We start from the raw sequence: 258,585 nt of genomic DNA on the forward strand, positions 1-258,585 counted from the left end.
AGTGAAGGGGTGCGGACAGCCGACAGAATACGTTACCTAGAGAGAGGTCATATAAAGTTATATTCGTAGGTGTTAAGTATGAGATCTCTGAGCTATTGCCACAACCCTTTTGCACACCACCACTCCAAAGCGATCATTTTTTTTTCCTTTCATGTGTGTGCAAGTCGGCTGGAGTTCAGCCAACTGGAACTGGGTTTACTTTCAAGCAACAGTTTGGGTCTGGGTCTCTTCCACACGTCTCTGGCCGTCCTTGGGCCAGTGGCTACTGGGGGCATGAGGCACATTCTCACAGTGAAAGACAAACACAAGAAAGCAAGCCTAACCATGCAAGCAAATTTCAAACCTCCGCTTGTGTGATGTGCGGGGACATCCAGTGCGTGTCATGCTTGTGTGTCATGCTGGTTGATGTTTTCCAAGGCAGAGTCAAGGGATTGGGAGGTATTTTGCTACCTTGGAGATAGTGGAAGTGGGCGGGGAAGTGGATATTTTATATATTTATATTTTATATACAATTTACTCAACATGCAAAGGAAAGAAGAGGTTGGCTTCTGTGGTTTTTAAGCCAGAGTTAGCAGGAATTTTGACAGATTGAATCGAGTGGGAAAGAAAGAGGTGATCCACTTTGACCCTTTAACCAAACCTTTGGGCACTCACCTGTGGCTTCCCTTACCCCAGTATGCCACGACAGTGAAATAAGAAAAAGAATGAAACAAATTTGAGTCTTCTTAAGGGAGTTAAAAAAAAAAAGTTTTTCTTGACCCCTCTTTTTGCACCACATACTCCTCTATTTCTTTGCTCCTTTTTGCACCGAGACTCATCCAAAGAGTGGAATATACTTGTTCTCTCCATTTTTTTAGCCCCTCTTTTTCTCTTCAATTCTCTCAAGCCTTTGCCCCCGCCATTCTACCAAAATTGCTTCTTGAAGGTTTCAAATGACCTCCACACTTTCCATTTATCTCGGAGTAAAAGCCAACATTTATACCACGGCCCACAGGCCAGTATGTAATGTGGCCCCCAGTGACCGCTCTCATCTTATCTCCTGCAATTCTTCTTCTGCTCCTTCTGCTTGGCCATGCTAACGTCTTTACTGCTTCTGGAATACCTCAGGCATCTTCCCACCAAGGGCCTATGCTCTTGCCATTTCCACTGCCGTGAAGGGTCTCCATGGCTCACTCCTCCCTGTCCTTCAGGTCTTTGCTCAAAGACTCAGAAGGCCTGCTCTGACCACCTTCTTTAAAACTATGGCCCTCTTCCTTCTCACCCGCAGCTCCTTCAATCCTCTTGCCGTTACTTTTCCATAACACATTCTTCCTATGTGTGTGTGTGTGTGTGTGTGTGTGTGTGTGTGTGTGTGTGTGTGTGTGTCATTTACTTACTTATTAGGTTTATTATTTATTTTCTATCATTCTCACTGGAATACAAGCTCAAATGAGAGAGCGATTTTTGTGCATCAGTCTTGTTGATGTATTCCATGTGCCTGAAATACTCCAGGGATATGTCGTCGTTGCGCCATAAACACATTCCCATAGTCCAAATGTATGTAATAACTTGGGCAAATCGCAATGGTTCCTAACTAGTCTCCCGGACTCACATTCCTCTCCTCCTATTACATATCCCTTCTGCTCACCTATGGCTTAGCCAGAGTTATGGTGGATAGTTCTGTGAGCTCAGACTCAACCCTGCTGGCAGCGTCCTATCTCATGCGTATGCTAGGAACTTCTACTTTCTGTCTCATAGTACTGTCATGCAAAGACAGTCCCCGAAATTAGAAGTTAATATCCCCAAAACCAAGGCTCAACCAATGGGAGACAGGGAGTCGGAGGAGGAAAGCTTCAGCCTCCCACCCTCTGGAGACAGTTGTAGAAAGCAGTCTCTCACTCCTCAAAGGACATGAAGGAACTAAATCCCCGCAGCCTACAGCAATGATCCTGATTATCTATTTTTATATTGGCTTTCCCTTGTTCCCTGTCTCATTTGCACACTCTTCATTGCTATTTCTTTAGATCACCTCCCAAATAAACTACCCGCCCTGAAATCCTTGTTTCATCCAAAAGAACTCAAGCCAACACATACCAAAATCCATCCTTACATTGAAGCCAAAGAGATACTTCTAACGTAGAGGTTTCTTCATATCACTCCCAAACCAAAATACTTTGGGGATTCCCCATCACCTGGCTTAAAATCCACACACCTCAGTAAGGCCTATAAGACTCTGTCAGAGTTTTGTAAGCCCACCTCTCCATTCTCATCTCCATCTACTTCTATTGTAGGACTTTACATTTCAGTCCTCCTTAACCATTGGTAATTGCCAAACAAGCATGTCCTCATGCCTCTATGCCATGGAATAAACTCTCTTCAATTATTCTCTACCAATCCCATTTCCACCAATGCTCATACATCTGTTCTTTCCAGGCATTCTTAAGTATTTCTTCTCCCTTGCCATCTCTGTCCCATGCACTACATCCAATATAACCATTGTTTTATTGTGTTATAATTGCTTATTGCTCCATTGATGAGCTGAGCTTATTGAAGGCAGAGAATGTGTCATTTCTTTTGTGTATCCCAGCACCTAACACAGTGTGTGGCTCATGGAAATCTCTAAAAGAGTGTCTGGCACATAACAGGCCCACAGTCTATAATAAATATTTGTTGCATGAGTAATGGCAGCTATATTAGTTACAATAAGGTTAGCTAATATAACACACACACATATTTCTGGGCTGTTGTTACTCTATAAAAGTTTATTTCTTGGTCATGTAACAATGTAATGCAGATGTTCCTAATCAGTCACTGGCCTTTTGCAAAGTCATTCTGGAACCCAAACACCTTCCATCTTATGACCCCAGCCTCCTAAAAGACCCTGTAGTCCTCAGCATTCAGGTAGCAAATGGGGAAAAAAGCAAGTAAACAAAACACACACACACACACACACACACACATCTGAACTTCCTTGACTCCGAAGTCACATATATATTTCATTGGTTGAGAACATGTTATATAGCCATACTGAGGGGGTCTGGGCAATAAAAATCTACTTTGCATTCAAGAAGAAGAGAATATAGTTTTAGCGGAAGCCAGCTAGTCTCTAACATCGAAGCCAATAGGAAATTATCGGTACACCAGATTGAAGTGTCTCTTTGGTGATACTGGAGTCAGGAAGGTAAGGAATCTAGACTTTCATCAGTTAAGGAAAGAATGTATGGACAACAGGTCCAAGATAATATAATCCCTAACAAGTAACAAAGCAGGTGATTGCTTCCAAACACACCTGCCTTTGCTGTAGTCAGGGCCTGTTTGATAGGAATAAAAATTCAAAAACCAAATAAATGTCAAGATTCAAAAACGGTGTCCAAGCCACAGTCTTCCTGGTAACCATAAACATCATTGTTCAGCTGTCTAGAAATATAACAATAGAAGCCATCAGCCTATTTCCAATAAAAGCCACACTGCCAAGCTACTGGGTTCATGATCCCTCCCCATCCTTGAACGCTATCTTTACCCATACAGGTATATTTCCTATTCCTTTAGAAAACACCCAGATACAGAATGGTAGATATTTCAGGAGAAGAAAAGTAAACATCCCCAAAGCTGTAGAATGTGGACAGACTATTATTACTCCCTGCACAACCGGCTTTTGAGTCATATCCATTTTTTCTAACTTTTCCATTGCTCTCAGTCACGAGAGCTGTGGCTCTGTCCTGGTTTGATAAACCATGCTCATACTTGACAGTGGAATCAGATAGAACCCGTTGGCAACGCTCCAAGGACACGAGTAGGCAGCCAGCGGACATGGAAGAGTTAGTTAGCTGGCCTTCTACTTGGGGTGTCCAAATTGGATAGCTGGCACGTGCATAAAAAGAACTCAATTTGGGAAGTCGAATCCTGTCGGCCTCCAAACTTGCCAGTTCACAGGCATAATGTGAGCAGGACGTGAGAAAGGACAGGTAAAGTGAAAATACGTGAATTTTCTAATAACTGACTTCTCTTCAATACATCTAGTCAGTGACACATTCAAATAAAAATGACTCCTCACAATGAAAGCTGAGCTGGTTAATGATTTTGTGACATAGTTTTTAGTGCATAACAGGGATACAATTTCATCAGGATTCACTGATTTGGGCCAGATGACAGGAGAATGAAAAATGGAGATAAATGTCTTCAGTAATTACACTTCCCTTTGCTGTCGTGCTCACTGTGGGCCTATTAAAGTCCTCAAATGCTTTGTTGCCATCAACATTCATTTTAGATATGAAAAAAAAAGGTATGTTTACTTCTCTGGATTTCATTATAAAATTTCTTTTAAACTTAAGTTAATGAAGCTGAATTTCACCACATGGGTCATGGGTCTTTTCTAATCAGTGAGATAAAATGCAACTAAACAAAGAAACAAACAACTAACAAAATATGGTAAGTCAGCCAGCATGTGTTTTTTATTACTTAGCAAGATACAGAGAAAAAAATAAATCATTACCAACGTTTATGCATTTACAAATGCTACCAAAACAAGCAAATCAGTCCACCACTCCTGGTAATGCATTTAACCTCCTGCCCCTTTTGTTCTGCTTTTAAAATTATCGTTGCCTACGATCTTTCTAAATATCCTAAAAATGACTCACTTTTCTTCATTTATTCCAAGTCATTAGTTATGACAAGGATATTAAGAAGGTAAAGTCTTTATAAAGCAGAATTTTATTTTAAAATCTTTTGTGATTTTCCTGTAAAGTATTAAGATTCTGAGAGCACATGTCTTTTGCACAATGTTTTCATGCAATACAGAAATGCCAAAAGTCAGCATTTCGGTGAAATTAATACTTTACTTAAAAAACGGAAAGTTCCCTGCAATTCCCGCAAACACAGGAGATAACCACGGTTAGGCGTCTGGAGTTTATTCACCCCAATCTTTCATTATGGATAGATGAGAGCAGAATAATAGATAAATATCATCCATACTGTTCAGCAATTTGCTTTTTTCATCTAACAATACAGTTGAATATCTTGTGTCAGCCACATGTGTAAGCAAATTACTCAGTCTGATACATAATGTAAAAATATTGCAAGTTTATTCATGTGGTTAATTTTTCTTAGTGACAGAATCATTCTAAAGAGTCTAGAAGAACCAGGACTTTGCAGCAAAGGAATTCTCTGAACTCTGAGCTTGTCTAGCACAAATGAACCTTTTATGTCAGTGTTTCCAAGGCCACATCAAATCAGAATAAGATGTTATGATTTTTTTTAAACCAAATATTTTGGTTCACACCTTGGAAACCTCCACTCTACATCTGAACAGCCCTTCTGTTGGGGATGGCCCAGAGAGATTAAGTCCTGCCCGGCTGTTGTAGTTTAAATTAGTCATCCCCAATCATCCCACCCTGTTTGTCCTTCTGAAGTCCCCCTTGTCTGCTCATGTTGTACTTACTCTGGAAAAAGCAGAAAAACCTCAAAAACCAGTGTGCCATACTAAAGTAATTCTCTCTTCCTCCTCAAGTTTCTAGCTCACTTAGTGATATCACCATTCGCTCCATCTCCCAAAATTGAAATCTTGAAGCTCTTCTTACCTTCTGCCTGTGACCTCCCCACCCCCCCTCATCCCATCCATCATCAAGTTCTGCTCATCAGGCCCCTACTCCTATTCCCCACTGCAGGGCTGTGGGGCCGGCCCTCGCCTTCTGACCTACAGAAACTGGCAGCACAGTACACACAGGGAAGGGGCCATGAGCTATGGCAGCAACCAGAATTGGAAACCCTTCTTCGCCTTTTCTATGTATTCGTGTAACATTGGATGTGTTATTACCTTACGTGTTTGAGCCTTTGTAAAAAGGGAATCTTTAGCTTAACTTGTGAAAATCAACTTAACGTAAGGTATCCAGAACAGAAGCTAGCAAATGGGAAGTCTTCATGAAATGTCTTTTTCCTTCCTTGACCGTCCCCGACACCAGTCTGTCATGCACACTGGAACAAAATTGTGCCTCCAAATAATAAGGGCAACCAGATTGCTCCTTTGCTTAGATACCCAGTGGTTTCCTACTGCCGTCAGGCAGAAATCTGAACATTTTAGCCTGGGATAGATCTTCCACAATCTGGTACAAATGACCTCACCCATTTCCAATTCCAGCAGGAAGTGAGGAAGCTCCTATGACTCTGTATTCATCTTTTCTTCTTCATCACCCCAATTCATGGCTGAACCCACAGCAGGTACTAATTACAAACCTGATGGATGCATTCAGGCATGCACAGAAAGATGGATGGGTACATGAGCCCATGAATAACTAGATTTACAGGAAGACATGACTTATATACCTCTTCCTCACATTCTGCAATACTTAATAGATCTCATTTTGCAAGTGCCTAGAGAAGCTGATCATTTGTTCCTAGGCATTATTCCTGTCTCCCAAATGTAATGGCTAATATATAGAGAAAACCCTTCCGACTGCGGACAGGTTATAAATGAAACTGTGCCAGGATGAAATGATTCTACAAGCATTTACTGGGCAGCCTTCAATGCTAAGCACACTGTGGGCAGTTGGAGAACTCCTAAAGAATGCACACAAATAATATGGGGACACGGAGGTTAAAGAACCAACTAGAAAAGGGGACTGTGGTCTCATGGTTGTCCAGGTGGTTGTGGTGGGGTTCAGGGAAGACTTCATATAGTAAGAGGAACCCGGGTGAGTTTTGGAGGTTGAATATAAATATAAGTAGGTCATTTAAACTGAGGTGGGGCAGAAAAGGGCTTTCCAAGTGGGAAAAAAAAAAAGGCAAGCAGGTCAAAGATAGAGAAATAAGAAAGAACATGCATTAAGGGTTTTGCAACTAGTTCATTATGGCTGTAGTTTGGAGACTACTCGGCTGAAAGATACATTTCAAAATAAAATAGGAAAAAAAAACAGGTTGAAGAATCCGTGGAAACAAAAATGAAAGAGGGAGAGAAGAGGAAAAATCTCCAGGGGATCTCGTTTATTCCTGTGGCCTTTAAATGCTACCTACATGCACATGACTCTTAACTTTATGTCTCTGACCTGGATTACTCTGGAAGCTCCAAATCACCTACTTAGCACCTCACACTCAGTTTATCTCTGAAACTGAACTTTTCGACGTCCCTGCCCCAAATCCGTGATTCTGGGAGGGACAGATGTGTCTCCATCGCCCAGTCGCTTATGCCAGACACCTGGATTATCCCAGGCACGTTCCTCTCTTCGTCTCCGTTTCTAATGAATCCTGTCAAATCCACCACTTCGGTTCAGTCCTTCACAAGCCTTCATCAGACCATGACAATAGTATTACTAATGTTCCCTCATCTACTGTGATCTCCTCCAACCAACCCATTCTCCACTGTGTAACCAAAATGATCTCAGATTAGTGTTTCTCAAACTGTAGTTCACTGAGGTGCTTGGTTAAAAAAAAAAAAAAAAACACGCAGAGTTTCCAATCCAGACAACTGAAGCACAATCTTTGGGCATTCCTCAGGGTCCAGGAATTCATACCTGAATAAGCCCCATCACCATCCCTTTTTGCCATTAAAATGTAAGAGTTACCAATATGTGAGGCAGAGTAGCCTAGAGATTAAGAGTGGATACTTTGAGTCAGAATGTCTACATTTGATTTCTAGCTGTGTGTTCTCAGGTAGGTAACCTAACTTTTCTGTGCTGCTGTCCCTTCAGCAGGACAATTAAGACAATAGTGAACTAGCTCGTTGGTTGCTGTGATGATCAAATGAATTAAACCTAAGGAGTAGCTTTTATTGCTTCTCACCAATATTTCTGGTTCTCTTCTGCTTCCTAGCATGTGGGAATATTGTACTTCTTCACCCCTGTGATGTTCAGTGGGCTCATGCGATTTACATAGATCAACAAAATGTGAGTGGAAGTAACGTGTGTCACTTCTGGAGGAAGCTGGGGGAGATGGTTCTCCATGGCCTCTCTTCTCTTCTCATGGCAATCATGGAGGTACATGCAGATACGGAAGTATCAAAGAAATTGTTGTTACCGCAGCATAGTACAACCCAACCTCACTGGTTCAACTTTAAAGACTTTGGAGTAGACCTGGCCTGGAGTAACTGCTTAATGACAGCTTCAGAAGAGAATTCCAGCAATGTGGCTCTTCCAGTTTCTAATGTCTCAAGAGCCTAACACAATATGCATCTATTTCTTGGTTACACAAGAGAGCAGGGAAACTGTCCTCCATGTCCTGGCTCATTGTTCCACACTGCTTCCTTCTGAGACAAGATAAGGCTGGAGACCACAGCAATGTAGGCAGGATTCCAGCTGGTGATTGAGATTTTAAGTTCCATGAGAAAAAATTGATGGAGCAGAGGAGTGACATGATCAGGGGTATGTTTTAAGCTAGTGACGGACTCAAAATCTAAATCGCTAATTGGCACATTGCCTACATTGCTGTGGTCTCCAGCCTTATCCTGTTCACTCCCCGGCCACACTGGCCTTTTAGCTCCTTGAACGTGAACAAGCACCTTCCTGACAAAGGGCCTTTGTATTTGACAAGATCTGGGCTTGGATTCTCCTTCCATGCCTCTTCTTATCTTCATGTCTCAACTGAAACATCAGCCCCTCAGAGAGGCCATCTCTGTCCACCCAGATGGAAACAGATGCGCCTTTATATCCTCTTCATATTCCGTTCTCAGCAATTTTCCTGTGTCTTTCATACTATCCGACACAACTGGAGATGAATCTTGCTTGTTTACTCACTCTTTTCCCGTCTTTTCTAGCACTAGAGAGGAAGCTTCATGAGGATAAGCCCACATTTCTCTTATTCACGTTTTTATCCTAAGAATGAAACAGTTCCTAGTACACAGCAAGATTAGTTATGAGAGGGTGGAGGGGGCAGAGGAAGTAGGAAAAAAGAGGGAGGGTCGTCCTGCAATTAAATTGAGGTTTTCCTGAATATAAGATACTACCCTAAAATGACTATTCCCCAAAGACATTGAGAGTTTCTAACAGAAGTGATGAGAATTCTGAAAAGTAATGTTTTTCTTTATATGGGATGATGCTTTCTTACTTTCAGAAACAGGATAAACTATAAATTAAGATATAAGTATATTCCTGCCAAAATAGGTAAGTCAATAAAAATGCAACTCAAAATCAGCTTTTCACAAGGCAATTTATTGTAACCACAAAAGTCCTGAATCTGAGTTTTCACTCAATAAAAATCTGAAATACTGGGTCCAAGTGATGACACTTCCAAACTAATGGAACCTTCCTGTAACTTAAACAGATTTAGACCATCAAGTGAAATCAAAGCCAAGCGTATCTGCACAACTCAAGAATGATATGAATGGATTAGAACCTCCGGTGGTTTATACGTCACCATTTATTACAGACTCTGAGAGTCCTCTTAGTGGCACGATATTAGACTATGCGTTTCCAAGAGCCAAGCACACAGAATATTCTCTCTACTCACCTGTTAAAGGACTAAGAAATCTGATACAAAGATATGAAGTGACTAATGACATACCCTAGTCATTTACAGAGGAGTTCTCTTAGGTGATTCTGGGTCAAGTCATTCTGATCAACCTTGTGCAAGCTTTCTTTCTCATCAGTCCTGCTTCCTACATGTGGAATGATTTGCCATAACTAAAAGGAAACAGCTGTTGGTTATCTGCTCACGGTCTTCTTTCACTTCTCGCAAAGGCACCAAAAAACTCTTTGCCTTGATCCCCAAAGGCACGTAAGTAGAACTTACTGTTTGAATCCTTTGGCTGGAGAGGTCTTAAATCAGATCTGTTTGGTGAAGGAAACCAAAGAAGGTCGAAAGACCTTACTGATCTAGGAAGAATCCAACTTCTCATTATAAATGACCCCATCTCTACTTTTTAAAATTCGCTGTTACTAGGGAGATAATACAGGAAAAGAGCATACACTAAGTTTGTGACTCTCTTCCATTTTATTTTCAACAAGCAAATAATAGAACTGAAATCTTTTTCAAATACCTAGATTTGTCCTTTGTGAGCAAAAGATATATTATAGTTCAGGTGTTAGAGTCTGTTAGGTTCAATCTCATATCTTTTCTTCCTTTCTAGAGTTTTTCAGACCGTTCTTAATACCAGAAGAAAGATGGCTCTTTAGTCAACTGTTGGTAAACTATCGGTGAACATTTATTTAGCCCCAGTCTTACATTTTCTTGGGGGTTTTAAATGAATGATGAAATTCTACCAGTGTTGGGGTGCCTGGGTGGCTTAGTCAGCTGAGCATCTGCTTTCAGCTCGGGTCATGATCCCGGAGTCCCAGGATCGAGCCCCACATCAGGCTCCCTGCTCAGCCGGGAGTCTGCTTCTCCTTCTCCCTCGGCCCCTCCCCATGCTCCTTCTCTCTCTCTCTCTCTCAAATAAATAAAACAAAATCTTAAAAAAAAAAAAAAATTCTACCAGTCTCTTAGGCCCATATCAACTGCTTCTTCTGTTAAGCTTCTTACTACACAGGATGAATGAGTAAATGAATGAATGAATGAATGAATGAAAATTTGAATGCCTGTCTAAAGGAAGCCAACTGTTGCTTTTCTGGTTAAAACTCAGCTAAGACAGAAGTTTAAGGTGACATTTAGAAATGCAATAAAAAGAATCCACATACGTTGTTTTAAATTTTTATTTGCTTATAAAAGAGAATGGAAATGGGTTTGCAAAAAACTTATCTGCATGTACAAAGGAATCCATGTAGATAAAGAGGGCAAGCCTTGGAATACTGCTGGATAAGTCGTTCATCAAAATTGGATCTCTTTGCATCAGAACTGGTGGAAAGTCACTGTTTTACATGTCAAACCACTGAAAAAACTAAATCTATTTTTAAAATCACCAAATTCAGAAAGGTTATATTCTGATACATATTCTTAGACACCAGTGAAATGAGGTACCACGTGATCTCAGAGCTGGGCAGATCAGTTAATCAAGAGGTAGTTTCTCTAATAATATCCCTTTTTCTTTTCAGCAAGGCCGGAGGAGATAGGGATAAATGGCATAATCTTTGAATCTCTTTAAATTCTTATTCTGCGAGGGCCCCATTTCCTTTGAATACAATCATAGCTGTCTTGATGCATTTTAGGACTTGAGATCATCTAATACAGAAAAGATTCCAGAGTTCAATTTTTTTGTGTGTGCCAATTTTCCTTTGAGCACTCTTCTCTGGAAAAACAAATCATCTGGCATGCCATTTAAAATAACAAAGAAAAATAAATCCTGTGGTGTCATAGATTAAGGGGATTTTTTTAAATATAATTTTTTTTTTGCTAATAATGCCAATATTAGCAATGTCCAAGGAGGAGATTTAGGCTGCTGAGACAAGCCCCCCAAAGGTAGCATACAAACCACATAATGACATTCTTCTTGAATAAGTTTCTCTAAGAGTTCTTGCGGTTGGTCTTCGAATTTGTCCTGAGGCGATCAGATGCCCGAGCCCCACAGTTCCATGGCTTCTAGCTCATCTTGGACAGGAGTGAATTCCGGTTGATCGGGATGGGGAGCTAGAGAGGAAGAGTGGGGTGGGGACTTGATAGGACCAGGAACCGTAAATTGATATTCTCCCCTCACACAGGTCCATAAGAGACACAGATTTGGTCAATACACGAGAGAGAAAGCCTGCTCGGGTGGAAAGGAGGAGCTTCCCTGACCCACCATGCCGCTTGCACCTTCCCCGCGAGGTTTCACATGGTTAGCAAAGAAGGGACAGATCCGTTACAGAAATGGTTAGAAAACTAGAATCACGGCCAACTGCTTAAATAATATGTGTTTTATTTACAAAAGGAACCCTGAATCTCAGCAGAATTATAACAGAAAAATAAATGTTTAAAACTGATCTCATGTTAGAAACCCATCACAGGGGGACAGTCAGGAAGGGAGGCCATCAGAGGAGGATGGAGAGGAGCATGGTCAGGGAGAAAGGTGCCTGTCAATCTTGTGTGGGGACAGGAAAGAGGAGAAGGCACATTCAGACAGCTATTACTGAGCCTTCACACAGAAAAGCTGGGGATAAATTCTTGGTGCACAGTCATATACTGACATCCAGGCTGATACAGAGCAGTCAGTTTCTATTACAACGGACACTTGTGATTTGGTTAATTTCCAGTACTATCAGTGTATGTGTCGGGAGTGGGGAGGGCAAGAGACGTGACAGTGGGCAGGGGGAGAAGCAGATGAGGCAGGGAAGCGGAGTGCCCATGGTTAGGGGCAGGGGCTGGGGGCGGGGGGGGGGTCAACAGGACAGTTCTGGATCCGTAGCCAATTGCCCAGGCCAATGGAATCAGAGTGGAGCAGCTCCACCTCAGTGCTGGTAATCATTGTAAGGAATCAGATCTTAGTAAGGGACAGGGAGATTTGAGAGAACAGGGAGGGAAGAGATGAACAGAGAAAAACACATCAGCAAAACTCTGACCAGTTCCTCTGGCAAATAAGGTTAAATTTCTCCTAAAGCAGAACACTTAAATTCTTTGACTAAGAAGTTTATTGCCCCAAAGCAGTCTCTGAACATCTCTCTTGATGCTTCCAAGAGTGACTATGTCAGAAAATGTCCCATTGCACAACTCGCCAACATGCAGGCTGCAGATGTTTTTAGAAAGCATTATCTTTCACAATCTCAGGCCCAGAGTTAGTAATGAGGCAGGGACAGGCATGGTCACTCTTGTTTCTTCTTAAGACTATCTTTGGTCACTGAAAATGGTGGCCATGTGGTGGGGAGAATGTCACCCAAAAGTATCTAGGGGGCCCTCTGCATTAGGGGGAAGTTGTAAGTTTTGAGGCTTTTCCAAAACAAGAGTAAAATATGACAGGCATCACGCCCACACCACAGCAGTAACACAGAATTAGGGCCCCCACAGAAAGTTCAAACATGTCCCCCAATGACCAAATATGAGGTCAGAAGTCAAGTTAGTGTGGACTGCCATTTATAAACAAGGAAGATTGAGTTGTGTTATTTTCATTTTCCTCTTAAGGTTTTTGAAGGGGTAGCCTTGATAGTAATTTGCACTTTATAGAAGAGGTCTCTGGATAATTTAAGGTAATGAGGCATTCAAGTTCTGCCTCCCTCCCATAACTGGTCTACTGCTCACCGCACCCTCATCAATATAGCTCTAATCGTAGCGAAACATTGCTGAAAGCCCGCGAGAGGCACTTACCTCCTACCCCGTAGGCAGAACACGAAGAAGCGTCGCAGTATCCAGGCTGGCCAGAAGGACCCTGTGGTCCAGGCACCCCCAAGTGACCAGGTGGACCCCTGGGCCCAGGAGAGCCGGGGGGCCCGGGGCTTCCTGGCCGACTCTCCCCTGAAGGTCCTAAGAAGCACCCACAAAGGAAAACAGTTGGTCTTTGACCATCACAGAGTGGATGGTAAGAAGGAAACTCTTGGTAGTCTCTTAAGAGAAGCCAGCTCACATGTCTTAACAATTAGGATAAGATACCTCTCTCTGCTCATTGAGTTTTTGTTCCTAAACTGGACTTGCTGGACAGAGGATCATATTGTAATCATACATTCTCCTGGAGAATACTTTCAATCAGTTCAGGAAACTGGAAAGCAAAATGTATTCTTTTCTGTCACCTCTTGGATATTAAAGGGAAAAATACATACCACTGTCAACATGGCTTTCTTTATGGAGCTCCTGTTTCCCAATGCAGTTCCTTACGAATGCAGTGTATGGGCAGACAAGCACACGCGGCACACACGTACACACACACACACACACACACACACACTCACTCAATCTCAGCCTCATAATCTGTACTGCCTTATGACCCTGGGTAATTGAAATACATTAGCCTGAGTGTGAAAGAAATTATCTTACAGGAGAAAAAGGCAAAGTCTGAAATCAGCCCTAAAATACTAATCCAAAATGTCTTTAGGCTACCTTGTATCAATGGAGAACTTAGATTGAGTGAAAATAGGAGGGAGATGAAAATTTTTGTGATTTTTGGAAGTCTATCAGGCTGGGTGTTTTTATGTTTGCTTTGAGGTCTAGATTCCAATAGTGTTTAAAAGGCATTCTTCAACTAAAAATGAGATTCTTCAACTCCAGTTGGAATGAACTCTTCAACTCTAGTTCTAAATGAAAATGAGGAACAAGTATCACCTTATATTTGAAAAGTGTTGCAGCTCTAATTAGGTTCAGTCCCATTCAGTCAACGCTCACCAACCAGCCTTTCTATATAACACGTGATGCTAGCTCGGCCTCTCACAGAAGCTCTAAGGATAGGAGCATTTGTGCTCAAAGTGAATCTTTTCCATTAGGAATCCCTCCTAGGAAAAGTACTTCCCAAAATCACTATTAGGTTGGAAAGAAAAAATTTATAAACTATTTGATTTGATGTGGCTACAACCAGATTATAAATGTCCAACAGGACTGCAAACTTACAAGTCTAATAATGAGGATCATAGTCTGGAGACCATTGTAAAAACACAAAGCAATACACACAAAACTAAAAACTGACACGAAACTCATCCAGTAAGAAGGCCATGGTGACAGAAACTCTGAGTGTTTATCAAACATCCATGTGTCCCTCTGTGTTTGGAGCCTCCCATGTGGCTCAACAGACACTGGCTAGTCCCAGGCAGTGAAATATGCATCACTGTGATATATGTCATTGTCCATTTAGGCAGGTGAAAGCTGATGTGCCTCCTTTATCTTTCTCCTGGAGGCCTTTTTTTCCAGCAAGGGGGAAAGGCCACCTTACCCACATCAAACTTTGGGGAAGTATAAAATAAACCCTTATTGTGTCAATCTACTAAGCATTTGGGATTATTTGTTACTACAGCATAGCCTAGCACAGCCTAACTCATGAAGCCAATAGGATCCCAGAATATGGTAGAAGCCTTTAAGGCTTCTGTACTGGGAGGATCGTCACTTAACAAACTGGCTTTCCAATAAAATGAGTGAGAAACCCAGCCATTGCTGTCAGATACAATGTAATATGGATGTAATGTGGCCATTCTCCTCACCGGTGATGTCAAATAAATAAAAAGTGTTAGGATTTCCATCTTGCAGCTTCCTGTTAGGTAGGAAGATTTACCTGCTGGTCCAGGGGGGCCTCTTGGACCTTGGGTTCCAATGCCTGGATTTCCTTTTTCTCCCTTGACACCAGTTAGACCTGTTTAAAAAAAAAAAAAAAAGGAAAGAAAGAAAAAGTCTTAAAATAAAATCTAGGCAAAATCTTTCAAAAAGACCTCTCTTATAAAGATAATGATGTGGCTGGTTTGGGGTTATGGTTCCCAGGGGACTTTTAAATTAAATTCTGACACTATGAATTATGTACAACCACATATAGAAGGCTGGTTCTGTAGCTGAGCATGCTGTCCGTATTTGCAATACTGTAAGTCTATCCACCTTCCTACTGAAGGGGTTCAGCCTGCCAGGATCTGGCCCGTGTTTTTACACACACCAGGCCATTCGACATATGCAGTTGGCACTCCACGGTCACACAACAGAAATCACAAGTGAACATGTCTAACATTTTCCTTTCTGTCCACCCTGTAATGTATCTGCAAAAGGCATGAATTATAATTAGGCAGCAAAGTTCTGAAGAGCGTGAGTTTCCATTAAAAACTTGGAAGCTTCAGGAAAGCCTGTGTTTGATTTGGCTGATTCAGCCCCATAAAAATCTAAACCTATTCATGTTTCTTTTCCACTGAGCAGATTCCTTATTCCGAATAATTTACAGTGCTATTAACAAACTATACGTTTTCAGGGAAAAAAAAAACAAAAACCCTAAGAAACATATACTCTGCCACCTCATCATTCAAACAACTCCTATCACAAAATTGCCGGACAGGTGAGAACATGCTATACTGAGGCCCACCCGTCCCTGAGAGAGTTGCATCAGCTGGGGGCGGGGGGCAGGTTACCCCAGCTCACATCACAGAAGGTCTCTGGTGCCTGTTTTTCATGTACAACAATGCTTTGAAGTAGCAGAACGCAGCATTGCATCTGTATGTGATTTACACTTACAAAGAAATTATGTGTGAATTGGCTAAGCCTGGAAGGAAACATAAATAAATGACAATAACCAATTTGAGAGGTGGTAGGCATGCCAGTGATTTAAAATGTTTAAAGTGACAAATAACTTTTCCCTTTTCCTAAAGGCGGTGCGTATTCACAACAGACAAATGAAGAGACACAAGGAGCCAGGACTCCGTCCCTTGCAAAGAATCACTTTTCACGTCTTGTTTATAACTTCCAGAAAGAAAGGCGTTCATGTAGTATTTGCTCTGGGAATAGTTGGGGGAAAAAAATAAAAAAGATTGGTGAGCCACTGGCACTTTTTTCTACACGGCACACATCACCACTGTCCCTTGATATGAACGCTGGTAGCTGTTGTGTTCCTTGGGACCTCCTTTTGGGGCCAAGGTATATCTGGCACCTTTGAAAAAGTCCTCCTTCTTTGTTAGTGGTCCTCAGGGCTGCCCCACCCCTGCTATGCTTCCCCAACACCCATGCCTATTGCATTGGTCTCAGGAGGATTTTCTGAGCTCACAAGAGACCAGGACTTTAGGGGGAGAGCAGGACACTGACCACTGAACCTCTGATGACCTCCTGTTTCGGGTCTGACTCTTGTCTTAGGAACCCATAAGGGAGACAGTAATTTCTCAAGAGTAAAAATACAATTTCATCTGAGTTTAAAAAGCATACAACATACTCAGACTAATCAACACGTAATACTCAATTGCTTATCAAGTTGTCCAGACAGAAAACACCTCGGGTACATCTACTGGATATTACCCAATTAGCTACCAGTTTAGCTATTAGTTTAGTAGCTAATTGGAATAAGTACTTTTCAGCTGGTAGGTGTTCTTTCAGTTGCAAATGTACTCCACCAGGCGTCTGGGAATTTAGCAGAAACTTCTTCTGTTTGAATGAGAGTCCCTTTCCCCACAGGGAACCACTAATTTTTAAAGAATTAGAACACAATAAAATACACAGATGACTAATGGCAGGCTGCTCATGATTAAGTGTGTGATGACTCAGAGGCCTCCCATGACCTTACCGTACTCAAGGATCAACATTACCAACACAGCTTCTCAGTGATTCTCCGAAGTGGGAGATGCAGTTGATGAGGCTGAACAGGACATGCAGGAAAGTACTCTTAGGAAAAACTCTCTGTTGGGGCGCCTGGGTGGCTCAGGTCATGATCCCAGGGTCCTGGGATTGAGCCCCGCGTTGGGCTCCTTGCTCAGTGGGAAGCCTGCTTCTCCCTCTCCCTCTGCCCCCCCCCCCCCGCTTGTGATCAATCTCTCTCTCTCTGTGTGTGTCAAATAAATAAATACAATCTTTAAAAAAAAAAAAAGGAAAAACTCTCTGTTAAGAGTTTCTTGACTTACCGTTGCCTCTTCATTAAGAAAGCAAAAGGTGGGGAAGACTGGGGAGTAGGGATTCTGGTTGTTTTAATTTTCTAGTTACGTAGAGAAAAACAAGTGGCATTTGATATTACCTCTACTACAAATCAATGTAAGAGAGGCAGAGTCTCACAAAAATATTCCAGCCCCTTAAAATGTCTTGAAAAAATTCTAAGGATATAATTACATTAACAGAGAATTTTAGATTTTATTATTATTTATTATTATTATATAATATTATTATATAATAAATATATAATATTTATATTATTATATAATAAATAAATAAATTTTATTTATTTATTATTATTATATAATACTATTATATAATAAATATATAATAAATATAATATTATTATATAATAAATAAATAAATAAATATTATTTATTATTTTATTAAATGAGGATTTATTCCAAGTACACATAGGCTAATAGATTAATATCTGTCCACGTGTTCACTTATGGTTCTGAGACTGCAGAAACATTCATGTCCATGACAACTGAGTTTGGTTGTAAATCTTCTTGGAATGAAAAAATCATGTTAAAATCAATAATTAAGGGCTTAAGATGAGGACTGAAATTAAAAGGTAAGCTTAGAGACCTCAGATCTCTAAAAATAGATCTGCATATACTTTTTTTTTTAAGATTTTATTTTTTGACAGAGAGTGAGACAGCGAGAGAGGGAACACAAGCAGGGGGAGTGGCAGAGGGAGAAGCAGGCCTCCCGTGGAGCAGGGAGCCCGATGCGGGGCTCGATCCCAGGACTGTGGGATCATGACCTGAGCCGAAGGCAGATGCTTAACCGACTGAGCCACCCAGGCGCCCATAGATCTGCATATACTTTTGATAAGCCTGTAAGCCATGATTAAAAGGAAAGAAGTGAAATGTCCTGAAATGTCCACCCATTTATGAAATGTCAGCGGGCAGTGGAATCTGGGCATAGTCCTTCTTTACAGACAAAACGCTGTCATCACCCATACTAAGGGCTTCTCTCGTCAATCTCTTTGTAAGGGCTGAAGGTGGGAGCCATTTGTTGTTGAGATGGAGTCCCCGGAGCCAAGTGCCTGCATTCCCACCACAAAGGCACTGGGACTCCTGAGTGCACAGGATGCCTCTCCTTCTGGAACACCCATTTCACATTGGCTGTCTCCATAAATACTTCTCATTCTTCAAGACCCAGCTAAGGCTTCTCTGCAACCATAATGAGCAGAAGCCTACTGGGTTCAAGAGGACAGGGATTATGGATCTGATTCATGGCTGTATCCCTGACATGGCTAGGGTATCTTCCACATAGTATGAAACTTACAGATACTTATTTACTTACTTACCTACTGAATGAATAAATGAATGAATGAATTCTCTGATTCCATATTGTCCTTGCCTCCTCTGGCACCTACCCCACTGCATTGCTTGTCCTCATGCTCACTTAGCCTAAGACTACGAGCCTGCTGACGGCAGGGATCATGTCTTCTTTATTGTTAGTGTCGGATCCAAGCCAAACCTCACACATAGTAGGTGGCCCAGTAAGTTCTAGAAGCCTAACTGAATGACTACATGTTTACACCAACATGCAGCTGACTCTTAAAAGCAAGCCTGGCCTTTGAAGGATCAACAAACAAAATTCCTTACCCTGGAGCTTTGCTTTTTACTTTCACGTGCCTGGCTTGTGGGAACACTGCTTTTTCTAACAAGTTCCTCATGCGACAGTGTCAGCTGCTAGTGTTTCTTAGAGGCACAATTAAGTTTAAGTTTCCGCCATTTCTGAAAACTGAGCATAGCTGATATAAATGAAGATCTAGCTTTCCAAAAATATGATTTTAAATAAGATTAAAATATCTTTAGTTTTTTTTTGAGTTACCAAAAATATTTAGGATAATCAGAGAGATTATCTATCCATTCATCTGTTCTTTCTTTTAAAAATATTTTAATAAATTTATTTTTTTGTGAGGGATTTTAGGTTCACAGCAATATTGAATGGTAAGTACAGAGATTTCCCATATACCCTCTGCCCCTACACATGCATCACCAACATCCCCCATCAGAGAGGCACCTTTGTCATACTCATTCTTTTTTAAGTGTCTCATTAGAAACCATTTCAGGGCTACTTGATTCTCCCTTACCATAAACCTAACACTGAACCTCCAATATTTTCTTTTACTGGTCTGCAAAGGCAGAGACCTGTCCATTTATATTCCCAGCTCCAGGCACATACTAAGGCACTCAAGAAATACGTGTCAAACAGATGAATGAAATACTAAGTTCAACTGCAGACTTTGACAAACCAAGAATGTGGCCAGTTTATCAGCTAAGCCTATAAATGAACTCAGTAGATTCTGAACGCTAGAGGCTTGATATGTGTGAGCTCGTTTAGGTTTCACAAGAACCAAGAGGGCAGGCACTACTATTAACCCCCAAGGGGGCTGCCCTTAGCTAGGAAGTAAAAGAGCCAAGATTTCAACCCCGTCAGGATGGTGACGAAGCCCAGACGCTGAACCACTGTCCTCCCTGCCTTTTCATTCCAAGTGAGCAGGCTGCACTTCTTGTCTTATTCTTTGCAGTCGAGGCTTCCCGAGCTACCTGCCGAGTCAGTCTGCACATTTGCTCTGGCCCCACGCTCAGCAATCAGCCCTGTGGTTATCACATTTCCTCAGCCTACTTCCCTCAGTCGGCATTCTTTCCCTCTGCTCTGAGCAAGATCAGGGTTGATGTTTAGTGGCTCTCTCTGGCTCCCAGTAACTACATGTCTAGGATCTGGCACTTGGTTGTCCATTTCCTATTTTCTTTGGCCTGTTGGTCTCTGAATAGAGAAATTTTACCCATTTCTCTGCCCTCTGACCACACCAAGCACTCCACACTGGAGCCTCATGCTACTCCATGGACCGCGGTGAGTCTCTTGATCCCAGACATTTTGAGCAACTCCCAGGATTTATGCCCAGGCACATATGCAAAGCCCGGGCAATGCTTTCATTGTAACTGTACCAAAAAGTCACAGAAACAGTGAGACAGAGCTTCAGCTATGTTATTATATTGTCTGTTACCTAGGAAATGCTGACAATGATTGGCAAGCACAGTCTGCTTCCCACTCAAAATATGTCTGAATGCCTACTAGAAGCAAAATACTGGACAGATACCTAGCTACAAGGTGGCAGATTAATTGGACATAATTCACTAAATACTTTGTGCAATTTCCAGAGTTTGCTATTTTCACATTTTTGGCCTGTAGCATTAGTACCAGCATGTGGGACTCCATGTTTTGGCTAAGGTCTCGGCTAAGAGGACAAAGATTGGAAAATACGTGATTGTTTTCAATGTAAACAAACTTTGCAAACAATTGCCAAGAGTTTCCCTTCTTACTGTCTTTTTTATAAAATAACTGCCCATCCACTATGACAGTATAATTCAGGACTCAGGGAAAGACAAAGCACTCTAGATTGTTCAGGCAAAGAGAATTGAATCCAGGGACTTGTTTACATGGGTGATGGAAGGACTGAGAAGCCAATTAAAGATGATGAGGCAACTGATAAGTTAGCAAGAGTGGGAAGTCACTCTCATCTTGAGGAGCATAGGGAAAATGGAAAGGAATGGTGTGACTGGAGTCCAGAGCCTAGAACCTTCTGGTAGGATCTAGAAGCAGAGGGAGAGATTTCCAGTGGGAGGAGGAGCTATGTAAGGGTTGTCAACACAACCAGAATTGCAGGGGCGCCAGGGATTGGGTGAGGGGAGAAATATCCTGACTTCTCCCCTGTTCGAACCCTCTAATCCTTCTTAAAGCCTCCCATTGGCTGAACCTCCCCAGGAGCAGGGGGGCATGGGAGCTTGGAAAGGCAGTGATGCACAGCTAAAGGAGGGAGAAGCGCTGACTGGAAGCCATCTGCCTGGTCCAGTCCCAGTATCAGGCTCTAACTATTGAGAGTCAGAAGCTTCCCTTCCTGCCTGTAGTGGGTCACCCGGTAGTAGGGAAAGGGACAAATGGAGAGCCATTATGCAGTCTGAGAAGAGCTACAACAAATATGAAAGCACAGAATTGAGGTATCTGTGGGGAATCACAGGAGGCTCTCCAATAGAGCTGACCCTTGAAGCTAAGTCTTGGAGAGCAGGCGTTACCCACGCAAAGAAGGGCAGATGCAAGTACGTGTACAGAGACCTGCCGATGAAAGCGAACTGGGCGTGCCTGGGGAATGCCAAGAGGTTTGGCAGGACTTTGGCTACAGCAGGTTTGGGAGTGGTAGAATAAGAAGCCAGTCTTCTGGCTGGCCAAAGGAGTTTGGATACCGCCCTTCCCCCTCGTGTGCACAGAACCTCTCCAATACCATCTACCTATTTTTTTTTTTTTTTTTTTTGGTAACTTCACTCTCTTTTTCTCGAAGAGGAAATCCAAAGTGCTGAAGCCTCAGGTTCCTTAAAACATGGATCCGCCCCTGCTGGGTGCTGCAAAGCAATACAATTAGTAAAGTGGACTGAAAAATCCTGCAGAGCTCAACTCCACCCATAAACACTGAGCTAGTCCCACAGAGAAGCAAGAGGAAAACATGTCAAAGCATTAAGCAGGGCTGTCCGGTGGTCAAAGGAACCACTACCAGATCAAGATCAAGACAACAAGATATTTTGCACTTTAGGTTTTTCTATCAGTTTGAGACATGGTAATATTGGCAGGAGGTCCTTTGGTCTTTTGACCACACACATCTAAATTAGACACACTGATGTCTGGGCAGTGAGAGGGGGGAAGGAAGTGCAGCGGGGAGGAGGGAGGGTGAGGGGCAGCACGGAGGCTGTAAAGGAAGAAGGGAAGAGAGAGGGTGAGGAGGAGCGCCCTTCATCACTGCATACCAACCCCACGTAGGCGTCTGCAGGCCGTTCACACGTGCAGCTACATGGCAAAAATGAACAGGGATTCCATTTGGCACCAGGAATCCTGGATTTTTGTCCACATAGTTTTGCAAACTGATACTATGATCTTAGGGGCACATAATAAGAGTATCAGATCAAACGCCGGTCGACCAGCTTCAGCTCTCAAGTTTTGACTGATTCCCCTTCAATGCCATTGTATTATTTCCAGCATGGACCGTTAGGAAAACTATTAATAATGCAAAGTTAACAGAAAAATGAGCCAATTTCTATGGCTTCAAAAATGAACATTTCGGATTTGGCATGAATATTCAACCAGTTGATGATATTTAAATTTGAGCTTGGTCTAGTTTTCATTCCTTGCAGAAATGAAAAGTGATATGATGCTCTCGACTCTTGGAAAAGAAGAGAGCTGTGTCAGGGCATTGGGATGAGGCCAGTGTCTGCAGAGTTTAAAACAAAATGCAGGAGTGCCTGGGCGGCTCAGTCGTTAAGCTTCTGCCTTCGGCTCAGGTCATGGCCCCAGAGTCCTGGGATTGAGCTCTGCATCGGGCTCTCTGCTCAGCCAGGAGCCTGCTTCTCCCTCTCCCACTTCCCCTGCTTGTGTTCCCTCTCTCGCTGTGTCTCTGTCAAATAAATAAATAAAATCTATTAAAAAAATTCATTAAGGCCAACAGCCCTTCATAATAATCATGAAGAATCCACTATTAAGATGAATACATCTTATAGCTAGTTAAACCTAGAAACAATGAAAATGAAAAAAGTTAATGAATATATCTTTTCTATGTATGTTTTCGCTCAGCTATACAAACGCATTTTGGTATATTTATTTATTGTATTTATCACTTTAAATGCCATGTTAAAAAATTCACTGAAAATAGTTTACCATAGCTAATATATAAACAGCTTTAGTTTTATCATCTAAATTATTACGTTATATTTCCATTTTACTTGTTTATGTTCGAGGCCAGAAATTTAGAAAATGGCTAAGTACATTCCTACATTCAAAAGAAAGTGACTCTCTGCCTCTGTCTATCAATATTTACATATGGATATAGTAACACACACACACACACACACACACACACACACACAGGCATAATAAGCAGAAGGTCCCTTGATCTTTTGGCCACAGACATCTAAATGAGACACACTAAAATTTGGGCACTGAAATGTCCAATGTATTTTCTATTTATATATTTCCTACCCAGTTGAAAAATCCTTCCTATTTAAAAATCTCACCCTGTTTTCCTGGCTTAACTTTACACAATAATGACTTGAAGATTTAACATTTAACATTTAAATGTTAAAGACTGGATCTTATGTTTAATAATAATGGGATATTACCAAAGCTATCTGATTGTGATTATCCTACCTTGGGAAATGAGGGAAGGGGGCAGTTAAAAGTCAAGTGTGTTTATGAACTGCAAATACTACTTTTAAAAACTAAAAGCATGGGGCGCCTGGGTGGCTCATTCTGTTAAGCGTCCAACTCTTGATTTCCTCTCAGGTCATGATCTCAGGGTCAGGAGATCAAGCCCTGAATTGGGCTCTGCGCTCAGCATGGAGTCTGCTGGGATTCTCCCTCTCCCTCTCCCTTTGCCCGTCCCCCTGCTCACTCATGCTCTCTCTCTCTCTCTCTCTCTGTCAAATAAATAAAATCTTTAAAAAAAAAAATGACTTGAAGAAAATGCTGACATTGTCAAGTTGGCAGTAACTGGCTATTAACAGGATGTCTTAGGATTGATGTCCTATAGCCACACAGCAGACTTCTGTTTTTTTTCATGGCTCTAGCATGAAGGACAAATGGCAGCCAAAAAAACTAGCCAAGTAGTAATCAACACCATAAATCACACAATTATGATTCACAAAACGACTATTGCACTTCAGGTATTATGGAAAATAAAAGGAAAATCGACATTAAGTTTGGTCTTTGGGGAATATGCAGCCTTCCTGGTGAGACAGGATTAACGGAAGTGAAATTATTAAAAGGCAATTCAAGAAAGTATATTCTACCTGGGCGCTAAATGATCTGTTTCACACACTAGTGAGGTAGCCATCTATTCATGGATCCAATTCTCGTTCAGGCTTCTTGGTGGGGCGGGGGGATGTAGAGATGAAAGGCACAGCCCCATTCAAGTAACTCACAGTCCAGTGGGAAGACAAACAAGTACACCAACCATGACAGTATAATGAGAAACTGCTGGGGTGGACACATGTGCTCTGGGAGAGTTTACTCAGTCTAGTTCAGCTGGAGTAGAGTAGGGTAGCAACAACCAACACACGAGCCAAACAAACCACAGGGAGGAACGAGTGGTCTGGCAGAGGGGACTCTTGAGATGAGTTTTGAAGTTGGAGTATGAATGAGCCAGAGGAAGAAAGAAGGTTCTAGGGAGTGGGAAGACCAGGTGAAAATCCATGAACGGGTACAAGAGAGGCACACAACAGGAATCGGCACTGAGGGCAGCAGGAAAGGAAAACGCACGTATGAAGAATGTGGTAAACTTCCTCATCACTCTGAGAAAGACTGGCACACCCATTCTCTTGCTTTGGGCCGCGTTCTTCCTTACCTCTTGGGGTTGGGTGTGACCATGGCCGTGTGGCCTGCTTTGACCAATGAGATGTTAGAGGCAATAACTCGAACAGAGGCTTGAAAGAGGATTCGGTGGTTGCGTTGCCCTGTTTCGTTTCTGCCCCTGTCATGAGGATTACATACTCTAGGAAACTATTAGCCCTCCCAGCCAGGGCCCCAGCAGAGCAGAACTGCCCCTGTTTTCCACAGATATGTGGTGAAAAAAATAATATTAATTGTTGTAGCCTACTGAGATGTTTGTGGTTTGTTATGCAGCAAAAGCTGACTAATACTGAGAGCACAGAGCAGTTCAGTTTGGCTAGAGCAAAAAGTACACACTTGAAGTGAACTGGAAAATAGGAACCGGGACCATACAAAGATATCATGCTGAGATGGCATTAACCTTGAGTGCTATTTCTAGCACGATACCCGTTACCCCAGACAGGGACCGAAATCCAACGCAAGAATCTGATCAGATCTACTACACAGACCCTCCAATTAAGGGTTTCAAGATATTTTAAGCTACAGAAACAATTATATTAGCTTTCATGGCAAAAAAAAAGAAAAAAAAGAAAGAAGGCAAAATGGACTGTAGCCCTTGCTGACATCTTGACTCAACCTCATGGAAGACCCAGAGTCAGAAGCACCCAGCTAGACCACTCCTGAATCCCTGACCCAGAAAAACCACGATCATATAGGTTTCGTTGTTTTAAGTTGCTAAGTTTTAGGGTAACTTGTTATATAGTAATAAATCATTAACACATAGAGCTTCTCTCTGCAGCCATGTTGAATGTAAACAGTCAATTTGTAACAGAGGGGAAAAAAACCCTTACAAAATAAAAGATGATACAATGAAGAAAAAGAAAAAGCATTCCTTTCAATGCGTTCAGGTTACTCTACATTACGAGAAAACAATACATCAGACCTTTAGAGAAAAGTCTTGTTCCAAAGCACATTCAAACTGGACTTTACGACATAGCTCTTGGGTGAGAGAAGAGAAAGCTACCTTCATTTCTCTGGAGTTCATCTCTCAGGAGATGGTAGGAAGGGGATGAGGAAAGAAACATACACGTCAGCAGATTTTTAACAGCAGTGAAAAGACTATGCCTTGTGCAACCGAGTATCAAAGATAATACAACATCACAGGGAAGACTTGTAAATATTTAAGCATCAACCAGCCAATTATTACAAGAGCCCTGCCAACCCTCTATCTTTAATCAAGTTGATCTGTCCCATAAACATAACTTTTCCAGGAATAAACCAGGATAAAGGGGACATTAAGAAGTTTCACAAATGCTTAGCATTGAGGCATTCCTGGTTGGTAACTGCTATGCTGTTATTCTGCGTTCGTGACCAAAGTTTTCAGCCAAATGTATCTTCGGTGCCAACAGCTCTTTTCAACCACAGAAATAGCGAATGCAAGAACCCTACTTCTCTCTCCCAACTTCAAATCCTCCTGAGACCCAGCCTTCTCAGGCATGTTGATTCCCAGGTGAGGGGCATGAGCTGTAGGGACTCAGATTTAGCTTTTGGGTGTATGCAGCTCTTCTCGGCTCTGACTGCCATTTCTGTGTCTCTGAAGGGAGTTGTCACTGACTTCTAGCCACCAGAGTGTGGCTGACTCCTTTTCTACCTGTGTTTGCTTTGCGGGGGGGAGGGGGGGTGGCTTGGTTGTGTTGCATCTTCTCATCCTTCTCACAACCCCCTTTCTCATTTTCCGGAACAAAGTCCATCTTTTTCAAATTAACCGCAGAACCTCAGGACTGATATAAGAATTGATCCTTAAATCTTGTCTTTCTTTACATTCACTCCTTAGAAATTTTGTCTTCTGTGGCAGGGAAACCTCAAGAGGAATAATTTTCCAATTTCAAAAAGTCGTTCAGGGATTATATCCTCAAAGAATAATAAAAAATTAATCCGGGCAACAGAGTGAGGAAACTGCCCTTGCATCAAGCTCTTACACAAAAACGTGAAGTTGTCTTGTGATTAAAGATGATTTTTTTTTTTTAATCCTCAATGATAATACCGCATCCCAAATATTTGATCCCACAGAGTAGGTATAAAGTGCTAATGACATTTATAGAAACCAATGCATTCCAATAGAGAAATCTTTGGAATGATACCTCCCAGTCATTTCCACTTAACTTTTTCCAGGCACTAGGATGGGTAAAGACATCCCCACTGTCGATGGGTGGGAGGAGACGTCTAGGCAGTAGTATCAGGCCTCTCTGGAGAGAGCCCCAGTAGGAAAAAGAAATATAATGGAAAACCAAGAGATCTGTTAATCAAGGAACAGGTGTCTGAAAAAGTAGATAGTTTACAGATAATTTACAGTTATTTGCATAATGCTGATGACGTATTTGCTCTTATGATCTTCACTGTGAACACAGTAGACACAAATGCAGAAAGACATGTTATTGATAAAGCTCAGCTAACTTGTAGCTGTTGCCGTCTCAGTAATTATTTAATATAAATACATTTTGGCTTCATTATGCTTCCAGTGTAGTCATGCTGAGAATTTGCATATTGGAATAAACAGTTTAACGAGAAATTACTTTAGTTTTACTTCTTTACATTACACTAGATGGTAGCCTAGTTTTTTTTTAATTATGTGTGAAGGCAGGTTATATGTATTGTCTATGAATTTCATTTTTGAACAGTAAAAGAGATGTAAATTACTTGTTGAAAAGGAGACAATATGTTGACTACTATTGAGAATCACAGCTTGAGAGTTTCAAGCCCTTTCCCACCTCAGGATCTTTGCACATGTTATTGCTGTCTCTGCCTAGAATGCTCTCCTCTGACTCTCTTATTGATATGTCAAAGTCCTAAGCTTTCAGGTCTCAGCTAAAACATCACTGACATGCCAGAGTAAGTCAGAGCCCCCTCTTCTACATTTGCATAGTATCATGGATTTTTTTTCGTGACACTTACAACCAATGTAACTAAATGAAACTATTCATGTAGTTTTCGTTAGTCTGTTTAATATCTGTGTCCATGCTAGGGACAGGAAAGGTAGGAAATGTATGCCCTGTTTACTACTATGTCATTAACACCCGACAGTGTGCCTGATGTGTAGTAGATGCTCAGTAAGTGCTGGTTAGGTGAGTGAATGAAGATACAGAAAGATTAGGGTGTACGATTAAGCAGCCAAGATTACACAGCTAGTAAGTGGCCAAGCTCAGATCCTGACGTACATATGATTGATGCCCCAAACGACATCCTGTTCTGCTACTCAGGTAAGCAGCATCACAAGTAGTGAAGTGAAATCAGTTTCTCTTCTAAAATATCACAAGTAAAACAAGACTGAATTGCCTCGTTCCAGGTTTCTCCTCTATTTCTCCTAGGGTTAGATGTTACACTAATTCTATAGGTGTACCCCAAGTTGCCAGATCCATGACCAGCTTCCCCCCAGGTAATTCCCCTACTTGGACTCTTCTATAGCCTGGGCACATGCTAAAATACTAGAAAAACTTTCAAGTGTCAAAATGTATAATCATGGAAAATATTTTTATCACATTCATATTTATCCACCAAATCACCTCAAATTTGGTCATTTGCCAGGTCAAGGATGTCCCAAGGCTCTCCAAAAACAGAACAGAGTGTGCAGGGAGCTTGCGAATAGTACAACCATGACCCACTGTGACATTCTGGTCAGTTCAGCCATTGACTTGTTTGTGTGCACTGAGCCGTGAATTGTGGTTAGCAGGAGCCAAAATGAAACCGGGGTCCACCAGACCCCCTGCATGGTTCTGGCCTCTCCCATGGGAGTCCCCCACTACACCATGAATTCCAAGGTGGCAACAGGACAGAGTGGAGCAAGCACAGATATTCTGGAATCATGCAGATGTGGACTTGAATTCTGGTCCCCTATGGTCCAGCGGGGTGACCTTGGACAACTGACAAACTAGCTGAGCCTCAGTTTCCTCACTTAAAAATGGAGCTAGGGTAATCTGGGTGGCTCAGTGCTCAGTCGGTTGAGCATCTGACTCTTGGTTTCAACTCAGGTTATGATCTTGGGGTCCTGGGATGGAGCCCCACATTGGGCTCTGCACTCAGCGGGAAGTCTGCTTGAGATTCTCCTTCCCTCTGCCCCTCCCCCATGCTCATGCATGCTCTCTCTCTCTCAAATAAATAAATGAAATCTTTTTAAAAAAATGGAGCTAATACTGACCTTGTAAGATTTTTATGAGCATTAATAATGTACCAAGCAACTAATAGTAGCTTAACAACACTAGCCGCTTAATAAATGCTGGAACCCTTCTTTTCAAAGCCCACAGTGATGTCTTCCTCTAAATTCTGACAGCATTTACTTTCTACACAACTCATTTTGCGTTTACTCTCCCAACTTGCACATTCAGTAATGTTCCACATTCCTTCCTTATCCAAACTATGTCTTCTATTTTATCCAAATGAGAGAGTGTGTATATAGGACTGAACACAATATTGGCAGATACATTTAGTGCCTAATAAGTGAAAGCCATAAATAAATAGTATTATCTCACACACTGTCAACCCAAAAGCCTTACATGAACCCTGCATTCAATAAATATTTGCTGATTTATTGTCCAAAATAAATCAGATATAAATTCCCTTTATGGATGTACAATCTGAACATGAATTCTTCAGTTGGATGGCTCCTGTGATCCAATATTTTTTGGAGAATGATGGAAACTGAAGGAGTTGCATAAAGACTGAAATCAGGAAACTATCCCAGTTCTTTTCAAGTAAATAAAGGAACTCAATTTGGCCAACTATAGACCAGCCAACTTATTTTTGACTGGGTTAATATATGGTTCAAGACACCAGTGAGGAATATGAACATTTCAATAAATGGAATAAGAAAATAGGAGATTAGTCATCCAGGAACGATTACACAAAGATCAGAATTAGAAATGGAGCTGTCTTCTGGGGTCTAGTCAGAATCACACAAGGTTGTGACTGGAGCGTCACAAGTCAAGTCAGAAAAGTCAGGACTCAGTTGTTTCAGGCCGGGGAACAAAAGAGAAACTTTAGAGCTTTGTGAACTTTGGAAGCCAGGTTATAGAGCCATTTACCTGAAGACAGTGCAGTATTTAATGGGGTCAGGCAAGGAAAAACAGCTTTTCTTTGCTGTATGTGAGCCATGTAGTATAAGTGACAAGAAGAAAAAGCAGGTGAGAAATTGGGCTACAGAACATCTTGCTTATGCTACGCAGATGGAACCTCTTTACTCCTGGATGCTAATAATCAGACAAGTCCAAGTTGGAGTTCAAGCCTTAGATGAACAACGTGAGCTGCGGGAGTCCTTCAAATCCCTAACTTCTAAGGATTCTGTATATATTGCGATCCATGTGAGAACATAGCTAAACGACGATTCCCCACAAACTTATGAAAAATACTTTAAGTTAAAGGAGACGAAGTACTAATGAAAAGGAGGTAGCTAATCAGATGGAGGCAAAATACAGTCTTCTGTTGGGTGATAAGGAAAGTCGAGAACAGTCTCTATTTCACACTGCTGATATGGAGCAGGGGTGGGGGGAGTATTTGTAATTCCTTTTCTGTTCTCCAAAAATGCACATTCTTTGGCTAGTTCAATGATAATGATTGGGTTAATCAGTGCATTTTGAACTGAGGTCATAAAATACAAGGTTGCCCCTCAGCCCTTTTAACGGAGGAAAACAGGAAACCATAGTAAGGATCAGTAGTATTTCTTTTTGCCTCAGTTATACAAGTTTGCATGCATACACATGGACATGCACACTACATCGTGATGCAAAATGTATTTCTTACTGTACATCCTCTGTAAAAGAGTTCAAAAAACTTTTGAAAAATTAGGGGCACCTGGCTGGCTCAGTCAGTGGAGCATGCAACCCTTGATCTCAGGGCTGGGAGTTCAAGCCCTATGGGGGCAGAGAGCATACTGTAAAAATTTTTGAAAAATTATAATAGGGAAACCAGATGGAGCACTTCCTATGAAAAATTCGCCAAGTCAATGGAGTGGTGAATTTCTTTTAGGAAGACTCATGTGAGACACATAGAAGACCCCAAGAAAGTGAGGTTCACTTAAATGCTAGGCCAGAGTACTCAACACCATATTTCTTTTTGCCTTGCTTTTGTAGTTTAGCATTTGTCTAAATACACTCTTGAGTAATAATACTTATTTTTACTTACTACAATATAGTGTCCTTTCAATATTATAGAGAGCATCGTGATAATCATATTTTATATATAGCAACAACAACAACAACAGCCCCACAACCTCTGGTTTTTACTTCTAGTCCTAACATTGGCTGATCTCAAGACTCTTTGGGCTTATCTTCATATGCTCTCTTTTACACAAAATAGGGTGAGGAGAAAAGACGGCTGAAGTGTCTTCAGTTTTAAAATTCTATTGTTTGATTTAGTGGAAAAGTAGATATTTCTCTCTCTCAATACTTCCTGGGTATTTGGACCACAAGATCAAACAAACAAAAAAATCATTGTCTTCCTTACAGCAACAAATCCCAACTGCAATAGGACTGAAATACTTTGCTAGGAACGAAAAGTCCCTTGAGCCTTGACCTATAAACCCTGACCTTAAATGCAAAACCATGACCATCCATTGGTGATCATCTAAAAATCACTTTCCCTCATGTTCAGAGGGCACGTCTCACTTTCTGTCACACTGTCACTCTCCATGTATTTGCAGGACAGGATTTTGCTTTGTCTACTACACTCTTTGGGGATACATGTATATCGACGTACGTAGGTCAGAAAATTATACCACAGAAATTCATATTTCAAAGGCTGTCTGGGCCACTGTTTTAGAATTTCCGGAATATTTTCCTATGGTCGAAGCATTCAATTCCTCTTGCGGAGCAGGGAAGACTCAGTCTGGCAAGAACAAGAATAGGACTTCCAAAAAGAACAAACACAACTTGTGACTTGCTGAGAGTGACTCAGGCACTGGCCCTGTGCCCCCCACGTTACAGGTGATCCATCACCAACACCATCAGAGGATGCCCGGCTGCCAGATCTTCCGAGTGCTGTGAGGGAACCATGCCTTTCTCTACATCGGCTGATTTCATGTCCTGGCACGGGAAAAACCTTCTGAAAGGGAAACCAGGACTGGGTTGCCATGAGAGCAACAACTATTGAGGGAGGACCTATCATGTGCAATGCGGTTCAGAACTGATGCTACTCCTGGCAATCGAGCTGTTCACCTCCCCCCGATGAGTGCTAAAATGCACAGGAAAGACAGTGCATCAAGGGTCCTGGGGATGGAGCCCCTGTGTGGTCTGGGGCAATCAATGAAAACGTCATTCCTGAGACAGAAGTGCAGCTGAGCCTTGCACTAAGAGTAAGAACACACTGGAGACAGGGAAAGCAAAAGACATTTCCAAAGCGGGGAACAAGGCATATGAAACACAGAGGCAGAAGGGCACGTAGCCTGTTGGCATGGATCAAGAATGACCATAAAGTACTAACTTTGGAATCTGCATGTCACATCTCCAATGTGATAAAAGGAACATATCCTACCCGGCTCACAAAAGTAACAGGATTCACATGGCAAATAGGTAACAGGTTTTCCCCCAGATCCACATTCTAGAACATGGGGTCTTAGAAAATACTTTTAATCAGTTGTCTTATTTCCCATCACTTTCTTTGTGGTTCATATGTAATGCCAATTTCCCACATCTCTTTAATCTAGAGTGGGAGAGCTAGGTCAATTATAGAACTGAATGAAATTCAGTCAAAGTCGTCTTATTGTATTATGCAACACTGCTAAGACGTGCAGGTGAAAACAGAAAAGGCTAAGTAGGATTTCTGTTCTCAAGAAGCTTTGGTAGAAAAGATAAAACATTGGCCCGTGAAACTAATACATAAAATGCTGCCTTATATCATAGGAAGATGAACCACAACCAGTATTTTCATTTGAAGTTCATAGCTGGCATGGTCTACGGAGGCATATGTAAATCAGTTGTCAATAGGACCCATGACTCACCTGAGGGCTGCCACCAACTGTTGCCCACTATGGGCACTGCATAAAAAAAGCATCTGACCTCGGAAGTGAGCTCTCCGCTTACCATGACATATGTGTGATGCCACATCTGTCCAGAGGAGGGCATCATTTTCTAATTCTTCCACCTGGAAGGGGCACCTGTTCTTAATTCCTCCATCTAGAGGGGACACCTTTCTCTCATTAGCTCAAAAGCCTCTGAGAGGTGAGTTGGGGGTCTGGATCCTCTTTTTTCATACGAGTAGATATGGCTCTTGACGAAATACTTTGTAGATTACTCAACTTACTCAATCTTGGGGAAAAATAAATAAGCTGGAGAAGAGATGGGTGGTGTTAATGAACATTCATTATTTTGGACATCATCATTGTATAAGCACCACTGTTTACGCCGTGCTTCACTGCACACCCCTCAGTGGCGTTCCAATGGGAGAGGTGGCTCAGCTTACCTCGTTCTCCCGGGCTCCCTGGCACGCCTGCATTTCCTGGGAAGCCTGGGGTCCCTGGGGGTCCTTGGTCACCAGGGGTTCCAGGTGACCCCGGTCTGCCAGGCTCCCCAGGAGGTCCCTGGATGGTCCGGACTGATGAGGACTGGCTGGGAATCTGGTTGAGGATGGCCGTGTACCTGGCCATGTGACCTGAGACACAAAGGGCAGAGGCATCCTTCAGTGAACTGTCACACGCAGAAAGGGAAGACCAGCGGTGTTATCGGTCAAGGCTCCGAACCATTCTGTTCGACAACCACAAGAGGGAAAAGCACACTCTCTGAAATATGTTGATTTCCAACTTAAAAATGATGACATTTTACTTTGGATGATATTAACAGCTGGACCGTATTCAAGGCGCATCTCAAGTGTTTGGAATTCCACAGCTCACATCAGCACCTCAGTAAACATCATGGGCAGAAGTCGTACATTTGGTTTTTGCCCCCAACATTTATCTGACCCCTAAACCCTCACCCAGCTGCCCCTCTTCTCTAGCAACACCCCTCTCCCGAACTTATTTGTCTTTTTTCCAACCCACAAAGCCTGCTCCACCCTCTTGCTCACAAACCCCCAGACAAGTGTTTTGTTTCAATTTGACTCTTCGTTGCCAAGCTTTTTTTTGCAGGAACCTTTACTTGGGTCCCAGCTGCAGATACTCCCACTAGCTTTATTTATTTTGTTTTAAATCTGGCTCTCCCTCCTATAATCCCTTAACTCAGTTATGCCTGGAAGAACATATTTTAATAATCAGAAGTATACATTGGTAAAGTGCTTGATATCATAACGTCTCAGTTTTCCGGCAACATCAGAAGATAAGATTTTCCCACATGAGTGAATTTTCTAGATGAAAACCTATCCCTTTTCTAACATTCAGATCTAAAGAACAGTAACCATTCTAGAGGGATTATTTCTAAAATATATTCAATGCCTTCTTAAGCACAGGACCATGACCGCAACTGATGACTCGGAGGCCATCTGTAGGCATGTCCACGATTGTCCGAGTGGGGTCGACATTTCCACATCTGCTTTTCCAGGTTCTTCCTTTATCACTTCTCTAGCTATCATCACTTTGGTCTCACACAGTTTTCCACGTCACCTTTCCTAGAGTAATTCTGCTGATCAGCTCTGGACTAAAATCCAGATAACTGAGCATGTGAGGAATGATATGCTAACTGATGAATCAAGTTCTGAGGAGAAACCGAAGCAATGGAATAAGGAGCCCAGAGGAACCTGAAGTAGCATGTGGGAAGGTGGCTGAGGTGCCAGCAACAGCCCCTGCGTGGGTTGGGTCTTGCTCATAAAGTTGTGTGCAATCTTTTCTATTTCTTCTCTCCCAACTGCATCCACAGACAGGGCCTCCCTATTCTACAGGCTTCTTTCAGCTTCCTTGCATCACTCCCTGCTGGCTTCCATTGCCTCGAAGTCATTCACAAGAATCTGAGAATTCCCGAAGGGGAAAGATGCAATTTTGAACTCTCAATTTTTAGGGCATGTCTTAAATGATCATATATTTATATAAGATTTTTATTCTACAGTGGAATATGACAGCAACTATTGTGAAATCCCCCACATACTGTGGTCAGTGAGTCCTATCTGGATTTAACCACTAGACTTCTTTAAAATAATTCCTTGCCTCTTTACACTGTATACTTGAAATGAGAAACCTACAAAATAATCCAAGGTACAGGTTAGCTTTAGACGTATTCAGTGTTCAATTTAGCTTTTATAATTTATTGTGTTTTTAAAGATCTTGCTTTGGCATTAAACTTAAATAGTTTCATTAAAACTGGTCAATTCTCTCAGATACACACATTTAATTTGGGCAATATAATATAAATGAAAAAGAGTTAAAATATAGGGAGCATTACTGTTATGTCTGAAGATGACAGCTTTGTACATGGTTTGCACAATTTATGTCTTAATGAAAACTCTCCCAAGCTGATGTGCACATTCACTCGATGCCTTCCCAAAGATGAGATCTGGGTTTAGCTACTACAGATGGGATTTAGGAACTAGCCATTATGCCTTTTTGGACACTTATGGGACTCCCCGACATTCCTGGGTTAAAAAAAACGTAACCTTCCAAAGCTAAGACAGCCACTCGGGTAATGAAGGCGGAGTGGTGTGCTACCAGAGTAGGAGACTTGACTACAGAGCTAGGCCAGAGATGGCTGGGTTTGACTATTTCATCTCTACCTGGCCTTAGATCTTTCTGGAATTGAGCAAATTATTGGCAAAGGGCCCATACTAGTAACCCTCTGGTTAGATTACTGAGACAAAATGTCAGTGGGCCTGGGGGAAACGCAAAATGGGTGGGTATGCAAGTGAATGAACACAGACAAGTAACTGGAATACTGTGCTACTGGAAAGTTCAAGTTTAAAATGAAGACATGAGGCACTACATCCGAAACCAATGATGTACTATGTGTTAGCTAATCGACTTTAAATTTAACAAAAAAGAAGAATGAAGCCAAGGACCTTGGGCTAACCAAAAGAAAAGGATAAAAAAAAGCAGGTATTGATTTAAATCTAGTGAGTTGATAGAAATCAACAGTATGGATCATCTTCTTGAAAGTAGCTTCTGATTCCTTAGTCTGACAACTTTCAAGTGCTGAGTACTTGAGGAAAAAAAAAATCTAACCGTTTGAAGACAAGGAAAGAATAAAAGATCTGATCTGGGCAGCTAAGTTAAATCTATGCAGGCCAAAGGAAGGCTCCTGGACAGATGCCACAGAGGAAGCTGGTGTCTGTGACATGGATACAGGACTCGAGGGTGATCTGTAATGACCTCTTACCTGGGTTAGTTATGACCATCTGTAAAGCTTACCTATCTGCACCAAGACAAAGCTTTCATGGTGTTTTCCCGAGTCACTAACTTCTGGGCAAGGCAGATCCCCGTTGGGACAAGGAACAGAGAACGACATTGGAACCATAATGCACTTACTCTGGATGAGCTGTTCGCACACCTGACGTGCCACCGCCCGCACCATGGCTTGAGACTGCAGGTCCCCCTGCGTGAGAAGAAAGCATCCTCTGAGTCTCGGCCACAAGCCCAGCCCCATGGCTGGACTTCCGGCATGCAGATCTGACTCAACCCCCTGCTCCCACCTTGTTGGCTCCCACAGCAGATAGGATTGGCCCCCACGGTGCAGAGAAGGAGGAAGCAATTTGACATTCATGGTGCAAGGTTCCTGGGAACCTTCATTAAATGACAAATCAAGTATTTCTGGTCCCAGATTCTAGAAGAATTTCATAGGTTTGACACAAACCCATATATATTGAATACCTCATTTATGGCTCTTTAGAGCTTACACACTTTAACACTTTCTCAGGCAGTGGCTAATTTCATACTAGCAACAACTCCAAGGAAAAATGTTAAACCCATTTGATAAATGAACAGAGTTAAACACGTTGCCCAAGGGTTCACAGAGGTGACTGGATGGGCCCAAAGTCACGGTTGTTTCTACTACAGGCGACAGCACAATTATATGAGCAGCCGCACAATTTCTCAAAAGAGAGAGAAGGCCCTGGAAATAAACTGATTTAAGTTCCCCAGCCAGTTCCTTGACTCTGCGTCTGCCATTGGCTGCCAATGTCCGCCCATCAGAGAAAACACAAGCCCCTTTCTACTACTTGGCATTTGCATAGAGTTTTTATTTTTCTGAAGCCTTTTGATGTCCATTATATAATTTTGTCATCAGATCCACTTTGGAGTTAGCGGAGTTTGATTCTCTCCATTTTATCCTTAAAGAAAGGGGCCCGAGGTCATCCAGCTGAATGGTAGCAGAGCTGCAACTAGAAACCAGCTCTTCTGGCTTCTAGCCCACGGGGTGTTTTTCCACCTGACAACATGCCCACAGTCCAGTGGGTTGAGGAGAGGGAGGAGAGAGGGAACGGAATAAGAGCGATGAACAGTCACAATAGTAACAGTCAGGATCGTCGACGGTCATCCAGTCTCAGCCTTATGCAATGAAAAGTGTGCAGCCAGTTGTGCCTGGTAAACAGAGCCAGAGGATACTCACTCTTTCTCCGCGCTCTCCCTTGGCTCCAGGGATACCCTGTAAAAAATTTAAATTGTCAAGTTACTTGTAACACTGCCTTCAGCTGGCCATAATGAGAGTGCATCTTTTCTTCTTTTATTAAGATGTTTTTCCTAGCTCTAGTGATTCTGCAGCAAAAATCGATACACAACAGGAATAAACAAACAGCAAACAGAAGTAACTCTTTTAAACATTTTACTCCCCCAGCCTTTTAATACGTAGACATAGTATTTTTTCACATGAAATTGAGATCATGCAGCAATACTGCTTTGTGACGTCATATCACCAAATAGGTCATTTATATATTTCCACCCTAAGCACCGCTCTGTGAATCGTACTCTACTGATGCTTCATGATTTATTTTACAAGCCTCTGCTGAATAGCTAAATTGTTTCCATTTTTAAAAGAATATCTCTCAAAGGAAGTAAATGATCTTCCATCCTAAGGGTTCAGGTAAGAGATGAGATTTGTGGATTCCCATAACTCTGCTTTCTGTCTGCGTCACAGCACACAGTTTTTCTCCCCGATAACAGGAACTCATATTAACGTGAATTCTCAACTGAATTATTATTTTGTTGTGTGGCTTAGCTACTCTTTGAGCTGTAAGAAACTGTATTATTACCGTAAAAATTTTTACTGAAAAAATAATGGAGATTTCAAGTGTTTCTATAATGAAATTATACTAATAAGCAAAACATGTGTCTTCAGAGCATTTCATCTTTTTGTTTCAACTCTGAAGCAATGTAATAGATCTACTGAACAACATTTTTATGTGTCTACCAAAAGGATAGCAAATAGCCTTTACAGATGGAATTTACCCACATTGTCAGACGGTTCCCCATTGTTACAATAAACTCAACAGGTCCCAACCAAGTATCTTCTCCAGAATCTCTATTCCATTAACAGTCACCTAAATTCAAAATTCTCGTTTCACACCATTGGTGTGCAGGTAAATTGGCTTTCTGGAAAAATAAGATGCCCCAACTTGCAGAGTTTGCTGCTACTGGAGCCATAAATCTATCTACCATGGTTGATTTCAAGCTACAAATGTGCTGTCACTGAAGCCAGAGTTGAGAAAGGAAGAGAAGAAGGTACAAGCAGCTTGAGCCCACCACTGGTTCTGTCTTTTCTCCTCTCTTCCCTTGCATCTCGTATGCCTATTCAACACACACACACACACACACACACACACACACACACACACACACACACTTTCTTGCATTGCAATCTCTCATAGCCTTCTGTTCCATGACCCAGGTGCTACCCTCACTGTCTTACACCAGGGCATTTGAAACTTCCTTCTAACTGACTTACCTAACTAAGACCCCCCCTTCTAGTTCATCCCCCACATAACCACGGGTCCTTCCTCAGATACTACCAGCATACAACTTAGAAGGCTCAGTGACTACTGAGTGACAGCAGCTCTTCCTCTATTCAGAACCACTCAGCGATTCTTAACACCCATGTGACAAAGTTGGTTCTTCAATTCAAAGTCTTTTGTTTTCTAGTTCCAACCTCCCTAACTTCTATTCCTCAGAATTACACTTTCGCATCCCCACAGACCTGATCTACTCAGTGTATGAAAACATTGTGAGAAAAATATTAAAGTATTTATAAACATAAATCTTATAAATTAAATAGCAACAGGAGAAATATTCTAATGCAGTAATTAGTTCCAATATCAGTTATATGACACTGCATTTTTTATTATTGTCCAATGTACTTAGCTACAAGTCAGCTCGTGGATTTCTCTTCTCTTTGTGTAGATGGTAAGATCTCTAAAACTGGAAACCATAACTTATATTACTTTCTATTTCTAAAACCGCCTAGCCTGTTTCCTGACTAAAAGAGTCACTCAAACATTCAACTAAGTCCAATATTAAATTGAAATAGTCATTATAAATCTAGGGTTGTTGTCTACTTCCTCAGACCTTGAGCTTCCTTTTGTTCTGTCAATAAAGTGAGAGGAAAAATATTAGCTGACTTCAACTAGAAGAATAAATCCACCCTTTAGTGTACCATAATTTCTCAAGATTACAAATGAGATCAATAATCAACAAAACCCAAGACAATGTTATTGAAAAATATACACAAACTCATACACAGAATAGTACAATTTTAGTGCTGGGCATATAGGTGTTCACTCTAAATTCTTTGAATTTTGTTTGAAATTTTTCATACTAATATTTTGGGGAAAAACAGATGAGATAGGATCTGTAAGCCACTTAAACTCTTCTGAGCTTCTTTGTAGGATCAGGCCATTGAGTTAAATGGTCTCCGGGCTTCCTTACAAGGATAATGTGTTAGGATCTCATAATGTCGTCATTATTTGGAACGGGGTAACACATGGAACAGAATTTATGAAAAATACAAAGCTGGACTTGCCAGGGGAGAATCACCAACTCTACAAGGAAAGCATATCCTCACTATAACCACTCTCAGCGTGTAAGTTCCATAGTCAGTCTGTGTCTAGCTCACAAACTCCTGTTCCGCAGTTCCCAGGATTGTGCTTGGGCCGAGCAAGTGCTCAAAGATATGTTAACTGAATGAATGAATGAATGAATGAATGGCTGAATTTTACTGCAAGTCTGGATGGCAGCTTCATTTTACCTGCCTTGACTGAAAAAAAATGAAGATATTTAAGACATTCTCAGGCGTTCTAGATGATTAGAAAGAGTTGATTCTGTAAAAAGTATCCAAGAGTTGATTCCGTTAAAAAGTATCCAATCTCCTTTATAAAAACTGTTTGCAAAAGTAAGATTTACAAGGCATTCTTCCCTCGCAATTCTTTTGAGATATAGATGTACTGGTGTCTTAGGCTCCATAAGTGGCCAAATCCCTAAAGATGCAGTAATGACCCCTTATAGGTCTAACTGGAGAAAAGAGCTACTTATGTTATCATGAAATCAACCTTTAGTGGAACCAGCTTTTCAAGCATCAGATGCAAAACAAAACCCAAAAATCAGCAAACAAAAATAAGTAAATATTCTACAATATTAATATATTCAGAAACTACTGGTAAATACAAACAGTTTAACACTGAAGTGCTTTTACCATGTTCCAAGCATTGTTCTTAGTGTATTAACCCATTTAACTCTGTCACAGCCTTATCAGATTAATTCATTTAATTCTTATTATTTAAAGACTCCTATAAAATAATCTAATTCATTCTTTCTAACAACGCTAGGAGATGTTATTTCCACTTTATACATAAGAAAAGTGATTCACAAAGAGGTTAAATAACTCACCCACGATCACACAGTGAGAAAATGGGAACTCTGGAACCAGAACCCAATCAGTTGGGCTCCAGAGCCCGTGATCTCCCCAACAAAGTGTGCTTCTAGCCAAGTGAATGAGAACACTATTCAACAATTCTGCAAGCCAATATCTTCAACTCTGTTTCCTAGCTAAACAATAATGAAAAAGCAATCATGAGTCCCTCCAATCTAACCCTAGCAACTCAGAACTTGGTGTTAATCTGAGTCATTTCTTAAAAACAGTTGGTCTCAAATATTTTTATTTCTGAACCAATACACTATTTGACATCTCCATTGCTAGCTATCATTTATTAAATTGGCTTCCTTGAAACTTAGAAAAAGAAATTAGAGGGTGAACCCAAGTGATAAGGAAAAACACACAGCATCAGCCCCTTCTGGTACATAAGAATGGATGTGTTTAATCCGACCTGAAATTCCTCAAACTCGGCCTCACGATGCTGGTTATTAAGTATCTACAGGACACAGCTAGGCAGTCTCAGTGAAAGATCCATTTAGTAGAATATCTGTACAGCAAAGAGTTATTTTTTATTCCAACATCTCTGACATCTTTCCTTTGATTTTTGCAAAGTAAGACAAAAACAAAATAAAAATTCCTTAGCAAAGGACGGTCCATAACTCCACCAAAGTACGCTTTGAGGGAAAACACATATTCCCTGTGGATGTAGGCAGGAAAAATGGCACATTTTCCTATAATTTTAGGAACCCTTGAAATGTAAAGAAAAGAAACTGCAGAAGCTACATTCATAGATTCACAGAATTTTAATGCTGAGGGAAGAGGAATGATCTCATCATGGCCCAAGTCCGACATATTAAAGATACCTGTTAACACAAATCAAAACATCCTAGCTCGGATGTTAGACCATGGAGAAATAATCTAAGAATAATCTTCTAGTACTCCCCTGCACATCAGCCTAACTGGAATGCAAACATAACTTCATTCTTTCTTTCCTTCTTTTTTTTTTTTTTTGCAGTGAACGTTTTCATTTACTTTGAATCATAGGTCATTATAAATATTAACAAATAAGACTTAAAAAGGACACCCTATAAGAGCCCTCTATGAAACAGAGCTGGAATCTAGGAACAAAACCTTATGAGTATGAGTATGATGACATTTCTGCCCTTGAGGAATGGATTGTTTCAGTGGAGGGCTGGATGTGGTCTCAGCCTGAGGAGGTGAGGGGGGCCTCACACATGAAGTGCACGGTTTTAAAGAGAGACCAGCCAGAATCTCACCAGGTGGAAAAAGGAGGAGAAAACAGCTCAGACAAATGGAAGGATGTCCCGAAGTCTAAACAAGTGTGAAACGGTATGGCATGTGTTGGGGAGCTCTACATAATTTTAGGTGACTCAACTCCAAAGGAAGAGATGGTAGGAGGTCAGCTGGAAGGTAAAGGAAGGGGCCATCATGAAGGGCCATGTATACCTGGCTGAATATTTGGGACCCATCCCCTGGTTACAGGGATCCAGTGAGGAGACTGAAGCCAGGGAATGACACATCAAAGAGGTACAGGAAGGATCACTCAGCAGCTGGGGAATGGACAAGACCAGGGCAAGAGCAAGGGGGCCACTTAGGGCTTCCTGTGATAAACTCTGAGAAACAAAGAGAGGTCAGAATAAAACTGTGACAGTGGCCATGAAGTAAGAGAAAGAGCTGAAAAATACTAAAATGTATAAAAGATGGGGTGCCTTGTGTTTGCCTTATGTCTTACTACAATCCCCATTAATGCCATCTTCCTGTCTTTGTGGGTGGAAATCACACTCACATTTCAAGATCTAAGTGAAATGCTGCCTTGTTCAGGTGCTATTCTCCCCACCCCATCAACTCAGGTGGTATCTCCCTCTGCATCTCTCTGTCTCTCCCTCTTTGTCTCTCTGTCTCTCAATGGGGCTATGGCAACTTCATGTCTTTCCCTTAAGGTATTTCTCACTTTCTGCCTTTTATTATCCCTACTTATAGAAAAAACATTATTCTCTCTATATTTGCCATGGATGTGGAAAAATATCTTGGTCATCTTTTGTACCCCTAGGAACCCCTCTCCCCCATGTATCTGGTCCATATTGTGGCTACCCGGTACATCGTTTTAAATGAATGAATTGGGAAACTGACATCCTGAGGGCCTAGATAAATTGCTGAAGGGATGTGGCTGCACAGCTAGGTAAGGTCACGGCAGGGCCACATCTAGAACGCAGGCATCCTGACTTCTAATGCGGTGCTCTTTAAATGCTGGAGTGGACCCATCTACCCGTGCTGCTTTCATGCTAACGCATGGCCGCTTCTAACATGTGCTTCATCACCAACTGCTGCACTGCAGGCGAGGCCCTGCCTGTCAGCCTAGACTTAAACCTCAGGTAGGAAATAGGATGGCAGCAGCGGAACCAACACATGCTGCACCCTGGTCGGAGCGCAGGAAAACGCACGTTCCTGGCACTGCCCTAGGAAACACATTGCTATCTTCAGTGGGGCAGTCTGTCTTTCTTGGGTCTCTTTCCTTCCTGCCTTCCTAGACAGACATCCATGGGAAATCAGTCAAGGCCTTAACACCAGGACGCCGAGCCTGCCTTACTGGTCATGCCAGACTGGCAGCCAGCAGGCCTCTGGCTGCTCACGTCCCAGAGCGCTCGGAAGTCTGGGCTGGACAGTTTGGAGAACAGACGGCTTTTGAGAGGATCCCCAAAGCCTACGACTGGGGCAACCTCACCCAGTGCCTGTACACTACATGGTTTCTGTCTCTGATTAAATGCCAGTGGCACGGGGCCCTCATGCCACCAGCAAGGGGCCCTTTCCCGTGGATTTACAATAATTGAAGATAATACTATTAACAAGGGCTTTGTTTCTGGGACAAAGTTTATTGGCATTTCGGTGTGCCCCATATTTAGAGTCTATTCGAGAGCTACAACCGGCCAGGTGGATGAGCAGGGTGGGGTTCTACTTACCTAATGTGTTCTGCACCCCTCATGCACCCCATTTTCTTCCCCTAGGACCTCCCAGCCAGCTCTCCTTTCCCATTCCATTCCTCGTGGCTCAGGATCAACCCAGCTTGGGGTAAGGGAAATTAGTTCTAGGAGGTGTCGGCAACAAGAGTGCAAGGAACGAAAAGGGCGGCTCAGGCACACATACATTAGATCATATTAAAGCAGCTTTTGTTTTTTCTCATTTCACTTCAGGAGGCCTCAAAACTTTTGATGTCCTAAAATCTCTCATGGCTTTCTGAGAAACAGGTTGTGTATGCATGGTCTCTGACACTTCTTTAACCAGCCCCCTCCTCCCCCCATGGCTCTCGGAGCCCTGTTGAAATATTCTGGAACTCTTGCTCCCAGGAGCACATTTTGGGAAGTTGACCGAAGCCTGGTAGCAGAGATGAGGTTTTCAAATCACTTTTCTGGTGAGAAATAGCCTTGGGCCAAATGCATAGAGAAGTTTGCAGTAAAAGAATGGTAGAGACAGGAGTGAGTGAGTGAGTGAGTGTGTGTGTGCGTGTGTGCGTGTGTGTTTGCATATGATCACATGTGTGAGTGTAGAGTATGTTTCCATGTGCATGACCATTCTCAGTAATATCATTGTGGATTTAAAAAAAAAAGACGTGTGAAGATAAAGCAATAAAATCTTTTTCTGTGACCCATTATCAGCTGGATTTAAAAAGAGGAGATATAATAGTATTTTGAACAAGGCCATTGTTTTTGGAATGAGTATACTGCTTTGTAAAGTGACTGCTAAGGAGAGCATTCACTCGGGTGTGCAAATAGGGACATGCTGGCTAAAATCTGGAGGCATTTTTTATGTTCCTATCTTGGGAAAGGACTCTGAGGTGAAATTTTATTGAAATGAGTTTTGAGAATAAAAAGTAATGTGGCAAGAGGGAAAGAGGTGTCTTTCCAAATGAGAACCGATGTTTCTGTTATGTTTTGCTCACTGTGGTAGGCAGAAAAAGCAGCCCCCACCCCAGAGAGTCCATGCCCTCATCCCCAGAACCTGTGAGTATATTACCTTATGTGGCAAAAGGGACTTTGCAAGTGTGACTTAGTCAAGCATCTCGAGGTTATCTAGGGACGCTATTGAGGATTACCCAGTGGCCCAGATACAATCATATAGGTCCTTAAAGCAAAGAACCTTTCTGGACTGGCTCAGAGGGAAATGTGATTATTGAAACACTGCTGGCTTTGAAGATGGAAGTGGGCCATGAGCCAAGGAATGTGGGAAGTCTTTGGATGCTAGAGAAGACAAGGAAATAGATTCTCTCCTAGAAGCTCCAGAAAGGAAATGCCAACACCTTGATTTTAACCCAGTGAGACTGTGTCAGACTTCTGATCTACAGAACTGTAAGTTAATACATTTGTGTAGTTTTGAGCCACTGAGACTGTAGGAATGTGTTATGGCAGCCATAGAAATTTCTCTCATTAACCTCTCCTACCCTCACGCTTCAGATTGCACTCTTCCACAAATTCTTCACCTGTTTGCAGTCATACATACACTTACACATCTCCCGTTACTTTAGTGTGTGGATACAGGCTCAGTATATCACAGATAATGTCAGAATGCTGACTAATACCTACACCTAGAAGAAACAACTTGAAAGTCACAGAAGACAACAGATGTCTTTGGAGGCCATTTAATGCAACCACCTTAACTTACACATGAGGAAACCAACCCAGATGTGCTCATTTCTTTCTCCCCCATCCTATCTCTACCCCTCCTATTGATCACACTTGAACACCCAAAGAGATGAGAAGCACAAAAATGGGAGATAATTAGTTTCATTCACTGGCTTTCACTTAAATTTATTTGCTTATGTGTGAGTGTGTGTTTGATGGGAAATCCTGTCTTTCTTGTAGAACTTAGAAAGAAAAAATCTATTCCCATCCTTACTCATCCTTGAATTTCTCAACTTTGTATTTTTTTTTTTTTTGCCCAGGAGACAGGCCTAATTAACACATAGCTTTTATGCCCAATCTCTGTAAAGATGACATTGAATTTACTTAGACGAATACAGAATAGCAAACAATGGAAATATAATATGTAAACAGAATCATAGCTGATTGTTCCCTATTGGGGTCATTTGTCTCTAGCCATGATACATGTACAGCCTGATCTCAATCTTTCCCCCAGGAGTTTCTCTGGTTTCCTTTATGGATGCCACAGAGTCCAGTAAGGAATAAACATTTTTGTTCAACAGAGATGCTGGTAAATTTAAACACCCAATTAAGCGAAAGATGACAGGCTACTGATGTAATACTCACAGGTGGCCCCAGGGCACCTTGAGGTCCCATGCTTCCTGTGATCCCTGGGACTCCAGGGGCTCCAGGAATGCCCTAAATAGAGAGACAGGAAAATGGAGCAAACGTGAGTACTCATACATTCTCATCAAAGACAGCCAGCTCTCAAGAAGAAGTAACAAACACACGCAGTGATCACTTCCCTCCCTCTCAACACCAAGACTTCAGGATCCATTGCTCATTCCTTTTCCCAACTACCAAAAAAGCAGGGGAGACATTTTTTAGTAGTCATGTTATCAGTCAGGTGCAGTTCTTTTAAATTCAAGCCTTACCTATGTTCAATAAAAACTAGATCAATGCAGAGGATCATATGGACAGAGTGGCTCTGATAGAATGATCAAGCCACATAGATATAGTAGGGAGAACACTGCACCAAAGAGTGAGTTGTTACCCTAGAGCAAAAATGGCTGCCCAGGTGAAAAGTTGAGCAAAAGAAAATTTCTCAAAAGAAATGAAATGCTTTAAATCCTAGTAGTTTGTGGAAATACTTACAATTGGCCCTGGTGGTCCTGGAGGGCCAGAGGATCCATCCTTTCCAGGAAAGCCCTGGAGAAAAGAAACACAATGTGTCAACTATGCATTTGCTTTATATGGTTTTCAGAACAGATGTGCCTAATCCCATTTAATATTTGGGGGGCAAGTCCTGTGGCTTGCTCTGGACTTCTAAGGATCCACTGCTTTTAAAACCTTCATGAGAACTGTTCTTGGCAAGACTTTTGTGTCTGTTGGCTCTATGAAATTGTCCAGCACAAGAATTTTAGGTCTAAGACATGCCACTTACAAACTAAACAGGAACTTGTTTCCAGAAAGTGCTTTTTTTTTTTTTTCTCCATTAAACCAAGCATAGCAAATGAAAAAGGAGATGAAGTCTTGGTAATTAATCAGACAAAAAGACAAAAAGATGAGTTAGTCTTTCATGACCTGGAGTCAGCAAGAGTTTGGGGCAAGTACTACCTATCAAAGAAACCTACATTACAAATTACTACAAGATCTGAAACTGCAACTCTTCAGGAGCAGCCTGCAGGAGACTACGGGTTGCGGGGGGGGTTCCTTTTGCAATGATACAGCTTTGACTGCTGGGCAAGCTTGTTCAAAGTGTGTCATCGCCGGCTTACAAATGAGTAGATGTTGGCTTCCCATTCCATGTTGGAAGAGTTTAAGGCAGAAAGCAAATTATGTTCTTTTTAAAAATATCTTCCTAAATTATTCAATGTGGGTATGTATGTGTTAGTTTTATGTGAAAAAATATAACAGCTGGAATGAGCTACTCTTAAATGGTTGTAGTTCTTAATTGTGGATGCCGGTCTCTTAACTAACAATGTAGTTAAAAACATGAATGAGGTTCTTCAATTTGAATTTTATAGGAAGTTAATAAAATATGGATCAAAACATCATCTTCTACTCCATGGAGAAGTGAACTTTTTGTCTTGAGATTTGTCTTTTTTTGGAATAACCCACTTCCATCTCAAACCAAATCAAACCAAGTCAAACCAACCCCTCTTTGCTCACTCGCTGCCTCCCCCAACTCCCTTTCTGAAACTCATGACAGTTTTCCAGTGAGCTGTTTTTCTACTTGTCTTGTCCATGAAAATCATCTTCTTATGGCTCCCCCTCCACATTCACATTATGTCCCCCTACCTCAAGGTGTTAAATAAAAGAGTAAAAATGAGGCTGGAAGAAGGGAAATGGTGTGTGAACAGGGAGAAAGGAACATAAGGGGGCATGAAGAGAGGGGCGGGATAAGTGTGTAGGAACAGCACTGGGCAGCAAGGCCCTCTCCTGCATGCTCTCCAACTCCAATACTGACAAGTCTGAAAACCAGATAAGGCTGACGATTCTAGAGCTCACCAATATTTGTGATTTTCCTTTTCTGCCCTGGGCACAGTGTGAGGCAAAATTCCCATCCTCCTGTTCCAGCAATCACGTTGGAGCCACAGGGCTGAATTCTGGCCAATGGAAAGGGGCCAGTTCCAGTTCTGGCTTATGAAAATTTCCTGTGGGTAATCCTCCACTTTTTTTTCACCTTTTGTAGCAACTTCAGAGCCCATGTGTTGAAGATTAAAGTCTCCCAAGATGGAGAGACCCCAAGTTCCTCAGTGACCATAGACAGCAGAGACTAGATCTCCTTACTCTTCTATCTCGTTGACAGCATAGGGTTGTGAACCAACAACAGATTTTATTTTATTTTACTGCATTAAACCACTGAGATTTTAGGATTGTTTCTTATAGCATTTATCCTATACTAATACACAAGCTAGTTGTTTGGGTTTTTTTTTACTAACACTTCTGTTTTATCATTTCAGATATTCAGTCAAAAATACACTAAGTCAGGGGGCGCCTAGCTGGCTCAGTCAGGAGAGCATGTGACTCTTGATCCTGGGGTCATGAGTTCAAGCCCCACGTTGGACATAGAGCTTACTTAAAAAAAAAAAAAAGTCAGAAGACTGCAGCTTAGACCCTGATATAGATTAAATTACATACACACACACACACACACACACACACACACACCTTTTCTTGGATTTGCTAACTAAACAGCAAAAATTAATGCTGACATAGTCTGAAAGAAATCATTTTGCATGTTGTTTAAATATAACATGTCCGGGAAGAGGCCATAAAAAATCAGAACACGTGAGAGATGAATAGGACCTGAGAACTCCTCCGGTTCAATCCCTTCATGTTATAAGTGAGGTAAGTTGGGGCCAAAAGAGGTTAGGAGACCTTACCATTAAAAAAAAAAAAAAAAAAAAGGAATTAAAAACATTTTTTCAAAAGGAATTTAAAAATCTATTATTTCCTCAATAAAGTTCACATAAGAAAAAAATGGACTCTGGGTACATAGTCAATAATTTAAGAAGATGTTTGAAAAAGGACATTTTTTTGGCTTCCAGCCCTAAAATTCTTCTAGCAGTGGATGGGGAGGACACACGCACCCATGTGGGCCCCTACATGACACACGGCCAACGTGATGCCAAGCAATCAGCCCTGCAGCACAAGGCCTACCCCAAAACTCAGGGGCAATTTGATTTACAGAGGGAGGCGAGCCATGGCATATTTTCTTAAAAGAACACTGCATTATTCCAAGGAAGGTCTGCAGGAAAGAACGCATGTCCACCCCCCTCCCAATCACATGGAAGGAGATGACAAAGCCGTGATCTGTTGGGGCTCTCTTCCACGGGGCACTAAAGGATGTTGTTGTGAACCGTTCTGCGTTCACCTGATTTCTAGACCCCACGTGTGACTCATCTGGAAGGGAAGACAGAGAAATGCTCTTACATAACAGGAGCTAAACTTGGTGGAGATGCCAGGGCTTTAGTGTGACCAAAAGAGGATACTAGACAAGATGTTTGTTCACTTCGTGTTCTTCTACCTACCAGAAGCTGAGTGGGCAGGATTATGTTTTATTCTTTGTTCCATTCCTAATATTTTCCTAGCACATAGCTGGCACAAAATAGGTACTAACAAAATGTTTAATTTGAACAAAATTGAGGCTCCTGGAAGAAATGCTCTGATTATCATGTTGACTGAATAAGTATTAGTCTCGGGTATAATCATTCTGGAAATATATAGGGCAGGGAGGAAATGCCACGTCATCTGTCCTTGCTCCTGAGCGCTCCATGAGCACAGAGGAAAGGCATCAGGAGTCATGTACCCTAGAAGCTGAAATTTCATTTCAGTGAATATCTTAAGGGTAGTTTCCTAGAAGCAGACCTGGATGTTATGCCTTTGATTTACAGATGGACTGTTTTTGGGAGAAACCAGCCAGGTAGTGAAGGAAGCAAGAGAGGGCAGGGAAAGAGGCATGAGAACTGGCTTTCGCTGAAGTCTGGCCATCAGCTTATCCCACGGAGAGAGCTGGAGTGTGAGTTACACCCCAGAGTTGACCTGTGGTAAGGTTTCATTCACCCATATCAGTTAGTCATGGACTGGGGCCAACGTGGCATTTCCAAGGGCAATTCTCTGTGGAAGGGCCAATTCTGAATCGTTAGCAGTCAGCATCCACAGGTTGCTGGAAGGGAGGTGGGTGGAGGAATGGGGCATCTGGGTGATGGGCACTAAGGAGTGCACGTGTTGTGATGAGCACTGGGTGTTATACGCAACTGAAAAATTATTGAACTACATCTGAAACTAATGATGTACTACTATGTGTTGGTTAATTGAATTTAAATGAAAGAAGAAGAAAGGCATGCTTAAGGTTACTGTGAGTTACCCACTTCCCTGATTGCAAATTAAAATGTACTTGTTCCACATTGTTATAACTAAAAGGATGTTACTCTTAATACAAGTTTGGAAACATCATCAAACCATTTTCCCAAAGTTTCTTCCTAACCCTAGAAAATAAAAACTTCACATTTTTCATCATGTAAAGAGTTTTACATTTTAACTTTTTAATCACACGAGTAAATTTACCGCTGAAAGATTTTTAGTTGTAAGACACACATTGGTCACATTAGAAAAGTATTCGCAAAGCCACTCTGTACTGTGCGTTCTGGTAGGATTTGGATAGCTGATGATGAACAAGACAGTCTTTCCAAGGAGTTTACAGTTTACAATTTACAGTTTTGAGCAAAGCCAATAATCGAAAGAAAATGACAGAGTGCTATGATGATGGACGAGAGAGTTCCAAGAGAACATGTAGAAAGAATAGCTCATCTTCTCATGGGAAGGGAGAGAGGGCTTCCCGGAGAGATGTTTAAATCAGGGGACCCAGGATGACTGGGCCATCACATGAGTCTCCCTGCTCATGGGCCACTGTGGCCTCATGTTATAGCCCATCCTTTCAAGCTGGGCAACGCTTAACCAGGGCTCAGGTCCCCCTTCTCACCTCTTCACCTCAGGGTGAGGAGCGAGGGCAGCAGGTTTTTATACAAAAGCAATAAACTTGGTGAAAAGAAAAACTTTGTAAAATGTCTGCATGTTATAAGGCAAAATAAATGGCAAATTCTAGCATTGTGATTCAGCTTAATTTTAATCAAAGCTCACTGAATGAATGGTCTCCAACCCTTATCAAATAAAAATGTGTTTCATTTCGCAGGACATTTCTATATCTATAAATTTTCCATTTCATATTAACTAACCAATCTGAGAAGATGTGTTTGTGGCTTAAGCACCCTCATAAAAAGTGGAAACCCCAAGTAAGCAACAAAGAACGAAGAGCAGGGAATAGAAGATTAAGTGATAAGCATAATGTAGACATTCACTTAAGCCGACCAATATATTTTTCAAGTGCTTGAAGTCAGCCACCCACAAACAAGCATGTTTTATAACATGAATAGCTCCAGGCATTTTTCTTTTTCTGAGATTCCCACCTCAAAATATTAATATGCACCCACAACCCACACTGAAAATAAGTTTTGCTCTAAAACCTGGAAAGGATTTTTACAATTTGTTTTTGAAAAGAGATGGCTATGAGCAAGTTACTAAGTTATGGTTGGCTATGATTTATCAGCAAAGGGAAATCAGCCCTAACATTTGCTCTTAAAATCACTGATATTTGAATGAATACTAAATTTACCTGTGGCTGAAACTGGCAAAATGTACTGTTTTACAGACATTTAATTAACGATTCTTTAATGTCCATTTTGCAGTTTCCCTTGCCTTGCTCTGGAGCATATATATATGTATGTACTGAGGTGGCGGGCATTTCCTGTAGGGTCTTAAAAAGTTTGTAGTTTCTAAATTCTCTGTCTATGGCGTTTAAAGGCTGAAACCGATGTGCCCACAAAGGAATGTTGTAATTAAAATTAAAGTCAGAAGTTAGAATATTTATGTTTATGTGGCTATCACATAGCGCTCAGAACTCATGACTCAATCCTGATACACACCACCCATGCCTTTTTTGAAGCCTGGAATGGTGAGTCACAGATATTAACCCTAAGATTCGGGAAGATGCCAATGGTTAGGGTCCTCTGACTTACACCACACTCTCAGGTATAGTGCGATCTGTCAATAGCTGGCATCCACTGAGTGTGTTTAGAGGAAGCAACCCCAAGCAGTGAGCATTAGAGAAACACTCGAAGAAACTCCTGCTGTATGATTTCCACCCTGTGGCATGGGTCTGGACTGCTGTGAGCACCAGCAGACATATCAGCATGGCAGTCAGTCGTAAGAAGTAAGGCTGCTACTTGCAGCAAAGGATTAAGACCAACCACCAGATTAAGAGCCAGGCACCAAAAAGCCACAGACTCTGTAAATACTGGCCCAGCCTAGATATCCAAGATCAGTCCTTACGTGTGGTACCATGTTGAGCCACCCTGGGGAATTTTCAGACACACACACAGTACCTATGTGTGCGTATAAATGTATATATAAACATGTGCACATATTTACATACATATGCACAATATACTTCTTAATATGTTCACATATACATATATTACATATATAATTTAAATGTATATATAGAGAGAAACGCAAACATATTTTTAGTAACTTGAAGTGACGACTTGAATTGAAACAGCAGGAAAATTCTGTGCAAACAATTACTTAGAGAAACAACAGGCCTAACCCACTGTACCATCCAGTGATTCTAACACCTAGCTGATTATCAGAACCATTTAGCTTTTTAAAACGATAAATTCCAAAGTTACACCCAAGACCTTGCATATTTGAATCTCTGAGGTCGAAGCCCAGGAATCGGTGTGTTTAAAAATACAGCAAAACTTGAAACGACTTGATCTCTTACTTTGAGGAAGTGCTGGTTTGCAAATATAAAGCCTCTGGCCTGACCCTGAAGGATGGCACTGGAACCCGAGTGTAAGGCAGGTATCACCCGCACCCTATGCTCCAACAGGAGTATCTGCAAACCGGTTATAACATATGACAAATTCCTCCAGGAACTGTTCTCAAATGTGCCCAGCTGTGCCACCATGCAAATAAACGTGAAAAGTAATCGAAATATATTCCTAGGTGTGAATTATCAACTTTGACTTCACCAAGAAAGTAGCCCAAATTGGGTCTTCCAGCCCCGAAATTCTAGGCGAGGTATCTTCTGTCCTGTTTATTAAATATCTCGAATGGAAGACTTTTCTACATGAGCAAAATCTGCCAGTGACCTTTATGAGACAGAATTTTGTGGAAAGAAAGAGCTCAGTGTTGGAGCCAGAGAGGATTATAATCCTGGTTCCAACAGTTCCTAGCTGAATGGCATTGTTCAAGTGCTTCCATTTTTTTTTAAGCTTCAGATTCTTCATCTGTAAAATGGATTAACAGTGCCTGGCATTTGTGGTTATTCTGAGGTTTATAGAACATAACATTGTAAAGGACCTGCACTTAGTCAATAATTAGTAATAGTGATACCTGCTATTTTCATTCAAATAAGCTGTGAAGGTCCAACTGCATATACTATCATCACTGTGGTTGATTTAAAAAAACCCATCTAGACTCACAAGAAAGAAAATCAAATCATCCTCTCCACTAGCTTTGTGCTGGCTTTTTACATTTCCTCTTCTGAATGAGGAAGATCCTCAAGGGGGATATTATCTTGAATCTTCGTATTTAACAAAATATTCCCTAGATGAATCTCTCATCACCGCTTAACATTTACGACAGGAATTAAATCCAGATAACTGACTCAAGTTCCATTTCTCAAGGATATTTTAAGTCCGACTCACTTTGATGAAATGGGACATTCATCACAAAAACGGCCTTTGTATACATCGAACCCACATCAAAAGGAAGCATGTTGCAAGTGTCCTTTCAGCATGGAATCCAGGAAAGTTAAACAACAGCAACAAACCACTTGTTTTTTCTTCGGACTCTTTTTTTTTTTTAATAGTTCTTTAAAATCTTCTAAGCCATCTTAAAACACCAAGCACAGGCATTATAAAATATTATACTGTCCTGACTTAGTAGGTTTACATTGAAAACAGTGTACTAAGATTAGCTAAAATTAATTTTTTATATAGAAATTCTTTATATGAATTAATTCCCACAGCAACTCTACAGAGTCAAATATTTTTTCTACTTCACAGATGAGTAAAGCGAGGCTTGGAAATAGTAAGTAACTGGTCCAATGTCATTTCGGTAAGGATTCAAACTCAGGCCTGGCTAACAGCCCAAATCTATCATATTCACCACTGGCCCACCCTGCTTCTAATAACCTCCCAAGTTCAGCAGAATTCATATGCAGATTTTTTTTTTACTATTTCATCTTTTACAGCTGAGAATGGGAGGCTGTGGTTATGGCATGAAAATGTAGAGAACAGTAACCCGGGGCAAAGGAAGCATTCCAAATTCAGTTTACTTGGAATTTAAAAACGAATACCCTCCGTACAATGGAGGAATTACTATCTTCCAGGTGCCATAAAAGATCTATCTCCTTGTCATTTTTATTTCTTGTCTCTCTGCCTTTTTTATCTAACCATATTAAGAATTGGAAAATAAAAATAGTTTTTACAGTTTCTATTTGGAGCGTTTGACAGAAAGCTCGAGGTCTTGGACGTAAGTGAACCTCAGAACTGGAAAAGAGGTTGTGTTTTCTGTTTTCCTCCCTTTTCAGTTCTTTCTTCTTCTATTCATCATCCATGTCTTGCCTGTTCCCCCTAGTTTCACTAAGGACCACCTAATGTCTAGGGTCGGGGCTGACAGACCCACCCTTCATCAGAGGAGCTCAGAGATCACAGGAAGACCCTGGGGTCACAGACACCAAGGAAAGAAGAGGGAAGAACAAGAGGAAAGTGGCAAGACATACAGTGAAAAAGAAAGAGGAACCCCAAATGCTGTTGGCCAGAATGGCTGGGAAGGAAGGTGACTACACTCAACTGTTGAATCTGGACTTACACTGTTGCTTTCTATTTCTATTTATCGTCTTAATTTTTTTTTATTTTTTGAATATACAATTTCTTCTCAGCTTTATTGAGACATAATTGACATATGACCTGTGTAAGTTTAAGGTACCAACATGCTGATTTGATACATTTATGTATCACCAAATGATCGCCACCATAATCTCAGCTACCACCTCCATCCCATCACATGGTGACCATTTCTTGTTTGTGGCATGAACATTTGAGACCTCCTCTCTTAGCCCTTGTTGCCTTTTAGAACGTGGTCCTGCACTGTGCTCCGTCACTTGCCAGCAGGAGGCCAAGACTTCTTCAGTGAAGAAGTCCAACTTTTGCTGGACGTGCTTATGGCCCCAGGCCCAGTGCCTAGTATGAGTTGCCTCGAAGAGTCAAAGATTCCCCATGGGAAAAGCCAGAATAAGCCAGAAAACATTAGAAAACATGTTCCCTGTTTAAAGAGGAGACGTTTAATCTTCTCCTTTTTATTTTTGCTAAGCTCTCCTTCCTTCCAGGCCAAATTAAGGGGTAACATTGACACCAGCTCTAGGAAAGAGGTGCTAACCTTTCCCTAAGCCGACAGTCAAGGTGGTGGTGCTCCCTCTGAGCTGGGAGTTCTTACCTGTCAACAAGAGAAGACAGAGATTAAAAAGAAAGATGGATGAGCAGGAAGGAGTAACCTACCGCTCTTACAGCCTGCCTCATGCTCTCACCTCCTGAGAGAGCCCAAGGACCGAGAGGCATTGGCTGGACACCATCACACGGATTTATTCCAACCGCTGCCTCTGTCTAGAGTGGGCTTTCCTCATTCAGGATCAGGGGCAATGAAGGTGCGGCAACAGGAAGTGATTTCAGGGGGTAATGAGATGAAAAGACAAAATAGCTCTGCCTTCCCAATTCCTTGGACAGTCAAGCCTGACGGGACTGTTTTCTGGAAGTGGCTTTTCAGGTATTTCAGCGGGAAGTCTCATCATCCAGTGTCTGTTCTGTACCTTGGTTGTTACTGTTATTTCTTTAATTTTTTTCTTTGCCTTTTAAGATGGCTATGGCAGAGGGGGAATAATCATGAAGTTTTGTCCCTAGTACTCTCAGCAACACTTCTCTCCCACTGTCGAACCACAGAGACCTGCTGTCCCAGAAAGACCTGGCCCTCCATCAAGGTGTTCCGTGTCCTGGATCTGCTATGATCCCCATAAATATTGGCTCAGGACCTCCTACTTTACAATCCTGCTAAGTAACTATCTCATTGTTTTAGACCTTTTACTTTCCTTAACCCCCTACATATTTGACTAAACAGATCAGAGCCACCTGAACAACTCCGTTTTCATCCACTTTTCCTTCCTTCTCTGCTGTCTCTGAGGAAGACCCATTTGTTTTCCTGGCCCAGGTTAAGAGTCATGTTCCTGATACCACCACACCCTTCCATGTCCTCCAGGTTGATGGTCTAGGAATTGCCTCCTTTAGCTACTGAAAATCTCTCTTCTTCTGGTTCCTTCCTCTCTGGAGACAGCAAGGGACAACTCTCTCCAGGCTGAGCACAGAACCTGGCACACAGTATGTGTTCAATTAAGGTAAGTGCTCAACTAATATCTTATTAAATAAGATCGATGCAGCTGCTCCCTCAAACAGGGCCTCCATGTTACCCAGTTCTAGGGGGCGCCATTATATTTTATTTTGTGTGAATGGCACCCCGTAAAGCTCTACACTGGAATGCTATTGTCCTTTTCTAAAACAACTGTCACAGAATTTGCACAATACTTTTTAAACATGACCCTGCAAAGAATGAGTATCTTCTGAAAGCCAGTTTTTAAAGTAAGTCCATTTCCATCCAAGAATTTTTCAAAATAGGAACTGAACACATTCTGAAAGTATTTTTGCCTCCATACTGAGGGAGAGAGGACAGTAAAATCCACATACAGATATCTCCTCACTTTATTACAGGTCTAAGATTGTTCATTCTCTAGAAGAAAACATGCTTGAAGGAACAGCACAATAATTATTAAAAGTCTGTGTTGGTATATTGGTTTTAAAAGGAAAAAAAGAATTTTTAAAGGAAAGTATTCTAAAACCCAATGATCCAAACACCAATCCAATATGTTTGATTTGGGAGTTCTTTGCCAAGACTTGTCTCCACGCATAGATAAATGAAGTAAATTCACTGAACCAAACCTTTAGAATTGCCATTTTCAGAACTTCAGGAATCACAGAAGAATCTAGGTGTGTAACCAAACAGGATCTTGCCCTAAGCCCTTTGCCAAAGCACATAAATACTTCTAGATACTCCTTCCACATATACAAGAAACCTACATAAATCTAACTTTTAGAGAATGCCTCCTTTAGATGAAGTTACGTGGACATGATTTACAGACTCAGTAGTTCCATTTAATGGGCAAAGATTAAACAGATTTTAAGCAAATGAAAGTTTGGTGAAAAAACAAAAAAAGAACATGGAAAGAATTTAAGGCCCCACACTATGCTTCTATAGAAAAAAACAATTTCCTTATTCTTGAGGCATATAGCCACCCTGAGCTAAAGGCAGGTCTTGTTTGAGTGGAGAAGTCAGTCTTCCAGCCAATCATTTGCTAACCCAGTGGGTAATTTGTTCCAAAAATAAGCATTGCTTGCCAAATGTGCTGTCCTTCATTGGATTGGATCTGAGTGGTTGCCACTCCATATAATTCAGGCTTTGAGGGAAACTGTGGAGCCACCCACATCCTAAATCAGTGACAGTTTAAGGAAAAAAAAAAAAGATTTACTTGAATTTGTGTTTACCTCTCCAGCTTCATTTCTTGACAGTCTTTCCAAATCTGTGTGTACGTGTGTATACACAGATATGCACCCACTCATGCACACACTGCACTCTACTCTCCAGCCACACTGAACTCTGTGCAATATTGGAAATGGCCCACCTTCTCTTCATCTCCACCCCTTTGTAGATTCTCTGCTTGCAATAGCTTTCCTATTCCCATGCACATTTTTTGTCTCTCATTTGAGACTCAGCCTCAATGGTGCCTCACCCAAGAAGCTTTCCCCAACCTGTCAAGTCTGGCTTAGTTTTCTATTCTTTGTAAATACCCTCATAGGGCTCTGCAAATGCCTCCATCCATAGTATGCATTACAGTTTCTTCTTTGGTTATGTATTCTCCCACTAAGCTACAAACTCTTTGAGGATAGAACTTTAAACTGGGTTTAGTGAAAACGTGCTGACTAAACAAACACTGGATGTTAACTCTCTCCTGTCCTGACCATCCTTATAACGTCTTTCACTGCTGTCCACACGAACAGGTTAAAAGACTAGAAAACTGACACATAGCAAATAAATGAAGAACACTGTGCATAGTCATAATACTTAAATTTCAACTCCTATGATCCTTGGTTTCCTCTAGGTTTGTGTCTAGAAAATTGAAAAAAAGCTGGAAAACCTGCTAAACCAATGGGCACGATTCAGTGCAAATTGCATTCCGGTTATGGGAACATTGAGAAAGAGGTGTTGCTAATTTGGGAAGGTTTGATCGACGTTCTCAGGTTTTGATGAAACTAATGGACATAGAAGATGTCAGTGAAGGGAAATAGACACAGGATAGGCAGAATGTAGACAGAGAGGAGGAATGATAAGGAAAAAAACCACCTAGTTTGACTTCCTTGCATAGAAAACTATCAGAAACAAAGAATGACTTGGTAAGGAATCTCCTGTGCTAACAACCTTGGGCAGGTCCTTACCCTCTGGCCTGGAGAGCCATCGCGTCCTGGTGAACCAATGCTTCCCGGGATACCCTAGGTAGAGCAAGGACCAAAAAAAGTCAGAGTCACGGAAATTGGAAATCAACTGCCTTTCCACCCAGCTTCCCTGAAATAGATCAAGACCTCCAAACAAACGTAATAGCATAAAGATGAATTCAGAATCCAGAAATGATTTATATGAAAGAAATGTTCCCCACCCAGGCTCGCCCTCCAGAGCATCAGTATGACTCTCAGAGACTACTAAAGTGAATGGATACAGGCTAACAGTCTTTAATACAGAAGCCACTTACTGGTAGAGTCACAGCAGACTTTAGAAGCTACAGCCTTTCCCACCTTCCTGCCCACCCCCCTAACCTTGGCAAGGCTCTAGAGCTAAGAACATTTGGTGGGGGAGGGGCAGAGGAAGACGGAGACAGAGAGTCTTTTTTTTTTCCCCAAAGATTATTTATTTATTTTATGACAGAGAGAGACACAGTGAGAGAAGGAACACAAGCACAGGGAGTGGGAGAGGGAGAAGCAGGCTTCCTGCCGAGCAGGGGGCCTGATGTGGAACTCGATGTGGAGCTCCGTCCCAGGACCCCAGGACCCCGGGACCATGACCCGAGCCAAAGGCAGCCGCCCAATGACTGAGCCATCCAGACACCAGGAGACAGAGAATCTTAAGCAGGCTCCATATGGAGCCTGATGTGGGCCTCGATCCCACAACCCTGAGATCATGACTTGAGCAGAAATCAAGACTTGGACGTTTCGCTGACTGAGCCACCCAGGGGCCCCAAGCTAAAAGCATTTTTTTTTTTTTTTTGCAGACTAAAAAGTAAAACTCATACCTGTGGGCCAGGAAGGCCAGTCTCTCCTTTTTCTCCTTTAGCACCCGGCATTCCCTGAATAGCCAAAAGCATTCGGGGTTAAGGTCATGTAGGGTCAATTCTTTGTCTTTTCTTTCTCTCCTCTGACTGCGCTAACATTTTCAACATTAACTTGCTTTCGCGCTAACATCCAAAGCCGGCATGTTTCACTTCTCACATATGCTCCCCCCTGTATGTAAGCATTCCTACGGAGCTGAACATTTATACGGCACAACAGTTTAAACACAGAACATACAGTCTGATATGGCTGAGCCCAGACTGTACATCTGTGTGAGAGATGGAACAGTTCGATACTTTGATAGCTTAGATTTTTAGAGTTCATCTCTATCTAGAGTTTTGCTTTTGTTTTGGCTAGAAAGATAAACGAATGAAAAAGCAAACACAGAATCTGGCAGGTAGCAAGACTTTATCAAAGGCTTATTAGTAGTAGTAGCAATTGCATAACTGGAATGCTAATGATTTCTAAACTGTGAAAATAACCCGGAACAGAAAATTTCTCGGTGAGGGCGAAAGAATCATATGCCCAGAAAGACGGCTAAAATGTGCTTAAAAGGCTTGTTTGCTTCAAATATTAATTTTATTTAATAGAAATTGGTTTTACTCTTGAAATCCTGATCCCTAGAGGAAGATTAATGACAATCAGTGAGTGGCATTAAATTTGTTTTCCGTGATACAAACAGCTTTTACAAACAGAGTGGCTGTATAAAAGTACACTGTCTATAATCTAAAACTCCAACTAAGTGCACTGTCCTTTGATGCCCACTGAGATAAAAATCATAAACAAATGGCTTCCATGAATCTATATCCATGATTACCACAAATACATAATGAACAACTTGAATTTGTTACTTTCTAGATTTTATTACATCTGTTAAGGACTTGCTCCAACAAGAAAAAGGACAATACATGTAATAGCCCTGTTTCTCTCCTTAGACAAATTGCTTATGGATATACCTACTCTGTGTGGATGTAACTATTTGCAAAAGACCCTCACCACTTAACAAAAAAATGGCTAATGAATGTACTCATGAACTCTCAGTTACTACTTCCATTTCTCAATTCTTATTTTTAGGGGTTGGAAGGGACTGAGGCTCATTATAAAGAGCACAGAAGACAAAAGTGCACTCTTTATAACTCATGAAAAGGTGATCACAATAAAATCCACCCAAATGTTTACATACTACTCACAGGCATTCCTTGAATGGACAGACCACTTGGTCCTTGGGGTCCAGGGGGACCCTGGGGTCCTGGAGGGCCTGTGTCACCTCGAGGGCCCTCTGGTCCCTGGAACACAAGAGAAGATAATCATTCCAGAGGTAAGTTAGATTCTCGGTACTCAACAGATATTTCTTCTTAGAGCACTTATAATTTATTTCCTTATGGAATGTTCCTAAGACACAAAATGCTGATAGGATAGAGCAAGACAACATGCCTCCCAGACAAGATGTCATCAGTAAACCAAAAGAGTAAACACATGGGGGTTGCTGCAACTTTAATTTTTTTCTTCCATAAATAAGAAGGCTATGCCAACTATATGAGTAACTAGACCCCCCACACTCCATAACAAATCCAAAATACAGAAATACTTCAAGACCACCCTCCTGGTCCGTGGCATGTAGGTTCATACCATCCAGCTGAACTACATTCTCTCCACCTCCACCCCTGTCAGCCACCCATCGTGGGGGCACTCCTGCATTACTGAAGACTTTGCCCCCAGTCCCTGTTTGCTTCCTCATTTTGACCCCACCATTCCTCTGTCTTCCATGTCCGCCTAATGACCTGCCCTCAGTGTAATATTACTTGATTTTCTTTCTTCTCAGGATCAGGCACTCCTGTCACATTAGCAGCTCTTATCTCCATAGTTTGGACCTTGGTCCATCACCTCTGTAATCTTAGTTCTAGAAAAACTACATCCTAAACCTCTTCTTCTTGCCCTTCTCTCATTCTGGGACTCCAGTGAAAACTAGTATAAGTTAAGACTTCCAACACCTGGGTATCATGTTAAATGTAAGACTGACGAATCCATTACTTGGGACAAGCAATACAGAAGAAAAAGTGGGGACGGATTATGAGCGTAGTCGGTTAAGTTTCAGGTTCATAGGGATAACCATGTGGACATGTCCAACAGTCTGGGGATCAAGAGATGTCTGAGCTGAGATGGATTTTGGAGTAGCTGAAGATGTGTTTGTGGGTGAGGTTCTTAAGGAGACTGTTGAGAGAGTAACAGAAGAAACTGATAGAGATGAGATGAAAAGCAGGTAGAGGGGAGAAAAAGAGAAGCCTGAGCAGTGTAGGAAAGGCCAAGGGGCGGGGGAGTTTCTAATAAAAAGGTTTCCAACCATATCAAATGCTGTAGAGATCTCAAGTAAGATAGGAATTAGGCCATAGCCTGTGGATTTGATAACAAGGAGGTAATCGATGACCTTAATAAGAGCAATTTTACAGGATTCTTATAGGAACAGAAGTCATATGCAGGCTAAGTACGATTCTGGTTATATATACATGGAATTATATACTATGAACTTCATTGGTTCATGCTTCTTTCATGTGTCAGAGTGGTTTTGAGGTTCATACATTTTGTTGCATGTTTCCATAGTATGTTCCTTTTGATTGCTGACTGGTACTCCACTGCATGGATATATAGAAAACTGTTTATTCACCTATTAATGAACATTTGAATCATTTCCAGTTTTTTTGCTATTGTAAGTAAAGATACTATGAACATTTATGTACCAAAAAAAAAAAAAAAAAACACTTGGAAGTGAGGATGCAGAAAACAAATGAAAACTATTCTTACAAGAGACATAGTGTATGAGGAGGGGAGATAGAGGTAGATTTAAAAAATATGATGGAAGAAACAAGCCGGTAATTGACAAATATTAGTTAATGCTTATAATCATTTAATCATATGTCAATTAAATATTATTGAGGAACTGATAATGGAGAAGGGCAGAAACTATGTGGTCTCATTTTATTCTATACAGTATGAGACAAAAATGACTCAGAGAGCCCAGCAGCATGGCTGCTTTAAGCTTCTAAATTCTTATTATCTGTTTGCTACAATTAAAATATGGACCCACAAAATGGAAAATAATACAGCATGGGGCTTTCCATATGGAAGGTATACTTTATCTGTTCCTACACTATGGCATTGGTAGACATGTAAGGATCTTTGTCTAACAAGACAGTTTCCTAAAACCGCTTCGTACTTATATCGGTGATTCATTAAAATCATCATGTAAAACCAACCACCTCAGTAGTGGTCCTGTGGAAATGGACATGTGGACATGTCCAACAGTCTGGGGATCGAGAGATGTCTGAGCTGAGATGGATTTTGGAGTAGCTGAAGATGTGTTTGTGGGTGAGGTTCTTAAGGAGACTGTTGAGAGAGTAACAGAAGAAACTGATAACTGATATCAGAAGTAAGGCGTCAATTGTTGGGATCATCAAACATCTTTGAGCTCCTAATAAGTCTTCATGATCAGAATCATCATCCAGTGAGAATGTTGGAGAAACAATGGGACCCGGCTGGGACCCCAGTGGGAGGAGGAGGCCAGAATCTGCAGGAGCTCCTGGGCACTGCCTTGAGGTGGAACTGAGGAAGACCCAGTGTATTGCTGTCTGAGAAGAAGCTTTCAAATCACTGGCCTTCCTTGTAGGACCATAAGAGAGAGAGCCAGGTGAGAAACAACAAGTCTATGCCTAAGATATGTGTCACAATATCAGAAAATTAAAAAAAAAAAGGAGATATGTCATGTTTTGGGTTGGCTAGTGCCTCATTACCTTCAGTCTTCTTTCGTTTACCGTTCCCCCCGCCCCATATTCGCTCCTACCTTGCTGCACTTGCTTCCAGTTTTACAGTAAAAATTTTTGCAGTGTTCTCTTCCCCATGAAAAAATACCATGCAAATTGAGTAAGTGGCCATATTGAAGCAGTAAGTCAAGACTGCAAGGTGGGTGGAGAGGAGATCATGTGGGGCAACAGGTACAAATGAAAAGGGGAGTCTAATTATAGAGAACCTTGAATGCCACACCAAGGAAGGTGAACTGTATTCTCAAGGCAAGAGCGTATGACTATAGATTTAAAAGCATGATATGACCCAGCATAACTTTAAAGAAATAAATCTGGGGGCAGATGTGAAGAATCGATCCGAAAATCAAAATCACTGGAGCCAGCAGACCAGTTAGAAGATTTGCCAAAAGCCAGATAGAAGATGGTGAGGCCTGAATTCAATTAGTGGCTGGGCTTCTGCCCATCCCTTAGGGTGCCTCTGTGCAAAGTAGGAAAACGTGTGCCTGGACATGGCTTGGCAGGGCTTGGTCGTCTCAGCCGGTGCTTTTGTGCAGCGCATTGCCTACACCAGCACACGTGGTGGCCCTGGGCAGTGAGAAAGGAAAACAGAGCTGTGTGTTTGATTATACATAGCGGGGAGGGAGTAGGACTCTAAAACTTGGGAAATTACCTGGGAGGGAATGCTGCCTAGTTGTGATTCAGTTTTCTCCTTACTTTGTTGTAGGTCGAGAAAGAGAAGAATATACACAAAAGAATACTAAGCTTTGAAACTAAGCCACTCACAACACTGACATTCTATTTTTGACCTGGAAACCAACCTTTCTTTCACTAAGTTCTTAAATATTTTTATGAAAAAACAGAAGTCTTTAAGGGAAAAGACTTAGACACAACTTTCCACAAAAACATAAAGGGTTCTAGATTGCAAGGAGTAAACAGTACTGAACTTCAAAATTATATTATTGCTAATTATGAGAGAGACAGAGGTACAGAGAGACAGAGAGAACATTACCTTTGAACCCTGTTCACCTCGTTGGCCCTTCGGTCCTCGGAGCCCTGGACCACCCTGGTGAACAGATGTTAAGTATTAGCACAAAGACAAGTCTTAAACAGCATATTTCATCCATTTTCTTCAAGAATATGGATTATGTAATTCTTATTTTGAATAAAGGCCAACTCATTGTGTAATGGTATATGTTCATTATGATCCTTTACTGGAAATCTGCCACCTAGACTCACCTCTTCCTGCTGATGATTTCATAGTTTGAGAAAGCTTTCTATGCCAAATCCTTTCAGATTAAAAAAAGCTACAGTATTTTGAAATTCAGTGTGTAAAACTGCTACTATTAATGGATGCAAATAAAATACACTGCTAATCTAAAATGGTGTGTCTTATACCACAACTTTGAGACTATTCAATTAAATTATAAAAAGCGTATAAAAATAGTTTTTTAATTGTGACCATATTGAAGCAGTAAGTCAAGACTGGGATTTTTATTTTAATTACACCATAAAAGGCTAATCAGTGTTACTGAAACTTCAGTTATTTGCATTTTCCCTAATATTTTTGCCCTATTAAGGCACCATCTGCACAATTACTTAATATTATTTTCCTTATCTAGGTATATGTGTACATAATAACATGTACATACGTATGTGTATATGTACTCTTGTGAACATATTCTTTGTATATATGTGCATAAATATATATGTGTCTACACTGAATATTTTTCAATTGACTCACTATTTCACTTAAATCTAATCTTAAAAGCAAACATTATAGCACTATAGTTAATGGAAAATGTATTACTTATTAAGAATAGAAAGTAACCTTAAAAATACACTATAAATAACGTTATTAAATTTAGCTAGACTTTGTTCCTATTGAAGTCTGTAAGCCATGGGCTTGTTCTTTGTTAAAAAGGGAGACAAGTAAGTATTAGTGTGCACCAGATTGAGAATATCTCTTTCACCTGAGCAGAAGGATTACAAGCGCACTGAAAATGGAAAAGTTTTCTCAGTGTGTGTTCCCAATTTATTTCCTGAAAGGCATTTTGTGTACCATCAGCAGAACACTCACATCACTTGGGTAAAGACTGGATCTGGTGGCCTTTAAGGTTTCTTCCTTCCAGCTTGTTTTAAACACTTAAATTCATTCCCCTCCCCAATAACACCTGGTTGCTTATCTTCCAGACGTTAATTTTTTTTTAAAGATTTTATTTATTTGAGAGAGAGAGAGTGAGCACAAGCAGGGGGAAGGGCAGATGGAGAGGGACAAGCAGATTCTCCCACTGAGCAGTGAGCCCTGTGTGGGCTGATCCCAGGATCCTGAGATCATGACCTGAGCCGAAGGCAGACACTTAACCCAGTGAGCCACCTGGGCGCCCCTCTTCCAGACTTTTAAAATATAATTATAAAATTGCACTATATGCGGAGTGCCTGGGTGGCTCAGTCGTTAAGCGTCTAGCCTTTGGCTCAGGTCATGATCCCAGGGTCCTGGGATCGAGCCCCGCATCAGGCTCCCTGCTCCACGGGAAGCCTGCTTCTCCCTCTCCCACTCCCCCTGCTTGTGATCTCTCTCTCTGTCAAATAAATAAATAAAATCTTCGAAAAAAATTTTATTATATGTATATATGTACCTATGGAAACTATTACCTATAGTATTTTTGTACTATTATATGATGTATTATAAATTACATATGTGACATCACACTTCTTACATACTCCTAAGTTTTTTAACTTAATTATTTTAGAGATTCTTTTCCATGACGTAACATATGATTTAGCTTATTCTGACCGAGTTGCGTAGTTTTCCAAACCTTGGATATATAATCGTTTGTTTAACCATTCTTTATGACCGAAAACATAGGGTTTTCTCACACATTTTTTTTTTTTTGCCGTTTAAACACTTCTGCCATTAACATCCTTAAACAGCCCTGAAGTACAAACTTTAATATTTAAGTGCAAATGTTAATATTTAGGATATCGACAAGTAGAATTATAAATGAAATTTGATTGGTAGGTAGATTATATTGTCAAACTGTGCTCCAAAAAACCTGTGCCAGTTTACTCATCTACCAAGAGTTTAAGAGGGTTCCTGCTTTTCTAAACCTTAGTCACCACCTGATCTTGAAGGGGAGCAGAATTTGTCACCTCACAGTGTGCCCCTTTGGCGTAAGGATTATTTTAGTCTGATTATTTAAGAAACTGCAGACACAGGAGAAGCCCTGAAAACCAAAAACTGAGTAAAAGTTTTACAAGAGACATTACATTTATGAGGGATGCCTCCATTTGTAAAGGTGTCTCCTTCTGTACCAGGAAAAAAAGGATGATTCTAAATCTCTAGAAACTTACTTATGAAGAAGGCAGAGACTAGGGTCTGCACAACAGCTTCACCCTTGTTTGCTGCACCTTTCCTGGTAACCTCCCTAAACAGACTCTCCATCCCTAACAGCCCCACCCTTTTTTTTTGTCTTTAGCTGAAGATGATATTTAAAATGCTGGCTTCAGCCATGTTGGGGAGTTATTCAGTTTTCCTCGGTATGTCCCATGTAAACAGGAGGTATGTGTGTTATTAAACTCTTGATTATTTCTCTTCTGTTAATCTTTTTATTAAAGGGGTGTCTTAGCCAAGAATACAGAAGAGTAGAGGGAAATTTTTTTTCCTCCACCAACAATGTTGTCAAACTTTACATTTTTACCAAACTAATTGGTAAAAAATAATATTTTACTCTTATTTTAATTTTCATTTTCCTTAACACTACTTTAATGGGGCATTTTTTCATAACATTTGCCCATTTGCATTTAGTCTCAATGCAACTATCAATTTCTATATCTTACTCAGTTTTCTAATGGGTTGCATGTCTTCTTCTCTTTAATGTGTAGAAATTCCTCATATATTTGGATACCACACCTTTCACTGCTATATGGGATGCAAATTATTTTTCCCCAGAGTGGCAGACACTGCTGGTTGGCTACCAAACAGTCTTTCCTGACTCCCTTGTCCATTTTATTTCTCCTACCACAAAGGCTGAAAAAGACGGATTTGCTTGCCCCGCCTCCTTTGCAACCAGGAATGGGCACATTAGTCACTTTGGGCTAATGTGATCAAGAGGCCACAAGCCTATAGAAAAGAAAGTGGGAAGCTGGGACAAGCTTGGGGGACCATCCACCTCTAAATCTTCTGTTGCACAAACAATAAATATCTAAGTGTCCCAATGGTTTACACTACTGTGTCAGTTCGAATTTTCTGTTCCTTGCAGCAAGTGCAATGCATCCCAATTAATATACCATTCTGGCACAAACTCTTTAACTTTTTCTGCGCATCTTTAATGATTGGTTTTTCACTGCAGGTTTTGTTCAGATGTGACAATTTGGCTCATAGCTATTCATGCCAGAGGCACCATGTCTAAAAGCCTTTTATTTTTGTAACTTATTTTGCACCTTATCCTTAACCTTCAACACTGAGCACATGACAAGAATTCAATACATTTTTGTGGATGTTAATTTCCACAAAATAAGAAAGGGTTAGTCTAGGCAAGGGGAATATGGTTCATTCACCCATACCTTCCTACAGCTGTTTTGTAGCTTTATTGGCACAAAATACCCACGTGTAAATTCTTGAATGAGAATTTACCTATGTTAAATCATTAGCCAGGGTTCATTGCATATTGTTTCAAATACTATTTCTTGAATAGTTGATTATACTTTAAATATTTGAAAATTTTAATAACTTTTCTCCTATTTTATATCTTTCTTTCCAAGTCAGAGCTCAACCCTTCTCTTTCACTTCTCTGCTGCTTTTTTCTCATTACAAAGTTTGACTCTTAGGTCATATGTAAATATTTTATAACTTGTTCCAGCAGTATTGCAGATGAAAAAACTTGAAAACTCGCCAGCTAAAAAAGCTTATTAATGCTGCTTAAAATAAAACAAACATTGTTATAATTAAGAACTGAATGCATAAATACCAGGAATAAAGAATAAAGAAAAACCAGAGATGCAAGCATGTGCACAGAGACTGCCCTGGGGGAGGATGGGGAAAATGGTTCAGGATTGCTGCAAAGTTTGTATTGTATAGCCCACACAAAGGAAGGAAATGTGAACTTGAGCCTATGATAGGTGGGGGCAGGGCTGAAAATGAAATGTTTAAAGCTGAGGAACTTGAAAAGCTTCACTTGAATCAGGTAGGGGAACAAACAAACAAACAATTAAAAATAGCAGGTGGATGACCAAGATGTTGCTTCCAATGTTCCAATGTAGCTATGGGAGGAGTAGGAAACATCTTTGCTAAGAAATATTACACAGAAGCTGATTCTCAGATGTTCTAGAGATCAGAATTCATACTGCCTGTCAGGAGCAAACACAACTCCAAAGTCAAACATCTAAGGTGGATTTCAGTTGGTTGTCTACCCAGGGGCTTAGCAGAAGCAGGCACAGATATTCTCTGGAGGAAAACAGCCCCAAACTGGCTCAAAATATCCCCCGAGATAAAATTTCAAGTAATACGGCTCAAATATACACCCCCCAAAAATCACACAGTACATATGGAAACAAGATAGCATGAGTAACATCAGCAGAAAAAAAAATGGCAGACTCAGAAACACATACAATGAAGATATTGAAATGATCAGATAAAAAAATAAACTGTACTTAAAATATTGAAAGAAAAAATAGTTTTGAAGTATTACAAAAGAAGAAAGAGCATAGAAATGCCCAGAAGTTTTGAAAAGGAACCAAATATAACTTCTAGCTGTGCTAAATATAGTCATCAAAATCAGAAATGCAATGGATAGGTTAAATAGCATATTAAACATAGCTAAATATAGAATACACTAGAAACTAAATTTGAAGAAATTACACAGAAGAAGCCTGGAGATATAAGCAGAAATAAATAACAAAAATTAAGAGACGTGAGAGTAAAAAAATACATCAGTTGAGTTTCAGAAAAACACAATAGAGATGATAGGAGAGAGGCAATATTCGAAGAGATAGTGACTAAGAAAACTCCAAATTTAACGAGAAACATTGCCATCGAAACTCAACTCCAAATTTAATGAGAAACATTGCCATCGAAACTCATGAAGTCATAAGTTTTCCAAAATGGCAGATTATCTACATCAAAACCCCACACCAGAGCATACCGTAGTGAAACTTCAGATCACTAAACACAAAGGGATCTTGCAAACAAGATCTTCCCATTTATTAGTTTGGAAAGTTGTCTCACTGCTTTAATTAAGGCCAATATTAAAAATTTTTAAGGAAGACAGGAGGCTTATTATTCTCTCATATTAAAATCTGAGCTGATAATCGGTTCAGTGTACTAGAGTAGCTTTACCACGTAAGGCAACGTGGAAGCTCAGTTGCTTCCATTTTATTGCTCTGCTGTGTTCTAGGACACTGCTTACCAAAGTGAACCACTACCACATGTTCCCAGAGTAGTGTGTTGAGAGGGGTGAGGATGGATAAGGAAGTTATTTTGTTTTCATTTAAGAACAACGTCTAGGTTGATTGCATATCCCTTTTCTCTCACTGGCCAGAACTTGGTCATAAGGTGATACCTACTTGTGCAGACGCTAAGAAGTCAAGTGCCTAGGTGAATGGCCATGTACTTAGCTAAAACTCGGGGAATTCTACTATGAAAAAGAAGCAGTGGCAATGAATACAGGAAGTACAATCAACAATCCCTGTAACAACCATCAAAATTATCTTTTGATAATATGGGAAATAAAAGCATTTTGCGATGAACAAAAATTGAAAATTTACTATCAGTAGTCTTTCATTAAAAGAACATCTTGGGGCACCTGGGTGTCATAGTTGGTTAAGTGTCTGACTCTTGGTTTCGGCTCAGGTCATGATCTTGGGGTCCTGAGATCGAGCCCCATGGAGGGCTCCATGTTCAGCAGGGAGTCTGCTTGAGATTCTCTTTCTCCCCCTCTCTCGGACCCTCCCCCTGCTTGCTTGCACATTCTCTCTCTCTCAAATAAACAAACAGAAGGAACATCCAAAAGGTATATTCCAGGAGAAATAAAAATGTTACCAGAAGATATTGTGAGCAAAGAAATAGCAAGTATAGAGGCAAGTCTTAACATATAGTAATTTATAACAAGTGCTAATAAAATGTCTAGTTTGTGATGTTAAAAAAATACTGGATAGCAGGGCGCCTGGGTGGCTCAGTCATTGAGCGTCTGCCTTTGGCTCGGGTCATGATCTTGGAGTCCTGGGATCGAGCCCCGTGTTGGGCTCCCTGCTCCGTGGGAGGCCTGCTTCTCCCTCTCCCACTCCCCCTGCTTGTGTTCCCTCTCTCGCTGTGTCTCTCTCTGTCAAATAAATAAAAAATCTTAAAAAAAAATACTCAATAGCAACAGTGCATAATTTATAAAAAGGATGATCCAAGAGAAATAAATTCCAAGAAAATCTATCTGTTGAAATAGGGTGAAAATCTTGATTCTTTTTAGACTTTGTCAAGCTAAATATGTTTGTTAAAATCTCTTCGTTGACTACTAAAAGAACAGCCACAGAGAAGTATAATTTCCAAATTAGGGGAGGGGAGAAGAAAAGAATAACAACAAAAAGCCAAAAAGTGTAAATAAGTAGATAAAACCTCAACCAACCAAGGAAGTCACATATATACATCATGTGGGACAAATAATAGAAAGCAAAAAGTAAGGTGGTAGATATAGGAATATTTGCCCAAGGACGTTAATTATCACAAACAACAGAATGAATGGACTAAACTCAAAAAATTGCAAAACCAGATTGAAAACAAAACCTAGCCATATACTATTTAAACAGAACTCATCTCAAACTTAAAGACAACAGAAAGGCTGAAACTAGAAGGATGAAGAAAATGGGCATTAAGGAGGGCAGGTGATGTGATGAGCACTGAGTGTTATATGCAACTGATGAATCACTGAACTCTACATCTGAAACTAATGATGTACTATATGCTGGCTAATTGAATTCAAATAAAAAATATATACACATACCCGGAAAATAACCCAAAAGAGAAATGATATTGCGAGTCATTAGCAAGATGACTGTTCTAGATTTTTTGTACACTGTAACACAATCTCAGGATATACAAAGCAGAATTACAAACAAAATTGGACAGATTGAAATTGAAGTAGAAGATTTTAAACATCTATCTCAGCAATTGAAAGATGAAGAATTAATGCAGATAAAGAAGATTCTAGCAACATAATTTACAGTTTGATTTACTGGATATTTATATTTAGAACTCTTAACTCCACAATTAGAAAACACACATTCTTCTAAAGCATACAGGGAACAGCTGTAAAACTTGACAAAAGGCCACAAAGCAAGTGTCAAAGAATCAACAAATGTCCAAAAATTGGTACTACGGAGACTATCTTCCATAAAAAAGTGCAAAAAAATTAATACAACAAAAAAATAAAATTGCACATATGATCGGAAATTTAAAAAGACACTTCTAAGTGAACTGTGGCTAAAAAGAAGTAATAAAGAAAAACATAAAAAATGATAGCTCACAGAATTATTAAATTTAACTACATTGGATTTAAAATTTCTAGACAATAAAAAGTCCCATAAACAACAAGGAAGCCACAGACCAGGAAGTGGTATTTGCAAACCATATCATTAATAAAGGATTAGTTTCCAGAATACATAAAACCACTTAGAAACTAATAAGCAGAAAATCTGCACAACAAAATCCCAGAAAAGTTTATAAACAGGCATTTGTATAGAAAGGAATTTAAATGACTCAGAGACAAATGAAAAATTGCTCCATCTTACTAACACAAAGGGAAAGTCTTATTTAAAATAACAACCACAGGGGCGCAGGGTGGATCAATCAGTTGACTCTTGATTTCAGCTCAGCTCATGATCTCAGCGTCTTGAGATCAAGCCCCAAGTTGGGGTCCATGTTGGGCATGGAGTCTGCTTGAAATTCCCTCTCCCTCTGCCTCTTCCCCCATTTGTGCTCTCTCTCTCTCAAATAAATAAATAAAATCTTTTTTTTTTTTAAAGAAGTCTATACAGCCTTGTGGCTAAAAGCTTAGATTTTATTTTAAGATTTTTATTTGTTTATTTTTCAGAGAGAGAGAGAGAGCATGGAGGGGAGGGGCAGAGGGAGAGAGAGAATCTCAAGCAGACTCCTGATGTAAGGCTCAATCTCCCGACACCAGGAGATCATGACCTAAGAGCCAGAGAGCACAAGTGGGGGGTGGGGGGTAGAGGGAAAGGGAGAAGCAGATTCCCACTGAGCAAGGGGCCCAAGGTGGGGCTCGATCCCAGGATCCTGGGATCATGACCTGAGTCAAAAGCTGACGCTTAACCAACTGAGCCACCCAGGTGCCCCTCTTTAGGCAAGTTTCTTAACATCTCCGTGCTTTGGTTTGCTCATAGGATTAAATACGTGTTTAGCACAGTGGCAAGCACATATTAGACACACAACAAGTGATAACTATGAATATTGTTAAAGAACATTTAAGTCTGAATGAGGCAAGACTTACTGGTGGGCCTGCTGGTCCCAGAGTCCCGGTATTGACTTCAGAACAGGAGCAGGAATGTGGTAGCTCTGGGCAGGTCTCCTCATCCCTCTGAAGGGAGGAAAAAAAAAACAGCATAACTGTTAACAAGACAACCTATACAAATAGCTTTATGGACTCAAAGAAAACACTTTGATTTAAGACACTTAAAAAAAAAAACTTTCAAGTGAACATTGGTGTGGAAAGGCAAAGAATATTCTCTCCTGCCCACAAAATATTTTCCTTAAAGAAAAATGAATGAGTGTCTAGTGAGTCACTGATAATCATCATTACCAAAGGATGTTGATAAAATGAGCTTGGGGATGCAAGTGAAGAAAGGAAGGCAGAGTGTGTGTAAAAGAGATTCTGGTTACTATTTCATTCCGTTTGAGTAGGAGTACTCTATGAACTAAAGGTCTTGAACACTGTCTTATTTCTATTTCAAAGGATTAAAAAAAAAACATGTTGGGATAGTCGATCAGAACAACTGCATCTGCACTAAAACACATAAAACAAAATAAAAACATTGCTTAAACGCATCATCAAGTCCCTGCAACAACTTTCCTTATGACTCATGTTCTGTGGTTGAACATAAGGAAACACCAACAGTATCCATCTAAAGCTTTGGGATAGGAGCTCATTTTTCTGCTCTTGCACAATTTCGTTGCCACATGACATTACAAGATAGATTATGAACATCAGTCTAACATCTCTGGATGAGTTACTGGGGCATGAAGACAGAGCACCTGCTAACAGCTATCATGCAATCTATGGCTATCCCATTTGAAGTACTGGCCAAAAAGAAGTCTGCACCGGGATAAGAAACTGCAGACCTTCATAGGGTTCACCAGTCCTGTTGGACAGGGACAAAATAAGCTTCACTTTTTAAGAATCAGGGGAAAAGTAAAGCTGGAACTGAATAGAGCACGGATGATAATTAAATGATCAAGTGGAAAATAATCTCAGTCTCTGAAACGTTCACAACGGAAACCCAGGAAATGTTGAGCATAGGGCCCATGTGTACTATATATACTTTTCTCTAAATATTGTACAACAGTCAAAGCTTTCAACTCATTATAGGAAACCCCCCTGCTTGGGTTATACTTGGTATTAATAATGATAAAAAGATTGATTTTCTGTAACATCACACAGGTTATACAGATTATGACTACGATTTCAGAACTGTGTTCCAAGATGCCTTGGGGCACCTTAGCAAACTTACAGGGGCACCATGAACATTTTAAAACCTTAAGAGAATTAGCAATATTCGGCACCCACTGGACTTCATGTGAACCACTAGCTCAAGGTAGTTCACAATTATAACATTAGATATTGAAATACTTTTCTGATGATGTCATATACTTGCAAATCTGGGATTCTGGCAGTTGCTATGATGGAAAGCAAGTACCATGGAAAAAATCAATGTGGAAAAAGAAGTGAGGTGGCAATGTCCAATCAGATTCCAACATATGAAAAATTGGGTACTCCCGACAGGCTCATCCATCCCATTCCTAAGTTGTTCTGGTTATTTAGGAATAAAATAACAATCCCATTTTCTTCTTTCAATTCATGTGTATTATTTTTTCATATGGCTACTGAGTTCTTAGAGCATAAACACTTAAGATTTTTGGACCTAATGTATTCATACATGGAATTGTTTGGCATTTTTTTTGGCTTAGTGGTACCATGAAAAAAATTATTGCAACTTTGCAAAAATTATTGCAAAGGTTTCCTGAACCAGGAAGTTTGAGAACCTCTGGACTCTGTGTAATGGTACCCCCTGGAGGTGTGCAGCTCTCACCACACACGTCAGTATGTCCTGCTGATGTCAGACACACCTCCTTCTTAACCTCTTCTGATTTTCATTATCATCACAATGAATTGGCTTGTTATGAGTTTTATGAAATAGCATTTAATTTTCAGGGAAAATCAAATACAATTTTAGAACATTTCAATAAAGAACAGACCTACTAATAAAAGAAGAATTCTTACCAGGCCTGGAAGTTCACAGCATTTATCTCTATTGGCCCATGATGTGGAACAGATAATATCAAACATCTGTAACTGGAACTGCAATTTAAAACAAAATTGTCATTCAATAAAAAATAGATACACTCCGTCTACAATTATGATTTCATATCCTGTATCACATAATAGAACTGATACATTTGTAACATAACTTTACAGTAAATAAAGTCATTCTAACAATATCAAATTGATTTTGTTCCTCAGACACACAATGATTTAAGATTTTGTCTATAGTTACTCCATTCAGCCTCTAAACTCCCGTATTTATCACAACTTCTCATCTCTGCCTGAAGGATCTTAGCACCCCTGTTGAAACTCGCCCCATTCTGCCCTCATGGTCATGACCAGTGCCTCTGCCACCCCACAACACCCCACGTTTCTCTTTCCTGGCACATCTCCCACCATACAGTGTGATTATTTATATTAGCTCCTCCTTAGACTGTGAGCTCTTCAAGGGACAGAGAACCACTTCTTCATCTTTGTGTCCCCATCATATGTGGGAGGTAGTAGGGATTCACGAAACCTTGTCAAATTAATTCTGACTTCAATCACTTATATATACATTCAACAAATTTTTCTTTAGTGTGTAATGCAAGCCAGATACTACATCAAACTTTAGAATATGAAAATGAACAAAACCAAAATCCTGCCCTCAGAGATCTTACCAGGAGCGAGAGGTAGGCACATGAATGCTGTTTACAACATTGTAAGTGTTGTGACAAATTCACAAATAGTATTGTGAGAATCTGTGCTGATGTATTTTTATTTAAGCCATTGATCATTCCATAAATATTGGTCTTGTTCTACTCATGTACGTTGGCAAAACCCAATGTACATTTTGAAATATACAGAAACATCATTATAATATTATTAAGGGCTGACATTAGCTTCATGATCCAACCAGTCCTAATATTATGTTTCTTCTGATATTATTTTTGAGTATTACAAGTTTCACCGATTACAGAGCTGGGAGAAAGATGGAATCTTTTCATTTTAAACTCACAAACTGCCTTTAGCAAGTGGTGTTTTCAGCAAGCGCTAGAAACTTTCTTGGTGCCTTATTTTCTCCCCAAAATACTACTCATCCCTGTCAGGGGTCCCGTAGATGAAAATGGAGAATACCTAAGTAGAAAGTACTACAAAATAGTTACTCAACAATGCATGCGGCGTCACAGAAGAGCCTGCTCTATCTAACAGTAAAGAGAATAAAAGCAAGCTTTCTCTTGTAATATGTAAGAACTGTGCTTTGCTGCAAATATGCTTTCCCAAGTGAGGTTTGCAAGATTAATAAAGTAAAGCTTAAATTTTGAAAGCAGATCCATGAATTAAGGCATCGTAGTTTTTTTTGTTGGCTTGGTTTCTATATACAACTATTGAGTTGTTTGAAGAAATACGTGCATGGCTCGCTGCTTTTTTTCCAGATTAAAGAAAAAAGTTCCCAATAGGTAGGATATCGGAGTCTGTGGAGGGCAAACATACAACAAAATAAAGATCATCCAAAAATTCAGTTGTTAAGGTCTTTGGACCAAGAAAAATAGGTTTTTTCCCAAATTAAAACATTTTTAAGGAATGTCGATGCTGATTTTTATGAACAATAGCAACAAAAGTATTTCAAGGACCATAGGGGTGAGGAAGCTATGGAGCTAGACTGCCTGGGTGTAAGCCTCGAATCCTCCTCTCACAAACTAAGTCATTTTGAACAAATTATGTAATGTGTTCAAGTCCAAGTTTTCTACATCTGTAAAATTAATACAATAACAGTAGCTCTTTAATAATAGCTATTCATTAGTGTAATAATAGTAGGTATAACAGTAAAATGAGTTAATGTAAGGAAATATGTATAACAGTGCCTAGAATATAGTTGTTATAAATAATAAGTATTATTATTTAAAGATTTTATTTATTTATTCATTTATTTGAGAGAGAATGAGCAGAGGGAGGAACAGAGGGCGAAGGACAAGCAGACTCCATGCTGAGCATAGAACCCAATGCGGAGCTCAACCTCACCACCCTGAGATCATAACCTGAGCCACATCAGGTCATGCTTAACCATCTGAGCCACACAGGTGTCCCTAAATATTATTTTAATGGAGCATATACAGCCCTTTCATTATTGAATTCTTTAAGGTGCAGCAGAATATAATACAAAGGCCAAAAGAGTAGAATCTAAATAAAAGTGATGTGTACTGAGGGCAGAAATATAATAGTAGTTTGTTTCCACAATTATCATATCTGTTTAATACTTTGGTTGAGAAAAATCTAAGCAAATAATGGCAACAATAGCAGTGGGCATATTATGAAAAACTACAATGTGCCAGGCACCATCTTAAGGACTTTGCCTGTATCATATAATCTTTAGATCACCACTATGAGGTATATATAATAAGTAATGTCAACCCCATTCTGCAGATCGGGACCTAGGAAGAAAGAACCTAAGAAACGTAAGCACATGTTGAAATTGGAGGTCTGGTTGGGATTTGAACAGCATGTTTCATTTTCTTGTAGTTCATTTTGCAGTGAAAGGATCTTTGGTCTAATGTTTAAAATGCGGATACACCAGCCTAACTAACTTTACAATGCCATTTGTCTGGGGGCATTTATTAAATGGGGCCCATTATGACAGTATTAAATAGATCCAGTTCAATCTAAGTCATTCATCCATTAAGAAATTCCCCATTTTTGAATAAAGCCCTCAGTGTAGAAGCATTTTATTGAATGGAAAGATGTATGTGAAGGAAAGGACTTTCATTAGCCCCAGTAAGGACCAGGCTTTCTTGAAGTTTTTCAAATAAACGTTTACCACCTAATCACCTAAAACACTATGATGTCTACATACACACCTTTGGCTAAACTTATGTCCCATGGAGTTATTGGGATCCTTATGAGTTCATCTTATTTATTCAAGGGGTTGAATGCCTACTAAGTGCTGAATGAAGCCAAAACTATCATTTGAGGAATGCTTGTGGGTTGCCTTTTCTTTTTCAAGTTTGATGAAGTCAGCAGCCTTCTGTGTTTGTGTGTGTGAATACAACAAATTTATTCATAATTGTTTTGCATTCGTAATAGCTTAGATTCCTCAGCCTTTATTTTGGGACTTCTTTCCAAGGCACATTTCTGGGGATTGATTAAAAAAACCCTCTGGCTTTTATTCCAAAAGCAATGACATACATATTTGTAGAGAAATTATGTAGGAAACAGTACAGACATGTCAAAAGATTTTATATTTGAGTGCCTGAAATGCAAGACAATGCGGTTCAAAATGAGCAAGAGTCAGACTCTTTTTACTTTTTGTAACTTCTTTCCTTTCCAACTAACCGAACATTATAAAAAATATATGTGCGAAAAAGAGAGCAAGAGAAAAGGGATGCATGAGCTCCTACTTTCACCTTTTATAACACCTTCCAAGGGAATGCTTAGCCAATTACAAAGGCTAGTTTTTCATTATTGGACCTTTTGTTCTGGGTGTAACACAAAAGGCAAGTCATTTGGGGTCAAATGTTAGCATGAAAATAAGATTAAAATATTTCTCATCCGTTGAGTCACTGTGATCTGTGAATGGGAATAAAAATGTAGCCTGGCTCAACTTTCCACTCATTACCACATTTTTATCCTCTGATATCTCTCCAGCATAGCATAACTAAGCTTGTAATTTGAAGTCAAGCTATACCTAAAATTATACAAATATTTAGAGAGATTTACATTGCACAGGAATACTGGAGAAAGAGCATGGAGGACACTGGCCACCTTCTGCTTTAATTTGGTGTTTAACTTTTACTGACTCCATCTCAAAGCTAAGATTTATTGAGCATCTACCCCTTCCCAGCTATTTGACATGGTGTTTTTACTTGCTTTCAATCAATTCATTGAATTTAAGGGAAACCATAATGGCATTAATTCAATGAAGAGATGAAAATTAACAGCCATTGTACCTATTGGTAGTCATTAAAATGTTTAGGTGTAGGCATACTTTGTGGGGGAACATTTTGATTGCATTTACTTTCAAGGTCAGAACTGAAATAATGGTGAGTCTCTGAACATGTCAGGGAACAGACAGGGCATACACACAGACCAAACTCCCTCCTCTGCTTTAAGTTCCTTAATGATCAGCCTGACCCAGGGGAAGAGAGCTTAGCATGGTAGGCAGGTATCCCTGTGCAAGTCAGATACAGTCTCATATCTTATTTTCCTCACTTTTTGAAAGGGGATCCCTCTCTAACTTCTTCAAGTCTCAGTTTCTGAATCTGTAAAGTGGGGATAATATAAGTGTCTCTTCCTGTGGTTATTGGAAGATTAAACAAGATAATCTCAGAAAAAGCACACACTGCCTGGTCCATCGCAGGCATGCAATAAATATTAGCTACTATTATCATTTTAAGGATTAAAGTATATAATCATAGGAAAACATGATTATTTTCTTATAGTTTAAGAACACTTGTTTCTATAGCATCATTGACTAGTCTACTATTGATTCCCACATAAAAAATTTAACTCAGTAAATCATGTTATAAAAAACTCTGTAACATAACTTGTATTTGTCTTTATTTACATAGCAGAGGACTAAACAAAAATCAATTGGATAATCATAAAAGTGTTAGATTTGAAATGGGAAAGAAAGACACTAAGAACATGATCACACGCCAGAAGCCCAAAATATTTCTAAGATCATCTCTGGCAGCATTACAATTTCATCAGGTATCAGGAAAGGTAGAAGAAAATTCTTAGGAGAGAGAACAGAAAGGAGAAACACAGTTGTTAAGTTTCTTCCCATGTGTGTTTTGACGGCTAAATTAAGCCAATTTATACGCTTAGTCCCACTAGGGACTCTTCACTATCTATAACATCTCGCATTACTGAACACAAGCTATTTTTATTACAAATGTGAGCAACTTCAATATAGTAGTTACTGTATCCCTACATCCATTAATCTCTCCTCCACTCAACTTTGGTTTAAAAAGAATCTATTTTCTTTAAGGACTAAATATTCAGAGTTTTCCCATCATCTGTCATTTTTTTTGAACCACTGCTGAATTTGCCAGGGAATGCTGACCTAGAAACTACTAATCACTCTTATGTGATAATTACTCCTGGAATAATCCAAAACTTGCACATTACATGTTCCCTTTTGCTCGGTATTGGGGTACAGATGTAAATCAAGATTATGTTACCAGTTTGTGACTTCTAAATTGAAAACTGAAGACCTGAAGCTTCTCTCTCTTGCTTTGGACTCAAACAGTTAATTACCCAAAAGAGCAAGTGAGTTTCCAATCACATTCTTGAGATCTAATCTAATATTATCCATTTCAACGTAATCAAATTCTTCAATAAGTGGGCAGACTGAAAATCTATTTAGTAATCCTTTGTAGACTTCTAGATTCTAACAAAAGCCACAACTTTGTTCTTAGTAGCTTTACAAAGAACTCTTTAATTATTGACTTCTATAAATTCCCCTTTGTCTACAACAGGCTGGAAGTTACCACAGAAAGTGCTCTGTTTAATTGCTTTTCTTTCATGCCCCAAAGTAAAGATTTATTACCAGTAGACTTAAAGCCTACAGGCACTTGTGCTTTCAGAAATAAATTCCACGATATTTAATTGGTCATATATTTGGAGTACCATTATTACATAGGGTATACTTTGAAATATAATTAATATAATTGTAATTATAAAGCTGTAATTTTAAAATACAAATTATAGGGCACCTGGGTGGCTCAGTTGGTTGGGTGACTGCCTTTGGCTCAGGTCATGATCCTGGAGTGCTGGGATTGAGTCCCACATCGGGCTCCCTGCTCAGTGGGGAGTCTGCTTCTCCCTCTGACCCTACCCCCTCTCATGCACTCTCTCTCACTCTCTCTCTCTCTTAAATAAATAAAATCTTTAAAAAAAATACAAATTATAATTAGGTGAAGGTAGGATATATATATAACTTGTCTATTATCAATACCACCTATGGAATACAATATATAAAAAACGTTTTAAGAAAAACATGATAAAATTCAAATAGATGATATTCTATTTAATTTCTATCAAGTGTTTCTTGAGAACTTGACCTGTTCATCTGAATTTATTAGATACTGTGGGGTAGAAGGAGGTAGTTGTAAACAAAGACCATGACCTGGTTTCTATTTTAAGGGATTTATACTCTGGCTACAGGCAAAATGAAAATATTCAGAAGAGCAAGAAAATAATAGATGGCTACAAATAATCAAGTGTTAAGCATTAGAGGTTTAGAAAAGGTGAGATGGAGAAGGTAATACTGACATCCTTCAGTAACAGCTGCTCTTCATCAAATGCTACTAAGTGTCAGGGATTTATATGCATTATTTCTTAAAAAAATAATAATATTAATACAAGTGATTTGGGCCCAGAATTTCAAACACTTAGAATTGTTTCTCTTTCTTAAATTGGAGCCTATTCATTCATCCATCGAAGCATCCATCTATATATGTCTATTTATCCCTACAAAATAATCTCCAGTTTGCTAATTATGGGGCCTTATAAATTCTGGAGTGTGCTATCATAAAAGTTTTTTCTGTGAAGCAGAATGTGGTGTGCTTCTTAATCAGCATGAAATACAAAACATTAAGAGTTGACAACTCCTTGATATAATGTAAACATTCTTTTTTTTTAATAGTGAAAATATTTATATTTAGATCCAACCGCTGGACTCAGTTTAGTGATCCCAATTTTGTCAGCAACATTCAAAGCATCATAGTCAGGAGCCAAACATATGCTTTCTTCTCTCCACTGGGCTTGATCAAGGTACTGACCCTGGCCACGACAATGTCATAGAGCTTCTTCACAGCCCGTTTGATCTAGTACTTGCTGGCCTTGACATCTACAATGAAGACAAGTATGTTGTCTTCTATTTTCCTCATGGCTGACTTGGTGGTCAGAGGGAACTTGATGATGGCATAGTAGTCAAGCTTGTTTCTTCTAGGGGTGCTCTTTCAAGGATATTTGGGCTGCCTGCAGAAATGCAGCACCTTGGGCCCTCAGAAGGTAGGGGACATGTGAATCTTTTGTGGATGTTTGTGTGTGGGGGGGCAGGGATACCTTTCAGCCCCAGTTTCTTGGCCTTCTAAGCTTTGGCTTTGGGAGGAGAAGGGCCTCCTTCTTCACTTTTGGTACCATCCTCATGAAAGGGTTATAATGTAAACATTCTTAAAAGTCCCTTACCATAACTGAAAACAAGAGAGCCTTCCATAGCTTTTATATTCTCTCTTTCCAAACATCTAATCCATGGGTTCTCCAAAGGTAAATTAAAACAAACGTACTTTTAAAGATACATCAAGAAAAAGATGGCAGAGGCGTAGGGGACCCTATTCCAACCGGTTCCCGGAATTGAGCTGGATAGCTACCAGACCACTCTGAACACCCACAAAATCAGCCTGAGATGTAAGAAGATACATCTGGATCTCTACAAAAATATATCACAGGAGGTTGGTTTCAAGGTACAAAGTGGGGAGCTGTGATTCCACGGGCAGATACTGAGGATAAATGGCAGGGGGAGGGAGCTGAGCCCTTGGGATCCTACACCGCCGATGAGCGATAGCCTCCCGCTCTGGGGATGGGGCACAGACTCGCAGACTGGTAGCCAGGGGGATAGGACTTTAGGGCAGTCCCCCTGATGGAAACCCAGAGCGGTAGGGCAGCACATGCAAACTGAGGGTGGCTGGTGGTTTTAGAAGCACAAAGGGCAGAGATGTGCCCCAACCTGGAGGTGAGGACTGGGAGCACTGAGGAGGGGCGCACAACCCAGACCGCTGCAGTTTATAGCAGCATAGACAGAAACGGAGATAGTGTGACCTGGAGAGCTCACTGAAGAACAGACTGCAATCTCTGCTCTGAGGCGGAAGGTTGGAAATGGTTTCTTCTGCTCTGACTCTCGGAACAGACTCAGAAAGCCTCCAGGGAAAGCCACCAGGGAACAAAAGCCCCCCAAAACTGGTTTCCACTGAGCCCATCCCCGCCACAGGGGACAGGGCAACTCTGCCCAAAAAGGGTTGCCTGAATAACAGCACAGCAGGTCCCTCCCACAGGAGACAGGCTGGGAAAACAAGAGGCCAGCAACCCTAAGGTCCCTATAAAACAGGCGCATCTTGCTTGGGTTGTGGTCAATAATTTGGACTCTATACTTTCTCTCAACCATCCCTCAACAGAATGACTAGGAGGAGGAACCCTCAAAATAGGAAAGACTCAGAGACTGTGATTTATGCCACAGATTTACAAATGGATTCAGATATAACCAAGATGTTGGAGATGGAATTCAGGGTAGCAATTGTGAAGACAATAGCTAGAATGGAGAAATCAGTTAATGGCAATATAGAGTCTCTAAGGGAAGAAATGAAAGCTGAATTGGCAGAACTTAAACATGCTATCAATGAGATCTAATCTAATCAGATAATCTAATAGCTAGAGTACGCGAGGCAGAAGAATGAATTAGTGATCTAGAAGACCAATTAATAGATAAGAAGGGAAAAGAGGAGGCCAGGGAGAAACAACTCAAAATCCATGAAAACAGAATCGGAGAAGTAAGTGACACCATGAAATGTTCCAATGTCAGAATTATTGGGATCCCTGAGGGGGTGGAGAGAGAGAGGACTAGAAGATATATTTGAGCAAATCGTAGCTGAGAACTTCCTTAATCTGGGGAATGAAACAAATATTTGTGTTCTAGAGGCAGAGAGGACCCAAGAGCAAGGAAAACAGGCCAACACCCCGGCATGTAATAGTAAAACTCGCAAATCTTAGAACCAAGGAAACCATCTTAAGGGCAGTTAGGGGGAAGAGATTCCTTATGTACAGAGAGAGGAACATCAGAATAACGTCAGACCTATCCACAGAGACCTGGCAAGCCAGAAAGGCCTGGCAAGCATATTCAGGGTACTAAACAAGAAGAACATGCAGCCATTTACCCAGCAAGGCTGTCATTTGGAATGGATGGAGAGATGCAGAGCTTCCAAGACCAGCAGAAACTGAAAGAATATGTGACCACTAAGCCGGCCCTGCAAGAAATATTAAGGGGGGTTCTATAAAAGGAGAAAGACCCCAAGAGTGATATACAACAGAAATTTACAGGGACAATCTATAAAAACAAGGTCTTCACAGGCAACATGATGACAATAAATTCATATCTTTCAATAATCAGTCTCAATGTGAACGGCCTAAATGCTCCCATAAAACGGCACAGGGTTGCAGAATGGATAAAAAGACAGGACCCATCCATATGCTGTCTACAAGAGACTCATTGTGAACCTAAAGATACATCCAGACTGAAAGTGAAGGGATGGAGATCCATCTTCTATGCCAGCGGACCTCAAAAGAAAGCTGGGGTAGCAATTCTTATATCAGACAAATTAGATTTTAAACTAAAGACTGTAGAGACACAGAAGGACACTATATCATTCTTAAAGGGTCTATCCAACAAGAAGATCTAACAATTGTAAATACCTATGTCTCCAACATGGGAGAAGCCATCTACATAAGCCAACTGTTAACCAAAATAAAAAGTCATATTGATAACAATATGTTAATTGCAGGAGAGCTCAATATTCCACGCTCAGCAACAGACAGATCATCTAAGCAGAAAATCAACAAAGAAACAAGAGCCCTGAATGACACACTGGATCAGATGGACCTCATAGATATATACAGAACATTCTACACTAAAACAACAGAATACTCACTCTTATCAAGTGCACATGGAACTTTCTCCAGAATAGACCACATACTAGGTCACACCTCAGGTCTCAACTGATACCAAAAGATTGAGATAATTCCCTGCATATTCTCAGACCATAATGCTTTAAAGCTGGAACTCAATCACAAGAAAAATTTTGGAAGAAATTCAAACACTTGGAAGCTAAGGACCACTTTGCTCAAGAATGTTTTGGTGAACCAGGAAATCAAAGAACTTAAACAATTCATGGAAACCAATGAGAACAAAAACACATTGGTCCAAAACCTATGGAATACTGCCAAGGTGGTCCTAAGGCGGAAATACATAGCCATCCAAGCCTCACTCAAAAAAACAGAAAAATCCTGAATTCACCAACTAACTCTACACCTTTAGAGAAAAAGCAACAAACGATGCCTAAGCCACCCATTAGAAGAGAAATAATTAAGATTAGAGCAGAAATCAATGAATTAGAAACCAGAAACACAGTAGATCAGATCAACGAAACTAGAAGCTGGTTCTTTGAAAGAATTAATAAGATCGATAAACCACTGGCCAGACTTATCCAAAAGAAAAGAGAAAGGACACAAATTAATAAAATTATGAAACAGACCTGTACCTCTGAAACAAATAATACATTATTTAAAAAAAAAAAAAAAGAAGAAGAAGAAGATAACAGGAGGGTAAGAATGAATGGGGGGAAATCGGAGGGGGAGACGAATCATGAGAGACTATGGACTCTGAAAAACAAACTGAGGGTTCTAGAGGGGAGGGGGGTGGGGGGATGGGTTAGCCTGGTGATGGGTATTAAAGAGGGCACGTTCTGCGTGGAGCACTGGGTGTTATATGCAAACAATGAATCATGGAACACTACACCAAAAACTAATGATGTAATGTATGGTGATTAACATAACATAATAAAAAAAATAAAATTATGAATGAAAGGGGAGAGATCACGACTAACACCAAGGAAATAGAAACAATTATTAGAAATTATTATCAACAACTATATGCCAATAAATTGAGCAACCTGGATGAGATGGATGCCTTCCTGGAAACCTATAAACTCCCAAGACTGAAACAGGAAGAAACTGCCAACCTGAATAGGCCAATACCCAATAACGTGATTTAAGCAGTGATCAAAATCCTCCCAAAAAACAAGAGTCCAGGGCCTGATGGATTCCCTGGGGAATTCTACCAAACATTCAATGAAGAAATCATACCTATTCTCCTGAAGCTCTTTCAAAAGATAGAAACAGAAGGAAAGCTTCCAGACTCACTCTATGAGGCCAGCATTACCTTAATCCCCAAACCAGGCAAAGATCCCATCAAAAAGGAGAATTTCAGACCGATATCCCTGATGAATATGGATTCCAAAATTCTCAACAAAATCCTAGCTAGTAGGATCCAACAATGCATTAAAAGGATCATCCACCATGACCAAGTGGGATTTATCCCTGGGATGCAAGGGTGGTTCAACATTCGCAAATCAATCAATGTGATAGAACACATTAATAAGAGAAGAGAGAAGAACCATATAGTCCTCTCAATTGAGGCAGAAAAAGCATTTGACAAAATACAGCATCTTTTCCTGATTAAAACTCTTCAGAGTATAGGGATAGAGGGAACATTCCTCAAGTTCATAAAGTCCATCTATGAAAAACCCACAGCAAATATCATCCTCAATGGGGAAAAGCTGAGAGCCTTTCCCTTAAGGTCAGGAACATGTCAAGGATGCCCACTCTTACCACTATTGTTCAACATAGTACTAGAAGTCCTAGCAACAGCAGACAACAAAAAGAAATACAAGTTATTTAAATTGGCAAAGAAGAAGTCAAACTCTCTTTTTCACAGATGACATGATGCTTTATGTGGAAAATCTAATACTCCACCCCCAAATTACTAGAACTCATATAGCAATTCAGTAATGTGGCAGGATACAAAATCAATGCACAGAAATCAGTTGCTTTCTTATACACTAACAATGCAACTGTAGAAAGAAATTAGAGAAACGATTCCATTTACAATAGCACCAAAAACCATAAGATACCACAGAATAAACGTAATCAAAGAGATAAAGGATCTATACTCTAGGAACTATAGAACACTTATGAAAGAAATTGAAGAAGGCACAAAAAGATGGGAAAATATTCCATGCTCATGGATCCAAAGAATAAACATTGTTAAAATGTCTATGTTACCCAGAACAATCGATACCTTCAATGCCATCCTGATTAAAATTCCAATGACATTTTTCAAAGTGCTGGAACAAACAATCCTAAAATTTGTATGGAATCAGAAAAGACCCCGAATCACCAAGGAAATGTTGAAAAAGAAAAAGCTGGGGGCATCATGTTGCCAATTTCAAGCTATATTACAAAGCAGTGATCACCAAGACAGCATGGTCCTGGCACAAAAACAGACAGATAGACCAATGGAACAGAATAGAGAGCCCAAATATGGACCCTCAACTCTATGGTCAAATAATCTTCGACAAAGCAGGAGAAAATATGCAATGGAAAAAAGACAGCCTCTTCAATAAATGGTGCTGGGAAAATTGGACAGGTATACACAGAAGAATGAAACTCCATCATTCTCTAACAGCACACACAAAGATAAACTCAAAATGGATGAAAGACCTCAATGTGAGACAGGAATCCATCAAAATCTTAGAGGAGAACATAGGCAGTAACATAGACATTGGCCACAGCAACTTCTTTCAAGATACATCTCCAAAAGCTAGTGAAACAAAAGCAAAAATGAACTTTTGGGACTTCATCAAGATAAAAACTTATGGGGGCACCTTGGTGGCTCAGTCATTAAAGCATCTGCCTTCAGCTCAGGTCATGATCCCAGGGTCCTGGGATTGAGCCCCTCATTGGGCTCCCTGCTCAGCGGGAAGCCTGCTTCTCCCTCTCCCACTCCCCTGCTTGTGTTCCCTCTCTCGCTGTCTCTGTCAAATGAATAAATAAAATCTTTATAAAAAAAAGATAAAAACTTCCACACAGCAAAGGGAACAGTCAACAAAACAAGGAGGCAACCCACAGAAGGGGAGAAGATATTTGCAAATGACACTACAGATAAAGGGCTGGTATCCAAGATCTATGAAGAACTTCTCAAACTCAACACCCAAAAAACAAATAATCAAGTCAAAAAATGGGCAGAAGACATGAACAGACACTTCTCCAAAGAAGATATACAAATGGCTAACAGGCCCATGAAAAAATGTTCATCATCAGTAGCCATCAGGGAAATTCAAATCAAAACCACACTGAGATACCACCTTACACCAGTTAGAATGGCAAAAATTGACAAGGCAAGAAACAACAAATGTTGGAGAGGTTCTGGAGAAAGGGGAACCCTCTTACACTGTTGGTGGGAATGCAAGTTGGGATAGCCACTTTGGAAAACAGTGTGGAGGTGCCTCATAAAATTAAAAATAGAGCTACCCTATGACCCAGGAATTGCACTCCTGGGTATTTACCCCAAAGACACAGATGTAGTGAAAAGAAGGGCCATATGCACCCCAATGTTCATAGCAGCAATGTCCACAATAGCCAAACTGTGGAAAGAGCCAAGATGTCCTTCAACAGATGAATGGATAAAGAAGATGTGGTCCATATATACAATGGAATATTACTCATCCATCAGAAAGGATGAATACCCAACATGTACATCAACATGGATGGGACTGGTGGAGATTATTCTAAATGAAATAAGTCAAGCAGAGAAAGTCAGTTATCGTATGGTTTCACTTATTTGTGGAACATAAGGAAGAGCATGGAGGACACTAGGAGAAGGAAGGGAAAAATGAAGGGGGGGGGGAATCGGAGGGAGAGATGAACCATGACAGATTATGGACTCCAGGAAACAAAGTGAGGGTTTTGGGGGGGAATGAGTTAGCCCAGTGATGGGTATTAAGGAGGGACACACTGCATGGAGCACTGGGTATTATACGAAAACAATGAATCGTGGATCACTACATCAAAAACTAATGACGCACTACATGGTGAATAACATAACATAAGAAAATTAAATTAAAAAATAAAGATACATCAGTGCTCGCTTCGGCAGCACATATACTAAAAAATAAAGATACATCAAAGCTAAGCGTTAAACTAGCACACATCTATCAAAGTCTGAAAGCATTAATGCTCCCCTTTCTACACAAGGATTTCCCTTGTATTGTACCACAAAGAGAAATGCCACTAAATAGTGAAATGTCCCAAAGTAAATCACTTTACCACTCTGGGACTGTTTGCGGGTATATAAAGTGAATGGGTCATACTAGAAGTAGAATTAGAACTGTGCTCCTTGAAGCTCCCTTAGGGACCTTTGGAGGATGGGGTAACCTGCTACTCCATGTCCTCTCTCCCATTCAATTAGCATGGGTCTGTTTCAATCTTATTTATTTATTTATTTGACATACTAGAAGATTTCATTTGTACAAAGTGATCTTCAACTTAAAAAGACTCAGAACCATCAAGGCATTCTCTAGTTCCATATAGCTGGCTAGTGCTACAGATCTAGAAAGCACAAGACAGTAATAGTGACTCATAATTAACCTGATGATTCTGTTACACAGAAATGTTCATTAAAATAGTTGGAATTATTTACAAAAATAAAATGCCCTCCAGGCTAATTGGTTCTAATTATGAAATGACTCAAATTAGAAAACATTGCTAATTAGCTGTGAACACATGGTGTTAAAACAAAAGCTTGTGTACACTATTCTTTTTTTGTGGGTAGTGAGAGAAGAGAATGTGATTTCTTTGCCAATTGGAAGTCTCCTTGTCTCAAATTCTGCTATATGATGAAAAATATATTATCTTAGAATGATTTGTTACTTAAATAATCTATGATTAAGGGGTAAACTTCACATTAGCAATAACAAAAATCTAGTTTAAAAATGCCCAAATCTAATGCAACAGAGAAACTTAAATAAATTTCCTGTGTATACTATGTATAATAGTCACATATTTGCATGAATTTATATTTGCTTAGAGTTGTGATTTACAGTTTTGATTCTCATTAGCAACCTTTTATGCCATAAGTCATTTGATAAGTATTTTACTATTTGCATTTTTAAATGCCTTTAGAAAATAAACTAGTCTAATTCTCAGAGCATTCTTATTATAATATAGCAGAAGTATACTGCCAAGAACTTTGAATGTTTTATTTCATTTAAAGAGGCTGTTATTCTTCCATTTATCCAGCCAGCCAGCCAGCCAGCCAGCTAGCCAGCCAGCCAGCCATCCATCCATCCAGCCATCCAGCCAGTCATCATCCAATCATCCACCCATCTATCCATCCACTCTCTTACCAAATTTTTCCCCTGGAAAACCTTTTTTTTTCTATAATAACAACACAGCTCCACTTGTTTATCCACTTACTGGTGCAGAGTTTCCATTTGGTCCCCTTGATCTGACCATTCTCCCCAGGACTTCAACACCATCCGACGTGATATTAGCTGAGGCATTTATTGCCTTCTCAGCCACATGCTTGCAGTCAATAACCACTTGGACCAAAGTCTTGCTGACAACAATGTGTATCTGGGTAAAAGTAAAGATGTTTTAGGAGGTAGGAAGTAGGAAGAAATATCAATCTTATGTAATTACATGCCTCGTCACTAAAAAGCAGGCAAGAGAAGGAATTCTGTCACTATGAATTTTGCTAGAAGAGAGAGGGTCTACGTTTACCACTACCATGATTGTCCCACATTCAGGTAGCACTTCTATTTTTATTTACTTTGAAATTACTTTTTAATGACTTTGAAAGGAATCACGATCTAGCCTTCATCTAAAGCAGCAACACCCTGAAGTGACAGGATTAGTGTGGCCTTTTCTGAATGCACATTAAAATGAACACAAAAATATTAAAATAAAAAACGCTAAGTGATTTACCAGCAAAAGTTATCTGTGGTACTACCAGTTGTCGGCAAACCACATTTTGATAATATTTATTTAATTTAAGATGAAGAGAGGAGATCTAGAATCTGAAAGGGAAGGAGGAATGCCTTCTGGTGACTCCAGGACCAAAAGAAATAAAGCTCTTTGGCTTAATGTGTGGTACAGTTTTCTCAAAGTGAAATTTCTAGAATCTGCATGTCTATGGTAATATATTCAGGAGTCTACACATTCTTTGTGAGGATTTGTAAAAATATGTGTTATTCTGGGGGTGAGTGTCAAAGGTAAGCATATTCTAAATGAACCACATTGTAAGCAAGTTCTGCCATGAAATTTCAGTGCTTATAGATGCGTTTCAGTTTATGATGGTGTTTGCCTCTAGAGTATTTCCTTTTTGTGGAAGGCTACTTTTTTCGGGAGCTCAAAGAGTGGAATTAATAGGCAAATAATGATTTCACATTAAGTGAAAGCCAAAAAAAGTTACAAATAGCTACATAAGGGAAGGTGTGTTCGTTCAAAGAAAAAAGGTACTAGGCAATAGTTATGGGAGTTATAGCAGCTAGTACTGTATTTGCATTGTGAGCAGAGGTCAATATCAGTGAAACATCATCTTTCATATTAAAATAATGTTACTTTTAACTTTATTGGTTTTTTTAAGATTTATTTATTTTAGAGAGAGAGAGTGCATGAGCAGGGGGAGGGGCAAAGAGAGAGAGCATGGAGTAGAAGACTCCCCGCTGAGCAGGGAGCCTGACAGGGGGCTGGATTTCAGGACCCTGAGATCATGACCCGAGCTGAAACCAAGAGTCAGACACTTGACCAACTGAGCCACCCAGGTGTCCCATTAACATTACTAGTTTTATTCAATCTTTATTTTTGTTTCGTAGTTGCCTAGGAACTGAAAGCATAAGAATGTATATCAATTTTCATTTAATGTTTTATGTTAAATCATGATAAAAATAATTTAAGTCAACAGTAGAGGCTCTTGAGAATTCTTTTTCCTTCGAAGAGGAGTTAAACCATTATTCAACTGGAGAAACACTGCTGGAGTAAATCCCCCACATTACTTCCTTCCTACTAATATCTCTCTTATGATCATTTAGAAGGATCTAATTTGACTCATATGTTTTTGAAACTTGGAATACTTTTCATTATTACAAATTACAGAAATTTTCATGCTGGGTGCTAGACAACCCTGTATATAATATTCATGCTTCAAGAACCATTTACTTGTGGGGAGATATTCAAGTTTTTTTTTTTTTTTAACAACTTTTGCTTTACAACAGGAGACACTGAAAACCTTTCAAAAATATTTTGCTTATTTAATTGCATTTAAGGATCTGTTTATATAATTATCAACTTTTTCAAAGACCGTGGGGTCACACTTCATATCCAAAGTGTAGAAATTAAAGCCAACTGAAAAACAAGAAACTAAGGTAATGTATTCAATTAAATACAATTCTATGAGCAAATCAAATTTGATCTCTACATATTGAATTTGCATCAAGATTTTCAATTAGTATATCCATTAATGGAGTAGTTTATTACATGATAAGCCTTTTCTTTTTGGTTAGTCTGGCTGTTTGGCTTTATTAACAGTACTGAAAAGAGTAGAGGAAGGCTTTTTTTTAAATAACTTTAAAAAACTGGAAGGTTTTTATAAATTTAAACTGGATTTTTAATGACTCTTACTTGTAAGGTCTTTAAGATCTTCCAGTAAGGTGAGTAAAGCTTAACATGCACCTAAGACTCATAAATGATTCTTTGGAATGAGATTTACAAGTTTATGTTATGATGGCAATGTGTTTTTAACACTTATGAAATCTTACATCTCCTTTATAATTTTTCTTAACTACTTTGCAATAGACTCTGCTTAACCAAGAAAGAATTGTTTCAAGACAAGGGGAACTTGCTGAGTAAATGACAATATCTCCACAAAGAGATGCTAATGGGATTATTTTGAACCATGAACTAATAAATCCCTACGTGCATCTCGTGGTTTTAAGATATTATACCTCTGGTTGTACAGTCCTATTAAACAACAACAACAAAATTTTTGTATGTAATTTTCTTGTGCAAAAAAGATTAAGGATCTTGGTATATAGTTGTTCTTGTGCAGAGAGGGTATTCAAGACCCCAGAAAGTAGCAACCATGTGTAAATTAGATGGGCTTGACCATGTTCTAGGTCAGGAGACAGAAGCCAAGATGAAGACTGCCCTGCAACATCCCTTCCTTCACTCAACACACAGAAGGGAGGATCAAGAGGCAAGGTTATTTGCAGCACCACTTATAAATGTTCTGCTCTACATGCAACATTGGCAAGTTGCATTACTTAACAGCCCAGAGATCAGAGGGATCATTTGCTAAACACAAAGGAAACCATACATGTTGGAAGGAAGCATGGCTACTCTAGTGATCACCAAAACTGTTTCAGAGATATGAAGTCATAAGGAACAGAGTTCTATCACAAATACCAGATAAAAATAAAAACTACAGTCAGGTTTTACAAAATCCCTCCTCAGAATAACTTTTATAATGGTAGCGATGGGTTGTCTGTATATATATAAATATATCAGTACAAACTATCTTCTACAAACTAACATGAATTGGTTGATTGTGCTTTCATCGTCACTGGTGGCTGGGTAGACCAGCAATCCTTTCCACATCACACATAATGCAGCGAATTAACAACTGTCCTCCTAGTAATGTAGTATCCTCTATTACACTGTTACTCAAAGTGTGAACCTGGACCACTTCTATCAACATCTCTTGGGGTACCTGGTAAAAGTGCACACTTTGTGGTCGCATCTTAGAACTATCAAGTTGGAAGAAGCTTACTCCAAGTGAAATATGAAATCCAAAGCACTATGGGATTTATTTTACACTTCTCTGTTGCTTGGCCCACAACAAATAGAATAAAGAATGTATATCTCTGTTGCTTTGCACAAAGCAAACAGAATAAGGAGTATATGTATATAAGGCTTTACTCACCTTGTGAAAGCTACCATGGAAAATTTTCCTAATTTCAGGTCCTTCAAAAGTAACAGTTTGAAAATCCCCACTGTAGTCATAGTTGAAATATGTTAAGGTTTTACCACCATCTAATCAAAGAAAAATAAAAACAGTTTAGAAAGCATTATAATGGGTAAATAATTTTTATAAAATTCAAGTCAAGGCAGAGGCTGTGTTTAGAACAAAATGATAAGTAAGGAAATGATCTATAATCCTTGGGTTGCCCCAGGCTTTCAGTTGGCCAATTAACTGACTTAATCATGTGGTGATGATAGTGAAGTAAGGACCCCACATATATTCTTCCTTTGTACTTCCTTGCCTGTATTCTCATCCCCAATACCCTCCCGGGAGATGGTTGTCTAAAGCTGGGAGTAGAAGCAGAAAAAAAAGGGAGAATAAAGTTAATCCTATTTTAAGATCTAGAAACCAAACCCTTTGCCTATTAACCCCTGGAGCAACCAACTTTTCCAGGACATGCAACTTATACCACCCCCAAAGTGATATCCCAATATGACTTTTATTATGAACAAACTAAATCCACAAACAAACTAAATCTTCCTAATCTTCAGGACAAGGAATTACAAAAAAGAAAAAAAGGAATATTTTTTCACTAATTAATTCCTAGGTTACAATTTAATTATTCACTGTGATTTCAAAGGGAATAAGCTAGTCCTTTTTTTTATTTTAAGATTTTATTTATTCATTTTAGAGAGAGAGAGCATGCAAGAGTGTGAGTGTGGGGTGGGAGCGGCAGAGGCAGAGACAGAGAACCAGAGTTCCTGCTGAGCGTGGAGCCTGATGTGGGGCTCCATTCCAGAACCCAAGATCACGACCTAAGCCAAAAACCAAGAGTCAGACACTTAACCAGTTGAGCCACCCAGGTGCCTGGGAATAAGCTAGTCTTAATCATTTTGAGAGATTTCTTTGTTTTCAAGTCCCATGTGAATATGGAGTTAATTATTTATACCCTTTTTAATTTACAGCTTTCCCTTAGTTTCAGTATGGATGCAAAATGCTTTCACAATATCATATTTAGTTGTTGATTCATTTCCATGTACTGAAAAGTCCTTTTACAAATACTAGTTGGAGGACGCCTGGGTGGCTCAGATGGTTAAGCATCTGCCTTCGGCTTGGGTTATGATCCCAGGGTCCTGGAATGGAGTCCCACATCAGGCTCCCTGCTCGGCAGGGGGCCTGCTTCTTCCTCTCTCTCTGCTGCTCTCCCTGCTTGTGCTCTTTCACTCTCTCTGTCAAATAAATAAATAAAATCTTTAAAAAAACAAAAAACAAATGCTAGTTGGAGGTAAGCTTAAATGTTAAATACACTCCTTATCCAAATATGTGAGTTAGCACCTAACAATAGCCACCACATTTTGGTTCCTAGCTTGATTGGAATCCTAAACAAAAAAAAGGTATTTAGAAAACTCAGTGACATTAACTGAAAATTTGACAATCCTCTTAAATGATTATCATGTGTGACATCCAAGAGCATGTGATCGAGAAGCTTCCTTCGCTGGGTCCCCTCATCTTTCCAACCTCCAAACAATGGAATGTCCCAGTCTTCAGACCTATTCTCTTTCCAGACAAATACAATTGCAAATGTATATCCCCATCCCAGAATTCTTCCCAAAATATGCTGCTGCAAATCTGGCATTTTTTCTGGGATATGAACTAGGCATTGTGATATTGTAATTTATAAGAAATATATATTTGGTTATTCAAATATATATGAAAAATACATTTTGGTCTTGGTCCCTGGTTCCTGGCTCACATCACCTAAAACACTTGGAATTTTCTGTGATAAGAACTATAAAGATGTTTTTGTTATGTTAATAAGGTGACTTTTAGAAAGCCCTCAGGTAACCTAAGTGTGGAGGGCTCCTTGCCAAGGGACCCAACCCTGTGATTAGAGGGTTGGAACTTTTTTTTTATGTTATGTTAATCACCATACATTACATCATTAGTTTTTGATGTAGTGCTCCATGATTCATTGTTTGCATATAACACTCAGTGCTCCATTCAGTACGTGCCCTCTTGAATACCCATCACCAGGCTGGAACTTTCAATCCCAGTTCTTTCCCGGACTTCGAGGGAATGGAGAGTAGCTAGAGATTGAGTTCAGTTGCCAGTGGCCAATAATTTAATGAATCATGCCTATTTAATGAAGCCTCAATAAAAATACAAAGGATGGGGTTCAGAGAGCTTTTGGGTTGCTGAATACTTAGGGACTAGGGAGGGTGGCTTGCCTGGAGAGAGATGGACCCTCTGTGCCTCTTCCCACATACTTTGCCTTAAGCATCTCTTCCAGCTGGCTGCTCCTGAGTTATATCCTTTTATAATAAAGCAGTAATCTAGCAAACAAAATGTTTCTCTAAGTTCTGTGAGCCATTCTAGCAAATTAATCAAGCCCAAGGAAGAGCTCAGAGGAATCTCTGATTGATTAATTGATTGACTGATTTTTTTTTTTTTTTTTTTTTGGAACCTCTGATTTAGAACCAGTCAATCAGAAACACAAGTAACAGCTTGGCTTGCAACTGGAGTCTGAAAGGGGTGGTGGGAGGGCACAGTCTTATGGGACTGAACACTTAACCCATGGGATTTGATGTTATCTCTGGGTAGATAGTATTAGAATTGAGTTGAATTCTCAGCATCCTGCTGGTATCTGAGAACTGCTTGGTGTTGTGTGTAAAACTCTCCACCCTCCTCATACCCCCAACACACACATTGGAATAGGGCCAAGGAACCCAAAAGAAAAATCTTATACTTATATCCATGTGCAAAAAATGATTCTTGTTCCTCCCCACCCAGTAACCCTCCGACTCCTCCCACCATCAACTTAGCTCATCCCGCAATTTTTACTACCCCAGTAATTGTCTCTTTCTGCCTTGCCCACTGCTGAATCCCAGAGCCTAGTGCTGGCACATAGTAGAAACTCAGTGAATACATGCTGAAAGAATGAGTGGATGAATGAATGAAACAACCGTTACATAATTTATTGCTAGTATTTACTCATGGCTTAAGATAAATGAGTTATTCTACAATATATAGTTGACCCTTGAACAATGTGGGGGTTAAGGGCACCAACACCTCAAGTAGTTGAAAATCCACATGTAACTTCTGACTCCCAAAATCTTAACTACTAATAACCTGCTGTTGACCAGGAGCCTTACTTATAACATAAAGAGTTGATCAACATATATTCTGTATATTATATGTATTATGTATTATATTCCTACAATAAAGTAGGCTAGAGAAAATAAAATGTTATTAAGAAAATTATAAAGAAAATACATTTACAGTATTGTACCACATTTATCAAAAAAAAAATCCTTGTAGAAATGGACTCATGCATTTCAAACCCATGCTGTTCGAGGGTCTAATGTACACAAAACAGGCAAGATGGCACGCCATATACATTACTCATACATGTGTGTGCAAACATATAAATGAATATACTTACTATCTAAAATGACTCCAACCAATGGGTCAGAATTTTTATTTAAAATCTCCCAAAGAGCAAATGGCTCCTCTGGAGTGTCAGGAAGAATCCGGAATAGAAAACTCATTGTGTAGTCAGAGGGCAATCCTTCTGGATGCAAATATCTGAAAAATGGAAAGAAAATAATATTTCACTGCATCCCTTTCAAAAAGTTATTTACCTGATCATAAAAGCAAATGCACTTTAATTATAAAGATTTGGAAAAACAGAAAAAAAAAAATAACAGAGGACTATTAATCCCATCCAGAGATGACCACTGTTTTGAGGTGGTACATTTCCCTCCAGTTTTTAAAGAATGCTGCCCCTTTTCCTAGCACCATTTACTACACATTTCATATTTCCTTAAATATTTTTTAAAAGTATGATATTTAATGTCTGCACAATCTTTTATTGTCTGGCTATTCCATAATTTGTCTAACTGGTCACTTCTTCTCAAACATTTAAGTCATTTCAAAAGTTTCGGTATTATAAATAATGTTTATCTACAGTCTTTTTATAAAACTTAAGACATTGTCACTTTCTACTAAAGGTTGTAGTTAGTTGCATTCCTGTCCATGCTTCGTGCTGGGATGCACCAGCTAGATCTACCTTCAAGAGTTAAGAATGTATTACTCCTGCTGCTGGGAGTCATGTCTGTAGACAGCTCTCAAATACCAATTCCCATCAGAGACTGCTCAGCAGAAAGAAGGGCTCTCCCAAGGTCATGCCCCTTTTTTTTTTATGGCACTTGTTTTCAGTGACTGGTCTTTGAGGGCATATGAAGACCAGAGCCGCTCATTCAAATGGAGGCAGCTTCATTTTCAGAACTCCTATATGTGGGCCCCCTGAGACTTTCAGTGAGATTGTTTCACGGCTTGACTTTTCTCCGTCTCATCTCACCTCCTTCTATTCCCTTCCATGAGAGCACATCCACATCAGCTTCCTCGAACACTCATCTCCACCTCTGGATCTGCCTCTGAGGAGCCGAGCCTGCTATACCATTTTATCTCTCTCTAACAATTAAGTGGAGCACTTATATACTTTTACTTTTTTCCCCAAAGCAACAAATATAGCCCTTTACATATATAGGAGCCTCATAATAGTTATTAAGGGGATAAATTTAAGAATATGGGATTTTAGCATGAATTTGAAAATGAAAGTTTGATTTGCATAGATAAAAATATTTCATTCATTTTGTTTATATATTAGTTCATTCATTCATTCAACAAATATTTATTGTGTGCTTGCTATGTGCCAGACATTGTAATAGACACTTACGATACATCAATGAATAAAACCAACAATGTTCCTATCCTTGTAGAAGCACTTAAATTCTAGCAGAGTGAATTATACAGTGTATTAGAAGGTAAACATGCCATAAAAAAAAAAAAACAAGAAAAATAGAGCAGTTTAATGGGGACTGGGAATGCTATTGTTTGCATTGTTTGTTTTGCAGTGTTTTTTGTTTTGCAGTGTTAATTGAAGTCATCACCACTGGCTTCACTTAGAAACCTCCTTGAGAAGGTTACATTTGAGCAAAGGTTCATTGAGAAAGTTAGATTTGAAGAAAACCTCAAAAGAGACAAAGACATCCAGCTAGTACAAAGACACCAAAGTGGAGTGTTCCTGGTATGTCTGGAGAATGGACTGAAGGAGACAAGAGGTGAAGTCAAAGAGGTAATAGGTACCCAGATAATGTAGAGCCTATGGGCCATTTAAGAGTTTTGACTTTTAATGCAAGGGGAACGGGGAATCATGGAGATTTTGCAGTGGCATGATTTACATTTTAAAAGAATTACTCTGACTGCTACTTGGAGAATAGCCTCTAGGAAGGCAAGGGTCGGCGGAGCAGGAAGACCAATTAGAAGCCTGCTGCAATGAGCTTGGGAAGAGATGACAGCGCCCCATATGGAGTTAAGGCAGTGGAGATGGCGAGAAGGCACAGACAACTGGATTCCTTTGTAGAGTGGATGTGGGACATGAAGGAGTCACTATTTTTTGCCTGAGAAACTGGTTAGATGTAATTGTCATTAAGATGGAAAAGGTTGTAAGTGAAGCTGGCTCTGGCACGAAGGTGAGCATGGTCTTGAACATGCAGAGTTTGAAATGCCCACTTAGATAGCCAAGCAAGATGCCTAGTACGCAATTAGATATGCTAGTCTTGTTATGGGGAAATGGGTCTGGACTGGAAATACAAATTTAGGAGTCGCTGGCATATAGATAATGCTGAACACTACTCAAAAGATCACCAGAGAGTGGGTATAGACAAGGAAAACAAGAATGTCAAGGATCAGACCTAATCCCTCCAGCATGAAGAAGTGGAGGTGAGAAGAGGGGGCAGCACTGAAAATGAACAGCCGGTAATGTAGGCAGAAACTCAAAAGAGTGTGTGTCCCAGAAGCCCAGTGAGGAGAGTGAATCCAAGAGGAAGAAGTGAGCAACTGTGTCAAATGCTGGTGACAGGTGGAGTAAGATGTCTGGGAGCCTGTGAATGGATTTTGAAGGTGGACGGTGTTGTTCCCGGGATGAGCCATTTCAGTCGGGTAGAGAGGATTTTCCCTTTGGCAGTTCTCATTTTTGGCTAGGACTCCATGGAGGGTTTTTCAAATACCCATTTTATTATGCATCCCTAGACTGTGGAAAAAGAAAACCTGCTAAAAGGCAATACCAGATGTTGGCTTTATCTAAAAGCACATATACTCTATAGGTCAAAAGCATTTTTAACAATTTTCTAGAAAATGAAGCTACACCTATAAAAGCAAATATTTTGTGTTATTAATAGAGGTCTACTTATTTTAAATAATATCTTCCCAAATGAAGTACAATAAAATAATTTGGATAGTATGGTAATAGGCTAAAATTTAATAAATAATATTTTCGAAGAAGCTAGCAAAGCAACTTGTATATACATTGGATAGATGAATTTAATACTCTAATATGATCTCACCCATTGGTCCGTGCACAAGTGCACACTACAACATCTGGACACTGAAAATGTTTCACGTTGGAATGTAAAATAGCAGATAACATCTTGAGAGATGATCCCTTGAACCAGGAATTTGCTGTAAACGGGCCCAGGAATCCTATGTGCATTATGAACTATAAAGCAAGTAGATAATGTGGTTTGTACATACATCCAATACTACTCATCCACTATGTGGGGTTGCTGTTGTGACTTCTCAAAAATTAAAAATGAGCTGAATTATTGGCACTGGAATGACATGGTTCAGGGTGTGGGCTCTGGGGCCTGACTGCCAGATGCAAACCCCAGCATTTTCACTAAACAAACCATGTGATCTCACTCAAGTCATTTAGCTTCTTTGTGCTTTAATTTCAGTATTTCTAGAACTGAGATAATAAGTGAATCTAAGGCATAGAGCTGTTTGGAGCTTTGAGCGAGTTAAGGTGCTTAAGCACTTAGAACAATGACTGGTATATGGTAGCGTTGGGTAAAGATCAACTATCTTCATATATTTTCTCAGACTAACAGTTATTAAAGTTCAACTGGCATTTTGTGTGAGTCTAATGTTTTTAAACAGAGAAGTCTAATCATTTGTTCTTATCATCATGGAAAATCCTACTGGGAACTAATACAGCATATTTCAAGTTGACATCATTTTCATTTTGAGATAAAATAACAAATGATTGGCTTTAATATCTCGCAAGGGAAACATACTTGGTTGGCTGGGAAACCAGGGCATCTTTATGAATTCGGTAACAGGGATACACATTGAAGGTACCAGGCTCCATGGAAACCCCCTCCACAGATGAAAAATCCTTTTCAACCAAGCCAAACATTTCCATCATCTTAAATCCTAAAGAGAGAGAGAGAGAGAGAGAGAGAAAGAAAGAAAAAAAACAGGCATTTTAGGATTTTAAATTTCAAAATTAGTCTTTTAAAGATAAAAAAAAATCTGGACCTGTTTTGTATTTCCCAAATGTATTTGGAAAGATTGTGATAATGCATACCTGCAAGACCAACGCCATCCATGTACACCAGCGGGCAGGCTAGGAAGCAAAACAAACAATGGAAAACCCTAATTTAGATATTTTCCAAACATATCCTTTCCCTGTCCTGAGAACAGGAAGCTAACATAATCTTTGCGGAAGTCAATTGTGAAGGGAATCCAAACCACATGTGGCTATGGTTTTCTGTAGATTCCTAAAGATTGAAATGCTCTCCCTTGGCCTACTACAACCAAAAGGACATGGCTTCCTTCTCCTCTCATGGACCTATTAAAATCTATGGTGGTCTCTTGAGAGCATGTGTTGCGAGCAGTCTCACTTCTAATGTGTCACCCTGATGAGCAGTCTTACTACATTTTGAAAACCATTTACTACAGCTGTTTAGGCAGAGTTGCTTCTAGACATAGACTCTCATCTCATTAGGGAAAGTTTTTATCCACCTAAAACCCTAAACGGGGGAGAGCGGAGGTTTATTTCCAAATGCTCAAAACCACAAAACTTAATGTCTGCATACTAAACAGCTCTGCAAATACATATTCTTTTCTCAGATCAAGATGGGACTCATTATTTAACTGGTATGAAATATTTCAGCCATTAAGCAACATGAGTTAAGTACAAATTCCAAAGAACTAACTTGCTGAAGCGGTTTCGCAGACAAAAGTAATCAACTCATCTTCAATTTTCTTAAAGGCGTCAAAGTCATCCACAAAGAAGACGTGCCGTGAACTGGGCTTGCTGCCAATGCTAACCAACTCTGAGTAATCTGCATCAGCCACACCGACTGCAAAGATGCTGTAGCCTGTGGCAGGAGGGGAAAAGAGTTCTGATTATTTTAAACTGCACAAAATAAAAATAATGCAATGTAAGACATGTCCCTGCGTTTAAAATGTTTATGAAGGAGGCCTGGTGGGGGTGGATAATTCATTTTTTATTGTCCATCAGAATTCTGCATGAGCATATGCCACCAAATACTAATTATTCCATCAGCCCCTAAGCAATTTTCCATTTTAAAGAAAACTCAAGACAGGCAATGCCCCAGTTAGTGCTTGAGACAAAATTGTTGCCATTGGAGGAACATCTTTATGCTATATCCTTCTAATAATTATTTTAAGGTTTATGGGATGAAATGTAGTTGAGACAGAGAAACTTTATCTCAGTTTATTCTTAACATGTAAAACCTGAGGTATTAATAGGCTAGCAGCCTGAGGTGGGTCATGGTTCCATGCTTGGCAAATAAATATTAAACTACTGTTTGCCAGGCATGTCTTAAAAAATGTAATCTTCATGATAATCCAATGAGAATCTCCATTTTGCAGGTGAGGAGGCTGAGGAGCTTCTGTGATCAGGTTCCCTCCCTGGCCCTTCATAATGGTCCTTTTCACAGTATTGCACTTAATTGCTACAATTTCTTATACAGGGCATCCTGTATGTAACAAAAGTATTAGAGAAAATACAGCAAAATATTAGATTTGTAACTTGGGACCTTTTTTAAAAATCACATTGTCTATGAGAGACTCTGGACTCCGGGAAACAAACTGAGGGTTACAGAAGGGAGGGGGGTGGGGGGATGGGGTAACCAGGTGATGGGTATCGAGGAGGGCATGTGTGGTAATGAGCACTGGGTGTTATATGCAACTAACGAATCACTGAATACTACAACAAAAACTAATGAGGTACTATATGTTGGCTAACTGAACATAATAAAAAATAAAAAAAATAAAAATCACATTGTCTAGTTAATATTAAAAAAGATTTACATTAAATATTCAGAAAGATTTAGAAACACTTAAATCATTCTGATGGGCCTATAAATTTGTATTCAGAAAACAATGGCAACATTACTATCCGTGGCTTACCATTTGATTGCATCTCCCCGGAGATTTTGTTCACATCATCCTGTGACCTGCCATCAGTTATAACCACGATGACCTTTGGGATACCTCTTCTGGTCCCTGACTCTGCAGTGAACAAACTATCTCGGACATGCTTGATTGCTTTTCCTGAAACAGAGGAAGGCAACTGTTCAATTTCATTCCTCCCCCTGTTTGTTTCGCTGGGGAGAGAAGGGTGGAAGTTCTTAGATCAGTAAAAAATCTTTTCCAAAAAAATCTATATTCTTATGCCTCCAAAAAAGCCATTTCAGTAATTATTAATGATGAATTACTTTGGGTCTTTGCTGAGTTTTGTCGTTGCTGTTATTCTTACCTGTTTTTGTATTTCCTCCTTTGTATGAAATATGTTTAATTGCATCAAGAAGGGTCTCTTTGGTGTTGTAGGCATTTAGTTTAAATTCTGTTCTGGGGTCATCAGTGAACTGAACCATTGCAACCTGGAGAGAGACAACGTATTTGTTTTCACATATATAAAGACTTCTTCCAGAGAGCACACACAAGGGCATGATTACACCTATGACTTTAATTTCTTTTTTAACCCAAACCACAATTTCCTTGGCTTAAAATTTCACACAGGTTACACAGCAAATCTGACAACACATTAAGCAGTATTTTTTGTTCTCTAAGTATTTTTCAGGAAACAGTTCATTTTTAAAAATTTCTCTCAGTCTCCTAACAATCTCTTTCGAAAGTATGTAGACCTTTTGCTTTCTTGTTTGACAGATGGAAAAAAAAAGCAGCCTTGTAACTTGACAAAGGTCAGAGAATCCGAGGTGGATTCTTTACAAGGACGTCTTCATGAAACAAACCTGTGAAGTAATTACTACTGCTCCACCGTTTTACACACGAGAAGACAAAGGCACTCAAAGTCATGTGCCTTGCACAAAATCCCAAGGGTGGCCACTGCAGAACCCACAGTTGAAGCCAAGTAAATCCTACCTCAAAATCCATGTTCTTTTTCTTTAAAGATTTTTATTTATTTATTTAGAGAGTGGGTGAGGGGAGGAGCAGAGAGAGGGAGAGAGTTTCAAGCAGACTCCTTGCTGAGTGCAGAGCCCATGCAGGGCTCCACCTCAAGACGCTGAGATCATGACCTGAGCTGAAATCAAGAGTCGGACACTCAACTGACTGAGCCACCCAGGTGCCCCCAAACTCTTATGTTTTTAACCACTACAATAAAAGCCTTCCTGGCTTCATTTCCTATAGTTTGCTTTTCTTCCAGTGGAATTTGGGGGTTATCTTTAATTTACTGGGATTTTTTTTTGTTTGCTTTTCAGAATGATCATGGGAGGGAATAAATACAGCATTTTCATTTTTTATTTTGTTTTATTTTTTTTAATGTTTTATTTATTTATTCATGAGAGTCAGAGAGAGAGAGGCAGAGGAAGAGGGAGAAGCAGGCCCCCCCGCCTAGCAGGGAGCCCGATGCGGGACTTGATCCCAGGACCCTGGGATCATGACCTGTGCCGAAGGCAGACGCTTAACCATCTGAGCCACCCAGGTGCCCCAAATACAGCATTTTCAAAGTGCTTTCTCTGATTGTGTGAGCCTTCAGCTGCTACCAGCTTCCAAGGGCCACTGCTGCAGATGTCACCATCTCTAGGGACATCTGACCCTTCTATCCAAAATACATTCCTTGCTCCCCGAAAAGCCTTAGCATTTATCTATTTTTCTTTTATGGTTCCCCTTTCCAAATTTTCTCAGCCATTCCTCCATGATACATTCCGAATCTGTTCCTACCCATGCATCTCCTTGTTACCACCCATGCCCAGGCCTCCAACTCATCTCTGTGTTGGACTATGGTCTCTCTGCATCCACTCTTACCCGTGTTACTATTCACACTCCATAAAACAGTCAGAACGACCTTTATTCTCTCCTTAAAACTTTCCAGTGGCAGGGGTACATGGGTGGCTCAGTTGGTTGAGCATCCGACTCTTAGCATCAGTAAGCTGCTTCCAAATCCAGACTTGTCTATCCTCTCATTTAGGGTCAGATCTGATCACTATATTACCCATATCAACTGACAAGTAGCCATAACAATAGCTTCGGATAATTTTTAATGCATAGAATGAATTAAAGATTGTTCAGCTAGCCTTACTTGAGTTCCATCAGCACCAATCTTGTTCAGGGCTCCGACAGTGCTATACAGAAAGTTAATGATCTTATTGAAATTTTCATCTCCAATACTCCAGGATCCATCCACCATAAACACCAGGTCTGCCTTGGCAGCTCTGCATACTGAAGACCAGGAATGAATTTTGAATTCAAGATAAGGGGAAAACAGTAGTTATTACAACCAATAAAGCAGATGATGGTTTCCTTCTGGTAACTACAGCTCTTTCCCAAAGGAAAGGTATAAATCACATTCTAAGCTCTTGCTCATTATACTTCCTGATAATCATTTCTTTCCTGTAGTCAAGGAGAAGCTTGACTTCATGACTGAGAAGTTTTATCAAACATGTAGAATTATGACAAAAATCAACCAATCTCAGCCCTCCAAAATAGAAAATTAAAGAATAGAAAAATGAGGAACTAAAGTGATTTAGAGTCAGAAGGTAGCAACAAATACTCTCAAGTACTCACTTATTAGAAGAAAGTCCAAGCTATTACTCTAAGTACCCTATTCTCTGCTCATTGAGTCAGTAGCTTCAGAGAGATTCAAATTCAGAAGGAAGGCACAGGACATAATGGAAGCAGATTAATCTACAATTTGATATGCATTTGGGCTAAGGCTGTAAGCAAAGTTCCAGCCTTGCTCTAAAATTCTTTCTATGCCTTTTTGCCACCCATTGGTACTTGTCAAGAAATGTACATTAATGCTAGCCCAGGGAGACTCTTATCAGTAGTTATTACTGATACCAACATAACAAGCAAGAAACACACCAACAAAAACTCACTCCACCAAAAACATTTTTCAGTAGTCCTTCCTTGGTGTCCTGTGCCGTTTCAGATTATCTATGCCTATCTTCCCCTTATTAGTGTGCATCATTGTGGTTGACTCTGTTTTATGATGAAACAAATAATTTACTCTTCAATAATCTGAATCTTTTCATCTTAGGCCAGTTGCACATAAATATTCTATGAGATAATGTGCCTTTCTCCTTTCTTTAGGAAAAAAAAGCACTTCGTTTTTATTTTATTAAGTTGTACTTAAAGCTAGTCCCTTAAAGGTATTTATACTATAGAATAAACTATCTCCAGGTGAGGTAATAATCCAGGGACGATAAGGATCTGGTAAGGTTGTTCTTCTAAGTCCTGAGATTTATAAAATTTTACAAATTTATGGTTTGAATTTAGAGCTGAAAGGGATCACAAGATCTGCTAATTATAAGCTTATTAAAGAAAATCTGGTCCTCTGTTACCAAAGAAAAATGAAATCAAGATTAGATTTCAACTTTGAAATGAGAGCAAAATCTATGTGAATATACACTCAAAATGAAAATTTCTGTAATAAAGCAGAGAAAAAAATACATCAAAATGCATGAAGGAATTACCTCTGGGATATGAAATTGTGTTCTTAAATTTCTTCCTTGTACCCTTTTCTTCTTTTTAATGTTTGTTTAATAAACAAAACCAAGAGAAAACCTGAACCTAAAATCACAGCATTATCATATTATTCTTTTACCTTCTTTTCCTGGTGGAATGGTCGGAGGAAAAGTGGGTGGTTGAGTAGGAGGTGACTCTGTAGAGAGAAAAGGAACATGGATTAGCCATCACATCTGTGGTGAATAGAGGGAGGTCATGGAGTAATAATTCTTCAGGAAAGTCAATGATTTTGACCATTGTCTTCTTGGAGAATATAGTGAAGTTAGTGACTACTATAAATCAGCCACAGCCTGTTAAAATGGCTCCATCCATCCCCTAAAATCAGACTGAGAGCTTGAAATGCCATTTTGCCACAATTCAGTTTACCCAGCAGGAGTCAATGCAATCAAACTGTCAGCTACAAAGTGGTTCTAATGTTGATTTAAGGCAAGACTCCTGCCAACCCATTTCAGATTTGTCTCTGGCTTCTTTCACACATATAATAAACTTCGTTTCTATTCTGCCTAACTAAGGACTGACCATCAATCCTTGTTCATGGCACTCCCCCCTGCTTCTCACCCTGCATCCCCAGGATGTGGTCCCCAATGGAATCTAATTTGCTCTCTTTTCTGCTCAGACTCTCTCTGGAAAACTTTCAGTTCTGAGGACCAAATGGCAAGACACTGGGAGGCCACCATGTGTCCAGATCAGTTCAACCTGGATGACAAGGGATGAGACGTTCAGGTAATATGCCAAGTGTGATTGGCTAAAGGAGCGGGCGATAGTTACATGAGAGTGGTGACTTCCACAGCAGTTCATGTGGTAAAGAGCAAGGAAATTATGGCATCATTAGCTAAACATCCTAAATGTTACTATATTCTTTTCTTGCTCTTTATTTGGCGCTAAAAATTTAAGAAAAACTGAGAAAATTCTTTTTATTACCTCAGATTAATATGAGGGAAAACTCTTGACTAATTATAGCCATTCCCTTTGAAACAGGTGCGCACCAGATAGCTGGAAAGATCTGAGTTCAGGCAGACTGCTTACTTGGTCAGGAATGTTATAAAGGGAATTCCTTCACTGGCAGGAAGGTTGGGGAGATGAATTTTAATTTTAAGGTCTCTTTCAATTCTAAGGGGCAGTATTTATTTATTTATGTATTTTATTTTATTTATTTGACAGAGAGACACAGCGAAGAGAGGGAACACAAGCAGGGGGAGTGGGAGAGGGAGAAGCAGGCTTCCCTGCCGGGAGCAGGGAGCCCGATGCCAGTGGGGCTCCACCCCAGGACCCCGGGATCATGACCTGAGCCAAAGGCAGATGCTTAACGACTGAGACACCCAGGCACCCCTAAGAGGCAATAAAATATAATTATTTGAATAAAATAATTCAACATTTAAAAAAAATGAAGTAACTGTATATTACCAATATAGAAAAATGTTTGAGATTAATTAGTATGTGAAATGAGGCAAGTCACAGAATACCATGCTATGATCCTATTTGTGAAACAAAAAAAACCTATCAGATATATATCAATATATCTCTATATAGATATAGATTGGATAGAGAGAGAGAGAGAGAGAGAGAGAGAGAGAGATAGATAGATAGATAGATAGATAGATAGATAGATTAGGGAGAATTTCTTGAAGGAGACCATGCTGGTACAAATGGGCACTTGTGGGAAGGAAGAATGGGGAAAGAGGGAAGTCAGCAAAGTACTTTTTACCTTCTGTTCCATTATTGTGAGTATATATCACTTTTATCTTTTAAAGGCAACTTTTGAAGCTAAAAAGTGTCAAATGTAAAATAAAAAGTGAGAAATCTTAATACCAAAACTAGGACTGTAAAACTTTCTTGAAAGCACCATAAAATGCTTCTAAAGCCAGATGTATTTATCTTAAAATCTGTGGAAGTAGTGGGTCATCTTTATAATTGTCCATCTTCTTTATTGTGGGAAATTGAGGCATATCCTAAGTTCTACGTCCAGGAACCAAATCAATGAGAAGCAATGGCAGACAGATCAGTATGTTTGGGCAGAACATCTGGCCAAAGACTCTTTTGGGTAGGAAGAACCACAGTGAACTGGTGATATCTGTTTATATCCTCTATGTGGCATACAGATGGTCCCTGTCTTCAATATGTGAGGGGCTGCCCCATAAAAGAGGGAGCAATCTTGATCTGCATTGATTCAGAAAGGTGAACTAGAGCCAGTGGATAGAAGCTACAAGAATCCAGATATCCCCAACATAAGGGAAGCACATCAAACAGAGCTATCCAAATTAACCCTGGGTTGGTAGTTAACACTTGTGGAGTTAAGGTTAGGGAACGCTGAAGTAGACCAGGGATCACAAACCCAAAATATTTTTAAAGGTCAGGCAAGTAATGAAAATGAGCAAAGAACTAGCCTACACATTAACAAGGAACAAACTTGAGAGCACATATACTGTATAAAAGAGATAGCAGTTGGTCTCAGCAGATTGGCACCATGATATGTGTGTCCTGGGTTGTCAAATCTTTTGAACTTTCAACAAATTCTTTAAAGCCTGGGGGAAAAAAATGTATGGCTCAGAGAAAACCTATTTCACGGTGATATCTACCCTGTGGCCATCAGTTTGTGACTTCTAAGAAGACAGTCATGGTGATATAGAATACTTGTTCAGTAAGATATGGGTAGAAAACTTCCTCAACAGGTTCTCTTGGATCTTTACCACCACCACATGCGATAAGAGAAAAAGTGTTTAATTTTTACTGCTGAGCAAAAAGAAGCTCAGAGATGTGGAACTGCCCAAGGCCACCATGTTAGAAAGGGTCCCAAAGAAGTCTGTTTGATTCAAAATCTTGTGCACTACCAGGTCCCTAGTAACTTCAAAATTATATGATCCTCTAACTATTAAATAGAATTCTAATCAGCCATAAAAAGAAACATACTATTGATAATGTCCTACAACATGAATAAGCTCAAAAACATACGGTAAGTGAAAGATTCCACATGCACCTTTGAAATGTCCAGAAAAGGTAAATGTATAAGAAAAGAAAGCAGGGGCGCCTGGGTGGCTCAGTCGTTAAGCGTCTGCCTTCGGCTCAGGTCATGATCCCAGGGTCCTGGGATCAAGCCCCTCGTCGGACTCCCTGCTCCACGGAAGCCTGCCTCTCCCTCTCCCACTCCCCCTGCTTGTGTTCCCTCTCTCGCTGTGTCTCTCTCCGTAAAATAAGGAAATAAAATCTTAAAAAAAAAAAATCACTCTCTCTCTTTCAAATAAATAAAACCTGAAAAAAAAAAAAAAAAGAAAAGAAAAGAAAGCAAATAGCCTGGGACTGAAGATGGGACAGAGTGTGAATGAGTATGAAAGAACTCCTTGGGTTGATGGAAATGTTTCAAAATTGGGTTGTGGTAATGACGATACAACTCTTTAAATCATTGAATTGTACATTTAAAATAGGTAAATTTTACGATATATAGACTATACCTTAAAACTATATATGCAATATAAAATGTGGAATATTTTAGTGTTAAGAAATAAAATCTTCATATTAGAAAAAAATTGGATGATGCCATTTGTTATACTTTCCCTGTCTGTTTTTGAAGGTCACACATTGCTGATGATTTCTTCCTGCCTGTGCCAGACGAACTGAAAGACCTATACATAGACAGAACTTTCCAAATGTCAGATATAAGATGGAGGGGCTACCAAGAAAACCCATCGCCCACCACTTATTCAGATACAAAATCCACAGGGACTTTGAGTCTAAGTTCAAGATACTGAATTAAGTACACAAATTTCCCCAGAATTCACGACAATTTTCATGTTTGTGCCTTTACAATCAGAAATCCTTGATTAAAAGCCATTCCAAGAAGTTGACACTCTCCTTGGTCTTTAGAACATGTAAGAAGTGTTTTGTTTTAATTTTATACTTTCCCTTTCCCTTCAGTACATCAGATCTGCAGCCAACTTGGAAAGAGTGCAAGAGTCTCTAAAGTAGGCAATAACTTGAGGGTCAGCCATTTGGAACATCTTGGCTCCATTCCCACCTCATAGCTGTGGTAATATGCCATTGTTTGAATGTCAGGACCCGGGCCTTAAACTTCATTTCACACTCTGCATACCACAAACGTTCCTTATGGATATAGATCACAAAAAAGGTCATTGTTTCAAGCATTTTGCTATCATATGGCCTTATAGTCCTTTGTGAAACATATGGAGGATGGAAAAAACCCCATACAGATGACATCAGTGGGCCACATGCAGTGAATTGTGGGACTGGAGAAGAGGAAGAAAACTTGTATTACAGATATTCCTGGGCAGCAATAGCTAACATTTTTCTAAATGGAATAAAGTTTCTGAACCAAAACAGGATACCTAAAATACTATTTGTCCAGGGAGACAGGGATCGGAGAGGACACACTTGACTTACGTGTTTTTTCCATTATGTTCACACTGGGTCCCTCGATCTCCTGAAGCTTTGTGTAAACACTGATTTTATATTCTGAATCAGGCTGAAGTCCATAGAAGCAATGCCTGGTTGTCCCTCCACCCACTGTGGATTCTTGTTTTTTTGTGTCTATAATAAAGCAAAATATACACACATGAAATTTTTAAAAACAGCTATCAGTAGATGATTTGCTTCTAAAATGCTTAATATGCATGGCCTAATCAGATAACTTCAGATTGAATTATACTTGCTTAGGTACTGTACCTTTTTCTAAAGAGTTAATACATCCACTGATTTTTTTTGTAATTGAAAATCACATTTTCATATGTTCAAAAATGAGAATAAAAGACTCCTGAGATCAATGCTTTAATGGCAAATTATTAGTGTATATAATTGTGTGTACATGTCATAATTGATCTTTTGGACAAGTGGGGAGGTGAGCATACTTACTTTTTAAAAATTAGAATATTCTTTTATCAACATGAATCTCCAGAACACAGCCAATCAATTACAAATTGACAAAAAGACACATCCTTTTGGCCCCATACAACTTTCTACCAGGCAACAAGATGCCCTTCCTGCCAGTGGCCTAAAAATATAGGTATGCTGGGGTGCCTGGATGGCTCAGTCAGAAGAACATGCAGCTCTTACTCCTAGGGTGGTGAGTTCAAGCCCCACACTGGGTGTGGAGCTTACTTAAAAAAATAAAAATAAAAATAGAGGTACTGAGTTAGGATTATAGAATTCTAGGCAGTCCTTATGCCTGTGGATGAAGAGGTGTGCTTCCAGGGTCTCAGAAGCTTCATCCACAGGTCCAGATTATTTTCAGAACTGCCACAAATGCAGGCAAGAGTTTGGAGTGGCAGGGCGCCTGGGTGGCTCAGTTGGCTAAGCAACTGCCTTCGGCTCAGGTCATGACCCTGGAGTCCAGGGATTGAGTCCCGCATCGGGCTCCCTGCTCAGCGGGGAGTCTGCTTCTCCCTCTGATCTTCCCCCTCTCATGCTCTCTCTCTCTCTCAAATGAGTTAAAAAAAAAAAGAGTTTGGAGTGGTGCTGAGACGGTCAGGAAGTCCCCAGAACACCCAATTTCCTACCTCTCAGCATTCATTTCTAACTGACACTCATGATTTCTTTTAATGGCAATGAAGACTCCTAGGAAGTTCAGAGGAGGCTGGATCCACTCTGAAAATCATTTTCTCTTCTTTCAAAATCCTAACTGAGTAAGTAAAACATGGTGCTTCTGTGGCTTAGGGCTCTACATTCTGTGGAACTATTTTCCAACTCCTGGTTCCAAAGTTCTTTTCTACCAAAAAGACAGCCACATACAGCCATCTCCACAAAGGACCTTCTCTTTCTTGTCTCCACCATGGCAGATGCACAAAGAACATAGTAGACCCAGTTCAACTGTTGGCTACTTTCTTCATTCCCATATTCAGAGCAAGATGGCTTTGCCTTCCTGGAGAAGTTAATGCTGGCTCTTGGGTCTGGAGTCTAGGGTAGTTGGATTAAAGATACTCATCATTTTCTGAGGGCTTACTGTGTGCCAGGTTCTGTGCTTTGTATTTCATAAAACAACAACAAGAATGATAATAATAACCAATATTTAATGAGCATTTGTCATGTGCCAGGCACTATTCTAAAGATTTTATGTGGATCGACTCATTTGATCCTTATATGTATAATTATCCCCAATCTAAAGATAAGAAACTGAAGGCCAGAAAAGTTAGTCTCCTAATCAAGTCCATATGCTAAGTAGCAGAACTGAAATTAAATTCAGAACTCTAAGTCACAGTTTCAGAAGATGCTGCTTTAATTTCCACTAATATATCATAAAACAGTGGAAGTTACAGGTATGGTTTTTCTAAATAAAGCAGATTGAGATCTGTGGAGTGCATATGAAATTAAGCAAATGTGATATCTGGCAGAGATCAGAAGAGGATCCCTTATGATTCAGTGCTTTATTTCTCCACTGGATAAAGCGGCCTCCTTTGGCAGCTTTAATTACTGAAGGGTTTCAAATTGATTTTCTTCACTGGCATAGAGTGTTTCTTTTCTTTTCTTTTTTTTTTTTACCACGTGGATAATTGGTTAAAAGGAAGAATCACTGCTGCCATGAAAAGAACAATTATTTAAAAAGCTCTAGATTGAGCTTTATTTCACCCATAAGTTGTATCAGTCTACTTAATGCCTTATCTAGCTTTATTTCTACGAATTTAAAAACCTGTGTTAAAAACTACATTGATTGAATACATTATATATATTATTTAGTGGTTCAAAAGAACTTCAAAGTGTTAGTTGCCGATTATTAGATATAAACAAAATATAGAAAACTTAAAAACAGAACAGTACAAAATACAAAAAATGTGAAGTAGTAATTTTTCTATTTTGAATATAGAATACCTATTAAATTTCAATCTATATTTTAATATACATTGGAACAAAACATACATCTAGTACAACACACATATATCAGGACAAACATGACATATGTCATTTAAAATTTGTCTGGGCAAAATCCTTTTGTAAAAAATATAAATAAGGTTTTTAAAAATATAAATAAATTAAAGCTACTTGCTAAATGGAATTTGAAATTTATTTTTTATTTTTATGACTGAAAATATAAAGGAGTTTCAAAAGTGAAATTTATATAATCTTTAGTAATATATTTGTTCAGAATGAATTAAGGTCTACTTAAAAAATGTTCTTATCATATATATTATCAAATTATGAAATAAAAAAAGAGTTGTTCAGGTGTTTGTGAAATTGTATGTCGCTATGACAGGAATTTGATAGTAAGAAAATGTTTATAAACTCTGCACTCTGCTCATGTCCAAGTTCAGTCTGTGGTTCCCAGGCTCAAGACTCCACACAATCTGCTTCTTTCTAACCTTTACCCACAACTTTGGAGTCTTTTGCAAGCTTTTGTGAGTCACCTGTAAAACAAACATCCTATGGCATGTTTGTTATTAATTTATTAATCCATCTCCATAAAAGCTTCCAGGAACTCTCCAGGAATCAATTCTAGAAAGTGTTTTTCTGTCATCTCTATTTCTCGTGGATACTCATACACTTTATAGACCCTCGACAATAGAATATAAATGGATTTTGCTGCTAAAAACAACAACAAAAAATCTCAAAACATTGGAAAACTGGAACAAGCACTGTAAAATTATTGGGAAACAGTATTGCTTTAATTCCCAATAATAACAAAGAGGGGTTACATGAATGGGGATGTATCCATGTTGCTTTTGGCATGTGTGATTTAGGTCTACTGGCTTTGCCTTAAAGGAAAACATTCAAACTGATCAAATGATGACTAATTTCCTCAACCCCGTGTGCCAAAAGCAGGGAGTTAATTTATTTTTTTGGAAAAGGGGAAGAAAATCTGTCTTTGTGCCTTCATTCTTATGAAGCAAGGCTGAATATATCATTTGGGTTATTATTCTGCTGATAACGATGCCATCAGCTTGACTCACCAAAATGTCCTATGAGTACTTACTGAGATCCACAAGCAAAGAATATCCAGGATCCAGAATACTCTGCTGGCATTTTATGATATAAATGCTTCCAATCCCCAGGTCTCTCAAATACCCTGACCCGCAATCATAATGTCACTGCTTCACAAAGTTTAATCTTGAGAATATGTTTTGTTTCATATGATCTTTTGCTTTGGATCTGGTGTCTGGTAAGGTAGGCTCTCCACTATGCTGCCCATTCTGTTTGTCAATGATACCGCAAACTGGCATTTCAACACCAAAAGACAGAAGACAAGTTGAACGTCCTTTGAAACCTTCCTTAAGCAGTCTAGAAAGAAATTCACCAAGTTATGGAGATTAGGAAGGGAATTTGGGGACCATGTAGAATCTAAATATGTGAACTTAAAGGGAAATGCTATACCCAACGTTGGGTGCCAAGTCAACTCAAAAATAGCTGGAGAGAGAGACAGAATCCCAGAGCATCCACAGAACTAATGGAGGCTCTCATGGGGTTCTGAGCCACCCAAGACCAACCAAAAGTCGCTGACTTTGGTCCGTCCTACCATTAACCAAAAGCCTACAATTTCAATTTGGCAAGGGCATGAGTGACTCAAACACAGATTTATTTCAGTCTCTCCTGAGAGGACCTCTTCCTTCTGGTACTCTTTCTTTCTTTTTTTTTTCTTCTTGGCTATAAAAAAAGTCATAATATTTATATGAGTAGAGGACATCTGTTGTTTTTGCCTGGTTTGCATCTATTCCCTCTTTCTTTGAATCTGTTCTTCCCCACTCTTGGTCTTTATGATTTGGGAAGAACTGAATAACAACCCTCCTCTCCTCCAGATACAGAGATGGGAGGCAACCAAGTTTGACCAGTTTATTTCATGCCCTTGAACTCAATGACAGATTTAGGGGCATGTGACCCAAGCCAAGCCAATATGACTCAGTTCCTGGACTTTTGTTGGAATTACTGAGAAAGAGGAGCTCTCTTTTCACTCAGACTGGTTAAGCCGTTAGCTGGGAGGATGTCATTCTGGATCTGACTGGGGCCAACTCAGAGAATCTGGCTGAGCATAAGCGTAGAGCAGAAGAGAGCAAGACTTGGTCTTGATGGCATTGTTTGAACACTTAGATCCAGATGTGCCTGGTGCTAGACACTTCCAAACTTCCCAGTATATTAGTCAATTAATTGACCCTAAGCTTAAGTCCCTTTTAATCTGCATTTCTACCATTTACAAACAAACCTGAACGATACAGCCTGACTACTTTATTCACAAAAACCTTGGAAATTTGTAGGTATGACCTCAGATAAAAGCCTCAAAAAAAAAGTCATTTTAGAGAAACTGAAGCCCAGAGAAGTTGACTAGCAATTATGGTTAAAACAGAGCCCTCTCCACTGACTTCATCTCAGAATACAAATGCACATGACCAGACCATGGGGACTACACTACATCAAAAACTAATGATGTAATGTATGGTGATTAGCATAACATAATAAAATAAAATAAAATAAAAGAGAAAAACAACTGAAAAAAATTACTTGTCAAACAGTAGGAATTGGTCAGAAGCATTCAAAAATAGGTCACTCTGGGACAAAGCTTTTCTCTATCACATGGAGGAATTAGATCCCACTTCTCTCTAGTATCTCCTCTCGGTGGAAGGACTAAAATTTCTGCACAGGCAGCATATGTAGCCAATGGGAGATATTCCAAAGTTAAAACAAAGGGGGCTCTGAAACCATCTGCCTATGGAAGAATCTGCATCTGACCACAAGTCCGTCAAGGCACCAATCAGGATAATGGTTGCATTTCTTTGTAAAATAAAGGAACTCAAAGGAACCTGAAATCAAGCTCATAGATACAGAGAACAGATTCCTGGTTGCCAGGGGCAGGAGTTGGGGTGGAGGGGCGTAGGAGAAATCAGTGAAGGAGGTCAAAATGTTAAAAAAAGGAAAGAAACACAACCTAATTCTTCCCTACTCTGGCGTAGGAAGACTATGCCTTGATCTAAACTATATATTAAAACAAACATACTCCCTACTTCTATCCTCACGCTCCCTCCCCACCCCCAACACTCCTCTTTGAGGCTGTGAATTAGAAACTGTTGCTGTCTGTTAATTAATATTATTCAGTTAGACAACTAGATGAATGAGATGTAAGCTAATTGGGCTCATAAGTCTCCCAGCTATAAATGCTGATGAAAAATCAATTGAGCAACACTTTGTTCATTCTTGTTTAATTGAGGCTATCAAGGCTCAGTTGAAGAGGTTTTTGGCTGTACTGAGGGAGTACAAGTTAACTTCTCTTGAAGATAAGAAGGAAATGTAGACTCAGATTTTTTTTGCTGACAAAGGTCTTGGCTTCAGAAAGAGCTTTTTGAGGTTTTAGACTACCAGATCAATGTTATCAGACACATCCATCCCCTAGCTTCTGATAAAAATCCCAGTGCTAGTTTGCAAATATGCTAAAGATACTTAATTTAAAAAAGACTTATGGAGCTCACTAATTCCACTGATAAATCCTGTTTTGATATATCTTTTTGTCAGTCTATATAATTTTAATGAAAGGCAATGAATATCCATAGGAGCCTATGTCCCTTCATCTCAACTTCTTAAATGATATAAAAGGTTAAAAAAAATTGTGGGATAGTTTGGGAGTGTGATTTTTATCCTTAGTATTTTTTTAAAAGCCTAACAAATACCACTAAATGTCAACCCTTCTAATGAAAATGTGACTTAACTCATTTTATAAAGATATATGAAACATAACTCCTCAAGATTTTATACTTGTTTCTCAAACAATTGCATGGCTTTCATGTGCTTTTGCTTAAACATCCCATAAATCATATTAAATACAACCGTGAAATCCATATGACTTGTCCTGACTTTTCCTTACTCACTATTTATTCCAGAACAAAGCCACTCCCATATGTTTAGTCATGCCAGGCTAAAGGGGTCCTTATAAGGATCACACACAGGGGATCAAGGAATTAGTGGCTTAGCATGTCTGTTGAGACACTGTCTTGGCTGGGGTTGGCAGGAGTCTCTTCTCGGGTTGCTTATGTTCTATTCTCACATTCTCCCTGTATTTCCAAATGCCCTCACTGCTCTACTAATCTGTGCTTTCCACTCTCTGGATTAGACCAAAAGTGAGATTTCTGCACTTTGGATGTAGTTATACCCAAGATATGGTCTACTAAGCCCAGTCCCATTCAGACCCCCAAAATTAGCTCCTGCTTTTTAAAATGAGAAAACCATGATCGTTTGTCCAGAAAGAAATTTTTTTTTTACCAATTTTATTACCAAATTTGAAAGATTATCTCCTAAAGTCTCCCCCAAATAACAAGACATATCTTTTCTACTGATAATACAAATCAGATTGGGCGCCTGGGTGGCTCAGTTGTTAAGCGTCTGCCTTTGGCTCAGGTCATGATCCCAGGGTCCAGGGATAGAGCCCCACATCGGGCTCCCTGCTCAGCGGGAAGCCTGCTTCTCCCTCTCCCACTCCCCCTGCTTGTGTTCCCTCTCTCGTTGTGTCTTTTTCTGTCAAATAAATAAATAAAATCTTTAAAAAAAATACAAATCAGATCAAAGTATTTTTCATTATTTGATCTCATCTTCTGAATATTATCCAAGCTGATAATGTGAAAACAGGATTAACAGTCCCTAGAAACTCACTTTTTGGGAATCAGCCTTTTGTTGTTATTCTTGAAACTTTTACTTGAAATAAACATACATTTTTAGTGTTTCAACTCTGAAACTAAGTCCCAAACTGTGGATGTACTTGAGAATGGTAATACTGAAAAACCTGTCTATGATGGCATAGATATATTAAACCATCTCCTGAACAAGTTTGTTGTTCACCAACTATCCCCCAAAATGAAAAGAGTCAGTAAGAAAAAACATTAAAGGCAAACTGAGATCCCCATGGAGTAAATGCCAAAATAATAGCACCATATAATTTTACTGTGTGTTAGTCCTGGCTGTTTGTCTCCTATTACCAGTAAGAGCTAACATTTCTCTGGAGCTTACTGTGTGCACAGCACTGTTGTAAATGTCTCACGTGGATTTATCTCAGCTTAAACCTCACAGAATGCCACAAGATCGGCACGGTTATACCCATTAAACAGATGAGAAAATGATCATTTGGAGAGGTTAAAGAATTGGCTTAACTAGCCATTCTGACTCCATATCCTGCACGATCCATAATATAACGTCGCCTCCTCAAGAAGAGGGCTCTCGTCTAATGTTACCTACATGTTGTCCACAGAGATTTACACAGAACCAAGTACATGAGTGCCTGACAAAATCAGGCTTGCACTTACCCTGGAGTGATTCTATAACCACCCTATAGGCAGTGGCATGACGATGCACCTGCCACCGAGCACACAAGCTAGTCATTTGAATCTGGTCTGCTTGAAGATTGGTCACACCCAAGAACACTAGAATGAAATAGAAACACACCTATGTCACGCTACAGACAATGCCATAAATGTCCCCAAGTCTGAAGTGAACTTTAACACAATAAAATTCTAATTCAAAGAATTAGAATTCCCATAGCCAGTGGTGGGAAATCCATCAACTCAATAAATCAGTGCACAAAAGATAACTATTTTATTACTGGAAAGAGCAGGTGCAAAACATTATGGATAATTTTTTATCCATCTATTTGATACTTATAAACAAAAAAGGAAATATCTGTTCACAGGGAAAAGACCAGATGTAATGGATGGTGAAATTCTGAGTGATTTTTAATCTTCCCTCTTTATTTATTTGTGTTTTCTTAAGTATTATTAAGAACACAAATGTAAAAATGAAAGATTTAACGCATTAAAAATTATAAAAAACAAATACACAGATTCCCATTCATCACAGAACACTGATATACAAAAATAATTCACAGAAAGGTTATCTGGGGGAAGCAATAAAAATAGTGTTTCTCCAATATGAGAAAGGGGTAAATATCTGGTGTTTATCATTTAGACTCAAGCAGAAAAAGTAGGAAATTAATATTTACTTTCTCTAATGACCTCTGACTTTTGTCCACATCATTTTCTCTTGTTTTTCCCTCTCTCTTCACTACCTCTTATCACAAAAATAGTTTAAAATGATTTTTCAAGATGGTAAAAATAATCTTGTGTAATCAAAATTTACATCTTCACATTGTTCCTTTCTGTTAAATCAGAGAGAAGGCCTCTTTTCCCAATGCTGAGTAAATAAGCGTTCTTGTTCCATAAAAAAAAGGGGGGGGGAATTATTGATGATTTATGTCACCACACTAAATTTAACAAACACCTTAAATTAATTTATTTGCATTGTATGGGCTTTTACTCTGCCTGGGAGAAAGAGAGAAAACAAATAAAACGCCCAACTAATTTTTACTTTAAGGACAGAATATAAAACAATTCAATACTCTCTCTCTTTTTTTTTTTTTTTAGAATTTTTAAAACTTTAATACAGTTCAAATCAGCGGGCCAGGTTCACTTCAGCTCCTTCACTGCCAAACCTGGGGGCAAGGACTGCTTCAGTTTCTCTGCCTTCTCCTTGTCCGTGATGACCAAGGTGTAAAGGTATCTGCTGCACCGAACTTTAAACTTCACATTATCCTTATTTTTCTTGATCTTGACGGATTTGGCGTCCTTTCGCCTGGCCATGAGCAAAAAGTCCTTGATTTCCTCGATTTTGCGTGGCATGGCTCCGGGGGGCGCACGGGAGCGCGCGGCCGGCACAGCAAGCAGCAAGAAAGGGGTCAATACTCTCTTTTAAGATGTATTTGGAATACCCAACGTATTTATTGAAGGAGAGAAGAGGAATGGGACAGAAGAAGAGAAGCAGAGAAAAGAGGATAGAAAGACACAAGACAGAGCATGGAAAAGAGAGGCCAAGAAAAAAATCACAGAGACAGAAAAAGTGGTCCTGAGAGAAAGAGTGATCTAGAGAGGAAAATGAAGATAAGCCAATGAAAGGAGGAGAGGGGGAGGGAAAGTGTGCAGGGGAGTCTAGGGGGCTCCTAAGGAAGGGCAGTGGCATTGCTACAACAGAACAACAGGAAAACCCCTTGGAGGTTACCCTAGGGCCCAGAATGGCATCACTGCACCAGCCAAGTACAAGATCAGAACCACAGGCCAACATCTGCCTAGATCCGTTGAAGACTATGTCTTTTGAGATTATGTCTTTTGAGATTAAAGTGATTCTGTAATCCAGCCTTTAAGGTCTTAAGATAATCCATACCAAAAGATTCAGGAAGCCTCCTCTAGTGAAAAGCCTGGCCCTATCTAACATGTAGGTGGCCAAAATAGGTGGCTTGGGGTCTGATTTAATATATGCCCCATTCTTGCAGCATTCTATTCATCAGATAAATTATTTGATGAGGGATGAGAGTGACTTATGGGCCAAGGGTATAAAGCACAATTATTACAATAATAATAATGGTTACTCACTAGCGCTTGCCATAGGGCAGACATTTTACCCATTATTTCTGCAAGCCTCACAATTAGCCTATTATCTTCATTCTAGAGTTGAGCTCAGAGAAGTTAAGTCATTTGCTCAAGGCGACAGCTAATAAGTGGCAGATTTAAGACTTCTACTTTTGATTGTCCTTCTCAGGTGTGGGGCTCGCACAGCTGAGAGCACTCAGCATGATTTGAATGAGCATACAGCCACACCATGTTTATTTTCATTATTTTCGTATTATCTTGAATGTGTATTAGGATAATTACGTGGGCTTTGAAAAGTATTTAAGGTAAAAAAAATTGTAAGTCGATTTAAAGAAATATATTAAACAGATGGTGTGGAAGGATAGCAAACATGAGGAATATGGAACATACGTGCTGGAGTTTGGAAAACATTGCCTTATACCATGGCTGTCTGGAAGTGGTATATGCCAATGAGAAGTCCCAGATGGTAGGCAGACAGCATGAAAACCCTTAAAAGGTACAGAAGAAAGTCCTTTTTGTATCTTTTATGGATGGCAAGTGTGTGTATGTGTGTGTGTGCACATGCACGTGCATGTGTGTGTGTGTTCACATAAGGGGGGAGGGGCAAAGACTTTGAGAAAAGGCAAACCTCCCCCACCCCCAACCCCCTCCAGCCCAACTTTGACTGGCGTTGGCCATGTCAGGCTACAGGCTGGTTGGAAAATTTCACCTAATGTGAAAAATGCCAAATTCCTTCCTTTTCCAGAAGGAAATCCTATCTGCCACCATCAAGTATGTTTGAATGCCAGGTTCTGATGTTCAGCCTGCCAACCAGGACGCTGAACTACAGCCCTGAGCGAGGAGCACACCTTTCTTTCCATGAAACACCATCCAGAAAGGGCAATGCTGAGGAAAACAAAAACCAACCGCCAAGTTGAAGCAGGGGTTGAGTTACAGTGAAAACAAAGCAGCAAAACCACATGCAGGGGCTGAGGCAACGGGACATCAGTCTTACGTGTTTTCACCACGCCCGTCAGAGCGTCGCTGAAGCCCGAGGCCTGGGAGGCAAATATTTTCACATTGTAGTCCATTCCGCTGAGGAGGTTTGTGATAAGAATGGTGTTAATGTCAGCTCCCACAAAAGTTTCCAGGGTTGGGCCAGCAACTAAAGGAGAAAGAGTGATTTCAGTTACACCGGAATATGGAAAAATGGAAACACTCCTGACGGGAATTGTACTGGTTCGACTGTGTTTCAGTTGCCCAGGATTACGTAGAAGATAATCAGCAGAGCTGGGGTTTGAACCTAGCCCCATCTGGCTCTGAGACAGACATACCTGACTACCACGCTAGGGCTTTTTTTAGGGATCTAGTCCTTTCCCTCAAATACGGTTGTTTCCCTAGTGCTTATTCAGAGAAGCTGGTCCACCTCACAATCCACCATCTGCCATATTGTAAGGTTGTCACAGTGGAGCTACTACACTGCCACAGGCTTTGTAGGCTTTGGGGCACTTGCCAAACTAAAGAAGTCATTCTCAATTGTCCCTTCTCAGACACCCAACCTTGTCCCCAGCAGGCACGCAAGAGACAGGAGCAGCAGATTTTACCTTGGACGCTGTGCTATACCTTGCCACATGGGGGTCCAGCATAAATGTTACCACCACCAGTCCCATCCCCTCCTCTGAGCATTTTTAAGAACAGACAGATGACACTATTATTCCAAGGCCCTTGACCAACTGGCTTCTTCAGTGTCTTTACATTTTCACCTCTTTTTCAGCCCGGTGGAGTCTTTGATTTAGCATTAAAAGCATTCCTATACAAACTTATTTACCTCCTGCATTTTCCCATCTGCGCTCATACTTTAAGAGTTCTGAGTTACTAACAAGTTCCTAAAATACTCCTTACTTTACTTCAGAACCCCCTCCCAACAACGTATTTATATATTTCTATACGTACATGTTATCTCAGTAGTGATTTTCTCATGCACGAAAATCTTAACTCTAATGACCACATACAATTCTTCCACTTAACTTAAAGCAAGAGTTCTCAACCTCAGTGCTATGGACATTTTGGGCTGGACAATTCTTAATTCTGGGATGGCAGGGGGCAAGGGGAGGTACTGTGACTCGTAAGATGCTTAACAGTACCTGCCAGATGCCCATAGCAACCCCTCACCCTCCCAAGTTGTAGCAATCAAAAATCTCTCTGTTGGGCAGCAAAATTGCATCACTTGACAATCACCAGCCTAAAACAAAGCTATTTTCCCTCAGAAAATCTGATAAGTATTTACAAAATGGTCCAAAGAACGAATCTAGCAAGGTTGTTTTATGAATTAACACATGCTTCAGGCCTAAAGAAAAGCAAGCACAAAATTGGTGATGGATCGCAAAGAATCAGTCTTGAGCAAGCCAGTGCATCCATGGTATATTCTTGCTATTTTATTTTCAGTTCATAGAGATGTCTGTCTGGAGAAATTGGAGGTGGGGGTATTTTACTTGTATGGACCTGGATAATAGAACGCAGTAAAAAAAAGCTGAAAAGTGTTCCAGAGGCAAGAGCAACATTTCAGATGACACATTGAGCCTCATGTGCTCTTTGAAGGCAGAAAGAGATTTCTAATGGTTGAAAGAATACTCTTTAAATTTTCTTGCCAAATCAGTAAACATAATTAGAGAACCCCTTTCTTATGAATAATCAGAGTTGAAGGCCCAAGTCCAGAAAATGGACAAGACCCCTCTAATATCTATTTTTAGTTTTCTGTTTAAACTTCCCAGAAATGCTTAATGTCAGGAGTTGATAGTGTAACAGGTGCCTCATCTCTCCAGACATCTGGACCAAGGCCATAATTGCCCCCTGTTTGCGCCATTCTCCCGCTTTCAGGATGGAAAGATGTGGCAGGTAAGGAGGGAGAGAGATCTCCTCATCCAGGCGGCTTAGAGGCTGATGGAAAAGCATTTTACAACCACAAGCTTAGGGCTTTGATGAAATTTATACAGTTTCCAAATTTTATACAGTTTCCAATACAGTTTCCAAAACGAAGAGACTAAAAAGTTGGTAAGCCAACTTTTTCCTACTACTCCAAGAAGAGATAGAAGAGGAATTAGAAATTAGAGATTCTGCATGTTTAGGGCTTATATATCCACCGAGCCATAGAAGCTTCCTACTCCTACCGAGTCAAGGCATCCTTCGGCTGGCTCCTTGTCTGGCGTGCGCCTAGGTTAGGGGCATAACAAGTGTGTATTCTGCTCATAAATATGCCCAATCATTTTTTAGGTGGAGTCATAACATCATTGTTCTGATAACATCTATCCTAACACTAACCATACAAGGAAAAAAATTTTTTTTCAAAAAAGTTAGGACCCTCCCCACTTCTCAAAACTAAAGATAAAAGCAAAGATAAAAAAATCAAAACAAAAATAACTTATCTTGAAAACCATTTCAGATCCCTAATCATGGTAACAATATTTTTTTACAAAGCATTACTTACCACTAACAGGTTTGTAGACAATCCTATAGCCCTTTACAGGGGAAGATGGGGGATCCCATGTAATGCGCAACCTGTTATACCATTCTTCTGAGACCCGTAAGTTTTGGGGACCGGAGGGCGGCACTGAGCAGAGAAAAGGAAAACCAGTGGTTTAGTGTAGTTTCCATCTTTACAAACTACACTGTTAACAAAATCTAAGCTAGCTTCCCATAATGTTAAAAATATTTACAAGTAAAAATGTATTAAAACACACAGTGAGATTTTGAGAGTCTATGGTTGTTCTAAACATTAAATATGTAGAAGATTAATTCTTGTGGTGAAACACTTTCATGTGAAGATCAGTAGTTCATTCAAGGTCATTCTCATTCTTTTTTCTTCAGTTTATTTTGAGTAAAACTGAATCAAATAGTGTTTATTAAACATTTCTGTCTACACACCACTGTGTTCCACTATCAAAGTATGTTTGTACAGCAATATCCAGGGTGCTCACACCATGGTAATGATGGTAACTCCAGGAGGGAAGATTCTGATGATTTTTTTTTTTTTTTTGCTTTCATCTTCATATCGCCTATATTGTTCAAAACTATATATTATTGTTTACCAATTTTTTATTAAAACATTAAGCCATTTATATGGAGAACCTTTGTAAACCACTGTGCATATTGACAGATACTATCATCATTTCTGTTACTGTTGATGGAATGTAGCTGTGTTGACTATTGCTTATAATAGGAAGATCCTCTACCAACACCTTGAAATAATTCTACTATACAGATAATTGTTATATGTGGTGGTATTTCTGCAATAAGATTTAAGTCTTTAAATGGTTTCTGTTTGTGTGAGTGCATATATTTGCTCATCATGAAAGTCTTTTACAAATTATGCTAATTTTTAACATAGGACAGTTAAAAGTAGATCTTTGAGCCCACGTCAGCAGCAGTTAGATGGAGCCCAACTACCTCCCCGCTGCCTCCCTTCCTTCCCTTTCCCTCCCTCCCCACAGTGGCAGGGTTTACAGTAACTTTATAGAATATTTGAGTGTTAAAAATAATCCAAAACCGACTCAGAACAACAGAATTCACTGTGCTTATTTTAAACCAGCAGCTACAGAATTTTCAGGACTTGTATACTTACTTGAAGAAGTCACACTTAAGTGCCCAACTACAGAATTCAGGCCGTGCCACCATTCTGCACCCAGTCATGCATAACTGGTTGGTAACTGTGGTGGATTAAAGATGGGTGCAGGATTTTTACCCTCCTCCCATTGAGTGGTGGAGGCTATGGCCCTCCCTTTGAATTTGGGTGGGTTCTATGAATACCTCACCCAACAGACTACAGCAGAAGTGACTCTGTACCAGGGCCAAACATAGCCCTTAACTGTCATGACAGTTCCCACTTTCCACCTCTTGGAACTCTTGCTCTTAGAGTCCTGAGTCATCATGTAAGAACTATGATTCTCCTGCTGGAAACAGTCCATGGAGAGGCTCGGAGACCACATGGAAAGAGAGAGGCTCAGCTGAGTCCAGCCTTCCAAGTGTCCCCACCAACATGCCAGCCAGACATGTGGGTAAAGTTGTTTTGGATGCTCTAGACCAACCCAGCCACCAGGTGACCTTAATCCATACCACATGGAGGAGAATTTCCAGCAAGCCTGGCCTAATTTCCTGACCTATAAAATCAGGCACTAGAATAAAATGGTTCCTATTTGAAGCCACTGGGTTCTGAGGTAGTTCATGCAAATACAGACAACCAGGCAGCAATGAAGACAGCTAAGACTTTGTAGTGCCTTTAACCAACGGTGTGCTTCTTGGGGTATGCTCCTTGCTTGACCGTCATGGCCAAGTCACCCAAAAGAACACTGAGTGATGCCCCCTCTGAGCCACCCAGCACCGTAGGAGCTTTGCATGAAAAGGCAAACAGTATGGATGAGGTTCTGGCCTCTCATGATGCTGCTCTCCAGGGGAGGGAGACAGACAATAGACAAATACATGAGTAAACAGGAAAATATCAGGTAGTCATTAGTGCCATAACATGATAAAACAACAACAACAAAACAACAACCAAAGAACAGGCTGAGAGCTTAGAGAGTGGGAGCTCCTTTGCATGGAGTGGTCAGAAAAGCCTGAGGAGGTGACTTTGAGCTGGAACCAAAATGGCAAGAAAAAGCCCAAAATGCAGACATCTGGGGAAGGATATTCTGTATGGGAGGAATAGTACATCAGTCCTAAGGCAGGAACAAGCTTAAAATGTCCAGTGAAGAGAAGGAAAGGAGGTATGGCTGGGACACTTGTTAGGAGGTGAGATTAAGGAAATTGGTGGGGTCCAGGTCTTAGAGCACCTTGTAGGGCCATGGGAAGGATGCTGGATTTTATCCCGAGTACAATGGGAGGCCATTGGGAGACCTGACACAGAGGTCTGACATGAGCTGACTGGTATTTTGAGAAGCTTCTCGAGCTGCTGGGAGGAGAATGAAGGATCAAAGAGTGGAAGCGTTCATTTTAGTGACAGAGAGTGAGGTGTGGATCAGGGCAGAGCCGTCAGATTAAGACAAAAGAGGACTGGCCCGCAGAACACATCTCGGAGAATCAACAGGACTTGTGATGAATTAGATGTTGGAGAGGAAGACGTAGTTTGTTAAATCTTAGCTTTTACACACGAGAAAACTGAAGCCCAGAGCAGCTTGCTCACCTTGCCCAAAGCCATACAGCTTGCCTGGGTGGAGACAAGATTCAGATTTTTCTGTCTCTCAATCTCTTTTGCTCTTTTTACCACACTCCACTGTGGTTTTCGGGGCACACTGCAGGGGATGGGTATTTTCAATTAATTAGTCAGCTAGTAGGCACAGAGAGAAGGCTTCACTCACAGGTTTTTCCAGGGGCAGAGACGCTGACACCTTCTCCATCATCGTAGATGGGAGTCACCGTGACTTTGTACTCAGTATTGGGAAGCAGAGGCTTCAGAAGGAGATTGTTCTGGCTTCCAGGCACCATAACCTGAAGAGAAAAACAAAGGACCATGGTGCTACTTAAGACCTTTATTCCTGCTGGTCTACTAATGGAGCAGGACTATGGGGACTTGGAAATAATCAGAAGCAAGGCAATGTGCTTGAGAAAAAGAGGCATGCATGCAAAAGCATTTCTCTCTGGAATTGCCCTCACAGCAGCCCTCAGCTTATAACCTCTAAAGCAGGTTTAAATTTGAAGCAATTAGGCTCTGATGAATAGTCTTCTCTCAACATCTTTTCAGCATTTGTAAAGTACCCAGAAGTGAGAATCATCATTTTTTGGAAAGCAGGCATTTATAGCTTAGGAGGGTTCATTCTACAACCCAGCCTGCTTATCATTTTTTATTCCACTTAAGTATCCTCTTGAAAATTCAGCCTTCCGTTCTTTACTCTCTCAGACATAATCCCATCCCAGCCCTTTAGAAAAGAATGGAAACTAGCCAAGAACAACAGAACCACACATTAAATCCGCATTTTCCAGAGCAAAACAGAGTTACCAGTAGGACTAAAAACTGAGGCAGCTTTTTTATTTCTAAAAGGAGATGTCTTCCTCAATCTGAAATCACCATCACTCTACCTCTCAAGGCGACAAAAACGGAAATGCAGGGGTGAGGTCCACACTGCACAAGCATTGGTGTAACACTCCACGTAGCTCAGTAGTGTAAATTCTGGTATCCCCCCAAAGAGCATATGGACCAGAAAAGCCACATGTTCTCAATGTTAAAACCACAAGACTTTCTGCCTCTGATTCTGCAGTCAGATGCTGGCCCATCTCTAGGCCATTTGAGGAACTTAATCATGGCTGGAAAAATGCTAAGTAAGATCTAAGAACTAACCCAAACGTGTTTAAAGGAGTCACAAGACCGGGACAGCTGGAGACGCTTTCTGACTCAAGGGCTGGGTAGAATGCCAGCAGGCAAAGGGCTGTGCTGTCTACTTCTGGATGAGGGAAGAGACCTATAAATCATGGAATAAGCCCTAGGAAGCCTCGAGTTGAACCCAGAAGCAGCTGTTGCTAAGGTACTGCTAAGCTCTAGAAGCAATTTTCTAAAATATACTGTTAACAAGGAAGTCTGAATTAGGTGATTTTATATTGAATTAGTATGATTTTACTCCTTGGATGAAAGGGACACTGAAATATACTACAGGGTTGTATGGATGTGGACCCAGGAGGAAGATTTTTTTTTAAAGAGCTCTGCTTTATTCTCGAATGAGTTAAATAAGCCTGGAATTAAGGACAGGTAAAGGAAGAACAGGGGTTGCCCTGACTTGCATTACCCCATCAATGTAGCTTCCTTCAGGGCACTTCTTTTAAATAGAACTCCTCTGAAACACAGAGCCTGGGCATTCAGTCCAAGCTGTCTGTTTAGCAAACCACCCATGTTGATACTCCTTAAATAAGGTCATCTTTCAAACTGAGAAGTGCATGGGCTTGGAACCAATCACATTTAGACGGTGGAATTCTGAAAAGCAATAGAGCCGTTTTAGAGGAATCACTGAGCTTGTTAGGAAGTAGTTGCTGTGGTTTATAATCATAGTCATCTTTTACCCAGCAATTACTATGCGCCAGGTGCTACCCTAAGAATTTTAATATAGCAACTTTTTGAGGTAAGGAGTAACCTTACATGAGTTTTACATATGGGGAAACTGAGGCCTACAAGCTATTGAGTAAAGAAGCCATCCTGAAATCCAGGATATCTAGCCTGAGCCTTGCTTTAACCACTACACCGTGCTTCATGTGGCTACACCGCTTGAACCTTTTTACCCTAATGATATTCATTTCCAAGAATAAAATGTAAATCTCCTCTTGGGAATGCAAAGTTCCTTCTGCTTGGCCTCTGCTTGTTTGCACAGAGCAGGGTAAAGATGGGCTCTTACTAAAAACAGATGCAGCAGATCACAGCAGACGGCAGTTTTGTTTATAAAACAATTCTATAAAAGACGCTTACGATTAAATGAGATGCAAACCTAACCACTGAACTTTCACATTTTAAATCTTCTTTTAGAAATGGAACTTCATGTCTGGCTCCATTATTGCCCAAAGTTGTTCGGAGCAGCCTGGATCTCATCGGTAGAAATAGGGTTCCCTGCATCTCATTGTGTTCCCACCTTATAAAACTGTGTCTAGACAGTGAGTCAAATGCTATCTGTGGTAGGGGGCTGGGTAGATTTGGCGCTGCCATTTTAATTCCAACCTATTGAAGACTAATATTTTTATAAAATACAGTAAAACAAAATTTCTGGAAAAAATAATCATGTCCTTGGATGTTGCAGGATTGTCAAATCGCTATAAATGTTTCTAAAAGCTTAATCTTAGTATCTGAACTTATCTTGTAGGAGACAGAGCCACACACTGAGTATACGTGTTTTGGAACATTTCTTGCAAATCAGAATTCAGGTCATGGTTATGGATGTTGACATCTCAGCTCTAGAAAAGTCTGAAATCCTGATCAGCCTTTCACAAATAAAGAAGTGTGAGGCCTCCATACTCTGACAACAAATTCAGGGCAAAGTCATTGCCGGTCAAGGAGCTTTACTTTCTGCAAGTTCAAAAGCTCTTTTTTGGAAATATTTGGTAGATTTGATTAGGTTTAGCAAATATATGAATACTTCACTTACTCGACTGGAAAAGGAAATTGAATTCTCCTTGTTTTCCATATACTGAAGTAAGTTTTACTTTGTTTACTAATGTTACAGATGTATACGATGCTCTCATTTGATCATTTCCTCAAGCAAATCTGATCAGCTTTTATAGTTAAGGAAAATTTGGTAAGACGGTAAGAGGCATTTCTCTTATCTTGACACAACTTTCTCACTTTTATAATGTGCTTTAGCTCTCTCTCTCTGTCGTGCATTATTACTTAAAGATACTCATTTGGTGTTGGGAGTTCAAGGCCTTTGAATTTTGATACAGATTTGCAACTGCTTACCCTATTTTTGTTTTATAATCTAAATCTAGATGCACCCACTTTCGGTCTCTAATAATAATAATACACTTATGTAGAAGTAACATTTCCTAAACACTGAGATATAAATTCTCAGTTAATCCTCAGTTGGGTCCCTGAAAATATGCCTGTAAATTAAGTGTGTACAAATCCAATTCAAGTGGAATTCGGTAGAGGAGCTTGATATTTAAAATTCCACAGTACTTTCTTCGGTTTAGCAAAAACACTTCTGCACAGTAAATAATCACCACCAAATTTATCAATATTTTTCATTTTTATGAAGGGTTTGCTTAACTGGGGCCACATGTGTGTTTCAGACTTTTGGTCTTTTTTTTCCTTCATGTAGGTGTCCAAGTGTTTCAAAATAAACAGTGTGAAATGAAAGAAACTAGCAAAGGGACTATTATCTAGAGACAACCCAAAGTAAATATTATTACTTTACCTTGCATAACTTACAAGTACATGCATGAGATTAAATTGTTAGTCTTTCCAAATTGCAAGATAATTTAGCAAGAAGCTTAATATGTTTCTTGGAAAGAGTAGAAATAAAAAACAAAACTCTTACTCTGGGAAGTTTTTATGGGTCTCATTTTTAGGAACTAAATTAAAATATGGGACAGTAACAGGGAAAATGAAACATCCAAATTATGTCCCTAGTTACCATTGTTAAGTACAATTTTATTTTGAATTTTTCAATCGTGGGTCGTTTGAAATGTATGATCTGAGTGAATTTATAACTCAATTTAATTTGTTTAAGTGTCCATCAACCTCTAAAAGTACCCCAGACCAATTTCGTGGACCTTCTGGTTATTCACCGTGCACGTGACTTATTCCAAAGGGTATCACTGTGCTCTGTAACAAGTCCTCTATCAGCCTGAAATTAAATACTTTCCTGAGACAATTTTAGGCTCAAATAATTGTTTATGTAAGCACATAAATAAAAATAATTTTTCATCAAAGGCCTTTATACATAAGGAGGACGAACAAAGGATAATAATGTTATTCATTGAGCAATAATGAATTTGGAGATGTCTTTCCTAGAGTGTCTCAAAATAATGCAGCAGGGGGCAAGAAATACAAGTAATGAGGTTAAAGAAGGCATAGTCCATGACTAAAAAGAAAAATTTCCTTTAGATGCAAACTGGAGTTATCTGGTCTGATAGGAAGTACGTCCAGGAAACAATGTTCAGGTTCTTGAATAAAAGGAATGATATGGTGTAAATTAAGAAAACACGGGAAGACCATGACTCAAAGTGTACCCAGGTTTCTAATAAAGAAAAACAAATTAGATGAAACAAAGAAAACTCAGCATATAAAAATCCAAATCCCCTTAGGGAAATAGTCAGATTTAAGAATAAGTTAGAAATGACTATAAAACTGCTGAAAATGAGTTGATGTCAGTGAAAAACATAACTATGTATTAATGGATGTTATCTTATTAGGAACACTTCAACTACATAAAGACAACCTTTCATGCATGCTTTGCATAGAAACTTTTAATCATATTCCCAAGGGCAAAGAAGTTTAGTATATGTGTATATATTAAAAGTCTATATGTTAGAAGTTTATATATGTGTGTGGTTGATCCTTGAACGACACAGGTATTAGGGCTGGTGAGCCCCTGCACAGTCCAAAATCCATGTATAACTTTTGACTCCCCTAAAACTTAACTACCAATAGCCTTCTGTTGACCAGAAGCCCTACCGATTTGTGTAAAAAGTTGATTAACACATATTTTTGTATGTTGTATGTATTACATGGTATATTCTTACTATGAAGTCAGCTAGAAAAAAATGTTATGAGGAGAAAATACATACACAGGACATACATACATACACAGGACTGTGTATGAAGAGAAAATACATACACAGGACTGTATTGTATTTATCAAAAAAAAAAAATCCACATATAAGTGGACCTGTGCAATTCGAACCCATGTTGTTCGAGGGTCAACTGTATATACACACAGTGACGGTATGCAGTGGACGACGTATGACCCAACTTTGGTGCTCTAACGAATTGTCAGGGCAGCAGAAGTAGCATGGGAGACAAGGTTCAGAAACTTTCTCAATTTGAAGCAAGTCATACGTGGAGCTAGTTTTGGAGATAGAAAGGTCATCAAGAAACCAGTAGGGAAGTCTGCATGAACAGAAAACGTTAGTTTCTGGAGATGGTAGAGTCACCAAGAAATGAGCAGTCCAGCTTGCACAGATCTCTGGAGACAGCCTCACTAGCTCTGTTAGTCAGGGAACTGCATGGTTTCTAGGCAGTTGTACGTATACAGACCGTTCCTACCACTTCTTCCGCATGGTCCCCTTGAGCAGTCAGGTAGGTCACCCTGAACTGCTGCACGCTGCTGTCTGAAATGTCCCATTTTACCCGCAGGCTAGAAGTGGTTTCGTCATCTACAACCAGGTTTCTGATTCCCGTTCGGAAAACTGGAATAAGCACAACCAAGGATTAAAGAACTTTTAACCCATCATATCCCAAAATGAGCTCTAGAGACCGTCTGCGGACATGGCAACAAGTATCACTTAATATATCTCTCTAATGTAGAGTCATATGAAGAACAATTAAGCTCTGGTGGTTAATGGCGGGGTGGGGGTGGGCATCATATCTACGGGTAGCAGATAGAAATGAGTTTAAGAGATACTTACAAGGTGGACCATGGACCCCTCAAAACTATATATATATATGTATCAGTAAAGGGAACTGGGGAGAAGTCCTTGGGCAAGGGGAGCCTCCAGGGGAGCATGCCCACGAACACCTCCCACCAGTGCTCTGCTGGAGAAGCAAAAATGAGGGACCAGATGGGGTCACCCTCAGTGTATGATCCAGCATCCAACATACAGCCTATTCATTTGGTCCCTCATTTCTATTTCAACACTCATCACTCAAAGCACACGTCTCTCACCATGGCTGCCTCTATCCATTCAGCCCATGTGGATATTATCCTTCCTCTGATATCTGTCCAAACCCCTTCAACCATGCTCTCTAACATACTCCTTCTCCTCTCCCGAGATGCTGGCTCCCTCCTTTATCCCATCTGACTTCATTTCACTCTGTCCTTCTCCAGTGATTCTTTCTTCTCTTCATTCATCCATTCATGCAGCAAACATTCACTGAGTGTTTCCTTTATGTCAGACCGTGTTAGGCCTTTGAGATATACAGGGGTGAACACTTGACAAAAATAGTAAAAGTCACAGAGGAGGGAAGAGAGTGACATTTAGCAGGCAAAATTGGGGGAGGGTACCAGGTAGTGGGAATGAGAGGCAATGTCTCACCTTCAAGGCTAGGAGTTCTAGATGGCAGGAGGAAATGGGAGAGCTTGGAAAATATGGTTGAGTCCAAGAAGAAAAGCAGAAGGATCTTGGATGTCATGATAAAGAGATTTGGGGCACTGTGCTAAAGAAGGGCTCGATAAAGATTAACTGGACAATGAATGAATCAGTGAATGAATGAATGGGTGATGGAGAGCCACTGAGGGTTTTAGGTGGGAAAAAAGGCGGTATAATCAAACTTGTGTTTCACCTAGTTGACTCTGACAGCTAGTTGGAAGGTGTATCATAATGGGGGTGGGGGAGGCGGAAGTTACGTTGAAAGAGAAAATAGCTGAGGTGGGGAGCCCATTAGACCAGCCAGGTCTCGGTTACCCACAGAAATGCAAGGACACCATGATGTGAGTAATTCTCAACAGAGGGCAATAGAAGTCACTGTAATCAAGAGAAGGAATAGATTCCTGGGATGTGCTATGTGAACATTCTCTGAAAGACTAAATAGGAACCCAAAACAAAGATGGAACAGATAGAGATGTCACAGTGAAGTCCAAAGACTCATTGGCATTTAGGGCTAAGGGAAGTTTGAGAGGTTCTAAAAGGAATAAAATTTGAATTGGAAGTCCCCATTCCTAAATAATAATGTAAAATAAATAAAACTGGGACAACATAACTTCTGTTTAAATCAAACTTTTCTTCTGGGTAAATGGGGACAAATTCTATTTGTCCTTACCTGACGTCACAGGTCTGGTGGGGGCTATGGTCGTAGAAGGTTCGGTCCAAAAACTGTCAACTAAAAAAATATTCATTACTTTAAAATTCTGTAATGATCGTAACTACACATTTGTGTATAGCATTTTATAGTTTTCAAAGAAAATTTCACCTATATTATCTCACTTGTTTTTCCCAACCATCTTGACTCCGGTTGGAAGAAAGAAGAAATGAGCTGTAAATAAAGCAGATGTGATATCTATTCTTCTGATAAGGAAACTGAACCCCAAAGAAGTAATGTTTCTAATCACAGATACTAGCCTTCATATAAACATTTGAATTACACATATAACTTTGTGAAACCTCCTGTTACTGTGAAATGGGGCATAACCACGGTAATTAAAGGAAAATAAACAGTGCTGTAGATCACGCTGTGAAAGGGCAGCCAAACAAGACCACCAAGGAAGAGAATAAGCGCATTTTCTATGTCATGTATTCACCCTGGGCAACCAGCGCATTGGAGCAGTTGTGTGATTCTCCGCCCAGAGCCCCTCTTCAGGGTCAACACATTCATCACCAGCTTCTGGAATACTGGCTGCCAATGGCTCAGAGCTCTGGGAACTGCCTCCCCCTGAGGTCACAGACTCTGTTATGGGATGGCCCACCTCCAAATACTGGAGATGCAGGGATACAAAGACTCAGCCTCATTGACTCAGTTTGGGACAACTGCGGAGGGTCATCCCAGGTCCAGAACTCCTCACGGAATTAGCCAAAGGCTCAGTTTTAGCTTCTCCCTATGCTTCATCCTGCCATCCTTACTTCCTTACAGATGTATCTCCCCAACTACAGTCTTCAATTAACCTTCTGGATGCAATTTTCTGTCTCAGAATCTGATTCCAGGGAACCTCATCAAAGAAAATTTAATATGTGGTTAATACCTCATATTTAAAAAATGAAGGGATGAATGAATCAGTGAGTGCATTTTATACAAGATTCTTGGAACCAAGATTGACTTGGGAAATTCCAAAAGCTCTTGGACATGCTTGCCCTCAGCTTATTTGTTCACTCATTTATTCACTTATAAATTATTTTACCCATCCATCCATCCATTCAACAAGTATTTATTGCACAGTTAAAATATAACAAGCACTATGCTACTGCTGGGGACATAATGGTGAACAAGACAGATATGGTCTCTGCCTTTATGGTGATAGCCTAGGATTCTCATATGCTTCACATAGCAGTTTCATTAAAAAGGTGAGGACACATGAAGAACTCTGGGGGACATAGAGAAATTGAAGCCTCTGTAGGCAGGAATAAGGTGGATGGGCAGGCAACCAGTTGGGCGGGGGGGGGGTATCAGAATGGATGGTGGCCACTGGTGAAGTCCCCTCAAACAGACCGACACTTACGTGTGGTCCCCACAGCGGTCACCACCTCACTCTCGCTCCCATCATCCAGTATGGCCAAGAGCGACACTTCATATTCAGTGCCGGGCTCCAGGCCTTCAATAACATGTGAGTCTTGGTCTTCTTTTAGGAGAACCTGAAAAGCATTTGGTGCTTAGTAACTGGGTTTACTGGAGTAGAAGTGAAAGTTAAGAAAAAATAATAAAAAGGAAAAAAAGTTATCCTCAGCATAAGCAAGAAACAACTAAGCAGAAAGAACTCCAGGGCCATTGAATTCAATTTTAAATTCAAAGCAGAGACCTAATTCCTTTCCATTCCCTCAACAAACAAGCTATTAATATTGCAAAAGTACCAGTTGAAGTTTTTTTTGTTCAATGTCGTTTATGAAAGTCAAAGGACCTGAAAATATATTGTATATATGATGAAGGCCCTAGCCAAAAAATGCCATTTTAATCTTAGAAAAATCATATGATTTGACATTTATAAAACTCCATGCCAGGCAAAATATTAATTACTTCTGGGATTCTCAATCTCTTCTAAAGTGAAGACCAACTCAAATGTGCAGTGGGTATTCACTTCCAGAGAAAATGCTCCAGATTACTTTTCAGTCTGTTTCAGACAACTCACTTCTTCAGTCTTCCCACCATATACTGGAATCCACATCAACTTGTGCTGCCCTTCATCAGCCGAAAGGGGATGCCAGGTCACTCTGAAACTATCTGTTGTCACCTCATCAATTTCCAAGTATTGCTGGGCTGGAACCTCCTCTGTGAGCCAAGGAAGGAGACTTTGTCAGAGAATGGAGAAGGCAAAGAAGCCAAACTCACATAGCTCCCAGGGCTGTGGGAAGAAGGCTCTCTGAGGAACCCCTGGCTTTAGGAAAGCACATGGAAGCTGAGAAAGCCATGCCCATCAGCGCAGTGGGACCTCAAGTTTCTGCAGCCAGCATTTACCCACAGTATAAATCAGGAAGACCATGGACACAGCACAGTTTTTAAAGTCTTCCAGTAATTTCCAGAACTCTTAGATTCTCTATTTGGCTCTTTTCACGAACTATAAAAAGTAAGAGTGTCCTATTCATTAGTTTACTAAGATACTATTTTCTCATTATGTTGAGGAAATTAACAAATTGGTGTCCTCGAGGTCTGGGAAATGTCCCTCTTAGTTTTATTTGCTTTTGTGCTTAAATCATCCCCTTGTAATAGGTTAAAGAACCTGACATCCTTTTAATCTTGTATATATGGGTGCCATCGGAAGTGAAAAATGATTCATCAGACCTTCCACAGTTTCATACTTCAGGGATGTACAAGAGCCCAACATCCAACTGTGTCAGCCATTCTCAGTCGTTGATTTTTATTACTTGAAATTAGAGATTTTATTACTTATTTTTTAAAAGATTTTATTTATTTATTTGAGAGAGAGACAGAACACAAGCAGGGGGAGGAGCCAAGGGAGAGGGAGAAGAAGACTCCCCACTGAGCAGGGAGCCCGACATGGGGCTTGATCCCGGGACTCCAAGATCATGGACTCAGGGATCATGACCTCAGCCGAAGGCAGACATTTAACCCACTGAGCCACCTAGGCACCCTGAAATTAGAGATTTTAAAACTCTTTCACAGGACACCAGGAGAATCCCAACTGGAGTTAGCCCTCAGGAGGTTTTGTGGAATTACTGAACTTTTTTCTGTGAACATTGTTTCTCAATGGAGCATATTTCTGATCTCTCCAAAATAGCTCCTCCTGTCCTCAGTATAGCACTCAATTGTTTTCCCAAGCAAAGCAATGTTAAGTTCAGAAAGCAAACAATAGAATTTTTGCCACCAAGAGGCGAAAAATTTTTGTGTTTATTGACTACAGAACATATATAGAAAAGGAAAATCATGCAGTCATGCCTTATGTTTTTTATTTTAGTAATTAAAAGATTCCATATTGTTGTATTAATATTTCAGGCTACATGAGTACATTATTGGCTAAAGATTGATGTTTTAGGTTACATAGTATGAAACTGTCATTCTTGCAGGTCAAAAAATTGTTGGGTGTCAGCAATTTTGGAAGTTCAACTTAACATACATGCATATGAAAACAGAAGAAAGCTGTGAAATTTTTAGGCCCATAGAACAAAAGAAATGGTGTAAGATTAGGAATAGAAGAGTTCACACATTTACTTAACTGGGACCTTTTGAATTTAGATGATCTTTCCTCTCTTTCCTTTGCTTTGATAGAAAATAATTAAGCAGTACACATTCTAGTCACCTAATTGTTCAGTTGTTAATGCAACGTAGGGGCGCCTGGGTGGCTCAGTCGGTTAACCGCCCAACTCCTGGTTTTGGTTCAGGTCATGATCTCAGGGTCATGAGATGGAGCCCCGTCTTGGGCTCCGTGCTCAGTGGGGAACCTGCTTGAGATTCTCTCTCTCCCTCTTCCCCTGCCCCTCCCCCACACACATGAGCACGTGTGCTCTCTCTCTCTCTCTCTCTCTCTCTCAAATAAATCTTTAAAAATAATAATAATACAACACAAACAAAGATCAAAATGTAATCTCTTCAAAATCATAGTTGAGGAAGCTGCTCCAGCTTCTGGTTTCTATATAGTTACTCTTGGAAACTTCCAAACCGTAATAAGGCTTACCTGTTGTAAAAATTCCAGTCAGAGGCTCCGACTGCCCCTCATCATAGATAGAGATAATGGCCACAGTGTACTCCGTGAGCGGCGTCAAGCCCTTCAGAGGGAAGGTAGTAACAGGATCGACTTCAACCTGCAAAACAGAGAAGTCGGACCAGCTACATCCGATACTCTCCAGACACAGGAAACAGAAGGCATTTTCTTATTGTCTGTAGTTTACTGGGCCTGGCAGCAAAGCTATAAAGACTTCAAAAATATTACTGAATTCTAGAACCAGTCAGCTTCTGTATTATACAATTCTAATCTTCACCTTTATAGGCACTTAATAATAAGACGCTGAGGAATGGAAGAAATGAACCTATTTACCTGATAGCAGACTCTGTCAAAAAAAGATACCATTTAAAATGTTTTCAAGAGGTATTTAGAGCAATATCAATAAGATCCATTATTTACAATACTATCAATGACTAAACATGATAGCACCTGAGGTTAAGGGGAAGGTGACTAAGCTTACTGTATGGATTTGCTCACGGCAGTCAATGTGACCTTTACCAAAATATAAAATGTGTCACTGTCCTACTTAAAACTTTCCTTGGCTATCTCTTGCCTTCCAAATCAAAATCAAGCATCCTGCGATGACCTCTTGGTCTTGCATAATCTGGAGCAGTGCTCCTTTTTCTTGCCATAATCTGAATCACCCACTGGACTCCAACCACACTGACCTCTCAAGTCCATGTCTTTCCCACCTCAGGGCCTTTGCACATGCAATTCATGCTTTTTGGGATCCTAGCTCTTTTCAGAACTAGACCTTTGCCATCTCTCAGGATTGTGCTTAACTTTTACCTCTGACAGGGGGTTTCTCTTGTCACCTACCTCAGTAGGGCTATCCCCTAACACTGCCCTTGTTTGTTTCCTCCCAGCACCAAACACAGCCTGTGATTATTTTATATATTTATTTTCTCCTGTGTAGAGGGTAAGCCCCTCCAGAACAGGACCTTGTTTAGCTTCTTCAGTACTGCATGTTGAATTATATTTGTTTTTGAGTGAATAGAGGAGGCATCAGAGATCATTTTTAAGAGAGATAATAAAGGGCTCATTAGAACTCAGAGCAATCCAGAAACCATATACATCGCTAAGAAATCAACTGCAGGTCAAAAAAGAGAGTGTGAGTCTTGGGGGAAGGAGCTTCCACTTTCATCCTTTTGAAACCCTTAGCCACTCTGCTAAAGAGGGCCAACCAACCTCAGCCACCCCAGCTGAGATACCAGACACAGAAGTGAAGTCATCTTGGAAGTTCTGGCTCAGTCAAGCTCCCTCATGAATGCAAGGGTCACCTCAGCTGACACCACATGGATCAGCAGAGCCAAGCTGTCCTTGCTGAGCTCTGCCCAGGTTGCATAATCATGGATTATTATTTTAAGCCAGGGTATTAGTTACAGGAGTGAACTGAAAATATCAATTATCTTCTTCTGAATCTGGGCCTGATAATATTATAGGTCATTCTTAGCATTTAATGTTTACTTTGGTTTAGGTATTGTCTGTATGCTTCCTGTGTATTAGTTCCTTTAACCAGTAGTCCACAACCTTGTAGAGTAGCTAATTATTACCCTTAATTTGAAGATGGTGAAACTGAGACTCTGAAAAATTAAGGAACTTGCCCAATGGAAAACCAGCTAGTACCCAGTGCGTCAACACAAGTATTTTACAGGACTCAAAATCCTATGCACAGTATGGCTTCATTAAACTCACAGAAAAGACAAATCCGTATTTTAAATAGGAGTTCAAGACATGTTCTTCTAAATGATATTTACATATTGCCTCTGTTGTTTTGGATTATAATAGCTGGGTTTACTGAGCACTTACAACATGTCAAGGACTTCACATTCATTGTCATGTTTAGCCCCCTCTTCCCCCCACCAAACCCTAAGTATTTATAATAGGTATTTTACAAAGAAGGAATGGGAGGCCCAAAGACCTAAACTAATTTCCAGGACATAAATCTATTAGCTGGAATGGGTAGTTATGCCTTGACTTCTAAGTCCCAAATCTGTGACAAATAGGCATTTCATGAAGATATCAAACATACACAAAGCAGTTAAAAATCAAACTTTCTTTGGTACACCAAGAGACAAAAAGGGAAAAAGTGTGTATATACACACACAGTTTTCCCCTTTTATATATGTGTGTGTGTGTATGTATATATATATATATACACATATACATATGTATATAAGTATATATCTTTTCAGCATACATGTTGAAACATACATACATATATATATCTGTTGAAAAGATCTCTTTTATTTATTAAAGCACTATTTGCCTTTGAACAGACCATATTTTATGCATTAACTACTGATTATTTTATTCCATCAAATGAAAACTTTAAGGTGTCATCTATTTTTATTAGTTATATTATGTTTTAGACTGAGTTCTGGAACTGATTTTGTTGGTAGTACTTTCAAGATGTAGGAGAAGAATTTGAGAAAATGATAACAAATGACCATGATCTCATGGTTATATAACTATTTTTGAAAAATTTTCAAACAGTCTGGACTAAAAGCTTAATTTCAGTCTAATTCTGGGATGGATAAAGAGTCTTTGATGAGGAACAAGGGACTGGGCTCCGCTCTGGGCTGTCTTATTGAGTCATAGCTGTCGGGAACTGGACTTGCGTCTGAGTCTAAAAACTGGCCCTTCATTTATAAAACTCAAATGGCAGCACTTTAGTTTTCCATCCTGCTTGCACATTTCCCCAAATCCTCTCCCAGCACATGCTCTCTGAGATGGCCCTGTCCTCAGCTGACAAGCCATGTTTTCTCTAAGGGTTGCATGAGGGGCTTTCTGTAAACTCTCAGAACAGTGGCCGGTTCAAGGTAAGCACTCTACACAGGTTAGCTGCCATCACCACCATCACCATTGACATTTGGGTGCCCTGTTTCGTTTTTCTTCCTTGGTCTCCAAGCAGTTGGAGAGAAGGATAATACAGAAAAGACAAAAGGGAGAAAGAGGAAGTGAAGGAGGGAAGATGGGAGGAACAGGAAGTAAATCAGAGAAATATAAATTGAGTCAAAAGCAAAAGCTTATGATCAATGGCAGGTTACATAACTAAGTAGATTTTGGTTGGGACATTTTAAAGTTCATTCCAAAATGTTTTGGAAGGTTCCTAAAAACCCAACTGTAGTATTGCCTATAAATAAAAGCTTAATTAACACAAGTTAAAGCAAAATATAGTAGGAATACTCACCCTTAAAATCATATATTCCCAAATTAGGCAAAGTAATGTTACACTTAAACAAAAGACATTTGTCTAGCAACATTCAGTCTCAATGGCATGGTTAAGAATTAAGAAATAAGAACACACACACACACACCAGTCAAATTGGAAATGCTACAAAGCCACATATTGTTTATGTATTTTACTCAAATAAAATTTTCTCAGATTTTCATTCGTAGACCATTTTCTCATGTTTTAAATTCAGCTTTACCAAATATAGTTTTCTAATTTCCCAGCACAATACAAATTAGAAATAGCAAGTGCCAAAGGCATCTCCAAGATTAAAAAACACTACAAAAAAACCCATGTAGTTCTCAACAAATATATTAGTCTGGGGTCATTCTTTATAATGGCAAATAACCTAAAATACCATAAAAGGCCATAACAGCTATAATTTTTTTTTAATGGATGTTAAGTACATTTCTTGTGCTGATCATTTCACAATATATACAAATACCAAATATTAGCAAATGTGCAGTATTGTGCTTTCATTATCCAATGTCCCGTGTGAGGGGGCATTCTGCAAAATACTGCTTGGATTTAATTGTAGGAAACAGTTTGTCTCTGCAAATGAAAACAGTTTCTTCATCTGGTCAGAAAATAGAAATGATGTAATTCAACATATTTCCCTCTTGGTCTTAACTTCTTGGATCAAGTTGAGGAAAAATAATAATAACTTTGCTATCTATCCTGTTAAAATATATTCCCAAGGAAGGAATTTGTGGAGAAATTATTATTTGTGAAGAAGTTATTAGTGACTGAGTATAAGTAAGATACTGTATCTTCATGAGTTCTAGTAAGTTCTGCCATTTTAAAGTATCTTCCTACACAAAACTTGAATTACTCAGTTTTCAAGATGCTACTCATCTAACTAGCATCTTTCAGATGGTAGTTTACTCAAAAGGAGAGAGATAAAGTGGATTACACTGACATTAATTCTAGTTTACAACATCTAGGAAGATACCTACTTCCCTACCTCCTTGCACTGGGGCAGACTATATATTCCAAAGATGGCCACATCTCCCATCCCGCCTGCCTCTCACCATTGGTGGGACCTGTATTCCTCCTCATGTTGAATCCACATGGGGACTTGTGATATCTCCTACCAGTGGCGTGTGGTGGAGGTGGTATTCTGTGACTTCTCTGAGTAACTAAAGGTGACACAGCTTTCACCTAGTGCTCTCTCTCTCTCTTTCTCTTTGTCTCTTTGGATACATGTTTGGGTACTCCTGAGCCAGCATGTAACAAGTCTAGCTCCCCTAAAACTGCCATGCTGGAGGGATCATGTAAAGAGTCTAGTTAAAGACACGGAGAGCTACTCTGGCTCCCAGCTGATCCAGTCTTCCCAGACCAGGCACCAGACATTTGAATGAAAAGCTGTTGTGATGACATCAGCACCAGCCAGTATCTGGCAATGATCTCATGAGTGACCCCAAGCCAAAAATATAGATCCAAGTAGTTGACGCACTAATTCCTGGCAGAAACTGTGAGAGAAAATAAACAATTTGTATTGTTTTAAGCCACTACAGCTTTGGGAATGATCGGTTATGCAGCCATAAAAAGCTAACATACACCCACCAAAAAAAAAAAAAAAAATAGACATTGTGATCCACAGCTTACCTCATTAATTTCAGTGCCATCTGCATTGTTATATACAATTCGATAACCACTGATCTTTCTTGACGTTGGGTCCCAGGCTAACCGAGCACTGTTAGAGCCAACATTGGAGATTCTCAGGTTTCTTGGTGGACTTAAAGGCACTTTGCAGTAAGTGGAATAGAAAATTATTAAAATGTTAAATAACATACACCTAAAAAAGCCAAAAAAAAAAAAAACCCACCCCAGCATCTTTGATTTCTAAACGACACACATATGAAAAATTTTACCCAGATAACTTACAACAAAGAAAACGAACAAATTAACAAAGAAAAAATCTTTCCTTGTAAGGAATGAATAGTATTAACAAGTTACACGTGCTTAGAAATAAATAAGATTTAGGTACATTTTCTGTGTCTGTTTTTTCCAATCAATGCTATTATTACAGCCTGCTATAAATAAGAAACCTAATGGATCAAAAACCACGGCACCTGAAATTAAATCTTAGCTATTTCATTCAACTGTCATTCGATGCTGGCAAAGTCACGCTGCTGGTTCTCTCCACAATTTCCCACCTGTAGAGTGAGGTTGATGGCCTCTGTCCTCTCTACTTGGGGATCTACTAGGCATTTTCAACTTAACCTGTCCCAAACCGAACTACCGACTCCTGCCACCTTTTCCAATCTTCTCTCTCAATCTCTCCCTCTGAACAAATGGAAACTCCATCCTTCCTATTGCTCAGGCCAAAAACCCTTGAGTCATCTAACATTCAGGTTTCTGAACACAGGTCACCTTCCCACTGCGGCCCTCCAGGATCATCGTCCGTAAAATAATGGTTCCACCCCAATCAACCCCAATTCGCGTCCCTGGTTTATTTCTTATATTGTGATTTTATTGATCTACTGTCTCTCTCCCTCCATATATTGTAACTTCAGAGGATTAGGGATTAATTTTGTTCCCGGCTTTATCCCCAGTGTAGCAAGTTCTCAATATATGTATTTGTTGACTCCATGAGTAGGAGGCCTGCCCTGGATAAATCCCACTGGCTTTGTGGGAAGGTGTAAAAATGAACTCTTTGCAGTTGCTTTAAAATTATATGAAGAAGCATTGGTATTTCTGCAGATTCCTATCAACTCCATAGTTTTCTGTATTTCTTCAAGGGCCCTCTCCTGATTCAACAGATTAAAATTTGTCAATAATTTTTGAGAGTTTTATGAGCTTTTACAGGCTTATAGAACAACCAACTATTAAGGTTTATCGCATGCTCTATGAGTCTGAGATGCTCTGGAACAGATCATTATAACTCATGTCTCTCATTAAACCCTTACAGTAGCCTGCAAGGAAATTATAATATCCCCATTATATAGGTCATAAAACTGAGGTAACTTGGCCAAGGTCACAGTTAGTAGGAAGAGAAGAGCTGTTAGAGTTAAAACCCAGGCAATCGATCAATCGAATCGCGAGCCTGTGATAGAGTGCTGATAGAGCCAGCAAACACCTGGAAGAGAAAAAATAATAGTTGTCAGCCATCGCCACAAAGTACGATGCTTCCTCACCCAATTAGTGAAAAGTGAAAATTGGTGAAAAGACCAATTCTTTTCACTCATTCAATACATATTGACTATTTGGCCATAAAGAGCCTATAGAGTTTAGTGACTCTCTTAATACATCAGGGGCTAGAGAGAAAGTATAGGAGAGAGAAAAGCAATATAATTATTTTAAGTGTTGTGTACGCTTTGCTCCAAATTTTTCTGGAGTTCAGTTAAATTTAGCAGTTGGGTGGAACAATGTCTAGTTTCCTTACTGCATAAATATGCCAGTCCTAGGAACAGGAACCCACAGACATCATTTTTGGGGGGGCCATCCCCCTCCTTTTTTTAATCAACTGGTATATTTCCTGCCACTAAATAAAATACACATTTTCTTAAGTTACAGTTAGCTCCTAAAGGTTTCAACCAAAGCCAGTATTCCCAGTTTAGAATCCCAACATGTATTTGGGCTTTTATTCCAGTATTTCCTCTGAATGACTGAGCTGCTCACATGTGGTTTCTTGGCCTGTGACAGGATCGCTGGCCTCTTCTCCGAACATGGCATAAACTGTAACTGTGTACTCCGTATTGGGCATCAACCCACTCAATTCAATATCTGTGTGGGTGTCTCCAATTTTCATCTGAAAAAAGAACACATGTTATCAGATCGTTAGCCAATGTGTACCATTCATGTTGATCAGAGTGTGGCTGAGTAAAGGTGAGACTTCGTAGGGTAAGATTTTGTGTCCTCACAACCCCTTATTCAAACGCTTCAGTCATAATTTTTCATTGTCTGGTGTCATTTTATATTAGGAACAGGTGCCATGGAACCATACAAAACTGAACGTACCCATGAGTGCTGTTTTAGGATAATGCTTTACATCTGGACAAGCTGTAATCTCAGCCAGAATAACAGCCTCACAAATTCAGTCCTCAGAAGAGTGTGGGTGGAACTGAGTCAGAAATGTTGTCTAGAAAGAGTATAAGCTCTAGGTCAGCAAGCTGGGGACAGAGCCAAATGGGCATCTCTCATCACTGGCTAATTCAAACCAGTCCCTTGGCTGGGTGCCCATTCTTCACTTCAAGCCTGACTGAGCTGGACCAGTTTTGTTGCCCCATTCAAAAAAGGGGCCCATGCACTTGGATTGCAAGTTCTTTCCAGGTTGCAGAAGAGATCAATCCACCTTGACATCCAAAGTGGCTATTTGCTTTTTGATTCCGGGATGACTTTTCTGACCCTTGGAGTCAAATAAACTAGCCAACATTCTTAGTTGTGTGACAACTGCCTGACAGCATGGTTTTATTTTTGTTTTGGAAGGAAGAAAAACATCTCCAGAGTCAGTCTCCAATCACCCAAGTGCCAATGTTATTGTCAAATTAGAAATTTTAATTCTGAAATATTTCCACATATATAAAATAAATGTAGAGAAATGAATGGGATTCACCCTGTTGCACCCACCACTCAGATTTAATAAATATTAACATTTTGTCATATTGGCTTCTGATCTTATTTTTTCAATTTAATTTTATTACGTTATGTTAATCACCGTACATTACATCATTAGTTTTTGATGTAGTGTTCCATGATTCATTGTTTGCGTATAACACCCAGTGCTCCATGCAGAACGTGCCCTCTTGAATACCCATCATCAGGCTAACCCATCCCCCCACACCCTACCCCACTAGAACCCTCAGTTTGTTTCTCAGAGTCCATAGTCTCTCATGGTTCGTCTCCCCCTCCGATTCCCCCCTTCATTTTTCCCTTCCTACTATCTTCTTTTTTTTTTTGACATATAATGTATTATTTGTTTCAGAGGTACAGGTCTGTGATTCAACAGTCCTACACAATTCACAGCACTCACCATAGCACATACCCTCCCAATGTCCTCCGATCTTATTTTTAAAAGAGCTAACATATTCAGATAAAACAGAAATTCTTTCTCATTCTTTCTGTTCCCTATCTCTACCCTCTGGTTGAGGTGTACCTTACTAATCCAGTTATTTACTTCCACTATGTATATATCTGTAAATAACATACAGTTCTGTATGTTTAACAATGTACATAAAGGGAATCATAACATAATTTTTTGCAACTTTTTTTTCTGTCAATATTCTGTTTCAAGGTTTATCCATGTTGATGGGCAGGGACAGAGATGACATTATTAATTCCTTTATGGTATTCTTTTGTGTAAATATTCTGCTATTTTCCATCCCTCTATTGATGAACATGTCAATCGTTTGCAACATTGTGTTTTGAACAAATGCTTGTATCCCAAAAAGCCTTGCAGGAGGTTTCCTTATGATATATTCCTTAAAAGGTTATACATATCTTCAACTTGATGGTATCTTTCAAATTATTCTCCAAGGCAGCTGTACCAATTTACATACCAATTTACACGAATAATTCTGTTTCCCATATGCTCACTAATATGCAGTTATTACTAAACTTTAAAAAGTGCTAATCTACTGGGTGTGAACTGGTCTTACTTTCTTATTTTTCTCCTTCTTGGTGAAGCTGATCATCTTTCTAGCTTCATTTTTTTAAGTGTCCCTTCTGCCAAAATAATTCAGATCAACATTAAATCCAAATGAACTAAAGCTTTCTAAACCTTAGGTGAAAACAAAACAAACAAACAAAAACACATCACCAATGCTCTGTTCCTGACACTCAGATTCACCATATTTTTGGCCCTAAACATTTATGTCACCAGAAGCAATGTTAAAGACAATGTTTAGACAATAGTAAAGATCTGAGTTCTGAACTCCCTTTTGACCACCCTATCTGCCTAGTCAAACACTCCCAAGTGTTACAGATATTTCCTCATCATTCCTTGAATATCTGTATTATAGTAATCATTCCTTACAAATTAAAAACAAAGCCTAAAATAAATCATTTGAAAGTCAAAGATTCATCATTTCAAATGGAATAAATGCAAAAAAATCCATGCTAATACATTTTTCTACTTCTCAAATTAGGAAAAAAACTTTCTAAGTCAGTGTACATACGTGGAAACAACCATCTGTGAACTGCATACATCAATATAAATTATAACAAATTTCTCTAGAATCATTGGCTAATACTTAGCATAAGCCTTTGCATGCCCTTTGGAAAAGATAAACTCCATCTCTAGGAATTTATCCTAAGGAAATAATCTGACAACCTTGCAAAGTTATATGTTAAGAATGATCACAAAAGCATATTTATTCAACACATTATCGAAATGCCCAATAACACATAATTTATTAAACATGTCCTGATGCAAAACAACAATGTAATACTATAGCACCATTTAAAACAACCATATAAAATATTAGTTAATGGTATGAAAAGATATTCACAATAAACAAAATAAAAACAGGAGACTACAAAACCATACCCATTTGCTGTGTTTAAAAAAATGCATTAAAAAGGACTTAAGTAAATATTAACAATAGCTCTTTCTAGGTGGGGGGATTACAAGTGATTTTCCCCTTTAATGTGAATTTTCTAAATTTTATACATTTAACTTTTAGAATTAAAAAAAAGCCATTTTCAGGAAGTCAAAGATTCTAGGACTCTAGTAGGCAGCAGGTGGTTACCTCTTTTTCATCCCCAGCCAGACCCTCCGTGAGAGGAGCATAGAGGATCAGGTATCCTGATGCTCCAGGCACTGCATTCCATTTTGCCCTCAGACTGTTCTCAGTTACATCATATAGTTCAAGATCAGAAACCATGGGTAAAGCAACTGCAAGAGATATTTTTATTAATGTTCAGCCATTTATCAGTATGCTTGCCTATTTCAAAGTATCTAGGTGTTACTATCTACTAAGTAAACACAGTTTACTTTTCAAATAATATTCATCCTTAAATATGTTCACACAGTTATGCCAACCCCTCCCAGGAGGGCAAACATAGTGAATGTTTAAAAGCGGGAACAACAACTTCTAGTTTCTTATATCCCACTACAGTGATGGGCATGTTTCTCTGGGAGCCAGTCAAGAGCAAGGAGACTATTCTGACCACTGTTTTATGGCCCTTGCCAAGCGTCTGCCATGAGGCAGCTTGACTAAATGACTAAACACAGTCATTGTGTCACTTAGTAAATGACAGAATGCGTGGCTGGGTGGGAACAAATATGTGAATGAATATATACCCATCCACGCAGAGACAAATGAGGAGACATGAATGAGTCGGTAGTTAAATTAGTTCATAATACATATTCACTAAATACTTGCTTATTAAGTGAATACATATATTTTGTGTCCTTCACCACCAAGATTGCTCTCTCCTTATCAAAGCAGAGGTCTATAATATCCCTCTGAATATGCAGCACTTACAAACTGCAACTACAACATGGACCCATATCGCATAGAGCACCACAACCATTGCCTAGGAATTGGATTCAGGGTGGCCATCAATACAACCTGAGCAGAATTCCAACTTAAGAAAGGCCACCTAAGCAATGCTGTACAAGGTCAGACGTGGAGTAGAATTCAATACATACGTGTGGTTTCGGTTCCCCGTAAGCCTTCACTGGCCGTGTGAGCATATATTGCGAAGACTGCTATCTGATATTCAGTTAAAGACATTAAGCCTTTCAACACCGTGGAAGACACACTTCCATCCACCACCACCTAATTAAAGAACAGTTCGAGGAATGAGAGTATGGAATATCTGACATGCAGAATTGAAACCAAAGAGCAAAATATCTCTAGCAAGAACACATCATTCAATATTTTCTTATTTGTGCCACATCGTCTTTTCCACTGAGGCAGTCAATGCTCCTTGAATTCCTCTGGGAATTGATGCACCTTTTATGAAATATGTCGAAAAGTCCCTTATTAAGTTATATCTGATGGAGAGTGTCTTTCCCAGGCTAATTGTTATCTTAACCACCTCCACTTAAAATTGACATGTGATATTTTTCCATGGAGTTTCAGGAAGCATTTAACAGACTTATTAGTCATGAAAAAGATAGAAGTATTGGAAGCACTCTGACTTCTTTTTCAGTCCAGATGATTTAAATCTGCCTGATCTACTTCTTGAACACTTAAAAAAAATTAAAAATCTTGCCATAATATGGAAGAATACTGTGAAACATGCTGAGGTCAACCAAAGTTTAGAACAACAAAAGGTTTGCATTTCAAAAAAAAAAAAAAAAAAGAGGGGAGATTTCATCACATTTTAACATATTCCCTGTGATTGCTGTGTCAAAGGTAGGAAATGGGAAAAAAATCCAATCAATCGTCTCTCAATATGCGTTCTCTCCTGTGATGGCCAAACCATGAAAAAGGCCAGCCACAGATGCTTTATTATGGCTTCTCAGTTGCACTAATCTCCACCAATGTCCCGGAAATCCCAAACCTTGGAGGACTATATGACCACATAATTTGGAACACACAATCTTCAGTAAGGTAGACAATTCAGACCACTCCCAAAGTAGAAAGACTACATGAATAGCAAAAAGGGGTTCTGGCCATATAATGAACTACTGATTCCTTCTGCTTTAGAACTTAATAATTTTAAAAAGGAAAAAAGTCAAAATAAGTTGTGTTAGAAATGAACACATGACTCATTCTGAGGGTTATTGCATAGAGATAGGAGGAGAAAGTATGAATGCCATAACCTGAGAGATGGGAGAACAAAGTAGACACTTGGAAATATATTTCAGTCCAACGAATTTTAAATGTTTGTGACAGACTCCTTATCCATGCATTTCTGTCTTGTCCTCACTACCGTGGAAGACTTGAAAGAATGAAAATAATGGTTTGAAAATATCATCTCCTTATTACCTCCTCTGGTTTTCCACCCCTGGCAGGATAATACACGACTCTGTATTTTTCCACTTTTCCTGGGGCATGAGTCCAGTTAACCATAAAGCTTCTGGCAGTGACTTCAGAAGTAATCAGCTCTGTAGGCGGCCCAATGGTGGCAAGAGCTGAGGCTAAAGTATAGAAATACATTAAGTGAACCTCTTTCCCAAAATTACTTCTCATAAGCCTAGGAAACTCCATTAGTCAGAAATGACTATTGGCTTTGTGCTATCTCTAAGATTTCATCTCTAGACAAATTGATTCAATTATTCATTCCTACATTTGTTCACTGAAACATTTAAGTGCCTATTACATACCAACCACTATGTTAGGTTCTGAGGATACAAACTTTTAATAAGAGAGTCCTTGACTCCAAAAAACTTTCTTAAAGACATTGCTATAGAATAATTAAAAAAACAAAAACAGAAACACAACACTGATTGAGCACATGTGTATCTAAAGGTACTCTCCTGAGCTCTTTAGAAGTATTATCTTAAGGGCGCCTGGGTGGCTCAGTTGGTTAAGCGACTGCCTTTGGCTCAGGTCATGATCCTGGAGTCCCAGGATCGAGTCCCACATCGGGCTCCCTGCTCGGCGGGGAATCTGCTTCTCCCTCTGACCCTCTTCCCTCTCGTGCTCTCTATCTCTCATTCTCTCTCTCTCAAATAAATAAATAAAATCTTTAAAAAAAAAAAGAAGTATTGTCTTAATTCTCAGTAGTTACTACTATTGTTCCCATTTTGTAGGTGAGAAAAGCAAGGCACAATGAAGTTAAATAACTTGACCAAGTCTCACACTTAGTATCAGAGCTGAGATTGATACTTGAGTTTTTGATATAAGAGCCTGTGTTTTTAAGCATCAGGGGGTATAGTCTCTTTACAGAAGACTTCAATTCAACAAATGGCCACTATCTAAAAGTAAAAAGAGGAGAAAAGACAACTAACATATACTGAATGCTCCCTATAAGCTAGACACTATGTAAGCACTTTGTGTAGGTATAAATGACTCTATAAAAGAGTTGGGACATGTAAAGTTCAAAGACCTTGAACTTTAGGATTTCTTATCCTTTAAGGACTTATCCAAAGCAAACTTAATAACCAACCATATTAATGAGAAAAAAAAAAAACATAGTTACTGAACGCTTAACTTATGGCCAGGGACTATATTACATGCTCTATCAACAACCACAGGTAGAGTTTTTTTGTGGGAAAAAAATTAGTCTCTAAAGTAGTCACATTAAAAGCTCAGAGAAACATATTCAAGAAACTACTGCTTGGCTGTCAAACCTAGTCCCAAGAGATCTGGTCCAGAGAAAAAGGAATGATGGAAGAGATGTAGCCAATTAGAATCAATCCACACCCTGCATACAATGAAGGCAGGAAATAAAACCAAATTCTCAAAGGAAGATCTGGATATTACCCTCTCCTCAGATCACATCCCTGTAAACCAGATATAAACTGCAGACCAATGATATCATGAGGGACGAAGGTTAAAAAAATACATGATGGTTATGCTTCCAGGAAGATAGAATTGATGTACTTTCCCCAATTACTGCTGCCAAGTACAACTAAAAATTCTGGAAACTATGTATTAAGACAAGCATAAGAAGACACTGAAAGAGAAGAAGTTATACGGGAGAGGAATTGCAGGACCTGAAGAATGATATAGTGGTGAATCCCCTGAGTTTTCCTTTCATCTCATAAATCCCAGACATGGAACTAAAGAATCCAGAATCTATTGATAAGATGACTGGACAGAAAAATTAGCAAGGATACAGAACTCAACAAGACCATCAACCAACAGGATCCAGTCAAACTTACAGAATATTGCACATGTCAATAGCAGAATACACATCCTTTTCAAGCACCCACAGGGCATGTATGTAGCAAGACAGACCATATCCTAGGCCAGAAAACAAACCTCAGAAAATTTAAAACAATAAAAATCACACAGAGTGTTTTCTCTAGTGACAGTGAAATCAAACTAGAAACCACTTGCAGAAAGGTAACAGAAAAACACCCAAATATTTTGAAATGATAAACAACCACTTCTAAATAATCAATGAGTCAAAGAGAACAGGTCAAAGAAGATCAAAAACTACTTTGAAATGAATAAAAATGAAAATACAACATATCAAAATTTGTAAGGCACAGCTAAAGCAGTGCTGAGAAGGAAAATTATAGCATTTCAATAATTAGAGAAAGAGGAAACATTGCAAATCAGTAATCCAAGTTCTCATCTCAACAATCTGGAAAAGTATGAGCAAGATAAACTCAAAACCAGTAAAAGAAAGAAAATAAGAAAAATAAGAGCAATTGTTAGATCTTCCTGTTGGATAGACCCTTTAAGAATGATATAGTGTCCTTCTGTGTCTCTAATTACAGACTTTAGTTTAAAATCTAATCTGTCTGATATAAGAATTGCTACCCCAGCTTTCTTTTGAGGTCCACCAGCATGGAAGATGGATCTCCATCCCTTCACTTTCAGTCTGGATGTATCTTTAGGTTCAAAATGAGTCTCTTGTAGGCAGCATATGGATGGGTCCTGCTTTTTATCCAATCTGCAACCCTGTGCCGTTTTATGGGAGCATTTAGGCCATTCACATTGAGAGTGATTATTGAAAGATATGAATTAACTGAGATGCCCTTCAACAGATGAATGGATAGAGAAGATGTGGTCCATATATACAATGGAATATTACTCAGCCATCAGAAAGGATGAATACCCAACTTGTACATCAACATGGATGGGACTGGAGGAGATTATGCTAAGTGAAATAAGTCAAGCAGAGAAAGTCAATTATCATATGGTTTCCCTTATTTGTGGAACATAAGGAACAGCATGGAGGACACTAGGAGAAGGAAGGGAAAGATGGGGAGTGGTGGGAATTGGAGGGGGAGATGAACCATGAGTTCATCTGAGAAACAAACTGAGGGTTTTGGAGGGGAGGAGAGTGGGGGGGATGGGTTAGCCCGGTGATGGGTATTAAGGAGGGCACGTACTGCATGGAACACTGGGTGTTATACGAAAACAATGGATCGTGGATCACCACATCAAAAACTAATGATGAATTGTATGGTGACTAACATAACATAATAAAATTAAAACTTAAAAAATAAAAAAAATAAAAAATAAAACTATCGGATCACTCTGGACACCACCTCATTTTTATTGTACACCAATGATACTTCAATTAAAAAATTAATTAAATTAAAAAAATAAAACATAAAACTGCTACCTCACAAAGAAAAAAAAAGAAAAAGAAGAGCAGAAATCAATGAAATTAAAAAGAGGAAAAATAAAGAAAATCAATGAAACCAAGAGCCAGTTCTTTGAAAAGGTTTTTTGTTTGTTTGTTTTGTTTTGTTTTAAGAACAAACCTCTAGCAAGGCTGAGAAAGAAAAAAAAGAGAGAGAGAGAGAAGATAATAATTACCAATATTGGGGAAAAAAACCAGAGACTATCACTACAGACCCTACAGACATCAAATGAATAATAAGGGAATAATACTATGAATAACTTTCCACACATATATTCTACAAATTCTATGGAATGAACCATTTCCATGAAAAGCAGAAAGTCTCATCCTAAGATGGGGAATAAGGCAAGGATGTTCACTCTCAACACTCTTATTCAACACAGGACAGGAAATTTTAGCCAGTGAAACAAGGCAAGAAAATAAACAGCACAGAGATCAAAAGCAAAGAAATAAAACTATCCCTTTTTGCAAAGGATATGATTTATCACCTCCACAGAAAAATCCCTGAAAATCTAGAGGAAAAAAAATCCTAGAATTAGCAAATTCAAATAAGAAGGTCATAGGACACAAAATAAACATACAAAAATATAATTGTATCCATATATACTCACAATGAACATGTGGACACCAAAATAAAAAATAAAATATAACTAAAATTCCCCAAAATAAAATTAAATACAGAGATGTAAACAGAACAAAACCTGTATAGAACTTGTATCCTGAAAACTACAAAATGCTGATGAAGAAATCAAAGGATATCTAAACCAATGGAGGAATTTACCATGTTCAAGGACTGGAAAAAATCCACACAGTAAGGATGTCAGTTCTCCCCATGTTAATATTTGATAATTGAGAATTGATTTAATGCAATTCCTAACAAAATCCCAACAAGATTTTTTGTAGAATAAAGCTTTCTCTAATATTTATATGGAAAGGTAAAGAAAGAAAAATAGAGAAAGCAATTTTCAAACAGAATAATCAAGTGGGAGAACTCGGTCCATCCAATCTCAAGACTTATATAGCTACAGGAAATCAAGCTTGTAGGATACTGGAAGAGGGTTAGACTCATAGACCCAACAGAACAGAACAGAGAATTCAGAAATAAACTCACACAAATTTGCCCAACTGATCCTTGACAAAGGTGCCAAGCAATTCAATGGCAGAAATAGAGCATTTTCAGGAAGTAGTGCTTGAGAATTATACGTTGATAGGCGAAAAACCCAAAAGCCTTGATCTAAACTTCCAATCTACAAAAATTTAACCTGGATCATGGACTTAAATGTAAAACATAAAACTTTTAGAATAAAAATACAAAAGAAAATTTTTAGCATTTATGGCCAAAGAGTAGTTACTTAAGACTAGATACCAAAAGCAATAACCATAAAATACAAAATTGATAAATTGGACCTAATCAAAATTTAAAACTTTTGTTCTGCAGAAGACCTTGTTAAAGGATGAAAAAACAAGATACAGGTTGGGGGAAAATAGTAACAAACCACATATCTAACAAAGGATTAGTATCTAGAATATAAATGAAGAATTGTCAAAACTTAACAGTTAAAAACTAAACACACACACACACACACATTCATCTAATTAGAAAATTGGCAAAAGATATGAACAGCCTAAGAGCAAATACAGATGTAAAATAAGCATGCAAAAAAGATCCAATTTCATTAGCCATCACATTTTTTTAAAGATTTATTTATTTATTTATTTGAAGGAGAGAGAATGAGAGAGAGAGAGAGAGAAAGAGAGAGCACATGAGAGGGGGAAGGGTCAGAGGGAGAAGCAGCCTCCCCGCTGAGCAGGGAGCCCGATGTGGGACTCGATCCCAGGACTCCAGGATCATGACCTGAGCCGAAGGCAGTCGCTTAACCAACTGAGCCACCCAGACGCCCCCATTAGCCATTACATTAAAGCCACAATGAGATACCATTACACACATATCAGAATCCCTAAAATAAAATATAGTAACAACAACAAATATTGGTGACCATGCACAGAAACAGAATCACTCATATATTGCTGGTGGGAATGTCGAATGCTGCAGCCTCCCTGGAAAACAGTGTGGCAGTTTCCTAACACTAAGCTAAATTAAACATGCTGCTACAATATGATACAGCAATTGTGCACTCCAGGCACTATCCCAGTGAAATGAAAACTTAGGTTCACACAAGAACCTATATGTTGGGCGCCTGGGTGGCTCAGTTGGTTAAGCGACTGCCTTCGGCTCAGGTCATGATCCTGGAGTCCCAGGATCGAGTCCCGCATCAGGCTCCCTGCTCGGCAGGGAGTCTGCTTCTCCCTCTGACCCTATCTCCTCTGATGTGCTCTCTCTCTCAAATAAATAAATAAAATCTTAAAAAAAAAAAAAATCCCAAGTGATCAGGAAACACATTAAAAAAAAAAAAAAAAAGAACCTATATGTGAACATTCATAGCAGATTTACTTGTAACGGCCCAAAATGAAAACAACTCAGATGTCTTCCTTTCTTTTTTTATAATTTTATTTTATTTTAATTCAATTAATTCACATATACTGTATTGTTAGTTTCAGAGGAAGAATTCAGGGATTCATCAGTTGCATGTAACACCCAGTGTTCATTCTATCATGTGCCCTCCTTCATGCCCATCACCCAGTTACCACTTCCCCCCACCCTCACCCCTCCGGGGACCCCCAGTTTGTTTCCCATGGTTAAGAGTCTCTCATGCTTTGTCTCCCTCTCTGGTTTCATCTTATTTTTATTTTTCCCTTCCTTCCCCTATGTTCCTCTGTTTTGTTTCTGAAATTCCAATATGAGTGAAATCATGATAACTGTCTCCCTTCCCCTATGTTCCTCTGTTTGTTTCTGAAATTCCAATATGAGTGAAATCATATGATAATTGTCTTTCTCTGACTGACTTTCAGTGTGTCCACAGTTAAGCAGACTGTGGTTCGTCCATATCATGGAATACGACAGAACAGTAGAAAGGAAAGAGCTACTGATAAACGCAACAAGTAGGGTGAATTGTCAGGAAATTATCCTGAATAAAAAGTCAGTCCCCAAAGAGGACATACCACATAATTCCATTTACATAATATTTTCAAAATGAAAACATTTAGGGTTGGAACACCAATCAGGGGTTGTCCGGGGTGAGGGAGAGGTTGTGGGAGGAATAAGTGAATGGGGCCATAAGAGGACAACGGGAATGATCTCTGTGGTGATGGAAGTGTTCTGTACTTTGGCTCTCAATTCCAATATCCTGCCTGGGATATTGTACTAGAGTTCTGGAATATCTCACCATTAAGGGGAACTTGGTAATAGATACACGATCTCTCTCGATCTTATTTCTTACAACTTTATATGAATGTACAATTACCTCAAATTCCAAAGTTTAGTTAAAAACAAACACTCATGATGGTCTAAATGCAGCACCATGGAGAAAATGATCTAGTGGTTAAACTATTCCTCCCTCAGTGGGCTGTCACTACATTCCCTTTCTACTCTCATGACTCATGTCTTAGGGGAATAAAGGGCTCTATTTAGAAAGTCAACATGAAAAATGATAAGAATTTTCATAATCCACAATAGACTTTTGGGCAGAGTAATACCCACCTGCACAGAATGACTACCTTCTGTTGCTCGCCTTACCTTTGATCTCTCTGTCCTGTTCCTCCACCCGGGAGCACACAGTCCTCGTCAGGCTCTCCACAACTGTGTGCATCAGGTCAAATTCGGCAACATTGTAGACATGAGTGCTGTCTGGTTCAGAGGCGATCTCCTGCAGTTCGTTCTCATCTGCGTTTTTCACCCCTTGCATTGAGGACAACAGGGAGGGTCATGACATTCGTGCCCCATTTGAAAAACCAACCTCCGTGAGCCTGTCCTGAGCCCATCGTAACCCCCCCGGCAATCAAACATCTGCTACTTTAAAAAGGTGCATTTCACGTTAGACTGTTTTGTAAAAATCACCTTCGGCATAATTTTTAAATGATTACATCCTAATTTTGTTCGGCGTATCTTAACAGGACAATAATAACGTCTGTCTTGCATGAACAGTGCAGAAGCAATAGTAATTAAACCAGCATTCTAAACTATCAATACCTTAGGTTTCAATTTCTAGAAAATAAGTTTACTTAAATTAAGAGCCACTGTTAGAATAAAAATTATATATATAAAAGTATTGTTATTACAATTTATAGTATTATTATATGGCATTAAGAGACAGCTTGGGAAAAAAATTTTAACATATTCAAGTACAACTGGCTGACTAGTAACCACTGCAATTTTGCTAATGCAAATAGGGAAGCTCTGCTTCTCCCGCAAACTTTGTGGAATTCCATTGCTACAAGTCAAGCACAATGCTGGGTGTTTGGAATGCAGCAGGGAACAGAGGGAGACAGAAAATCCTCAGCTCCCATGCAACTTTCCCAGTCTATCTTAGCAGTGGATGCTAACACTTAGAGTGTACATGCTCTGCCCCAGGAACTGCGGTGCTTTATGTATATGAACACATTTCATCCCCACAATCAACCCTCGGAATTTGGTACTATTGTTGCTCTCATTGTAAGGTGTTGCACAGAAAGGTTAATTAACTTGCTCAAGGAAACACACCAGTAAGTGTACAGCTGGGATTCCCACCAAGTAGTCGAGATCTAAAGTCATATGCTCTTAACCACTGTATCATGCCACCTCTCAGAAGATCGTAAATTAAAATGAGTAAGTGAAAATATAAATAGAAAAGGAAGGCACAGGTTTGGGTTTTATGGGTGTGGAGGTAGATTTCTCTTCCCCAGGCTTCAGCAAACAAGGAGCCTTTTTTTATAAATCCGTCATTACAATCACCTAAAGGTTTTTTTGTGTTTTTTTTTTTTTTAAAGGTGCTGTGGAAGCAGGGAAGAGAGATTACCTAGGGCAACATGAATGACTTCTCAGATGCCTGGCTGTGCCATTTGATTTATCTTCCACCTTCGACATACTGAGTGACACAGTGTTAGTTGTCTGAACGATGTGCTCTAGGGGGTTATAAGATAATAAATTCTAATGATTTCCAGGTAATTTCCAGAGAAAAAGTCCAAATTACATCTGTGAGTTCACTTAAAGTTTTGTTTAAAAACTTATCCATTCATTATCAACAAGACCACAGAATGGAAATTAAACACATAAATTAACCCCATTAGTTTATTGTCTAAAAAGACTTCCTCTGTTGGACAACAGGATAGTAAAATAAAAAATAAAAATTAGATACATTTCTCTGACGTTTCTTGCCTGAAGGACTTACACAAAAGCTTCTAAAATGTACAGTTGGATCTGTGTCCACAGGAACAAAAAGCACCGAGTACATGAAGGACAATGGACTTAATGTCAATAATGCTTTTGATGGGGCGCCTGGGTGGCTCAGATGGTTAAGCGTCTGCCTTCGGCTCAGGTCATGATCCCAGGGTCCTGGGATCGAGTCCCGCATCAGGCTCCCTGCTCCTTGGGAGCCTGCTTCTCCCTCTGCCATTCTCTCTCTCTCTCTCCCTCTCTCTGTCTCTCATGAATAAATAAATAAAATCTTTAAAAAAAAATAATGCTTTTGATGGCTTTTAAGTAAAACCAGCAAGTTTGTATTCATATATAAGAATAGTCTAGGAAAAAAAAAAAAACAAACCTCTAACTACAATAAAAACAACAAAAAGTATATTCTAGGGAAATAGCCCCAAATCTCTACCATCTCTCTCTTACCTTTCCAAACTAAATAGTTTGTTGCAAACAGTTTGGAAAAGAGAAGAAAAGGTCATCAGGACTTGGGAAGAATTTGTTCTGCAAGGATTTTGCCTTCCTTATCTCCGTGTCCTAGCACCCACCACAATGCCTGGCAGAGAGCATGTGAGCACAAATTTCTTGAATGGAACACTCTATAAACCACATTTTCAGTAGAAAATCTAGGAAGGGTTCGGGTGAATTGTTTCCTGTTTGGGGATTTTGTTTTGTTTTGGTTGGTCTCTACTAAGTAAAAGACATTCCTGCTGCCAAAGAAACTGTAAATATTTTAATCGAGAGCAAAGTTGCATCACCTAAATGTTCTCCAGTTATTCTGAATATGTGCCACATGTATCCTTTTCTACAAGAACAATACATTATAAAGAGTTCCTCTCAAAGAAATAATACTGCCTATCTAGAACTTTATGCTTTCTAAATAGTTGCAGGACCTGAATTCCTTGAAAATGATAAACTGGTTTCTCCCTATACTACCGGAGAAGAGATTGCTATAAAGTGATACTAAAGAGAAAGTCCCGGAGCGCCTGGGTGGCTCAGTGGTTATGCATCAGACTCTTGGTTTCAACTCAGGTCATGATCTCAGGGTTATGAGATCAAGCCCCGAGTCGGGCTCTGTGCTCAGCGGGGAGTCTATTTGAGATTCTCTCTCCCTCTTCCCCTGCCCCTTCCCCCTCTCTCCTCTCTCTCTCAAATAAATAAATACATCTTTACAAAAAGAGAGAGAGAGAGAGAGAGATAAAGTCTTCACTAATTAAAAGCTAACAAACATGTACCTAATCTTTGCATGCTACTTTATGCTTTTCACATTTTATGGACGGCATCTCATCCAGAGATCCTCACACTATAGAGTACATGAAAGTTACCACCACTTCCATCTTAAATGTAATGAAGTTGGGCTCAGGTCACAAGACTGGCTATGACTAGAGTCAGGACTAGAAACAGTCCAGGTCTCCTGGCTTTCAATGAAGTGCCCTTTGCATTACACATTGTTTCAAGTGGTTGTGTGTCTGTGCCCATTATTGAAATAGGACCATGACAACACATACCTATGGCGAAGAGTTCTACACCAGATTCACGGAGGTTTCTAGATGGTGGAATAATATCATCTTGGGACTTTCCATCTGTGATTAAAATGCCAATTTTGGACACTCCAGTCCTTGCTCCTGCTTCTGGTTTAAAGCTATTTTCAAAAATGTAGTTCAAAGCAAGACCTGGGAGAAAACAAGAAAAAAATAAACACAAACCAATCACCTCTAATAAAAAGTCTTCCAATTCTGCAAAATTAAACCACAATATGAGTAACTTATTGACCTAAAAGTTTTTTTTTTAATTAATTAAGATTAGAGCAGAGACCAATGAGGCCATCAAAAGGAATGAGATCTTGCCATTTGCAACGACGTGGATGGAACTGGAGGGTGTTATGCTGAGCGAAATAAGTCAGTCAGAGAAAGGCATGTATCATATGACCTCACGGATATGAAGAATTCTTAATCTCAGGAAACAAACTGAGGGTTGCTGGAGTGGGGGCGGTGAGAGGGATGGGGTGGCTGGGTGATAGACATTGGGGAGGGTATGTGCTATGGTGAGTGCTGTGAATTGTGCAAGACTGTTGAATCACAGATCTGTACCTCTAAAACAAATAATGCAATATATGTTAAGAAAAAAAAGGAAGAAGAAGAAGATAGCAGGACGGGAAGAATGAAGGGGGGAAATCGGAGGGGGAGACGAACCATGAGAGACGATGGACTCTGAAAAACAAACTGAGGGCTCTAGAGGGGAGGGGCGTGGGAGGATGGGTTAGCCTGGTGATGGGTATTGGGGAGGGCACGTTCTGCATGGAGCACTGGCTGTTATGCACAAACAATGAATCATGGAACACTACATCAAAAACTAATGATGTAATGTATGGCGATTAACATAACAATAAAAAAAAAAGAAACCAGAAACACAGCAGATCAGATCAACAACTCTAGAAGCTGGTTCTTTGAAAGAATTAATTAGATAGATAAACTACTGGTCAGACTTAACCAAAAGAAAAGAGAAAGGACCCAAATTAATAAAATTATGAATGAAAGGGGAGAGATCACGACTAACACCAAGGAAATAGAAACAATTATTAGAAATTATTATCAACAACTATATGCCAATAAGCTGAGCAACCTGGATGAAATGGATGCCTTCCTGGAAACCTATAAACTCCCAAGACTGAAACAGGAAGAAATTGACAACCTGAATAGGCCAATTACCAGTAACGAGATTGAAGCAGTGATCAAAATCCTCCTAAAAAACAGGAGTCCAGGGCCTGATGGATTCCCTGGGGAATTCTATCAAACATTTAAAGAAGAAATAATACCTATTTTCCTGAAGCTGTTTCAAAAAATAGAAACAGAAGGAAAACTTCCAAACTCATCCTATGAGGCCAACATTACCTTAATCCCCAAACCAGGCAAAGACCCCATCAAAAAGGAGAATTTCAGACCAATATCCCTGATGAATATGGATTCCAAAATCCTAGCTAATAGGATCCAACAATACATTAAAAGGATCATCCACTATGACCAAGTGGGATTTATCCCCGGGATGCAAGGGTGGTTCGACATCTGCAAATCAATCAATGTGATAGAACACGTTAATAAGAGGAGAGAGAAGAACCATATGGTCCTCTCAATTGATGCAGAAAAAGCATTTCACAAAATACAGCATCTTTTCCTGATTAAAACTCTTCAGAGTATAGGGATAGAGGGAACATTCCTCAAGTTCATAAAGTCCATCTATGAAAAACCCACAGTGAATATCATCCTCAATGGGGAAAAGCTGAGAGCCTTTCCCTTAAGGTCAGGAACATGCCAAGGATGCCCACTCTCACCACTATTGTTCAACATAGTACTAGAAGTCCTAGCAACAGCAATCAGACAACAAAAAGAAATAAAAGGTATTCAAATTGGCAAAGAAGAAGTCAAACTCTCTCTTTCACAGATGACATGATACTTTATGTGGAAAACCCAAAAGGCTCCACCCCCAAATTACTAGAACTCATACAGCAATTCAGTAATGTGGCAGGATACAAAATCAATGCACAGAAATCAGTTGCTTTCTTATACATTAACAGTGCAACTGTAGAAAGAGAAATTAGAGAAACGATTCCATTTACAATAGCACCAAAAACCATAAGCTACCTCGGAATAAACTTAACCAAAGAGGTAAAGGATCTATACTCTAGGAACTACAGAACTCTCATGAAAGAAACTGAAGAAGGCACAAAAAGATGGGAAAACATTCCATGCTCATGGATCCAAAGAATAAACATTGTTAAAATGTCTGTGCTATCCAGAGCAATCTATACCTTCAACGCCACCCCGATCAAAATTCCAACGACATTTTTCAAAGTGCTGGAACAAACAATCCTAAAATTTGTATGGAATCAGAAAAGACCCCGAATCGCCAAGGAAATGTTGAAAAAGAAAAACAAAGCTGGGGGCATCATATTGCCGATTTCAAGCTATATTACAAAGCAGTGATCACCAAGACAGCATGGTCCTGGCACAAAAACAGACAGATAGACCAATGGAACAGAATAGAGAGCCCAGATATGGACCCTCAACTCTATGGTCAAATAGTCTTCGACAAAGCAGGAAAAAATATGCAATGGAAAAAAGTCTCTTCAATAAATGGTTCTGGGAAAATTCGACAGCCACATGCAGAAGAATGAAACTCGACCATTCTCTAACACCATTCACAAAGATAAACTCAAAATGGATGAAAGACCTCAATGTGAGACAGGAATCCATCAAAATCCTAGAGAATTCTGGGAAAAAAAAAAACAAAAAACAAACAAAACAAAACAAAACAAAAAACCCCCCAAAATCCTAGAGAAGAACATAGGCAGTAACCTCTTTGACATCGGCCACAGCAACTTCTTTCAAAATACATCTTCAAAAGCTAGTGAAACAAAAGCAAAAATGAACTTTTGGGACTTCATCAAGATAAAAAGTTTGGGCACAGCAAAGGAAACAGTCAACAAAACAAAGAGGCAACCCACAGAATAGGAGAAGATATTTGCAAATGATACTACAGATAAAGGGCTGGTATCCAAGATCTATAAAGAACTTCTCAAACTCATCACCCAAAAAACAAATTATCAAGTCAAAAAATGGGCAGAAGACATGAACAGACACTTCTCCAAAGAAGACATACAAATGGCTAACAGACACATGAAAAAATGTTCATCATCATTAGCCATCAGGGAAATTCAAATCAAAACCACATTGAGATACCACCTTACACCAGTTAGAATGGCAAAAATTGACAAGGCAAGAAACAACAAATGTTGGAGAGGTTGTGGAGAAAGAGGAACCCTCTTACACTGTTGGTGGGAATGCAAGTTTGTACAGTCATTTTAGAAAACAGTGTGGAGGTGCCTCAGAAAATTAAAAATAGAGCTACCCTATGACCCAGCAATTGCACTCCTGGGTATTTACCCCAAAGACACAGATGTAGTGAAAAGAAGGGCCATATGCACCCCAATGTTCATAGCAGCAATGTCCGCAATAGCCACACTGTGGAAAGAGCCGAGATGCCCTTCAGCAGACGAATGGATAAAGAAGATGTGGTCCATATATACAATGGAATATTACTCAGCCATCAGAAAGGACAAATACCCAACTTGTACATCAACATGGATGGGACTGGAGGAGATTCTGCTAAGTGAAATAAGTCAAACAGAGAAAGTCAATTATCATATGGTTTCCCTTACTTGTGGAACATAAGGAAGAGCATGGAGGACATTAGGAGAAGGAAGGGAAAAATGAAGGGGGGGGAATCGGAGGGAGAGACGAACCATGAGAGACTCTGGACTCTGAGAAACAAACTGAGGGTTCTAGAGGGGAGGGGTAGGTGGGGGGATGGGTTAGCCCGGTGATGGGTATTAAGGAGGGCACGTGCTGCATGGAGCACTGGGTGTTATACAAAAACAATGAATCTTGGATCACTACATCAAAAACTAGTGATGTATTGTATGGTGACTAACATAACATAATAAAATAAAATTTTAAAAAAGTTTTTTTTATTAGATATGAATTTTCATCTTCATTCTTACAATGACCTTTTTTTCTTGACAGATCTGATGAAAACCTAAAATCTATCAGAATAGAGGTAATATGAATAACTGAATAGTCCCTCATTTCAGAAACTAGCATTTACAAAGAACATTAAATTCATGGCCAATCGATGTTGACAGATCTGTGTACAAGAAAATGTAAACCTTTATAATTTAGGATGAAGCAGGAATACCCACACAGAAGCAACAGTCCCAAATATTATCAAAAATTTGTTTATGATGGCCTAAAGAACCAAAAATTCTCTGTCTCTTTTTTTAGGGATAGTGGAAGCAGATCCAAAATGATCACCGAATTCCTGCCTTTTGAGTGTAACACTTTTAATCCTTTAGAAAAAAAATAAGAAATGCTGCAATATTGTTATAAGATTTGAGTTTAATGAAGTTTTTTGTTGTATTAACAAAAAGATTATGCCTCAAAGTGGCAAAGCAATTACCAAGATTTCAATGGTTTACTTAAAAGTCAATGATAGCATCACTACTATTTAAAATGAGCATCTGTATTGTGCACTTACAGAAGAAAAGAGCAGGTACTAAGGTTAAAACCTGTGACAACCCTTTGTGGCTGGAATAATTATAATCTAAATATTCTTACATTCCTTGTTTACCAAAAATACTGGTGAGCCAAAGACCCATAAATATTTTTATGATAACTACTGATTGCAGAATAAGGGCAAAGAAAATACCTTCCTTGAAAATAAAAAAGGTAGAAATTTGTTTCCATTTAAAGATGGGGTGGCTTGCGGTGCCTGAATGGCTCCATCGATGAGTGTCCAACTCTTAATTTTGGCTCAGGTCGTGATCTCAGGGTCCCAGAATCAAGCCCCATATCAGGCTCCATGCTCAGTGCAGAGTCTGCTTGGCATCTCTCTCTCTTCCTCTCTCTCTGCCCCTCCCCCCACTTGAGCTCGCTCTCTCTCTCTAAAATAAATAAATAGAATCTTTTAAAAAATTATTAATTAATTAAAAAAATAAATGATGGGGTGGCTAGAGGAGAATCCAGGTGAAAAGAGGAAGGAAAATGAACCGGCAAAAGCTAAGACGGCCAGCCCTCTAAGACTGTCAGCCTCGGCCTTGTTCCATCTCCTTCTGGCCCAACCACGCCCTTCTGGGGACATTACATTCAGGTAGCCAAAGGAATGGCGTGTCTGGGTTTTAATTCTTAAGGCTGAGTTTGAGAAAAAAGCCATCTAAGAATTTCAGATTTTAGTTTGGTTTAAAAATACTATGCCAAGTCTTACAAAGTGGCAGAATGAAGAAATGAAACGAATCTTTGGCATGATAGTTGCTAAAAACACAAACTGAATGAAACATACCTGTTAGTGTATTTCCTCCCTTATAGGGTAGATTTCGGACCGCTTCGATGACCTCATCTTTTGTGCTGAAGGCATTCAAGTGCCATTCTATTCGGGGGTCGCCGCTATACTGTGCAAGACCTGGTAAAAAAAGATGAGACGGCCCACCCAGAAATGATGGGTTACTCAAAGATCTAGTGGACTGTTCGTGAAACCAGAGTAATAAAGGGCCTGATCTTTATAACAATTCTTTCTCTGCTTCACTGTGTATTTTCAAAAAGAATTCTTGGCATCAATTTAAGGAATTAGTTTGGACATATCTTGGAGCAGGAGGAAAGTACATATTTTCTAGCCATTTAGAAGTAGCACCTAATTAGGTACTTGGTATTTAAAAAACAAATCTGATTATATTTGTAGATAAAAGGTCTAGATTTACTGGTTCAATTTTATCCTCAAAGGAATGATTTTCCTTAATGGCTATATAAAAGTGAAACTATGAGACTCTATATGATAAAGTGGGATATATTGCTCAAAGATTTATAACTTTTTTTGATCTTGGATTAACTTGGCAAAGATTATTTTGTACTCTAAATCTATTTCCAATTTCCAATTTTCTTAGTGCAAAATTCCACTGGATTCAGCTGTTTCTTTTAAATAAAAAGAAAATTTCTACCCGAAAAGTTCCTAAACCAGTTGCAACTTTAAAAGTTATTATTTGAAGGCACAGAAGATTTTGACTTTTTAGAAAATTAAAGTGTGTTCAATAATTAATTGAATGACAGAATCATTCAGTGTAAATTAGTAGGAATAGATATTTATTGATCCAAACCTGTGCTCCTAGGAATATCACCACAGCTGATCCTATAATTCTGAAAGCTGCTCTCTAAAGTTTTTGAAATCTCTTATGAAGCTTCCCAGCATATTTACACTGACAGCTGACTTCTGCTAATAACAGAACATGTACCAATTCGTGTCTTCTCTGAGCCCACGTTGAAGGCTGTCACCAGGTTCTCCAAGAAAAGCCGAACCAGTCTGAAGTTGAATCTTCCAATACTCCATGAACCATCAACCAGGATCACAATATCAGCAATGGATGGAGTTTCACAGAAAAACTTCACTTCTGCAAAGCGCAACCCAGAAAATGATCTATATCGCTGTTGCAACTTTTTTTTAAAAAAAAGTGATTCTATTTTGTATCTTTCCAATAACTTAGTGCTAATAATACAAGAAAGTTCCTACTAAAGCAACCGTGTGTTTACAACGTTTCCCTTAAATGCATTCTTACTAGGAAAAAATTGTGGTAACAGCTAGCAGCAGTGAGTGTTCTGGAAATAGTTAGCAAAACACTGGCAGGTTCGCACCGTTCTGGCAACTCAAGCCTTCTGTGTATTTTAGAGAGTAGTGTCTGCGAAAAATCATCCAGCTTTGGGTTTTAGCCTGTAGATTCTTTCCAGGAAAGGCCTTAGCCACCAGTGTGAGGGAGTCAGCAGAGACGGGACGATGGCCAGAAGGCAGAGAGGCGGCTCTCCTGTTCTGATAAGCCTATGTTGGCGGAAGTGATAGAAACGAAATAGGGGTTTCCTGAATCCCAGGAAAAATCACAGCTGTGCATTTAATCTAAGAAATGTACACAGTGTGATGTGATGAGCGCTGGGTGTTACATGCGACTGATGAATTACTGAACTCTACATCCGAAACTAATGGTGTACTATAGGTTGGCTAATTGAATGTAAATAAAAATTAAAAAAAAAAAAAAGAAAAATACACAGACCTTTCCTAAAGTAGGAAGGGTTTGTGGAAGAAGAAAATTGGAAAAGGAGTTTCCCCATATTTAAATTCTTGCACATATTGTATCCATGTGACAATAAGATTTTGTCCCTAAAAATCATTTAGTAATTGATTTTTTAAATGGCTCAATTAGGCTTTAGAATAAGGAGCTAGAAAAGATGCCCAGAAGCCAGAGTACAACTACCCTAAGCTTTACCCATACAGAAAGTCTCAGCCGGAGTGATCTTTGCAACAAAGGAAGACGCTGTCTGCTGAAGGCTGGGTTTGTGTTTGATTAGGTGTCCTCCAGAGCCAAGACACTAAAATATTCTTAGTGTACTAGAACCTTTAGAATTTTGCAGTATTGTTAGTACGTTTAGTAGCATTGCTTCATACTCTAGTTTGTGCTTCCAAATGGGCTACTTAACTTTGCTCAAAGTTCATATTAGGACTGGTGATCATAGAGTGCGAGTGTTTCTTTGTGTCCATGTCAACTTCTTGAAATTGCCCAGCTAGTCCCTATCTCATCTGTTTTCTAACATTAAAATAACAATAAAACAATATTTGAAATACAATACAGTTTATGTAATGAAAACCAAAACACAGAAGTGTTTATGAATATTTTCCCCCAAGGGGAAAAATAATCAACCTACTACAGTTGGACTGGGCAATTCAATAGATGCCCCTGAACCTACCAGGCCACATTTATTCTAGAAAAATCTTTTTTCCCCCCGACATAAATATGCATGGAATACTTAGATCCTTTTACCAAAAGGGAAAAAATGTACTTGCCAATGAAATAATCAGGTACTCATTATGGAAGCTAAACAGTACAGCTCAATAAATCCAAAGTTTATATATTACATTTTTGGGCACCAAATCTTCCTTCTTTAATAATCAGATACAAAACCACTACACTGAAGTATTCTAAAACAGAATTATTGCAAGAAGTCATGGGATAAACATTAATTTGGTTTTTGGAAATAATCAGGGAAAACTGAAGTCTTTTGAAGCTTTAAGAATCTATTTCTCTCAGTTTTTATGGGGAAACATACTTCAAATGGAGAGTCCTTTTCTTTCTTTTCCAAAACTATTGGGAGGATACTGTTTCATTTTGTAATAAATTGTTTGAGTGCATTGTAGATAGGGTCTTAGAAAGGGAGCAATTTCTCCCTGCTTATTTTGAAGAGGACTAGGAAAACTGATATTTTATGTGAGAGCAAAAATAAGTGAGCTACATTGAAATGCAGCAATCTGGATGAATCTTAGCTACATACTACTATCTGGTAGGTAGCAATGTTTGGTGGGGGGAAATATGAATCCCAAAATATTGCTATTAGCATGACATCTTTTTATAAAGGTAAAAATAATTAATATAAAAATATTCCCTTCTTAAAAATATATATGGACACTGTAGATCTATGTTTAGGAGAGGCAGGGGGTGTTGGGTGATGAAGACAGAGTCCAAGACAGTGATTGTCTTGGGTGAGAAGAACCAAGGAATTGGGGTGGCAGTAGCACCCTCTGGTGATATGTGGGTTGTAGGCAAAGTCTTACCTTTTCTGGGGGAGAGAGGAGTTTGAATGATTATTATACCATTAAAAAATAGCAGATTAAGTGACTTATCAAAAATAATCCTACCTGGAATGCAGAAAATATTGACTAGAAAAATAATTTCAGTGTTTACATCATACAATTTAAACACCAAACCTTAAAGACAAGGTACAATTCCACATACTTCATTTGAAATTAAGGCCGCTGTATGGCCTGTTTTCTAACTAAAGACCGGTATCTGTTATATCAGCAGAATGATGCAGTTTTTAAGATGTTGTTGGATTTCGGAAGTCAAAATATTATCATTGGTTTTGCATTTTTTTAAATATTTTATTTATTTATTTGACTCAGAGAGAGATACAGTGAGAGAGGGAACACGAGCAGGGGGAGTGGGAGAGGGAGAAGCAGGCTTCCCGCCGAGCAGGGAGCCCGATGCGGGGCTCGATCCCAGGACCCTGGGATCATGACCTGAGCTGAAGGCAGACGCTTAACAGCTGAGCCACCCAGGCGCCCCTGATTTTGTGTTTCAAAGTATGATTTTTCTTCAAGATTAGTGCACACACACTTGGGAACTGTGGAAACAGTATTTTTTTAAATGCCCTAAACCCTGATTATTAGCTCTAAGATCTATCTAAGCACGATGCTAAGGGCTATTTCCCACTGTAGCAGGCACAAATGCAGCATGTCCAACTCCAGTAAGATTTAGTGTAGGTGGAACAAACTGTGTATATAGTTCGTGCCGGGCATACCCTGCCAAGTGTGTTTGTGCCCGAGGCAGACCAATGTTCAAGCACTTGGGGCAAGAGGTAGTTTTAAAGTCGCCATGTTCAAGTTCAATAATCACACATCTCAAACATGACTCCAGCTGCTCTAGTGAATCTTTTAAAATATATATTCAAATTTTATTAAATTTTGAATATATTCGGGGCACCTGGGTGGCTCAGTCAGTGTCTGCCTTCGGCTCAGTTCATGATCTCAGGGTCCTGGGATCAGAGTCCCCCACTGGGCTCCCTGCTCCTGTTCTTTGTTGCTATCTCTGTCTCTCTCTCAAATAAATACATAAAATCTTTTCAAAAAATAAGAATTTTTGCATATATTCAAATCTTATTAAAAATAAGAGCCCAGATTCAGCACTGATGACAAATGCTATCTCCTTCCACTGGAAAATATGTTGTCCATGTCAGCACTCCAAAGGAGAGAGACCAGTCAGGGAAAAAAAAAATATTAAGCATCTTAAAATGTGCTAAGGAATCAAATGGTGGAAAACCAGACACACCTGGGAGCCCAGATAAATGTCATAAAACTCTGTAGCCAAATGTCATTTTAAAATGCATTTCAAAGGGACAAGTACATGTCCACAATAGCCAAACTATGGGAAGAGCCCAGGTGTCCATCCACAGATGAATGGATAAAGAAGATGTGGTATATGTATACCATGGAATAGTACTCAGCCATCAAAAAAGTGAAATCTTGCCATTTGCAATGATGTGGATGGAACTAGAGGGTATTATGCTGAGCAAAACAAATCAAGCAGAGAAAGACAAGTATCATACAATTTCATCCATATGTGGAATTTAAGAAACAAAACAGATTAACACAGGGGAAGGGAAGGAAAAATAAAATAAGATGAAAATAGAGAGGGAGGCAAACCATTGGAGACTCTTAACCATAGGAAACAAACTGAGGGTTGCTGGGGGGGAGGTGGATTGGGGGAATGGGGTAATTGAGTGATGGGCATTAAGGAGGGCACTTGATGTAAGGAGCACTGGGTATGATATGCAACTGATGAATCACTAAATTCTACCTCTGAAACTAATAATACAATATATGTTAATTAAATTGACTTTAAATAAAAAGATTAAATAAAAAGAACTCCCCCCCCAAAAAAACATGAAATCCTAGTCATCAAGTCAGCCTAACAGTCAAATAGGACTGTGAATTCTTAAAATCAAATTATAAACAGTTTATTGGTAAAATATAAATGAACAAACTAAATAAATAAATAAATGGGATAGGTACATATCCTTTCATTGTTGAAACAGTATTCTGTACTTAATTATTATAACAAAACAAATCCTTTTGGCCCTCCGTGTTGCATTTAACGTTAAAGCAAAGGTGCAGGGAAAATGATTTCTTGAACTGTGTTTTAATTCAGTTCTTGGCTTAACATGGACTTTATCTAAAATGCAATTCTGAAAATGCAGGGAGTGTAAAAAGAAAAAAAAAAAAGCTAAACAGCTGATGGCAATCAAAGGAAAGCACCCAATCTACGGGTTAGATCACAAGTGTAACACTGAGGTCACAGATGACATCAGAAGGAACAGCTCACAGTAGGTGCTCCACCCTCTGCATGAGCAGGACAAGGAGGCCCGGGAGAAACCAACATCTCCCTATCTGAAAGTTAGATACCTTGACCTTCAACGTTAAGCCCTCTATGCTCATCTATGGATTGAGTCCTCACAACAGCTCTATGAGGCAGGTACCATTTTTTATTGGTCCCACTTCTGGCCGAAAAGGATGATATACATGGGCTGAGTGGTTTGCCCAAGGGGTGACAGAGTGAAGAGGTGGCAAACCTGGGGTTTTGACCCCAGTACTATGTCTTTAAAATCTAAGCTTTGGGGGGCTCCTGAGTAGCTCAGTCGTTAAGGGACTGACTCTTGGCTTCAGCTCAGGTCATGATCTCATGATCTCATGGTCTCGGGAGATTGAGCCCTCTGTCAGGCTCTGTGCTCAGCGGGGAGTCTGCTTGAGATTCTCTCTCTCTCTCTCCCTCTCCTTCTGCCACTCCCCTCCATGCTTTCTCTCTCTCTCTAAAAAAATAAATAAATAAAAATTAAAAACAAAATAAAACCTAAGCTTTTAGCCACAGGGCTGTATAGACTTCTTTAAAAAAAATAAAGAAAAGGTTTTATTTATTTAGTTGAGAGAGAGAGAGCACAAGTGGGGGGAGAGGCAGAGGGAGAGGGAATTTCAAGCCAACTCCCTGCTGAGCGTGGAGCCCAATGTGGGGCTCGATCTCAGGACCCTGAGATCATGACCTGAGCTGAAATCAAGAATCAGAGGCTTAACCAACTGAGCCACTCATGGGCCCCATGGGCTATATAGACTTCTGTAAGGCACTCTACATCATACAAATTTAGAAAGCAGAGGAAAAAGTCCATATGAAGCGGTGTCCCACAGAATTGGCCCCTGCGGTGACTGCCAGAGCTAGTATATGCCATTTGCAAGCATTGCCAATTGTCTAAAACTTTTTCCCTTCCAAATGTAATGTACTTAGTACTTAAATAGCCCAAGTGAAAAGCATCTCTTTAACAGTCATTTTATACCAATTTCACTGTGCTACTGACATCCTGAAAGAATTTTGTGTTGAAAATACAAGTTAATTCAAGCACCCCTACCTGTCCACAGGGGCTGTGCTCCAGGCCAATTCCTCCAGAATCAAGCAGCGGAACTGAACCCTCCCCAACCACCTACTGCCCCAGGGTTTTTAATAAAAGCTTTTCAGTGGGCTGAAAAGCTATTCATGAAAAAAAAAAAAAATACAACCACCCTGAATTAGTATAAACCAGTCTACTCTAAACTTGTTTATTAATTTGATATTATGAGACTAATTTTCTGGATAATATTTATTTATTTATTTATTATGTATTTAATATTTACTATATGCCAAGCACTGTTCTGGGCAATCAGGAACACAACAAAGTTCTTGCCTTCCAGCTGCTTAAATTCTTGGTAAGAAGAAACACACTCTAGCAAAACAACATAAGTTCAGATTTTTAAAAATGCTTTATAAAAATAAACATGATATAAAGAGTAATTGTGTGGAGGCGGAGGTGTTACTTTGGTGAGAATGACATGAAATTACCAAATTAAAAGTCTTCCTTTTGTACCATGTTATTCTTTTTGTTCTAATAGCATTCAAATTAATGACCTAATTATGGCTTAAATAGAAATATTTACAACGTATTCATGGATAAAAGTGTTCACCAACATAGTTAATGAAAACAGAAAAGAGAGAATTGACAGAAGCAACCTTTTTCTGCCAGGCAAACTCCCATTCATTCTTCAAAACCCAGGTCACACTTCACAACTCCATAGCTTTTCCAATAGTCCTCAGACGGGACTCATTATCTGCCCCTCTTTACTGCCTCTGCATTTGTACATGGTTTGCTATATTCATAACCCTGGACTATTATGATTTGTTTCCATTTCTATCTCCCTGATTTGACTGAACTCATTGAGAGAAAAGAACTTTGCATCCTCTCTTTTTATCTCCTTTGTTCCGGTTCAGCTTTTGGCAAGAAGCACATCAATGAATGTGAACTACATTGAACTGTGTTGTTAAAAAGGAATTCCTCTTTTCATATAATTCATACCTCCAGCAAGGCACTAGAAAAACAAACCATGACGGCTCAGTTAAACTTGGTCTCTCCTCCCACCCTGGCGCACTGCCACACTGGGAAAGTGGATTACAGATATTTAGGTATCAGATTTGCCTGTCTTCCTTGCTATTTATCCAATGCAGGAGGCGAAGCTGAACGAAAGGAGAGCATGTACTATTTTTACTCACATTATCTTAATATGCACTCAGAAAATCTCACGATGATTTTCACCACAACTGGTCAGATTCATTTAGTGGCTTCAAATTATTTTTTCTATGCCACTAGCAAAATACCTAGCTAGGCCATTCATTAACCAAGACATCTGAAGGAAAACTGTGGTCACAAAACAATTTTTCACTTAAGTCACTCATGAGGTTAAGTGCAGATTTCCAAACCAAAAGCTCACTTCCAAGATTGGCTTCAGCTACATCACTGACGATTTTTTTAAAAAGAGTTAACACTATTTTACCAATGGTTCTAAAAAGGGCTTCTCAGTACATTGGCACATTCTGGTTCTTTTAACGTTCTCGGGGGTACCATTACTGTCCTCATTTTTTAGAAAAGAAATTGAGGTTCAGAGAGACAAGTGAATGTATCAGTGGTTACTCCACAGTCAGTACTGGATGCCCAGTCTTCCAAAGGTTTGGTCCAACGTGCCTTTTTCATCAGACCATGTACCACCACCATAGAAAATGTCCTCAATACAACACGGATGGTCACTAGTTATCTGTCATATTAATGTTACAAGTTGTCCATCTAGCAGGTGGGGACCAGAGGGCTCATCTCAGCTGTGTTCATTCACATGAATCAGAGTGAGCTGAGCACTCATTTAGTCTAGTCTTACCTTTCAGAGCATCCCTGACAGATGACTGCCCTACCTAAAACAGCACTCCTCTGTCACTCTCTTCCTTTATTCTGTTGTTATTTTTTTTGCAGGACTCCTTACTTTCTAGAAATAGGATACATAGTAGAATGGTTAATTTTATGTATCAACTTGACTGGTCCACAAAGTGCCCAGACATTTGGTTGAATGTCATTCTGGGGGTGTCTGTGAGGGTTGTTTCAGGATGACATTAACATTTGAATCTATAGATGGAGTAAGCACATTCCTCATCCAATTGCCTGAAGACCTAAACAGAACAAAAGACTGAGGAGAAGGGTACTGCTCCTGCCTAACTGCCTTGAGCTGGAGCAGCGGACTCAACCTGAAACATTGGCTCTGCTTGGACCTCAAGTCTGCCAGTTTGCAGACTAAAACTTACACCATCAGCTCTCCTGCGTCTGCAGCTTGCTGGTGGCACACCTGCAGACTTCTTAGCCTCCATAATCAGGTGAGCCAATTCCTTATAATAAATTTCTTTATATCTATCTATCTATCTATCTCTCTATCTATAGAAAGATAGATATAGATAGGTATAGATATAGAGATTGATTATATAGTTACATAGTTACATATATATATGTAGTTATTTATTTATTTATTGACTGCAGTGTTGTCTTCACTTCCTTTTTTTACAATAATAAAAAGACCTGCCATTTAGTGACTGCTTTCACCAGATGCTTTGCCTGTATCTTTTCCATTTAAGCCTGATATTAATCCTACAAGGTAGGTGTTCTTCTCACTCCACTGAAAAAGAAAGGTTAGAAGCTTAGAAAGGTTAAGTAACTTGCCCATCATCTCACACTGAGTAGGTGGAAAAGCTGAAATTCAAATCCAGGACTAACGCCAAAGCCTGAACCACTTAGCTATTGTCCTATGCAACTCCCTTCACAGAAGTATTTGCAAGGAAGGAAGGGAGAGGGAAGGAAGGAATAAGGGAAGAGGGGAGGGGGGAGAGAGGGAGGGAGGGAGCCATTAAAAAGAGCATGAAATCAAAGTCATACCCACTTGCCCTCTATCCAACCCGGGATGAATAATACCATGACAACTTGTAGGCATATGAAGCCCAATCCCCGAAACACAACCAAAAGAACATCTCAGCTGTCACTCAGAGCCCTGCATCTTAACAGTAACTGACAGTCCCATAAATATCACATTCATTACATTTCTTCTCTGCTCAAAAGCTATAAGGGACCAGGAGAAGACACTATAGCTGTCTTCAAATATTTAAAGGACCGTCATACAAAGGATAGATTAGTAGGGTTCTGTATGCCCACAAGGAAACAGATTTCACCTCAACTCAAGAAAGAAGTAACAGTCAAGATTTCCATAGACCCCTGCCTCGGGAAACAGTGAGATCTCTGTCAATGAAAGCAGATGCAAGTCAACCCTCAAGGGCATTACTGACAGGTCTCAACCATCCTCTCAACTGATGGAACTACACGGCTCTCTAAGCACCTTCCCATTTGAAATTCTGAGATTATTTCTTCCTTCCCCCACCTACCAAATTAAACCTGAACTATTCATGGTACTCTTCAAAGCTTTCCATAATTCAAGTCCACTTGACCCGTCCCTATTTATTCCACACTTCATTCTAATAAAATTACCCTCTTCTTCCCCCAAAATGGTGCCATCTCTGAGACTTTTGACTCAATTTTTATCCCCCCTTCTGCCCCCCACCATTTGTTTCCACCTATCCTCTCCAAACTTTACTTACCCCTATGCAAAATACCTAAAATAGATTTTACTTCCTTGAAAAATATATGGTCCTTTTAAAATACTTTTATATAGAGTTTGCTCTAAAATTTATTTGTTTAATTACCTGGTTATTTCCTGATTTTTCTAAGATAATACAGGCTCAAGAGATGCTCTTTCACCTGAACAGCTTTATTTAAAAACAAAACTTTCTCAACTTCAGAAGCCAGTGTATTGCATTCACATTTATTTTCACGTCTGTGTATAGTACTACGTGATTTGGGTGTATGTTCACTTTGGTTGCTAGGTGATTTTCTGAAAAACGCAACCAATCATTTCTGTAATTCCAACTCATCCATAACAAACAGATTCTGACATTTTGCAATTTCTAAGGCTGAGACACCTACTCAATCTGACACCAACAGTCAGGGCTGCAGGTATAGAAATAAGATGTTTAATACAAAATTCTTAGACAAGAAGGAAGGTATCAGTCAGACAAGACTAAGCATTCCTACAGGGGACAGACTACCAAAATCTACAGTGGGGCTCACAGCTGTAAAGTATTTGATTTAAAAAAAAAACCCATACATTACAAGTGCTTTTAAAAATGAGGATACTTGAGGGGCTCCTGGGGGGCTCAGTCAGTTAAGCCTCTGCCTTTGGTTCAGGTCATGATCTCAGGGTCCTGGGATCGAGCCCGCATTGGACTCCCTGCTCGGCGGGGAACCTGCTTCTCCCTCTCCCTCTACCCCCCCTCCCTCCACCCCTGCTGCTTGTGCGTGCTCTTTCTCACTCTCGCTCATGGCTCTCTATATCAAATAAATAAATAAAATCTTTCAAAAAATGAGGACATTTAAAAACTTCTTTAAGGAAGGACTATGATCTCTTACTACCAGAGAAGTCACAGGCTAAGAATGATAAAATTTGTTGGAGGTCCAGAGACAAGGTGTCAAAATCCTTCTACAATGTCTTATCAAGTGCGGAGGAGAGGAGAGTCTCATCCCCTTACCCTCAGGAAATCCTGTCATTTTATATACACAGGTATAACATACTTTGCAAGTGTTCAATGATTATTTTCTGAATGACTGATCCTGCTTTGTGTCTCTCTGAATCCCTGAAAACATGAACTGCAATGCTTCACATCAAGGAAAAAAACCCCAGAAATCAGCTTTCTGCCTTTTTTATGATAAAGACTTCTTTCTGTTAACACAGTCTTTCTGAACCTTCTCCACAGGACTGTGACCCTCTCGCCTTGAGTCTAAAACAAGCCGCGTCCAAATATTCAACAAATAGCTGTTGATAATGTAAGACACTCTATTGCATTCTGTATGTTATTTTCTCTTTGAAATGAAGACATTAAGGAAACAGGAAATGGAAAATAGGTTGGAGACTGACAGTCCTTAGGTGCCTGAGATGTCCCAGGCCTGTCATCCATGGGCCAGCGGTTCATCCTCGCATCCCTGCATGCTTATTTTGACTATTATGCTGCTTTTGCCAATGAAGAAACTAGGGCTTAGAGAGGTTAATGCAGTAGTCCCCCCTCACCCATGGGCCTCCCTTATCCCGTGGTCATCACGGTCTAAAAGTAGGTGATCCCCCCCTAAGGTATCATCAGAAGGACAAGAGTAGCCTAATGCTTCATCACAGTGCCTACATCATTCCCCTCACTTCATCTCATCATGCCAGCATTTTATTATCTCACATCTTCACAAGGAGAAGAAGGTGAGTATGGGACTCTAAGGTAATTTTGAGAGAGGAAGAGAGACCACATTGATGGAACTTTTATGACAGTGTATTGTTATAATTATTCTATTTTATTAGTAGTTCTTGTTGTTAATCTCTCACTGTGCCTAATTTACAAATTAAATTTTATCATAGGTATTCACATATAGGGAAAAAACTTCGTATATAGAGCGTTCGGTACCATCCGTTGATTTCAGGTACCCACTGTGGGTCTTGGAACGCATCCCCCGCAGATAAGGGGGTGCTGCTGTATGCCTAAGTTTGCATGGCTAGGTAGCAAGCGAGGGAAGATTTCACTGTAAGAGATGTTTGACCACAAAACCTGTGTGCTGTATTCCAAGCCACAGTGGTCTCCCAAAGTAATAAGGAAAACAAGGGGGGGGGGGGGGAAGAAAGTTCCGTATGGGAAGGAAAAGGTATTCTGATGAAAATGTTTTTCTTTATTCTCTTAAACCTCAAGCTGGAAAGCAATTCATATCATCTTCTGATGTCTCCTTTGAGCATGTTTACCCAGACTCAGGGACCTATGATGTGTCTAATGCCTTATACCTGAGAGACAATTCTTTGCTCTGTGCTTCTGTGAAATGTTATGGAATTCTTGGAGGGAAGAAGTAAGGGGAAACAGGACCATAATTACATCACAGCTCTTCTGTCACACACCTGTAACAGATCAGGATTTCTCAACCTTTTTTTTTTTTAATTAATTAATTTTTTCTTCCTCAAGTCACCAGTTTATTGAGCAAGCTGAACTTGAACTTCTCAACCTTTTTCTTAATAAGTTAATAAATAAAATTACTTAACATCACTTTTTAAAAACAGTGGGGTTTCTTAAAGGGGGAGGGGCAGAGGGAGAGAGAGAATCTCAAGCAGGATCCACACCCAGTGCAGAGCCCAACACGGGGCTCAATCTGATAACCCTGAGATCATGACCTGAGCTGAAATCAAGAGTCAGAGGTTTCACCCCCTGAGCCACCCAGGCATCCCTCAAAACAGGGGTTTTATTTAATACGCCAGAAAACTGAAGAACATACAACAGCATATAGCTAGGTCTCTGTCATTTAGAAATGGTTTCAACCACTCCTTCTATTCCTCCTCATTCTGATTTTGCCTTTTGAAATCTTATCTTTGAATCTGACATTCTACCTTTTCCCCAACAAGGATTCAGGGTGTGGCATCTATTTATGCTCCTCAGGACTCTTTATGTTCTTTTTGATCCCTTCTCAAATCTACATATTCTCTTTTTCGTAGTCTGCCAATCTCTTCTCTTGTTTTGAATATTTCTATGACTTTAATAATATTGTTTATTTTATAGTCTTTATGTAATCATTCCACAATTGAAATCCATGGGATTCTGAGACCACCCTTCTGTGTCTTCTGATTCTTACTCATGGCACATGGTTTACTTCTGTGTTTCAAAAGTTTGGATTATGAGCTCTTTCTTGACATTGCTTTATCTGTGGCTATCTTTAGAATTTGAGTTATTTGTTGTGCCTCAAACGTGATTTTGTGTTTGTATCTGTCAGGCACCCTACTTTTACCAACTCTGAGCAATTTTTATAGTAATCTCTTGAATGGAAGAATCCCAGAGCACTTGAAGAGGGTAAATCTGAATGCTTAATTTGAACATAGTATAGGCCCATGGTTATGAATTCTCAAGACGTTTTCCCTCATTCAGAGCACAGGGTAGACAGAGACCCTTCCTCAAACTCTCCCTGTGCATATGAGCGGAGATATTTTAGTCCACCCCGGTGCCATTGCTGGCACACTGTATCAGCTGTCTAGATAATAGTTACTATAACATAAAGAAAAGAAAGGAAAAGGAGGAAGGGGATGTGAAGCAGAAGAAGAAGGAAAAGGAGAGGGAAACATCTACCAAGCATGTCTGGGAGCCAGGCACCCGTCTAAATACTTTAATGCGTGATTTCCAGCCCAGAACCTAATTCCAATGTCCAGTTTATGAATGAACCCAATCCCTCCCCTCTCACTTCTACGAGTCCAGATCCAGCCAGCATTGACCTTCACACCCCACCCATTCCCCTTTGCTGTCACTGATCTTCTGACTCCTGCCTTAACCAAAATTCAGATCCCCAGCAGTCCCACTCTTGAACTGAACTCCTAGTCCTGCCTGAGCCTGGTAGATCTAAGACCCAGAATAACCGGTGGAAAAGGTGGTAAAACTTCAAATTTATCTCTTAACTGTGAGCCAAGAAACCATAAAACTATTAACAGGAAATAAGCAAACCTAGGAAGTAAAAATATACCTTCAGAATAATCATGTGTCCTGGCTGTTTTCAACCACAATGATGATACGTAAATGCAGACCTGACTCCTCTCTAAGGATGCTGAGTCCCTGCCAGACTCTATTAGTTGAGTGAGGGTAGAGTCCTGCCTACCGTGATCACCAGTTAATTCCCAGTGCCTAACACAGTGCTCAGCACTAAGGGGTAATCACCAAACTTCCTCTATGCATTTATTGTTAAATGAATAACATAAAAGACTGGCCCATGATTATATTGACTCATGCAAACTATACATTGTAGTATCAGTAGCCAATACTCCTGTAGCACTCACTATGTTCTAGGCACTCGACACATGTTAACTAATTTAATCTCACAACCGACTTTTGGGAGTTGCCATGTTTCAGATTTTAAAAAAACGTCAAATGGGATAGCTAGTATGAGAAGCAGCATCCACTGAAGGTTTCCATGGGAGAGCACATCTACGCAATCCTTACTGGAAATGCCAACATAGAGCAGCTGTTCTCAGGAAAGAAATAAATTACTCGGTTCATCAAATGATTCTGTTCCAGCGCATTCAAAAATAAGAAACAGCAATCTTTTTCTGAAGAGGGCAGGATAGGAAATGTTTTAGTCTTTGCAGGTCATAGGATACCTGTTGCATCTGCTCAGCTCGGGTTTTGTGGGAAAGCAGCTACAGACAATATGTAAAGGATCAAGCACAGCTATGTTCCAATAAAACTTTATCTAAGAAAACAAGACTGTACATGGCCTGTGAGACATAGTTTGCCAATCCTCAAAAGAATAACTTGTGCTCATTTCATTTTTTTCCTAGGAGAAAAAGACCCTCACCTTATCTCCTCATTGTAGAAAACCAAAAAAAAAAGAAAAAATTATTTTATTAAAAAAAAAAAAAAGCAAAGCGGGTCAGAGGTCTTAATTGAAAAACCACAAAGAGGGAAAAAAAACAAACTCTGTGCAACTTTTCCTAACTGTTTCATAATCTTTTTCAATCGGGTTCTGCATTCTTCTGCAAAACACCAAAAATAACTGAAGAAAGCTGTTTGGACAACAAAGGAGAAATAGCCGTTGAGGCAAACATGCCAGTATTATGCTCAAAGGCAAATACCACTTTTGTTTGTGAGTTTGTTTTGGATTATTGAAGAAACATGTACAGTTGATTGAAAGCAAGTAACTCTTTAGCTGTACAGCAACTTCTGTTAAGGATCTTAGCTCTTTACATTTAAACCAAAATTCTAAATTATGTGAAATATGTCTGATTGTATCTGAACGACTATAAATGTCGACTCCTGGACCAAAAATTGTAGACTGTAAACAAAACAAGGAGCAGCGGAGTTCACTGAGAATCACAGGACTAACGCATTTGGAAGAGGGGATGTGGCAAGTGGTACATCACAACTTGGGTGGGGAAGGCCTTCTTGTTGCCTTCGGGCCCTGTGAACATTCTTCCCCAATCTCCTGGGAGCCCTAACTCTTGCCTGGATTGTCGCCACTGTTGACAACTTACTTTTTAAGACAATTCTCCCCCACAGCCAGTGCCCTGGGATCATGACTGGAGCTGAAGGCAGACATTTAACTGACTAAGACAGCCAGGTGCCCCTATAATCGTGTTTAGTGAGTAAAGCAAATGTACTGCTGAAGTTATTATATTTATAATAATTATTATTTTAACAGCCAGGATTTGTCTAGATTTTCCCATTGTATGAATTTATTTGCTCAGCATTCCATCTTGTACGTCAGACCTTCTCTACATGTTCAATTTCCTTTAGAGAAGATCTGTGTTGGGTGTTCATCACAGTTATCAAAGCACATGTCCAAGTGATTCCTACTTTTTCATTGTCCATTTTCCTGTATTTCATTCGCTTCACGTGATCTTTCATTTTAAAGGGCAGGAGGAAGGTGAATCAGGGAAAAAATAAAGAACTTAGAATATTTAGGAATATCAAGCTATAGCTAAATTCTGTGGCCAACTCTAATCCATGGATAGAAGATAGATTTCACCTTGAGTGCCATTTTTAAAGCACCACATGGTGAAGAATGCTAAGCCAAAACTCAGCTGAGAACTTACATGTAAAATCCTCCAGAAAAATATTTACAAATCTGTTTTTTTTTTTTAAAGAAATAGGAAAGATAAATCAGAAACTAATGAGTTTGGTTACTTAGAAGGGGTGAGTAAAACTAGGTAGATGAAACAAGGAAAGTGATACTTCTCTTGAGTATTACCCCTTTGTATAATTTTTTTGTTCTTGGAAGCACATTAATGTTTATGCATTCATAAATTAATCCAGCTGTATTAAAAATGAATGACAAAACCACAATGAATAGGGAAGAAAAGAACTAACCCAAGATCCTTTTGAACACAGATGTTTTATTATACACCCACACTAAAGGCATATAGTGAACTCTAATAGATTTTTTTGCTGTGTGTATAGGTTTGAAATTCTAAAACTACTTTTATGATTGAGGATGTAAGCAGATATATTTAAGATATTGGGAGCCATGTTTCCCAAGGCTCTTGCAAAAGGGTTATAAATACGGAAAGAGAGGGGTAAGAATGAATTCTGTGATATGGGTCTGAGGCAGATATAAGATACAACAAGAGAGATGATAGATGATAGACAAATAGACAGAGGTGTAGGTGTGGTGCAAGAGAAATGACCTGAAAACGAACAACCTTTAGACTGACAACAGGCTTGTCAAAAACAAGAGCCAGAAGATAGTGACACATCTTTTAAATGGCTAGAGACAACAACGCTCAACCTGGCACCCAGCTAATCTTTCAACACCAAGGGGGGTTGGTGAAGATATTTTTGGTATGAATAAAATTGAGTTTATCAACACAGATCTTCTCTAAAGGAAATTGAACATGTAGAGAAGGTCTGACATACAAGATGGAATGCTGAGCAAATAAATTCATACACATGGGAAAATCTAGACAAACCCTGGCTGTTAAAATAATAATTATTATAAATATAATAACTTTATGAGTTATTATATTTATGAGTTTATATATATATGAGTTTATAAAAAATAAACTAAATGTATTTGCCATGAATTATGTAAAATACAGGAGATGGATAATTGAAGGTAATGTATACAAAATTTTGTGGGTTTTTTTTTTTTTTTTTTTACTAATACCTTTTAGTTCAGTGCAGGGGGGAATGCATTTTTAAAAAACTGACCAATTCTAAATAAATCAGGCATACAGGAGGGAAAACACAGGGAAAAATGTACAGTAATAGAAAGCACACAACAAGGAGCAAACCCAAACTTTTCAGTAACTTCAACAAATCTAAGTAGACTAAAGTCACCAATCAAAAAACAGAGATTGTAAGAAATAATATTATAAATCTAACTAAATGCTCTTCACAAGATTACTCACCTTAAACCTGAGGACACAAACAGGGTGAAAGTTAAAGGATAGAGAATCAATGTATTATGTGACTACTAAAGAAAATTAAGCCGGTACTGCTATATTAATATTAAACAAAACTGTCTTCAAGTCAAATATTCAGTTACTAAAAATAAAGAGAACCATTACAAAAGAAAAAGTCCCTGAGAAAATACAACTTTTATTTTACATGTACCTAGCCCATTATTTAAAGGAAAATTACCAGGGTTACAAAGAGAAACGGACAAATCATACATTAGAGAAAGAGATTAAAATTTTTCTCATTGCCCACATTTAAACAATAAAATAAGTCTCCACAAATTTTTAAAAAATATTCCAATCACAATGCAATTTGCTAAACACCAAAAACAAATAAATATCTTTTTTAAAACTCTCCATAAGTTTAGAAATTAAATAATACAATCCTGGGGCACCTGGGTGGCTCAGTCACTTGAGTGTCCAACTCTTGATTGTGGCTCAGGTCATGATCTCAGGGTTGTGGGTTTGAGCCCCGTGACAGGTTCCACACTCAGGGCAGAGTCTGCTTGATATTCTCTCTCCCTCTCCCTCTACCCCTCCCCTTGCTCATATACTCTCTAAATAAATAAATAAATAAATAAATAAATAAATAAATAAATAAATAAAATCTAGAAAAAAGGAAATTAAATAATACATTTCTAAGTAACTTGTGGATCAAAATAGAAAGCCTACTGGAAATTAGAAAATAGTATGTGCTACATAATGCTAATAATAAATCTCAAAATCTACATGATACAGCTAAAGCAGTACTTGGATATTTTAGTCTTAAAAATGGATATAACAAAAAGGAGAATCATTGAAAATTAATGAGAGAAGGATCCAATTCAGGAAATGTGAAATTATAACTATGGCAAATGCTGTGAAAGAAAATCAGTTGTTCTATGAGAGCCTGTAAAGGAGGACAGTAGTCAGGAAAGTGTTTCAAAGAAAGCCTTGCAGGTAAAAGAGGAGGTATTTACGCAGAGTGGGTGATGGGGGGAGTGTCTCATGCAGACAATGCAGCAGAGAGAGACCAGATCTTTAAAGGATCTGAAAGAGCCGGCGGGGCTAGAAAGCAGTGAGCTGTTTGATAAGGAAGGAGAGGAAGGGACAGGTAAATTCCAAGGGTAGGCAGGGCTTGAAGGTTCCAAGAGCAGTGGGAAGCTATTGAACGGGTTCTAAGGTGTGTGTGGGGAGAGTGTAAGGTCAGATTTGTTTTGAAAAGATTCTTCAAGCTTCTCAGTAGAAAACAAATTGAGATTTTGCTAAATAATCCTGTATACCAGAAAAGAAATGGCAGCTTTGCTGAGTACTGGCAATAGACATGGAAAGAAATGAACAGACTCTGTCCAGTATTTCAATAGAAAATAAATCCAAGAGAACTTGGCAAGGTACTGAAGATGGAGAGGAAGGGAGACAAAAGTAGTGGCGGCGGGTATGAGGAGGGAAGGAATGTCGTGATGGGGCCAATGGCCAGGTATGTGTGTACTGCTTGTGTTATTAAAACAACTCAACCCCCAAATGAGCAAATAAAAAAAAAAAAAAATCTGACCTTCTTCAGGTGGAGATGGCTTATTCCCATTTCCTTTATCCACAGCCTTGACTCTGGGTTTTGGTTCCTTTCTTTTTTCCAAATCTTTAACTGGAAGAAAAGGAGAAACATAGCAACATGTCGTGTTAAAGTCTAAAAGAAAATATTCAATGATTTTTACTAAAACCCTTGCAACTATCGAGAGTATTAGGTAGAAATTAGCTCCATGGTAGAATTCCATTCCCAAAGACTGGAAATGCTATTTTATTTCACCTCCTCGTGGGAAGGTGTGGAAAACACTTAAGGAATTCTTTTGGTCGAGTACTCACTATGGGCAGATGTATCAAATAAATTCAACCTGCTATAAAATCAGCATGATTACCCCCTTTTCCTACATGAGGGAAGGAAAGACCAGGAGGCTAAGTAATTAAAACATATTTCATAAAACCAGAAAGTATTGGCCTAGGATTCAAGCCATATCTTCTGGTCTCTGAACAAGGCCTATGAGTTGGCCCCTGTTCTAGAAAGATCTTGGCCACAAATATCTTCATTTGGAGTTGGTCTGTCTGCAACAGAAGGTGAAGAATCCAAAATAATTTCCTTCCAAACTTAAAAAAAAAAAAGCTTCCCTACTAATAAGTAGTAGTATTTCTTTGTCAGTTTCAGTATGAACTATTCAGGGGCCCAGAATTAATATACCCATACCAATCTACTCCTTCATGCCTTCACTCTCCACTGCTTATACTCCATAGCAGTTTCCTGCTATTGCTTGGCACCTTAACTTGTCTGCGTCAGCTCAGACCACCGCCAATGGCAATGGTTTCTGCACAAATAAAACACCCATGAAAAGGCAGAAGGGATCCTCTGGTGAGCTATCGCATTTAATTGTTGCATTCACTTAATGGAAATCAGCAGATTTATTGCAGGGTGGGCTATGTAGGGGAAGGAATGATTTCCTCTGAACCTTCCTTCCTGCCTTCTCTAGGGTGTTATTCCATTAACCCTGTCTCTATCATCCCCCCCCTCCTCTTCTTTCTACTGATTTCCATCCCTCTGCTGAAGGGGTTTGAGACTTGCCAGTTGCCAAGGTCATGTTGCTCTAGTTCTGTTATTTGTTTCCTTAGAAACCATCCTTGGCTTTCTGGTACCTAGAGGTTAAATTCCAAGATTAAAATAATAATTAATAATAATAATAATAAAATGCCTTGATCCTGCTGTTCCCACTGACCCTCTAACTTTCTAAATCCATTTTTTTCAGACCTCACTCTCTGACTTCTTTACAAGCCTTAACCACTTTGGAACACCCCCTTCTTTAAATTCTTTTCTTTGTCAGTTTTACCAAGGCATTATCCTGGATTTTCTTGTATTCCTCTGACCCGTCCTTTATATTCTCATTTTTTGGATCCTTTTTCTGCTTCCATTCCTGAAACATGATCATATACTAAATTTGCCCTGTATCTCTGCACACCCCGCCTATAATTTTATTGCCCCACAATTTTAATGCTCACCCTTCTGTGGATAATTTCCAAATATATATCTTCAACCCCACCCACCCATAGGTCATGGCCTCAAGTTGCTTACATCCTGTAAAAGAAATCTGCAATTTTAATATGAGAACAAATGTGCTGAGTGTTCATAGAAGCAGAAATAGATCTGGCAAAGAATAATTCCAGAGGTGGAGACTTAGGGAAACCTCACAGGGAAGGTGACATTTGAGCCAGACTTGAAAGATGAGCAAGATTTTGCAGGCAGAGATTAGCAAAATGTCATTCCAGAGAGGAAAATGGAGGCCAAAAAGAAAATTTGCCAAAATAGGGCCATAAACCATTCTGATATTATATACATATATAATATATAACAGTCACTTTCAATTGTGCCCCTACGTTACATATAACATGCAACACATATGTCAATGTCACACCAAGCTGCTGTCTTCCTCATGCAGGAGGCAAACTAAACTGGAAAACAGACTGTCATAAGCAAAGTGGCATTAATCATGACAACAGCAACCATGTCCTACTATGTGCTGAAGTGCATTAACCCACAGTAATAGGCATATATCATTACCCCCACTTGCAGATGAGAAAACTTGAGGCCATGCTTGATTTGCTTGGCCAAATACACACACCAGATCAGACATGCCTTTCTATCTTCAAAATCCAAAAGCATTGTTTCTCATGCTTCCCTGTGTATCAGAAGATGGACTTATGAGGACTTCAAATCTCTACACTAACTGCAAACTTAGGTGCACAGCATTTGTCTGGATCATCATTTTCCTGGACCCAACCATGGAAGTTTTCCAGGGAGGGGAAACCAGACTTTAGCTCCATCTCACAAGGAGCAAAATGAAAAAGAAAACCATCCAAAGTTCTTTTAATATCACTGTTGCAAACTTTTACTTGGAAAGAACAAATCCGTGACAATAATAATGATGTAGCTAAAAAATATATCTGCTTACATATAAGTTATCCAACTTACCAGTTAGACTGTCTCAATAAGATAATTTCAGCAGAGCTAAGCAAGCTGAAAACAATTGCATTTCCTTTGAAGTGTTTTCAGTAACTAGCTATTGGCAAAGATTTTTCATGTTACCTGTTTGTTAGGATGCTCAGTCAATGGACTATCTGGAATAATCAATTGCAATGACTTCAGTCTAAAGTAAAATGTCTCCAGGTCCTTTCACTGCTTCTCATAAACTTTAAGAAGAGTTATTTCGCTTACTCATGTTGAAATGTCAGAGGCCAGAAACGCAAGTATAGTGCCAATAAAGGAAGACAGAAGCTGATTTATATTGGAAGTAACATAAAAAACCTTTTCCAGAGCTTCCAGATAATGTGAATCTCAAAAGAATGTCATGTTTAAAACATCTGCATGAACTACTAACAGGTGGATTTACCAAATGTCTTTGTTCAGAAATTTTAAGAGGTAGCAGGTTAACCAAGTCGGGGGCTTTTTAATTAAAAAAAAAAAATCACAAAATATATGCCATAAAACATTACTTAGAAGAGGAAGAAAAAAAAAAGGAGAGAGGGGCAGAAAATCCAGCTGGAACAACACACAGTTCTAGATTCATGGATAAATCCCACAGCCTCCCAGATTTGTGGATTAATCTAATGGCAGGATTTGAAAAGCTATTGTTATTTGAAACGATGTCCAGAATTTGCCTCAAAATTAGGGCAGAGTGGGGGGTGAGGATAGTATATGAAATAAGATTAGCCATGAATAGCTCATTGTTGAAATGACTGATGGATACTTAGGGGTTTATTATACTATCCTGCTGATTTTTTAAAATATGTTTAAAATTATCCCTTAAAAATTGGAATTTTTAAAGAGTCTGTATTAACAATGAAGTAAACAGAAAGTTAACCAGGACAGGCCTCTTCTGTTTGCTTTCACAATACATAAAAAAAAAAAAAAAAAACCTTTGCCGTCCATATATGAATGACCACTCCCAGGAAGAGGTAGTTGCTGGGGTCTCTGCTTACGAGAATATAAGGTCCATGGGGGCAGTGGCTTGTTATGTTCCCAGTGCCTAAAATAAGGCCTGACACTTAGCAGCCATGCAATATATATTTGTTAAATGGAAAAAAAAGAATAAATGAATGAATATCTATCTCCTGAAAGACAGAAGAAGCACAGCCTGTAAGAACAACTTTTAAACTTAATATAGGAAAGGCATTCTAATGACATAGATTGGGCTGCCTCAAAGCTTTCTCCATTGCTTAGAATATCTTGGCATGCCCTGCCTTTCCCTGTCTGCCCAACTTGCTATTTGAGAAGTGGCTCAAATATGAAGCCATCCCCCATCCATTCTTATCCCAGCCCATTATTGGGACAGAGAGAGCATCTCCCTTCATAGAGGCCGGAACATATCTCTCTCCCTAACACTTACCATGTTCACAGAGCTCTTGGTCATGGGACCTGGCACATAATAGGCCGATGATAAAAGTCAACTGATTCATTATTAAAAAGAGTTAAATTCCGTGTTGTATAGATTGTTTACGTAGAGGCTAGACTGGCATTTGCTAGGGATACTATAAAGCAGGTGTAGGCATCACCCACTGAATGACTCGTAAGTATTCATCGAGCACCTATTAGGTACCGGGCAGATGAGACGTCTGGGTAAGTTTCCGAGGACAGTGTGAAGGAGAGCATTTGAGACGTAAAACTTAGAGGATTTAAACAGGCATGCAGTGCAACAGGTTAAGGGAGGAGCAGAAGTGTATTAGTGATAGAAGGAACTCATGGATGATTTCACTAAATATCTCTCAAGATGTCTTCACCAAACAATCCAATTTTAACCTGTTACAATATTTACCACAGATTCAAACTCAGAGCTGGAACAGAGTCCCATGGTAGCACTTTAAGAACTGTAAATACGTACTTCTGAATTGACCTTGGGCTGGCTTGCTTTCTTTGTCTTTGTTGTATGCAATAATTTGAACTGTGTAGTTCTGGTCTGGCATAAGACCTTGAATAATTGCTTTAGTTGCAGTGTTCTGGAGATTCAACTGATTGGTTTTGCCACCTATAATAAAACAAAAAGATAAATCAGTACTAAGAAACAGGTTAACTGGATACATTAAGAAAATTTATTAATCAGCAATCAAGATTTTAAAAGGTGAAAACACTTAAATATATACCTAATGGTGCATAGGCACGTAGCACTTAAATTTAACATTGTTCTTTATCATTCTTGGTTGTACTCTTTGCATTAGATAACTTGTCTAATTTAGACAAAACACATTTACAAAAATCTTTCATCATAAGGCATTATTGCTTTTATACACTAGGGAAAGACATAGTACAGGATTAGAAGACAGTAAGCCCTCAACATCAGATACAGTCTTCAAGGAAAGAATTCCACTTAAAAGTGAAGGGAAAGATAAAGGCAGACTGAGTGCCATTATCTATGCTGGAATTTTTGCTATGGTCTCTCTAAACTGAGTCAAAGCATCCCTAAAGCATTAGCAATGTAATTATATTAAGTCTGAGCGTAACTGGCTCAGGATGTTGACAGAACCAGTCACTGCCCGGCTACTTAAATGTTAGCTTGCATCGTGAAAAGATTTCAAACCTCCATTATCTCTCCATCAAATTAGACTGACATCTAAGGCTTTTGTGGAAATACTGTTGGTTAAATATTCAACTTTTAGGCGAAATTCCAAATATGCCTTTCTTTTCTAATTTCTGGCAGTAGGTACTAAGTCTGAGAAAGGAGAAATTGAAAGCTTCCGCCCTGCTAGCCCTAACAGCAAAAAGGATCTGAAATTTGCTGAATGAATTAAACATAACACAGATTACAATATATTGTAATCATAGTCTCATAAAATTAATGATGTTATGTCTGGAATTTGATGCTGCTATCATCCATGCTGCCTGCTACTAGAAGGCAGAACTGAGCCTTTTTCTTGCCAAATGCATTTATGTCCAAGATATTAAACCCAGTTTCACAAACGTCTATTATTTAAAGCTCATCTACTACAAAGTGCACCACATAAATCTTTCTTGATGTGTGTTTCACTAAGAAAAAAAAAGTTTCTCAGAATACTCTGTATTAGAATCCCTGAGAGGCATAGGTGTATTATTTTACTAAAGGCTTTGAGAATTCTGCAATGAAACTCTTTAAAATAGGACTTCTTGGGTGCCTGGGTGGCTCAGATGCTTAAGCGTCTGTCTTCGGCTCAGGTCATGATCCTGGAGTCCTGGGATCGAGTCCCGCATCGGGCTCCCTGCTCCTTGGGAGCCTGCTTCTCCCTCTGCCTCTCTCTCTCTGTCTGTCTCTCATGAATAAATAAAATCTTTAAAAAAAATAGGACTTCTTAAATTTCTTTGACCATTAAACCATTTAAATGGTTGTATAACAGTTATGAGCATCTTGCAGGTTACCATGGAATGCGCTTTGGGAAAGACTGGTATAAACTGTATTTGGAACACGTCTTGCAGTGCTAAAATGTCTACATTTTGTGTCTGGATGCATTTATTACTTTTTTGTTCACTCTATTTTATGTTTGATCAAGTAGATAACAGAGTGTCAACACCGTCTTATTGGCTTGGGTCACTGTAGTAAGGACACTGAGTCACTGGAAAAAATATAACCAGTATTCATGAAGAAATAATTTGCTTTCACCCTCAATTTTTATTTTGTCTCTGGAGGTGTTTAAGTAAGAGCTGGAGGTTTGCTTTGTGGGTGTGCTGTGGCAGAGAGGATTGAAGAATCTGGCTGAGATTTGGGTCAGAGGCTACACAAGTCACTTCTAAGACTCCCTGATTCTTTAATGCCACCTACATGGTATACTGAATAGTTTAGTATTATCAGTAATTAATCAGGGAAAGTTAAAACACCAATTACCTGGAGGAAAAAGAATAAACTTTCAAGATCAGATATGGGGAATTCTCAGAGGTACCACAAATCGGAAACTCGTATTTTGACCTTTAAAGTCATAATGATGTTCAAGAATCTCTTTTTTTTTCTTCCAAGCTTTTATTTAAATTCAAGTTAGTCAACATACAGTGTAGTATTGATTACAGGAGTAGAATTTAATGATTCATTGCTTACATATAACACCCAGTGTTCATCACAACAAGTGCCCTCCTTAATGCCCATCACCCATTTAGCCCATCCCCCCACCCACCTCCCCTCCAGCAACCCTCAGTTCGTTCTCTACAGTTAAGAGTCTCTTATGGGTTGCTTCCTTCTCTGGTTTTATCTCATTTTTTCTTCCCTTCCTCTATGTTCATCTGTTTTGTTTTTTAAATTCCATATATGAGTAAAATCATATGGTATTTATCTTTCTCTGACTGACTTATTTTGCTTAGCATAATACACTCTAGTTCCATCCACGTTGCTGCAAATGCCAAGATTTCATTCCTTTTGATGGCTGACTAATATTCCATATTATATATGTATACGTATATATGTATATACGTATGTGTATATATATGTATATATTTTTGTATATATGCCACATCTTTTTCCATTCATCAGTTGATGGACATTTGAGCTCTCTTTCCATAATTTCGCTATTGTTGATAGTGCTGATATAAAACACTGGGGTGCATGTGCCCTTTTGAATCAGTATTTTTTTATCCTCTGGATAAATACCTCATAGTGCAATTGATGGGTCATAGGGTATTTCTATTTTTAACCTTTTGAGGAAGTTCCATACTATGTTCCACAGTGGCTGTACCAGTTTGCATTCCCACCAACAGTGTAAGTGTGTTCCCTTTTCTCTGCATCTTCGCCAACATATGTTATTTCCTGAGTTCTTAATGTTAGCCATTCTGACAGGTGTGAGGTAGTATCTCATTGTGGTTTTGATTTGTATTTCCCTGATGCAGAGTAATGTTGAGCATTTTTTCGTGTATCTCCTGGCCATTTGTATGTCTTCTTTGGAGAAATGTCTGTTCATGTCTTCTGCCCATTTCTTAACTAGATTATTTTTTGCCTGTTGAGTTTGATATGTTCTTTATAGATTTTGGATATTAGCCCTTTATCTGATATGTAATTTGCAAATATCTTCTCCCATTCCTTAGGTTGCCTTTTAGTTTTTTGATTGTTTCATTCACTGTGCAGAAGATTTTTATCTTGATGAAGTCCCAATAGTTCATTTTTGCTTTTGTTTCCCTTGCCTCTGCAGGTGTGCCTAGCAAGAAGTTGCTGCGGCCAAGGTCAAAGAGGTTGCTGCCTGTGTTCTCCTCTAGGATTTTGATTGTTTCCTGTTTCACATTTAGGTCTTTCATCCATTTTGGATTTATTTTTCTGTATGGCGTAAGAAAATGGTCTAGTTTCATTCTTCTGCATGTCGCTGTCCAGTTTTCCCAACATCATTTGTTGAAGAGATTGTCTTTTTACCATTGGATGTTCTTTCCTGCTTTGTCGAAGATTAGTTGACCATAGAGTTGTGGGTCCACTGTGTTCTCTATTCTGTTCCATTGAACTATGTGTCTGTTTTTGTGCCAGTACCATAGTGTCGTGATCATTACATCTTTGTAATACAGCTTCAAGTCTGGAATTATGATGCCCCCAGCTTCAGTTTTCTTTTTCAACATTCCTCTGACTATTCGGGGTCTTGTCTGTTTCCACACAAATTTTAGAACTGTTTGTTCTAGCTCTGTGAAAAATGATGGTGGTATTTTGATAGGGATTGCCCGGAATGCATAGATTGCTTTGGGTAGTACAGACAATTTAATAATATTTGTTCTTACAATCCATAAGCAAGGGATGATTTTCCATTTCTTTGTGTCTTCTTCTTCAATTTCTTTCATAAGTGTTCTATAGTTTTCAGTACAGATCTTTTACCTCTTTGGTTAGGTTTATTCTTAGGTATCTTATGCTTTCTGATGCAGTTGTAAATGGGATCAATTCCTTGATTTCTCTTTCTGCTGCCTCATTATTGGTGTATAGAAATGCAACAGATTTCTGTACATTGATTTTATATCCTGCGACTTTGCTGAATATGTATCAGTTCTAGGAATTTTTTGGTGGAGACTTACGGGTTTTCTACACAGAGTTATTATGTTGTCTGTGAAGAGTGAAAGTTTGACTTCTTCTTTGCCAATTTGGATGCCTTTTATTTCTTTTGGTTTTCTGATTGCTGAGGCCAGGACTTCCAGTACTATGCTGAACACCAGTGATGAGAGTGGACATCCCTGCCATGTTCCTGACTTCACAGGAAAAGTTCTCAGTTTTTCCCCATTGAGGATGATATTTGCTGTGGGTCTTTCAAGTATGGCCTTCATGATATTGAGATATGTTCCTTCTATCCTACTTTCTTGAGGGTTTTATCAAGAAAGGATGCTGTATATTATCAAATGCTTTTTCTGCATCTGAGAGGATCATATGGTTCTTGTCCTTTTTTTAATGTGGTGTATGGACATTGATTGATTTGCAGATATTGAACCACTCTTGCAGTCCAGGAATAAATCCCACTTGATCGTGGTGAATAATCATTTTAATGTACTGTTGGATTTGATTGGCTAGTATCTTGTTGAGAATTTTTGCATACATGTTCATCAGGGATATTGTTCTGTAATTCTCTTTTTTAGTGAGGCCTCTGCCTGGTTTTGGAATCAAAGTAATGCTGGCTTCATAGAATGAGTTTGGAAATTTTCCTTCCATTTCTATTTTTTGGAACAGTTTCAGACGAATAGGTATTACTTCTTTGTTAAATGGTAGAATTCCCCTGGGAATCCATCTGGCCCTGGACTCATTTGTTGGGAGATTTTTTTTTTTAAAGATCTTTATTTTATTTATTTATTTGACAGAGAGAGAGACAGCAAGAGAGGGAACACAAGCAGGGGGAGTGGGAGAGGGAGAAGCAGGCTTCCCGCCGAGCAGGGAGCCCAATGCGGGGCTCGATCCCAGGACCCTGAGATCATGACCCGAGCTGAAAGCAGTCGCTTAACCGACTGAGCCACCCAGGCGCCCCTGTTGGGAGATTTTTGATTACTGTTTCAATTTCTTTGCTGATTATGGGTCTGTTGAAATTTTCTATTTCTTCCTTTTCAGTTTTGGTCATTTATATGTTTCTAGGAATGTATCTATTTCTTCCAGATTGCCCAATTTGTTGCCATATAATTGCTCATAATATTCTCTTATAATTGTATTTCTGTTGTATTGATTATGATCTCTCCTCTTTCATTCATGATTTTATTTATTTGGGACTTTTCTCTTTTCTTTTTGATAAGTCTGGCTAGGAGTTTATCAGTATTGTTAATTCTTTCAAAGATCCAGCTCCTCATTGTGTTGATCTGTTCTACTGGGTTTTTAAATTTGTGTATCATTTATTTTTGCTCTAATCTTTATTATTTCTCTTCTTCTGCTGGTTTTAGGCTTTATTTGGTGTTCTTTTTACAGCTCCTTTAGGTATAAGGTTAGGTTGTGTATTTGAGACTTTTCTTGCTTCTTGAGGAAGGCCTGAATTGCTATATACTGCCCTCTTACATGACTGCCTTTGCTGCATCTCAACGGTTTTGGACTGTCGTGTTTTCATTTTCATTTGCTACCATGTATTTTTTTTTTATTTCTTCTTTAATTTCCTGGTTAACCCATTCATTCTGTAGTAGGATGTTCTTTAACCTCCATTTGTGATCTTTTCAAATTTTTTCTTATGGTTGACTTCAAGTTTAATTGCACTGTGGCCTGAAAATATGCATGGTATGATCTCCATCTTTTTGTACTGGTTGAGGCCCAATTTGTGACCCAGTATGTGATCTATTCTGGAGAATGTTCCATGTGCACTTGAAAAGAATGTGTATTCTGCTGCTTTAGGATGAAATGCTCTGAATGTATCTGTTAAGTCCATTTGCTCCAGTCTGTCATTCAAAGCCATTGTTTCCTTGTTGATTTTCTGCTTAGGTGATCTGTCCATTGCTGTGAGTGGGGTATTAAAGTTCCCTACTATTATTGCATTATTACCAATGAGTTTAAGTTTGTTATTATTGATTTATATATTTGGCTACTACCAAGTTGGGAGCATAAATATTTGCAATTGTTAGATCTTCTTGTTGGATAGACCCCTTTATTATGATACAGTGCCATTCTTCATCTCTTACTACAGTCTTTGGTTTAAAATCTAGTTTGCCTGATATAAGGATGGCTACTCAGCTTCTTTTTGATGTCCATTGGCATGATAAATGGTTCTCTACCCCTTCACTTTCAATCTGGAGGTGTCTTTGGGTCTATGAGTCTCTTATAAGCAGCATATCAATGGGTTTGGGTTTTTTTATCCATTCTCATACACTATGTCTTTTGATTGGGGCAGTTAGTCCATTTACATTCAGAGTAATTATTGATAGATATGAATTTAGTGCCATTGTATTACCTGTGAAGTTGCCATTCCTGTAGACTGTCTCTGTTCCTTCCTAGTCTTTGTTGCTTTTGGTTTCTCTTTCCCGCTCAAAGCGTCCCCTTTAATATTTCTTGCAGAGCTGGTTTGGTGTTCACGAACTCCTTTAGTTTTTGCTTGTCTTGGAAACTCTTTATCTCTCTTTCTATTCTGAATGACAGCCTTGCTGGATATACTATTCTTGACTGCATTTTTTCCCATTCAGCACACTGAATATATCATGTCACTCTGAGTATATCAGTGTCACTCTCTTCTGTCCTGCCAAGTTTCTGTAGACAGGTCTGCTACTAACCTTATGTCTACCCTTGTAGGTTAAGGACCTTTTGTCCCTCACTGTTTTCATAATTCTCTCTTTATCTTTGTATTTTGCAAGTTTCACTATGATATTTCTTGGTGTTGACTTTTTGGGTTTGGTGTAAGCAGCTCTAGCCTCCACTCTCTCTCTTCCTCTCCCCCTCTTTCTCTGTCTTCTCTCTGCAAAAAGGGCTTCCTTCCCTCCGTGACACCGCAGCTTTTCTCTCCCCCAATTCACATTTCCAAACCTCACGTCTGCCATGTTCTCTCCCTCTAATTGTGCAGATTGTTTTCTTAATCCTCAGATCGATTTCCTAGTTCAAAATGATTTGCTTTTTGATCTAGCTGTGTTCAAGGGGTGAGGTAAGTTCAGGGTCCCCCTACTACTCTGCCATCTTAACTTGCCCCAAGAATCTCTTAAACTTGAATTCCCCATGATGGCTTATTTCAGAACACAAACAGCATTTTTAGAAGTCAAAGTTATTTCACAATTGGGCTATACTTCAAAATGAAAATTCTGAACTAGGCTTGAGAATGAAATATTGCTTTCTGCAAGTGTGTCACTTCTGTGAGCCAACATGGGTAAAGTTGGCATCAGTATCACTGAACCATGAATCAATCTAAGGAGTCTGTGGGTAATATTTACTAATAGCCTTCTAGAAGGTTCGTTTTTCATGGCCAAGCAAGGAGCCAGGTGTTTCAGCTGTTTGTTTTGTTTGAGATTTTAAATCCACCACTGGGTAAGATGTCCACAATTATAAACAACAGGGCATCTGTCAGCCTCATTAAATGAGTTGGGAAAAGGACTCCAACAGCAAGGAGCCCAGGTCCATATAACCATCTTCATCACCAATAAAGAGGAAAAATTATTATAAGTATATAAATATATATGTATTTTACAAATATTCTATTATTAAATATTTCTTACAGACTATGTGAAACAGGATCCTAGGAAAGGAAATGAGATCTGAGAGACATGCTCAAATCATCTTTATATCATCACGGGCAATATGATTGAGCTCTGACTATCTAACCATCACTGTTCTAAGTGCTTTACCTTTATAAATTCATTTAGTCCTCACAAGTGCTTCCCAAATTTAACATGCATAGGAGTCATCTGGGGATCTTTGTAAAGATCAGATGCTGATTCAGCAGGTGGGAGATGGGGACCAATATTCTGCATTTGCTCTCAGCTGATGCCTGTGCTGATTCTCAGATCACATTTTGAGTTCCAAGCCTTACAACTCCATGAGGTGGGAACTAGTGCTGTTTGTGCATTTTACACAGGAAGAAACCGGAGAATGGAGAGGTTATATAACTTGCCCAAATGACATTTCTTTTTTTTTTTAAAGATTATTTATTTATTTGACAGAGAGAGAGCACAAGTAGGCAGAGTAGCAGGCAGAGGGAGAGGGAGAAGCAGACTCCCTGCTGAGCAGGGAGCCCGTCGCGGGGCTCGATCCTGGGACACTGGGATCATGACCTGAGCTGAAGGCAGCCACTTAACCAACTGAGCCACCCAGGCACCCCCCAAATGACATTTCTTATACACCACAGAACCAGGTGTGGAGCTCAAGCAGTTCATGCTGTTGACCTTGTCCTTGTCTCCATGGCCCTATGTAACAATGGCAAATCCTCTACATACTCTGTATTGTTTCATTGATCGTACTTGTATAATAAAAACATAAAATAGAAGAAAAAAATTAAACCAAAAATTTAATTTAAAAAATTTTGCGTAACTACTTATCTTCATGATCAATAAATCTTTTACTTTTCCTGCTTTAATTTATCACTTATTTTCACAGTGTCTACTTAGCTTTTATCATTTTAATGTAGAATTGCTGAGTAATATACTATCAAGTTAATTAATCATAATTTACTTAGCTGGTCACAACTGTTGGCTTTCCAGATGTATTGTATTTTTTTTAAGTGTCAACAGACCAAAAGTATTCATACTATGTTGAAACAGAGGTAGTGAAGATTTTAATAGTCTGGAAATTTCTCCTGAGGAGAATTATGGAGCCTAATAGTTACTCTTTAGACTTTAGGAACATTATTTCCTTGATTAGAGGGTAAGATTTCAAGTTCAAATATGAAATTAAAAACAAAACTTTCAAATGATTTATCTATGTGTAAAAAGTTGCTAATTGTGAAAACACAATTAACTGTTTTTACCTGAAGTTGGAGTTACAAGAAGTTTGTATCCACCAAATTTCCCCCTTGGAGCCTTCCATGAAATCTGTATACTGTCATGAGATAATACATTATATCTTAACCGTGTGGGTGGAGCCACTGCAAAAAGAGAAACAAAAGTTGTTTAAATGTTGAAACATTTAAGCTGCCATTAGTTAAACTGAAGAGTCAACATAATGAAATCAAAACACATGACTTCATCAGCCTCAAAATATGCTCCTTCTATAACCTCATTAATGAATTGATCAGTTTGCACAATGACACAAACCCAAGAGCATCTGTTTCTTATTCAAGAGATAAGCATTTATTCAAATAGTACTGACCTTATGACAAAGACCTATAACTTAGGGTTAAAATTTAATGCTCTAGTCTAGTTTAAATTAAAGCCAATCTTGTAAAATGTTCATTATGTTACAAGGATGATTTTTTTTTTCCATCTTGGAATATGTAAGCTTTTATAATCTACTCTATTGGGACCTGTTTTTATGCCTTTAGGTTTTTCACTTTAGTAATCCAATATTTTTTATGATAAGGTCATTTAAGAAGGCTATCATGGACATATTATATTAATAAGATCTTCATTTAAAAACATTTGAGAAAGAGATTATAAAGGACCAAAATAAAAAGGACCAAATAAAAAATAATTATGTATTATAAAGTCTGATCCATTCTTGAAGTGTAGCTGATTTATATCTTTCAGAAAGATACACAGCATATGATCATGAGTCATGCCAGTACATTTAATCTTTTCTGATAGTTCACAAAATGGGTAGGTCTATATTACTCTTGTGTATGTCATTCAAACTTCAAAACATGTTTTTGGAACCCTACATCAGTGTTCCAGAATTTCAAAAGAAATAGTTTAAGAAGATTTTAATTACATAATATTTTTCCCTTTAAATTTTTTTGTTATGTTAATCACCATACATTACATCATTAGTTTTTGATGTAGTGTTCCATGATTCATTGTTTGTGCATAACACCCAGTGCTCCACGCAGAACGTGCCCTCTTTAATACCCATCACCAGGCTAACCCATCCCCCCCACACCCCTCCCCTCTAGAACCCTCAGTTTGTTTTTCAGAGTCCATCATCTCTCATGGTTTGTCTCCCCCTCCGATTTACCCCCCTTCATCCTTCCCCTCCTGCTATCTTTTTTTTTCTTAACATATATTGCATTATTTGTTTCAGAGGTACAGATCTGTGATTCAACAGTCTTGCACAATTCACAGAGCTCACCATAGCACATACCCTCCCCATTGTCTATCACCCAGCCGCCCCATCCCTCCCACCCCCCACCACTCCAGCAACCCTCAGTTTGTTTCCTGAGATTAAGAATTCCTCATATCAGTGAGGTCATATGATACATGTCTTTCTCTGATTGACTTATTTCACTCAGCATAACACCCTCCAGTTCCATCCGCGTCATTGCAAATGGCAAGATCTCATAATTTTGAAATTAGTTTGTCAAAAAAAAGCTTACATGTAACAGAAAAGTTAGCACTTACTACCCACTCTCATGCGTTGCCTTTCTTTCTCACTTTAGGAAACAGAAAGAGGGGGAGGAAGCAAACATTCTCCTTAATAGGTATGTAGCACAACATGGGGTTTGGGCATTAATTGTATTTTAGTTCTGTCACTTATTAAAGAAACTTCAGTGATTGCTTCTTCCAAAACTTTATTTTTAGAAAAAGTAGACTGTAAATGTTTGCTTCTCTTGCCTTTATATCATCTAAGAGATGATCTCAAAAGCTCACTTAATTCTCACAAAAATACAGTGCCATACCGATTTTATATATAAGGGAACCAAAGAGAAGCTAGAGACTTGCCCAAGTTCACATACTGGTGAATGACATTCCCTGACCCCAAGTGAAATGCTGTTTCTTCGGCAGAAAAGCCATATTAAGAAGGCACCCTTCATTGAGCTAGATGAATGAGTAACCTACTCCTCTACAAACTACCCACTCATTCAAAATCAATAAGCAGTGAAGGACACAATCTTAAGGGTAGGTACTCTCTTTCTGTTGCCCTTTCCTACCTCTTAGTAGAGAATGCTAGCCATTCTCAATGGAACAAAGAGTTGACATTTCTCTCGTTTATGGGAAAATATGGATTTATCATAAGAATATTTTGAAATTCAAGAGGAAGGTGGCTAAATCTAACATTTGGATGAACAGAAAAACTATTACTATTTTTGCTTAGTCTGCAACTTGATGAGAATAATCTATTTATAGGTAGGCTCTTATTACTTATGGAAGAAAATTTAAAATAAGTATTAAACAATTTTAAACAATATATCCAGTTGCTTGGCCAAATCTTGCCAGTGGGCTGGTAGACCTCATTGGCCAAGCTTATTACCAAGTTCTGCATGAATGCCCTGGTGAAAGACAGCTGACATGCCTGGGAACCATCAAGTGGAGAAGTACAACAAGGACGGTGGAGGACGCAGTCTAGACAGTTGCAAGAGGATCAACCAATTCTGTCAGTACCCCAGGTGTGCTGACTTCTCAAGGAGGGCAAATAAGTCAACAATATTCAGAATTCCTAAGTTCAAGATTAGAAATCCTTTTTTTAAAGATTTTATTTATTTATTTGAGAGAGAGAATAAGATAGAGAGAGAGAGCATAAGAGGGGGGAGGGTCAGAGGGAGAAGCAGACTCCCCGCTGAGCAGGGAGCCCGATGCGGGACTCGATCCCGGGACTCCAGGATCATGACCTGAGCCAAAGGCAGTCGCTTAACCAACTGAGCCACCCAGGTGCCCCAAGATTAGAAATCTTTACAGCATTTTCTACCCAGGCTACTGTTCTTTAAAGGTTTTATTTATTTGAGAGAGAGAATGAGCAAGGGGGGGATGGTCAAAGGGAGAGGGAGAAGTAGACTCCCCTCTGAGCAGGGAGCCCAATGCAGGGCTCAATCCCAGGACCCCTGGATCATGACCTGAGCTAAAGGCAGACACTTAACTGAGCCACCCTGGTGCCCCACCAGGCTACTGTTCTTTAAATGTGGTCTGAGTTTATAGCTCTGCCACATTTTTTTAGTTAATAACCATAGCCTTTTGAACCCCCAGGAGAAAGTGATGAGGATAACAATGATGCATATGACTACAGTCCCATTATGACTGCTAGTAAAAAGCAATACCACCATTCTCTTTTATCAACAGACCACATCTATTGCTAGATCAGCAAAAATACTACCACAATCAGTAAGAGAAAATCTTGGTTAGACACAAAGCTCACATTTCCTTTAGTTTTTTGTCTTTAGGGGAAAAAGAGTGAAAAGAAAAAAGGCTAGTTAAGAAAGAAGGAGGCATGAGGTCATAGTTTCAAACTTCAAAGTTAACTCCTTTTTCTCTGTATGGTAGACAGACCCTGGGACTTGCATCAGAGCAATGGTAGCCAAGATTGAGAAAAACGCTGTAAATGCAGTACAGAAATCATTGCTCTTATCTCATGAAACGAAAAGTTGGGTATATTTGATGCCAGATCCATGATTTTTCTTTTTGCAAGCACAAAGGAGGTGCTTCTATACATACCCTTAACTTCCAGTAATATTACAAATGCTGATGTGAATTTGACTCAGAATTTAATTCATGTTAGTTAAAATCCTAAGCTTTTTAAGAAGACAAAAAACGAGTATAAAGTTTGATTTCTAGCCCACACCAAGAACCCAGAGTAAGCCAACCAACTCATTCCTTGCATGGTGAAGCCAGGCTTCCTGTGTGGGACTGGGCCAAATACAACATTTGTGAATATATGTATTTCATCCTGAAGAGGAATGGAGGAGGAAGAATGAGGAGGGTCCATTCTTTATTTTCGTCTCTACTGCAGGGTTAGGCTTGTTACTGAACGTATAGGGCTGTTTTTGTTTTGTTGTGTTGTGGGTTTCTTTTTTGAGAGGGAAGTTTTTTTAAACCACCAAATTTCACTACAATTATTCTCATAGAAATCAAATCTTGTAGGCAGAAAATGAATGTTCACGTGATTTATTGAAGCCTCGCTGTTATCAATAGGCATTTGGGAAATTTTATTTCATAATGTGCCTATTAAAGGGGTAACTTTCCATCCTTCCCTCCCTCCATCCCTTCCTTCTCGCTTTCTTTTTTCCTTTCTTCCACTTCAACTCAACAACAGAAATCTTGCTCTTTTGACATGTGACAACTTATGCAAAGATTTCTTTTTTTTTTTTTTTGGAGAGAGAGCATAAGCATGTGTGTTGGGGAGGTGGGGCAGGAAGGGCAGAGGGAAAGGCAGAGGGAGAGAGAGAGAGAGAATCTTAAGCAGGCTCCAACGGCCAATGCAGAGCTCAACTCGTGGTTTGATCTCACCACCCTGAGATCATGACCTGAGCTAAAATCAAGAGTGGGACACTCAATCGACTGAGCCATCCAGGCACCCCCAAATATTTATTTCCAATAAAATATTTTCATTAATTTCCTGAAACATTACTTTTTATACAGGAAAACCGAAATGAAGATCTGTTCTTCACTACCCATGATTGCCCCCTGTCTGCCTTTTTTAGTACCCTGCTGGTTTCTTCCCTGGAACAACACTTCCTCTGCACCGCATGGGGCCTCAGCTGTGTTATCAATCAGCCATATTCCCCTGACTAAGGGGTAAGAAAATGACTCAAACAGGGTCGGGCAGACTCTCCCAAGAATCTGAAACTTGTGTCCAGCAATGGAAGGAAGGAAAAGAGACCATCATTACATTGCAATAACATGCCCTAATAAAAAATGGTCACTGTTTCCTAGAAATTTTACGCAGGGTGTTCCTAGAGTCCCATCCTTTTCAAAGCTTAATTATTTAACTTTTACTTTAATGATATGAGCTACTTTGTTACCTACCAGTAAATACATTTTTTTTTTTTTTTTTTGCTTCAATTGGCCAGAGAAGGTTTCTTTTATTTGCAACCAAAAACCTCTAACTGATCAAGATGGAGTAGTATGGGCAGTGAGAATGTGTTCTCTTTCAAAACATAGTTTTGGGTGCAGTATCAATAGAACAACCTCTTATATTTATTAAGTAAATGACCTTTAAGCAGCAGAGAAGTATTTGGCTTATTTTTCTGAGGGATCTAAAAACACCTAAACAAACAACAAAAATCTTGGCTTTTTATCTCAGTTATTTTTCAATTAAATGCACTGCCCTGGGGCGCCCAGGTGGCTCAATTGGTTAAGGGTCAACTCTTGATTTTGGCTCAGGTCATGATCTCAGGGTCCTGAGACTGAGCCCTGGGTTGTGCTCTGCGCTCAGCAGGGAGTCTGCTTGAGGATTTCTCTCCCTCTGCCCCTCCCCTCTCTTGCTTTCTCACAAATAAATAAATGAATCTTTAAAAAAGTAAATAAATGTGTTGCCCAATGTTCTATAAATAGGAGAACTTAAAATAGAGAAATTTACTGTGAGATATACTGGGGGGGAGTTTTTATCTTGCTTAGAACCTACTATGTTTCATTTCATGACCCATTATAAAGATGCTGAAAAGAGCAGTAAAGAAAATATTCTCAACTGTCCAAACATGTTTGACTACTACTAACAACAAAAAAATAGGTGTAAATTTCTTAACACAGAGATCTTTATAAAGTTAAATCTAGCCCTGATGCAAAGTCTCCAATTTTATATGCTTTGAGGTTTTTAAATGACAGTTACTTTACCTTCAGTGGTTTCTGCTTATAACCTTCCAAAACAAATACTGCTGAAACCCAGTGCAGATTTACTATGAAATACTGAGAAAGTATTAGTCCCACCATTCTGTCATGTAATATTTTTTTTATTGCAGCCAACACAACAATATGTTTTCTGTGTTCCAGTTCATTTCACAACTTGTCTTGAAAAGAAGATGCTGGAATAATGTAGGTATAAACAGCTATTTTTGAGCCAATGTGCATTCACATTCTCTGGAGACAGAAAGTTCTTCAGAAAGAATTACTTGGAGACACTAAGGTGTAAAGCACATTCTGTTGATTAAGCAATTTAAGAGGGGGAAAGTTAATTTCCTATATGCCTTTTAATACTGACTGTATTAGTGGCTTACAACAACAGAAATGTATTATCTTACAGTTCTGGGGGTCAGAAGCCTGAAATGGGTCTCACTGGGCTAAAATCAAGGTGTAGGTAGGGTTGCATTCCCTTTTGGAGGCACTCAGAGACCATCCGTTTTCTTGTCCTTTCCAGCTTCTAGAGGATTCCTGCATTCCTTCACTTGAGTCCCCTTTCCATCTTCAAAGCCATCAATAGTCAGCAAAGTCTTTCTGACATGACTTCACTCTGACGTTGCTTCCTCTGCCTCCCTCTTCCATATTTAAGATGCCAGTGATTGGATCCAAATTGAACCCACCCAGGTAATCCAGGATAATCTCCCTATCTTAAAGTCAGCTGATGAACAACTTTCATCCCATCAGCAATCGTAAATTCCCCTTTGCCATATAATATGGCATATTTACAGGTTCTAGAAATTAGGATGTGTACATCTTTGTGAGCACATTATTCTGCCTACCACACTGACCTTTTCTTTTCATTTTGTGAATAAATGTGACTCCAAAATGTCTATAAGAACATAAAGTTTGAGAGTAATTAGTGTCGGCTAGCAAGTCAACACACCTGCCTTTAGCAAAGTACTGTATTGAATGTCAAACACATTCACATGTGGCTTTGCAAATTAGTGTCAAAATTGGCCAATGCACAAGAACTCGCTACTATGTCTGCTTTAAAAGTAGAAAATCAAGGGCACCTGACTGGCTCAGTCAGAAGAGTTTGCGACTCTTGATCTTGGGGTTGTGAGTTTGAGCCCCACGTTGGGTATAGAGATTACTGAAAAATAAACTTGAAAAAAAAATTGAAAGTAGAAAATCAATCAGGGGTGCTTGGCTGGCTAAGATGGTAGAGCATGTGACTCTTGACCTCGGAGTTGTAAGTTTGAGCTCTATGTTGGGTATAGAGACTACTTAAATTTAAAAAATCTTTAAAAAAAGCAGAAAATAAATCAAATAAAGCATTTCACATTCTTTATTCTCTACTCAAACCAATCATGTAAATAAATGGTGTCATGGTAGATAGAACTAAGATTCAGTTTCTCAAATGTCTCACATACTTTCCTAAAAGCCAAAGAAGTCAATGACATCCAAAGCCTTTTCTTATTAGGATTTCCTCCCACATGTCCCACTATCTTCCTTCTTGAAAGTTTCTGCAGCCTTCACTTCTAGGCCACTACAATCCCCTGACCCTCTTTACAATTGCTTTTTTGAAAATTTCCATCATCCTTTTTCTTCCTTTAACTTCTTAACTGTTGATGTCCTCCATATTTCATCCTCACTTCTCTCCATCAGGCCATGCCTTTTTGGTTCACGGGTCCCTATCAGCTAAGCACAAAACAATTCAGATATATTCCCTGCCCTCATCTCTTTCACCTAAGCTCCAGACCATCCACTACTACTCACCGGACATCTTGTCCTGAATGTTCCACAAGCCCTTTAAAGCTCCATATGTATCTAAGACTGACCTCATCATCTTCAGCTTAACATTGCTTCATTGTTTATTCTTTTATTTCTTTAAAGATTTATTTATTTGAGAGAGAGAGAGTGTGTGTGTATGTGCACAAGCAGGGGGAGGGGCAGAGAGAGAGGGAGAGAATCTCAAGGAGACTCCCCATTAACCGTGGAGCCCGATGCAGGGCTTGATCTCACGACCCTGAGATCATCACCTGAGCCGAAATCAAGAGTTGGACGCTTAACTGACTAAGCCACCCGGGCGCCCTGCTTATTCTTTTATTAATCTCTTCAACAAATGTATACTATGACTGAGCCATTGTTCTGTATCAGAGATACAGACCCTAAGGAAAGAATTACTGTTTTAACGAGCGTAGGTAAACAAACAACTATGACACAAAGATACAAAGGCAATAATAACATAGGGGTCGAAATTAAAGGCCCCATCTACTCAGTTCCCCAGCAAAAAGCCTTAGAGTCATCTTTGACATTTTCCTTTCACAACTCCCTCCATGTCTAATCCGAAAACAACTTCTATCCCTTCTACCTCTGAAATGTTTCTTGGATTCATTCTCTTCTTTATATTCTCCTACCCAGTTCAGGCCCCCAACAGCTACTTCCCAGATAGTCGATATAATTTTCTAATGATCTCTCTTACTTAACTTATTCCCCAAGCCCCTATAAATCACAAATACGAGTATCATCGATATTGCTATCAGAGTCTCTCTAAAAAATGGAGCTGTTTAAAATCCTCCACAGTCTGGCTCCAGTATGCCTTTCCATCTTTGTCTTTTGCTACACAACCCCCCCCCCACCCCACCAAAACTTGCATGGCAATTTATCTGCCTATACCTCCGTCTCCTTAGTAACAGTAAGCTGCTGGAAGACAAAGAGTGAAGTTTTACTCACTTTGTATCCTGAACCTGACACACAGTGTGTGCCCCATAAATGTTCATTAAAAATGGAATTTGGCCAACAATGTGTATCTGGTCGATGGCATCCCCAAAAGTATCCCAGAAGGGCTCTCTGTATGATCAGTTACTCCATGAATGACCATTTCTGAATTAAGTTAGACTAAGATGGCAGCTCTGAAGGGCTTTGTGATTTGCCTGCCCTTTGTTCCAAAGGCCTTATGTCGTGTATCCCACAATTTAGATGGTAAGTTATCTGGGATTTCTAGTCTCACTTCCAAAAGCGTCCTTGTATTAATGTAAGTAGGGGAACCAGAATTTGCCTGTCCAACTGTTTCCTATGTGTTGCACGAAGCAGTTGGAAATATGGCTTTAACACTATTTGAACATGCAAAGGGTCAAGTTCCATGCCTTTCCAAACAAGCATGCCTCGCTTTAAGGAAGCAGGGTGGGGTGGTTCTTAACATTTGACTTTTCTCTAACCATAAATTCCAAGCCTTAGACATTAACACTCCTAAAATAACTTTCTTTATCACATGTAGATTTCCTTGCTAAGCTGATGAATGACTATTTCAGCACCAACATTTCTGCTTCTGCAAGATTATTATGTTAACCTAGTAATGGAGTCTTGCTTACTTATACATGTTGTGCACTTACTTCAGAGGTTAGCACGCTTTTTCTGCAAAAGGCCAGATAATAAACATTTCAGGCTCTGTGGTCTATACAGTCTCTTTCACAACTACTCGACTTCGCAATGTGAAAGCAGGCACAGACATAGGTAAACAAATATTTGCATCCAATAAAACTTTGATGACAAAACAAGCAGTGGGTCAGATTTGGCCCATGAGTTGGTAGTTTACTAACTCCTAGCATACTTTATAAAAACGAGTGGAAATTGAGAATAAAAGTGCAGATCCCAGTAATACAGATAGATTTCAAAAATTAAGTTCAATGAAAACAAAGCTAGAAATCATTGGAAATGCTTAAAATGGCATATCAGCAGCCTCTGTCAGGCTTTTAGTAACCTTCACACTATGTGCTAGTTTTAAGAAAGGAACAAAATAATAAAGACCAGGTATGAAGTGGTAGAAATATTTTGTAGACCCTCTATTTAAAAGACAAGGCATGACTGGGGTACATACACCCATCATAGCTCCTTATTAATGGAACTGATTTTGTAGCATGCAAATTTGGCTTTTCCTAATTAAATCTGCACAGCCTCTTTAGAAGCATGTGAAGAATGAGCTGTTTAACAAACCACCACAAAATTACTATGCTCAGTCCCTGGTGAGGTCTTAACCCTCATCAAAGTTGTGGCACATTTCTACAAGGTAAACAACTGGTAAAACTGAGTAAAAGCCAACATATGACCCTGCCTAGAAACACAGTAGAACCCATGCAACAGTATTAGGGTAAATAAAATAAAAAATAATAATCAGAACCAATGTAGCTAGAGTCCAAGGCCCTGATGATTATCTTAAAGTTTTGCATTACCTTGACCCTGGACAATGGCGCAAAAATAAGCAATGACCAGCAGAGCTGGAAACAGCCAGTTTTGCATGTTGCGCTGGGAAATCTTCATTTTATCCTCTGCTTTTCACATGGGATGCAGCAGCAGTCCTGGAAATAGAGAGCAGAGGAAGATTTTGAGAAGCCTGAAAATGAAGTATATGTAGTCATCCAGGACCGGCAAGCAAGCCAACATGGATTAGTAATGTCAGGAAGTAATTCATTCCCTAGGGCACCATATATTTCACTCTGAAATATAAACTGATAAAAGAAAATTTTCTGAGACGATGCTGCAAATGGGGAAAATGATCTGAAATATATAGGAAAAGAAGTTTAGAAAGTCCTCTGTGACTCTTTGTAAGGCATACATTGTCCAGGGAGTTTTCCAAATGGATAAATTCCAAAAGTTTACCTAAAATGACCATTGTCATCAGACAATCACAATTTCCTTGACAGTAATGTGTTCCTCTAGTATTTTTCACATAAAGTTGAAAGTTCTACTGTTGCCTTCTATTGCCTACAAAGTAAAGATGATATATGGGCCCTTTCCTCTGGTAATCAAAAAGAACGTGAAAAAACACTTTGTGCTAATATGGAATCACTATTCTGCTTCTATTTCACTGGGCTGAAATCCATAATCCTTTCATCTTTTCTTATAACTTTTTTTTCTCTCATGTGTGAATCTAAAAACAAGTCCAAGGTTTGCTTTTTCACGAGGAGATCAATGAAAGAAAAACCGTAAGAAAAAGAGAGAGAGATGAAAAGGGGACAAATGTAGTAAAGGAAGAAAAGAAGGAGGGAGGGAAAAGCAGCATGGAGAGAGAAGAAGCAAGGGTGACTGGTTGGTATTAATTTATGAGGCCAGTCTACAAATTCTTGACCACAACTCTATTATAAGCCATTACCGAGGAGAGATTCTGAGTCCTTTCACAGAGAGTAAAAAGACATCTCAAAAGCTTTCTTCTACCCAGGGCATTTTTTCATTCATATATTCATTCATTCATTCTCCAATATTGTTTCACAAAGGATCTGAGGCAAATTTCAGATAAATAGCAAATAATATTTTTGGTATGTCTACTGTGATATTTGAGACATATTTAATTATAAGATTTATTAGCACAGAGTTGTATGATCTCTCAATTTAAAACATATCTTTCTTGGTTACAGCTCCATTACCAGTATTACAGTAGTGTATTTCTGACTTCTCCCGTCCCTCCAGAATGGAGAATCTATATATTTGTCCACCTTGCAGTTTTTTTGAGAACAAGCTTTTTTTTTAACTTGTCAATATTATGTTTTTTTTAATTTATTTATTTCTGCATTTATCATTAGGAATTGCTTCTTTTTGCTTTTCTGCTTTTATTGTTTTATTTGCTTTTCATTGTTCTTTGTAAATTTTTTTGAATCTTAAAGTAATATAATATGATTCTTTATTTGAGGCCATTAATTTTCCTCTGAATATGCTTTGGCCACATCACATAAGCTTTAATTTCTTTTTTAACTGAGCAGTTATCTCATGAATACAGTGAAGTGTAAGTCTGTGAACTCTCAAAGCAGTATGACTGATGCACTTAAAAAACCTCTGAGATCCTGGTGTTATTCCAGAGTAATACAGTGACTCCAGAGGAATAAATAATTGTATTTCCTTCAAACAATCGTTCAAAATAATTTTTTTTGGCAAGTACTTTTTTTATAATACCTAATGACAGTGTGTGCAACTCTTGCATTGCGAGTAAAAGGGAGATCTGTAACCTTTGATAATCATGTAAATAATCAAGTTAAGATTCTATCATGAAAATTAAAGAAGGTACTCAATTGTATCTAGAGACCCCCAAAATATCTTCCTCTATCAGGCTACCATCGTTTCCAAACGCTAATTTCCTTGGATTAAGATATTCACATATTGGCAGCTCCTTAAAATTCCTAATGGAATAGGCAATACATTAAGTGCCTACCCTAAAAGAATAAGCAACACATTAAGGGATTAACATATATATTTATTTTATATATATTGAGCGTTTTAGCTTGGATTGATTCACTGCAGATTAGTAAACCAACCATTTGTCACAACACAGAGGAAGTTGGGCAAACGGTAAATAAATTTTGATGAATTAAAGGAAGGATGACCCTGGGGCATATATAGAACCCTCACTCTACAGAGGCAAAAAGAACAAGATTAGGTGGATTATCCAAAGGGATGTGAGTAGCATTTATGTAGACAGAAGGCATGAATACAGAGGATTTGAAAAGATATGGGAGTAGGCTTCAGCCCTATTGCAACCAGGAAATCAACAAATCTGCCAGTCACCCAGAGAGCTGTCCACTACACCCCCAAAAAACCATACCAGCAGAATCACTCTCTCAACGCAAATAAATAGTCTAAGGTTTTGTGTCCCAACACCATAACCATAGGTTTTAATCAGAACAAGGCAAAGAAAAGGAGAAGTAAGGAAACACACTGCATTTGTGTTTCCAGCATACACTTTAATCAAGGACTTTTATCAGATACCACATGACAGTTTTTAACATAGGAGAAAAAGATCCTTTTACAAGCCATAATCCAAAAGCCTTTCTCTGTTCTCTTCAAAATACTACAATTCCTATGCCCAGGTGTTTTGAAGCAATAATTAACGTGACACACTGGAAGTTAATCTGCATCTCATAAAATTTTATTTTTTTAATTTATTTATTTTTTAAATTTTATTATTTTATATGTTAATCACCATACATTACATCATTAGTTTTTGATGTTGTGTTCCATGATTCATTGTTTGCATATGACACCCAGTGCTTCATTCAGTACGTGCCCTCTTTAATACCCATTGAATCACAGATCTGTACCTCTGAAATAAATAATACATTATATGTTTAAAAAAAGAAGAAGAAGACTATAGCAGGAAGGAAAAAATGAAGTGGGGTAAATTGGAGGGGGAGGCGAATCATGAGAGACTATGGACTCTCATAAAATTTAATTTTAATTAATTAACTAACTAATTCTACCCTACTCTTGGTAATTTTTTTTTAAAACAGTATTATTTATATGGAAAGAATTGTATCCATAGCTTATCTTTAAATCTTCCTTTTTACTGTTTACTTTAAATTAGGATGAGTAATATATTGAGAGAAGTGGAATTTTAGTTTTCCCAAGGTTTTCTGCCAAGTCTCCAAATTTTTGGACAGTAAAATAGGGGCAAGAAAAATCCTAATTCCTATTAAAGTGCCATGAGATACTTCAACATTTACCAAAATGTCAAAGCCTAATTTGTTGAAACTTTGCCTAAAAGCCTGCCCAACACAAACAACTCTGCCTTAATTTTTTTGCTGTTGTTTAAAAACATATTAAAATGGCCACTTAGTTCTAAGTTCAGAAGGTATAAACCCAATTTTGGGAAAGTTGATAATGTTTAGTACAAGTTTTCTCAAAACACTGCCACAATTTCGTAGTCAGTAATTTCAAACTATCCTGGTTAGGACTAATTTGCCCTTCTTCTACTTCATGTGTTTGTTTTATTTAATGTCACTTGTGTAGTTGAGTTTAATAAGGAGCAAAGGCTCTGAGTACAGCCAGTTTTATCAAAATTCGTTAAAACATTTATTCTAAAGTTTTTGTAAACCACTCGTATACATATACAAACACTTGCACAGACTTACACACACCTATACATTCAAATCTTGGATAATGTTCTATCCAATGAGTGCTGACTTACAAAAAAAACTATGAACTTAAACAAAACTGTTGCTAGCCATCTGGCATATGGCCTTAAGGGACCTTAAGAGAGTGTGTTATTTGTAGTATTAGAAACCAAAGCTCTCTACTTGGTTCTAAGGAAAATACAAAACGTTATACTACATAATCCCTGCCCTCAGTGATCTCACTATTTTATTGAAAGGAAAGATCACCAGCAAATACATTGCAAATCTACATAAAATAAGTATGAAATAGAACAGAGTTAGCACAAAGTGGTGGTATAAATAGAAAACTGGGAGGTAGGAAGACAATCTGCCAATAATTTGTTAGGGGTACTTGGCTAACTGGTTTAACCACTTAGACTTGGTTTCTTTATACAAAATGTGCAAATTAACATCTACTTTATTCAATGATTGAGGTAATGCAGATAATGTACTTAGAACACAGGAAGCTCTCAAAAAGTTCTACTTCATTCCATGTTAGCAACGGGTTGAAGGAACACAAAGGACAAAGTAATGGTAACAATCAACAAATTTACTACTTGAGTATATACTAAAGGAGGAAGGAAATCCAAGAAGTCTTTATCTACCCCATCATATTAAGGTGTTGGGATTAACTTGGCAAAAGGTTTAGGCAGACAATGATAGAGACACAATTATTTGCATGGGTGAACTGCTTTAAACTTTTCAAAATATATTCCTACCCATATTTTATCATTTTCCAGATGACAGCTCTATATAGATTCAAAATAATCAACCATATGAGGATGTGGAAGATTTGACTCAAGAGCAACTCACAGACTTAGAAAAAAAAAAAAAGACTTAGCAGGTCTAGTTGACAAGTTCATGCAAAGAAGATTTAAAAGAATTGGGGATGTTTAAGCATGTTTTAAGCCTAGGAAAAATAAGAATCAGAGGCACGTGATGAATGTCTTCAACTATTTGAAGAGCTTTCATGTGGAAGATAAAACAAGACATTTTGTGCAGCTTCTGCAAATCAAACTTGAATCACTGGACTGACCCACAGAGATGTGGATTTGGATGCAAAAATTCTCCACACTTAGAACTGGTTCTTCTCTCTTACTAGAAGCTCAGAGACAGTAGCAGGTTAGGTTTTGCCCCTAACAGATGCTATAGAAAGGAAGGGGACCTGGAAAATATGACCTCTGAGATGCTTTCCCCAACCCTCCTTTGTTTACACTTTAATGTTCACAGTATACAAGGAAACTTTTACAGTCAATCAATGATCTAGGTCATACAGATCTGTAGATTAAAAAGCAAAGACTAAAAACAGATCTAATGTATTACCCAGCATGTTGACATTGTTTACCATTCCTTATTTCTTCTCTCCAATGAAAATGCCACCCTCCTCACATCCAGAAGAATCAAAGAAGTTTCCAGGATTGGCTAATGAGGTCTACTTAAAAACAAGCCCCAGAGGAAGTTAGTGGTTATTACTCTTCTCTGTTAGCATCATGACATGGCATCATGACATAACACTTCTAAGTTAGGAATAAAGAAAACCTCGTTTGGGTAGTTCTAAGTTAGGAATAAAGAAAACCTCGTTTGGGTACTATTAGCTGGGTGATTAGCCTTTCTCTCCCTGAGTGAACTCCTCACTGGGCATGGCATTGTGACTAGAGATAAAGTGGAAAGCCAGTCTTATTAGCATAAAGAATCAAAGAGCAGAAGAGTTCAGGAACTCCAGAGACTGGAAATTGAGAAGGGACATGTTCAGAAAAGAGTGAACCACAATAAGGAGAAATAAAATCAGGATAAAAACTCTCCTCAAATCCTGGATACTTCAGAATGTTAAAGAGTCAAGAATCAAAAAAACTTAGCCATCGTAAATGTGTGTGCATTTAATAATAGAGCTTCAAAATACATGAAGCAAAAACTGATATGGAATGGAATGGAAGAATGGAATAATAAGCAAAGCTAGAGATGTTAACACTCCTCTCAGAGACTGACGAAGAACTAAACAAACTGTCAGTAAGAACACAGCAGATATTAGTAACTCTATCAACAAATTTATATTTATTGAACATTACATTCACCAACTGCAGAATGCACTGTTTTTTTTAAGTGTACATAGAAAGTTTTATAAAATAGGCCATATTCTGGGCCATAAAATGAGACTTAAAAAATGTCAAAAGTTTGAAAGTTTACAGAGTATGCCTTCTGACAGTAACAGAATTAATTAGAAATCAACAATATTAAAATATCTTTACAAATTCAAAAACTGGAGATTAAACGTGTTTCTAATTAATCCATAGGTCAAAGAAGAAATCAAAATGGAAATTAAGAAAAATATTTGAAGGGAACAAAAATACAAAGACAACACATGAACATCTGTGGAATGCAGCTGAGGGATTAGAGAGAAATTTCGAGGTTAATATATTTACATAAAAAGAAGAAAGACTTAAAATCAATGATCTCAATGTTCCACCTAAAGAAGCCAGAAAAATAAGAGCAAATTAAATCCAAATTAAGTTGAAGAAAGGGATTAATAAAGATAAGAGTAAAAGTCAAAGAACTATAAAACTAATATTAGTGAAAATTAGCAAAGCCAAAATTTCCTTCTCTGAAATATTAATAAAATTGAAAAATTTTAAGAAAGAGTGATCAAGAAACAAAGATAGGAAACACAACTAACAATACAAGGAAAATAAAGAAATTACATCACTACATATTTCACAGGAAGAAAGGAAAAATATTAATAACCTTATGCCAATAAATCCAACAATTTAACTTATTTGGAAAAAACCCTTGTAACACTCAACTTGCTAAAACAGACACATGAAAAAACAGAAAATCCAAACAGCCCTCTATCTATTATAGAGATTGAATTTGTTATTAAAAATATTCACAAACTAATGGTTGCCAGAGGGGAGGGGTTTGATGTTGAACAAAATGGATAAAGGAGAGTGGGAGATACAGGCTTCCAGTTACGGAATGAATAAGTCATGGGAATAAAAGGCACAGCATAAAGAATATGTCAATGACATTGTAATAGCAATGTATCAGGACAGATAGTTACACTTGTGGTGACCACAACATAATGTATAAACTTGTTGAATCACTCACTGTCTTGTACACCTGAAACTCATGTACCATTGTGTGTCAATTATACTCAAATAAATATTTACTATATATATATTCCTAAAAAGAAAATCACAATCCAAATGCTTTCACTAGTGAATTCTATCAAGGGAGATAAAATATCAATCCATGCAAACCTTTTCAGAAAAAAGAGGTGAGCTAGCATAATCCTTTTATCAAAATCAGATGTCATTATAAAAAAATAAAAATTACAGAATATCCCTCATGAACATAGAAACAAAAATCCATTCACCAAGATATATAAAAATAATAAAAATCATTACCAAGTGGGGTATATTCTACAAATGTTATGACTAGTTAATATTTTAAAACAATATCATTCTGCATCTTAGACCAATATATAAATAAATATATATATCATCTCACTAGAAGCATGAAAAGCAGTTGAAAAATCCACTACCCATTCATGATTAAAAGAAACTCAGCAAATAAGAATAGAGGGGAACTTTGAACTTTATCAATCTGATAAAGGGCATCTATTGAAAAATCATATTTAATGGAGAAATATTGAATGTTTCTCTCCTAAGATCAAGAATAGGACATGGATATCAACGCTGTAACATTTTTATCATTTTATTCAGCATTTTACTAGAGGTCCTAGCCAGTGCAATAAGGAAGGAAGGAAGGAAGGAAGGAAGGAAGGAAGGAAGGAAAGGAAGAAGAAAAACTGTATTGAAAATCAACATGATTTTTTGCACAAAAAATCCTAAAGAACATATAAAAGAAAAAAAAACCTACTTAAACTAATAAGTAAATTTAGGAAGTTTGCAGGACACAGATCAATAGGCAAAAATTAATCATGTTCTTCTAGCAGCAAACAAATGGAAAAGAAAATAGTTTGTAAAATTCCATATACAATAACATCATAAACACAAAATACTTAGAAATCAGTAAGACATGGTATGTTCCACATTCTTCGGTGTAAAAACCAGAAAAAAAAACAAATCTGAATTCCTAAGAGAAACTTAAAAATGCCTAAATACACAGAACAGTATACCATGTTCATGGATTGAAAAACCCAATTGTTAGGAAGTCTTCAAACTAATCTATAGATTCAAAGCAATCTTATAAAATATCTCAAGTCATTTTTTATAGAAATTAACAAATTGATTCTAAAAACTTGCAGGGAAATGCAAAGGACGTAGAAAATCCAAAACAATCTTTTTAAAAAGAACAAAGTCAGGGACACCTGGGTGGCTCAGTGAGTTAAGCATCTGCCTTTAGTTCATTTCATGATCCCAGTGTCCCTGGGACGCTTCTCCCTCTCTCCCTCTGCCTGCCACTCGCTCTGCTGTGTGCTCTCGCTCTCTAACAAATAAATAAATAAAATATTAAAAAAAGAACAAAAGAAGAACAAAGAGCACTCATAATTCCTGATAATGGCCTATAAAAAGCAACTGCAATGACAATAGAGAGGCATATTATTCTTTGATGTGTTACTGGGTTCTATTTGCTAATACACATTAATTCATATTAATAAGTGCACTGATAGTAATAAGTGAGATGATCTGTAGCTTTCTTTTTTATGCTGTGTCAAATGTATATATCAGTATATACATATTTCATAAAAATACGAAGTTTCCATTCTTTTTATAAATGGTCCTTTGGAACAGTTATAATAGTATTGCTATTACTGAATTTTTTGTACATTTTTTTCCTTTTTTTTAGCATTTAATTGCAAAACCATGGAATTCTGGCATTTGGGGGAGGCTACTTTTTAACTACGTTTTAACTACTTTTAAAAATTTTTATGCCTATTGTCTTATTTATAATATACAATTTCTGTAAACCTAGAGTATTTGAGTAATTTAGTAATTTCCATTTTGTTAAAAATAATCCATTACATCCTCATTTTCTAATGTATTGATGTACAATAATTGTAATTACTATTCTAGTCTTGTAAATTCCTCTTGTAAATTTTGTGATTGTCTTCTATTTTCATTTCATTTCATTTCTTATCTTATGTATTTGGGATCCTCTCATTTTGCTTTTTAAATTACAAAAAAAAAAAAAAAAACTGAATCAAATTCACAACACCACAATGGAAGGGAAAGAAATAATAAGCTAGAAATAAGGAAACAGGAAGGAGATGAAAAATTATAAAGACAAAGAAGGTAGAAAAAAAGAAGGAGGAGAAGAACGGAAAGAGGAAGACGGTAAATGGTATAAAAACAGAAAGGATCTAAGATCACCTTCCTGGCCAGATATGGGCCCACGTTACCTAGATTGGTGCTCCTCAAAATCGCCAGTCTATGAACTGTTTGTTATCAGGCCACAATGAGATAGGGAAATTATACCAAAATGTGTATCAACGCATCGTCTTGCTTCCTTTTTCAGGAAAGCTTTGCTATGAAAAAAAATATATTTCAGCTGAACTAACAGTGTGCTTAGTGATATACTTGATTTATGTATTTGTGCTTAGTGACATATTCGATCCCGGTAGTTTTATCTCAGCGGGGAGAAGTAACAGTGTGTGGAAGGGCACCAAACAGCAGACCATAATCTGTGTAGCGCCTACAGAACGTGTAGCGTGCTATGTAGCGCCTACATCCCTCACTGCACACCTCCAGGGGATTGCATCTTCCCCTTATCCCACTGCAACTCTCCATCTAACTGCAGGACCTCGGTAACTACTTTTACCTTCTGGATTTGGGGTACTAGAAGATATCTATATGGCAGTTTAACCCATAATCAAAAAGGTTCAAAGTGCATAATAGGTCATGAATAAACATTGATTGATTGAATAATTGATGACTGAATGATCAGGGCTTATGTGTACCGGTTGCAGTTGATTCACTGCACAATTTGCCCTTGGCCAAGAGTGAGTGATGAGTGAAATGGGCAGACACTCTGCTCTCCAAGTTGTATGAAAAGCTGTGTTATTCAGAGGAGAAGGCACTATTTTCTTCTTCCAACCGCATGGCTATGCTCAGAGAGACCACCTTTCACTAATTTATATAAAGACCCTAGGTAGATTAACAGCAAGGGACTTGACTGCAAATTGGCCTCAGAAATGCAGCTGCTCAGTCTTAAACTAGGTGCTGTAAATTCTACAGGCTATAGAAGGCACAGCCATCCCCAAAGCATGGCAAATTCGAGTGACAGCTCCTTGATTCAGGAATGATCCATTACCTGGCTTTTCTTTGTTCTCTTCTGTTTTTAAGGACTGACATAGCTCCTTGGTCAAAGAAATGGGGCATTGTTTTTAACTAAACTCTATATTATAAGCAGTATAAAGGGTAGCTGCCCATCTCAGTGCAGATATCCCATCCTTTAGGAAGGCTTCCCTGACCTTCCAAATCTGGGCCAGATGCTCCCCCTATGGTTCTTATGGTAGTAATCTTTATATTCCATTCTATGGCACATAACACGGTACCGTAATTGGCTATTTGCATTTCTACCTGCCAAAGTGTATTGTTACCCACTGTACTTTGAATGCTTAGCACAGTTTTGGGACATGGCAGGGGTCAGGTCTGGGAGGTAGAGGAAGAATAGAGGCGAAAAACCTGCAGTGGAATATCATTTTTAGATATCAATTCTTTTCATTGTAGATACCAATCTGTGTATAAAACCAGACAGAAAGCCATCCAGGAACAGATATTTATCCTAGAAGGCGTCCCCTGAGTGCTCCTAGTTACAGACACATCCTAAATCATTTGATGAACTCAGCAAAGCCAGTCTCCCTCTGGATCAATTTTCATAAACAATCCAGGTAATTTCTGGGAGGAAAGAGACCAAGCACTGTTCCCTAAATTGGAAGTTAAGAGACACCTGCCAGTGTAGCTCCAACAAAGGCCCCTTGCAGGAAAAGTTCGTCAAGAGTATAGATAAAAAAATCACCTCGGGTGGGGAGGGCACCTGGGTGGCCCAACCGATTAAGTGTCTGCCTTTGGCTCAGGTCATGATCCTGGAGTCCCGGGTTCGAGCCCAGCATCGGGCTCCCTGCCCGGCGGGGAGTCTGCTTCTCCCTCTGCCCCTCACCCTGCTTGTGTTCTCTCTCTCTCAAATAAATAAGTAAAATCTTTTTTATCTAAAAAAAGATTTTGTCAGAAAGAGAGAGCGCAAGCAGGGGGAGTTGCAAGCAGAGGGAGAAGTAGACTCCCCGCCGAGCAGGGATCCTGACACAGGACATGATCCCAAGACCCCGGGATCATGACCTGAGCTGAAAGCAGACACTAAACTGACTGAGCCACCCAGGTGCCCCAGTAAATAAAATCTTAAAAAAAAAAAAATCACCTCAAAGAAATGGGAAGTCTAGCCTCTACGCCCTGACGTAGACACCCTGCTCTCAGAATTCCCATAGCCTTTCTAGTCATCATCCTCTCAAAAAATGGAGCAGAGAAAGAGAGATGGGGAACGTGGAAAGAAGGAAGAAGCTGCAGTAGACAAGAGCAGCCACTTTTTGTCTTCCAGGCTCTGTACTAGATCATCTTAGATCTTAACCCTATAGAGTGGCTACTGTTATTCCTGTTTTCTAGATGAGCATACTAAAGCTCAGAGAGGTTAAGAAACATGGACAGGGGCACAAAAGGAGCAAGTTTAGATTCCCCCATATCTTCCTGCCTTCCACCTGGTTTCAGCTACTAGATTACACGGCCTCAGTTGACAGCCTCCGTCACACAACCCTCCCCCACCCCCTATCCAAGAAGCTGATGGAGAATGTATCCAGTGGGATTGAAATCTTATACAGACTTTTTTAATCATGTTATCTGTCACAGGCTGGTTTTGTGACCCCAGGCAAGGTAGTTTATATCCCAGAAGCTCAGCGATCTGATCTCTAAAGGAAGAAAAATATTTACTTCTGCAAGTATTTGAGGGACTTAAATGTGTTTCTGAAAGAGAAAAAGGCAGGTATTCAATAGGTACTCAAAAAAAAAAAAAAAAAAATGCCAGCAGCCCTATCAAGGGCAAATCTGCCAAGGAGGAAGTTTGTTTTATTCATTTTCCTTTAAGCTTTCCTGTCCGCCCACACCCCTGCTGTCTCCTCTGTTCCCCCGGGGACCATCTTGGGTCTCATTTACCAATGACCTTGTTCTATACAAACTGTCATAATCCCAGATAATGTGTTAGCTCAGGGGGACTCAAACAATACCACCTCGGCCTGCAGTAATTCAGGGAGGCCCTTGTCCTTGAAAGGAATCTTGGGTTACACATGACAGGCCAGGAAAACAACAGTCATTTGGCTGAGTTTGGATAAAAATGACAGCTAATGTGGCTCTAGAGTCACATAACTGCTCAACTGTCAGCCAAGGATCTCTGTATTTTACTAGGTGACATTAGGAAGTATTTAAGAGCCAAAGGGCACACACCCCAAGGAGCCTTTTGTGGGCTGGGGCTTGACCCAGTGCCCCTTAAGTTACACCACTTTGCTTAGCCCATTCTTTTTTTTTTTTTTAAGGATTTATTTATTTATTATAAAGAGAGTGGACGAGTGGTTGGGGGACAGGCAGAGGAAGAGGGAGAAGCAGGCTCCCACTGAGCACGGAGCCAGACACAAGGCTCAATCCCAGGACCCTGAGATCACGACCTGAGCCGAAGGCAGCCGCTTAACCGACTGAGCCACCTAGGCGACCCTGTTCAGCCCATTCTTAAGACAGCCCTGGCTGATTCAGAAAATCAAGACAGGCATGGAAGGCCCCAAGTGTTCTTTGAAATCCTCAGCTGGACCGTTAACAGCAGGAAAAGGGCCAAAGGGCTCCTCCCATCAATCCTGAAGCCTGGGACCTGCCCAAAATTGTTCCAGGAATTCTGATGGGTTTCAAGAAATCCTTCCCAGGGAATGACTAAGAGGCCTCACCAATGCGGCTCCTGTCCTTTCAAAGGGACCCCCAGGAGGCCAGGGCTGCAGTGGAGATTCAGGTCTATCCTGGCACAGGGCTCTCCAGGCAGAAGGAGGAGATGCCTAGTGTTGAGTGAGTATACTGTACATCAGGGATAAACCTTGAAAACATTTTGCTAGGTGAAAGAAGCCCCTCACAAAGGACCACACACATATTGTATGCCTCCATTTAAATGAAATATCAACAAAAAGTAGATTAGTGGTTGTCAGGAGATGAGGTGGGGGGTGGGTGGGGGGTCAGACTGGGGAGAAATGGGAAGTTTCTGCTAATGAGTATGGAATTTCTTCTTGTAATGATAAAAATGTTCTAAAATTGCTTGCAAGTGCTGATGGCTACACAACTCCGTGAATATACTCGGTGAATATAAAAACCATGGTATTGTATACTTGCATGGTATATGAATTATATCTCAATAAAGCTGTTTAAAAAATATCCTGAAGTCCACTTACAATAACCAAGTTATTAGGGCCAGATTCAGAGGAAATCCATCCAAATTGCTCTTTTGAAACAAGCAAAAACCCAAATGCTATCCTTTCATTCACTCACTTACTCATTTACTCCTTCCAAACGTCCCTGTGAGTTGTCTGTGTGCAGAACTGGACCACCTTACCAGAAACAGAACACCAATTTTCCTAATTGCACCCAGCTTAAGCCTGTTTGTGTAAGGATTTGAACACAGACCTCTTCATCCCATGCTGCAATTAGGAAGTGCCCTCCTTGGCCCTTTGTCAGGGAGGAGCCCCTAAGTCTTAAAGGGGAATTCCAGGAAAACTTGTTTGCATTTCTGCTCCCCATAGAGCCACCAAAGTCTTACCCCATACTTCTTTGTTCTTCCCTCTCCTATTTCCTTCAGCTGCTACCCAGCCGACTCTCCAAAACTTCCAAAAGGGAGTCCAAACCTTCCAGAGGGAAGGGGGCTTGGGTAGCAGCTCCAGAAGCATTTTTCAGGGGGAAATCCTGGCCCCTGTGAGAGCTGCATGCAAGCTCCATCTGGACATTTCTCCTAAAGACAAGTCCTAAGCCTGTACCTAAGTAGAAGGGGTGACCTCCAGTCAACCCTGAGCTCCTGTGCCAGAGGGCAGGCTTCACGCAGAGGACCCAAGAACCCAGGGCCAAAATCGGAGTGCCTGTGGTCCAGGACTTGCAGGCGGCGTCCAGGCGCTCGCCAAAGACAGAGGCCACTCCTGTGGCTCCACACTGGCTCCTCTTGGCCTTTCCCGAACCCTGTCTTGCCTGTGCGCACTGCATGCCAAAGCCCAGCTCCACCGGCGGCATCTCTGCCAGGCGCTGCGTGCGGAACAGGAGGCTCGAAGCAGGAAGGGGGTGCCAAGGGCTAAAACTGGAGGAGATTAGAGGTGGAAAAGCCAGGGCAGAGAGGACCCTCCAACACCACAGCCCGCTCATGCATCTCAAAACCGCAACCTCCTGCGTCCAGACACCAAAGCAAAACGCGCGAAGCATCCGGGTTTCCTGGAGCAGAGGCACAGAAGAGCTGTTACTGCCAACGTCCTCCATCAATGAGCTCGGTCGGCTTGCTCCTCTTTGCGTCTAGCGCCTGACCCCAGCGCTGATCTGTGGCCGTACCAAGGGGGGGCTGGGTGAATTTTGTCTCCCAGGACCTCCACCGACTTCTCTTCCAAGCGCCCCCAAATACAACTTAAATAAAAATAGCGTGCTCTTCATATTCATCTCTCCAAGACAAATTCCTGAGCCCCCTTTCTCACCAGATTGTCGCCTCTACTAAGCCCCTTCTACTTGGAAATGCTGGAATCGCCAGTCTCGAAGCCAAACCCACTTCTTCCCGCCGCGCGCTCACAGCACCCAAGTACAGGGCAAAGTTCCCGGGAGCAACACAAGGCATTGTCGCTGTCTCTGCATTCGCATCACGTAGCACCTCCAAACTCCCTGTCCAGCGACCCCCGCGGGGAGGCATCTGGGTGCACCGTCCCATCCCACCCCAGAGGTCTCCGGGCCATCCTGGGCGCACGCGTAGAAAAGGTCCCCCATGGAATTGCATTGCTTCTGCAGGTGTCTCGCCCTCTCCACTTTTCCTTCCTAACGACTAGATTTTTCAAAGCCGACCCGAATTAGGGCAGAGAAAGACTGGAACTGACCTGTGCAGGGGAATGTTCTAGCCGAAGATGGGGACCTCTCGACGCCTAGGTAGGATCCAAATTCGCCGTGAGTTGGTTCTTGGCGGCGCACGGCTCTCGCTTGCTTCCCGCGTTGTGCCCCCTTTTAATTAGCCTCTTCTCTCCCTCTCCCTCTCTTTCTCCCTCTCCCACTCCAGCTCCCCACTCTGTGCAGCCCGGAGCTGCGTCCTCTCCGGCGCCTCCCTCCTGCCAGGCGCCCAGGATCAGATAAGAGGAAAGGAAGGCCAGCCGGCGGCCAATTGTAGAGCGGAAGGTGGCCGCGGAGGCGGAGGTTGGGGAGGTGGGAGGCAGGCCTAAGTCTCAAACGCCCCCCCACCTTATCTCCTCCTCCTCTCCCCACCCCCGCCGCGCAAGCGGTCCTCCGAGGAGCCCGCCCCCGCGCCGCCCCCGCGCGTCCCCAGACCTGGCAGCCGCCCCAGGTGCGCGCCGCAGCCGGGTGTCGTGAGCCCAGAAAGAGCCGCCTTTGCCCCTTCACTCCGACAGCGGCCGCTGAGTCAGGCCCTGCGGTCGCTTGGCGAGGTGTGGCGCCCTCCAGGACTCAGGTACTGGGTGCCCACTTCCCCGTTCTCAAGACACGACTTGCCTTCCCGCATCCAGGACCTGGCGCTTGGGAGCGCGCACGCACTGCGAAGGGGTACCCTGCCTCCCCTCTTCTCGCTTCCTGGTGTGAACGAGGGCTGCAAAACGCCAGAGCAGCGATGCTCAAAATTTAATGTGCAGGAGAATCATTTGAGGTGTTGAAATGGATATTTTTGTGGGCTAACAAGGACGAATGTTGGCAGTGGCCAGGGCTTGGACTTTCTGAACCGCTGATTCCCACTCGCAAAGATCCTGTTTCAGCAGGTCTGGGCTGAGGCCAAGGACTCTGCATTTATCAAACACCCCGGTGGTTCTGATCCATGCCGTGCACCTTACGAGAGAGAGTCTCTACCTGAGATGTGAAGCACACGAGGTGCGCCAGACCTCGCGCTAGGCCTCGAGGAACCAGGGCTGCGCTGTCACTCTCTGGGCCCCTTTAGAAAGTCATCGTCCTTAACCCGTTTTTGAACCGGGCACCAATCCTCGGCGGCGTTCTTTACAATCCAGCTTTTGTGCGCACAAATGTTGGGGAGAGAGTTACAGAAACGACGGAAATTGAGCAACAACTCATTTTTGCAAGAAAATGCTTTCTCACGTTGGAAAACGGCTAAAGGCCGGTGATGGACAGGAGAGAAAGGGCAAGGGGTCCTCCTAACGGGCTTCCCACATGCCCAGCTGAGAATACAGAGAGAAGGGCTTTTGAAACTTTTAAAGGGGGCCCATTGGACTTTCTCACCGTCCCAACTATTATTAGCCACCAACTCCGCCTTCCCCGATGTTGGCGTGGAGATTTCATCTACTTGGAAACGCTCTGAACTTCCCGCGGGCCCTGCGGTTGGAGTGCAAAGGGCCCGCTCCAGCCCCCACCGATGCTCTGCCTCCGCTGGTCCCTTTTTCCAAATTGGCCTCTGCTCGGCCCCAGGGCGCGGCCAAGCTCGGCGCCCTTTTGCAACTGCGCTTCACAGAACCAAATTTGCTGGGGTCGGGCAGCCAGCGCGATTTTTAAGGAGACAGGCTTCGGAATCCAAGCGCTCCGGGGAGACTACTGCAAGGGTGCGAGCGCCACCTGGTGTCCTCGCCTGGAGCCTTGGGAGAGGGCGGGAACTGGAAAGCTAGTCGTCCACCTAGATTGAAGTGCAGAGACCAGGATTCCTGAAATGCGGGATTTATTCCTGGAGACAACCACCACTTCGGTTGTTCCTCGTCCCACCTCCCCATGCAAGTGGCCACTTCCATCGTACTATGTTCCCCCTTTTCACTGATAAAATCTCTTTTTTTAAATGTAAGTGGAGCTGATACACAGTGTTACATTATTTTCATGTGTACAACATAGTGATTTGACACCTGTGTATGTATGCCGTGCTCACCACGAGTGTAGCTACCATCTGTCACCATGCAGCCCTATTACAGCACCGCTGACTATGTTCCCTATGCTGGACCTTCTCTCCCTGGGACGTATTCGTTCCATAACTGGAAGCCGGTACCTCCTACTCCCCTTCACCCATTTTACCCACCCCTCTACTCCCTCCCTTGTGGCAACCACCAATTTGTCCTCTGTATTTGTGAGTCTGCGTTTCTGCTTTGTTTGTTTGTTCTTAATTCCACATATAAGTGAAATCAAATGGCATTTGTCTTTCTCTGACTTATTTCATTTAGCATAACATCCTCTAGGTCTATCCATATTGTCACAATAGCAAGATCTCATTCTTTTTAAGGCTGAGTAATATTCTGGGGTGTGTGTGTGTGTGTGTGTGTGTGTGTGTGTGTGTGTGTGTGTGTATGCCACCTCCTTTATCCATTCGTCTATTGATGGAACCTAGTTTGCTTCTATATCTTGGCTATTGTAAATAATGCTGCAATACACATAGGGGTGCACATATCTTTTTGAATTAGTGTTTTCCTTTTCCTTGGGTAAATACCTAGTGGTGGAATTACTGGATTGCATGGTATTTCTATGTTTTTTTTTTAATCTACTCAAGTCTTTCGTTTTTATCAAGATGTAGATGACTAGTGTAAGCTCAGCTTTTTCTGTAATTCCTCTGAGGAAGGTAGTGGCATATTCCTGCAAAGTTTTAGGCAGAGGGGGAAAAGTATTTATGATGAAACTATAGAAAATTAGAAATGAGGAATTCCCAGCGGATTTTTAAATGTGAAATATGTGCACAAAAATCTATATACAGCAAAGAGAAAAGCATAGTATTTGGTAAAAACCCTATACAATAATGTATATTGATTTTGTAACCACACAAAATGTTATTTCTTAAAATTCTAGCCCATCCTTCCTTCATCTTAACTTTTGACTTCTGGCATTTCACTTTCAATGTAAATAAACTTCAGTTAATGTTGAATCAGAATGGCTGGTTTTAATCAGTTGTCCATTATGTTGCAGTTCTGTGTAAACTCCCAGCCCATTCAAGGGAGTGTTTATTCAACATTTATCTTAAGTTCAGCCTTCAGAGTCTGGTAGAGTACTGAGAACTGAATCATAGAAATGACTGGAAGACTCCATTAATGGTCTCCTCTCCCCCATCTAGAAAAAAAATTGTATCTGAATGAACATGTGAACATCTGGAGCCTTCTCAGAGATATCCAAAAATGTCCGCTTCCCACAATCATTGATTTCAGGACTCAGCAACTCTTATTAGATTCTCATCTGAGTTTGACATGACTGTAATCTTGTTTCTCTCGAAGGACCCCCCACACGCGCAGTTTCCCTTCTCCAGTCAATCCGGTGGAACCTTACAAGAAGACTACAGATACAAACTTGAATTGAAGGAACTCTGTCTCTTGCTTGTGTCACTTTGGTGAAGTTATTTTGCTTCTCTGAGCCTAGCTCTTTATGTATAAGAAGGGAGTTATTAACTGTATCTCAGGGGATGGTTTTGTGGATTAAATGACAGATGTGTTTATGGACCTAATCCATCATGATGATAAATGGTAGCTGTATCACCCAAACTAGGACTGTCCCTCTTCTGCCCACTGCATATGGTAATACTCTCTTTAGCAGCCCCTTCCAGAAAATTCTCCTTACAATGTTTCTCAACAGAGGTGCTATGGGCATTTTGGGTATGCCCCAGACATTGTGAGATATTTATTATTTCTCATTCCATCACCAATTCCCAGGAGCATTCTCTCCTTCTCCTAGTCACTGTGAAAACCAAAAATACCACTGTCCATTTCCTCATACACTCTGTAGAAAACCACAGTTTCCAGCTTCATGAGTTATTTGCAGTTCTTCTCCAACCCCCCCTGTAAGAGCCAGCTATGATTTTTCCTCAGCCTAGCATCCATTCCCCCCTTCTTTTGTTAACACAGTGCTCATACTCAGCCAGTATGAGCCCCTGCTCCCATGTTCTCCCCTTCCATGCTGACCTCCCATCCTTGCTCCTGAGACTCCCAGTGTTTGTCATGATCTTGCAACAGCACAGCTGGTAACAGAGTGTTAACCCCCAGCACAGCAGGGAAACTTCAGGACCCTGCCCCATTGTCAAGGGCTAATGTACCTTCTAACTGATGCCATACCAGCTGTTAAATACTTTGTATCTCACCATAGAGTACCAGGGCTCTGAGTTCTTCTTGGGAAATTGCTTCTACTCTATTGTATGTAGCTGTGGTGGGTTGTCACTCAGAGTTCTCTCTTCTCCCCTAGCCAAGGGTCGGCCTAAACTCTAAACTAGGCCAACCAGATACTCTATCCCTCAAATGGGAGTATAAAGTGGTGGGATACAAAGGCAGAAAAAAGTGTTCACTAATTTTTTTTTAATTTTATTTACTTTTGAGAGAGAGAGAGAGAATGACAGAAAGCATGAGAGAGGAGGGGGTCAGAGGGAGAAGCAGACTCCCCGCTGAGCAGGGAGCCCGATGCGGGACTCGATCCTGGGGCTCCGGGATCATGCCCTGAGCCGAAGGCAGTCGCCCAACCAACTGAGCCACCCAGGCGCCCCAGAATATCTCAAATCATCCTAGCAATGAGGCCTGAGGTAACAATAAATAGACCTAGACAGAGGTCTAACATCCAGCAGAAACACCAATACAGCTGTAGCTGTTGTTGAAATACTGAAATATTTCCATAGCAAGTGGTCAATAACTGTCTCCCCACACCTCTGAATGTCCTCCTCACCATCCCCTTCCTGGGGCCGCTATCCCAGATCTTCCTTTGATCCAACAACTGTAGAATTAACCCTCGTACCATTGTCTGAATGTTTACATCTCCCCAAAATTCATATGTTGAAATCCTAGCCCCCAAAGGTGGTGGTATTAGGCGATGGGGCCTTTAAAAGTTGTTTAAATCATGAGGCTGGAACCCTCAGGAAGGGGATCTGTGCTATTTTAAAAGATGCTCTAGAGAGATCCCTCACCTTTTCCACCAGGTGAGAATACAACGAGAAGTCTGGGATCCAGAAGAGGGTCCTCACCTGACCATGCCGTCACGCTGAGCTCAGACTTCCAGCCTCCAGAACTGTGAGCAATACGTTTCTGTTGTTTATAAGCTGCCCAGCCTATGGCATTGTGTTACAGCCGCCCAAAATGAATGGACTAAGACAGTCTACATCAGCTGAGGGCTTCTAGTGTAGCTAATGGCAGCCCCTCAGATTGGGCTGTGCCTCTGCCCCATCTCGTTGTTCAATTTTTTGAATATCAGCACAGAACTCCAGAACATCTCTGGCTTCTGTAGTTCCTGAAGCTTCTGTCTCAGTCTTGTGAGCTACCTCCTTTTTTCTAAATCTGCTTTCTTTCTCTCCCAACCAAAGAACTCCACCTGAGTCCATCTTCATTTTACCAACCCTGAAGCTGAGACAAAGGAGATGAGAGAGCTTGTCCAACCTTCCCTGGAGGATTAATAGCAAAGTCAACACTAGAATCCAAACGTCTTAACTCCTAGACCAGAGCTTTTTCCCAGTAGAGTGCATTGACCCTTTTCCAAATAATACCGGAGATACATCCTACGCTCATAGAGGGTTTTCACTTTACAGTGTGCATGCAGGTATATCATCCTGTTTTAATACATTGGCTCTGCAAGCAAGAATCATTCCAGAAGTTAAAATCATACTGTCTTATTCTGTCCATTGTGGGGCAGGAGTCCCCCCATCTCCTCACAATCACCTTTCATGTTCCTGAACCAGTGATTAAGACATTCCTCATCTTCTCGGCTCTGTGGCCCAGATCAAAGTCAGGACTTTAAAAACAGCCAAGGTTTTCATGGGTGACAGCACTCTGTCAGTGTACACATGTTGTATAAAAGGTTCTATTCATGGCATAATAGGGTTGGTGCAGGCCTAAGGGATTATACATGTGTGCTAACCCCTCCGCTTTACAGACGAAGAAACGGAGGTCCAGTGAATCAAATCTCCTGTCCAAATCCCCAGAAAGAGTTAGTGGCAGATATTACTAGATTCAGTATCAGCGGACAATGGTCCAAGACTCTTTCCAATAATAATAATGCCCTAATAATAAGAAAAGCCTTCACTGAGAGTCTTTTGAATACCAAACATTTGAGAAAACTCAAGTGGACAATTCTAATCTTTTAAATTATTATCTTATTAAACTAATTCTCACATGTATCTTAAAAATGCAAATAATACTAATAGCTTATTTTATTTTATTTTAAAGATTTTATTTATTTATTTGAAAGAGAGAGAATGAGAGAGAGAGAGCATGAGAGGGAGGAGGGTCAGAGGGAGAAGCAGACTCCCTGCTGAGCAGAAAGCCTGATGCGGGACTCGATCCCAGGACTCCAGGATCATGTCCTGAGCCGAAGGCAGTCGCTTAACTGACTGAGCCACCCAGGCGCCAGTAATAGCTTATTTTAAAATATTGTCTTGCTTACCAGAGGTAGCCACTTTTGACTCTTTTAGTTTTTTTCTGACATTTTCAAATGTCCATGTTTCTAAATGAAATGCATGTACTGCTATCTATTAATTAATTTTAAAACATCACTTGTAGGTTTTGTAATATGGCAGAAGAGGATGTAATCTTTTAGGCTTCTATCCTCTCTTCTCTTCTATCTTCCCAATATGATTACAGTTTTTTGTTAAATCCATATTCACTGTTTCCAGGCACAGGCTTTGTAAATATTATTCATATAAAAGCATCATAATGCATTATGATTATTTTTCCTTTTTGCTTTTAGTTTTTCCTGAAGTTGATCATTACCTTGCTTATTCATCTGCTTAGTTTTCTTTTTTGCTGATCTTTCCAACTACTTGCAATAACATCTTAGTCCAGTGTTCCATAAAGCCACTTATATTTGGTAAAAAAAAAAAAAAATTCAACATTCCTCCTTCTCCAGGCAGATTTCTCTTTAGACCTGCTGCTCAGTGTCATCTTGGCCTTTGCTTTGCTACTTAGAATTCCCTCTGTCTTTCTCCAAGATTGGCTTCCCTATTTCCTGGAAATCATGTCTCCCTCTTTCTTAGTACACTCTTTTCTTGTTTTGGTGGAGTACATCCTCCAGGAGTTTTCTCTGGTTGAAAAGATGGTCCAATGACAGCAGGCATGGTGACGAAGCTTGTCTCTTGAGTCATGCTACTTCTACCTGAACGGCTACCCTCTCCGCCGGAAGTACAGTTATTATTCTGGGGGTTCTCGTTCTTTCTCTCATGTGCTGGATGTCCTGTTTTCAATTTTGCACATCTTCCCAGATCTAGTTTACTCCATTGCATTAAGGAAGGACATCCTCTAGTGGTATCATAAGATAGGTGCCTGGGGAGGAGAGATACATTTTTGAGATTTTGTATGTATTTACTTTCAAATATCATTACTAGTTTGGCTATGCATTGCATTTTAGCTTAGAAGGAATTTTCCTTCAAAATTTTGAAGACGTTGCTCCCTTATTTCTTGCTTCTAGCATTGCTATTGTAATGAAGAAGCCATTTCTGACTTTTACCCAACTCCATCCCAGAGAGAACTCACCTTTCCCTCCTTTGAATTTGTACAGTAATTATTGTTTATTTTTGGGAAAAAAATCGAATATGACTTTGAGAGAGCTCATCTATTGCTGTCCACTCTGGTTGGTATGTAACATATTTCTCTCCTACCTGCCCAGGTAGAATGTGTGCTTCCTGGGAGGCAAGAAAATCGAGCAATATCAAAGAGCATGGATTGTGACAGAGTTCTGGCATCGCCAGTAACCTTACATAAGTCACTGAACCTCTTCGTTCCCGTTTCCTAATTTGTAAAATGGGAACAGTAAGCGTGCCTAACTCATGGATGTATTGTGATTATTAAATGAATTAATCCACCCAATCTAATTAAGTTTTTATTCCATCCTTTTGGACAATGAGGTCTTAATATATACGCATGCATTTAAAATTTACTATTAGGAAATTATGTAGATAAAATATGCCAGGAATAACCTATATAAGTATTTGCACAAAAATTAATCCTAAATGTTCAGACAATAACAAGAAAAATATACTTTATTTTACTAATTTGTAATATGTACTTTTGTCTTGGTCAAAACTGCACATCAATGAGCAGTGTGGGAGCAGGAATCTAATAACTTTAATATTTGCACCGCCAGAAGCTCTCAGCGCAATACAGCTCTGCAGAAGTCTAGAATCTTAAGCTGTTTTGCTGGGCCAAATTCTTTCTCCTGAGTATTATATTTGCCATTATTTGAACCTTAGAGACTGAAGCCATTGTGAAACACATCAATGGGATAATCAATGGCCTAGCGCCTTGCTTATAGTAGGGACTCAACAAAGGCTTATCAGTGTAAGTTTATTTCAACAGGAATCAGAAGCAGGGTCCCAACTGGTTGAGGAAGTCTTTCTGCTTTGGTTCTTCCTGTGTAAAAACTATTAATTACAAGACTTCAACAGAGAAGCAGATGTGCTAATATCAACTCCAACATAGGGCCTTACTCATAATTGGGGCTTGATAAGTGTTTGTTACATTGAATCGAATGAAATTAATCAATTATGTCTCCTCAGTTCTTCCCAGGATGGGGTTCAACTCACTGCATAATTTAATTGGCTTGAGTTCTCAAACACCACAGAACACTTCTGTTTAGAAACCCAGAGAAGGATCCAAGACCACAAAGGGTTACATATATTCCTTGCCTAGGGGACATATCTGGCACAGAGACCAGGCCTTAAACTGGGGGAGAAATGCTCACAAACCTTCAGGTCATTCTAAACCTCCTGTAAAGGGAACTTGCCAAGTCTGATCTGTCAACGCTTGTGATAATGGAGTAATTTTTTACTGCTTATGATGATAGAACTGAACAAGATTTCAAAATATGTTCTTACTACACAGGAAAAAATGCATTCTCATCTAAGAGGTTTCAAATCAATGATCACAATAAATGTATCCATCTAAACTTTGAAATAAGTAGATGTAGCATGGTTGATTTGCTCCTGGAGTACAATTTATATTCATTTGTAAGACTGTGAGTGTTTTAGTAATTAAACCCAGCCACATCTAGAGGAAGCAAAAATTCTGTAAGTGAAGGCGTGAAATTCTGGTAAACGTGAAGCACGTCTCAAAAAAGTAGTTCCCTTTAAAAATTATGAATATACTTTATATGTTTGAACTTCACAATTAAAGTGACTCTTGGTCACCACCAAGTCTGTGGGGCTAAACTGAAAGACAAGAATTGACTTGGATGGCCTTACACAGTCTTTCCCTTTTTTTCTAATTATATGATGCATGCAAGTGGAATTTTCCTGGAGTCTCAAGTGTATTCTTTTTGTTTTTCCCAAACTTTTTCCTTGTATTACAGCAGCTGCTTTTATGCACAGTTGATTTTGTTAGAGTGGCATTTTCTTGCATATTTGCCTTGAAAAGGGTCTGTTAGAGTGTCCTTGGAGCTCATGACCTACTGATTTCCATAATAAATTTCTGTCTATATACTTTCAAATCAATTCTAGAAAGACCCATTAACAATTGACCTAAAAGAGTTGAAAGATGTAAGATTCTTCATCTGGAGTTAGTTAAATGAGGCAGTGAGGGGAAAAATGAGAAATCATTTCAGCCAGGGAACACTCATACAAAATAAAAGAATCATCCACTGGAGAGCATTTGGGGGATTTTCTCCTCTATTTTCTGCTTTCAGGGAAGACATCATCGAAGTCATTTCAACTCCTCAAAATACCCTCAAATTTTGCAAGGCTCCGGGGAAGGAGAACCACCCTATCTCCTCCCTTTGTACTGACACCCTCATTTTGGAGAAAGTGTTTCCTTCCTAGATAACAAATAGCTCTCCAGAAAATAGAAACCTATACCCAAAGCATTTTGCCCAGAGGGGTGAAAAACAACATAAACACATGTGTATATCTATCTAGAACTACATCTACATCTATATCCAGAGAGGGAGAAAGACACTTTAAGTCGGAGCTGATACACTGTAAGAAACTCAAACGGCTATGGAAAAAATTTAACACCATTCCTGTTTTGTATTGAAATGTTTCAAATCAGATTTATGTAAATTTTAAATAGTTTTTTTTAAGATTTTATTTATTTATTTGAGAGAGAGAGAGAGAGTGCATGCGAGAGGGGGGAGGAGCAGAGGGTGAAGATCAAGCAGACTCCCACTGAGCACAGAGCCTGGCACCCCACGGGGCTCCAATCTCACCACTTGAGCCAAATCAAGAGTCAGACCCTTAACTAACTGAGTCACCCAGGCACTCCCCATCTTTTTATTTTCTTAAACATAACTTACTGTGTTCTTTTTAATTTCACTATCTAAAGTCTTTGAAGATCTGGTTCTATTGTCTCTTGGTTTCTTTTCTACTGCCTGTTGCTCATGGTCTCTTATTTCCTTGTGTATTATGAGTTTTTTTTATTATGCATTCATATTCTTGGAACTTTTTCTATGGAATTATTTGAGGCCCGTGTTTAAAGTGAGTTCCTCTAGAGAGGCTCAAGTTTGTTTCTGCTAGATGTTTAGGGACAATATCAAATTGTGACCAATTCAAAATAATTCTTAGCCTTGAGGCTTTTTAATTCCATAGATAGTGCGAATTCAGGCCACAAACCTGGATGACTATCTTTGGGCTTTCGTTTCTTAGAGAATCTCTTTCCCCACCCATTCACTCAGTTCCGAGATTTAAAAACAAAACACAAGAAACACACTTTACTATCTGCTTCTCAGAGTGGGTTTATTTCTGGATTTCCCTTTCATGGATGGTGCAGGCATTTAGATTCCCAGCTATATGTGGGAGTCACCTAGAAGAATTCCCCTTTGGGGAACCCTGGCTTTGAGCTTGAGAGGCTGTAAAAATAGATTAATCTCCAGGGGTTGGTAGGTGTCCTAGGACAAAAGCACGCTTAAGTGCTTGCTCACCTCTGGATTCTTGCCTTTTAATTTTTGGCTTCTAAGGATTTTTTTTTTAACTTTCTTACTAGCTTAATGTATTTTATTAGATGTTATTTAAATATATTTATATAGCTTTTTGTTTTTTTCAATGGAAAAGTTGTTAAGAGTACCCAGGCTGTCCTACCTCCACGAGACTTGGAGGTCTAAGGTGATTTTTAAAACATCAAATACATTTTAAATTAATTAAGATGTAGATATCTATTTATATAGTGAAATTAAAAAGAACACAGTAAGTTATGTTTAAGAAAATAAAAAGATGGTGAGTGCCTGGGTGACTCAGTTAGTTAAGGGTCTGACTCTTGATTTGGCTCAAGTGGTGAGATTGGAGCCCCGTGGGGTGCCAGGCTCTGTGCTCAGTGGGAGTCTGCTTGATCTTCACCCTCTGCTCCTCCCCCCTCTCGCATGCACTCTCTCTCTCTCAAATAAATAAATAAATAAAATCTTAAAAAAAATAAGAATAAAGTTTCCCTTTTCAAATCTGCTTAGCCATTTTAATAATCTTTCTTACTCATATTCTCAATTTCAACATTTCTTTTTTTTAAGATTTTATTTATTTATTTGAGAGAATGAGCGAGAGAGAGAGAGAAGGAGCAGAAGGAGGGGCAGAGGGAGAGGGAGAGGCAGATTCCACACTGAGCAGGGACCCCAACTTGGGGCTCAGTCTGGGGACTCTGGGATCATGGACTCCAGAATCATGACCTGAGCTGAAGGCATGACCGACTGAGCCATCCAGGTGCCCCCAAAAAGGAGAGTTTAGAAAAGCAAATCCTAATCCTTAAAAAATTAAAAACTCAGTGCATCTAGAGAATCAATATGAAAACACATACAATGTTAAAAATCTGAAAGATAGCAAGATATAAAATTAACATATGTGTAAAATTAGTTGGTGAATTCGGGATTTTTCTATTTTTTTGAGTGAGGCTTGGATGGCTATGTATTTTCCCCTTAGGACTGCCTTTGCAGTATCCCATAGGTTTTGGACTGATGTGTTTTTGTTCTCATTGGTTTCCATGAATTGTTTAAGTTCTTCTTTGATTTCCTGGTTGACCTCAACATTCTTGAGCAGAGTGGTCTTTAGCTTCCAAGTATTTGAATTTCTGCCAAATTTTTTCTTTTGATTGAGTTCCAGTTTCAAAGCATTGTGGTCTAAGAATATGCAGGGAATAATCTCAGTCTTTTGGTATCAGTTGAGACCTGATTTGTGACCCAGGATGTGGTCTATTCTGGAGAAAGTTCCATGTGCGCTCGAGAAGAATGAGTATTCTGTTGTTTTAAGGTGGAATGTTCTGTATATATCTATGAGGTCCATCTGGTCCAGTGTGTCATTCAAAGCTCTTGTTTCTTTGTTGATTTTCTGCTTAGATGATCTGTCTCTTGCTGAGAGTGGAGTGTTGAGGTCTCCTACTATTAACGTATTATTATCAATATGTCTATTTTAGTTAACAGTTGGCTTATGTAGTTGGCTGCTCCCATGTTGGGGGCATAGATATTTATAATTGTTAGGTCCTCTTGTTGGATAGACCCTTTAAGAATGATATAGTGTCCTTCTGTATCTCTGACTACAGTCTTTAGCTTAAAAATCTAATTTGTCTGATATAAGAATTGCACCCCAGCTTTCTTTTGAGGTTCGTTGGCATGAAAAATGGTTCTCCATCCCTTCATTTTCAGTCTGGATGTATCTTTAGGTTCAAAATAAGTCTCTTGTAGACATGAACAGACACTTCTCCAAAGAAGACATACAAATGGCTAGCTAACAGACACATGAAAAAATGTTCATCATCATCAGCCATCAGGGAAATTCAAGTCAAAACCACACTGAGATACCACCTTAACGCCAGTTAGAATGGCAAAAATTGACAAGGCAAGAAACAATGAATGTTGGAGAGGTTGTGCAGAAAGGGGAACCCTCCTACAGGTGGGAATGCAAGCTGGTACAACCACTTTAGAAAACAGTGTGGAGGTGCCTCAGAAAATTAAAAATAGAGCTACCCTATGACCCAACAATTGTACTACTGGGTATTTGCCCCAAAGATACAGATGTAGTGAAAAGAAGGGCCATATGCACCCCAATGTTCATAGCAGCAATGTCCGCAATAGCCAAACTGTGGAAGGAGCCGAGATGCCCTTCAACAGATGAATGGATCAAGAAGATGTGGTCCATATATACAATGGAATATTACTCAGCCATCAGAAAGGATGAATACCCTACTTTTACATCCACATGGATGGGACTGGAGGAGATTCTGCTAAGTGAAATAAGTCAAGCAGAGAAAGTCAATTATATGGTTTCCCTTATTTCTGGAACATAAGGAATAGCTTGGAGGACATTAGGGGAAGGAAGGGAAAAATGAAGGGGGGGAAATCGGAGGGAGAGAGGAACCATGAGAGACGATGGACTCTGAAAAACCAACTGAGGGTTCTAGAGGGGAGGGGGGTGGGGGGATGGGTTAGCCTGGTGATGGGTATTAAGGAGGGCACGTATTGCATGGAGCACTGGGTGTTATATGCAAACAATGAATCATGGAACACTACATCAAAAACTAATGATGTATTGTATGGTGTCTAACATAACATAATAAAAAAATAAAGAAAAAATAAAATTAACATATAAATCAATGTCCTTTATATACACAAAAACAATAGAAGAGTGAATTCCATTTACAATAGCAATAAAAAAGATAAAATACTTAGAAATAAGCTTACATGAATTGTGCAAAATCTACATGAGAAAAATGTCAAAATACTTTTAAAAGACTTATGAACTTCATCAAATGGACAGCCATCCCTTGTTCTTGAATAAAATGACTCATTGCTATAAAGATGTTAGTTTTCCATAGGTTAATCATAAAGCCTCCATAAAAATACCAAAAAGCTTTTATCTTAAAATGAGATAAGTTCACATGAAAAGTCACATGAAAAAATAAGCATGCAAGAATAGCCAGGGAAACACTGAACAAGAGGAGCCATTAAAGAGTGAGGGAGGGAGAAATCTCTATCAGATAGTCAAATATACTGGAAAGCTGTTATAAGTACAAGACTGTTGCACTAGTTCATGAATAGACACATCGATCAATGGAACAGACTAGGAAGTACATATACATATGGAAATGTAATGCGTGATAAAGTTGGCATCTCCAGGCACTGGGAACAAAATTATGTTGGGACAACTGGGAATCTACTTAGAAAGAAAGAGATAGAATTGTATCCCTAACTCCTATTATGCACAGAGAGAATACAGAAAAGAACAAATGGATAAGAAACCTAATTATAAAAAAGAACCTAATTATAAAAAGGAAGCCAGACAAGTACTAAAAGTAAACTAAAAGTAGGTAGTTCTTTTTTTTTTTTGAAACCTGTAAGGAAATGCTTTCTAAATATGTTTAAAAATTCAGATAAAATAAAAGGGAAGAATCATGAATTCAACTGGATAAAAACAAAAGAAAAATTAAAGGAAGTTGCATGGTACAAAGCTCTGTAAGCAAAGTCAAAAGACAAATTATAAAATGGAAGACAATATTTGCAGCATATATTGCAGATAAAGAACTAATATCACTAATAGATACAGAACTCTTTGACGTCAAATGAAAAAGGACCAAAACCCCTGGGCAAAACCCCTGTAGCAGAAAATAGCCCCCTAAAGAGATACAAAATATTCCTTATGCTATAGAAAGAACTTCAGTCTCACCAAAATTAAATGCAAATTAAAAGGAGAAACACCATTTTTTACTTCTCAGAGTGGTAAAAGTTAATTAGAATGATGATGTATTCTGCTGACAAAGCTGTAGGGGCACTAGGACTCTCACATGTTCCTGACAAGTGTGCAAAATGGCACACTCTCTGCCTAGACAGTGTATCACAAAGACTTTAATTAACTCTTACAGGCATGTTTACTTCTTCACCCTCTGTTTCTCTGCACCCTGACTGATACAGAGGCTCCAGTGAGAAAGTAAAACTGCACCTCCACGTATAATGAGTTGGGTTTGTCATGAAAAATTTGATAAGTATTAATGTGAAAATCAATCGCATCTCTTATCTTTAACTTTGTCTCTTTCTCTCTCTCTCTCTTTTTTTTTCTGCAATACTGCTTTCTAGGGATACCCTTAGAAGACAAACTCCCCTGTCTCTCTTTCACCGCTGGTCACATCGCACACTGTAAAAAGCTAACTCTTCTGCGCTTCTTGGTTATACCAATACTTCTAAGCACTTCTACCCGTGAACTTCAGTTCACAATATTTATATCTAAGATTTATCAAGGTTGTCCCTTGAACTTATTTTAATCATATAGTAGGTGGATAAAAATATTGGCGTTTGAAGGTGTAGGGGAGGAAAAAATTCTTTTTCCTCTAACTATCTTAGGTTCTTCAGCTGGGGCTCTATCAGTTAGGCTAATAAAAGACAGATTAAGAAGAGAAACACAAACAGAAATTTATTAACATATGCATTGGGCATACACATGGAAGTACCCAGTGATGAGGAACTCAAAGGGGTGGTTTCAACTTGGGCTTACATAGCATCTTTACAAAAGAACAATACATTTTTAGAGCTGGCAAGCCAAAGAAAAAGGACTTTGAGCTTCTAGGGCCAGCAATTGTGGGAAGGCAAATATATGGGAAAACTAATGTAGATAAGAGCTAGTTTTAGCAAGATTTGTTATGTAGATTCCTCTGGTGCCATCTCTAGGCTGATAGGGGTCTAGAATTATCTCTGGTGATTTTCTGTCCTTCCTGGAAGGGAGAGATGGGGGGGCAGGAAACTTTATCAAGTTATGTCCTGTTTTAGACAAATTGGGGGAGAGCAGAGAGTTTTTCTTATATCCACTTCTCAATAGCTTTTAGTTCAAAATAATCCTCATACCAAACTGGCATATTTGGGGGGGTGGCATAGTCTGGTATCCTTTACAGGAATAACCAGACACTGCATTTTATCGAACAATTCCTCAGCAAAAGGGGATATTATATGGACTACAGCAGAATACCAACACTGCTGTGAGTGTCAACATATATCCAGGTTGCATGGGAAGGTTACAGGGCAGAGGCAGGACTGGAAATGTGTATGAAAACTAGTTCTGAAACAGAGGACCTTCGAACTATGTGTACTGTTTGACTTAGGAAATGCAGTAATTACATTTGTAGGAATTATCTTAAGGAATGGTCATGGCTCTGTGTGAAGTTTAAGTGACAAGGATAATCAGAAAGCAAACAAACAACTGTGTCTTCTAGGCGTAAAGAAGATCTGGAAGACTATATACCAAGGTACAAACCAAGGTTTTCCATGAGTCATTGAGATACTAGATAACATAAATTTTCTTTTTGTTGCTCTCTATTGTTAATGTTCTCCATAATTATTATGCCTTGCTTTTATGATTTTTTACAGAGGTTATTTCGATTTTTTTTTAATTGTGTGTATGTTTTCTGATTTTGAAAACATGTAATGATGTTCTCTACTCCAGGAGTTGAATTCCGTGGAAAAGGAATCTAGTTGCAAAGGGGAGAGTTGGGGAAACATCAAGAAGTTGAGTCCCCTTTCCTCTCTAAACTATCTGTGCTGATATTTAGCCAGGTCTTCTCCAGCCCACACTCCTGCCATGAAATGAATCCCAGTGCATCATGTGGACACCTGCAAGGGGCGGAGTGAACCTGTGTTTGGGCAGGGAGCCTGGAAAAATGGAGGGTACTTCAAATTCCTTTGGAGTGTAATCATTTTCTGTTTCTCCATAACTAGATGACCTCCTGGTCTTTTCCTTCCCAGGGATCTCCCTAAAGCTTGGGCACTTAGTCAGGTCTCAGGTATAAACCATCTGGTAAGAAATTATTCTGATAAAAAAAATCTTTTCTATATCAAAGGTATATCAGAATCTTTGAGTCAAGTGTTAGCCCTGGCCCCTCAACAACCTTTGGATTCTCCCAGGTGTGGAGAGAGTGAGAAAGACACCATGATGGATGATATGTGAAAAGCACGTGCAAAGGTCTGTGGGGTCCAGTCCATCATGTTCAGAAGCATGTTTGGAGCAGAACCCCCAAGAAATGCATTTCACAATGTTTTGTATGCAGTAAGAGGGATGGGCTTCCTTATGAAAATACAGGAGACTCTCTAAACCTCCTCCACAAGGCTCTCCCATTGGAGAGCAGCAAGTGAGCAAGCAGTCTAGACTTAGGTTCTCACAAAAATTATAGTTGGGCAGCTATTTGAACCTTGATGTCTCTGACTCCAAAAACATGTTTTCCTTTGTTTTGTTTTCCAAACCATGCAATACTGTCATCAAATATCTTAGTATTTTTAAAACCTTTTTAAATACATTGAGAAAACTTACATCATGCTCCTTTACACATACATACACTCTAATACACATGCTTACAAAGAAAAGCTTCATGAAACAATACACACTTTTAGTATGTGCAAATGGATCATTTATAGTTTATCCTATTGCTTCCTTTTATGATGCTGGTTTCAATCCACTCCGTGTATTTCACAACCCAATAAGGGATCAAAACCTACTTATATCATTGACAAAGCTGCTTCAAGCAATTTTTTTCTGAAAATACTCTTAAATTCTCATGGGTTTATTTTCCATACAAAATATCTTTTGCTGATACTCCCCAATAGGGCACCCTCACTACAAAAAGGTGAGAGAGTTTGTTCTGTGGTTTAATAAGCTCCTCATTCAGACGGAATCTTCTCAACCTTTTGCAATTAAGTATTCTGTTTTAACTGCTTGCTAAAGCACAGGCATTGGTAGTCAATCTCTGCTTTCCTTGTTACTTGTCCAGACACTGATCCTCTAATGTCACCCCCCACCCCCCTCCCCCCCAGCACCTACATTAGGGCCTCTCTGGGGGTTGGATGCTGTCCTGGGACGTGGGAGCAAGTGACTCAGCCATCAGTTGACTTAATCTGAATTCCTGTTCTACTACATAGCTGTGTGACCTTCGGGAAATAACGTCATCCTTTGAGCTCCAGTTCCATTGTCTATTAAATAGGCAAAATGGTAGTCTTTCATTTACAGCATTGTTATGAGAATGAACTAAGATAAATTGGGTGAGGCATAGTAAGTCTTCCTAGGAAGATCAGCTGTCTCTTTTTCTTATTCCTATGTATATCACATCATATCATGTTATACTACAATTCTCATGGCAGCCCAGAGGTGCCAACATATAATGAGGAATCTGTACACACATGTCTTCAATCCCAAGTTCTGACACTTAAGCAAATTATGTAGCCTCTCTCAGATTTTTCATTACTAGATGGATAGCCAAACACCTAACAAGATGGAGTCAATGTGAAGGTTAAATGAGATAGGGCATGTCAAGTATCCGACACATAGCAGGTGTTCACCATGTGGTCCTTTTCTGTCCAAGCTACTGCTTTTCCTATTTTACCCTTTTCCCTGCTCTACATTCACCATTTTCTCTTTCTCTCCCTCCCTCTCTCTCCCTCTCTCTCTCTTTCTCACACACACACTCCTGTACATCCTTCCCACCATCCTAATTACCTGGCCATACACAACCAGAGGGTCTCTAGCTCCAACAATGATGTCTAAGCCCACCATACCCGCTACATGTCAATGAAATCGGTACAGGGAAGCAAGGTGCAGCTAGCAGTCTATCAGGGCCACCACTGAGCCAGCCTTCAAAGGGATAGTAAAGATGTCTCTTGAATGTCTAAGCTTTCAAGACAGAGACTATGTTACTTACTGCATTCTAGGAGGTGAATATAGTGAGTCTGACCTGACACAGCTACTCCTTGAGAGAAGCAATGAGACCTGGGGACAGGGCCACATTTTCTTAGTGATAGTTATTGTACTGGGGCCAAAAAACCAAACCAAACCAAAACAAAAAAAAAACAATACTTGAAGACCTAGTGAAATGGTGAAAATCTAGAGCCCAAGCTCCAGAGAAACTGTTATGCATCACGAAATTCCAGGTGTGATTGGATTTGTGTGTCTGTTTCAATTCCAACTGGAAAGTTCTGCTTCCAGTTGGAATTGAAACAGACTGGAGCAGATGAAGGAGAAATAACACGTAAACGGGATTCTGGGTGGGATCCGGAATAGAAAAAGGATAATAGTTGAAAACGGATGAAAACTGGGATAACGTCTGCATTTTTGTTAATAGCATAGTACCAATTTTAATTTCCTGGTTTTGATCATTGTGCTATGGTTATGTAAGGTGTTGACGTAAAAGGAAGGTTATCTGGGGCCACCTCTACCACTGAGAACAGCTAGAAAAGCTAGGAGAGATTACTGAGTATAATCTGCATGGAGCAAAATGTACAAATCTTAAATATGGAGCTCAATGTATTTTTCTGTGCATAATATATAAAATGTGGCATCCCTCTCCATACCGAACCCATGTCAAGATACAGAATGCTTGCTCCTTGCCTTCACCTCACGAATCTGTATCAGCAGTCAAGAGAATGGTTAGCTCGGGGGACAAAGACTTGAGTAGTGATTAGGAAGAGGACCTGGGGAGACTTCTGGGCACCGGTAATATTCCTTTTCCTCACTCAGGTGTTGGTTATAGAAGTGGGTTCATTTTTGATAACTGAGCTATGCACTTATGGTTTGTGCATTTTTCTTTATGTATGTTTCTATTAAAATAGTCATTTAAAAAATATGATTCACACTGTGCCTCACTGAGAAAAAACTGAAAACATTTTAAATTCCCTTAAGTGCTCCTAGGCACAGGAATTCCAAATCAAAGGATAACCACCTAAGGGCACCCGGTGGCTCCGTCGGTTGAGTGCATCCAACTCTTGGTTAAAGCTCAGGTCATAATCTCAGGGCTGTGAAATGGAGCCCCCAGTGGGGCTCCATGCTCAGCAAGGAGTCTGCTTAAGATTCTCTCTCTCTCTCTGCCCCTCCCCTGCTTGCACTCTCTCACTCTCTCTCTCTAAAATAAATTTTAAAATTCTTTAAAAAAAAGAAAGGATGACCACCTTAATGGAGTAGGGTTGGCATTTAGAAGGGAAATTTATTATTTTTTTAACCAAGTATCAGTAACACTTGTTACAATGGGAGCTGAGCGTAACAGGTTAATTTCCAAATTAAGAATTTTTAAGCCATTTTCATCCATTTAAAATTAGAAACTAGATGAGCCCTGAAAAACACAAGAGGGCAGCATTTCATAACATTTTTATAAAAACACTGACTGGTGTTTTTAGTAAAGATACATGGTTTGAGAACGGAGCCTGGCGAGAGCATTTTATCAAATGAGGAAACCAAAGTTCAAAGAGGTTATTAGGTGAGTCACCTTAAGTTTCTTTAAATCACAGAGGTCAAGGGTTGCAAAACAAGGACCACTGCTTATGTTTCCCAATGGTGGACTGTTTTTCCAAACCCCGCATTGTTGTTCTTTCTGGCTTCAAGATCACTTGCTGCATGCTGGAAATGGTTGACTTCTCACCAAAAGACCCATGGTGAAGGTCTCTATGGATTGTGGTCACAGATTAGGGCATAGCTGCCTGGCACCTGTTCCTGAAAATGAGTAATGAGTGGCTCAGTTTGAATAAAACATGAATCGACTTCCGGAGGAGAAATAGGCTCCCAATTTAATTATGTGCTAATCTTCAACAGAAAGAGACCTTGAGGGAATGGTTAGACTGTGATCGTTTTTAAAATTTGGCTTGCAAATGTTAAAGATGTGCATTTTAGTTACACCCTTGAATCTTGTTTTATTGTATTCTCGGACTTCTTGAGAGAAGCTATCATTAAACCTCAGGGTGGTAGATATAATGTGCTTGCCCTCTTTATAAAGACAGTAAAATCTTTATGGGGAGAGAAAATGAGAATTTGCTGTAGCTTTTAGCGGTAGAGCTCATTACTATATTAAGGTTAGGCCTGGTCGGCTAATTCACAGACTTCCTCATAGGGTAGAAAAGCTATCCTTTCTGGGTCTCCTGGGGGGCTCAGTCAGTTAAGCCTCTGCCTTTAGCTCGGGTCATGAGCTCAGGGTCCTGGGATCGAGTCCCGCCTCAGGCTCCCTGCTCAGCAGGGAGTCTGCTTCTCCCTCTACCCCTCCCCCTTTGCTCATGATCTCTCTCTCTCTCACAAATAAATAAAATCTTAAAAAAAAAAAAAGAAAAGAAAAGAAAAAGCCATCCTTTCTGCTCATGACAACCAGGACATGAGCCTTGCTGTTCCAGGTTTAAAGGTGACGACGATGTCAGGAAAAATAAGACTAAAACTCACTTCTTCTAACAGAAGGGACTATGGGATGGAGAAGGTGAATAATAGAAAGAGGGAAGGAGGTTGAAGTGTTCAGAGGGTGTGTCCAGCTTTCCCCTCTCTGGGATAAAGCTGAAAACCTGGAGAAGAAAGCCAATAGGAAGAGAGATTTCTACCTCGTCCTCAGTAAACACTCTCGAAAGGGACTGCCACTTCCCAGGCTGCTCAGCTTGGCAACAGCCACATCAAAGTAAGTCCGGTGGTCCATTGTGGTTAGTGGAGGGAAACCTTGACTTTGAGCTTCTCCAGGCAGTTCCCGTCCAAGGGTCCAGGAGTTCCTGAAGCTCCAGGAAACCTTGGAAGGCAGCAGAATGGGGAATTGCAGACCTATTGCATGCCCACAGTGTCAAAGGATGAGACTGCTCTGAGGCAGAGCCTGAGGGTGGATTGGCAGAGCCAGAGGGCCGGGCAGAAGACATGGCCAGAACTCAGGTGATTTAGAGGGCCAGAAAGAGCCAAAGTGAGACTAAGGCAAGTGAGGAGGAGCTGGGGCCCCAGCCAGGCAGACAGAAAGCAGATGACAAATTACTACAGCTACAGCCTGTTAAAGGCTGAAGATATGAAAATGTCCTCCCACTTGGGCCAGACTCCTTTATTACATCACAAGCAAGACAGCTTTGCTCCCTCCGCTTCCTCAGGGTGCATGTTGGCCTGGCTCTCCTTTGCTATTTGATTCATGAAAAATCCCTTCATCTCCCCGTTTCTCTAGGGAACTTAACACCAAGCCTCTGATATTGAAGCAGAAAACAACTTGAATGGCATTGAACTTAAAAACTTCTCTCTTTGCTAATCCCCAGCAAGTGTCCCAAGTTTCTGCACCCCAAAACACGTTTACTCTTCAGGGGCCATGTCTTCTGTATCCAGCATGGCACCTGGGAGGTCAAAAGGAAACCACTGGTTTCCCCAGTTTGGGGAGTCTTAGCCCTGGGGACCAGACGCCAGTTGTAACTCATGCACCTAGGATGCATCAAACTTTCATGCTAATAGAACCCTTGATAGTTGGTCTATGCATAACCTGGACACTCTCTTACATGTACCAATTGGCCATAAATATGTAGCTAGACTCTGAGGCCCTCACCATTGTTCTGAGGAATTTCAACAAAGAAAATGACATTTCAATCAGAAACAGAATTCAAGAGGCTGCAAAGAACACCCACCATGAATCTCTCTTTCTGCCAGGGAGTGGGGGATGGCTGCAGGTCTCAGGCTCTGGGATGACTCCCTCCAGTGGTCTGGCAAAAATTCAAAAGAATTGGTGGAGTGCAAGGAGGGGCAAGAGATTTAATGTTGGTTCTATGGGTGGTGACTTGACCACATCCCCTGGCTTCAAATCCCATTTCTGCCACTTAGGGTGTGGCTTTGGGAAAGTCCCTCAACGTCCCTGTAACTCCTCACTCTCACCTGAAAAATGAGGGAAATAACACCACCCACCTTAGAGAGTTATTGCAAGCATTTAATGAGACAGGATGAGATAATCTTTGTAAGACTACGGTATCTGACTCATAGGAAGGACAATAAATGTTACCTGTTATTTATTATTGGCTTAATGGTTTTGCTTGCTAGAAGAGACAACGTTTAAATACTCCAGAAATCAACACATTTGCATACCCAGATTGTACTGATGAATACAAAATCATCTTTAATTTATACTGACTGATTCTAAACCCTAACCTACTAAATAGCCACACCAGGATACAATGCCTGTGATTCACTCTACGTTTGTTTCCAGGAAGAATTATCACCAGGTTCTTGGGCGAATTACCCGAGTGAGACTATACTTAGAGCATGACTGAAGTGGCCCATGAAAGGAACATTGAAAGGGCAGAATTGTAACCTTCAGAAAACACAGAGGCGCAGCTCTTGCCAGCTTCTGACCCTTTCAGTTGGGGACCACAAACCTGTGGGTTGAGAGGAGCATGGGGCCTGCAGAGGTGTTTTGTTTTGCCAGGGCAGTGGATTTGTTCTATTTTGTCTGAAAACAAACAGCGCCAGGAGTTGATGCTTTAGGGGGAGGGTGAGTTTTGCACCAACCACCGCCCCGTAACTCACTCTTGTCTTAGTTCCTGTCTCCCCACACATGGCCACAATCCCCCTGTCATCTAGGTATTTGAGCATCTCTCCTCACTGTCATGCATCTTCTCTCACAATCGCGGAACCCACACACAGCAGCAATCCAAAGAGTCAACTCCACTCCGGGGCTGCCTGTCCCTCTCTCCTTCTACACCATTTTTTCCCCTCCCACCTGCATGTAGGTTGCATGAACAGAACAGGGGAGGCTCCTTTAATCTTCTCGATGTTTCTCACCTTTCTAACAGGCAAGACAAATTACTTGCTTCTTTTCACAGCTTGTAAACAGTGTGACTCTTGGCTCTGATTTCTCCTTGGTAAACAAGGCAACAGACAGACCCAAGGCTGTAGGTATCTTCTGACTCCGTGCGGAAGCTGTAAAGTGCAAAGACAACTCCAAGCTTCAGGCTGAGTAGAAGCAGCTTCCAGATTTTAAGACTCTTTTTCTTGCTTCCATGTTTCTTCACATCGAGCAAGAGCTCTTGATGACACCGTTTTTATTTCCTGTGCTCAGGTGCATTGTAAGTTAGGTCAAGTTCCCAGAAACTGAATTGTTTCATTCACTGAGAATCTAGACACCTCTATCTTTGTATACCTATGCTCAGCCATATATTCCTAGTTTAAGAATTCCAATTATTGTATCATCTCAAAGATTGCCATTTGTTTTTTGTTTTTGTTGTTGTTGTTGTTTGTTTTTTGTTCTTCGATCAGGAGTGAAATATCTTGAAGGAGCAGACAAAAGAGTGCTGGCATAATTACATAATGGCTCTATCTATTTTTAGCTGTAACACTTTGGTGGTGCCCCCCATTACAATTTCCCAAAGCCTCATTTCCTTTCATACGGAGATAGAAGCAAGCAATATTTTTGAGTCCATTACCTTGTGCTGAGAGCTTTGCTTACCTGGTAGAGCCAAAGGGAAAATGCCTACAAGGCACAGTCTAAATGGGAGACTGCTTACCTGGCCAATACCACCATGTTGCACAACTCCAAAAGGCACCATCCCTCAAAGTTTGTGTCAGCGTGTCTCCTACTGTTGTGCAGTATGCAGCCAGCATGGCCCATATACGCACTGATCCCGTAAAACATGGTTTTCCTATTTTGTGCCTGAATATATCTACTCTAAAAAGATAAAGTCTGACCATTCCTTATATCTATTTATAATAATTCCTACTGAGTTTAACTCTGGACTTTATAAAATGACAATAGAATTTGTTGGGACAGACTTACACAAATGAATGGTTTTCAGCAGTTCCTTGGTGAGGAGTAATTGGTATTTTCTGGTAGAATACCATTGTTCAATAACTGGATTTTGAGCTGTATAATTATGGAATGTTAATTGTATAGTAAGGTATAAATAATTCTCAATCTAGAGTTTGGGTTCAGTCTGCCCCCACAGATTCTATTATTGTTTCATAAATTCTGAAGTACTAGGGATTTCCTAACAATTCAACCCATAACATCCATTATCCTAAGGATGGCATTTCTATGTTTGCTAAATATTGCAACCTGACTCTGGACATGGCTGGGTTCAATCACTTGGGGTTTGCCCCTGTTCTTCCAGATCAATAATCTGTTCCTGCTATATCAATGGACATGATTAGAGTCTGCTTCCTTTGATGAGAAGAGAGACTTGCTGATTGTGCTAAGATAAAGCACTATTCTGTTTTGTTTTCTTTTCCCTTTGAACAGAAACATATACACCATAACATTTCCTGTGTAAAAGCAGTAAAAGAATCTCTGATTGGCTAAATTTAAGGCCTACTCCCAACTCTGTCACTTCCAATTGGCTATAAGCCAGTCTTTTTTAAGTTTATGATTGTGATCAAGCTTGCTATTTCAATCCATTTATTGGATTGTAACTAGCATTTTTAAAAAATGAAATAGAATAGGGTTAGATAGACTAGAACTCAATTAAATCGAAAAAGAGAACAACAGGGGTTCCTGGGTGGCTCAGTAGTTTAAGCCTTGAGTTCTGCCTTGAGTTCAAGTCATGTTCCTGGGGTCCTGGGATCAAGCCCTGCATCTGGTTCCCTGCTCAGTGGGGAGCCTGTACTCAGACCTTTAACTGATTGGATGAGGTCCATCCACATCATGGATGACAATCTACCTTACTTAAAGTCCACTAATTTAAATGTAAATCTCATCCAAAAACACCCTCACAGAAACATCCAGAATCATGTTTGACCAAATATCCAAACACCATGGCCCAGCCAAGTTGACACATGAAGTTGACCATCACAGTACATATTTGTGGTGGCCGTTCGTGCGGCTCAACAGATATTTTTGGTACTTTTTCCAGGCACGTGTGGAATTACATTTCCCCACCCCCTGGGTATGACCAGTAGTGATATGTGCCCCTCCAGGTGGAAGTTTTGAGTGCTGGTGTGGGATCTGCCATGTTCTCTTTCCCTCTGCTACTGAGACTGGCAACCTTTGGGAAGGAGGCTGCTCCATCAGCCGGAGTCATGGGTTGAAGACAAAGTGGAGCGGGATTCCCCAGCTGCCTCATGATGCGCATGACATAAGCCAGGACAAAATCTTTGTTGCTTTATCATTTGGAGATTTTTCATTTCAGTTACATATATAAATATGTATATATATATATATATTATATATATATATATACACACACATATACTGAGCCACGATGCAAAATGAATCTCTTGCTATATGTTATGAGTAAGATGCTTGATAGGCAATGATATAGATGGCAGTGTTACCTTATATCATTTATTAGCAAAAAAAGATTAGAACTGGAAGGGCATGAAGACATCAACTAGTTCTTTTTAGAGATGAGGATACTGAAGCCGAAAGGGGTCAAGTAGTTTATCTGAGGTCACAGAGTAAGTGAGGACTAGAATTCAAACACGCATAAGACTTCAAGCCAGCACTTGACCATAAACCCATACTTTAGGGATAATTTTGTACAAGGGCCTTGAAAACTACAAAATGTTATAAAACTGCAAAGTAATGACATTATCACAAGAGACGGGTAGAATGAGGTGGTTAAGGGCTGAGCTTTGTAAACCTGGTTTCAAATGCTATAGCTCTGCCGCTTATGGGCTGTGTCACCTTGAGGACACTATTTAATCTCTTTGAACCTCTGTCTTCTTATTTATAAAATGAGAATAATCTTACTTATCTCATATTTTCCTGAGGGGTAAATAAGATAATATAACGTTCTTAGCACAGCACAAGTGTTTAGTTGTTAGCACAATGCCTGGCTCATAATAAATGCTAATAATTTATTTGTAGTAAGTATAATACCAAGGAATTTGGCTTTAAAAAAAAAGTAGAAGAAAGCCACTCCTGGGCTTAGAAAGAGCCGGAATTTGGAGCAGAACAAGCACTATTTCTCAACTGTGGCACTACTGAAATTTGGGGCCAGATAATTCTTTGTTATGGGGGGCTGCCCTGTGCACGGCAGGAGGTTTGGGAGAGATACTGAAGTATTAGCCGAATGGTATGAGTCAGTTTCTAAACCTTGGCATTATTGACATTTGGGGTTGGATAGTTCTTTGTTGTAGGGGGCTGTCCTGTGTAGTGTAGGGTGTTTAGAAGCATCCCCGGTCTCTACCCACTAGATGCTAGGAGTACCCAGTCAGGATAGCGAAATATGTTCTCAGCCATTGCTAAATGTCCCCTGAGGGCAAAATCAGTCCCATTGAAAATGACTATTGCACAGTTTTTCAATTACTTCTTCCTAGCAGTCAGCTAAAACATAAAGGAAGGTTAATCTCTCTGAGAGAAAGGTATCTGGGCTTTCTAGTCTTATACTTTATTAGCATTCTCTGCTTAATGTCTATGTGACTGACTGGCATAAATGATCCCTGAAGGCACTGTGTCTGTCTTGTTTTCTGCTCTGCCTCCAGGGTGTGCATCACCTAGCATGTCCAGATGCACAATAAAAAGGTCACTGAATTAAAGAAATGAAAGTATTTTTTTTCTGCATTTCCTATCTATTAACAATAGAAACAAGGTTCCTACAGGATCAATAAGGTACACTAGGTTTGTGGAAAGTATCTCCTTTCTCCACCTTTCCCCCATCTCTAAAATAAAGATTCCTTCAAGAGAGCCTGTTCTTACAAAACAACAAGATTGGCAAAGCACAAATCTTCAGACAGTGGTTTAAAAAGGGTCAAACAGGGTCCCAGTTTTTAGAGTCAGCCCTGGAGACTCAAAAGCCAGCACAATGAACCCCTTTAAGGTCAAACTGACAGAAAGGCAGGATGCAGAGTTGCCTCAAAATAGCCTGCAGTAAAGGAAAGGACAGGTCTAGTGCTGGAGCTGGGGTGTTGGGGAGGGTTGATCCCGGAGACACACAGGAAGAGATGGCAAAGTCGCAGTAGATCTGACTCCAGTCCCCTCCTCCTATTTGAGGTTGCGGGCTGCTCCCTAGAAACAGAGTTACCGAGGTAATGATATTTTTTGTGTTCTAGGTCACTCTGCCCTTGTTCTTTCTCACACATGGTTGTTGAGTGAACCTGAAAAAAGTGTGCATCCTCTCCTCTGCTCTAAAACCATGCTAGCCACTTGATGGTCTTGAGATTCTGCCTGGATACACAAGACTGACAATAACAATTCTGTTTCATTCTAACCTCTTTCTGGAAACACAGCCTTTTTAACTTTTCTGGCAATCATGCATAATACTTCTCATCTATCAATTGAGTGGATTCTTGTGGTTCTTGCTGGCACCCATTCAAGCCACCACTTTGGCCTTCCTGCATCCAACAGCTGGACCCCATCTGTGTCCATGGCTTCCTTGACCACCCCCCTCAGTTTACTTTTCCCCACATGAGTCTATGGCTTTGCTGCTATGGATGAATCTCATTCCCAGCAGCATTGCAGCCCATGTTTATCATCTCTTACATACTTCCCTGCATGCCTTCTTCATCTGTTTCTTAACTTTGTCCTTGAACAAAACACCATTCCCCTTTCCCTCTCTACCAAAGATGGTCTCTGTAAGGGTATCCCAACAGTCAACAGTAAAGATAGGGTTGTCTTCATGACCCAACAGAAAATGGGCAAAGACTTGAACAGACATTCTTAAAGGAGAATATCTGAATGGCCAACAAACATAGGAAAATGTGCTTTACTGGCCTTCGGGGAAATACAAATCAAAACCACCATATACTACCACCATATCCTCACCACAGTGACTGAGGATGGAAAACATCAAGTGTTGGTCTTTAAGCTCATGCACTGCAAGTGGCAATATAACTTGGTACAATCATCTTGGAATACTGTCCACTAAAACTAAATATATGCAATCCCCTATAGCAATGACTGTTTATGCCCCTCCAAAGACATATTCTAGAATGTTCATTTGGGTTCTATTCTTAATTGCCTCAAACTGGCACTATCCAAATGCCCATAAAGCAAAGAGTAGAACAATAAACTGCATTATAATCTCACAATGGAAAAAGCACTGGGAATGAATTATGTACAATCTCATGCAATGGCATGAACGAATCAAACAAAATGTTGAGCAATAGAAACCAGACACAAAAGGAGTGTGTACTATATGCTGTCATTCAGGTAAAGCACTAAAACAGACTAAACAAATGTATGCTCTTAGAAGTGATAATAGTTACCTTTAGTGATGGGAAGAGAGCACGTGGGATGTCTCTTGATTTGGGTGCTGGTTATATGGGTGTGTTAATTTTGTAAGTATTCATGAAGCTGTGTGATTATGATCAATACATTTTTCTGTGTTTATGTTATACATTATCAGGAGTCATATTATCTGGAAGCAGACTCCAGGATGGAGATTTATATACAGTAAGTTTTTGGGGAGGGTACTTTCACAAGCAATAGCTGAGAGTCAAGACATGATGGAGCAGAGGGAGCAAATGACAGGGCAGCAGTGTAAACAAAGGTCTTGGCCAGTCCAACAGGAGGGAGCTCGGGAATTAAATGACCCTTCAGAGTCACCCCAAATTGGAGTGAGGGGTCAGGCCTTTTATGCCTAAACTGAGCATGTATTCTCTTTTGAGAAGTGTCCTTTTTAGTGTTTGTGCACTTTCTGTTCAGCAAGTTCATTCTTTCTTCAAAGACATGGACTGCCCCCGGGGAAGGGGGCATGACTTAGAATGAGGCAGCTCTCTCTCTCTCTGTCTCTCTCTCTGTGTTTTTTTTTTTTTTTTTTTTACCTTCCCCCCTTTCATGGTGAGGGTATTTAAGTTTCTACTCTTGTAGCAAATTTCAATTATATAATACTAGAGTCACCATGTTATACATTAGATACTCAGACTATAGTCATCTTATAGCTGGAAATTTGTACCCTTGACCAATCTCTCTCTATTATCCCCAACCCCAGCCCCTGATAACCATTTTTCCACTCTTTGTTTCTAGGAATTCCACTTCCTTTTTTAGATTCCACGTGTAAGTGATACCATGCATGACTTGTTTCTCTTGGTCTGGCTTATTTTCCTTAACAGAACATCCTCCAGCTTCACCCACGTTGTCACAAATGACAGATAAATAATATTCCATTGTACATATATACCATAGTTTCTTGATCCATTCATCCAATGGAAGACACTTGGGTTGTTTTTGTACCTTGGCTATTGTGAGTAATGCAGGGTAGCTCTCTTTAGCAGAGGGCTTGGACTGAAGGAGGCCCAGCCAAGCACTACTGGCCACCAGCCCTCCCAGCAGCCAGGCAGATGAACACGACTCAGTCTGGAACAGGACCACAGCAACAACTACATACTTGAATAAAAAGTTAAAAGACAAATACTCTGTCTTGGACAATGAGAGAAGAGAGAAGAAGCATCTGAAAGAAGAAATGAACAAAATGGAACAGGTAACATGTACACTGACCAAAGACCCGTGCTGAAATGATCATATCAACTTCCAGTAATTTGTTTCATGTTCCTGAACTCTGAGCCAAGGTGAACTATGGCATGTTTCATTAGCTACTTATCCTGGACCAGATGCTCGTGTATGTTTGTTTATCCACATACTGCTTAGTTCTAAGAAGAATTTCCTGTGAGTGCCTCAGATACTTGTAGTCCAGCAAGAGAGAATTTACCTATTAATAGCCTGTTGTGGAATCTCCCATGTATTATGTGGGGGGTTCCAAAGAATGTTCACAGCTTCCAGCATCTTCAACCTTGCCGTTTCCAAAGGGCGGGGCTTACAGGTGACATTCCTGCTGATCAGCACTGTGGTAAGGATAGTCCTACCCCCTCCAACAGGTCTTGGCTTGAGCTGGTTGGTTATTTATTAGAGTAAAAGCTGCAGTTTTCTGGAAGTCACAACTTTGAGGTTGAAGAGCTCTCTCCAGTAAACCCTGCGCTCTCTGTAGTGGCAAGGGGCCCATTGTGAAATTGAATTCCACTGGACCAACTCTCTACCCTGCCCTTTGGCTGAATTGCTTTTTGGATGGGGGCCCACAGTCACCCAGTCAGCCTTCCACACATTTATCCACTTTTTTTTCTCCCTGGGAAGGGCTGGGCTGGGGACAAGCAGACTGCTGGTGCACTTTAGCCACTAAGAGATCCTCTGCAAGGTGGGTATCTGTTCCAAGTTTCATCGTAAATGGTTGTGCTTTCCAACAATGGGGCTGAAGCTGGAGCCGGCAGCAGCAGAACTGGGAGCTTGGACAAGCTGGGATGGAAGGGATGTCCACCTCCAAATTCTCCTTCTCAATCCTTTACTATGGAATCCTCATTTCCCTTTCTGTTCCCCAAATCCCCATTTGAAACTTGAGATGCTCAGTGCCCTTAAGGCTCTACCAATGGCTTTTTGGAGTAAGCTTACTTCACTTGAGAGGTGCTCAAGGCTCGTAGGAATACTGCATCCTGGCACCTTACACGTCACTAACAGACTATTATATACTAGGTCAGAAAGGTATAGAGCAATCCAGTAGTTGCCAGGACTGCAGAGTTCATGATTTCACACTCTTCCCAGACAGTTGCAGCATCCACCAGCTGTGTTTTATGTAGTACGTATTTTATCTAACAGCCGTGTTTTGCAGTTCCATACTGCCAGTGGATTTGGCAGCAGGTACTCTATAAAAGGCCATCGTAGTGGGTATGTATGGTTTTGTCTCCAAGAAAAGGTCTTCTCTTTGAAAAATGCTCTCCAAACTATTGGGACTCTTGGTTCATAGTGCTCCTATATCTTTGACACAGGAAGGGCATAAGACCCAAGGTGAACCAACAGTAGGAATCCTTCCTTTTGTTCACAAAGATTGGTCCAGGGTTGGTGACATGACACAGGCCAGATGACTTGGAGCTCTGGGGCTCCAGGACATTTCATACTGAAGCCAATGGAGAAGCATCCTTTCCCCGCTGATGGGTAAGCTGTAAGAATTTAAGCCTGGCAGCTGTGCCCACTGTGACATAAGCTTATGTGAGTAAAGGCCATACAAGAGAAGGAGAAGGTAGAAAAAAGTAACAGCTACACAGAGAGTGAGATCCCTGGCAGCCTTCTAGGTTTTACTCGCCTTAATTTCCTAACACTCACTGAGTTTTTTCAGTTCCCAGGTCACCTAAGCAGTCCCAGTGGACGCCTGTTGCCCCAGCTCAATCATTAATAGCTCCCTCTTACATTCTCGGAAGTTCCAGGTGAATGATAAATTATATAATCAAGGTTCCTATTGCAATGTGGTTAAATAAAACAAGAAAGTCTTTTTTCCCCCTGTAAGTTAGTTTAAGTTGGTTTTCTGTTACTTGCAATCAAACCAAACCAAACCAAACAAAAACAAAAACAAAAAACACCACCTGACTGATCTATCACTCTTTTCTACATCTTTTCACAGTACAGCTCCAAACTCTGATCATTCCCACTTGCTTGCATTCTTTGGCAGATACCCTATTCTATATCCGCTTCTTGGTCTCCATTTGTTCTGTGGAATTGACACCTCGTGCTCTTCCAAGCATACCCAACCCTGATCGTTGGTCCCTTGACTCCACACTTCACCACCAAAAACCAGCATCACCCTACGTGATAATGGGGCTGGTCTTTATACATTGTGCTTCTCCACATTCCATAGTCATGACCCAGTTTGGGCTGGTATTTGTAGGAGATCTGGGGGGTTTTCTGTTGTACTCCTTCCCTTGCCTCAAGTCCATCCTGCTGGGACCTGTCCATCGGGGCGGTGGGGGTGGGGGGCTGTTCCCTTTGCCAGCATCACATCAAAGCCAGGTTCCAATACCCTCCAACTTGATTCAGTCTCCGGTTGAGCCTTTCTTCCTGATGCCATCACTCCACACTTCTGCCCTGTTGCCCTCTTTTGGCTTCTGGTTTTGTAACACATTTTCCTGCTCATGGCACATCTCACCATTCCAAACTTTCAGCACTGCTTCTTTGGGGTTGCATTTTGGTTCTTTCTTTTCCCACCATCCTTTCTACTACCTATCAAAGGCTTTGGCTGATACATCGTTCATTCTAGTTTGGTTCAATCTACCACTGAAATCTGGTACCTAATCATTAACATGAAGGAGGCATGTCTGCTGGTTCATCCCAAACTGTTGAAGGACGTAGTATAAAAAAAAAAAAAAAGTACTGGTCCTGGAGTTAGACATGCCTAATTCACATCCCAGTTCTGCCATTATTGTCAATGTGCAAACCTGGGACTTACCCCCTAGCAGAATGACACCTTATAGCTTTCCAAAAACTCCACACGGTTTTGCAGATTTGTTTCATATATGAATCTTTTTTTCTGCTTTATTTGGTAATTAGTTATTTGCCTTCAAATAACTAATATAAAGCATATTTGTTTTCCTTTTCCCTAATACCACTGTATTAGAGTAAGGTCATTTCTGCTATAGTAACAAATCCCCAAATCTCCATGGCTTCAACAATACAAACTTGTTTCCTGCTCATGATATAGCCTGATCTGAGTCAGGATGCTCTCTTCCATAAACAACTCAGGGGTCCAGGCTCTTTCCATTGTGTGGTTCCTCTATCCCAGAATCCTTCTCTTCTGGACCCATGTAAGAGGGAGAGAGGGAGTGTAAGGTTTCACAGGATATTTTTTTTTAAGATTTTTTATTTATTTATCTGACACAGAGAGAGAGACAGCAAGAGAGGGAACACAAGCAGGGGGACTGGGAGAGGGAGAAGCAGGCTTCCCACTGAGCAGAGAGCCCAAATGTGGGGCTCGATCCCAGGACCCTGGGATCATGACCTGAGCCAAAGGCAGACGCCCAATGACTGAGCCACCCAGGCACCCCTCACGGGATATTTTTATAGCCAGCCCCAGAAGTGGTGAATTTAACTTCTACCCACACACCATTGGCCAGAACTGAGTCACATTGTTCTACCCAAATGCAAGGTGGGCTGGAAAATGTAGACTTCCTGTATATCCAGGAAGAGGAAGCAGGATTGGCAAGTAAGCATCTAGTCAGTATACCACAATCATGTTTCCTAGTTGGTGTGTGCTGAAAATAAGACTGTGTGATGATATTATTTATTATAATAAGTATAATATTAAGCACTTATATGCCAAGTATATTATAAGCTCTTTACATGGGTTATCTTATTTAATTTAATGCTCACAACAACTTTATGAGGTTTCAAATGGCTAGTGTAGAAAAAGCTGGTGGAAATGTGGTTGTAGAAATGGCTGATGCTGGTAACTATTCATTTCATTTTTGTGTGTCTTTTACATTCCCCAGGGCAACTGCCTAAGTTAGGATGTTAAAATAGTGTCCTGGTACTGTCCTTAATGCATATGTTTGAAGATGAATCATTTTGTTATGGAGTCACATGATAGAGATTGTGGGGCACGCTGAGATGAGCAGACTTGTCTTCAATATTAAGACAAGACAACTGTATAAATACAGTTAATATGAAGCAAACAATTATAAGAGCAGTAGGAGAAGTCTACTTGAATTCTCTGATTTAATTGAACTGGGGTTGATTCACAAAGACATCACCTGGCTGATACAGACTAGCAGAAAATTGTGGAAGATGTTGCTCATGACAAAAGATCTAGAGCTCTCTTTCTGGCTTTAATTTTCCCTCCCTCCTAATGCATTTTTGCCTTGTCTAGATGATGACTTATGGCTCCATCCCCTATTTCAGATCCTACAACCACAGATCTTTCTGTTGCCTAGGTGCTGATCGTTGGCTCTACTCCTGCGTGGCAACCTACGTGGACCCACCAACAGAGCCCCTCCATGTAGATTCTCCAGTGCTTCTTCCATCCAGTGGGCTTTGCACCCATTCTCATGTTCATGCCTGCCCCATCCCCGCCCGTCTCCCACTGATAGAGTTCCACATTCAGTACATGCTAGAAGAGGCTGCTAGAAACTGATAAGGAGAATTAACAGGTTTAATTCTCCACTCTTAACTCACAGTCAGCAGAAATGTTTAAAAAGGGAACCTTTACTTGGATTTAGAGTCGAGACACTCCCTGCAAAGGAAGTTGTCACCCAGAAAGGAGAGTATTAAGTGAGAAGCTGTACATGCACATTTTTACTTTTTACAGTAGAATTCCCTTTGAGATACGAAGGGAAGACTCCAATTGTCAAACGAGAGACAGTCTCTGTTCACACAAGGGGTGGTCTCAGCCCTCACAGAACCCTCCGATTGTTTGACCCCAATCGGAATCAAAGAACCAATGCACGCTTTGTTTCTGGACTTGCTCTTTTTTTCATATTAAGAGGTTGACATCATCCAAAGGCATCCACAGTGCGGTTGATGTGAACAGAAGGCATTTCCAAGGAGTAAGAAAGAGGTACTTCATCCCCTGGTTGAACATGGCTGACGGGGGATGTGTGCCTTCTGCTCCTGCTTTACAGGGCTGGGTGCTGAGGTCAGGAAGCCCCCTCACAGTTACATGCATTGTGTTAAGCAACCATAAAAATGCATAGCCATTGAGCTTTTCTTGGTCTGGGCACTAATGATCTTGGACTGTTAACAGCCACTTTCTCTCCTGATAAAACTCTGCCATAGTCAGTAACTTACCTAGGATACCGAGGTAGCCTTCAAAAGCAGGATGACGGGGCGTCTGGGTGGCTCAGTCATTGGGCATCTGTCTTTGGCTCAGGTCATGATCCCGGGGTCCTGGGATCGAGCCCCACATCCCTGCTCAGTGGGGAGTCTGCTTCTCCCTCTCCCAGTCCCCCTGCTTGTGTTCCCTCTCTTGCTGTCTCTCTCTAAGAAATAAAAATCTTTAAAAAAAATAAAATTTAAAAATTAAAAAAAAAAAGCAGGATGACATGTTCATATTTATAAGAGAAAACTCTAACACACTTTTCTTGACCTCTAATTCACATGAGAAAAAGCACAACACGGGCACCTGGGTGGCTCAGATGGTTGAGCGTCTGCCTTTGGCTCGGGTCATGATCCCAGGATCCTGGGATCGAGTCCCACATCGGGCTCCCTGCTCAGTGGGGAGCCTGCTTCTCCCTCTGCCTCTCTCTCTGTCTCTTATGAATAAATAAAATCCTTAAAAAAAAAAAGCACAACACATCTAAGAATGAAGAATTTCTCAGGAATTAAAAGACAGCAACAACTCTTACCGACTGCATTCAGATGAAAACTTCTTGTCCTTCAAATGTGTGTGTGCCTGTGTTTGTGTGTGTGTGTGCATGTGCATGAGTACAAAGTCCAGCCCTGGTCTTATAAACTAGTTCTGCATGGTGGATGTTGTAGAAGGAAGGTAGAAGATCAAAAGTTAAATGGAGTTGATGAACAATTGTGAGATGCATTGTACGTAGAGTTGTTACTTGGGACAATGTGCATAAAGTCAGTCCAACACTTGATGATGGACATCAAACACTCAGCATGTGCATGGCATATAATAGACATTCAATTTCTCAATCATTGAGAAACTTT

At 39.7% G+C, this 258,585-nt stretch overlaps 1 protein-coding gene and 1 pseudogene across 8 annotated transcripts; both read right to left on the reverse strand.

Moving 5' to 3' along the window:
- Positions 1-11,383: 11,383 nt before the first annotated feature.
- On the reverse strand, positions 11,384-207,888 carry COL14A1 (collagen type XIV alpha 1 chain). Of its 8 annotated transcripts, XM_088023095.1 has the most exons (48): positions 207,780-207,867; positions 197,877-197,993; positions 188,942-189,085; positions 184,579-184,668; positions 166,300-166,452; positions 165,357-165,476; positions 159,974-160,138; positions 156,816-156,977; positions 149,902-150,053; positions 148,614-148,743; positions 147,709-147,854; positions 144,641-144,770; positions 142,625-142,764; positions 137,734-137,860; positions 135,733-135,872; positions 135,109-135,241; positions 133,719-133,778; positions 132,006-132,148; positions 128,523-128,531; positions 126,625-126,754; positions 123,762-123,884; positions 121,293-121,442; positions 118,187-118,303; positions 110,370-110,516; positions 106,057-106,113; positions 104,530-104,669; positions 102,745-102,868; positions 102,396-102,539; positions 101,174-101,338; positions 100,543-100,581; positions 100,250-100,388; positions 96,556-96,698; positions 93,075-93,184; positions 89,570-89,728; positions 74,465-74,542; positions 72,458-72,544; positions 63,976-64,029; positions 60,363-60,458; positions 59,136-59,189; positions 58,288-58,341; positions 46,277-46,330; positions 45,749-45,820; positions 37,218-37,253; positions 36,140-36,206; positions 33,160-33,348; positions 14,996-15,073; positions 13,111-13,266; positions 11,384-11,463 (listed from the first exon to the last, which is right to left on the reverse strand). In XM_088023095.1, the coding sequence occupies exons 1-48, from the start codon at positions 207,865-207,867 to the stop codon at positions 11,384-11,386; spliced, it is 5,391 nt and encodes a 1,796-aa protein (XP_087879221.1). The 8 variants fall into 8 exon arrangements, with proteins under 8 accessions (XP_087879221.1, XP_087879217.1, XP_087879220.1 ...); XM_088023091.1 differs by lacking the exon at positions 128,523-128,531 and having other exon boundaries at positions 131,997-132,148; positions 166,300-166,455; positions 207,780-207,888; XM_088023094.1 differs by lacking the exon at positions 128,523-128,531.
- LOC114199085 (large ribosomal subunit protein eL38 pseudogene) lies at positions 119,299-119,598 on the reverse strand (annotated as a pseudogene).
- Positions 207,889-258,585: the final 50,697 nt, after the last annotated feature.

This window comes from Eumetopias jubatus, unplaced genomic scaffold (genome assembly GCF_037043125.1).
Source record: "Eumetopias jubatus isolate StellerSeaLion01/CBP00866 unplaced genomic scaffold, mEumJub1_p1.0 scaffold_4, whole genome shotgun sequence".
NCBI lineage: Eukaryota > Metazoa > Chordata > Mammalia > Carnivora > Otariidae > Eumetopias > Eumetopias jubatus.

Coding starts and splice junctions, on each gene's coding strand:
- COL14A1 (XM_088023091.1), bottom strand. CDS start 207,867: ATGAAGATTTCCCAGCGCAACATGCAAAACTGGCTGTTTCCAGCTCTG. Junction 102,540..102,744: donor AGGAGGAAATACAAAAACAG/GTAAGAATAACA, acceptor CCTCTGTTTCAG/GAAAAGCAATCAAGCATGTC. Junction 58,342..59,135: donor CTGGCCTTCCTGGCCCACAG/GTATGAGTTTTA, acceptor TGCTCTACCTAG/GGTATCCCGGGAAGCATTGG.